This window comes from Lissotriton helveticus, chromosome 7, assembly GCF_964261635.1.
Source record: "Lissotriton helveticus chromosome 7, aLisHel1.1, whole genome shotgun sequence".
NCBI lineage: Eukaryota > Metazoa > Chordata > Amphibia > Caudata > Salamandridae > Lissotriton > Lissotriton helveticus.
The window spans coordinates 62,421,736-62,710,093 of record NC_136068.1 but is presented as its reverse complement, the minus strand read 5'-3'; the positions used below and the strand labels follow the sequence as shown (position 1 = coordinate 62,710,093).

At 44.9% G+C, this 288,358-nt stretch overlaps 2 pseudogenes across 8 annotated transcripts; both read left to right on the top strand.

The window, feature by feature from the left end:
- Positions 1-7,461: 7,461 nt before the first annotated feature.
- LOC144768056 (epidermal differentiation-specific protein pseudogene) lies at positions 7,462-72,730 on the top strand (annotated as a pseudogene). 3 transcript variants are annotated; one of them, XR_013598453.1, is made up of 5 exons: positions 7,480-7,499; positions 29,032-29,132; positions 62,178-62,242; positions 62,443-62,464; positions 69,601-72,730. The product of XR_013598453.1 is annotated as an epidermal differentiation-specific protein pseudogene, transcript variant X2 (transcript). The 3 variants fall into 3 exon arrangements; XR_013598454.1 differs by lacking the exon at positions 62,443-62,464; XR_013598452.1 differs by lacking the exons at positions 62,178-62,242; positions 62,443-62,464 and having other exon boundaries at positions 7,462-7,499.
- A 6,382-nt stretch (positions 72,731-79,112) lies between these two features.
- On the top strand, positions 79,113-230,264 carry LOC144768055 (epidermal differentiation-specific protein pseudogene; annotated as a pseudogene). 5 transcript variants are annotated; one of them, XR_013598448.1, is made up of 4 exons: positions 79,113-79,273; positions 163,385-163,485; positions 179,391-179,491; positions 227,062-230,264. The product of XR_013598448.1 is annotated as an epidermal differentiation-specific protein pseudogene, transcript variant X2 (transcript). The 5 variants fall into 5 exon arrangements; XR_013598447.1 differs by lacking the exon at positions 79,113-79,273 and adding an exon at positions 111,486-111,540; XR_013598451.1 differs by lacking the exon at positions 79,113-79,273 and adding an exon at positions 129,716-129,739.
- Positions 230,265-288,358: the final 58,094 nt, after the last annotated feature.

Below are 288,358 nucleotides of genomic sequence, written 5' to 3'. Positions count from 1 at the left end.
AAAGGCTTAGTCTTGCTGCCCATCCTAAGCCTGGCCTCCTGCTATTAGGGGGCCCATTAGTATGTCAGGTGGATCCCACCGCCCGCATGGAGGTAGCGATCAGCCCAACACTTTCACCTGCATGCATGCCAATTCCCCCCGCCATAGACCGTCTGCCGGTTTCCCGCCGGTCGATGAGTCGACCGGGGGGAAAAGCTTCCAATATGGTGGCGGTGTCTGTTAGACACCGCCATCCATATTAGGATGCATGCGGGCCGCCACGGAAAGGCATGCGGTCTTTTACATTGGGGGCCCGTATTTTTGGGGGTTCACCTGGGGGGTACCACCCCCCTGCATTTGAATGTACAATGTGGCAGGCATTGCGCGGTGCCTGTCACATTGTACATTCAAATGCACAACTTGCATTTGTTGCATTGCGGCGGTGCGGCACCGCCCGCCGCAATGTTAGAAATGAGGGATGCGTCTGCCAGTGTGGCGGACGCATCCTAATGATATGTGTGGGACGGCTGCATGCATCGCGGGTGGTCCCATTTCCTGGGGGTCAGCCTGCCATGCTAATGACCCCCAAAGTGTCATGCTAATGACCACCTAAGTGTGGGGTTATGTTAGCCTGCTCTCCTTTCTCCTGGGCATCTCTGTCTGCCCTGCATTACTGAGAGGAGGGAATGGACTCAAGTGAAGAACATAGTTCAACTATAGCACATTGTGGCATATGCTGAATGGCTTTACTTTTCCAAAGAACTGAAAATTAATACCCCTAACCCTCTCCATTACCACTGTCCACTGCCCCCAGTCTGCCCTGTCCTGTTTAGTTGGGATAAACCCATTGCTTGTTGGGAAATCTCAGACTCACATCACCCTAACATTACTGACTATGCTTCGCCTCTGCATTGCATGTAGGTATTCAAAGTACTGCCCGCGGCCTCTTGCAACCCGTCAGACCTTTCCACGTGACCTCCGTGTGGGAAACAACAGCAGGAACAGTCAGCAGCCATTATTCTGACTTCTGTTCCTTTCTCAGTTTCGCACAAAAAAAAAAAAAAAAGGAGCATGCTCAGGAAATTTTTATCTCTCCAGCTCACCTGCGCCCATCTCTCCTTTCTCGGTCATAGACGTCACTCACTTGCCAGGAGACGGAGGCACCCGGAGGAGCGGTGCTGTATGGTCAGTGCATGTCTTTCGGGCCTCGCCCCCTTCTCCTGTCCTTGTGTATTATTTATTAGGCACATGAAACTATGCGCACTCGCTGCATCGTTCCCCAGAAAAAAGTCACTTCCCAAAGTGAGAATAAAGCATCTCTGGTTGCTAGACGGGTTTGTGTGGCGTCAGCTGCTGTGGAAGAAAGATTATTATCCCCATTCTCCCCAAACATAGGGGCATATTATCAACAACTAGTGATATTTATCGCTAAATAAGCTTAGCGTAATTTTTTTTATCGCCGCGCATCGCCGGATTTTATCGCACAGATAACGTGCTATTAGCAACGTTTATCTCCAAAGCGAAAAAATATCCGGCGATAGCGGCGAAATGCAGGAATATCGCTGGAAATTCAGCGATATTCAGGAATTATCGCTAATAGGGACTTAATCTGAATATCCACCTCCCATAGGATATACAGGCTAAGAAGTGGTCTGAACAGGTGTTAGGATTTGGCGATATTCGCCTTCGTTGATAATAGGTGATAGCGATGTAAGCGACTGCTTTCAGTCGCTAACAGGTTGGGTACGCCCACTTTGCATGTCATTAGCGATAAATATCGCTGACATGCAAAGCGGACCCCAAACCGATCGCTATCACCTAAAAGCTGTCGCTAACTGATGTTAGCGACAGCTTGCTAATAGGGCGATTAAATTATCGCCGAAAAAGCGGTGTTAATTTCATTTCGCCTGCCTTGGTAATATGCCTCATATTTCTCTGTCAAACATTTTCAGGACACTACGTCTGAGGAGTCTTTGTTCTCAGCACTGCTTTCCATTGATGTGCAGTGATGCTACTGTTTGACATAACCCTAGAAAAGGTTGAAAAACTAGAAATTAAACATGAGCTGGGCACATCACACGCAGCATAAGCATTATCTCTGACTGATTTGGGGCAAGATGAAAGGGAAACATATCCCCCCACACCTGCTGTAGTGGTAAGGCAAGGGGGCATTGGCCCCACAGCAAGCAATGAAAAAGAGCCCCTATTCACTGATTAGATAGTATAATAAAGCCATAACTTGGTTGAAGTGGATACCTTGTGCCCCAGGCTTGGTGCACTGCACCTGCTGCACTATTGATAGCCCTGCTCCTAATCATCACCACGTGTTTGTGTCTAATATAGGAATGTGCAATGTTGTTATTGCATAAACAAAGTTGCATGTAGTTCATCGTGGACTAATCGTATATGTAGAGTTTCTGCTTTTACTATGCCTGCCCTGTGACGTTGATTTCCCATGTTGCCACAATTTAATCTCGAACTATGTCTTTTGCTTTTTAAGGGGCAATATTTCCCCCTCAGTGAATTTAACCCGTTGCGTGCTTCTGTCCGTCAACGGCCGTCGCACGCACTACCTCCGTAGTGCTACACACATCGGTTGGCCAATGCGACCCCACCCACTCATCAAAGGTGCCGCACCGCGGCGGAAATTCTGCCACGGTAAAAGGGCTAACAAACATATGTCCCCTAAGGGATCTCCATGTTTTCCAACCGCAGATCACTAGCATCTGACTCCTGTCCCGAACCCATAGAAAGTCTGGCTCCTGCCCCATCACCACCACAGTGACACTGATGCAACTGCAGAGGGCCATTGACCTTTTACTTGTATCTTTGGTAGATTCATAGCCTGCATCTTGCTACAACCATCTCAATGTAAACTCTACTCTATCCCAGTAATTGGAATCTGTCCCATGCCGCCGCATGTCCATTTACTGATTTACACATATTTGATTCATTGTATCATTACTGTGTGTGATGTAAACTGCTTTGACACCCTACACTGGTATGAGAGGTGCTATAAAACAAATGCAAGACGTGAGCGAGGGGCTATGGAGAGTTGAGAGTCACTGATGGAGGGAAATAGTGAGGGAATCATTGAAGAGCCCCATAAAAGATTGTTGAATCCTGGTGCAGTGTAAGATCCTTATTTACTAAGCTTTAAAACAAATACAATTGAATGTATAATGACACTTGTTGTAGAATGCACCAATTTTCTCAACTTTTCCCAGGGGAGACCGTCCCAAAACACCTTGTTTATGGCCAGGTTCACTCGCTGCGTTCGCTATGCACCATTCGGAGGCTGGTTTGACAAAATTTACCAGGATTGCTTTGGAACCCCAGCCCGGGCCTGCATACTTACAGCACGAACTGCTTTAATTTTCTGTGTGGAATGTGCAATCCACACCAAATGTAGTTAAAGATGGAGGTTCCTTTTCATGTTGCCTTGTGGGCATGATATTCTCTCCGCTACCTTTTAGCTAGGTTTGTACTATAGAAGTACCACATACATACATACATTCCCCAAATAGGGCCCCTTGCGAAATCCAGTAGCTCACATGGAAGGGCTGTGAGAATCCAATATCACTCTCACCAGGTTAATAATGGAAAAATAAGAAAAGGCCAAGACCAGTTTGACTGCTTTTGACATCTCTCCTCCAAATTCACATCCTATGGCCATCCATGGCCTTTCTCTTTTGACATGGATTGTGAGTTGTCTGTAATCACAGACATCACTCGCGAAATGCATAGAGGTCACCATTGGAATATACATTCATGTGCCTGGTAGTTACTTCTCTGTGGAATAACTTATGAAATAAATATTAATATGTCCTAACAGCAAAAATCCCAAATTGTCATTTTTACTTCAAAAATATGCTACTTGCTTGCAAAAGAAACAAAAATCAATTACAGAGGCAGAGCTAGTTAAGAAATATTTTCTTTCAGCAGCAGACATTTTATTCTCCAACTATTCCAGTAAATCCAAACATCATAAAGTAAATAGGGCCATTACAGATGTCTTATTCCACATGCACATGTAGAATTGGGTCAATGGGTGACAATGTTCTAGAACAGGTCATTAATGCAATCAAAGTTTCGCATTTCTTTAGCATTGCTGTTCTGTTGCTGAGTCAAGAGATGTATGTGATGTGACTCAATTAATGGTTTGGGTGAGGTTTCTGGAACAAGCAATAATTCCGAACGCAGATCTTCTCCGCCTTTTGCCATTGCATGGTCATATATGAGGAGAGGATGTATTGAACAGCATGTGTGATTTCTTTGAATGCCATCACCTGGTAGTTAGCAATCTTGTAAGTATCACTACAAATTGGGTACCTGCCTTGATTGGACATGAGAGGGGCTTTGTATCTCTGTTAAGAAAAAAACATACATCACCTACCTTTATTGATTATCAGTTCATAATCCATCAGGAAGCATTGTGCACAAAAATAAAACAAGGACAACTAAATGACGTCATGAAGCAAGTAGTAGAAATTGTCAATTTTATTCGAGCAAAAGCAATCAACCACAAACCTTTCAAATTATTGCTGCAAGATGTAGAAATTGAGTATGTGGACCTGCTGTTGCATACCAAAGAGAGGTAGCCTAGCGGCTGTGGAGTTCTAGAAAGGTTTATTACTTTGCTTCCAGAAATTGAGCAGTTTCTAATCAGTTGAGGATAGTTCTTCACAGAATTGTATCAGCTTGAATGGCTCGCCAGGCTCCATTTTCTGTGTGACATTTTCTCACATTTCACCACCCTCAATCTGGCACTTCAAGGTAGGGAGAATCTTGAATCCTCAATGATGAGTGCAATATATTCTTTCGAAATGAAACTTGACCTGTTTAGAGAGCAGCTGGAACATGGTGATCTCACACACTTTCCGAAGGTACAGGCTGTAACCTAGATGGCAGAAAAAGCTCAAGAAAAATTATTGAGTCTCAATCTGTGTGCTTATCTGAAGGACATTTCTGGGGACACTATGGAGCGATTTTCTCAGTTTAGAGTTCTCACCCCACTTTTCAGGCTTCTAGAAAATCTGTGGATGACTAGTGCAAGGAATCTTAAAATGTTGAACTTCTTGGTTTTATGAATGGCACAAGCTGAGATGGAACTAGTTGACATACAATACAGCTTTGTGCTTGAGTCCTCTTTCTTGGGGAAGGAGTCAGAAGATTTTGGGCAAAGTGTCCCCTCTGAAAAATTCCCTCTTCTTTTTACCTTGGCACAGAAAATACTATGTATGTTTGGCTCTATGTATGTATTCGGGTGTTTTTTTTCCACAATGGGTTTTCTAAAAATTAAACTAAGAAATAGGGGTGGGTGGAAGTCGCGGAAGGGACTATCGCGGAGAGGCATGGAGATTGAACAAATCTCCGTGCCTCTCTACGATATTTCCATTTCGTGAGCCCGCCCGCCTCCCGCCCGCTTCCTGCCCGCCTTATTAATTATATTTACAGGCTACAAATAAAGTTAAATAAAACTTACCTTATTGAGCTGCAAAGAAGAAGCCGCGATGGGGAAGTTTGCAGGTCAATAAGGTAAGTTTTATTTAACTTTATTTGTAGCCTGTAAATCTAATTTAATAAGGCGGGCGGGAGCCTGGAGGCGGGCGGGCAGCCAACTTCGGTTCCGCCCGAGAATGTGCAGAAATTTGTCCTGTTTTTTCCGCCTTCTTTGCGGAAGGTGCAAACTATCGCACATTCCGTGGGCGGAACGGGAATGTCCGCCCACCCTTACTAAGAAACAAACTGAGATTTGTGCTTTCTGAAAAATTGCGGACATGAACTTTAAATTTAGCTCATAAACTCTGTGCTTGGAAAATACTTTTTCTGCATCCTGTGTGCCTTTGTACTTAACGTTCTACATTCATTAAGTAACCTTCAAATCAGTAACACTACTTGTGCCACATCAACCCTGGGAGACTTACATTGCCCCTCTTGCACACTGGAGAAGACACCGCATGTCTTCTATGCTGCATCTATTCATGTGTGATATGAAAGAACCAGTTGTACCTCAGCTACTTTCTATTTTTGTCTTTGAAAATTATTTTAATTGATGCTTTTCCAACATTGCAAGTGATACATAATGATCAGAATGCATTAACTACCTCATCTGAATGCTACTCTTTCATCGGAATAAAAAACATTAAAAAAAGTGTTTGGTTGAACGTACTTTCAATTGCAGGAGTTTATCAATCTTACATTAATGTTTGTGATTTACACATCAAGGTGCACATTTTTTATGAATTAGTTGAACATCATTTGGAATGGGTACATTTCAAACCTATCCACGTTTTTTTCAAAATTCGTCATTCCCTCAACTATTTGATCAGTTTATTTAAAGAAGTGCTTTGTGAGTGCGATGCATGGTTTTGATCCACATGGTAAAAATGTGTCCACCAACCTCCCCACCATGCCATGTCCCACCCAACTTAGCCCTGCCCCAAATCCTGTTGCCCCCCCACACTCCCACAGTCAACTGTGCAGCCCGCAGTGATACCCCAGACTGTGCATTTCTTCCCCTCAGGAAATGTTTATAAGCACCCCTGGTATAGGACATCCGGCTAAAACCAGTTCATGTCTCAGCCTCTCTATTTAGATTGTTTACTTCTCTACCTATTCTAAACAGTGTGGCACACAAATCCTCTGCATTTTAGCCAGTGTCCCACATCTGCCAAATTCTAAGGGGCCGATTCACAGAACTAACTTAAGACAAAATCCAAAATGTACTACTTTTGATATTCACAGAAGTTAGGATTTTGTCTTAAGTTTGCCTTAAGACAAACTTAAGACAAACTTAAGACAAAATCGTAACTTAAGTCTGTCTTAAGTTTGTCTTAAGACAAACTTGAGACAAAATCCTAACTTCTGTGAATACCAAAAGTAGTGAGTTTAGGCTTGTGTCTTAAGTTTGTTCTGTGAATCGGGCCCATAATTCACATCTATGTGTCTTCCAAACTTAAAAGTTCCAACTATTTCGGTGCTCAGTTGCTAGCCAGTTAGGTTCCTGCTTTAGAAATACTAAAACACACATGCATACATACATGCATACATACATACATACAAGTATTAGCCTAATATAAGGGCATATTAGTGTTCACTGGGCAAAAGGGTATTGCACCACCACCTGAGTAGTGGTGAGCAGATCAGTCAATTCGCATATTAATTGCCACAACTTGCAAGAGTGGTCAGCATTAGAGACTGTGCAGTTCTGGGTGAAAGGATTGTTGCCCAACCAGTTCCTGCTGAGCTGGATCTAACTAAACCGAGCAGCCTTTAATCACCTGCATTTGACAGAAGTAGGAGGTATGCAACTGTTCCCTGAGGGTTTAAGTGTCATTCTGTCTTTACCAAAGAAATAAAAAGAACATTCAAGTGTTTCTAGGTAATCACTCAACAGGTGGGATGGTTGCAGAGGGAGTCTATTACCCAGGGGGCCTGGGAGGTGCTTGAGCCAGGCTTATATAAATCAGGTGCCTAGTAGGTAAATGTGAGGGGTGCAAGACGGGAACCATCTCCTGGTGAGTACCCTACATGTTTGATAGCAGTTTGATTTACTAACTATGATATTCTTAAAGGGAGATATTACACTGGGGAAGTTGGAGTTTCGTAGGCTTTGTGCATGCATCGGCCCTCTTACGCAAACACACCTTGCACATAACACATCCATACACCTATACTTTAGACAGATATACGCACAAACATGCTCACACCTTACAAAAAGATGCACACTCTTGCAAAACCATACACAGATCTATAAAGACACATATATTTTTCAAAAACACTCATATCACAATGCTATATATGAAAACAGAAACAAACACACACATATTCCCACACACCTCACCCCTGCAACCAGAACCAATTGGAATAGTTTAATATATGGAGTCAGGGCACAAGTCAATTGGAGCATGGGGAAAAACAATATGAGGCAGGAGTACAACAAGTGTAAAGAACAGGATGCAGGCTATGAATATACTCAAGCTACACCAACTAGCACAGTATTCTCCAGTGAAATCCCTCTTACAGAACATCGACTGGATCCATAGGTAGAGGTGTCCCATTCCATCTTTAACTTGATGACTTTTGTGAGACAGCAAGACATATTAATGAACACAACAAATGTGGATGACATGGGTGACTGATACACATAACGTGCAGTAACACACATATGTATTTCCAGCACTTGTATACAATGAGCCACTGCTCATCAGGAAGATAAAGGTGTGAGGCATCCGGAATGGAATAATCGCAACTCTAAAAGTGTATCCCTAGCCATTCAGTGAAAAAATAGACCTTCCACAGGCAGTCTGTAGGAAAGTGCTCCTTTTTGACATGGCTTCCCCAACTTTTGTCTGGTACATGATGTGATTTTTACTGAAAGTGCACTGGGTCCCTGCTAACCGGGTCCTCATTGCTAGAGCTCTTTCCCAAAACTGGGCAGTTGTTCCCCCAATTGGGAAAGCTTTTAGCACCATCTGTACGTCCCTAGTAGATAATGCCCTGGTACCCAGGATTTACAGTAGTAAAGATTGTCCCTAGGGGCTGCAGCACAAGGTTTGCCGCCATAAGGGACCCCTTACCAAGCACAGTCAACTGCCATTGCAGGTTGCATGTATTGATGCAGACAAAAGTGAAACCACAAAATGTCACACATCCCTGTGTGCCATTTCGCCTACCACTGCATATGATATTTCCGAGTCACCCCTCCAGCAGGCCTGACATCCCTAAGGTATGGTGCTTATATGTTATATGTGAGGGCACACCTGCATGAGCAGATAGGCCCCTTTGCTGGTCAGTCCTAGTAATACCATTACAAGTGATCAGAGAAGCCATTTTAAACATGTTCTGGACACTGGTGAAAACAAGTTCCCCAGGTTAAAGATGGCTTCACTGAAAATAGGAATGTTTGGTATCAAACAGCTCGTATTTTTGAACCCAAACTGATGCCAGTGTTTATTTTACCAATACATCCACCCAAAGGGCACCTTAGAGGTGCCCCCTGAAAACCTACCTGCCTCAAGTGTGCTTGCTGACTGAATACTTCCAGCCTGCCACCCAAAACACTCTTCTGACCTCCTAGGATGAGGACCTTTACTCTCAGTATACCCAGAACAAAGGCCTATCTGGGAGGAGGTTGTAACACCTCTTCCCACAGGATGACCTGCTGATTAGCCTCCTTGAGCTGGCAATCTACGGAGAAGCGGCTGCCTTTGCAATTCTATTCTGGCTCCTCTCACAAGAGAGGATTCCACCCCCCTGTCCAAAGCCTCCTTGGCACCAGGACAGGATTGGAAAATTAGCTAGTCAGGTTGGCGTGCCACCTCTAGGCTAGTACTAGGTGGGCTAGTGCGAGGTGAACATGAACATTCAGAGGTATCCATATTTGTGATGCCAAACCTAGGAGTTCTGGGACAGGGTTATGCCCACTTCCAACAGGAAGTGGTCATATAGGGGGCATAATGACACCAAGGGTCAGTAGCTCATTGGCTACTACCCTACAGTCCCCTACCACCCTTACATTCTGCATTTAGAGGAATCCCTGGCACCAGAGAAGCAGATTCTGATGACCTACAAAGAAGAAGGAGACAAAGACTTGCAAAACCAGAAGACTGAGGAAAGCAAATGACTTGGCCCCCAGCACAGCAGCCATGTCATCCTTTCTCCACCTGCTCTGCCCTAAAGATGACTTGTCTTGCAGCTGTGTGCCTTTAATCCCTAAGAAGGCGGCTTGCCTTCAGGAAAAACTCAAAACCTCCCCTGAACATTGGACCTGTTCAGAAAAAACACCAAAGACAGGACTCTAAGGCCTCCGGAGCAGCCAAAACCCAACACCTGAAGCAACCACTGCACCCATCACCTCTGGCCCGAGCTGAAGTTAGCCAATGGTGCCAACAAGGTTCACCAGCCCTCCAGACCCCTTGTCCATCATGGTTTCACCCCTCGTGGACTCCCCAGCGATGTCCTTAGTCTCTGCACACAGGCCCCCTGGACCCCAACTGCTCCAGTGCGAAAAACCGAACTTCTAAGGTCACTTATGCACCCAGTGCCCCTCAACCATGGAGAAAAGGACCAAAGGTGTCCCCCCATACCGGAGACCTCTTTCTGGTTGAGCCTCACTGGCGTCCTAGCCAGAGCCTGCAGTCGGTGTTTGCAGTAACCGATCTCCATTAAAACCTATTGGGCACCTGATGCTGTTTTGCACCAGACTGCCACTTGTGGTGTACTGCTGGTGCTGCCTTGGACCTTTCCCACCACTCAACTTAATTCCTGGAGATTGGTTTTGTAAGTCGAAGTACTGTACCTGTTTGCAGAACTTGTTCTTTCTGCCAGACGATAACATTGCAGAATTTATTTTTGAAAATGTACTTACCTGAATGATTTTACTCTGATGCCTAAAATATATATAAAGATACTTGCTATTTGTATTAATTGGTGTGGATCTCCTTGAGTTGTGAAGTCATTTATTAATCATATATGTGTATATTTTGCAATGTTTTGCACTCCTTTCTGTTAAGCCTAATGTTGTTTGACAACACTACCCTCTGACAGAGCACTTTGGGATTGCATAGCAAACCCCTGTCCATGAGTAAGGGAACTCCTGGACTCTTTACACGGTACATCAGATTATTGATATATTACGTAAAGAGCCAGCTTCCAACATAGCCCCACACATTGGCTCTCTAAGTGCTGTTGCCTCAGAGACCCTTCATCAGCACCAACATTCTTACAATTCTGGTAGTAGCTCAAAAAGACCACTTCAAGGAACACAACCTTAGATGGGCTGACCTCTCATCCCTTCACTAGCTCCACCTTCTCCCTCTTTATCGTTCCACTCATTGTATCCTCACTGGGGTTTCCACTTGAACAGGGTTCTCTTCCTATCCTGTTAGGTTCACACTTCAGCGATGCCAAATATACACACATACATCAATGTCTTTGGTCTGGGGTGTGCTGTATGAACTAAATGTACAAGTGCCTGGCAATATTGCAACTGATGACACAGGTTTTTGATCAAATGTCTTGCATTGTCCCATCCTTGCTTTTAAAGCAATTAAATCAAGCCTTTGGCAGATCAAGTGCCTGCCCAGTGGGGTTTTGAGAACAGGTGTGGGCATTCCAAGTCACTGGCAGCAGGATCATATAAACAGTCCAAGACAACTTTACCTGCTTTTCCAGCATTCACTTATATCAGTCAATGTATGTTTTTGGAATGCTAATTTCATCTGGTTATATTGTGTGTTTGTCTGTATTTATGTGCAGGTGCCTTAATCACCATGTTGCGACCCAGCTGTTTTCAACTTTTCTTTAGCCTGCAGCAGTTTATTGAGATGTTATATGGCTGGTGGTATATCACCTGCTGGTGTTTAGTTGCTTTGGATAAATATTTTTCGGGGTTCAATCCAAACCTGCAGTTTTTGAGAGTACATGTCAAGCATACCGTCAACCATACCGCCACATGCTGGGTGGACTCAGTGCCTATTGATCTGTCGAATAGTGCTATTTAAGGTGATCATGCAGACATGGGTGTATGAGGGCAGCATTGAGAGCTATGGTTAAATGACAAACTAGCGGAAAGTGCAGCCTGAACCTGGATGGAATGTGCAAAATATGTGTGCAGAAGAGCACACCAATGACAATTTGGTGTATGAGTTAGTGTTATGGTATTAAGTTGGTAACAGAGTGAAGCCAGCAGAATATCCCAGAGAGCTGAAGACTTGCTGCTAATATCATGTAGTCAACTCACGCTTTTCACCTTTCTGTAGGTCAATAAATGGAGTATTGTAAACTTGATATATGTATATATATATATATATATATATATATATATATATTTTGCAAAACAAAAGAGTCGGCACAGCCAGGGTACTTTGCAGCCTTATTTTAATACTGCTTCACCCCACCAACTCGTTTCAGCCACAACTGGCCTTGCTCACGGACCGTGAGCAAGGCCAGTTGTGGCTGAAACGCGTTGGTGGGGTGAAGCAGGATTAAAATAAGGCTGAAAAGTACCCTGGCTGTGCCGCCTCTTTTGTATTGCAAAATTCGTTCTGGGTCAAGATCCGACCCCTGGGCAGAGCACACGCTGTGGAGCGCTCTCACACGGCTGAGGATCACTTTGTGATATATATATATATATACTATATATATACTACTATTATAAAGGAAGAACTTTGAGGCTTTGAGACGGGTAAACTCGGGAACCACAGCGCCAATCCACACACCCGATACATCTTTGTAATCCTCAGGGTGTGCAGATGGACATAGGCTATATAAAGTAAAAAAATACGTAATATTTAAAAATAATTACATTAAATAAAAATAGTCCCTGAGAAGTAGCACCGGCCGCGACCTGTGTGCTCACGTCAGGACATGGCGCGGGGGAGGAGCGGTGATGAGCGGCCGGTGAGGAGCAGCGGACCGGGCGGACATGGTTATTGATTAGGGCTTCATGGCGTATAGGCCGATTTCCACTAAGTTCATCTTGGGTTACAAGTTATGTGGTTTCTTTTCTGCGAATTAGTGGGTTTAAAACTGGAAATGTCCAAAGTCTTTTTGGTCACGGACTGTTGGCAGGTTTGCGGCTCCGTACCCGGTCCCAGGCAAGCCAAGCACTTCACGGCCTGCTGTTCGCCCGAGTTTGGTTTCGTCTCTGCTTTCCAGGGCGGGCGGAGGGGAGAGAGCGGGCGCTGGACGGGTGAATCGGGCTTTCAGCAGCAGAAGAGGGAGTGAAAAAATCTGCTGCTAAATGAACCCAGTTTGTTCGTAATCCATCATCAGAAAGAGACATTTCAATGCACTGAATCTACCTGCAAAATAAACTCATTGTGTGTGATGCATGTGCCAATGTTCCAGTCCAGGCCAAGCAAAACAAAGCAAACAATGCTCATCTGAGCCCCGTCTCCCTTCTGTTCTTGCGTCTGCCCTTGCATTCTCGGAGTCTGGGCGCCGCAGAGTGCAGGCCAGTGGTCGTAAGGGGCATGATGCCAACTGAATTCCAGGAACATGAGAGGTCGGGGCTGCTGGGGGGTGCCGTTGTGTAGTGCCCCTGCACACACACAACCCCTCACAGCAGACAGCGCCTCCCGGACTCATCTTGAGCGAGTTTGGGGTGCTGCTGCTCCCCGGGCGCCCAGTCTCTCAAGGAGTGGCCCTGCCTTCGGACAGTGCTTTAAAATACCAGAGGTAGAAGAACAAGAAATAATGCTTTAGCACACTGGTGACTGAGGAATGCAGAGGAATGTTTTAATCCATGGTGTAGACGTACAGGACGGCACAGCACTTTATACTCCCATACAAGAGGGTGAAGTGAAGTGCTTTGTAACACAGGAACAGCAAGGAGACAAACCTGGAAGACAACCACATTGAAAGGTGTCTACAGGACTCGTGCGCCCTCTCGTGGTAAAAAGATGTAATGCGCGGCGTGTGCACATAAGGAGGTAGTTACAGGGAGGATAAAACCAGCCAGACTTTGTGTGGATGCAGTGTGCAGCCTGACAACTTTACCCTCTGGATCCTGGCCCACCATCACATAGCACAGAACCTGACCGTCTACCACACCCGGCCTCAACACAGCACAGGAGGTGTTGAATGAATACGTCTTTATTGTATAACATCTATATCTATATCCATACTACTATTATAAAGTAAGAACTTTGCACCTTTGAGGCGGGTAAACTCGGGAACCACAGTGCCAATCCACACACCCGATACATCATTGTAATTGTCAGGGTGTGCAGATGGACATAGGCTATATAAAGTATAAAAATATGCGCTATTTAAAAAATTTACATTAAAAAAGTAGTCCCTTCGAAGTAGCGCCGGCCGCGACCTGCGTGCTAACGTCAGGAGCGCGGGGAGGAGCGGCGTCCAAGAATGCAAGGAGGAGCGGCAGACATGGCACGGGGGAGGAACGTTGACGAACGGCGGAATGGTGGTGAGGACCGGCGGACAGGCGGGAGGAGCGGTAAGCGGCGAGGAGCGGCGGAGCGGTGAAATGAGGAGCGCGGGGGAGGAGCGGCGGCTGAGGTAAGGCTCCGGGCAGGCGGGGGTCGGGGCAGTTGGGGGTCGGGGCAGGCGGGGGGCGGGCGGGGGACGGGACGGGGCGGGCGGGGGCCCAGGCTGCTTGACAATGTCGGGGCGGGCGGGGGGCCGGGCTGCTGCTGCACAATGTTGGGGCGGGCGGGGGTCTGGGAAGCCTGATTGCTCCCGGACAAGGTCGGGACGGGCTGCTAGTATATATATATGACATTTTGGTAGTCAAGTGTAAGCACAACTTTTCTTTAAAACTAACTATGAGACATAGCTCTTGTTTTGATGTTGGCTTGCTGACTTAAATATGAAAAGGCCATGATGTTATCAATTGTTGAACAGCCTTTGCGGAAACCTGTTTGATAAGGGGGAAGGGTTTTATTTTCTTCAACCCATCTGTTTAGTTCTGTCAACAGGGTGTTTGCATAGGTTTTCCCTTCGATGTCCAGAAGTGCGATTAATCTGTAGTTTTCTGGATCTGTGTTCACGCCCTTTTTGTATATGGGTTGTAAGATTGACCCACGCCACAAGGCTGGCACCTTGGCCAGTAGTCGACATTCGGTGAATAGGTTGGATAGGACGCTTCCCCAATATGTTGGGTCTTCCCTAAACATCGCGCCAGGTAGGCCATTAGGTCCTGGTGCCCAGTCTTTCCTTATCTTTTTAACTACTTTTTCAACAGCTGTTACGTCTTGATCTTTGCTCACGACTACATTAGTAGGTTCCACTCCGTTGTTTGTGCTCTCTATGTGGCCATCCATGGTCCTTCCGAATTCAGTGCAACCTTCCTTTCCCACATAAATTGCTGCCACGTGTCTCAACCATGCGGCGGCGTGTACCGAATTACGCTGATCTAATTTATCAATATACAACTGGGCTATATATTGCAAGAGTTGTCGATATTTCTAAGGTTTTGCTAGCTCGTGAATCTTGATCCATTCTTCATCAAGCTTGTTTTGCTTGAGAGTCCATAACATTTGTTTCCGCTCTTTCCGCAGTTTGTTGCGCTTGTCCAGTGTTCTTTTCGAGGCTTCAATCTTATGTGCTCTTATGTGCTATTTTAGCATTGTTTAGGTTACAAGTAATGGCCCTCAGTTTTGTGTTGTTATGCAAAGTTTCTATGGTAGGTTTCTCTTTTGGATTAGTCCCAGCTTTCTTCAAAGTTGTTTTCAGGGCGGTGGTCTGACCAATTTCCCATGTTGGACTCAACACCTGAGTGATTGCCTGTGCGTTCTTGTTCTTCTTTCCAGTCCGTGAATGCCTGTCGCCTGATGCTTGTTCCATTTTATTCTTCTCACCAGGGCATATTCCTCAATGCCTGTCGATTTGGCTACAAGATGATTCTTTTCCGTTTTTTGATAGTGATGTTCAATTCAACCTGGAGTAATGTGTGATTGCTAGTGTCATCTGAACGGATTTCAAAGTTTTCGATTTTGCTGGAAAGTTGGTTACATAAAAAATATAGTCAATTGTGGAGCAATTGTTAAATGTAGTTTTCCTTTGGTTGTTTGGTTGTTTGAGTCTGAGTTTTTTAGTAGATTCTCGACTGAATTGAAGTCGTAATTTAATAGAATATTATTAAAAGTTCTTTCCGCACTAGTTAGGTGCTGCCTTTCGCACTGCTTTGTTCCCAAGCAGTGCAGATTGACGTCCCCCACAAGCATTTTCACTGATGACCATTGTTGTGATCATATGTTTTGTGGACTCTAGTTTCGATTAACCAAATGCGATTAAGTATACGTTTATCAAAAGCAGTGAGAGGCTGTCTTTCTTGTCACTTTTTCCTTCAATTGAGAGTGCCTGCAGCATATTTGAGTCAGTGTTTATAGTCCTTACTGTTAGTTGTTTTGCATTTTTAACATACGTCGAGATCCCACCTGATGGTCTTCCCTAGCGGTTGTGTTTGATGGCTAATTTGTAGAAACCAGCATATCCTTCTGATGTACTGGTTCTGTGGCCCAGGTTTCTTGTAGGCATATGATGTCACTCTCTAGCAGTTTATTTATTGTTGTGTCTTGCTTAAAAGCTTTTTGTGAACCTGCCACGTTCCAAGTGACAAGTTTGAGCCTGTGTGGTGTCTTTTGAAATAGCCCTGATATCCCGGTATTTACCACTGTTTCCAATTTTATCTCGGGCTGCGCACAAGGGTCCCTTTAAGAGTCCGCAATGTGCTCTTTTACGTCAGATATAATTAGTGCTGCTTTGTGTGTCACTGTTGTTCCCCTGGTAATTCTCCCTTCATCGAGTTTTCTGGGGTGCATCTTCTTTTATTATTTTGTTTGTGGTTGTTTCGTCCTGTGTTCTAACTGATATACTTAAGTTTTTATAATTCCGATATAGTTGTACATTTGAATTTGCTATGGGGGTGTTCCTTTACTTTCTTTGTGTGGTAGGCAGTATTTGATGGTTCAAGTAAGATTAGCAGATATTTTTCTTGCTCAGGTAACATGATTGTTATCCCCCAATTTTTGAAGACTTCTTTTTCCAAGAACACAGCTTCTGAAATGTGATGGTTTAACCAGGTCACTACTGTGTTTTCCTGGGTGGGGTCTTCGTCCCTTGGTTAGAAGTGAGCACTCACCATGTCTACACTTGTTATATTGGACAGAGATGGTATGTGTTGAAGAAGCCTTAGTAAATTGCCCCTATTTAAGATGTCGTGCCTGCCCTTTGATTTGATTGCATGCTTTTTCCACTGGCTGAAAGTAGGAGTCAAAGAACTCAGAGCAGGGGAAAGGAAGATGGATCAGCGAGATGGCTCTCAGCAGTAGTTCAGGTTTCTCACCAATGAGGAGAAGACAGTTTTTCTGCATCCAGTGATGAAGCACATGTAAGCAGTGAAATACTTTCAATGGGTTGCAAGAGTTGTTGTCAAGTTTATATACCTGCTTATCATCAGCACACATGCATAGTCTACCTTTTAGGAGTTAGTGACCTGAATGAGAGGGATCATGCAAATGTGGAATCGGATCGGTTATATCGTCTTTGGTGTCCCCACGGCTCATCCCTCTGACCCACACTCTGCAGCGCATATATGACACCACTGGCCAACATCGTCAGATCTCAGGGCCTCAACATAGTAACCTACGCAGATTACATCCCACTCAACCTCTCCCTCAATAATGACCCCACCAGAAACAGAATCAATTTCCACAGATGCATGACAAGTGTTACTGACTTCATGAAGAACATCAGGCTTAAGCTGAACACAGACAAGACAGAAATACTGACTTTCAGCAACAACAGCAACCCAATGGAGCAACTCCTGGTGACCCTAAGACCTGGGACCCGCTCCTATACCCACCAACCATACAAGAAATTTAAGGATCATCTAAGATAACAAGCTCACCATGAAATCACAGATCAACGCCATCTCCCCCACCTGCTTTCTCACTGTGCATGCTACATAAGATCTGGACTATGGCAACACTCTCTACATTGGAATCACCACACACATCCTACAGAGACTTCAAACCATACAGTGCCACAACCATATTCGTCCTTGAACTCTGCAGACAAAACCACAACAACCCACCTTAGGCAACTCCCCTGACTTCCCTTACAGAATAGATACCAATTCAAGCTGCTTACTCATGCACATAATGCCCTACGCAACTAAGGACCAGCCTACATTAACCACTGACTCAATTGCCACCAACCATCGGGAAGATTTCGCTCTTCCTCCCTATCACTTGCCTAAACTCCTCGCATCTACCTAAGCAGAAGTGGAGGATGCTCCTTCTTCCATATCGCAGGGAAGACATGGAATAGAATCCCCACGCAGCTCCGAGCCATCATCTCACTTTAAGAGTCCCAATTGGCTTTTAAACCCGGCTGTTCAAATGGACCTCCTAGAACTTGCAAGAGCCTAGATGCCCGATCAGGTGATTATCAGTGCAATATAAATCTTTGTTGATGAATTTATTGAGTCATCCCACTGCATAAATTGGAGATGACTGACTCAGTCAGCTTCTGACTCTGAATTGGCACTTGAGTACAGCTTTACAAGCACATATGGTCAGTTACACTGGCCTTAATGCAATATATATTTACTGACCACTCATAAATATTCCACAGCTAGTAGCTGAACCTGGTGCCTGCCAGCAAGAGACTGTTGGTTTTGCCTAATCCACTTTCAATAAACTACATTAAAATCTTATGTTGACTATTGTTGGGTACCCTTCATGATGTAGATTGGAACTTCCATGTGGAAGTTCTGGAAGTGGTGGAGAGGACATTTGAGAGTTGCAGAGAGAGGTGGTAACGAAGTACCTCTCCGTTGACTGCGGTAACTTCTTTTCACTGGCGATGAGGTGCCAACAGGACAGCCACGCCTGTAGTTTCCTGTCTTTTGTCCGCAAAGCAGCGTCGTAATTTAAAGCTGTGCCTGGCCCGGAGACTTCAAGTTCCACATCCACGATGGAATCGTCAAGATTTAATGACTACCTGGTAAATCAAAAGGATTGGCAACTCATTTTACAAGGTACGTGCTTTTTTTTATGCTGTGGAGCGCTCGTGATCTCATTTTATGCGCTCTGCTCGAGACCCATTGCCTGACTCTGCCCGAGACTCTTTAGGCACTGCGTCATCACGTAAATCTAGTGCGTGCCTTCATTTTATATCTGGAAGTAACCAGGCATTGCTGTACTTTTGCCCAGCAACAAGCGTTTCAAGGCAACCACCAAAGTAAATAGCGCACGTATTTTAACAGTGATGCGTACGCTGCTTTGTCTGTCAAAGCAACCACCAAGTTAAATACTGCATGTGTTTAAACAGAGATGTGAACACTACATTGTCTTTATGAGCCCATTTAAGTGTGAAAGGAACCATACTTCAAGGAACCACCAAATTAAACAGCGCACGCATTTTCACAGCGATGCGCACGCTCTATTGTTATTGAGAATGTATCCAAGCGTGACAGGAAGCAAGTATTCATAATTAAGTTTCTTCTCATGCAATCAACCATCTGCTTAAAATAAACATGATATCGAGCATCGTGTAATTCTTATGGACACAAACTTTCTACTGCCAAGGAATTTTAAGCGTGTGTAAATAAGAACATCGCTTCCAGTTTCCCAGTGTTTACTTTCTATTAACCAACTCGGTTCTCTTCCTGCTCGACTACACCAGCTGAACCAAGTGCATGACTGCTGCAGAGTGAATGTCAAACATTAATGCCAGTTAAAATGTCTATCTTAAATGAATCATTTGATTCCCTTCACGCTCGAGTGCACAAGTTCAATAGAACAGACACGCTGCCGTTTGCACTCCACTGTGTAAAGAATTCAATTCAATTAAAAAAAGTCAGTGTGACCATAAAAGTACAACTCCTAAAATCATATGTTAAAATACACAAGGGCATTAAGCATGGGCGTAAAATCCGTTCCGTTCGCGGAATTTGAGGATTTTCTGCAATTTCGCTGTCCTCGAATCTCGCGAAATTGCAGAAAAATCCGCGAAATCGCGTTCAGGGCGGATTTTCAAAAACTGAAGTACATGAAGCACTTACAGGGTTACAGCAGGTGCCCAAGTTGAAGCTAATTTCTTTGCAACCATTTACAAAATGGTTACAAAGAAATTAACTTCAACTTGGGCACCTGCTGTAACCCTGTACGTGCTTCCTGAGCGGCGCCTCCAGAGTTGTTGCCTATTTGCAACTATTCTCTGACCCGGCTCTGACCCTCGAAGCAGGGTCAGAGAATAGTTACAAGTATGGCACAATGCTTCAGGCTGTCACAAAAATTAAACCACAACAGGAAGCACTTACAGATAAGGAAGCAGGTGCCGGACTTGAAGCTCAAATTCAGTAACACATTAACCAGCCCCCGGTTGAGGCTGGGCAGGTGTGCTTTCTCCCCATAATATACAGTGGTGAACCAGTGGGTGCTGTGATGAACCAGAGAGTGACAGTGATGAACCAGAGGGTGGCAGTGGTGATCCAGAGGGTGGCAGTAATGAACCAGAGGGTGGCAGTGATGAACCAGAGAGTGGCAGTGGTGAACCAGAGGGTGCTGTGATGAACCAGAGGGTGGCAGTGATGAACCAGAGGGTGACAGTGATGAACCAGAGGGTGGCAGTGGTGAACCAGAGGGTGGCAGTGATGAACCGGAGGGTGACAGTGATGAACCAGAGGGTGGCAGTGGTGAACCAGAGGGTGGCAGTGATGAACCAGAGGGTGGCAGTGATGAATCAGAGGGTGGCAGTGGTGAACCAGAGGGTGGCAGTGATGAACCAGAGGGTGGCAGTGATGAACCAGAGAGTGACAGTGATGAACCAGAGGGTGGCAGTGGTGATCCAGAGGGTGGCAGTAATGAACCAGAGGGTGGCAGTGATGAACCAGAGAGTGGCAGTGGTGAACCAGAGGGTGCTGTGATGAACCTGAGGGTGGCAGTGATGAACCAGAGGGTGACAGTGATGAACCAGAGGGTGGCAGTGGTGAACCAGAGGGTGGCAGTGATGAACCGGAGGGTGACAGTGATGAACCAGAGGGTGGCAGTAGTGACCCAGAGGGTGGCAGTGATGAACCAGAGGGTGGCAGTGATGAATCAGAGGGTGGCAGTGGTGAACCAGAGGGTGGCAGTGATGAACCAGAGGGTGGCAGTGGTGAACCAGAGGGTGCTGTGATGAACCAGAGGGTGGCGCTGCTAAACTGCTAAACTGCCCGGGAGCCCTGTGGGTGTGAGCCCCTGCGCTGCTGAGCTGCCCAGGGGTTGTGAGACCACGCGCTACTGAACTGCCCCAGTGCCCAGTGGGTGTGAGCCCCCGTGCTGCTGAACTGCCCCGGAGCCCTCTCAGTGTGAAAATCATTTGTGCTCAATTGCCTAGGACCCTCTGGGTGTGAGCACACATTGTGCTAAGTGTCCCCCTGCCCCCAGTACATATATACCCGTACCGCACAGCACCATTATGCTCTTGCACCATGAAGTCTGGTGCCTGGATGCTCCTGATCCGTGTAGGTGGCACCGTCTGTTGCAGTCAAATGTAAAGTCATAACTTGCTACACAGCACCAATAAACACCAATAAACATGTGTCCCCCCTGGCACCGGTATGCGTATGTACCAGGCGTGGAGCACCCGCATGCCACTGCACCCTACTGTCCAGCGCCAGCATATGCCTGTACGGGGCAGTTTAGTATGAGATGGGACATTGTCCGGCAGCAGCAGCTGCATGCGCCTGAACCCACTGAGCAGGATCAGAATGGCTTTGTACCAACACGCGCAGCAGAGCTATCTTGGACGGGAAACCACCTTTACAACGCAACTTTTACAACGAACTACCATTACAACGAAAGTTTTACAACGCAAAAACTTTTACAACGCATACCATTACAACGCAGGATTTTACAACGCAAGTACCTTTACAACGCATACCATTACAACGTAAGTATTGGTAAGTATATAAATATTTTTAAAATATTATATGTTTGGGTGTTTTGGAAAAGGGGTATTTTTAGGGTTCAGGGTCAGTTTTCAGTTTTTGGGTAAAGGGGTATTTTTAGGGTTCAGGGTCAGTTTTTAGTTTTTGAGTAAAGGGGTATTTTTAGGGTTCAGGGTCAGTTTTCAGTTTTTGGGTAAAGGGGTATTTTTAGGGTTCAGGGTCAGTTTTCAGTTTTTGAGTAAAGGGGTATTTTTAGGGTTCAGGGTCAGTTTTCAGTTTTTGGGTAAAGGGGTATTTTTAGGGTTCAGGGTCAGTTTTCAGTTTTTGGGTAAAGGGGTATTTTTAGGGTTCAGGGTCAGTTTTCAGTTTTTGGGTAAAGGGGTATTTTTAGGGTTCAGGGTCAGTTTTGGGTTTTTGGGCAAAGGGGTATTTTTAGGGTTCAGGGACAGTTTGGGGTTTTTGGGGTACAGGGTTAATTTGTAAAAATAAAATAAAATTATATTTAAATTAAATTAATTAAATGTAATTAAATAAAAATTAATTATATTTTAATAATTTAAATTAATTTAAATTAAAAAAAATATTTTTAGGGTTCAGGGTCAGTTTTGGGTTTTTGGGGTACAGGGTTAATTTGTAAAAATAAATTAAAATTATATTTAAATTAAATTAATTAAATAAAATTAAATAAAATTTAATTATATTTTAATAATTTAAAATAATTTATATTAAAAAAATATTATATACTTACCAATATTTACGTTGTAATGGTATGCGTTGTAAAGGTACTTGCGTTTTAAAATCCTGCGTTGTAATGGTATGCGTTGTAAAAGTTTTTGCGTTGTAAAAAATTAGTTGTAATGGTAGTCGTTGTAAAAGTATGCGTTGTAACGTCATACATCCATCTTGGACATCTGAAGGATTCTGGGGTGCTGTGCCAAACGTATTTTTGCATCTATGAGTTTCCCGAGCGCCATCCCCGTGTAGCTCCTGTGACCAGGAGGCTGCTTTCTCCTCATCTGATGCTCTGCTCGGTCTCTGACCCTTTATAAACAAGATGCATGTGAACTCGCATTGAAGGCCCCGCCCGTTTGGCCCCATCCACCACACACTAGCGGTATGAAACGTCTTCCTGCCCGTCCCCACTATAATGGCCAGCTCACTCAGGGGGCCTCGGTGCCTTTTGGCGCGCTGGCAAAGTTACAGGCACATGTGGTCACATATTTGTGCAACTGGCACAAAAACCCACAAGTTCGCGGGGAAATTTGCGAACTCGCGGACTTTGTTTGCAATTTTCGCACGAATTCACGGACCGCGAATTCGCATATTTCGCCCATACTTAAAGGGCATACAGATATCAATTTGGAACGCTATAAAAAAAACAATACACCTATATATATAAATTGACTGCCTTCATACATTGGGGTTGATTCTGATTCAGGAAAAAACGCTCTGAATAGCCGTTCGGAGTGTTTTTCCCATACGAATCGTACCCTGCAACGTCGTGCGTACGTATGTCGAAGTACGATTCGTACCAGGAGCCGGACTCCGTACGAATCGTACAGAGACTGTACGACTTGAATCCCCGTACAAGTCTCCATCTGAACCCGCTGTACGCGACATCTGTACGGCTCGCGGCTGGTTTATACGAACCAGCAAGTACGATACGTGTCGGGTACGCACCGTACGACCCTTTTTTTTACGGGAGCTGAAAACAGCCGTAAAAGCAGAGTTCGTGCCGAAACAGGTACGGAATGGCCCCCCTGGTACGGTGCGTACCCCCCATGATCGCAGGGGTACGCCCCGTATACCCAGCGTACATGGGGTACGGTGCGTACCCCCATGATCACAGGGGTATGCACCATACCCCATGTACGCTGGGTGTACCTGGCGTACCCCTGCGATCATGGGGGTACGCACTGTACCCCATGTACGCTGGGTATACGGGGCGTACCCCTGCGATCATGGGGATACGCACCGTACGGTGTGTATGTGATTGTGCGCTTTTCCATACGTGGACCGTACGGATCGTGTCCTGATGCCCCGGTCCGGATCGTACTCGTCGGGTTGTACGGCGTGTGTACGAGTCGTACGGAGAGGGCTCCGGATACGATTCGTATGGATGTTTTTTTACCGGATCGGAATCGACCCCTATGTGTAAAGAGAATTAGTCTCCAAAAGCTCTGAATTCAGTAAATAAATAGTGGCTTTTCTCAAGGAATAAATAAATAATTACTGCTGTAATTCTTCACATCCTTTCCTCATCTTATATAAAAGAACTGCTGTACAACTAGCACTTCTGTATTGTCTGCACATTTATTGCCCGATGTAGTTATTCCCAGATTACCGATTCTTAAATACCGAATCATACCGATTCGGTATTTAAGAACAGGCAAATTGGATGTAGGTAATTTTACTGAAAAAATTACCGAATCGGTAAGTTTTGGTAATTACCGAAATGGTAAATACCGATTCGGTAATTGCCATTCATTCCTATGGGCCTGGAGGCCCATAGGAATGAATGCCAATTACCGAATCGGTATTTACCGATTCGGTAAAAGGGGGAAACATTGAAGGGTGGCAGGTGTCACTTTGACACCCTGTTGCACCTCTCAATTGTGTATGGGTGCACATGTTGCAGACATACATGCCCTAAGGGCATGTATGTCTGCAACATGGCACTGTTGGAAAAGCAAAAAAATGCTTTTTCCAAGGTTGTCATTATTTATCACCAACTTGTAGTTGGTGGTAAATAACGAATCCTAAAAGGAGAAAAGCACTCATTTGAGTGCTCCCTACATTGCAGAATCGGTAATTTACCAATTCAGTATTTTAAGGAATCGGTAATTTACCGATTCCTTAAAATACAGAAAAATGCCAACCTACATCTCATTTTCCAAATACCGGTCGGTAACGGCCGAAATTACCGAATTTCGTCCGTTACCGACCGGTATTTGCCTACCTACATCTGGCCCTAAGTGTTTTATTATTTCACCCAGTACAGTACATTCCTTGTTGATAATTTTATTTTGTAATAAGCATAGTAATCTTCATTTGAATAGTTGCTATGGCCAACATGCAACAGTCATTATCAGCTCCTCCTGCATTTTCCCCAAATCCTTCTTCTCCTGAGTTGGACTGGGAAAAGTGGAAAGAAAGTTTTGAAGTATATCTAGAAGCTCTAGATGGTGATTCTTTCACACACAAAAAGAAATTTGCAATGTTGAGACACTGTCTTGGATCTGAAGGTTGCACCATTCTTAAACACACTACAAAAGTAATTGTACTATTACCTGGAGGTGAAGGTGATGGCGAAGGTGAAGATGAGTATGCCACAGCAATTAAAACTCTTGACAACAGATTCAAAGCCTGTAAAAACATTACTTTAGAGAGCACAACTTTCTGGTGAGTCTGCCACCACTTATTTGGGTGCTTTACGTATTTTAGCAGAATCCTGTGATTACAAAACGTTTGAGGAAGAAATGATAAGAGACCAGTTAGTGGAAAAAACTAATAGCAAAAAAGTCCAGGAAGCTCTTTTGAACAAGCCAAACCTGTCACTACAAAAAGCCTTGGAAATAGCAGTGAGAATTGAAAATACTTCATCTTATTTGGAGCAAAAGTCTATTTCCAGTCCTGATACTCAAGCACCAATGGTTTGTGCCATTAAAAGCAAATCCAAACTCTCGTTAAAAAATAAACATAAAGGAAAAAGAAAAGGATTCGACTTTAATTCTAAACCAGGTAAACGTTGGGAATGCTATCGTTTTGGAAGTCGTTCACACCTTGGAAAGGCTAAGTTTTGTCCAGCTCTCAATAAAACGTGTACTAAATGCCAAAGGAAAGGTCATTTTGTGAGTGCCTGCAAATCTATTATTAAATCGTCATCACTCAACAAGAGAGGAAAATTATGAACATTGAGCAAGCTTTGGATGTTTCATCATCAAGTGAGGAAGATCAAATCTGTGTATTGTCGGATTCTCATAATCCTGATGTCATCGTCATAATTGGATCTGGAACTAAACGACCACTGTGTATATTAACAATTAATGGAGTTGACATCAAAGTTTTAGCTGATTCAGGATCTCCATTCACTCTCATATTGGATAAAATATGGGATGATTTGTTTAAATCACAAGGTCATGTTTTAAGACACTCTATTGTTAAACCTATTGCGTATGGAGGGAAAAACATAAATGTCATAGGTGAATTTGATGAAAATGTATGTTTCAAAGGTAACCATACTGAAGGTATTGTGTATGTTGCTAAAGATGACTCATTTCTTTTGGGTTGGAAAGACCAAGGTAATTTGGGAATTATTCTGGATCCCAATGACCCCGAACAGGTCATACTAAAGAAGGATTTGATTTTAGTACATGCACTTAAAGATGAATCATGGGTAACTGTTCATCCAGAAATTTTTAATGACAAGCTAGGCTTAATTAAAGGGTTTAAGCACAGAATTAAATTGATTGATGGGAGTCAACCAGTTGTACATAAGGTTCACAGGGTACCATTGGCATTGCGCGAAGGACTCAAAAATGAACTAGCTAAACTTTGTGCGTCTGGTGTCATAGAACCCATAGAATCCTCCGATTGGGTTTCCCCTATAGTTATAGCGCGCAAGGCCAATGTTCCCTTCGCATGTGTGTTGACCTTCGCGAGTTGAATCGCAACATCTTGATAGCTCAATATCCATTACCAAATATAACTGAGATGACTAGTACCTTACTTGACATGACTTCAGCCTATCATCATGTTGCCCTTCATCCAGATTCGCGACATTATACTGCCTTCATCACCCCAGAAGAAGTGTTTCAATTCAAATGAATGCCATTTGTTTCGCATCTGCTTCGGCAGTTTTCCAGAGAATTGTTGAAGGTATGTTTAAAAACATCCCTGGGGTGATGGCCTTTCAGGATGAAGTTTTAGTTTACGGTTCGAATCAATGTGAGCATGATGAAGTTTTAACTAAAGTCTTCATTATCTTGAAGGAAAAAGTTGTTACACTAAGTGTAGAAAAATGCAAAATGAATGTAGACTCTGTGGATTATTTGGGGTATAAATTATCTGAAAAAGGGGTTGAGCCAAAAGCTAGTTTAATTAAAGCTATTGAAGATTGTTGTGTTCCAGTTGATAAAGACCAACTAAGATCTTTCATGGGACTAATTGAATTCTATGTAAGGTTTGTTCCCAATTGTTCTTCGAAAACTTTTCATATGAGGAAACTCCTAAAGAAAAATGTCATTTTCAAATGGTGTGATGAGTGTGACAAAGAATTAAAGAAAATTAAGTATGATATTGCACACGCCAATCCCCTTAAACCTTTTATTATCAATGACACTACCATAATTATGACAGACGTGAGCCAAAAAGGTCTTGGTGCAGTTCTAATGCATTGCAGAAATGGAAGAGATGAGGTGGTAGCCTTTGCTGCAAGAGGCCTAAAAGGTGCTGAAGCTACATATTCTGTAATAGAGCACAATAGAGCGTGAAGCTTTAGCTTGTTGGGGGGCATTGTCCATTTTAAACACTATTTGTGGGGCTCAAAATTCACAGTAAGAGTTGATCACAAGCCTTTGGTGCAACTTTTCACAACAAAAGGTGGAGAAAAGGCAACACCCCGCATTGCAAAATGGCAATATAGATTATTGGAACATAATTTTGAAGTAGAATATGTTCTAGGGAAAAAACATTGTCTAGGTTACCAAGTATCAATTACACAGATGACATTGAGGAGGTTGATGATGGAGATGTATTTTGTTTCGCCATTTTGGAGTCATGTAGTGGCATTTTAGAGAATGAGTGGAGAGATGCATATTTATGTGATGAAGACTTCATAAAAAGTGATGGACATGATGGAGCTCCCAGTCTTCCATTGAAGATTCCATTGATAAATTCAAACATGTTTTTGATGAGTTGTCAATAATTGATGGCTTGTTATTCTGTTCAACTTCTCTGGTAGTTCCTACTAGTATTATTATTATTAATATTATTTGGAATCTTATATAGCGCGTGGTTACCCTCGGGCATTCCAGCGCTCGTTCATGACTCAGAGGCGAGGGGCTGAGAAGACAACATTAGACAGGGAATAGGTGGGTCTTAAGCAGCTTTCGGAACCGAATAATACCGGTCTCTGTCCGTAAATTCATGGGCAACGCATTCCATGTAGTATGAGGACTAAGATACATACCCTACCTCATGAGGGGCATATAGGCATATGTGCCATGAAGAGGAGGATCAGGGAACAGTTCTGGTGGCATGGCCTTGATAAACAAGTCGAACATTTTGTCAGAGATTGTTTACAATGTGCCATCAGCGAAAAGACTCAGGTGACTGTTCCCAGGCCTGATCAAGCTGTGAAAGTTCCTCCTAAATCATGGTCTAAATTGGCCCCTTCAAGTTAACAGATCATGGTATTCTAGAATATGGTATTGCTGTCATGGATTATTACAGCCATTGGGCAGAATTAAAATTTGTTAAGGTTCCGACAACTTCTGGCATCATAGAATTTCTGGAATTTCTTTTTGCTAGTGTCGGGATTCCTGATGAAATTATATCCGACAATGGTTGACAATTTACGTCCTCAGAATTTAAAGAATTTTTAAAATTCTTAGATATAAAACATGCGAAGACATCACTCTATCACCCTAGGAGTAATGGCCTTGTGGAGAGGTTTAATAGAGTAATTAAGGAGAACATACAACTCTCCAAGGCCTGCAATCTAAATTGTAAAAAAGAACTTAAAAATCTGTTATGGGCAGTGCGCACTACACCCAATTCAGACACAGGTGTTTCTCCTTTTGTATTAATTAGAGGTCGAGTTCCTTCTTCAAAAATGTTAAGGGGATGGATGGGTGTGTTCAGTGTACCAATAACCAAGTTACAAGAGGTTACCAAGAAGAGAGCCGAAGCTCAAAAGAAATACATTCAACCTTGCACAAGAGAACTCAAAGTAAAAGTGGGGGATTTTGTGCGGGTTTAATGTTTCTAGAATCTTGCCTAAGGGTTCCTCAAAGTTTTCTCAGCCTTAGCTTGTTGTAAGAACTAATAAGAGTGCTGTGCAATTACAAGATGGAAGGTGGTGGAACAAAAGTAAAACTTCTGTTTCCAGGTACAATTCATTTGGTACCAATCAAACCATCACTTGTGCTGATCTACCTTCGACATCTTCCAGATCTCATGTTTGTGAACACTCTACTAGATCAACAAAGTTATCTAATAAATTTCATGACTATGTAATCTATAAGTAGGTGTGCTAATATGTCAGAACTTAATTCGTTTTCTTGTTTCATGAAATGTTGTTTTTATATGATTTTAATTTGTACTATAATATATCCAAACTTTATCCTTTTCCTTGTTTCATGAAATGTTGTTCATATTTTATTATCTTGTATTTGTTTCAAGTTTTCTGTTCTGTATAGGGGAAAGATGTGTTGGGTTCCATTCATGATGTAGATTGGAACTTCCATGTGGAAGTTCTGGAAGGGTGGAGAGGACAGTTGAGAATTGCAGAGAGAGGTGGTAACGAAGTACCTCTCCGTCCTGTTGGCAATAAAAAAAGAAGTTAAATTCCTACCTGACTGTGGTACCTTCTTTTCAACTATCATTAATGCAGGTGTGACTTGTTATTCTTCTCCTTGTAGATCCAGTAACAATTATTAATTGCCCGCTGCAAGAGTTGTTTTGAGCCAGAAGAAGTACTTAAGAAACCACCTAAGTTGTTGGGAAACCACTTTGTTGAGAGGTAAGTGTGAAAGATTTCCAATAAAGGTTTCTTTTTCGGAACCACAAATAAGGATGGGGATAAAAGGGCCCGGCTTCCATGCCGACTGTCTCATTCTTCCAAGAGGATCAGCTTTTCGATGACCTGAGAGAAAGTGTTGTGGGATCTGCTAGACAGTAAATAAGAGGATGTCAATCTATTGCAGCAATTTCCATTGATGCATTGCTTTTAAGTAGTTTGTCATAGCATGGCTTTAGGAAGGTGGAGTATTATGTGGTGATGCTTGCTAGGCCTCACTGTGTACTACTATCACGGTCCCCAAATGATGGTCCTTGAATTGACAATAATAAATCTTTAGCTCAATGTTGATAGTGTTGCAAACAGCAGTCAGGCTTTACTAGAGGAACAAGTGTTAAGCATTTCATAGCATCAACATGAAATATATGTTATTGACACATCTTTAAAGAAGTCTGACATCAATTTATAAAAATAAAGCAGAGTTTTATATAATGTTAGACACCAAAATGAGCATAACTAAAGAGGTATAACCGAAGTTATGAATATTGGAAGGAAAGAAATCAGTGCATTTCAATACAGTCAAATGTTACCATTGCGGTTCATGAGAAATGACACTATTGACACTTGCAGGTCGAGTAAAATGAAGCCACTGAGGGATAAGGTGCTGCGGGTTTCAGGACCAAGCCACAGCATTCTGTTCAATTTTACCTGGCCTGAGAGACCCAGGTGTACAGTTGTACTAATTGGCCTTGGTGCTGAAACGGGAGCTACAGGGGAGCTAGATTTACTGCTGGGGGAAAAATGGATGCAAAAGGTCAACAAGATAGCCGCTGTTGATGTTTACTGTGGAGTTTTGTATTGATGTACTGTCGAGCAATGGCAGTGGTAGCTTTGCTAGACAGTAACAAGCCGTAAGGGCAGCAGAAAGGTTTTTTGACACCAGGAGATCCGGTCAGGACTATGTTTCCCACAATGCAGTGGACTATGTACTTTTGGGCGTTCCCACGTTGGGCCCGATAGCCAGAGATTCTTTGGTTCTGGTACATAGCTTTTACCTTCGGTTGCAGGGGACTAGTGCCACTAATCCAGGGGAGTCTGAGGTTGCTTCTGGCTCTCACAGGGGTCCCTCTGTCTGGAGGAATCAAGCTTTGGGCTAGGATGAGTGCGGGAAAGTTGCTGCAGGGAAAAAGTGTCCCACTTTTGGTTTGGTTAAGTTATGTTGTCGCACACTCAGGGCTCTATTCTGTGCCCCTTTTGATGCCTTTAGGTCAGAACTGAGGTTCTGGTGTCAGGGATGTCCCTTTAAATCCTAGATTTAGGGGAGTTAGCAATGTGGGAGCAAGTAGCAAATAGGCTGCTAGTCCCTACAGTTAGTCCACCCTTTTGGTGACCACATCCAGGTGTGTGGATTACCTTTGCTACCCAGAACCCTCTATTCTGTCACTCCAAAACATGGCAGAAACCTTCTCTTGCAGTATGGACCGGCCATCCCACCCTAGAGGTGTGGCTATCCTTCTGAGGGTGGGCACCTCCTGACTATCTAATTTTTACACCTGCCCAGGTGTAAGTGAGCGTAGGGCAGTGGGTGGGGTGTTTCCTCCTCTGCAAGGCAGCCTGCTTGCATATCAGAGGCAGTGCATGCTTTGAAGCTGACAGCCTTGATGTGCCACCTCACTAGCCAGCCAGTTCGGGGGAGGTGCTACCTCCTTCCCATACAGGTCATAGTTTGTGACTCCTTGGAATGTCCACACCTCCGGCCAGGGATCAGATTCATGTCTGGGCGGTAGCAAGCACTGACTGCCAGCCAGAGCACTGGAAAGACCAGGGCAACCAGGTGGGCAATCTCTAAGGTAGCCACCTGGGTGCATACCAAAACTTACTTGGCACCAGAATTGCATAAGGGGTGAAGAGGCACATTGTTGACACCAAACATGACATATTTTGGTGATACCATAACGATGCTGCCAACCTCGGGAATGCCTGGGTGACAGCCCGTTTTAACTTATGGACCGCTGAACACATAATGTAGCTTCCAATGGGGAAAATCACTATAGGGACACATAAGCTTACACTTATATATCCTTACCTTTAATATAATGCACAGTGCCTCTGGGGTTCAGCAAGCCTTTCTTAGGGGCAACTGGCATATATTAAAAATAGTATATTGACACTGCCACACATTCTGAGGGCAAAGACTAGTTTGAGCAGTTTGCAGTTCTCTTGCAGTATGGAATAGAGGCCTGCTGTCAACTATGTACTAGGGTCACTCAGGGTGGCACAAAAAGTCCTTCAAGCCCTGATGACCTCTTTCAAAAATCTGCCCTGGGTACCCTTGGTAACGCTTCACTAGGAAGTTATAAGGTGGTTACAGTCCATGCCATTTGGGAGTGTCAATTTGCTACATCATGTTTTAGGGAGAGAGTCCTGGCACTATGGTCTGGGCAGAAGACCTAAGTGCACTTTTAGAGTCATAACCATCAGCATCTGGTGCAATACATGGAGGAAGGGGGTGATCATACAGAAAAGGCACTTTCTCACAATGGAAATTTTTGTGTGTGCCAGTGGAATGGTTTTCTGCTTGGGGTTGCATGTGTGAGTGGCCTGCATAGCTTTGTTTCATATTGTTCTATGGACTAACTGTCACTAAGTCATCCTGTGCCTTGGGCACCCCCATTTTATTGCAGACTGTTACTTGTGGTAACTGATTCTGCCTGTCCCTGAGCTCTGCCTCACCAGGGCCAGTGTTATGCTGAAAACACACTGAGACTACAGTGAAAACACCTACATATTCTAAGGTACACTATGGGTTATTTTACCCCTATGATTGCCATGACCTCCCGTATAATGCCGTATTACATATTAGGGCATGGGGCATGGGTATTGAAATTACTTGTATTTAATAGGGCATGGCAGTTTAGAGGCCACCAGCCTTTCTGCACTTGCATATGAACACTGGGAGCCTGAGGTCAGTTTAACCCCTTCACTGCCAGGCCTTCCCCCCACCCCCCGTCGTAAGCCTTTTTTTGCTATTTGGGGAAGTTCATGCTAAGGCCCCTGTAACTATTTGACCACATAAAGTGTTACAGGGATTCTGCGCAAACACAGAACTGTGCACAGAGACTTAGGACCTCAGTGAATTAGGGTGTGCCAAAACTCACCTTAGTACCCGAAATCCCCTACCAGACTAGCAATCAGTGTCACATTAGCTCCTATGGTAAAAAAAAACAATGATTAGACAATCTAGAACATGCGACCTAGAACCATCTCAGGAATAGTGAGAAATGAGAACACTCTTTTGTCATACGCTCATACCAGTCCACAACAGGAGTAAAATGGAGACACGGTAAGGTTAAAATGTTTATTTTAACGACGTGATCTCAAGCACAGTATTTGAATCAATGCATTTGGATAATAATAATACGGACAACATGGTTACAATTCCATAAAATACAAAAGGAGGAATGATGTTATAATGATAGTGCAAACAGGTGATAAAAGCGTCTATTTAGAACACCCTCCCTGTCTAGGAACTATGTATTATAAAACTATAAAAGGTCTCTGGAGTAATCTTAGGGGGACACCATTTACCTGTCCGCTAAGTAAGTGTAAATTACATCAGGATCAGTTAGTCTCTCTGCATGCCTCGAATCTTCCAAGTGTGTGCAATTCTGGCAAGTGTGCTATGATAAAGGCGCCAGAATCCTACTCGGCTTGCAGCTGCCGAATTGTTGTGTCTATAATGTGTTACACGGACAAGCCAATAAACAGGCCCACGTTATTATAACCTTGGCGGCTTAGCACTCACTGTACAGACTGGGGATACGATGTATGTCTAGAGATGTTGGAAAACAACCCGTTTCCCATGTATAGACCTTCATCCAAGCAAAGTCAGCAAAAACAGCAAAGCAGTGTCGTGTGCAAAAGCAGCAAAGGGGAAAAAATGGTGTTTAAACTCGAAGAAGCCATGCTAACTTAACATACATGCAAAAGAGGCCCACAAGCCATACAACAACCCCCATGTTCGGGGAACACACATCACTCAGGGCAAACAGGCCAGAACGCAGAGTTCAAGTTCGAAGAGGACAGAACCAAGTTCAAAAAGCCTGTCGTGTTTGAATTTTAAGAGTGAAAATCCAAAATATTTTCAAACCAGTGGGAATACAACTCAGCCTTGCAAGGGAAAAGCCACCCCCCCCAAAAAAAAAAATATTCACGAGTCCAGCACGTGTCTATGAAGCAGAAAAGCAATACTTCAGTCCAACAACGTGTAAGCACCAAATGTTGCAACTGCTTCCAACAAGAAGTCGTTGTTCGCATCCATGAACATTTCAGCCATCCAATCAAGCAAGGGGAAAGAACATACATGTTCCTCGATCGCTGGAGCCTCTAGCATCATCAGAGGACAACTCGGGCTTATTTCAAGAAAACTGCGATCCAGAAAGTCATTGGCCGCAGACTAAATGTTCCAATTGCCTAGAACCTCATGTGCCGCTGCGCAGACTATAATCCCGGTACCAGAACAGTCTATTTCATGAGCAACTAAGGGACTTATTAGTAGAACAAAATCCAGATCAGGAGACACCGTTCTGCAGAGACAGAAATCCAGGGCCCATTGGAATTCGCAATCCAGGCAATGAAAAACAGGCTGCAGGCAAGGGAAGAAAGAGAACCTGTAGGATAAACCATATGCTACACTCAAAGTCGCCAAAGGCAGCGCTTCATAGTATTTTAGCATCCGGTCACGCAGGAGGAGCAGCCGGGACTGAACGTCTAGAGGCACATACAGCGCATCCATTTTGTAATAAACAAAACAATAGCAGAATGCCTGCACCCAAAGCCAGGAGCAAGGGGAAACCTCCAAAGATGCTCGAAAAAATCTAATGAAAAAGTGCAGGGATCACACCGAATATAGTCTGAAACGAGGTAAAAAGGCCAGAGCATACTACTTTAAAAAAATTAGCCAAGCCCGTAGTTGACGAGGCATTCAGGATTGTGTGGATCAAAGCACCGAAGTGCAAGGGCAGGTCCATATTTAATAAAGCATTCACTTCTGTACGAGTATTTGCAACGTGAAGGACGAATGTCTCACGCACAGATGTAAGGGAATTTATTCTGCTCATCTTGTTGAACTCTAATTTCAAGGTTGGAATTGAAGGCCAGATGGAAGCATCAAGCCTACCATGTGGAGGAGGGAAAAGCACATGCTTGCAACAAGTAACACGCAGGAAAACGGTAACAATGTAAGCAATACCGGCGGCTAACCCTCAACACTACTCATTATTCAGTAACAAATAACTACCATTAGCAAGCAGCGTGAATGTTGGTGTAATGGCAGGGACTGGGGTGCCTTTCAAAACACGCGCCAAATTTGGTGCAAGTACATTACAAGAGCCGTGCAATTGAAGATTTCTGCGTGTTAATGAATGATCGGGTATAGAGACACAATCTTCACCATTTAAAACACCTCCTTACCCTCCCTTAAACATCTATAAGTAAACGGGAGGTTCCAAACCTCATGAAGGAATGCTCCACCCAGGGGCTCAAATCTGCCTGTAGCATAGTGTTTCATGCAATTCTCGAATTTAAAAAGAGAGAACGGCAAGATTATTAACCCGTAAATAAGCCAAACAGCCGAAAAAGGCAATGGTTCTAATGTTTCAATATGCAACAGGGAAAACGTGACATCTTTCATTGACATAAATTGCTGTTTCAAAGTCAAATTAAAAGGTAGAAATAACAAGCTTGTATTCATGTAATCCCTTGGTACACGGCCATTTTTAAGTGTTTGTAAAGTCCAGGCAAACTGCATGACAGAACGCAATTGATTTTGCCTATGATACAACACTGCACATCTTCTTGTACATTATCAACTACAGAAGACAAAATATTATCTAAAGTGTAAATTCAGGAAGAAAGGGTGTTGATTCTATTGTCTACCACAGCTAGCGCTTTCTCTAAATTTGCTTGATCTATAGCTCTAAGCCTAGAAGCAGCTTCGATCTGAGACAGTTTCCAAACTTCATTGTAAGCAGCATATATCCATCTTTTTGATCTGCCACCCGCAGGGCCCTTAACAAAATCATTCAAATCTACAGATTCAGTGAGTTTGGACAAATGCGATTTCACAGATGCTAAGGATGAATGTCTGAGTCAACTCTGGCACAATTGCCAACAGAATAGGTGGTAACTGAATGGTGAGTTGGGAAACAGGGATCAACTCTAACTGCCGTAGAGCCAGGGGTCAGACCCAGAAAGTGGTGCTGGCAGGAATCCGCACTTTTTGCCATAGCAACCAGCCTTCAGGATTAATGCTGGAAACATTCAAAGAGGAATTACTGAGCAGTGCCTGTATTTCACTTAAGGGTGTACTGGTAAAATTATTCCAATTGAGGTATGCACCCAAATCAGGAAAGGAAGGAGTATTTAATTTTTTAGAAGTAGCCAATCCAAAGCATGTCGTTTGTAAAATAGTGTTATTCAGGAACAACATATGGTTCGGGATGAGACAAGCACGATGCAAAGCCTCAGTGCCTTGCACTTGCTAACTTTTAGAACCCCAAACAGATCTAAAATCAATAGTATCTCTCCACATTTCATAGCCCCCAACAGCCAACTGGTCTATAAAGGACTTTGAATAAAGTAACCTTGTAAAATGACTCTCCCGACAATCTAAAATAAAATGCATTAGGGTTGGATTGATCAAAATCAGTAAAATAGGAAAACTTTTTCAAAAACGTTTTGGAGCTGCCTTCCACTGATGCAGGACAATGTTCCCACTGTGTGAAATTAACCATCCTCCTGAAGGAGCCAGTCTTATGCAGAAAGTGATTTTCAAAATGTTGGTAGCAGTACAAATCACCATAGTTTGCAGATTCTAAATATAAATCTTCAGCATCGAAGGCAGTATAATATTTCAAGTCAGTAAATAAAGCTTCAACCGCTTTAACATCCCAATCATCAGAGCGATTATCCTGTTTAACCACATCCCCCATAGAAACACGGAGTACATTGGGAACATTAATAACCTCTATGGGACCATGAATTTGGAACTTCACAGCATCCCATACAATCCCATCTAAAACGGGCCAAGCAGTTATCTATACTAATATAATAAAGAGAAAGCCCACACCTTTGAGGCGGGTAATCTCAGGAACCCAAGCACAAATCACAACACCCTATACAGCGTTGGAAAGGGCAGTTGCAGCAGAAGGACATAGGCTATGCAGACGCCCACCATATACATTTAAAAGGTAAAAGAACCGTGCCAGCAAAGTAGTCCCTTGTGGGAGTGTATGCGTTGCGCTGTGGGCGTGTGCTGGGGGCGTGACAAACGCTGGGGGCGTGTGGTACGTTCCGTCCTTCATGCCATGTCTTATATCGTGTGCTGTGGGCGTGGGCGTGTGCGGGGCACTGGATTACGGAAAAAGCGAGCATTGTGTCCAATATTTCATTGTTTTTTCTTCCCAGGTTCTGTACATTCCAGCTCCGGGTGTCCACCCTGCTCCCTTTAAATACCCCTGCACCCCATAATCATAACCCACCCTTACTCCTTAAAATACCCCAACACCCTTTAACACTAACCCATCTTAACCCTATAAATATACCCTGTACCCCAAAACCCAAACCTATCCCTAAACCCTAAAAATACCCCTGTACCCCAAAACCCAAATCTAGCCCTGAACCCTATAAATACCCCTGTACCTCAAAATCCAAACCTACCCCTGAACCCTAAAATACCCCTGCACCCAAAACCCAAACCTAGCCCTGAACCCTTAAAATATCCCTGTACCCCAAAACCCAAACCTACCCCTGAACCCTAAAAATACCCCTGTACCCCAAAACCCAAACCTAACCATGAACCATAAAAATAACCTTGTACCCCAAAACCCAAACCTACCCCTGAACCCTAAAATACCCCTGTACCCCAAAACCCAAACCTAGCCTTAAACCCTAAAAATACCCCTGTACCCCAACACCCAAACCTAGCCCTGAACCCTTTAAATACCCCTGTACCCCAAAACCCAAACCTAGCCCTGAACCCTAAAAATACCCCTATACCCCAAACCCAAACCTAGCCCTGAACCCTAAAAATACCCCTGTACCCCAAAACCCATACCTATCCCTAAACCCTAAAACTAACCCTGTACCCCATAACCCAAAACTATAGCTGAACCCTTAAAATACCCAAACACCCCCAAAACATATACCAGAACCCCAAAACATATACCCCTATACCCATACTTACCTTATCCAAACATTAAAAAAACGTGCTTTTACCATTCATGTATTTACAACGAATTTCGTTGTAAATGTATGCGTGGTAAAAGCATATAAAATGTAATGCCATGCGTTATAATGGCATTGCGGAGTCATGGTACTTTCGTAATGAAAGTATGCGGAGTGATGGTATGTGGAAAGAAAGTTGCGGAATAATGGGTGTTTACCCTCCCCGGTAAGTACATTGGTGGCACGGCGGCCCACATCTCCAGCAACATACTCATATTTTTTCACCACCGATTTGAAAAATGCACAGGTCTCTCTCATTGATGGCCAGCACCGACATACACTTTTAGACACACCTCTCGCCACAAGTTCTAGAATTGCGAACTTTAGAGCTGGGGAGCTACGTTCAAATCTCGGCATCAGCTCAACATCCTGTGATTCCAGGCAAATCGCTTTGTCTCCCCGTGCCTACCACAAATGAATGTGTTTTTCTGTAATGTAAATTGTGCTCATGCCATGTTGTCGAGTTCGTGCTATATAATATTGCAAGGAAAAATAAAGTAGGGAAACTCGAGTTCACACACTACTGAACGCGCACTCTTAAGTGCATCAGCAGTGCACTGTGAATCGGAAAGTTTCACAGGCCTGTCACGGATAAGAAATGCTATCAAAACGAAATCCTACAAAACAATATACTACTGGCCGGCAGCAATTCATACCCGGACAACGTCGGGACGGGCTGCTAGTATTAACATAAGTCTGGTCCCTCTTCATAATGTGCGAAGAGGAGTGGGGAGCCAAAGTTCCATCAATCACTCGAATTGACGTTCTTTCTTCAATATAATGTCCATTGATAAAACGAAAAAAATACACCACAAATCCAATGGACATGAACCAAAAAGATTGCAATCAGCAGCAGCCAAATGTAAATCCAAGCTGGGATCAAAAAATGTTTTTTAAACCAGGTAACAAAAAGTGAGACTTTCGAAGGGGTCTTTGATGTGGATGAGCCTGTGTCAAATGAAAAACAGGTTCGATTAGCCACACGGGTTTCCAATTCAGGCATAGACAAGTCAGTTGGATAAGTATATTGAGTGTCATCAAGGGGATCACCAGAAGGTAGATTCACAATAGGATTCGTAAGTGGACTCATTTCAATGGCAACATCAGGTCCAATGGCTGGATCTGGGGCCAAAACAGAGTGTCACACCATTGCTGGACACGAAAGCGCAGGCATCATAAAATACAGTATCGGCCACCCTGTGTGGTTTGACATGGTGAATTGAAATGTACCTGTTCCCCTTTCGCCCAGGAAGACGAGGTAAAATGACGGTTCTCGTACCCTGCACACCAAGCACGGTAACTGGTGCTCAATAGGAAGGACCAAATTCTTTCTTGTTGTCATCTTCTCTCGGACCAGTTCTCCAACCTGGGGTAGCCAGATGACTACCAGAATCTGCAACGCAGCTTTAGACGTGGAGGGCAAGTGTTCCTTTGCTAGAGTGTCTCAGGTCTTTTGTAGATTCTGTAAAACATTAGAATGTTCATCTACGTCAAAGGATGCGGCTCCCACCGCCATGTCTAGACCGTCAAGGTCCGTAACAAACATTTTGATGCCAAAGAGAACCTATCATCATGGTTGGTTTTGAATTTTGAAACCAACCATGAATATAGGTTGACACCTAATGGATTGATAAAATAAAGATATCTGGAGAACAGAATATGATATTGTTTTCCTCTTGAAAATTTGCAACCCAATCAAGGGATCACGCTTTGACTAGGGGACGTCACCCAATCTAGGGGCACGCTATTGGTTTGAAAGTTCTGGCAGCCAGCACGATTTGAAGAAAATAGGTTATATCAAAGCATAGAGCGGCTTGATACGCTGGGCATATTCCGGAATGTATGTACGACCGAAATTCAAAAAGCCCAGTAAGGATTGTAGTTTTTTCAGCGTTGTAGGAGAGCGCAAAAGAGCGCATTTCTCCAAGAAGTGAGAAGCCAAGCCTCTACCTTTGTTGTTGAGCTCGTAGCCCAGGAACAACACTGTGTATTACGCAATCTGCGATTTTGCAAAAGTGAATTTGTAGCCAAAGTCCGCAAAACGGCAAATGATGCGGTCAACACGGCACAGATGCGGCCATAATTCGTCGTCCGTGAGATAAATGTCATCCAGATTAGAACATGCTTCTGCGTCAAGCCTCTCAAGCAGAGAGACAACACGGGCAGCAAAAACACACAGCTACACGACTGTGAGCTGGGATATCAACCGCAGCCATATCAAAACAACAATAGAGATCACTAGACAATACTAGTACGCACAACTGGGTTGTAATTCAAAAAGAAACCTTTGATAACGAACAAGCTTGTAACAACCTATGTAAATATAGGTAGGTTTTTTATCCGCCACTACCGTCAACCGGAAACGACAGTGAGGGTGTCATAGACTGATATAAGCACTACTCAAGTGTCTCACAATAAGACCGCACTCGTTGGCGGCGCCATGTTACAGGGATTCTGCGCAAACACAGAACTGTGCACAGCATCTTAGGACCTCAGTGAATTAGGGTGTGCGAAAACTCACCTTAGTACCCAAAATCCCCTACCAGACTAGCAATCAGTGTCACATTAGCCCCTTTAGTAAAGAAACCAATGATTAGCCAACCTAGAACATGCGACCTAGAACCATCTCAGGATTAGTGGGAAATGAGAACACTCTCATGTCATACGCTCATACCAGTCCACAACAGGAGTAAAATAGAGACACGGTAAGGTTAAAATGTTTATTTTAACAGCGTGATCTCAAGCGCAGTATTTTAATCAACATCAGAATGCATATGGATAATAATATTAGGGACAGCATGGTTACAATTCCATAAAATACAAAAGGAGGAATCATGTTATAATGATAGTGCAAACAGGTGATAAACGCGCCTATTTAGAACACCCTCCCTGTCTAGGAACTATGTATTATAAAACTATGGAAGGTCTCTGGAGTAATCTTAGGGGGACCCCATTTACCTGTTCGCTCAGTAAGTGTAAATTACATCAGGATCGGTTAGTCTCTCTGCATACCTGGAATCTTCCAAGGGTGTGCAATTCTGGCAAGTGTGCTATGATAAAGGTGACAGTTTTTATATATATATATATATATATATATATATTACCTACTGGCGGTCGCCAGTAGGTATATATAGTTAGGATTTTTTCTCTATGGGTTTTTTGAAAATTCTATGTCTAATAACTTTGGCGTTTGTGGACGGAATTGGCTGAAATTTTCAGGAAAATGGCACATTTTGTTTCTGAGCATCCCTTGAAAATTTGGGGGGGGTTCGTCAAGGGGGGGCCGAGAAAAAAGGGGGGTCCCAAAACGTGTTTTTAACATTGAGTTTTCCATAGGGCGGTTGGCCTCACTTTTAGCCCGAACGGCTGAATGGATTTGCACGAAACTTGGCAAAATTGTAGGGACTGGTAGCCCGATGTGCCTTTTGTAGGTCTCAATATATGTGCTCCAGTGGATTTTGAGAAATTAACGTTTAAAAAAAGATATATATCTGTAACAGCGGACTGGGCAGCGGCCCAGGACGCGTACTTGTCGCGCAACGGAGCTTTGTGAAGCGAAGCTGATTGGTTCTCCGGCGTCTGTCAACATTCCAAACAGTCCGTAGCGGCCGCCATCTTGTCTCTCGGTAGGATCGAGAGACAAGAGGAGGTCAAAACAAAGGGGGAAATAACTATAAGGGGGCATAGTAGATCCTCGCTGACCCCCTAGGTTTGATGTGGAGGTTTTAAAAGGGCCCCGCGGGGCAAAAAAAAAAAATAATAATAATAATCGAACGGCTGAATGGATTTGCACGAAACTTGGCAAAATATTAGGGACTGGTAGCCCGATGTGCCTTTGCTAGGTCTCAATATATGTGCTCCAGTGGATTTTGAGAAATTAACGTTCAAAAAAAGATATATATCTGTAACAGCGCTCCGCTTCGCGTAACGGAGGTTTGCGAAGCTGATTGGTCATTCTGTCACTGGGCTATAGTTGGGCTACATCTGGCTGATATTTGGGCTACATTTGTTTTTTTGTGTGTCTGGCGGCCATCTTTGGGCTACATTGGGCTACATTGGGCTTCATTGGGCTACATTCGGCTAATTAGCAAATAGCTCATCACAAACTAGGAATGGTAAAGAATCGCTATTTATTCCTTAAAGTTCGCTATTTAGGAAATGCAAAAAACTTTGATGATACATATGGCGGTTCATCTCTAACAAGATAAGAAGCATAGGGATACATTTATGATGACTGGCGCATCACCAGGGATGTGTTAGTCATTCTGTGCCGCTGTTCCGTCACCTATGGTGTGCTGCATTTACAATGCGGCGCATCATGGGGCAAAAACAGCACAGATGCGTGATGTATCTGTGCCGTAAAGGTGGCGCATTGCTGGAGTTGTATCGCAAGTGTGATGAAGCTCCAGCAAGGGTCGGGGGTGCCCCTGTCGCAGGGTTTCTGTTCTCACACAGAACTGTGGGCAGAGGATTGGAACCTCGGCGAATGCATTGCTGGAGTTGTATCGCAAGTGTGATGAAGCTCCAGCAAGGGTCGGGGGTGCCCCTGTCGCAGGGTTTCTGTTCTCACACAGAACTGTGGACAGAGGATTGGAACCTCGGCGAATTAGGGTGTCCCAAAACTCACGTTAGTAATCAAAAACTCCTTAGCAAGCTAGGTACAGTGTCACATTGGATATAACAAACTCTCAATGTTTAGACAATCCAGAATATGAACTTATAGTACCTCAGGATACGTGGAACTCATGAACAGTCGGTCGTTATAGATTTCTTAGAAACCAGAACATGGAGTTAAGAAGAACAGATGTGTATTTGAAATGTTTATTTACTAATGCCGTCTTCTCAGGCGTAGTACCTTAGATAATAAAAGTACACATATTATCAGTAGCAAAATTACCAGCATAGTTACTAGTACATAAAAAGTGAATGGTGATAGTATGTTAACATGCTGTAAATGAATAAGAGTTAGCAACACTTATAAGCAGCCGCGGGCCGTGGAGGGAGTTACGGTGAGGCAGGGAGGCGGGGAGGGGGAGAAGCAGGGTGGAGAATACAAGTACACATATTATCAGTAGCAAAATTACCAGCATAGTTACTAGTACATAAAAAGCGAATGGTGACAGTATGTTAACATGCTGTAAATGAATAAGAGTTAGCAACACTTATAAGCAGCCGCGGGCCGTGGAGGGAGTTACGGTGGGGCAGGGAGGCGGGGAGGGGGAGGGGCAAGGTAGAGAGGGCTCCACCCTGCTTCTCCCCCTCCCCGCCTCCCTGCCCCATCGTAACTCCCTCCACGGCCCGCGGCTGCTTATATCTCACCCTCCCTAATACACATATTATATTATTTGCTAAGAAGGTCTCTTTGTGTTGGTTTAGGGCGTGCCCATACTTTAGTGTCTTAGATTTGAAGGAATCACATCAGCATACACCAGCTCTCTCTTCATGTGAACCGCATCAACTATTGTGTATGTGTGTTCGGCAAAGCAATATAAAACCCGCCTCATGCCCAGAATTGGCAGAAGTTGCACTTATGTTATGAGTATGAAGTCGTGGAGATCAGACCTCATAACAATTCTGTATCGTGTTGTTCTTGAAACTTTAGCACTCGCTGTACAGATATAGTTTAACAAGTAAAGCAGATAGTAGACCAATAACATATTATTCTCATGTAAACCACGATGAACTACTAGGTGGAAAGCTAAAGCAACAACTAAGGGCCAGATGTAGGTAGGCTTTTACCGGTCGGTAACGGCCGAATTCGGCCGTTACCGACCGGTAAAAGGCATTTGAGATGTAGGGGGCAGAATCGGTAAATTTACCGTTCTGTAAATTTACCGATAGGTAATTTTACAGAATCTGTAAATATACCGGTCGGTAAATTTACTGACCGGTATATTTACAGAATCTGTAAAATCGATATGTAGGTGGGACTCTTATGAGTCCCACAAGGCCTTAGAAATCGGTATTTTACCATCAAATTCAATTTGATGGTGAAATACCGATTCAGGTGTGCATGCAAATGTGCGCATGCACACCTGTGCCATATGACAGGCAGACCTGCCCTTAGGGCAGGTATGCCTGCCATATGGCCCCCGAACCTTTTTTGGGGGTGCTAGAGGGTGTCAAAGTGACACCCCCTGCACCCTTGCCAAAAATCTGTATTTACCGATCGGTAAATACCGACCTGTAATGCCCCATTCATTCCTATGGGCTTCAAAGCCCATAGGAATGAATGGAGCATTACAGGTCGGTATTTACCGATTCGGTAAATACCGACTTTTACCGATTCGGTAAATAAACATCTGGATTTCCCTACATCTCCCCCCTTCATATTTACCGACTTTTAAATACCGAATCGGTAAAATTCGGTATTTAAGGGTCGGTAAATATGCTTTACCTACATCTAGCCCTAAGTGTCTTGTGCAGAAGTTGCAAAAAAGGAAAAATGGCGTTTAAACCGGTAATGAGCCCATGCTAACTTAACACGGTGTAAAGATATCCAGGACCTAGATGACACCTCCCCATGATCCGGAAACGAACTGAATAAGATAATAGAAGTGCCATCTCATGAGAGCAGATTGCAAGTTTATATGTGGACGGTCCGCAAGGTAAAGCATTAAAAACTAGGAAAATTTAATGCTAAAGAAAAATAAAACAGCCAAGTACTTTATCGAGTCTTAAGCCAATAGGCAAGGTAAATAATAAAAACTTGACAAATAAGTCAATGAATTGTCAATGAAATGCTAGTACTCAGCATATCAAACATGAAAAAGGTCTATGACATAACTGTGTATGCAAAATAAGCTGCAACAGCCTCCAATAGGAAGTCACCGTCTTCATCCGAAAACAGTTCAGCCATCCAATTTAAAAGCGGAAAAGAACATACGTGCTCTCCCAGCACCGGATCCTCTATCACCATCAGAGGACAGCTCGGTGGGTTTTCAAGAAAGCTCTGTTCCAAGAAAGACTGTGCTGCCGCCAGTAAATTCCAGGGACCAAGTAGTCCATGCATCAATGCCACAGCCATAATCCTTTCGCCAGGACAAACCAACTCGTGAGTAATGATAGGAGTCATCAGCTGATTAAAGTCGACGTCAGGAGAAACCGGTCCGCAGAGACACAAATCAATGGCCCAATCGAAATCACAGGTCAGGCAGTGAAATACAGGCTGGACACAGGTGAAGTAGGAGAATCGAAAAGATAATCCATATGCCGTGCTTAATATCGCCAACGGCATTGTGCCATAATATTCTAGCATGCGATTGCGGAACAGTGTCAGCAGCTGCAGGGTGTGAGGTTGCATAGGAGGGACATCCATATTTAAAAATGTAAAAAAGCACAAGAGCGTCCGCTGGTAATGCAAGTAAAAATGGGAATCCACGAAGCACAGTGGAAAAAAATAGAATGAAAGAAAGCAGGGATGACTCCAAAGATTTTCTCAAATGAAGTCACGAGACCACTGGTAACAACTTTAAAAAAGTGCGCCAGGGACTTTGTGGAGGATGCGTTAAAGATAGTCGGAAACATGTTGCTGAAATTGAAAGGCAAATCTTAATTTAAAAGGGTGTGCACCTCTGTACGGGTGTTCGCTATGTGAAGTACGAAAGTTTCACGGGCCGAACTCAAGGCCACCTCTCTCTGAGACAAAAGAGCTCTTATTCTTGCCATGCCGTTGAAACGTGTCCCAAGGTTGGTATTTGTGGCCAGATTGAAAACTCCCTATGTTCATGTGTGGGAGGAAATAGAACATTTCTGCAGCAAATAACCCGTTCACTTACTGTTACGATAAAAGGAATACTTTTAATTAACTCAGAACAATCTTCATTATTGAGCATCAAATAACTACCATTTTCCAACAACTTGAACGTGGGGATGATAGCAGGAACTGGCGTGCCTTGCAACACGCAAGCCATATTTGGTCGGTGTTTGTTGCATGAACCGTGTAACTGTATGTGCCTACACATTAGTGAATGATCTGGCATCTCAGTGCATTCCTCTCCATTCAGATAAACTTCTTGATCATCTTTGAAACATCTGTATGTGTATGGAAGCGACCAGACCTCATGAAGAAAAGCACTACCTAAAGAATACATTTTACAGCTACAGATATTAGCTGTTAAAAAACCAATGAAATTCACAGAAAAAACCATAGGTTATAGACCATATATAGTTAGGAATTAGCATTTACAAAACCTTGAAAATTCACTGAAAAAACCATAGGTTATAGACCATATATAGTTAGGAATTAGCATTTAGAAAACCTTATTTTACTCACACAAAACCATTGAAATTCCATATATAGTTAGTTGCACTAACTATATATCGCGCACCCGCAATCCACTGCTGATGATGTCACATATTACATCATTCATGACATGGTCAGTGACATCACTGATGACATCACTGATGACATCTCAAATGACATCACTGATGACATCATCTAGTGTCTGTGTGTTTTTGTAAAGTTTAAATACGTTTTACATATTGAAGAATGAGTGGATGTATGGAAGACTGAGTGTGTGTGTGGCTGGCTGGGAGGTGTGTGACTCTGTGCATATCAATGTGTACTTGTATCAGTGATTGTATAAGAGAGTAAGTATGTGTTAGTATATGTGTGAAAAGTATGGTGTTCTGTGTTTAACTATAGATGAGGAAATCGAAGTGTGATTGATTCTTCACAGGACTGACTAGGTGTATGAGTGCATATGATAGTGTTCTAATAATAACTGACTGTATGTATGAGTAATTGTATGGGTGAATGAGTGAATGTGTGTGTAGACGTACGAATCAGTGAGTGCGTATGTAGTAACTGGTATTGGTGTGTCATGATGTCATCAGTGATGTCATTTGAGATGTCATCAGTGATGTCATTTGAGATGTCATCAGTGATGTCATCAGTGATGTCACTGAAGTATGGTGTTCTGTGTTTAACTGTATAGATGAAGAAATGGAAGTGTGATTGATTCTTTACAGGACTGACTTGGTGTGTGAGTAACTCCATGGATGAGTGGCAGTGTGTGACTGTCTGCATAGGTGTATGATTGCATATGATAGTGTTGTAATAATGAGTGACTGTATGAATGAGTGATTGTATGGGTGAATGAGTGAATGTGTGTGTAGACGTAGGAATCAGTGAGTGCGTATGTAGTAACTGGTATTGGTGTGTCATGATGTCATCAGTGATGTCATTTGAGATGTCATCAGTGATGTCATTTGAGATGTCATCAGTGATGTCATCAGTGATGTCACTGACCATGTCATGAATGATGTAATATGTGACATCATCAGCAGTGGATTGCGGGTGCGCGATATATAGTTAGTGCAACTAACTATATATGGAATTTCAATGGTTTTGTGTGAGTAAAATAAGGTTTTCTAAATGCTAATTCCTAACTATATATGGTCTATAACCTATGGTTTTTTCAGTGAATTTTCAAGGTTTTGTAAATGCTAATTCCTAACTATATATGGTCTATAACCTATGGTTTTTTCTGTGAATATATATATATATATATATATATATATATATATATATATATATATATATATATATATATATATACAAATCCAACTTCTTTACGTCTTGAAAAAGAAAACGCAGGACACCCCAGGATGCTTAATTCTTCCTTATTGCAAAATTGAAAGCTTCCTACCGACGCGTTTCGCCAGTTATGTTTTGGTCACGGTAAAGCAAGTATTGTTTAATTTCCGATTCCATACTGTCTGCAATTAACATAGAAAGTGGACCATGTTGCTTAACGATTTCACGTTGATCAGAACTATCCTGTAATGTAGAACTACATTTACGGATATTTTATAAAATACAAATACTACGTGAGACATTTCAAGTGATCAGAATACCCAATAAATACATGGATACCACAAAGGAGCACACGTTAAAATCAACTAAAGTGCATAGTGCATAATGTTATGATACTAACAAAACACTGTTCTTATGGCAAATTGCTCTTTTGTGCTCGAGCACTCTCTTTCTTGCTTTGTGTATGGTACTGCCTATATATAGTTTTTTACATGTACATATCAGGCAGTATACACAATCAAAGGTCCCTCTCATTACAAAATCTCTGTTGCTGTTGGGTACTCATATTTTTTTCTTACAATTGCTGCTGCCTATACAGGCTTTATAGTGCATACAGCATGCAAATCCACTCATACTCTGACATGGGTTTTTAAATACTTTTGATGTTACAACATTGCGACTCAATTCATCTTTCAATGATTTCCCTTTCCTGAAGGTTATCTGTGAAATCTTATTCAGACAGCTATTTATTACGGCATCAGTTTTCAAAATGTGTCAATTTTGGTTCAATATCTTGCTCACTTGATATGCCGTATTGGAGTAAGTAGTTATAAATCTTATTGAATTTACTCCCCATTGATCTTCTTTGGGTTTAGGAATAAGTAATGCTGATCTGGCAAGTTTCTCCACTTTTTCACAAGCTTGTGAAATTACTTTTTGAGTATATACACGAGCAGCAAATCTTTCACACATTAATGATCTCTCCTTACTGTACTCATGATCAGTACTACTGTTCCTTTTAGCTCATATAAGCTCATCATACGGTACACTGTGTATTAAGCTGTATGGGTGTGCACTTGAGGCAAATAAAAGACTGTTCCCAGTCGTATCCTTTCTATGAAGTTTCGTCACCAGCTGTTTATCCTGTACCATTACCTCCTCATCAAGAAAAACAATACTTTTGCTACTTATACTTGCTTTACCGTGACCAAGCCGTAACTGCGAAACGTGTCGGTAGGAAGCTTACAATTCTGTAATAAAGAAGAATTAAGCATCCTGGGGTGTCCTGCGTTTTCTTTTTCAAGACGGAAAGAAGTTGGATTTGTATATCGAGGGTTTCGGGTACCCACGTAGGACCGCCGCTATTTCGAAGCCCCGCACTGCCAGACACTTTTGTTTTCGTGATATATAAACATATATATATATGAGGTATTTCGGCGACGATATTATCGGCACCGAAACACGTCGTTATATGCACAATAAACTCCTTGTGCTGTCCTTGTGGTGTGCCGCTTGATTTATTCTGGATTTTCTGGATATCTCTTTGTGTGGATAATATTAGCGGGTGTGTTTACCGCTGCAGGCACCGATGTCGAAAGGAGGAGGATCGGTGTTAGTGACAAGCTGTCAAACATATATATATATATATATATATATATATATATATATATATATATATATATATATATATATATATATATATATATATTTTTTTTTTACGAAATGAAAACCAGCACTCCTGCACTTTGGAATTAAGGTTTTATTTAGACACTGTGCAAGCCTACGCGTTTCGAACCAGATGGTTCCTTTTCACGGCAGTGTTAGCAGTTGTCCTACTTCACTTACAATTATATAGCTTATAATGCTCATCCTGGTGCATTGTGGGACATGCAGTTTGGCATTCATTATGCATTGTTATTTACATGTTTTACATTTTTTACATTTTTTTTACATTTTTTGCGTTTTTATGCGTTTTAATTGTGGGCTAAGTGCCCTACATTCAACTTTTTAGCACGAGGACAGAGTGTCTTGGCAGTGTGGTGGACTGCACATATGATTGTATTGTCCTTCTTGTTGAAGCCATGAAAAAAAAAATATATATATATATATATATATATATATATATATATATATATATATATATATATATATATATATATATATATATATATATATATATATATATATATATATATATATATATATGAATCCACCCTCCAACGACGTGAAAGGAAGCAGCCACAGACAGGGAAATTTCAGGTGAGGCTTTTAATTGGAACTGAACAGCGTAGGTATAATGCATTTCGGTTTTTACTCCTTCCTCAGACACCTCTTGCTGCCGCGTCTCATGTCTGTGTAGCCCAGCTCAATGTCCGTTATTTAAATCCTACACGCCCCCAACCATGTGAACATCCGCCTTGTTGCAGCCATTGCAAAACTACAACTCCCAGAAAGCTATACTCCGGATTGGCGTGATGTGGGGAACCAAAGTTTTATCTTTTCGTTCTGGGCGTTTGTAGGACTGGGCACACTTGGTGAGATCGCATTATGATGTCCTGGCCCCTCGGGTCCCTGCGCAACGTCCCAACCCGCAGCGCGTCTTCCAGCTGGGATATAGATCGGCGAGATTGCACCAACTCTCCCATGAAGTCACGGTCTGCCTTTCAGCGGTGTCCTTCGCATTCCGGCGCTCTGTTGGTGGACTGCCTGAAAGCCCATACCTGAGCATATTCCATCCGCTTTCGCAGGCACCAGTGCAACAGGCAGCCACTTGACAGGACGGGGCTCCTTTGTGTGTCCTCTGGCTGACAGGAAGTATATGAATCCACCCTCCAACGACGTGAAAGGAAGCAGCCACAGACAGGGAAATTTCAGGTGAGGCTTTTAATTGGAACTGGACAGCGTAGGTATAATGCATTTCGGTTTTTACTCCTTCCTCAGACACCTCTTGCTGCCGCGTCTCATGTCTGTGTAGCCCAGCTCAATGTCCGTTATTTAAATCCTACACGCCCCCAACCATGTGAACATCCGCCTTGTTGCAGCCATTGCAAAACTACAACTCCCAGAAAGCTATACTCCGGATTGGCGTGATGTGGGGAACCAAAGTTTTATCTTTTCGTTCTGGGCGTTTGTAGGACTGGGCACACTTGGTGAGATCCCATTATGATGTCCTGGCCCCTCGGGTCCCTGCGCAACGTCCCAACCCGCAGCGCATCTTCCAGCTGGGATATAGATCGGCGAGATTGCACCGACTCTCCCGTGAAGTCACGGTCTGCCTTTCAGCAGTGTCCTTCGCATTCCGGCGCTCTGTTGGTGGACTGCCTGAAAGCCCATACCTGAGCATATTCCATCCGCTTTCGCAGGCACCAGTGCAACAGGCAGCCACTTGACAGGACGGGGCTCCATTGTGTGTCCTCTGGCTGACACGAAGTATATGAATTCACCCTCCAACGACGTGAAAGGAAGCAGCCACAGACAGGGAACTTTCAGGTGAGGCTTTTAATTGGAACTGGACAGCGTAGGTATAATGCATTTCGGTTTTTACTCCTTCCTCAGACACCTCTTGCTGCCGCGTCTCATGTCTGTGTAACCCAGCTCAATGTCCGTTATTTAAATCCTACACGCCCCCAACCATGTGAACATCCGCCTTGTTGCAGCCATTGCAAAACTACAACTCCCAGAAAGCTATACTCCGGATTGGCGTGATGTGGGGAACCAAAGTTTTATCTTTTCGTTCTGGGCGTTTGTAGGACTGGGCACACTTGGTGAGATCTCATTATGATGTCCTGGCCCCTCGGGTCCCTGCGCAACGTCCCAACCCGCAGCGCGTCTTCCAGCTGGGATATAGATCGGAGAGATTGCACCGACTCTCCCGTGAAGTCACGGTCTGCCTTTCAGCAGTGTCCTTCACATTCCGGCGCTCTGTTGGTGGACTGCCTGAAAGCCCATACCTGAGCATATTCCATCCGCTTTCGCAGGCACCAGTGCAACAGGCAGCCACTTGACAGGACGGGGCTCCTTTGTGTGTCCTCTGGCTGACACGAAGTATATGAATCCACCCTCCAATGACGTGTATATATATATACACATATATATACACCTTGGGTTTGGACGTTACAGGCTTGAGCTGATTTCAGCTCTTCGTCGTACCAGAGTAATTTGGATGGTCCTTCACCCGCCTCTGAGCTCAGGAAGAAAACCGGCAGTGGCGAGGTTAACCCAACCTCATTGTGGGCTGCAGGCACTGTCCTCGTCGCCCCTGCTCAATGGACAACTGCAATCGGAGGCTGAGGCGTTATAGGGGAGCAGAGGAGGCTCTATTGTGGACAAGCAAGCTGCTAAACAGAGCATCACATTTTGTTCTGTTTATACGGATTCACTCTGCTCTATTCCCGCACTCACGCACAAGGTTATTTACGTTTTTCCATCCCCCCAGCACCAACTTCCTAGGTCCACTCACAAGGGACTCTGGGACCTGTAGTTTTTCCTACCACGCGGGATGCTACACAGGTGTGCTGCCACTAACGTAACTGGGGGAGGTGCGGACTCGATACATCGGGTCTTAAAGAGAGGCGGAACTTGCAGCTCAGTGACATTTTCTTGTGGAGGCTTCGGGCACTGAAGAAGGCACAACACCAGCCAGAAATCCATCCGCCATTATCCGCAATAAAAGCCTCCGAAAGTTTCCCCTGGGTAGCTTTTCTCTCTTTTCTTGGAAGGAGTCTATGCCGCACATATCTACGCGTCAGCCTGAGACGCCATCACAGAGTACCCTGCCTCACCTTGGGTTTGGACGTTACAGGCTTGAGCTGATTTCAGCTCTTCGTCGTACCAGAGTAATTTGGATGGTCCTTCACCCGCCTCTGAGCGCAGGAAGAAACCCGGCAGTGGCGAGGTTAACCCAACCTCGTTGTGGGCTGCAGGCACTGTCCTCGTCGCCCCTGCTCAATGGACAACTGCAATCGGAGGCTGAGGCATTATAGGGGAGCAGAGGAGGCTCTATTGTGGACAAGCAAGCTGCTAAACAGAGCATCACATTTTGTTTTGTTTATACGGATTCACTCTGCTCTATTCCCGCACTCACACACAAGGTTATTTACGTTTTTCCATCCCCCAGCACCAACTTCCTAGGTCCACTCACAAGGGACTCTGGGACCTGTAGTTCTTCCTACCACGCAGGATGCTACACAGGTGTGCTGCCACTAACGTAACTGGGGGAGGTGCGGACTCGATACATCGGGTCTTAAAGAGAGGCGGAACTTGCAGCTCAGTGACATTTTCCTCTGGAGGCTTCGGGCACTGAAGAAGGCACAACACCAGCCAGAAATGCATCCGCCATTATCCGCAATAAAAGCTTCCGAAAGTTTCCCCTGGGAATCTGTTCTCTCTTTTCTTGGAAGGAGTCTATGCCCCACATATCTACGCGTCAGCCTGAGACGCCATCACAGAGTACCCCGCCTCACCTTGGGTTTGGACGTTACAGGCTTCAGCTGATTTCAGCTCTTCGTCGTACCAGAGTAATTTGGATGGTCCTTCACCCGCCTCTGAGCGCAGGAAGAAAACCGGCAGTGGCGAGGTTAACCCAACCTCGTTGTGGGCTGCAGGCACTGTCCTCGTCGCCCCTGCTCAATGGACAACTGCAATCGGAGGCTGAGGCGTTATAGGGGAGCAGAGGAGGCTCTATTGTGGACAAGCAAGCTGCTAAACAGAGCATCACATTTTGTTTTGTTTATACGGATTCACTCTGCTCTATTCCCGCACTCACGCACAAGGTTATTTACGTTTTTCCATCCCCCCAGCACCAACTTCCTAGGTCCACTCACAAGGGACTCTGAGACCTGTAGTTTTTCCTACCACGCGGGATGCTACACAGGTGTGCTGCCACTAACGTAACTGGGGGAGGTGCGGACTCGATACATCGGGTCTTAAAGAGAGGCGGAACTTGCAGCTCAGTGACATTTTCCTGTGGAGGCTTCGGGCGTGAAGAAGGCACAACACCTGCCAGAAATGCATCCGCCATTATCCGCAATAAAAGCCTCCAAAAGTTTCCCCTGGGTATCTGTTCTCTCTTTTCTTGGAAGGAGTCTATGCCGCATATATATATATATACATATATATATATATATATATATATATATACTAAGTTATATAACATAAATACAATCAAACAATATATAAATAAATAAAGCATAAACATTGTTCACATAAAAAAAATATTTAGCATCTACAACCAAATGACTGATGCACCTTAATAATATTTTAAAAAGCCCTTAAAAAGGTGGAAAATTCTATGACAAAATATTTCATAAGGAGGATCATAACGAGATTGTAATACTGCTGAGGCAGAGAGGCTAGATAGCTGTAAACATATTGGGCAAGGTCATTTCCGTCGGCAAAATAACAAAGCCAAACAAATAAATAATACATGATTACCATCTTGAGGATCATTGCTACACAGGTTACAGAGAGATCGGTGATGAACCGTACCATTCAGCCAGAAGGGAATTTAAAGGGAGCCTGCCCGCCTCAACAGTAACCAAAAATGGCACTCTCCATGTGGTAGATTCCATGAGTCAACAGTCGGATGGTTATCCTTATTTAAAGTACAAGCTTCCCTATCCCCACGGAAACATGAGGACCAAGTGGCCTGTTTCAAAATAGCTTTTAATTGGTGAACCGTCAAAGTAAAAATCAAAGTTTGGTCTAATTGCAACAAATCTTTTGAAATCATAAAATGTCTATATCAGTGGTTTCCAAACTTTTTCATCCTAAGGCTCCCTTGACCACTTGGCCGTTGCCCGCTGTTCCCCATTATGTAACTGTTTTTGAGCGGGTGGGGGTAATGCAAGCCCGGCCTCTGGAGCACTTCCATTTTATTACCTGAAGATAATTGGCATGAAGCTGACAAAGGTATTATACTCATAGATGTAGCAAAATAAAAGTATAACAGTTGTTGAATAAAAAAAACTGGAATTGGTTAAATCAGAAAGAATACTGTTCACCACTCTGTTTTGCATATGGAATATGTTTGAAACTAATATTCTTTTTCAAAAATTTGCCACTAGTATTGGGTGCTCTCCTACAGATAATTTTAGCTGTTAAGGAGCCACTTTTGATATATGAGGATGCTGCTCCACTAATCTTATTAGCCATTTGTCAACATTTGTAGGGGCAGATTTACAAGCCCCTTGTGCCACTTTACCAATGTCTTGTCACTCTGCTATAATTCGTGAAAATTAATAAAACAAAAAACCATACTTAATTTCTATGTATGGGTGTCTTCAAGACCAGCTTCAGTATGGTCTATTATCATTTGCAGATTGGCTATCTGCCTCTACCTTCAACAGGTCCTCTATCTATTACTGGGAATCAGATGTCCCGAGTGTAATTTCAAAAGATGAGAGGCCTGAGGTCCTGAAGAATGCCACAAATTTACATCATCTGGCAGAAACATGTTGACCTAGTCAGATAGGGAACATCCGTATCCCTATTGTTACACTGTTTTTTAACTCCATCCATTGGGGATACTCAATAAAGTTATTTTCCCCTTATTAGGTGGTTTAACATACACTTCTTTGATATTATTTAGCACTCTGCCCCTCACTCACGTATCACATTGGAGTAAAAATCACCTCACGCTCCTCCCCTTAGGGAGAGTAGTAGCCCACACAGTACACCTTGTGGGCACTGTGTACAAGAGGGAACCCAATGGTCAGCCGCGGCCGGTAGTGGGAGTACCGGCCGGGCGGTGACGTGGGGAGGGGGAAGGGCAGGGTGGGGGTAGTAATGTATGGATTATGGACCTTAGCAGGTAAGTAAACATATAAATAAATAAAACGAATTTCATTGCGTGCACTGCATCGCATTTGGTGATGCAGTGCGCGCAACAAAATTAGCAAGAAGAGGTGATATTTATCGCTAACCCACGTTTGCGGCATTTTTTTTATCGCCGTCTATCGCTGGATTTAATCGCTGAGATAACGCAGTATTAGCAACGCTTATCCCGAAGGTGATAAAAAATCCAGTGATAGTGGCAAAAACCAGAAATAGCGTGATAATACCAGTGCTAAATTAACTGCGCTAATGAAAAGCTTGCTAATAGGCAAGTGTGTACTTAACCTAACAATCCACCCCCCATTGACAAGATGGCTAAGTCAAGTATTTATCAGGCGTTAAAATCAAGCGATAATCTCGGTTAGCGAGACTTTTTTTATCACTTCGCGGGCATTGATAATAGGGGGAAGTTGTGTTGTGACTGCTTCCCTTTACTTTTAGTGAGGAACGCCTACTTTGCATGTCATTAGCGATAAATATCGCTGACATGCAAAGCGGCAAAAAGAAGGGGCTCCATTGCCAGTAAACAACAAGCGACAGCTTGCTAATAGGGCGATAAAAATATCGCCGCTTTAGCGGCAAAAAGTGCAGCTAAAGCGGCGATACAGCCCTTGCTAATATGCCCCATGGTTCGTAGACATGCCCCGGTGGAGGAGATGGGTGGACTAGAGAAGGATCTTCATTTTTTGCGTTGTGGTTTACTAGGTGGTGCATGGATCAGGCGAGAGAGAGAGGCAGGAATGACCTGCAGATATATGAAGGCAGGGATGATGAGATATAGGAGTGGTGTGCACGCAGAGTAGTTGCTTTAGTCGATTAGACCAAAGAGAACTAATGCCTCATTTATGGGGTTTTGATGTATAGCACCACAGCAAGTTATCTTGCTGCGCTGCCCTAGTCAAATTGAAAGGACAGAAATACACTATACTTCACTAATACGGTGTACTCCCTTCCTTTCTTCAGCGCTGCTGCCGTTTCGGCATCCTAGTGCCAATGCAGGCACTCTTGCACCATGGTTCAGGGGTGCCTGCGTTGTTGTTAAGATTTTTTTTGTGACGGAAGGGGCAGCTTCCTGCACAAAAATAATCCTGAGAGGTGTTTTCCTCTTTCCATGTATGCTGCACAATGCAGCACACATGGAAAGAGGAAAGAAGCGAGTGAAATAAAATTATTTCTCTTCGTTATGGCTCACCTTAGGAGGCATAAGGTTGTGGCACTTTCCCAGCCGGGAAAGGGTCAAAATCCATGGGTGTGCGTTGGAACACCCACCACAATTCCCATCAAAAGCCTCTTTTGTGCAGAGTAAGGCGACACAGTGATTTGAGCTGCCTTGCCTTACTCCATATCTATGCAGCTATTCAAAGACACACAAAGTGACTTTGCGTGACCGCGTAGATACGATTTCAGGGTTTGCGCCACTGGAGAATCATAAAAAGGGATGCTACAGCAGCACAAGGGGTTCATAAATATGCCCCCTAGTGTGTGAGAGTGGGGATCCCGGGCTGGTGCAGGGCACATAGGCAATGGAGAGATGAGACTAGGGGACAGGATGAAAGGAGGGAAGAGAACCAGGGCGATAGAAGGAGGAGGATTTCTAGTTCGGTAAGGAGGATTGGCGAGAAGGAGTGTTTGGCTTTGGGAGAGAGGAAATGGAAATCATGACAGCAGAAGATGAAAAGTGAAAAAATGAGAGAGGAATAAGTTGGAGGAAGAAGTAACATTGGTGGGGGAATAAATATACACTAAGTGAGATTGACTGTGGGGAAACTGGATAAATAGGGTCTTGCCTGCATGCTGAGTGACTTTGTGGATCTGGAACACAGGGGCGAGTAAGGTGAAGGGAGACAATGCAACTTTCAGGAAGGTGCAGCTCCCAAAGTCATCAGTTAGTAAGAGATGATGAGGCCAAAATGAAGTGTCAGAGATGGAACTCTTGGAGGGACAGCATCCAAAACCTACTGGACCCACCCAGGAGTGTCTAAGCTGCAAGAAACTGAAAGGCACAGCTTCCTGAGACCTCCAATTAATGAGTGCTGATGGGGCCTGTTGAGGAGCAGCATATGAATAAGAAACAGAAAGAAGTGTCAAACCACACAAGGTTATCATTTTTGTGGGATTCTATGAGGTCTAATCAGGACAAAGTAAAGTAGAACCCAATGAGAGCCACAGGTCTCCAGACCCACCAGTTAATAAGAGTGTAACAGGTCCACCCAGAAGCAGAATAACCTGCTGACGGCTGGTATGGTATGGTTCCATAATAATATTAAACTTAAACATAATTCGCCAAGCAGGCCAGCTAGTGCAATAAGAAAATTGCAATAACAAAGTAGGAAAATCTGGGCTGTGGCTTCCGGGTTGTGCTCCCATGGGTCAAGGCCAGGTGATGCACCCTGGTTGACTGCCATGGAGATTCACACAAAAAGTGGCCAATCTTCACTGGGGATATGCCAGTGTCCTTTCCCCAGTGGAATTTGGTGAGTGTGCGAAGTGTGAGCTTGGCTGGGTGTGGTGGGGGGCATTGAAGGACTGCGTGGTCACTATACCTTGAAGCAGCCTTACGCTTAAACCCTGAAACTAAGGGCTTGTCTTGAGCAGAGAACCTGCAAAACAAAATTGCACATAGATAGGGACAATGTCATGTAGTTCTCAATAACAACGTAAAGATGTTCAAATTATGAAGCAAATGGCATACAAATAATTTGGGCCTAGGAACCTCTTCGGAAAAAAGAAATACTCGGGGGCCTATTATAAGTGGGAGTTTTTGGCCTGAAATTCCTCTCCGCCTCAACCATTCCAGAGCAACCAATACTGTGGAGGTGCATTGCTGATTACTCAATAATGGGGCAATAAATGCAGGACTCTGTGCTTCTGCACCAATTCCTGCACATTTCTACATTTTCACGCAATTTTTCACCTTGAATGTTGCACTAGCTTTCAGTAGGCAAAGTCAAAGCATTTGATTTACCAGCAAGGCAAGCACACCTCTCCCCCGCAAGGGTAACTGGGAAACAAAGCACAACCCCACCCACTGCAACGAGCCTCCAAAAACCGCAGCTGTGTTGTGGTCAGGCACAGAAGACGGTTATCTCTCTTGACAAAATGATATCCACTTTGAGAGAACCTCCCTTTCCAGTAGAGTCAAGACCCTGCTGACAAGCACTCTACTCAAATCATTCACAAATAATGAATTAACAATGAATAAGGAGTTGAAAAAACCTGATGAAATCAGGAGCAGGTTGGCACAATGGTACAGGTCTAGCGACTTTGGCATTACACATTCTGCGACAGGTTTCTGGCCCAAATAGCTCTGGCCATCCCCTCAGTTTACAAAACATAATTATAGTTAAAAATGAATGCTAGATAGCGTTACATTAAGATATTTGAATCAAGTTATGTCCATGCTCTTGATTATGTTCTACGCGACAAATGCCATTGATCTGCTGACAGTCTTCTTGCTATTTCTTTCCCTTCTTGCTTTGCTGTACCTTTAAATTTCACATGTGTTATATTTCTATTTCAGGCTGTTGTTTTTTTTTAGTAATGTGTAGTTGACTTAGATGGTGCTCTAAACTCAGTTTGAATGTAGTGTGGTGTGAGAAAGTGCCCTCTTTCTGCGTGGTTGCCCCCACTTTTTGCTGCACTGCTGATGTGCTTTGACTGAGTGTGCCCTGGGCTCCTGCCAAACAGGTACCTAGGGCCTATGTTCTTTCCCTAAACCTGCAATGAAAACAAAACTCAATTGGCCTCTCCGGCCACAGGTCAGCCCCTGATAGATGGTACCACAGGTACCAAGGACACTGTGACCAGAGAAGACCTCTAAGGGCTGCAGCACTTATTGTGCCACCCTTAGAGGCACTGTACCACTACACTCACACACTGCCTTTGCACGCTGCGTGCTTTGGTGCAGAGCAAAGTGAAGAGTCGACATGGCACACATCCTGTGTCCTAATGCAAGTCTTCTTGACCTGACCACTGTGCACTTTGACCTAATGCGACTGCACTGTCACACTCTAAATAATGAACATTCCATTAACTAATTACTTTGAAACATTTTTATGAAGCATTTTTCACAATTTACATTAACACATAAAACAACAAATCTCTGAAGCAGCTCACAATAAATTTAATAATGAGCATTCATATGTAATATTTACAAAAGCAAAAAAATATTCTTCAATAATTTCCATTAAGAATGTAATGCCCAATGCATTTCAGGCCGAGGGCCCTTCTTCAGGGATTTCAATTACGATAACTTTTATCAATATGCGCTTTTTTTACCTAGAATTCTTCTGGCCATGGCCTCCAATCCCTTTATTGATGTTAATGAAGCAAGCTTACACTGCTCTATGTCAAAATCAAACCTGTGCTGAAAGAATTCCACACGAACCAAACACTGCCCTGGGATAGATCAGTCACTTCTCTAGCTGGGTGCACTATACCAGTGGTGAGGGTACAGGTGCATGAGCCCTGTTCCCCATTCTTAAACACTGTAAGTGCAGTGCTGCCGTTCAGAGTATATGGTGCTGGGAGTCTGTCATTACAAACTCCACAACACCATGATGGCTACACTGAAAACTGAGAAGTTTGGTATCAAACATTTCAGCACATTAAACCCACACTGATGCCAGTGTGGCATTTAATGAAAAAATGCACCCAAAGGGCATCTTAGAGATGCCCCCTGAAAAACGACCTACCACTAGTGTCCAGGCTGAGTGGCTGCTTTCAGCTGCCACCACCAGACATGTTTCTGGACCCCTGGGTCGTGAGCCTGCTGCTCTCGGGGGCTTGAAACAATGCCCACATCCTGTGATTAGGTGCCAAGCTCCCCCCCCAGGATGGGCAGAGTCCACAAAGGGGAAGCTTCAAAGGCTTGTTGCCCCTTTGTGAGCTTCCCCAGGCCACTTTCTGCTTTCAGCAACTGGCCCCCACTGGTTCTGACCCCACTTTGGGTGGGAGAACTGCCCGGAAAAAACAAGTGAGGAAGAGAGGTGTGCCCACCTCTGCCAACTCCATCCCTCAGGTGGGGGAGGCGAGGTAAATAACAACTCTCAGTCTCCGCCATCTTGCAGATGGGGGACCCAGCCAACCAGGGAAAGGCTTATGCTTCCCCACTGGAGGGTGGCATAAAAGGGTGAGTACCCACCCCAGGGAAGGGCCCAACTGGTCACACCGAAAGTGCAGAACCAACGGATGACCTGTGTCAACACCTTCAGTACGAGATCCAATGCGATACAGCGAATTATCAGGAAACATTGGAAGATCCTGAACACTGGAACTGACTCTCTTGAACAGCCCCTCTTTGCATTCAAACGTGGTACTAGTCTCAAAGATCAATTGATACACACTAGACCACTGACAAGAGAGATACACCAAGTAGGCACACTATGGGATATGCCACCAGTGACGGGACACCACCCCTGTGGGAACTGCGCAGCCTGTCCACAAACGAAGCGCTCCACAAGTATTGATATAGGGAGCGGTCGCCCATGGGAACAAAGGCGATTTACAAATTGCAATAGCAGTAATTTAATTTATCTTATCACCTGCCCCTGCCTTCTTAGGTATGTCGGGATGACAACTCGAAAAATCAGAACTAGAATTTCTGAACATAAAAGCACGATAAGGTGCAAAAAACAGGCAACCCGACTAACAAACCATTTCTTGCAAGTAGGGCACAAACCCACAGATTTTGAATGGAACGTACTGGAACAACCAACCATTCCAGCACATATAACCGACCTGTCCAAACATCTGTTCAAAATAGAACAAAAGTGGGTATACAAATTGAACTGTGATAAGGCTGGCCTCAATGAGGATATTCCATGGATGTCACTTTAAATAGTGTCGACAATCCTTTTCATTTATGCCAACTTCAGTACAGTGAATCAGGATCTGTGGATACTATTAAGTGCACTACATGAGATTTAATTTGGAGTGGTTATACTGCTAATTGTGTACAACACGTTAAGAGTCTCAGTATCTTTTGTGGTCTTTCGGGGTTATGTAGTGGTAGACTCCCTCTATGCTCGTAACACTTCAACTAAATGGGCGCAGTACTATCTGCCACTAAAGACTCATTAAAAATGATGACAGTTCTAAAATATGTTGCTGGTTTGAGTGGGTCAGAGTAAGCGGCCCCATAACACTACAATGCCAATGAACAGAATATTAAATATTATACTACACTTTCCCACATGATTGGAGTAAGTAGAAAGCAGACTACAATATCTGATAACTCCGGGCTAACAGATACACACGAAACGTCACGTGTTTTATTTAGAGACTACATTTCCCATGATTCCGTATAGTGGGGTAATACCGTCATGCTTATTCAATGAATTGACGGCATGAGAAAACAAAGGTGACCCCAAAATTTGTCTCGATATCATATCAATGTACAGAATAGTGATCAACAATATTACAGTCTCCTATATCATTGTGCAATGTAGGAAGTCGAAATAGACTATAACATCTGACATTCCATAACTACCAGATTCACATGAAACGCCACGGGTTTGATCCAGAGACTACATTTCCCATGACTCCTTGTCGTGGAGTAATGACGTCATCCTTATCCAATCACATGACGACAGGAGTAAACAAAGATGGTTCCAGACTCTGTTCGATACCTCCCCATACAGCCCAGTTGGCTGCCAGGAGTACTGACGGACAGGTCAGTACAGTACAGGGAATAGAGTCCTCTCGCAGGCCACATAGCTCTTTTTTAACATCGCGGTAGATTGCACGCGACGTAGAGCGGCTTTCTTCTGCTTCGTTCAACTATTTGAAGCGCACTTGAGCCCAGTAGAATACTTGGATTTCTGAGAGACTTCTTAGACGAGGGTAGGATAACCACTGCCCGCGAGAGTCTATCATTCCAACCCAATGACGCCCTTAATTGATGCAGCGGTAAAGCACTTTAGGCGTCAAGCGACCTCTAAAAACGGTCCTGCTCCGAGAGAACGACATTTACAGATATGGTGCGCTTGTTTCTTACAATACTGAGGCAAGCGGTAGTTTTGTCGTCTAAGCAGAGAAGAGTTCATCTTTATCGCGCATTATAACAGTGCTGTCTGGCGCTTAGAATATGATCACTATAAAATTCCATGCTAAGCACGTTCTAGATGTAAAGTTGAGTCAAGAGCAGTTGTGCATCAAGAGAACGACATTAATGAGAGGGTACGCTTGTCTTTGCCACACTTAGTAGAGTTGTTGGTTCTATTGTCAAAGTAGCGAAGACATCATCTGCACACATGGTTTTGTGTACAGAGAGCCTAATGGAAGAGATGGGTACACTGTCCATTCTTTTAATCTAACTTACTGATAGAGTCTCTATCTGTTCAGTGGTCGCAAAGACAATCATGACTAAATATTTGTCTATACTACAGAGCGGTGCCCCATTATCCTGAGCTGCATGCCAGGTGAGGAGAAGCACGTTCCTCTCGCATCTGAGGTGAGCCTGAGGCCAAACTTTCTTTATAATCGGGTTTAGTTGATCCCATATATAATAGGAGAAATCACTTTACACAATGCTGTAGCTTGTGATAACTTATACTAATGTTGGTTTTGTCATCCTGCCTTGTCTTGTCCTTTTGTCTATGTTTTGTTTGTGTCTTGGTGACTTCAACATCTGGATATCTTCTATCTAACCAGGAGGATTACCAGGAGTGAACAGGTGATACTATTATCATTTTCTGTGTTCACTGTATTTTTATTCTTTTGAGCAGTAGCAAATACTTAATGGGTCCTGAAGATGCAGTTGATACTTTCTTGGATCTTTAATTTCCGCAGAAACATGTCGACCAGAAGATCTAGTCAGTAGTCATTTGTTTATTCTACTGACCTATTTGCACTCATTTGTTTTATTTCCTTGGAAGTGGACGGCTCCAGAATAAAGTGACTACTGCGTTCACTCTCCAATTTTAACAAGAGCACTTTTCTTTATCTTTCTATGCACTGCTTTCAGTTACATATACACACCAGCCACTGATCACCTGGGTCCTAATATCATTGTAGTTAACCATTTCACTATAATATCTTTTGAGGTGGTTACAACATGGACTCCCCACTCTGTGAAGTGGTCCAGATGATGAAAGGGCGGTACAGGAAAAGTAACTGATGGATATTATTTCACACTGTGTAAATATCCGGTTGTATGCCTCACATTTAAGGCACACATAGAGTCATCAAGACACACATAGACATTTTTCTCTTCTAGACCCACAGTTACTTTTTTTGTTGTAATACATATCTTGATAAGGGGGCTGTAACTGTGTTGAGGTCGTTAAATATTCCCTTGGACCCTCAACCCATCCGTTTGTTTTTGATGAAACCAACTGGTCACAACCTCATACCTCTTGGCCCTAAATCTAATATTTAATGGGCACCCCTGAACCTTGCTTCCTCGGACAAGAAACCGGAAGAAGAAAAGAAGAAGGACCGAACAGCTGTGCCAAAGCTAACAAGAGGAGGACGCCCACTAACTTGGCCCCAGCCCTACCGGCCTGTCCCCACCTTGAACCTGCTCCAGCACAAAATCCCAATGTGTCCTGCAGCCAGCAACCTCGAGAAACCCACAAGACCTGCCTGACTTCCATCCCAAAGACTGTCTCCCGTGAACACCGGATTTGTTCAAACAACAGTCTCCTGCCCCGCAAGGATCCGTTGGTCTGCATCACTCTGCACACGGCGCCCACGGCCCGAGTTTGAGTGGCTCAACACCAAGAGGAGGTCTACCCAGCGATCCTGACCTGAGATCCGGTAACCCCTGACCTGCCTCAATCCTCCAGCTGATGCCTGCAGCCCCAACCGCGACCAGGAGCTGGTAAGAAGATACGACCCTAAAAGGCACTCCGGCACCCGATGCCACACAGCCTTGGATGGCCCAAACAACGGTGCCTAACCAACCCCCAGCATCCCAACTCACCTCTCCAAGTGGTGGTCGCACCCAGAAAACCTTCGTCCCTGAGCCTGCAGTGTGCTTGCAAACTGGAGACTCACCAATGAAAGCTACAGGGCTTCCGAAGCCAAAACAGCATTCAGCACCCGGCTGCTCCAGTGCCACTGAGGGTACACCTTTTGTGCTGGCTTCAACCCCCATTTGCCCTGAGCTTAAGTCCAGGAGCTTTGCTCCCACAACCTAGTGGCCTGTTCGTCAACAGCCACCAACCGGGGCCTCCTATCTCTTATTGGATAACATTGGGCATCAGCACTCTGCACCCTGCCATCCTAGTGCCACTGAAGGTGTAACAAGAGTGCAACCTTGACCCTGGGGGACCCTCGAGTCTAATCCCAGAATACGACTCTCACAACAAAGTACTTACCTGCTAATCGTTAACACTATTTTCCTATGAAAAGTTTCAAAGGGCCAGATGCATCAAGGCAAAAACCAGTCGCAAATGAGCAGATTCGCAGAATCTGCCCCTTGGCAACTGGTATTTTTGCAACTGGGATGCATCATCCCAAATGCAAAAATCGCAATTTAAGTAATCGAAAAATTTGCGATTACTTAAATTGCGATTGCATGCAAGGAATCGCAAATTGTGATTCCTTAAATGCAATGCATGATGCAAATTGAAATAGCAATTTCGCTATTAGGGGTCGCAAATTACTGTCAAATGAAACTGGATGGTAATTTGCAAAAAATGTGGAAAATGCACTAAAGTGGATTTTTCAAAGTTACATGTTACACACACATATGCCCTTGGGGCATATGTGTGTGCAACATGTGGTCACATTGCAATTTCAGGGGTGCAACAGGGCGTCCTTTGGCACCCTTGAAATTGCATATGCAATTTACGAGTACCTATTTGGCACTCGCAAATTGCGCATGCAATTTCCATGGATTCCTAGGGGCCTCTAGGCCCATAGGAATGAATGGGTAGCAATTCCTTAATTGCGAGTCGCAATTTGTGAGTCCCAATTATGGAATGTTTAGGAATCGCAAAATATTTTGCGATTCCTGCATGGTTAGAGAATTGCGATTCTTTAATTGCGATTCTTTAAAAATCGCAGTTAAAGAATCGCAATTGCCTATTTTGATGTATGTGCACCTAAGTGTGGAGTTGGAAAACCTAAGAAATCCTTTTAAAAATGTACTGAATAACAAAAACGTTTTTACTCATCTGTGACGATGTCGGCTACTTTCCCCCTCTGTGGCAACCAAAACCCAGGGTTCCAGAACAGATAACCAGAGGTAAGCAAAGTCTTTGCTGTCCCTGCGACTTCGTGAACAGGAGCCAAGCTCTGTATCAAGCCCTTGAAGATACTCAGCAACAAGTAAAAAAAGCTTGATCCAGTCCTTTCACTGCCCTAGGCAGTAGCAGCAACGGCAGGCCAACCCAGCAAACCAACAATGCAGCAAAGTGGCAGTACTCCTCCTGGCAGTTCTTTCAGCTCTTCTCCTTGGCAGGTTCCTTGGTACAAGTGAGTTCTTAAGTTCTGCGGTTTGGGCCTTAATATTTATACTCAGTTTTTTCTTTGTTCTCTTATGCAGAGAGTGTCTATGCTCAGTCCAAACCAGTTTGGTCCTCTCTGGCCAAGCTTCCCGGCAGGAGGTAGAGACTGCATTGTCCAAGGCAGACCAGAACCCATTCAGGTGCAAGGAAATGTCCTCTCACTACTTTAAATGCAGCCTGGGGCTATTCAACCCAGCCCTGAATCATCCAGGGAAGGCAGGACATGTCTCAATCCCCCCGTGGCTGTCTGAAGAGGATGCACATCCAAAGGCCCTGTCACTCCAAAGCCAGGCAATCAATTTGCAACTCAGCAGAGGTACACAGGATGGCTATGCGACAAAAATACCTACATTCTAAAAGTGGTATTTTCAAACACAGAACAATAAAATCAACTTCACTAAAATATGCATTTTTATATTCCGACTTCAGTCATACTAAACTCCATCTTTCCACCTTGTCCCAATGGGAAGTTATACTTATAAGATGTTATAAATAAACTCCAATTCTATCCCATGGGACAGATATCCTTTTGTTATATTCTAGGTATGCTGTATTTTGTTATGTTGAATGCTCTATGTATGTTAAGCTATGCTATTGGAGATTTCATGTAGTGCTGATGTTAATGGGTTTGTGATGTCACTGCATCTGGAATGTTATGATTTCAATGCTGGGTAGTTAACTGGGAGAGAGAAGACTGCTGGCACATGATAAGCTGTGTAGATCTATTCTTCTACAATAAACTCAATTGAAACTCTTCCAGCATCCAGACTTTATTGGTTTGTCATTGTTTTGATAGAATATGCTTCCAAGTGGCCTGAGGTCAAAGTTGTTAGAGAGGCAGGTTCTACTAGTGTTATAAAATTTCTGAAGGAGGTGTTTTTGAGGGAAGGTGTTCCCCAATTTCTTGTTTTTGACAATGGAAGTCAGTTTGTGAGCCATGAATTCCAAACTTTTCTTACATCTAGTGGTATTAAACACCTCAGGAGTTCTCTATATTATCCACAGGCAAATGGCCTGGTGGAAAGAATGAACAGAGTTGTGGGTGAGTGTATTAAATGGGCTGTAAAGGGAAGGCATGATGTGTTGTCTTCGCTAGAAAGTATGTTGTGGTTTTACAGAACCAATCCCCATTCTACCACTAAGTTTTGTCCTTTTGAGGTTTTGAGAGGGAGGAACGCCAATACTAGTTTTTGTCCTAGGTGGATGAACAAATGGTTTGACTCCTTGGTTGATGTTGAAGCTATGATGGACAGTGTCAAATCTAATGTGCATCACATGCAAGAAAAAGAAAAAGAGTGGTTTGATAGGAAGAAGAATGTCAAGGTTGTACCATTGTGTGTTGGTGACTTTTTAAGGATCAAAAAACCTGTGTATAACAAGAAAGGAAGAGGTAGGTTTAGTGATCCTGTCAAGGTGGTCAAAATTGGTAACAATTCTGTTCAAGTAGTAGGTGGTAATTGGTGGAACGTGTCAAAGGTTGCTAAAGCTAAATCTAGTTCTGGGGATTGTTCCATTAACAATGATTCTAAGAGAATTGATGGTTGTGTTTCTGAGTCTGGGGGTTGTTCCATTAGTAATGATTCTAAGAGAATTGACGGTAGTGTTTCTGACCAATCAACCTGTCTTATACAGAATAGGAGAAGCATTGCTGTTCCACGTAGGTTTTGTGATTAATTTATCACACCTTTTTTCTTTTTATCTGTTGTATATTTATTCATGTCTTTTTGTTGTTCCTTTTTCTTTTGTTTTATGGTTTAAGAAAATGAGGTATGTTTTATTCTAGTGATGCTGTATTTTGTTATGTTGAATGCTCTATGTATGTTAAGCTATGCTACTGGAGATTTTATGTAGTGCTGATGTTAATTCTGAAGCTTATAAAGCGCATGGTTACACTTACCAGTGTGTCCCCGCGCTGAATAAACCGCTGAGGAACCCGTCCTGGCCTGTTCCTGTGAGGCGCCCAACACCTGGGCACCCCCCTGGTGAAGCCAGGCATCCTTAGCGATTAGGGCTGGTGTGGAGACTAAGCAAGCTATCGCCCAGAGTTGCAGCGTGGGACCCCATGATTAGAGTAGGCACCGTGCCGAGAATTATCGGGTCCACGGACATTGGAGCTCAAGATCCTGCCGCGATGGGAATTGAACCCTTGTCCCGGGCCAGACCTCTGCATCAGGGTCTGCCGCTCTAATCAGTGAGCCACACTCCTCCATGTGGGTTTGTGATGTCACTGCATCTGGAATGTTATGATTTCAATGCTGGGTAGTTAACTGGGAGAGAGAAGACTGCTGGCAGATGATAAGCTGTGTAGATCTATTCTTCTACAATAAACTCAATTGAAACTCTTCAAGCATCCAGTATTTATTGAGTTTACAACACCTTTCAATAGTGAAAAACGAATTGCACTGTAGTTCACTAGCAGGACTTGTCACACACACCAGTATATGGCCTAACTTTCATATACACTGCACCCTGTCCATTAGGGTACCATACGCCTACAGGTAAGGAAATGGAAGGTTAGGGCCTGTCTAGTGGGTACACTTGCCAAGTCGACATGGCAGTAAAAACTACATGCAGACACTGCACTGGCAGGTCGGAGAACGCTTTGAAAGGCTGCTCATGCGGGTAGCAGAATCAGTGCTGCAGGCCCAATAGCAGCATTTGATTTACAGGCCCTGGCACTTTACCAAGGACTTACCAGTAAATCGAATATGTCAATCATGGAAACACCAATCCATAATATTAGGTACAATAGGAGAACTTGCATTTTAACACTGAATAGCAGTGAGAAAGTGTGCACAGACACTAAACCCGCAAAAACAGAGCCAAACCCAGGAGGTAAGAAAGCAAAAAGACAGAGGAAACATGCCAATAGATGCCATGCTTAGCAATACTTGTATGTTCTTCCAAGTACTCTGGCCAGTCCTGTGACATCCTTATAGTAAACCTTACAGGCTCCATGCAACCAACACTTTGCTAAATCCTGAGCCAACTGGTTCACCTGCAGGAGACAAGAGCTTTATGTAATAGGGATCATATTATTCGGAGACTGAAATTCTAGGGCCTAATTTACAAAGAATTGGGGTTGGGCAACGTCACTAGTTATTTTGCAGCGCTGTCCTATGCCAATTTGAAAGGTCATGAATTCACCATATTGACACGATAGGGGGTATTCCGCTCCTTTCAGCCAGTGCACAATTTGCAGATTAGCGCCAACAAAGGTACCCTTGAACCATGAAGCAAAGGTGTCTGCATTTTTAGTATGATTGTTTTTGTGCATGAAGGTGTTCCTTCCTGCCGACAAATAATCCGTGGAGGCTTTTACCTGATTTTATGTGTGCTGCAGAATGCAGCACACATGGAATGAGGAAAAACGAGGGGAGGCACATGGTTTTGGTGCAGTCCCAGGTTTACCTGACTTTGTCAATCTAGGGCAGCGTCAAAATCCATGAATGTTGCTTGGGAATTAACACCCACTGCAATGCCTCCATGATGCAGTGTAAGGCAATGCAGTGAATTGCACTGCATTGCCTTGCACCATATCTACGACTGGTATTTTTGCAACTGGGATGCATCATCCCAAATGCAAAAATCGCAATTTAAGTAATCGAAAAATGTGCGATTACTTAAATTGCGATTGCATGCAAGGAATCGCAAATTGCGATTCCTTAAATGCAATGCATGATGCAAATTGAAATAGCAATTTCACTATTAGGGGTCACAAATTACCGTCAAATGAAACTGGATGGTAATTTGCAAAAAATTTGGAAAATGCACTAAAGTGGATTTTTCGAAGTTACATGTTACACACACACATGCCCTTGGGGCATGTTTGTGTGCAACATGTGGTCACATTGCAATTTCAGGGGGGCAACAGGGCGTCCTTTGGCACCCTTGAAATTGCATAAGCAATTTGCGAGTACCTATTTGGCACTCGCAAATCGCGCATGCAATTTCCATGGATTGGAATGAATGGGTAGCAATTCCTTAATTGCGAGTCGCAATTTGTGAGTCCCAATTATGGAGTGTTTAGGAATCGCAAAATATTTTGCGATTCCTGCATGCATAGAGAATTGCGATTCTTTAATAGTGATTCTTTCTTGAAAAGCCACACAAAGTTAATTTGCATGATCTTATACATATGGGTTTGCACACTGTCTTCTGAGCATCACAAAAGTGACTCTCTGGTGGTGCAAACATATACAACAAGGGGCTTGTAAATGAGCCCCTTATATTTAAAACGATGGCATGGAAATGTATCCTTCTTTTCTATTAAAAGAGAGGAACCAGTTATGTTAGTTTTCACACAACCCTGCATGATATTCTTCCTCTGACTGCCTGTTGTTTTGAATTACAGGTGCAATTACAGGAAACAGATTGGAAACACCAGAGCTGACAACCATGAACACAATCACTATCTATGAACATCCCAACTTCCAGGGACTGCACAAGACATTTACTGCTGATGTGGCAAATCTGGGAGACGAGAACTTCCAAGACTGCATCTCGTCCGCGAAGGTGGTGGGGCAGCCATGGCTAATGTACGAGCATCCCAACTATCAGGGTTGGTGCACTCCCCTAGAGGAGGGAGAATATCCACAGACTCAAATGAATGACATGGGTTCTTCTCTTATACTGATAACCGAAGATCTGAGCAATCCAAAGATCACAGTGTATGAACATCCAGATTACTGTGGTCAAGCGATGGTTCTGACTCAAGAGGCTAATCTAACCTGTGGAAGCATGAATGATAGGATATCCTCCCACAAGGTCGAGAGTGGAGCATGGCTTCTGTACGAGCATCCAAATAAAGGTGGATGGTCCATTCGAGCCAGGGCTGGTGAATGTTTGCCAAACTACTGGAGTAATGGTTTCAATGATAAAATCTCCCATGTGTATCCTCTGCGCCCTGGGAAAGCCTCAGTGACAGCCAAGATTCTGTGGGAGAAGAAAACAGTTGAAAGTGAAAGAAACATTCAGATAGATCAGTATTTTTACACCAACAACACTGACATTGCGCAGGCGTTCACCGCTACTAATACAAAAGAGTTTGAGAAATTTGTCTCCCATAGCTTTGAATTTAGCAATGAGACATCAGTCAAGGTTGGTGCCTCCTTTACTTTGAAAGGAGTGGTCGATATTTCGACAGAGGTGTCCAACACCTTCACTGTAAAGAAAGGGGAGACTGAGTCATTCACCACGAGGAAAAAGACAGAGTTGAGCATGCCAGTGCAGGCCCCTCCACGCACAAAAGTGACTGTGAATTTCATGTGCAAAGAGGTCACAATCTCAGTACCAGTAGAGATGAAGATTGCCCAGGGCAATAAGATTGTGACCGAATATGGAACATACCGCTGTGAGTCTGGTACAGATACCTACATCGATGTGCAGTCCCAGGCCATTTGAATGACTCTTTCTACTTCTTAGGGGCCAGGTCTCAACATTGATTTTCTGTTCTTTAGGTGATTGTGCTTTCCCTCAAACTGAGAAATATGAGAAGGATTATTTTATGGCTTCTATTTTCCCACCTCATAGCACAAAAAACATCTGTATCTAGAAAGTAGTCCTCCTGTGACTCAATGACTATTCCAAGCCATAAATGTGGGTTTCCAGCAGGGTAGCCATGAACTAGGGATCCTGACCAGAATTCCGTCCAATGCCACATTTGGCCTGGGACACTGGGTGTCATTGCTACATAGCAGTAAACCTGGCTTCTCGGTCCAGTGAGCCAAGGCAATGTTCTCCCCACTTCATGGATGTCACTGAGGCACCAATGTATGACTGAGTGCTCTATGACCGGCGCTCGTGCCGTGCTATGATTGACCAGAGTGGATCTATACTGCACCTTCAGCTGACTTCAGATGCTGAGCAGCAATGATCCACTGGCATCTGCATGTGATAGTGCTTCAGCCATTGCTGTGCCCTACCTTAATGTTGAGGTGTATTGAGGCATCAAATTATGTCTGCTCCAAGCATACATGCTACAAATACCATTCCCTGGCCACTTGTGACACTGCAGCAACAATATCTGTTTTGCACAGAACATACAATAATATTCCTGAAGCAACTCTGCTGAAAGGAGCTCTGTCTGAAATTATGTGTAAAACTATCTAATTCGCTGGTCGCAGTTCCACATTGGTCGTTCTGCTGTCCACAGGACATGAGTCAAACATACTCTGAATGGGCATTACTGCTACTCTGAAATCAAACTCCTCGCCCAAGGGCCTTAACGGACCTCCCAATGTGACAGGTCACTAGATGCCTCGCTACAGATTTTATTTTCAGCCACATATTTCAGCCAAGCGTTTGAGTCTGTGAGTGAGTCTGACCGTCCCATTGGTTCACACTAACAAGAGGGTTCATGTTATACATTTTCAAATTTTTATCTTGTAGACTTTTGACCCAATTCACCCAAAAAGTTGTAAAGCTGCGTTTGCAAATTTGCACCCGCATGCAAGTGAAGATTTCAACCTTCTGGAATTCCCAGACATTTCAAGGAATATGCATTGAGTATGGAAACTGCTCAAGTTGCAGGTTTTCATGTGTATTCTTTAAAGGGTCATGTGCTATTCCAAGAAAGATCCCTTTCCTGCTCTGCAGAGTTCTTCATAGCAGAGAACTAAACACAGGGGCAATAGAAGCTCATGTGAACATGCATATATAGTTTTGTTCCCTTACAGCCCCATTTAATTTCCAGGTGATCCATTCCCCTTCTCACATGGCTGTAAAAATTCTCCTCTGTACAGACTAGAAAGGAAGTGAAGGGTATTTACAGGTTCCACATTTTCGAAGGCTCTACACCCCGCCCCCTGGAGTGGAATTCACAGCTGCAGAGTTATCTGTCACCTAAACAGGGTTGTGCCTGACAGAAACCATTTTGTGAATTTCTGGCATCTGTAATAGAATTAAATTTGGTGTTAAGTTATATGTATGGCTGAATTCACCTTTGTGACTAGGGCTCATGTAAGGAATGATAATTATGGCAAACATTCATCCCTTCAATGATTCAGTGGCATAGCAAGGGCGCCTCAAGGCCCTAATGCAAGCATCAACAAAGGCCCATCTTTACCTTTTTGGGAAATAACGTGCCGGTGCAAAGAGCCCCTCATGGCCCGAGCCCCTGGTGTCACTGCACTTGCTGCTCCATTGATGGTTTCACCTCTGAATGGAGCTACATTATGTGCAGCTCTACTGCCTGTGCTGAACTTTAGATTCCTTTTGATTATTTTCTCATTATATTGCATGTAAGCTGGTTTAAGTAGGCTATCTGTGTGCTTCTTTCAGATATAAACATATAACCCTAATCACTGATTTCAAATCCACCTACCCAGGAGATAAAGTTAACAAAGTAAATGTTTGTCTGTTTATGAATTAAAGATTACATTTGGCTCTGTGCTTTTCTCCAGTAAAGCAAAAAAGTAAATGATCAGTTTTTGCATTTTATCTGTGATTTTGTTTGTGTCTGGTCAATAACAATAACATTCCAATTTCTTAGCACTTGTGTCATTATTTCATTTGCATTGGAAGATTTCTTTGTCAGTAACATATCACTGATCTAATGTGACAGGGGAAGGAGATGTGACAGCAGATACTTTGGCCTACCCCATCATAACGTCACAGGTGATGACCCCTCGTGGCCTTTGACACTGAGGCTTCAAATAAAGTTGCACAATTTCAGCCTTGAGCCTGATGTTTTTACAGGGAGTGACATCACTCAACTTTAAACACACCTGCAATAAAAACAAGTACAGCAAAGTGACAACAATGAGTCCAAAGCAGATAAACCTCTCATTAAGATACCACACATATATTTCCTAGGGTCCTGCCATGGTAAGTCAGAGGTGGAAAGATGATAGACCAAAATAAGGGCATCCTTGGTTAGTAAAAGAGATGTCCTCTCCTCAAGTACATTGGGGCATATGTAGGAAGGCGTTTGCGATTCGCAAACGCCGGAATTCACAGAATTCCGGCATTTGCGAATTGCAAACGGCGTTTTGGTATGTAGGTGCCACATAGCAAAATAAGGAATCGCAAAAATTGTTATTCCTTATTTTGCTCAAGCATTTAAGGAATCGCAATTTTGCGATTCCTTCAATGCTATGTAGGGGTGCCTTTTAAATTGCGATTTTGGCTTGAGGAATCAAAAAATACCACCTCCTCCAAGTAGATGGCATTTTGCGATTTCCTGTCAAAATGCATTTTTTTTAAAAATTCAAAGTGCCATGTGCCGCACAGACATGCTCTTAGGGCATGCATGTGCACCACATGTACTTACAATTGTACAATTTAATCTGAAGTTTCACTCCAAAAGGAGATGTCTTCGTAGTGCCAATAGACAACAAAATAACAATGCAAACAGGAGGAAAGAACAACATGGGAAAGCTTGGATATTTTTGAAAATCTCAGTCTTATTTAGACATTGAATATCTGAAGTGGGGTACAGAATAAAAGTAGATATTTACAGCAACATATGTATGCAAAGAAGCCAAAATCACATTGTGCTAACAATACATAAAAAAGAATAACTATTCCAAATGTGATGATAGAAGTCACAAATCAAACAATGAAAATATGTAACTTTCAGAAATATTAGTTTCCACTTGGAAATAGATGTTGAGGTCGACGTTTCGGTCTGTTCCGCTTTCGTCTTTCAGACCATTTTCAGGACAGTATATTTTGATGCTGTCTGGTAAACCATTCAGATAACAGTGAATCACTGCCTGAGTCGATTCTTGTATTTTAAAAAAATATTGTCTGCAGCAACAGCTGTCTAGATGCCACTTCGGATGTTGCAGTCATATACCGCTTTAAAATTACTTTCTCGATTCTTCGAAGGTAGGTCACTGTTCTCTGAAAAGTACGGCTGGCGTCTCACGTGGAAATCACCGGGAGGTCTCAGAATTAAGAAAGTAATTTTAAAGCGATGTGTGAGTGGGTGATTCACTGGGTGTATGGATTCAAGAGTATGTCTGTGAGGAGCTGTATTGGTGGGTGAATGTGTGTATGGGTGTGTTGGCGAGTGAATGGATGTATCTGTGGTACATGTGTGAATAACTACATATGCGAAAGGCAGTATATGTGAGTGTTGGAGTATATAAATGACTATATGTGAGAGTGAGTGATTGTGAGAGTGGCTGTATGGATGAGGGTGTGCTTGTATCAGTGATTGTAAAGAGAGTAAGTATGTGTTAGTATATGTATGAATAAGTGAGGTTGTGTGTGTATAACTGTATAGGTGAGTAAATGGGAGTGTGAAAGATTCTTTGCATGATTGACTAGGTGTGTGAGTAACTCTATGAATGAATGAATGTGTAGGTGTATGAGTACAAATGATAGTGCTGTATTGATAAGTGACTGCATGTATGAATGACTGTATGGGTGAATGAGTGGACGTGTGGGCATACCTAGGATTCTGACCAATATTCCGGATCGTGTTAAAATAGGGCTGGCGGGATTCCATTGGGCCCTGGTGCTCCGTCTTTCCTCCCTTTGGAAATTAGTTCCCTGATCATAACAGCATTGATTTCAGTTGCCGCGTCTTCATGTGGTTTTACTATTTGCAGCGGATAGGCGACCTGGATGTCCTGAAGCGTGTTTGTTCCGGCAACCTGTTGGTTGAAGTGAGTATCTAGAAAGGATTTCCAGGAATTATCTGTTACGTGTGATGTTAGTCCACCATGTTTAGGGTTTAAAAATGTGTTCAGTATGGACCAGAATCGGGCAATGTTATTTCCTTTGGTGTCGTGATGAAGTTTAGCTCAAAAGTCATCTTCGTTGGATCTTTTGATCTCCCACTTAAGTCTTTTAAGATCGGCCTTGTGCTTAAGGAGCTGTTGTAGGGGGCCATTTCTCCCTTGGGCATGTCGAAGAGAGTGGTGGAGTTGGGGTTGTCGCTGTTGCTGAGGTGGAAGTGCAGGTCCCCGAGTAGGCTGTAGTCCATGGAGGTGATGGCGTGGGGTGCAGCGAGCTCGGCAATGGTAGTTATGGACTGGGTGCAAGGTCTGGGGCTCTATAGATGAGCATGACACGTAGCGTGGTCCTGGGGCTTGTCTGGATCTGAAAGTGGAGGTGTTCTGTGTTTGAGTGGGGGTCACTCATGCTGGATGTGGAGAGTCGGAGGGGGTCTAGTGTTTGATGGCAAGGCCTCCTCCTGGGTGGCAGTGGCGTTCCTTTCTCTGTATCTTGTAGACGTCGGGGATTGCAATGACGATGTCGGGCCGGAGGTGGCATTTGTCCAAGTTTCCGTGAAGAAGGCCACGTCAGACGAGAGGGTGTCGATCAAGTCCAAGATCTCTAGGACGTGTTGGTGCAGGGAGCGCACATTGAGGAGAATGCAAGTTAGGGTTTCGGTGGTGTGTGCATCAGGCAGGCCTTTGGCGGTTAAGGTGGTTTTGTCGGCGGTGAAGGATCTGCGGCAGAATCTACATGAGAACTGTCCATGGGTAGTGATGGGCCAGGATCTTATGCAGTCGGTGTGTCTTCAGGGGTTGAGTGCGTGGAGTGCGGCGGAGATTTATCGTCGGGGTCGCGATGGATCCAGGGTTCCTGGTGCTGGCCAGGGTCGGGTCGTGGACTGGCGCAGACGGGTTTGCCTTATGTAGGGGAGAGGGGAGGGATGTGCAACTGGGAGGGAGCAGCCGGGCGGTCAGGGGGAGGGGTCACGGGTCAATGTGGCAGCAGGGAACAGAGGGGAAAAAATGTAGGGAAAGCACTACAACAATAAGGGACAATAGGGAAAGCAGACACACAAACAGTAAGTCAGAATACAATCAAATTAAAGAGCCAAAAGGAAAAACCAGACCAGGTTAGTCTCTAACCCTGCAACAGTGGGGCTGCCAGAGGCGACGCAGAGCACAGCGGAGCGGCAAGGGAAAGTGCAATACTAGGACCGAAGTCGGAAGTCTCACTCGCGCTCCCCCGCAGCAGACGCCTTTATGTAGGGGAGGGGAGAGGGATGTGCAACTGGGAAGCGGGAGCGGGGTGGTCAGTGGGAGGGGTCACGGGTCAATGCGCTGGCAGGAAACGGAGGGGAAAAATTGTAGGGAAAGCACTACAACAATAAGGGACAATAGGGAAAGCCAACACACAAACAGTAAGGCAGAATACATTTAAATTAAAGAGCCACAAAGAAAAACCAGATCAGGGTAGTCTCGAACCCTGCAACGGAGGGGCTGCCAGAGGCGACGCAGAGCACAGCGGAGCTGCAGAGGAGAGTGCGATCATACCCAGGGCCGGCCCTAGGCATGTGCAAAGTGTGCACCTGCACAGGGCCGCCAAACCTCAGGGGCCGCCACAACGAGGATCGGAAGGATTTGGCGGCCTCCGGCTCTGACCCCGGTCCGCAATCTGCACCGTCACACACACTAATAAATCAGCCAGGTTGAATTCCCGTAGCCGGCGGCGGTTATACCACCAAGCAATGGCACTGCAGCGTTGTTGTTTTAATTAGTTACTTTCACTCTTGCCCAGCCAGCCAGCAGTTAGGTCTCGCATTTACGCAAGATTGAGCTCTTGGCATTGAAAATGACAATGCCTACTATTTATGTTTTAAATAACAAAACGTAAATAAAACGAGTGCTGTTAACAAGGATCTCTTTATCCTATACCCAGCTCTCTCAGTATTCAAGAATGGACGCTTGGCACCATGCTTATCTGGCGGTGGGGAGCACGTGAGAGTGACTATCTCTTTCAGTTTATTACAAGCGAGCAGTTTCCTCATCCTGTTGCACACCTCCTGTCTGCACCTGCCTTATCTGCGCTTCTTCAGGCATTCCAGGACAAGTCACAGTTTGAGGTCAAAGGCCACGCATATCTGTCAAGAATCATTACAACACTTGTCTCTCAACGATTATCCGGAGAGGAATATTCCACTAATGGTGTGCAACAGTGTTTTACACATTTCTCTTGCATAAAGTGTATCTATAAAACAAATACTGTATATTTTTTTCCTCCAGAAAGATAATTTGTGATTCATTTGGCACCTGCTGGTCTATTGAGAGATGAACATTCTATCCGCACCTATATATTGTTAAAAAAAATTAGATGTACCAGTGTCTCTGGAAACCCTCTAATTCTTGGGAAAGTATCAAAACTATGCATTTCTGCGCATCATAGATGTACGCCTACACTTTGATCTAATTTACACTTTTCATGGGACTCTCAAAAATCCGCAGGAGTACACACACAAAAACGTACTTAAGTCCAACTCATTTACTATGCGGACGGTCTTAAGCGCAAACAATCTGCATGATTGTGTGGTGGAAATGGATATATGCACATTGTACACCTATTTTTTTCTCTTTTGGAAACTACAGGCCTAATTTAGAGTTTCTGGGAACAGATTTGTCCTGGCCACCCTATTTTACAGATGCACTCTAAATTTCACACATAGGACGCCCCCGCTATTTGGCAGATGTCCCACATTCGCCCAAATCTAAATCAGGCCCTATGCCTCCATGTAGAGAATTACTTCTTGCATGCCAAAGGAAAACATGTGGATTTTCTGATGATGTTTCACACTCAAGCATTTTATTCCATATAACACAAGCGTGCACATTGGGCGTGAAACGACATTGCGAATGACAGTGAATACCTACAAACCTATCACTGGGCATGTGCAGCAGGCTTGGGGGAATTCCAAAGGTTTCACAGAGCTCTAGGGTAGCCTACACCTCAAGGGTACATTCGATTCCTAAAGATTATTATCTTGGTGAGCACCACAAGCTTAAAGCGGATACACATCTTGAGTTGGTGACAAACCGCTAAAATCAGACTTGTAAAATGCGAACTAAGCGGTTTAACAGAAGCAAAAGATTAAAGCGTTTTACTGTCATGCACCCAAGAAGAAAGCAAAAAGACTAATAGTGAAACTCAGCTACGCGATGAGGGAATTGACGTGTGCACAGTGAGATATTTTTAACACATTATTTATATTTCCAACACAATTTCTTGCTAGTTTCTTAACACTACTACCTGGAGTGGCCCACCGCAAAAACCACTAAAAAGATACATACACAATTTGACCCAAGGAGTGTCCAAATTAACGTTTTAAATATTTTAAAGCATGAATTTCTGCTATGTATTAGAAGAAAAAAGCTCCAAGCAGGCTTGCTTCGTCACTTCATCAAAAAGTCTTTTTATTTTCATTGCTTCCTCATATCCACTTGTGTCAACGAACAAATTCTCATTAATTCAATTGACTTTTCAAATGATACAACTTTCCAACACCTACAGCTACACTTTTGATGAAGTGACGAAGCAAGCCTGCTTGGAGCTTTTTTCTTCTAATACATAGCAGAAATGCATGCTTTAAATTTCTTAAACAAAAAAAAATAATATTTAAAACGTTAATTTGGACACTCCTTGGGTCAAATTGTGTAAAAAGACTAATAGGTTCATTTTGAGTGTCAGCATGTGCTCGCAGCAGGGCCGGCCCTCAGGGCCGGCCCTAGGCATGTGCAAAGTGTGCACCTGCACAGGGCCGCCAAAACCCCAGGGGCCGCCACGACGAGGATCGGATCGGAAGGATCACTGGCACTGGCGGCCCCCTGGCAGGATTTGGCGGCCTCCGGCTCTGACCCCGGTCCGCAATCTGCACCGTCACACACACTAATAAATCAGCCAGGTTGAATTCCCGAAGCCTGCGGCCCGACCCAGTTATACCACCAAGCAATGGCACTGCAGCGTTGTTGTTTTAATTAGTTACTTTCACTCTTGCCCAGCCAGCCAGCAGTTTGGGTCCCAGGGCCGTCAATCTTAGCCCTACTACCAATGACGTGACGGCCCTGGGGCAGTCAGCCCCCGCGCGCTGTGCGCAGTGTGCATCTCTGACGCGTCACGGTGGTCACGCTCCCACCAGGGAGAGTGCGTGAGTGAGCGGTGGTGCCACTGTGACTGTGCGTCGTCAGAGAACAATTAATTATACCAACGCCACCGGGACCGACGGATGGGACGATCATCGGAGAACACCACACCTGTCCGACTCCGGCACTATCTCGACTCTTCCCGGGAGTCCACTAGGACAACTGCAAGTGAGTGAAATAAACACAAGACTTTATAAGGTTTGCTGATTATCACACACGCTTCAAGGCTCTACCACTGTGGGGGCAGGTGGCTTGGAGAAAGTATTCGTCCAATAAGGGGCTGCTGGATTCCTGTGCCAGGGACCAGTGTTACAACCTCAACACAAAAAACGTCGCAATAGATATGACACTCTAATTGAGGTTACAGCAACCAACCACAGGGCTATACTATTAGTTAACATGCAAAACCCCCACGAAGGTAGGAACCAAGGGGTTGGTTTTAGTGGCGCATGGACAGGGGATCGGCAAGTATGTGGGACAGAAACCGCCTTGAGGAAAACCCCGCAATTTTCTTACGGCAACATGTATAGCTCCGCATTCCCGGCTGGAATCATTCGCTACACTAGTGGTGTAAACAACATTTTCCAGGGCTGCTTTTGACTCCAAGTCCCACACTGGCCGACCTTCATACAAACACACACACTGAACAATATCTGAGACAACTACACCAGAGTCGGGGGGGGGGGGCTCCAAGTGAAGCGCTCAATCATCATTATGCATGTGTTATTCCACAAAGGCCGCAACTTCCTGCCTTCATGACAGGCATGCGATTCACTCTGAAGCCTCAAGATCCCATCAGCAAGGTGTGAACAGAACTACCTATGAGCACAAGCCGCTCTCGGTTAGGGTTTAACAGCAGTCAGCCCTGACTGCCGGAAGTTCTAGGTGGGAGTTGGCTGAATTTTATATTCCATCAGGAATGAGGCTTATGATTGTAAAGAGGGAGAAAACCTATAACCAGGGTCACTGGAAATATGCAATTGTGCAGCCGCGGCAATTTTAGCATTATAATAGATTTGCCACATTTGCCAAATAATTCATCACCTGTCGCATGATCCGCATATTTTAACAAAAATGTTGTTTGTAGCTCAAGCAGTTCAACATTTACAAAAAGTTCAGCAACATGTGTTGCCGTGCAGTGAAAGGTCGTTTGAAAAGGTTGACTGGTCACCTTTGTTGCTTATTGCTATTTTTGGGTGTTAAATTGATACGAATGAGGTGCAACCAATTTTCCAGACACTATTACCAAGTATAGCAATAACGAAATAATGAAGTACTATTATGCCGCATTATTTTCCTTTTCCTGCAGCATAATTCCAGTGGCCCTGCCTATAACTGGAATACTTAGTACTGAATACAAAGGTAACATCTAGGGCGATGCTAATGTGAAAGATGTTTGTATGTGAGACAGATGTTTAAATTAGAAGTAGCCAAAGGATATAAAAGGCAAAGTGTGACAGTTCTGTTTGTGTGACTTGGTACATGTTCCCCGGGCCCGACCCTTCAATTTGGAACGTATTATTAAAACACCTTCCTGAGCTCCTCCCCGTCCGGACCCCCTCTTCCGGGGCCCCCACCTACGCTCCCTGCACAGGGCCACCATGAGCCTAGAACACCGGCCCTGATACAACCGAAGTCGGAGGTCTCACTCCCACTCCCCCTCAGCGGCCGCCATCATGTAGGGAGGGACGTGCAGCTGGGAGGCGGGAGCGAGCGGTCGGGGGGAGGGGTCACGGGTCAATCCGGTGGTGGGAAACAGAGGGGAAAAAAGGTACGGAAAGCACTACTACAATATGGGACAAAGGGGAAAGACAACACACAAACAGTAATGCAGAATATAATAAAATAAAAGAGCCAAAATGAAAAACCAGATCAGGGTAGTCTCAAACCGTAAAACGGTAGGGCTGCCTGAGGCGACACAGAGCACAGCAGAGCTGCAGGGGAGACTGCGATCCTCGGCCCAAAGTCAGAGGTCTCACTCTTGCATGCTTCAGCATACATTATCTGCATTAGTATACAGTATCTGCATTAGCATACATTATAATGAATCTTGTGAGAATATGCACAGTGTCACAGGAGGGCCAGTACAATTGTGATGCCTCACTTATCCTGAACTTTGTTATTGGCAAAATGTTACTGCATGTGGTGTGGGCAGTGTCTGTTGTTTTTTTTATTTTTTATACAAACCAAGTATATTTTATTCAGGTACACTCGAACCGAGTCCAGTCTGACCAGCCTACTGAGATTGCTGCAGAGGGACTGACTTCAGCAAACATAGAGATACATTATGTACGTTTTCTGAACCAAGAATGTCCCGCCCCTAATGGAAATCTACTAGCAGGTGCAGCTAAAACACAGAAGTACAGTAAAACGGGTCTGGACTCTGAGACCGGGCAGACATTATCTCTGGAGCAAGGTCATGTTGTTAGTGTCTGCTACTGGACTAGTGTGAGAAAGCCTCTATATATAGTAAAATAATGCAATAGTAAGAATAGTGTATTCATTAACAGAGCAAGGCATAACCTTGGAGAAAGGAACATTTCCACAGCCTGCTTCTCGAGTCAGGGAATACATAGCTGACAACATGATTCAAAATGGTGGCTAAATCTAAAATGGTGCTGCAAATGCTAACTTAACACGGGAGCAAAGCACGAACAAAATAGCAAAACATTTTCATTTCATGACCAGCTCCAGCTCAATAATAGCTAACACATCCAGGTTCCTTCTGTATCCCCCTCATTTCTTGCCCTGTGAAGACAGATGATGGGTGGAAAGCCACCAATAAGTCAGTGAAAAGGGAGGTCTAAAATGGTGGTGTTGGTATCTGATTGCCCGAAGAGTGGCTTGATGAATAGGTGCATGGAACCCAAAGTGCTCCTTATGGGAGGAAGGCAAGAGCATGTGAGTAATAGTGGTGGTGGGAAGTGGTCAAATCCAGGATGATTCACTGGTGCTGGTTCTTTTTTTTTTGATTTCTGTATTTCTTTATTGTATATAAAAAATATATATTTATATGGAGCAAGGAATATACATGAGTGGAGGAAGAAAGTAGACGGAAGAAAAAAGGAAAGGGGAGGAAAAAGGGAAAAAGAAGGGGGGGTGCTGGGGGGGGGGGGGCGGTAGTCCGTATTCTTGAGGTAGTTCGATAGATCGATATTTGAAAAGTTCGGATTCCATAGTTCAGGTTCCCAAGTCCTGCTTGACGTTGTATCATGCCGTTCCCCTATCCATGTTAGGCCGTATCTTACCCCTCGCCCCGGACCTTAAAGGGACAGGAAAGGATAGAAGTAGGAGATGAGAGATGTGACAGGCCTTTTGTTAGCGCATAGATTTGCAGAGTGTGCCCTCGGTTATGTCTTTGTTCTGCGTCTACGGGGGTTTATGTGACGATAGGTAGAGGTCTAAGGGCCCCCACATGTTTGACTGCCTGTGCGTTTTCGGTGAGTGTTTCGCTGTGATGTTATCTGCCCCCCTTAGGAACGTGACCCAGTTGAGCCATGCCTGGGCGCAGCTTTCGATGTGTCCTTCCAATTACTTAGGACTATTTTGACTGCGGCCGTCAGCAAAAGGTCAATGAGGTGACGATCCTCTGTCGTTGTGATGGCCTGAGATGTAAAGCCCAGGGCTAGACTTGCGAAGTCTATTTGTATGTCTATACCTGTGATCTCATAGATGAGTATTCTAATTCTTCCCCAGAAATCCTTGATTTTGGGGCACTTGAGCAGGAGGTGTTCTAAGTCTCCCCTCTCCTTGTTACAGTTCCAGCATACATCGCTGTCTCGTATTCCCAGGGTGGCCAGGCGGGCCGGTGTCCAGTATGCCTTGTGCACTAGCCAAAATTTGGTCTGGTTTAGCGTTGCCGTTATCTTTTTCCTAGTTGTGGATCTCCATAGCTCTGCTCTCTCGTCCTCACTTAGTTCCTTCCCTGCTGCCCCCCCCCAGAAGTTTGTGACCTTATCATTGAGTTCGGTGTTTTTGGGGCGGAGGGCCTTGTATAAGTGTGCTACCTGGTGACCTAGTGTGTTAAGACTAGCAGCGAGTTGTATTAGCGATGGTGTCCGGCTGTTGAGGTTTGCCTTCCTTATTGCAACTTTTATTTTCAGGAAGTTGTAGAGTTCTATGCTGTGTAGGTTGTGTTTCCCCTTTAGGGTGTCAAACGTTATGTCCGCGCCCTCTTTCTGGAGGTCTTTGGCGATGGAGATGCCGTGGTTGTACCATTCGTGCATGTCTAGAACCTTATCCCTGTATCTTAGGGTGGGGTTGTGCCAGATGGATTCAAATAGACTTCCCCTGATGCTTGTTGTCAGTAGTTTGTCTACCTTCAGGAGAGCTGTTTTTGTGTTCCTCAGGACGGGGTTGTCCTTGATTGCTGGGTGTCGGGTGGCGGTGAGGAGGGTGATGGGGTTCATGCCTTTTAGTAGCCCTCGTTCGAGTGTTAGCCACGCTGGGGTGTATTCCTGTCTTGGGTCCAGCCAGTGCAACCCCTGTCTAGCTATACACGCCTCGTGGAATCGTTTGAAATTTGTAATGTTTAGACCGCCCTGATCTTTTGAGAGTCTGAGCTTGTGTAGGCTTATTCTGGGCTTCTTCACTCTCCACAAGAAGTTGTTCAGTATCTTGTCTACTCTTTTGTGGAAGTCTTCTGTGTTGGTCAATGGCAGCATGGTTAGCATATAGTTGATCATTGGTGTGAGCATCATCTTTATGTCTTCTACCCTCCCCCACCATGTTGTGAATTTGGGGGACCATCCATCTACTTTGTCCTTAATCTTCTGGATTGTTGCTTGCTCATTGTGTTCTAGTGTGGTTCTTAGGTCTCTCTCAAAAAGGATGCCTAGATACTTAATGAGTTTCTGCTGCCACGCTAGGCCTGACGTTCCTAGTACCGTGCTTGTTGTGTGAATGTTTAAGGGTTTGCACTCTGATTTATCTTTGTTGAGTTTGTACCCCGAGACTTGGGCATATTTGTCGATGGTGTCTGTCAGTGCCTTAATGGATCTTTCTGGGTCTTCTGTGATTATTAATACATCGTCTGCATATGCTGCTAGCTTGAAGTTTTCCCCCCCTATCGGTATCCCCGCTATGCCTTCGTTCGTTCTGATCATTGCCAGGAGCGGTTCTATGGCCAATAAGAAAAGGCCAGGTGACAGTGGGCAGCCTTGTCTTGTACCCCTGCCCAGGTTCAGTATGTTTGAAGTGCCGCCGTTTACTACCACCCGCGCTTTGGGGCTATTGTATAGAGCCATCACCATCCTCCTGTTGTTAGGTCCTAGCCCGAACTTCCCCATGCAGTGATCTAAAAAGGGCCATGCGACTCTGTCAAACGCCTTCTCGGCGTCCAAGGCTATCATGACAGCAGCATTGCTGCTTCGGGCTGAGTGGTTGATTATATGGCATAGTAGTCTAGTGTTATCGTGAGACATGCGATTTTTGAGGTAGCCTACCTGGGAGTTGTGTATGAGCTTGGGTAGGTATGCATTGAGTCTATTGGCCAGTATTTTCGCGTATATCTTGCAGTCTACATTAATGAGGGAGATCGGCCTAAAGTTCTTCGCCTCGGTTGTGTCCTTCCCTTCCTTTGGTATGACGATTATGTTTGCCTCAGCCATTGAGGGTGTCATGCGTCCCTTATGGACACATTCCTCGAATACCTGTTTCATTGTGGGTTTGAGAGTGTGAAGGTATTGCTTGTAAAAGCCCGCTGTGAATCCGTCTGGCCCCGGTGCTTTGTTGTCCTTGAGACTGGCCGTAGCTTTCCCTATCTCATCTTCCGTTAAGGTTAACTCTAGGATGTCTCGTTCTCGATCTGTTAGTGTGGGTGTGGTGATGCTTCTTAGCAGCTCCTCGCCCCCGTCTCCCTTGAGCGCATAGTCTCTTGTGTACAGGCCCTCATAGAAGTCTCTGAAGACCTCCAAGATGTCCTTGTTGGCAGTCTGGGACTTGCTGTGTTTGTCTTTGATTGCCCCTATCTTGTGTTGTTTTTGTTTCCCCCTTAGATAGGTTGCTAGGTTTTTCCCCGCTTTGTTTGCAGTGCATAGGTTAACCGATTTGTATTTATTAATCCAGGTCCCTGCTCTCTCACTCAGTATTCTGTTAAGCTCATACTTCCGTTTGGTCAAATTTGTGAGTGTGTTGTTATCTTCCATTCTGGCTATGTGGCTGTTCTCTAGTGTTTTAATCTCTTTCTCAAGGTCAACTATTCTCTTGTTCCTCTCCTTGTTCATCCTGCCCTTGACTGTCATGACTGTACCCCGGATAGTGGCCTTTAGGGCGTCCCATAGTACTTCCCTGGTTGTCTCCGGTGTGTCGTTTATTAGCAGGTATTCTTTAATCGCCTTCTCTATCTCTGTTTTCGCCGATGTGTGTTGAAGTAGGCCGTCATCGAATCGCCACCTGCGGGTTGGCTTTTCGTTGTGTTTGCCTGACAGGGTTAGGCTTATGTGTGCGTGATCTGATATTGATCTGGGTCCTATTTCCGTGTGGTCTATGAGGTGGGTATGTGTTCCTGACATTAGTATATAGTCTATTCGGCTATATGAGTTGTGCGGGTTGGAGTAGAATGTGTATTCCCTGGCATCTGGGTTGCTTAGGCACCATGGGTCTCTCAGTCTCAGTTTGGAGCATAGATTCTTCAGGACGTTGGGGCTGGTTGTTGACAGGCGTCTACTAGGGTGCTTGTCAATCGCTGGGTCGAGAACTTGGTTCATGTCCCCCGCGACGATCAGCAGGTCGTCCAGCGGCAGGGTGTGTAGTTGAGCTCCTACCCCCTCCCAGAATTGTTTGTCCTCGCTATTGGGGCCGTATATGTTTGCCACGTGATAGGTCTCTCCTGCTCTCCTAAGACTGGTCACCAGTGTCCTACCTTGGGTGTCTGCTTGATAGCTTACCACTGCTAGGTTGGAGCTTTTGCTAATTATTGTTACTACCCCATTCTTCTTGTTCTGGGCTGGAGATCCCACCACCTCACCTATCCAGTTGGCCCTCAGACGTGTAATGTCTGCTTCTTCTAGTCTCGTTTCTTGGAGCACATATATGTCGCTTTTAAGTTTCTTAAGGTGCTCCAGCACCTTCCGCCTTTTCACCGGGCTGTTGAGACCCTTGACGTTTAGGGACACTATCTTGATGTCAGACGCTATACTGCTCTGGCTGCTGTGTGTCATTTATGCTGCTTTGCCTTTCGCTGTGCAAGTGGCCCTTCTCTATGTGCTTTTGTTCTCAGGGTTGTGTGTGGATCCATGTCTCTATGCCTGCGTTTGCTCCTACTAGATGTGAGTGTAAAGAAAAAGAAGTGGTAGCGGAAGAGAAGAAGAAGATAGTAAGTAAGCCCATGTATAAACCCCCCGCCCCCCCCTTTTCCCCCCTGCCCCGCTCCCTCCCTCCCCCCTTCCCACCCCCTCCCTCCCTTACTTGCTGAGTGGGTGTGCGATGACAAAGTTCCTCTGCCCGCATCATCCCTGAGGTAGAGTTTGTTTCCTTCCTTTGGCTGTTGGTACGCCTCTGTGCATGGGTCTGCTGCTCGGCTGCTTTGTCTGTCTCTTGCACGGGCCCCCTTTTATCTTGGTGTTGTGTAGAGAGGTAGATATGATGTTCTGTGTTTCCTTGCTTGAGTTCGTTGTACGTCCTTTACTCCGATTGTTCGCTCACGTCTGGTGAGGCGCTTCTTTTCGCTGCTCCTGGGCTTTTGTTTTCTTCCATCTCTTCCACTGGCGACCCTTGCAGGTAGCGCCTTAGATCACCTGGGCATTCAAAGAACATTGTTTTCCATTTGTCTGTCACCTTGAACCTGGTGGGGCTCACGAAACTGAAAGTGGCGCCTCTTTTACGCAGGGTTTCTCTGAGGGCCAGGAATCCCTTTCTTAACTCTACCGTTGGCTTCGAGTAGTCCTGGGTCAGCACTATCTTGTTGCCTGCCCACGCCAGATTCTGGTTTTTCCTGGCAAAAGCGAAAATAGCTTCTGTTTGGCTTAGTCTTAGTGGGTGGCATATTATTGCTCTTGGACCCCTGCCAGTGGTTGGTTTGCCTGATGGTACTCTGTAGGCCTTTTGATCAGTGAGATTGGGGATCATCTCCTCAAGCATGGCAGCGCACGAGCCTGCCTTGTCCTCTGCTCCTTCTGGTACGCCCAGGATCCTAACGTTGCCTCTTCTTGCCCTGTCATCTTTTTCTGCTAACTGTTTTTGTATGGCTCTTGTGGCTGTTTGCAGTTCTGTTATGGCCTTGGTGTTCTTACTTGTTCCGTCTTCTGCCGAGCTTATTCTGCTTTCTGCAGCTTCCATTCTCGTGTTTGTTTTGTGGAGGTCCGCTCCTATGGCCGCCATCTCCAGTTGCATGTTCTCCACCTTGAGTTTCGTCTCTCTTCCAACTTCATTGCCTTCGTTTATTCTTTTTAAGATGGTCTTCAGAGTGACTGTTTCGCCTCGCGTCTTTGATGGGGAGCCTTGGTTGTCCATTTTAGGCTTTTTTTGCTCTCCCAACATCTTTCCCTCGTTGCCTGGCATTGTGCCGATGCCTCTTCTTGATAGGATGTTGACCAACCGGCCCCCTGCTTGGACCACCTTTGGTAAGTTTGTTGCCTTTGGCGCAGGTGAGTGGGTAACTTGCAGTCTGTATCTGCTTGGCTCTCTGATGTGTCTTGTTCTCGTCTTAGCTTTAGGCCCTGCCAGCGTGTGCTTTTTCTGGCCGCTGCTTCTTACTTCCATCGTCTTCCGCGTCTTGCGTGTGAATTTAGGTGCTGTTCCGATGGGTCTTGGCACCAGCCCCCTTTCTTGCGTGGTCGCACCTTGTGTTCCTTGTGCCGCTCACCCTGCCCCCCTACGGTCTTGCAGTTTGCTATCTTTCTTTGCGTAGCGTTCTATGAACTGCGTGCCGCTTGTAGTGGTGCTTGTTGCTTCGGGTGCGGGTTTCGGGTGCAGTTTTGTGTCACCGGACCGGCGTGCTTGCCCTCTCCGAACCGCCTGGATTGCCTAAGGTGTGTCTCGGGCTTAGTTGCTTGCTCCTCTCACTCTCTCGCGGTTCTGTCCCTTTCTGACCCGCTGGGCACCTCTTGCCCCCTGCCGTTGCGTTGCGCTCTCTCTCCCACGCTCTGCGCCGCAGGGTACCACTCGTGCAGAGGGCTGTTCACTGACTGGGCGGAGGGTGGTGTGTTCCCTTTGCCCCCCCCCTGTATGCACTTAGCGCCGATTACCAGTGCTCGTGCCTGTATGCTGGTCTCTTGGCTCTTGGCCCCTCCTCTTCCGGGTTCTCAGCTTCACCGCCGGACCTGCGTGTCTTATGCCTACGGTCTAGTCTCTTGTTCTCGCCTCGGACCGTTTGGCTCTGCTGCTCCGTGGTCACGCTTCTTGCCTATTGCGCCCGCCTCGGAGGGTCCTATGAAACTTGCCTCGGCACTGATGCGCGTCGTCTTCTCACTCGAGTAGCCTCTTCCGGTGATGGCCGCACTTCCGCTTTGGGGCGTTCCCGGTCTGCAGCTTCCGCTTAAGGTCGGTGAAGACTTCCGGTGAATGGCGCTCACCTCCTTGGCTTCTTCCGGTCCGAGACTCTGCCCTCACGGTAGGTGTCCCCTCCATTTAGGCAGGGTCGCTGGATCTTCCAAGCTGTCTCCGGTGTCTGCGGTGGTCCTCGCTGCACCCGCTGCCTGGTCTCGATCGCCCGCGCCGCTCCACTCCCTGGGTATCAGAATGGAGTGAGTTACCCCTCGCTGTTGTGTGTCTTCACACCTCTCTTGCCGGGGGCAGCGCAGTTCGGGGTGTTCAGGCTGTCCTTCCGGTCGCTCCTCGTTGCTTCCCCTCTCGGTGGCTATCGCTGGCTACAACCGACCTCCGGGCGCCATCTTGCACTCTCTTCTGTTGTTGTCCGAGGCGGGTGCAGGGGCTGAATTCTCGCTGTCGTTGCTGTTCTTCCTTCTTCTTTCCGACTGTTTCCTGCTGTCTGATGCCTCCCCTGCCGGTTTTTGTGCTTTTGGTCAGGATCTGGCTAGTTTGGCTTGTTGGTTTTCCCTCAGGGAAGCGGAGCCGACGGACTCAGACGACCGTCCACATTGCCGTCCAAGCCACGCCCCCGTCTGTTGGTTTTAATGATGCAAGTGTTCACCACCTGCTTTTTGGTCGTGCTTTTTAAGTGGTACTTTAGTCAGTTTTAGGGTTAGTTGCACAACTTTATACTTGGCGAACACACACATGGGCTGTTACTGCACATGGTTTAGAAGTGATAGAATTGTTGCATACGCTATGCGATAATTTCTGGTGGTAACTCACGAATCGTGACTTACCATCGTACTGTAAACAAGACAAGCATTTCTGTCGCTGATTTGCTCACTTTTGGAGCTTTGCACACTTCCCATACAACGACCCAGAGAGCCAACTGGCCTTTGGATAGGATTTCAAATGTAATCCATATAAATATAAGGAAAAGTATGCTCTGGCTGCGAATACTAAGGGACAACACCTACCAAGGTCTGAACCCGCCGCAAAGCGAAGCTACCTAACGAACATGCAACTGCACATTCAAGTGTAATATCAACCAGCACACACAAGACTAACAAAAGAAAAGACAGACTGAGTGAGAGGCTCTTCGAGGATTGGGTGAAATAGTAGCGCCCATCATAGACTATGTGGAATTAATTTCAATGCAGGCAATTCAGTAACGTAAATCAGATTTCATGGGCAAAAACAAAGGAGTTTCAGGCTTTACTGAAAGACCATAATTTAAATGTTTTGTATGAGGGGACCAGAAAAAGAATTACGAGCATGCAAGAAAACAACGCATTTATTGCATGCCCAAAATTGAAGCCAGTAAGTCAGCAACCAAAACTAGAATAGGTGCCGACCATAAGTGTTAAGAAGGAACTAAAGCAACTCATTGCCTAACTTTAACTTGTCCACCATTGTGCTACTGACCTATGTGCGTATACTTCGTAATAGACAGCCTGTCCTAGGGGGTAAAACCAGCAAGCACAGTGAGAGCCTAGGGTGGCACTTTGTGAGGCTGCAACATGCAGAACTGACATCCTACATAGTTAAGCCAAGACACACAAACAGACCTCAAAGAGGTAGGCAAAATAGAATATGTGTCCTTGTGTACCGCAACTGGTTCTCATGTAGAGCGCTCTGATACCCGATACCTTCGGGTGAAGTTTGTGCTATTAACAATAAATATATACTGAAACCAGCCCACTGTTCCTCTAGGAATTACATTTTTCGTGTTTGTAGACTGACCTCAGTCACAATACCTTTTAGCAGGGCTGGGGGTAGCTGAACTGAAGTTCGGGCCAAAGCGCTGGAGGAGGAGATAGTCCCACCACTGAGAACAGGCGGTCAGGGCATGAAGCCAGTCAGGGGCAGACAGGAAGGAGAAGACGTGCACAATCAGCTTCCTGAGCAGCGACGTAGTGCCCACCTCCATTCACAGTGGGCCATGGCCACCCCATGACTGCCACACACCACCAGCCCTGCTAACATGGGCTTGTGACTGAGGTCTGTCTACTCAGCAAACACAAAATATTTTTTTACAAGCGACCAACAAGGGGTGGGCCACCATTCATCTCTGCCCTGTCAGCGCAACCAATCTGAGCCGAGGCAGGCAACAAGCAGGAGATGGCGGTGGTGGAAGGGGGGGAGAGTACAACATGCGAGATGCAGCGTGAAGCTGCAAGTAACACAAGAATGTTATTGTAAAAACACAAAACCGGGTGCCATGGTAGGCGCTGTGGTGGCACAGTTAAAAGTAGTCCCTAAAGAGTACAAATGACTACTTCCAGCATAGCAAAACTATAGTTGGTTGGCGCTCCGTACGATACAATGGAAGTGATGTATCGGAAGCACCAACCAATCAGGAGCATGCAAAGAAGACTGATGCAGGAGTCAGCCTATTCTAAGCAGCAGGCGGGATAACATGTGGGATACGGAGTACAAGAGGTCTTGCAGACAGTGCATGCACGCTGATGCTCAACCTAAAAAGGACCACACAGTAATCTCCCACCAGCATTTGGAGCCTCGCAAAACCGGGCAAGCCCCACTTTACAAACACATTACACCTTAACCTGATATGAACAACCACAGGCAAATAAAGAAATACATAACAAAACAAAAACCAATACCACAACAGTTTCCCCCCCCAACGACTAAGACATACTACCGTCCTGTCCAAACAACACTACACAAGTAAGGACCAGAGGAACCAACTAAAGGACAAAAGTCAAACTAGATCAAAAACAGATGATAGGGGATGGAACCACCAGTGAGAGGTGGAAAACCAACACTCAGGAGAAACAACAGTGCAATAGAACGCTTCACGCAAACCTCCCCACCCAGACCCCCCAAACGCCACAGGTAGGAGTAAAGAAAGCAAACATAAATGAACAGCCAGTAAATCAACCCACCTCACAAACATTGTATATATGAACACAGCAAAATACTCATGATACACCCAGTGAAGCACGTCAAAAAAATTCGTCTATGGACCATTGTACCAGGGTTAACCCAGGTACAATGCCGACAAGACCAGAAGTTGTGGAGTCCTCACATTCTGAAGTAGAAGAACGGCACTCTGGAGCTGTGGGTAACAAGCAGTCCCAACCATATCCCATAGTGGCAGCAATTTTGATCACCCTCGACTCTTTCAGTGCTACCTGTGTCTTGGAAGGACGGGTCGTGCCTCCTGCCAAAAACGTTTGCCCTTGGGGCATGAATAGTGAGTAGACCCAGACATGTCAGGTTTCACTGTGCCCTTGTCGTAGAGTTTAAACCAGTCACACGCCGCAGACAGTTCGGTGAAGAAATGTACTTTATCTTCAGACTGGACACACAGGCGAGCAGGGAAGCGAAAGGAATATAGCAGGCCCGAATTATGCAGCTTTTTCCTTTACTGTCATGAAGGATGTCCTCTGAGTTTGAACCTGGAGAGTAAAGTCAGGGTACAGAGACACCTTGGCATTTTCTACTACAAATGGGCAGTGTGTACGGGCCTGCTGTAGGAGATGATCCGGGTCCCTGAAATGCAAGAGGTGGGCCACAGGACTTGGTGTGGCCCTAAGGTGAGGCTCCAAGGCCAGCACCATGTGTGCGCATTCCAAGGCATAGAAGTTAGAGTGGCCACAACCTCCTGGAGCCAGGTCTCAAGGAAAGCCAACAGTGATTCCTCCTCAGCATGCTCAGGTAGTCACACAATGTGGATGTTATTACGCCTAGCCTGTCCCTCCTGGTCATCCAGGTGGGTTGCCAAATGGCGAGTCTTCTGAAGAGCTGATATGCGAGGATCTCCCAACTGAACCAAAGGCATCAGGGTCTCTACTACAGTCTTCAGGGCAGTGACCTTCTCCAAGATCTTCTGTGATAACAACTATCTACTAGAGACCACCTTTTCCCAGAACACATGGCTCTCTCCTTTACCAGCCAAAGGTCCGAAAGCTGCTTGGTAGAGTCAAAGTTGGAATACCCCAGAAATAGGCTGTACAGACAAAAGAGAGTTCTTCCATTAAATTAACTACTACATTTATGGTAAATGTAAACATTAATACAGTGCAGACATTTTTCCACCTCACAAAATGTGTGTAAAGAAAAGAGTTCAGTTTCTGTATGAGCTTTATCCTGAACCTATTGACTGGATGAAGATAGATATTTAGCAATAGAAGCTGATAAATTGAGTTTCTGCTTCAGTTATATTTCCTGTGAATTGTCATACTTTGCATTTATATAATCGAATCTGCAATTAAGGGTATTTAAAGCAAATGTGAATAGTCCACCTTTTACTATGTGCAGCCATTCTATTTGACGGCAATGAAAATTGTTCCCTCCAGGACACCCAAAAATATGTCTTACTCGGGCACCCAAAGACCTTACGATGATGCAAGATGCTTCTAGAGTTCTTAGCAGTTATGTACAACAAGTCCTACCATCATGGATTACTTTTAAAAATCTGGGTTATTTTACTCCAAGGTTACTTTAACACCTACTAACAACAACAGATTTCTTTAAAGAAGGAAGTAAAGCTATGGTCTTTCTTAACACTTGATGTAGGAGGTAGCAGCTAGAAACCAGATAATTGGTATGTTTGTTAAAACTCAGATGACACCAATAGTCACTCCTAGATTGCAGGCATTGGGAGTGACATTGGAGGAGGGCTTAGGTTAGAAGGTCATCAGGCATTGGACCAGGCTGATTTGATATTTCAAAAATGCAGGAATCCCCATTGTGCTGGATTTAAGATGGACTGCATGAGCATCCACCCCAGCAGCAATGGAACTAAGAGAGTCCTTAAAGCACCACACTGCCCTTCTACATCCTCAGTTAATCTTGCAATTGAAGTCACATAAGTATTATACAGCTCATGATTGAATGCTGACCCCTACCATTAAAGTAGTTAGGCAAGGAACAAACATAAAAGCATGTGTGAGGCTATTGCTTCAATGCTCACTACGGGTCCACCTAAATGACAGACATGGACTCGGCTTAGAGGCGCTCGTATAGTGGAGCCTCTGTTATTGTTGCCGATGGTTGCGCGGGAGGGAGTCGCCGCGCTAGACGGGCCTTTGTTTAGATGGAGTGGGCTATTAACTGCTACTCTGCAGTGTCCTCTTGGCACTGGGCCAAGCTAGGCACAGTCGTGTTTTGTTTGGCAGCTTCCACCTTGCCGTTTTCCATCAATATCCAGAATGGACATGCAGGGGCTCGAAGAAGGGGTGAAAACACAACAACGCCTCGTTAGACTGTACATGGTCTTTTAACCCCTTCGCTGCTGCGGCAATTCCGCTGCAGCGCTAAGCAGGTGGGGGGGCCGCACGGCGCTCACGTACTCGTGACGGAACTGCTTCGTCACGAGACGCGGTTGCTCATGAGGGAGCGGTTCCGTCACGGCCCCGCCCGCTCAATGAAACGCTCAGTGCAGGCGCGGAATCACTGCTGCGCAGGTGCTCCGAGCGGGCCGTGACGGAACCGGTCCGTCATCAGCACAGCGCGGCCGTGTCTGATGACTGAGCGGTTCCGTCACCAACAGGGGAGGGGTTAAAGACATGTGAAGTACTCGGGTGCGGCGGTGTGGGGGCCCGGTAATCCGTTTTAGCAGGGCTGATGCACATGACTGGGCCGAGGGCACATTGAAAGGTGAAAATGGCAATTGCTACCACAAAAGGCCTGGTAAGGATCAATACCCTCAGAGGAGAGCAATGTTCGATTTCGGTCCTGGCATTGGTGATTCAAGCTGCATAGCTAATTCAATACAATCCACGAGTGTGCAGGTAGTTCCGTTAGACATAGAGAGTATGGGCCCGATTCACAGAACTAACTTAAGACAAAATCCTAAACTTACTACTTTTGGTATTCACAGAAGTTAGGATTTTGTCTGAAGTTTGTCTTAAGACAAACTTAAAACAGACTTAAGACAGACTTAAGTTAGGATTTTGTCTTAAGTATGTCTTAAGTATGTCTTAAATTTGTCTTAAAACAAACTTAAGATAAAATCCTAACTTCTGTGAATGCCAAAAGTAGTAAATTTAGGGTTTTGTCTTAAGTCAGTTCTGTGAATTGGGCCCATCAAGAGCAGTGCTAAAGTGGGCTACCTCAGTAAAGGTTTCAACCACCACACTGGCAGCTGGTACACAATCACATGTTTATGTGACGTCTGCAAATTCGAATACAGATACATGCTTTCACAATTTAGCTGTGGTGTTTGTGTCATAGGACCTTGCCAGCAAAATATGCAAGTTAGGTGTGCACGGAAGTCCATAAAATATAAACAAAATCACGTTAATCTGCTCATTCATGCCGGATCTACAGCAAAGAGCTCCTGGTTTACAGTGTAAAAAGGAGAGTGGAGTGGTATTTTCGCTTTTGGAAAGCAAAGCTTTTACTGGTGCTACTTTTAAAATTATTCTGTCATGGGTTTTCTAGGTGCCACCTGTGGGAAAAGAGTTACAGGTTGCCTGTTTGTTGCAGTCGATATGATGGCAGACCATTTCTGAAGAGTCTGAAAAAATGAGTCACTGTGGTTTCGTGGCTATAATCTTACTCTTACTCCAAAGGTGATGTTCAAATCATGCCGTTTTCAGGTAACATTTCAATATTAGTTCAGGAGGGGTTATTTGGTTGCAGTTATATGAACAACAATCCTGAAAGAATTGTGTAGCAATTTATGGTTTTGGGGATGCATAGATATGCACACATCTGCAGGTTCAGAGGTGCAATAAGTGTAAGTGGCTACAGATTGCAGGCTTAATTATATTATAATTACAGTCACCTAGGGTGGGGAGGTAGCCAACGGTTGGTGGTACAGGGACATTCCCGTTTTGGTGTGCGTCATTAAGGAAGCTAGTCAATGACTAGATCAACTCCTCAGGGTACACTGCCAAATGCCTATGCATTTCATTGTCCCGTGAAGGTAGGAAGGAGGTTACAACTTCAGGTTAAAAGCTCATCCCAACAACGTGCAGAAATATATTGGGTCATAATCCCTTAATTTGCGACATAATCTGTGGCGCATCTAGCTGGCGACAGAGGGGACTGACCTGCTGGTGGTCCCAGACGTCACAGTCTGGCCACTGAGGGTTCGGGCCTGCTGGTGGTTCTGGACTTCCTGGACATACCAAAGGGGCTCGGGAGAGGATATTTTGGGTTGCGCTAAGGGTTTTCAGGCACCCTGTTGGCCAAAATACCTATTGGAGATCCAGGCCGGCGACTGAGGGGTCAGGCCTGCTCCTGGTTCCGGACTTCCTGGACATACCAAAGCGGGATATAGTGTAATGGGGCCTTCCCAACTCGGTGGACGTGAGAGAGGCTTTTGGACAATGTGCCAATTCCTGAGGATAGTTGCCAAGATGTATTTATATTAAACATTCTTGGGCCTGGAAAATTATCACAAGGCGGTAAGAGGGTTCGTTATTACTCCGCTACTCAATGACCAATGGTCTGAAGGGAAGTTTCATATGCGGTCGGTGGTGATAACGCAGACAGTATAAGTTAAGGGGGTCCCGGTTAAGGCCGTGGACAAGTTGGTGGGAAAAGTGATACAGGCGATCGGTAAGGGAAAGGCAGAGGGACCAACACTTCCTCCTCTGCCCCGGTAGTCCAGGGGAGACCAATTGGGTTGCGCTAGCATCCAGGCACCCTTACGGGCGGAAAGTTCATTGAGGGCCTGGGGTAGTAATTCCCTTTGGGATACAGTTGATGGAAATGCTGCTGGTCACGGGTTCCTGGCAGGGGGACATGGATTCCTTCATGGAATACAGGAGATAGTATGAACTAGGGCCCTCTCAACTGGATGGCCACTGAGAGTGGGCAGGTAATTTATCACAGGACTGCTCAGATATGAAAAGGGAGTGGTGGCATCAGGATGGAGGGCTTAGGTGGTAGAAGAACAGTAGCTCATTGCACAGACAATACTAGGGGCCATTAGGGAGCACACTTTAGAGCGGGGGGAGGGTGAGTGCGCCAGGGAACTTCTCACCCTGTGGCGTTTCAGCGACTGGATGGCCTCAGGAGGGGGTAGGATCCACTTGTGCAGAGGGTAGGCGGAAGGGGGGACTGACCTGCTGGTGGTCCTGGACTCTCCTGCCCTAACCCACAAAGTTTGGACTGAGTTGAACCGTGGGAAGGCTGCCTGAGTGCAGGACCCCGGTGGGCGAGCCAGTGTGCCATGCGGGCCCTGGTTTTCAAGTAGTGCAACTGTTCGCTGTAGAGCGTTGGTGCCTGCTGGCACAATGTACGCAGCTGAGTGGGGGCTTGGTGGGTCAGGATGGCCAAGTTCAAGTGTATGGCCAAGTTCAAGAGTAATGTGGCGCATACTTTCTTTACTATCTTAGACAGGTCAAGGCCACGAAAGTGTACGGCCAAGTTCAAGTGTAATGTCGTGCCAAAGTACCTTGCATCCTTCGTCATGTTGATGCCGCAAAAAATTATGCTGTAATAATTTTATACAAAAACACAATTTTACAAAAGAGGGTCTAGGGGACAATTTTTACCGACCATATAACCTCCACAACCCCAGTTTAATAAATGAATGCCTAAGAAGACAACAACATTACACACCCACGATTTGAGTAGCACCTGGCTCGGAAACAAATCCCATCAGCCCACCACCCTGGCGGAGCATCTTCATCTGGGAGATGATGGTAGAGAATCTGTGAAGCCAAACCGAGGTTGGATAACAATGCATCACTAGATTTCTAGCCAGTAGTTGGCCCAGCCAAAAGTGCTCTCAAAAAAGTGGTGCTGATAATGTGCAGTGCAGAGTGAATGTGGACCTAAAAGAGTGGGACGCTACTGCAATGGTTTACACAATGTATAACAATTCAAGAACATTACTTAGAAAATGTATGCACCAGTGGTTATGAACCACCCTACCAGAACCTGATGTGGACCGAAGTTACAGGTTGGATTGCATGCAATCTTCTTTCCTGTAGTGATACAATTAATACGTGTTGCTGATTGGTGAACATAAATCTTCTGAGCAAATGTACAGCTTACTAGTTGTCTTGGACTTAGACAAAGAAATGCCCAAATAAGTGGCAAAGCATAAAATATGCTGAATAACCTGATTAATTCAATGAAGTTGTACTCACCCAGCTTTATGTAGGAGTATGCCTCACCTCACCCGGCAACTGCTCGGTGAATGAGGCCCCGCTCTATTTGTGGGTAAAATAAGGAACACAAATGAAAACAAGAACTTTCAAACCTTAATTGTTCAAACGATTCTGAAAATAGACTAGAGAGCTTAAAAATGCATGACCAGCAATGAAATTGCATGATATATTCATAAAATTCATGTGAAGTTCAAATGAAACCCAAGTCCAAAAGTCAACATGGACTGATATAGAAACCATGTGTAACCAACTGGGCTCTCACTGTTTTGCAAAACATATTGGGACAAAATAAAGCCTCTCCAAATACTGAATATGTAACCCAAGTTGAAATGTCAGTCCCTTGTGTAAAAAAACTGGAAAATCAGGAGAAATAGCAATAGCAATAACAAGGCTAGCAAGCTACCCACCTGTCCGTCGATACCTCCAGCTGTAGACCAAGCCGAAGGGGAGGTATTGAACGGCAGGGCCTCTCGCTTTATATAGTGCTTCTAATTGGTGAATAGTGATGTGTTAATTCGATGCTGATTGGCACGTGGAGCGTGCGCAGGCGCAAAAAAGCGTGGTGAAACCACTAATATAAATGTTAGCACTAATTACCGCTTACTGTGCGCATGCTCATCAACAAAAACGCTTTACTAATCAGCGCGCATGTGCGCGACTCACAACGCTTTAACCGGTTGCTGGAGTATCTTAAATGTGGCCCCAGAGAACATTCCTCTACCATTGTTCTCCTTCAGAAAGGACCCTAGTCTACGAGACAGTTTGATGCACACGAGGCCCAAGATACAGTCCCATGACAACATCAACACATTATGGAATCTCCCTCCGGTCCGTGGTCACCATCCCTGCGGATCGTGTAGTGTGTGCCCACAAACACGCAAGACAGAGTCTGTAGACATTGGCTCAGGGAAGCCTTGGATTCTGAATACTCACACCAACTGTAACTCGGATAGAGTTATTTACATGAGTATGTGCCCATGCTCGCTGAGGTACATTGGCTATACCACACGGAAAATCAAATTAAGAATCAGCGAACATAAAAGCACAATTTGCTGCAACAAACAATCCACGTGTCTCACCAATCATTTCCTTGCTCTAAAACACAAGGCAGACGACATGCGGTGGCCTGTGCTAGAACGTCCATTTATTCCACCACACATAAGTGACATTTCGAGATTCCTTTTTATTAAAGAACAAAAGTGGATTTTTAAATTGAAATGTGATAGCAACGGTCTTAATGACGAGATCCCGTGGGTTTCACTATAAGCAGGCGACGACCTCTGTTATTTACATGGAGCATATCTGTCGGTTTAGAGCAGCCCAATGTCTAATTCAGGACTCACCCATCAGAAGTACAACTATATATGGAGTAGGCATACCCATCGATACACAGATAAGGTGAGTCAAGGTGATGAGTAGTCATGGCTTACACTTCTACCTGATTGACATCATTATCTTTGCAGGGGTCTCCCTCCCCTCTCACGTTTTCGTACTAGCCTTATGACGGCGATGAGTGCCTTTTTGGGAGGGTGAGTATCCCCTTGAAACTCCTTTACATTTCTACCTTGTGGCCAACAATAACATACTTTCTGTGTAATGAAGCCGGTAGTATCACCTTTGTGAGGAATTCACTTACGTGACTTCGAGATGCTTTCACAATAGGTTGTGTGTACATACTGATTCGTTAGGCCTACACACAGTACGTTATTATTATAACTATCAGCATTCACTTTATTTTGTGCTAATATCCTCCTACTGAGTCTTCCAGTATAAGTGTTTCGCAGCACATACTTTAGTTCCATTTTGACCCGAGTTAAACGCAGGGCCGCAAACACAAAGATTGTAAGACAAAGTTTTTAAGGTAGATTATGACTGTCTTTACACGGAAGACCATTGCATGGGCTGTCATGATTACATTGACTACAGGATCGTGGGTCCATTCATCTTGATCACCATGACCCGTTTTCCTTGGTTGCAATTGAGCACTGGTAAATGCCAAACACGCTTGCGCCTTCAGGAGTGCTAGTGTCTTAAGGTTTGAGCATGCGCCAGCAACTGGTTAAAGCGACGTGAGTCGCGCACATGCGCTGTGATTAGTAAAGCGTTTTCGTTGATGAGCATGCGCATAGTAAGCGGTAATGAGTGCTAACATTTATATTAGTGGCTTCACCACGCTTTTTTGCGCCTGCGCACGCTCCACGTGCCAATCAGCATCGAATTAACACATTACTATTCACCAATTAGAAGCACTATATAAAGCGAGTGGCCCTGCCGTTCGATACCTCACCTTTGGCTTGGTCTACAGCTGGAGGTACCGACGGACAGGTGGGTAGCTTGCTAGCCGTGTTATTGCTATTGCTGTTTCTCCTGATTTTTCCAGGTTTTTTACACAAGGGACTTAGATTTCAACTTGGGTTACTTATTCAGTATTTGGAGAGGCTTTATTTTGTCCCAATATGTTTTGCAACACCTTGAGAGCTCAGTTGGTTACACATGGTTTCTATATCAGTCCATGTTGACTTTTGGACTTGGGTTTCATTTGAAATTCACATGAATTTTATGAATATATCATGCAATTTCATTGCTGGTCATGCATTTTTAAGCCCTCTAGTCTATAGTCAGAATCGTTTGAACAATTAAGGTTTGAAATTTGCAGTATCATGAGGGACACTTTGGGAGTTCTTGTTTTCATTTGTGTTCCTTTATTTACCCACAAATAGAGCAGGCCTCATTCACCGAGCAGTTGCCGGGTAAGGTGAGGCATACTCCCACATAAAGCTGGGTGAGTATAACTTCATTGAATGAATCAGGTTATTCAGCATATTTTATGCTTTACCACTTATTGGGCATTTCTTTGGCTAAATCCAAGACAACTAGTAAGCTGTACAGTTGCTCAGAACATTTATGTTCACCAATCAGCAACACATATTAATTGTATCACTACAAGAAAGAAGATTGCATGCAATCCAACCTGTAACTTCTGTCCACACCAGGTTATGGTAGGGTGGTTCATAACCACTGGTGCATACATTTTCTAAGTAATGTTCTTGAATTGTTATACATACATTGTGAAAACCATTGCAGTAGCGTATCACTCTTTTAGGTCCTGACGAAAGCCGGTCATTGTTACCTTTACGGCTGAAACATGTTGACCTTCCACCTATTGCCAGAAGATAGTCATATTTTCACACTATCAGGCTGTTTTTAATCTTGACATTAGGACAATCTAAATTAAACATATTTTTTGTCCTTCTAGTTATTTTTATTGTCACATTCACTCAGCACTGCACATTATCACCACTACTTTTTTTAGAGCACTTTTGGCTGGGCCAAATACTGGCTAGAAATCTATTGCTGCATAGTTATCCAAGCTTGGTTTGTATTGTATTGTAAGGGGCATTTATAAAGCGCGCTGACACCATGGGTTTCCTGGCGCTGGCAGACTACTGGGGGACTGGGAGGGTTTAGGCAGATTGAGGGAAGAGCCAAGTTTTTAGGGATTTACGGAAAAGAGTAAGGGAATTGGAAGTTTTGAGAGAGATGGGGAAGGAATTCCAAAGTTTGGGGGCCAGAAATGCGAATCTCCGGCCTCTGGATCTGCAGAGTTTGACAGGGGGAGTGAGTAAGAGGTGCAGGTGAGAGGATCTCAGGTTCCGAGAGGGGCTGTAAGTCCTGATGAGAGATTTCAAAAAGGCAGGACAGGAACCAGATAAGGATTTAAAGGTAAGGCAGCCGATCTTAAAGGCTGCCCTCGAGGCGACGGGGAGCCAGTGCAGTTTTAGAAGGAGGGGTTTGGCGGATTGCCATTTCGGACTCCCAAAGGCCAATCTCGCCGCTTGATTCTGAACGAATTGTAGTCTGCAGAGAGATGTTTTGGGCAGACCATGATAGATAGCATTCGAGAAATCTAAGCGGGAGAGGACGAGGGCCATGATTACTTGCAGGAGAGCTTCAGGAGTGAGGAGATAAGCCACCTTCCTGATCCTGCGCAGCTGGAACATGCAGGAGGAGACAACTGTCCCCACCTGAGGCCCGAGGGAGAGACCGGAGTCAATAGTAATCCCTAGACTTTTTACCGAGGCCACAGGGGTGGGGGGAAGGCCAAGTTCTGCCGGCCAAAAATGCGGACCCCAGTGGGTAGAGATCTTACCAGGGAGGAGGAGCTCCGTCTTTCCGGGATTCAGTTTAAGCTGATTTTGACTCATCCACAATAGGATGTGGGACATGACAGCCTGAAAGTTGGGGATAGCAGAAGGGGAATCAAGAGGGAAGATGAGTTGTAGGTCGTCCGCCTAATTGAAGACGGTGACGTCCCACTGCCTCAAGGAAAAAAGAAGGGGTCGAAGATAAAGATTGAAAAGAAGGGGGGACAGAGAGGAGCCCTGAGGGACCCCACAGGGCAGGTGCTCCCGAGGAGCTCTAAAAGTGCCCAGGCTAAGGGTCTGAGACCTCCCGGTCAGGAAGGATTTGACCCATGCCAACGCCAGGCCCTGGATGCCAGCTTGCTCGACACGGTGGAGAAGGATGTTGTGGTCCACCGTGTCGAAGGCAGCCGACAGATCTAATAAAACCAGGGCCTGGGAGGTACCCTTGTCAGCACCGTCTCTCAGGGCATCCAGCACGGCCAAGATGACAGTCTCCATAGAGTGGCCGGGTCTGAAGCCGGCCTGGTTAGTCTCAAGAAAGGTGGAGTTCTCAATAAACTGTGAGAGGCAGGTGGTGACATGGGCTTCCAGAATTTTGGAGAAAAAAGGCAAGAGAGAGATGGGGCGGTAATTCGCCGGGACGGCGGGATCAGCCCCAGGCTTCTTCAGTAGAGGCACCAACACGGCCTCCTTGAAGGAGCGGGGTACCGTACCGGACGACAAAGAAGAATTCAGCAGGGGAAGGATACAATCAGGTAAAGAGTGGCAGATATTTCGTAATATGGTGGGGGGACAGCAGTCGTCTGGGGATCCAGATTTAACGCGGGTGGCCAGTGTGGCCAAAGCGGTAGGGTCTAAGAGCGGGAAAAGTGTGAGAGAAAAAGCATTATGGGGGGGAGAAGCAGAGCCAGCGCCAGGGGGGATAGTCGGAATGGTATCTTTGATCGAGGCAATTTTTTGGACAAAGAAAGTGCTCAGCGCGTTACATGATTCTTGTGTGGGGGCCTGAGTCGGAAGTGTCCTAGGATCAGAGGTAAATTCATTGAGGATTTTAAAAATCTCCTTAGACTTGCAGGGGGCAGATAAAATTTTGTCTGAGGCATAAGCTTTTTTGGCGGCGGAAATAGCAGTTTTGTACTCGTTCCGCGCAGCCACATATGCACTTCTGCTAGATAAGCAGTAGTCTCTCCTCCACCTGCGCTCGAGTCGGCGGAGTTCTAACTGCAAAGTCTTAAGGTGAGGGGTAAACCATTTATGGGAATGATAGTGTCGGGATCGGGGAAACTTGGTTAAAGGTGCGAAAGTATCACTGGCTATAGTGAGCCAGTCAGAAACTTGTCCCTGAAGCTCGTCAGTACTTGAGTCAGTGGGGAACAGAGGACGGGTAAGAGAGAGATGAGATAAGAGTTTGGAGGAGTCGGCGACTCTCCACTTGCGTGCGGTGCCGCCCTCCTGCAGTGGGGTCCTGATTTGGCCGACGGCCGAAAAGGTGATGTCAATTAGGAAATGATCGGACCACACACAAGGTGTTATGAGTGGGCAGGAGGACTTGACCCCGTGAACCCAAATGTGGTCAAGGATATGGCCACCGCTATGAGTGGCAGACCTGACTAGTTGTGTAAAATCCAAGCTCGAAAGAGCCTCGAACAGTTCGGTGGCGTGGGGGCCGGCATCCTCATTCTGGAACCAGTAATTAAAATCCCCGATGATGATAGTACGGGGGGAAGAGGTGGCAAGGTTGGTTAACTGTTCAATAAAGGAGGAAGGGAAGGAAGGCATGGGGTAAGGGGGACGGTAAAGTACCATAAGGGTAACTGCGCCTACCTCGGTCCCAAGACGGAGGACCAGGTTATCCACATCGGGGAGGGTCATATTGGCAGAGGCAATGATCTTGAGATTCTTCCGTATTACCGCTGCCACCCCTCCACCGGAGCGGCCTCCAGGGCGGTTGGTATTCAGCAGAAAGTAGTCAGGAGGTAGTGCGGCAAGGATGTCGGGGAGGGAGTCGTCAGTGAGCCAGGTCTCAGATAGTAAAAGGACATCTGGCTTCTCTCTCATAAGAAGGTGGAAAATATCGGCTTGATGCCTGACCATGGAGCGAGTGTTGAGGTATAATACCCGGAGCTGCGACTCGGCAGGGACCGGAAGGGTGGGAAATGACGACGGCCCCAGCGAAGGGGAAAAGTGACCTGGAATCCCCAGTGAGGAGATCCTGGTCCAGGTCTCGGGAGGTAGAGGGCAGGCAAAGGTTTGTAGACTCATTAGAGTGGAGCGGGAATAAGAGATGGCAGGGGCAGCGTCCCTGGCCCCTGGGCCCGTCCGGCCGCGGACGGGCGCAGACGGGCTTAACTCTGGCGCAACTCCGGCGCGTCTACGGCGCGCCCGCTGCGCTCGTCCGCTGCGCTGACGCATGAGGGACGTTTAAATAGGCTGGTGACGAGGGAGGTGGGAGGAGTCAGCAGGGTGGGATGGGAGGGGTTAAAAATTGAGTCAATGGCGTCCAGCGCTAGTAGTCAGCTCTGACAAGGAAGCTGCTCTCAATCAGCAGAGAAGAAGGTATTAAAAACGAGGTCACAGCGCCCAGCGCGCGCAAGCCCTCTGCCACAGGGCTGCTCGACTGCACAGGAGTGAAAAGGGGCGGAGCCTAAATAGGCTGGTGACGAGGGAGGTGGGAGGAGTCAGCAGGGTGGGATGGGAGGGGTTAAAAATTGAGTCAATGGCATCCAGCGCTAGTAGTCAGCTGGAACAGGGAAGCTGCTCTCAATCAGCAGAGAAGAAGGTATTAAAAACGAGGTCACAGCGCGCGCAAGCCCTCTGCCACAGGGCTGCTCGACTTCACAGGAGTGAAAAGGGGCGGAGCCTAAATAGGCTGGTGACGAGGGAGGTGGGAGGAGTCGGTGGGATGGGAGGGGTTAAAAATTGAGTCAATGGCGTCCAGCGCTAGTAGTCAGCTGGGACAAGGAAGCTGCTCTCAATCAGCAGAGAAGAAGGTATTAAAAACGAGGTCACAGCGCCCAGCGCGCGCAAGCCCTCTGCCACAGGGCTGCTCGACTGCACAGGAGTGAAAAGGGGCGGAGCCTAAATAGGCTGGTGACGAGGGAGGTGGGAGGAGTCAGCAGGGTGGGATGGGAGGGGTTAAAAATTGAGTCAATGGCGTCCAGCGCTAGTAGTCAGCTGCACAGCTATGTTTGGCTGCACAGATTCTCTACCTTCATCTCCCAGATGATGATGCTCCACCAGGGTGATGGGCTGATGGGATTTGTTTCCGAGCCAGGTGCTACTCAAATCGTGACTGTGTAATGTTGTTGTCTTCTTAGGCATTTGTACAGCTTATGTTGAGTTGACTTGTAGTCTCCTGGTAATAATTTTATATCCAAAAAGGACATGTTACTATCGTGTTGGTCACTGGCGAATTACCTGGTTTGTGAATAAAAGGCTACGCCATGAATAAGACACTCTGATTCTGAGAGTTCTTGGGCCATTGGGAGGAGTGAATGTCACGTTGTGCGTGTACTATTCTTAACCAGATTATGCATGGGTCAAACAGAATTGTTTTTTTTAACTCGGATTACTGTTGACAGGGAAGCAGTTGAATTACAGAAATCTGCTGTTCATTCCCAGTGTCTGACCAAAACTGTTCCCTTAATTGAGCCATATTGGACATGGTTAAATAATGTGTATCACCACCAGCTTTTAATCGGGTTCAGAATGAATCTTTTCTTGCCATTAATCAGTTTTCCTAAGGACTGGGCTGCTCAAGGTAGCCTTGGTTCATGTGAGTGTGACAATATCTCGGCACAGACCAATGTACCTTCAGTTTTGTTCTGCTGTTTTTATGCTTTTCCTAAGAGAAAATGTTTAATTCTGCTCCTAAAGTCTCTCAAATGTAATCAAGTAAGGTCTGCCATGTGGTTTCTTTTTATGCTTAGGAATATTCGAACTTGGGCGAATGTATGGTTCTTTTAAAGCAGCATTGTTAAATTATGAGTGCCTCTGTTTGGGTGGAATATCTGATTTTTTTGATTGTTGTTGAAATTTGTTTGATTTTTGATTGAAAAGATCCATCTCTTGCCCAGGTAAATTGGCAGTGTGCTAATGTTTATTACATTGTGGTTATGCACTTTGTACCTTTTTTCTGCTTTGTCAAGGTAATTTTATGCTGTTATGAACTGTAACTTAGATTGGAGAGATAGATATGTTTCTCAGGAAGAATGGGTGTTTGCCAATGTTTATTGTACTATGGAAGTGTACTTTGTCTTTTTTCTCCTATTGTCGCTGAATTGTTTTATAATACTGTATTGATTGTTTGGTTTTATTTTATTTTATGGGCACTTGTATAGCGCATGGCTACCTGGAAGCATTCCCAGTGCTGCAGTCGTTACTTGGAGGTATGATCTCTTTATGGAAAAAGCCAGGTCTTTAATTGTTTTCGGAACTTCAGATGGTTTGTCTCGGTCCGTAGGTGTAGTGGGAGGGCATTCCAGAGTTTGGAGGCATTGAGTGAAAATAGCCTTCCGCCAGTTCTGGCCTTCTTGATCCTAGGGACCACAGCAAGATGGAGTTCATTTGATCGGAGTTTCCTGTCAGCCCTGTAAGGGCGAATCATAGCATTTGTAATTAAGGGTCCACTTCCATTCAGCGCTTTGTGGGCTATGCAGAGAGCCTTACAGTGTATTCTCTCCTGTACTGGAAGCCAGTGAAGAGAGCGTAGTGCAGGTCTTGCTGAGCAGCGGTTGGGGGTGACAATGAGCAGCCTCGCAGCACAATTCTGTATGACCTGCAATTTTGAAATCACCTCCTTTGCGGCACCTAAATAAAGAACATTTCCATAATCCAATCTGGACAGAATTAGGGCTTGGGTTACTAGTCTTTTTGCTGTGGGCTAGGATGGCTCAGAGATACAACCAACTGTGTATCGTCGGCGTATGTCACCATGTGGATCCCAAAGAAGGACACTACTTCTGCCAACGGAGCGAAATAGGTATTAAAAAGGGTGGGACTCAGTGAGGAGCCCTGTGGGACTCCACACTTTAAGGGCATGGGCCATGAGTTGCCCCCAAAGAATGGAAGGATCTCCCCTCTAGGAAGGACTGCAGCCATAATAGGACTGTTCCCGTCACTCCTACACTCCTGAGGTGGTGAATGAAGACACAGTGGTTAACCGCGTCAAAAGCCGCACTTAGGTCAAGGAGGATTATTGCTGCTGCTCCTCCTGCATCCAGTATTTTACTTGTTTTTTCCACCACTGATAGAATAGCAGTTTCCATCCCTTGACCAGGGTGGGAGCCCATTTGGGAGGGGTGGAGAACACCGTTGGTTTCAAGATATCAGCTAGAGTGCGATTCGCATGTTCCTCCACTATCTTGCTGATTCCAGGCAGGAGCGAGATGGGGCGGTAGTTACCTAGACCAGTTGGATCCAGGTTAGACTTTTTAACAGTGCATGCACCATTGCCCTTTTCCACTCAGGGGGCACCACGCCCATATCAAATGAAGCATTAATCAGACAGATGGCCGTAGGGGCAATGGTTGATCCGACCAGAGACACGATGTTGGGAGGTGCAGGGTCTAATGGCGATCCACTTTTTACTGATGACAATATGGCTAGGGAAAGTTCCTGATTTAGCAAGAGGAAGGTCACTGGTTCGTGTTTTTCTGATTGCCCATCATCATTCCTGTGCATGATTGGAATGTTCCTGTCTTCTTGGGGGAGGTGCTTAAGAATGCTCTGGACTTTAGTCGAGAAAAATTTGGCCAATTTCGTGCAACGAAGACTTGAGGTATCTGGCCGGGCCGGGGGCTTTCATTAGCTTTGTAGCAATGTGGAAGATTTCTCTGGGGAAGTTGCCAGCCGATACGATCTTTCCCTCATAATAAGAGGCTTGAACAGTTTTTATTTTGGCTTTGTATCGGCGTATGGCTGTCCTATATTCCGTTTTTTTCTGAGGGAGAAGTCTTTCCTCCACATTCTTTCTGCTTTTTTGCACTGTTATTGTAAAGTGCATAATTTGGGGGTGTATCACTGGGCCTTGTTGGGGCCAGTTTTCTTCTGGGTTGAAACTTTCGTGAGCACCAGATCAAGTGACCCCTTAATCCAGTTACAATTTTTTTTCTTAGCTATTGTGGGGTCAGTGACGGGACTTGATAGGGCCGTTTTCCGTTTTGATGTCCACCTCTCTAGAGGGAGTTTGGACCACGGTCGGATTTGGGAACGTAAACGTGTGGCACATGGCGTCGTGTTAGGTTGTGCCCAAAGAAAGGGGATCCAAAAGTGTTCTGACCATGGGAGGGGGATGGGTTTTTTCCCTTCCAAATTTGAAAAGATGGGGTCAAGAAGATGTCCTTTTTCGTGGGTTGCTAGCAAGACCTTCTGAGTCAGTTGGTAGGTCAGTAGGTCTTGAGCCAGTTCTGTTGCTAGTGGATCTGAGGGGTCATTAAAATTCAGATTAAAATCCCCAAGGAGGGTGAAGTTTGCAGCGAGACTAGCAAGATCGCCTGCTGTTTCTGACAAAGTTTTTACCAAATTGGCCTATCGCCCCAGGTGGGCGATAGATGAGGATGCCAGAGAACGTAAGGGTAGGTGCGAATTCAATCACAAAATGGGACTTCTCACAGTCTGTCAACGGACTGCCTATCAAGCGGCAGGTCAGGAGATCCTTATAAATGATGGCAATCCCACCACCCTTACCTATCCCTCTGTCCATCCTCTGAATCGAGTAACCTGGGGGAGAGCTTGGACAATATCCGTCTCTGAGCTAGTATTGAGCCAAGTTTCCGTGAGGAATAAGACTTCAGGGGCTTTGTCGTTTAAAAATATAGAATTTTCACTTGTGTGCTTGGGCAGGGAACTGCAATTAAGTAAGAATAATTGATATACTTTCCCAAGGAGTGTGGGGGGTATAGATATGGAAGGTTTGCACTGGCACTGGGGGCACTTATCTTGGGATGCCTGAATTGAGACAGAATGTACACATTTTGGCCCAAGGATACAATTCAGTAATTTAAGCTGCGCACTAGTATAATGATACTGACCTAGGGGAGAAGTAACAGGGCTACTGGCCCCTGGACCCGGACGGGTGTGGACGGGCGCAGACGTGCTTGCCTCTGGCGCGCAAGTGGTTTGGCCGCTGCTCGTGTCTGCTGCGCTAGTTTATCAAAACAAGGGAAACCCAAAAGGATTAAGACTAGGGTCCTTGGGCAATAATCTATTGTACAGAACAGGGGACCCTAGTAATAAAGGATCACATAGATAATAGACATATACTGAATAGTATATATGACCTTTGTCCAGCCGGACAGGTTTTTTATTTTTCAATTTTAAGTAATGAGTTTGAATATATAACACACATTAATACAAAAGTGGGCACAACCTGTGACCCACAAGGGACAAGACAGAACAAGTGACACAACAATTATGTAGAAAACGCACAAAAGCGGTCTGTACTTATTATTTAGTTTTACAGACTAGAATTCAATCATCGCAACCCATTGTTGTTCACAATTCAAGAGATCAAACCAACATATGGTGCAATTAAGTCGACGACGTTTCGATGCAGTTCAAAGATACATGCATCATCATCAGGACAGAAAGTAGTATGTCATGTTTGTCTAGAGAGTCTATTTTAGTTAAAATGCCTCTATTGCGATTTACATAATGTTACATGCACGTTTAAAAGAGAAAAAGAATGGGAGAAAAAAACATGGACAAAAGATTATTCAATAGAGAAGACTAGGCATGAGTGCATTTTGTATTTTCAACTTACATCATTCATCAGCAGGCTTGTAATTGCTGTATCAGAATTTCAAGTGACATAGTGAAAAATAACGACTGTCTGGGAGTTCGATTTAGTGCATTTGGGCACATGCTAGTGACCATAAAACCGGGAGAAGGTGTCGGTTATATGGTTTACTTAAAAAAACGACGCAGTGAAAGGAGTAAGTGCTTCCAGCCTTATACGATAGTTTGGGGATAGGCTTTGAGGAAACAAGCACATGCTTGTGGTTTTAATGAAGCAAGAATGGCAATGTGCATTTGAATTTTTGAAAAAACTGACGCAGTGAGGAGAGAATGTGATATTAACGGCGCAGTGTGTGGAGCAAGTGAGGGTCCAGGCAGGTACAAATAAATAGTGCGTGAAGTGTAGGGATTAAAAGAAAACGCATTACTCATGGCAGTTAACTCATACGAACTAAGTTGAGACCCTTTGGCATATTTAGAAATTCAACTTAAATCATTCATCAGCAGGCTTATAAATGCTGTATCAGAATTTAAAGTGACATAGTGAAAAATAACGACTGTCTGGAAGTTCGAATTGGTGCATTTGAGCACATGCTAGTGACCATAAAACCGGGAGAAGGTGTCGGTTATATGGTTTACTTAAAAAAAAACGACGCAGTGAAAGGAGTGAATGCTTCTAGCCTTATACGATAGTTTGGAGATAGGCTTTGTGGAAACAAGCCCATGGCAGTTACCTCGTAGGAACTCGGTTGAGACCCTTTGGCATATTTAGAAGTTCAACGCGGACAAGTATCTATTGAGAACCGAAATACAGCCATTAGATTATATATCGTATTTAACGGTGCAGACAGTGCTCATAAGGGCAGAAATATGTACTCACGATAACTTCGTTGTCGAGTAGAATAATACGGGGAAACTGAGAAAAGATATAATAATCAGCCTGACGCTTACACTGGAAAGTAAAAATGCCGTGTAACATCACAGAACTTACTTAGTTTGGTAGCTCGAGACGTATGCTTGTGGCGGTCCGATTATCCATATTGGATTTCTAGAAGGAAATTGGGCATACATGAGCTGGGCATAATAAGCTATATTTAATCTAGGATAGGCAGTGGTCAGGAGCAGTACTTACATGTTAGTACAGCATGATAGCAGGACGGTGGGGTTCTGGCGGTGATCGCTGCTTGGCGGAGGGAGGAGTCTGATAATTATAGTCGAGGGAGGACTGCGTGCAGGGATCAGTGACTAAGGCGGCCATCTTGTAGTGGTGACTGTGATTCAAGCCCCAGTGAAGTGAAAAGTGCTCAGTGAACATTTAGTGACATATCAAAAAATGCATTTCAGCTAAAGACTACATTTGTACCATACACCAAAAACTGTGTAATTTTTTCATAACAAGGAGGTCCAATCTTCAACTCTGTTGAGCCCCTTTCATATACTGTCCGTTTTCAGGATCCAATGAAGCTCGACCTTATTTAGAATTTGCGAAATGTCTGCTCCTCTTGGGGGTGCTTTGACTTGTGTAATCACAGTACATTTGAAGTCATTCTCTGAGTGCCCTTTTTCGATAAAATGTTCTACCAAGGGTGCATTAGCAGTTTGACAGCGGATTCGGCTTCTATGTTGTCCCATCCGCAGCTTGAGCTGAAATGCATTTTTTGATATAGCTTGAAACAACCTGCAACAGTGGTCATCATTAGAGCCTGTGTAGTTACAGGTAAAAGGGTTATTACCCAAACAGCTCCTGCTGAGCCAGGTCTGTCTAGAACCAGCAACCTTTAACCCCCTACATTCGACCAATAAATATTTTCCAAGGAATTAAAATGTTGTATTGATTAACTAGAGAACTGTGAGTCACTCAACAGGTGGTATGATTGAAGAGGGGGTGTATTGCCAAGGAGCCTGGGAGGGGCTTGAGACAGTCTTATATAAATTGGGTGCCTGGCAGGGAAATGTGAGAGGCGCAAGACACAGTCATCACCTGGTGAGTACCCTGCATGTTTGATTGTAGTTTGGTTCACTATGATATTCTCAGAGGGAGATCTTTTACAGGAGAAGTAGGTGTGCAAATAGATTCCAATTGTTCTATCTAAGGCTCTGTGCATGCATCCTACTGACATACACACGCACACATTACACACATCACATCCATACACATCATACATATAGACAGATGTACACACAAACATACTCACAAATTACACAAAGATTCAAACATATGCAAAAACATACACAGAACCATAGGGGCAGATATATTATTCAGACTGAAAAACAAAACAATCTATATCTATATCAGTGGTCGAAGTGGGGGGAAAAAAGTAGGGGAACTGTGGGTGGAGCATCAGGAGGCAGGAATAACCAGAGGATTGCATCAGTGGGAGGAGTCAGAAGTGAGGCTAAAAAGAGCAAAACATACCGATTTTTAGTATGTTTGGCATCCACAACCAATGGATACACGTTTATTTAAGGTTTAATATATTAGTTAATTACATTAAAGTACATTTACAATGTGGGATACATTTTCAATCACAGAATGGCCCAATTACGCTTATAAGAGGAACCAGGTGTCGTTTGTCTCTGAGCCATGCCGGTTCTTTCATCAGCACTTCTCTTGCCTTTTCCTAACCATTTGTGAACATAAAATTTGGGAGTAAATTCTATGACAGGAGGGCCTACATGTTGGGGAGCACTGTTGAGTACATCATTCAGTACCCCTCGGTCAATGCAAAATTGTAGTCCTACATTTTTTATGTGCTTCACGCAACATGTAATGAAGCCAGCATTAGATGCCTTCTGGTTTCCTGTTATTGTATCTAGAAATAGCACTCAAAATGAATATACACACCTAAAACAACCCAGACCTGTTGGTTTTGCAGATGCTTTTAGCATTATCAGATGAATGAGATACAATTAATATATTAGTAGTTTGTATAATTACTACTCAAGTTAGTTAGCATGAGAATTGCAAATGCATCAATTCTGAAATTATGAGACTCAAACAGTGGTAGTCAGAAATAGGTAGTGTTCCTCGGATTATCTCAATCAGTTATTTTCTCCCCTTGAGACTACTATCCTCTGCAATCACTATTAGACACCTTCATCCTTTGTCTCTCCAAAAGCACTGTAGGTGTCTAGAAATACCACCCAACAGAGACAGCATGAGGAAGGTCAAACATGAATGGCAAAATATCCTAATTTGCAAATCTTTTCCACATAATTATGGCTCTGCCATATTTTCCACATAATACATCATCAGCCGCATAATCTGATGGTTTTAACAAAAAAATTGTATGTAGCTCAAATGGATCAAAACACGTGACTTGTGTTGCTGTGAAGTAGAAAACCCTTTACAAAGGTTGACTGGTCACTGTTGTCAGGGGCGTAACAAACGCCCCCGCAGCCCCCGCAGTGCGGGGGGCCTCACTCTCTACAGTTACTGAAGGGGGCCCCAGGGGGCCCCGGTCCCTTCAGCTCTTCTGGGAGCTGTGAGAGAGGCTTGCACTGAAGCAAGCCTCTCTCCCTCTGAGTCTGAAGCAGGTGCAGGCTGAGCCCCTCGCCCCCTCCCTCTGACTGACTGACAAGAGAAACAAAGTATCAATATACATTGTTTCTCTTAAGTCAGAGCCAGAGGCAGGCCCGGAAAGAGGAGGGGGTGGGGGCCCAGAGACAGCAGTCTCCACGGCTCCTGTGAGGCAGCACAGAGCCCGACCCCCACTCTCTCCTCTCATAAGCAAAGCAAGCCCACCCACAAGAGAAGAGACAGGGCCAAGGATGGGGTGGGGGCCCCACCCCACAGGAGAAGAGGAGGGACAGGGCCAAGGATGGGGTGGGGGCCCCACCCCACAGGAGAAGAGGAGGGACAGGGCCAAGGATGGGGTGGGGGCCCCACCCCACAGGAGAAGAGGAGGGACAGGGCCAAGGATGGGGTGGGGGCCCCACCCCACAGGAGAAGAGGAGGGACAGGGCCAAGGATGGGGTGGGGGCCCCACCCCACAGGAGAAGAGGAGGGACAGGGACAAGGTTGGGGTGGGGGCCGCACCCCGTAAGAGAAGAGAAGAGACAGGGACAAGGTTGGGGCCGCACCCCGTAAGAGAAGAGAAGAGACAGGGACAAGGTTGGGGCCGCACCCCACAGGAGAAGAGAAGAGACAGGGACAAGGTTGGGGCCGCACCCCACAGGAGAAGAGAAGAGACAGGGACAAGGTTGGGGTGGGGCCCCAGAGAGCAGAAGGCAGCACATAGCAGTGCTCGGGACCGGACAAGGGTGGGAATGGGGGCCCCCAGAGAGAGCATTCTCCAGAGCAAAGCTCACATGAGAAGGGACGAGGCAGCAAAATGGTGCCCTCAGGTAAGCACTCTTGTTTGAAGCACCATGTGGGCGTCTGCAGGGAGAGGGGAAGGGGGGCCGAGGAGGGTGCAAGGCAGGGGGGAGAAGGGTGCAAGGCAGAGGGGAAAAGGGTGCAAGGCGGAGGGGAGAAGGGTGCAAGGCGGAGGGGAGAAGGGTGCAAGGCGGAGGGAAGAAGGGTGCAAGGCGGAGGGAAGAGGGGTGGAAGGCAGAGGGGGAGAAGGGTGCAAGGCAGAGGGGAGAAGGGTGCAAGGCAGAGGGGGAGAAGGGTGCAAGGCAGAGGGGGAGAAGGATGTAAGGCAGAGGGGGAGAAGGGTGCAAGGCAGATGGGGAGAAGGGTGCAAGGCAGAGGGGGAGAAGGGTGCAAGGCAGAGGGGAGAAGGGTGCAAGGCAGAGGGGGAGAAGGATGTAAGGCAGAGGGGAGAAGGGTGCAAGGCAGAGGGGAAAAGGGTGCAAGGCGGAGGGGAGAAGGGTGCAAGGCGGAGGGAAGAAGGGTGCAAGGCGGAGGGAAGAAGGGTGCAAGGCGGAGGGAAGAGGGGTGGAAGGCAGAGGGGGAGAAGGGTGCAAGGCAGAGGGGGAGAAGGGTGCAAGGCAGAGGGGGAGAAGGATGTAAGGCAGAGGGGGAGAAGGGTGCAAGGCAGATGGGGAGAAGGGTGCAAGGCAGAGGGGGAGAAGGGTGCAAGGCAGAGGGGAGAAGGGTGCAAGGCAGAGGGGAGAAGGGTGCAAGGCAGAGGGGGAGAAGGGTGCAAGGCAGAGGGGGAGAAGGATGTAAGGCAGAGGGGGAGAAGGGTGCAAGGCAGATGGGGAGAAGGGTGCAAGGCAGAGGGGGAGAAGGGTACAAGGCAGAGGGGAGAAGGGTGCAAGGCAGAGGGGGAGAAGGATGTAAGGCAGAGGGGGAGAAGGGTGCAAGGCAGATGGGGAGAAGGGTGCAAGGCAGAGGGGGGAGAAGGGTGCAAGGTGGAGGGGAGAAGGGTGCAAGGCAGAGGGGAGAAGGGTGCAAGGTAGAGAGGAGATGGGTGCAAGGCAGAGGGGGAGAAGGGTGCAAGGCAGAGGGGGAGAAGGGTGCAAGGCGGAGGGAGAAGGGTGCAAGGCGGAGGGGAGAAGGGTGCAAGGCAGAGGGGGAGAAGGGTGCAAGGCAGAGGGGAAGAAGGGTGCAAGGCAGAGGGGAGAAGGGTGCAAGGTAGAGGTGAGAAGTGTGCAAGGCAGAGGGGGAGAAGGATGCAAGGCGGAGGGGAGAAGGGTGCAAGGTGGTGGGGAGAAGGGTGCAAGGTGGAGGGGAGAAGGGTGCAAGGCAGAGGGGAGAAGGGTGCATGGTCGAGAGGAGAAGGGTGCATGGTCGAGAGGAGAAGGGTACAAGGCAGAGGGGAGAAGGGTGCCAGGCAGAGGGGAGAAGGGTGCAAGGCAGAGAGTAGAAGGGTGCAAGGAAGAGAGGAGAAGGGTGCAAGGCGGAGGGGAGATGGGTGCAAGGCGGAGGGGAGAAGGGTGCAAGGTGGAGGGGAGAAGGGTGCAAGGCAGAGGGGAGAAGGGTGCAAGGCAGAGGGGAGAATGGTGCAAGATAGAAAAGGGTGCAAGGCGGAGGTGGAGAAAGGTGCAAGAGGGAGGGCAAGAAGGGTGCAAGGCAGAGGGGAGAAGGGTGCAAGGGGGATGGGGATGAAGTTAAAAATGTGCTCCCCCTGGAAACATTTCTGCGGATGCCCATGTGAGGGAGAGTGGGAGAGAGTGGAGAGAGAGAGAGAGTAGAGAGAGAGAGTGGAGAGAGAGAGTGGAGAGAAACAGTGGAGAGAAACAGTGGAGAGAAAGGGAGTGGAGAGAGGCAGTGGAGAGAGAGAAGACAGTGGAGAGAAGGTGGAGATAGACAGTGGAGAGAGACAGTGGAGAGAGAGTGGAGAGAGCATGGCGAGACACTGGAGAGAGAGTGTGGAGAGAGAGACAGTGGAGAGAGAGAGAGCGGAGAGAGAGACCGTTGAGAGAGCGTGGAGAGAGAGAGTGGCGAGAGAGAGAGAATAGAGAGAGGGTGGAGGGAGACAGTTTAGAGAGAGTGGAGAGAGAGAGTAGAGAGGGAGTGGAGAGAGAGAAGGGAGAGAGAGAGAGAAAGAGAGAGAGAGTGGAGAGAGAGACAGAGGAGAGACAGTAGAGATAGAGGGGACAGAGTTGAGAGAGTGAATGGAGAGAGTGTAGAGAGAGTAGAGACTGACTGACTGAGTCAGAGACTAAATACTGACTGACCGAGAGACTGACGGACTGAGAAACTGACTAAGAGAGAGAGAGACTGGCTGACTGAGAGAGTGACTGACTGACTGACAGAGAGAGAGACTGATTGAGAGTGAGACTGACTGACAGAGAGAGAGAGACTGACTGACTGAGACTGACTGAGGTAGAGAGAAACTGACTGAGAGAGAGACTGAGAGAGAGACTGACTGACCAAGAGATAGACTTATTGACTGTGAGAGAGACTGACTGAGAGAGACTGACTGAAAGAGAGACTGGCTGAAAGAAAGACTGACGGAGAGAGAGAGAGACTGACTGACAGAGACTGACTGACAGAGAGAGAGAGACTGACTGACTGAGGTAGAGAGAGAATGACTGACTGAGAGAGACTGACTGACTGACTGGGAGAGAGAGAGAATGACTGGGAGAGAGAGAGTCTGACTGACAGAGAGAGAGACTGACTGAGAGAGAGACTGACTGACAGAGAGAGAGACTGGCTGCCAGAGACTGAGAGAGAGAAAGAGACTGACAGAGAAAGAGAGACTGACCAACAGAGAGAGAGAGAGAGAGAGAGACTGACTGACAGAGAGAGACTCACAGAGAGAGACTGACAGAGAGAGAGACTGACTGACAGAGAGGGTCACTGACTGACAGAGAGAAGAGAGGCTGACTGAGAGAGAATGACTGACTGAGAGAGACTGACAGAGGGAGAGAAAGACTGTCTGGAAGACTGACTGACAGAGAGAGAGACTGAGAGAGAGAGACTGAGAGAGAGAGCCTGACAGAGAGACTGACAGTGAGAGGGACTGACAGGGAGAGGGACTGACTGACTAAGAGAGAGACTAACTGACTAAGAGAGAGACTGACTGACTGACAGACTGAGAGAGAGAGAGACTGACTGACTGACTGACTGACTAAGAGAGACTGAATGACCGAGAGAGATAGACTGACTGACTGAAAGAGAGATACTGACTGACAGAGAGAGAGAGAGACTGTGATGGAATTGGGGTCAAAGTATGAAGCTATGCAATGCCTCTTGCTATTGTCTAATAAAAATGTATTATCAAAATGTGCTCTTTGTAGTTACATCTGCTTTTGAAATACTGCATTGAAGCATTGTCCAATGTTTTAAAATGGAAATGAGAAGGAGCAGTGGATGCACTTTTGTCAAAACTGAACCATGAGTGGGCCCGATGTTGTATATTATGACAGGAGTCTGCATCAGGAAACCCACCTAAAATTGGACAAACTTCCCCGGCCTACTGATGGCAGGGACCCTGTAATGAATGAACCACCACCTATGATAGCCTGCGGGCAGACTAAGCCCAACCTTTGACTTCACCATCCAGTGTTACTTATAACGGCTGGATTGGTACCAGTGGCGTAACAATCGCCCGCATCCCCTGCAGTACGGCGGGTCGCAGGCCTGAGAGCTCTAGACTGGCACGGAGAATGGGAGGGGGGCCCCCTCCATGTAGTTTGCAGGGGGGCCCCCTCATGTTTCGTTACGCCACTGACTGTTGTCACTGCTGCACTTGTATGTTAAACTGGTATTATTGAGGCAAAAGCTTTGCAGAGACTGTAGGATGTGTAAAAAAGTCAAAATAATAAAGTATCAGAAAATGTACCTCACATTAGGCTGCAGCCTTTCTTTGCTGCATAATTTAGCCAACACTTCAGCATCATTTTGTCCTCCATTGCTGCATAATTGCAGTGGCCCCAAAGCCGGCAGCACATGTTAAACGTACTTGTGCATATAGCAGAGATGCCTGCACGTTCCTGAGACCCGCAATCCTAAAAGAATAACAATAAACTAAAAAAAAACTGTAGCCCACTTTTCACGAAGTGCAAATTACACAGACCTTTTGCAGGCAACTCCCATAAAGTAAGGAACACCCCTCTCTTGTGTGCATCAAATATATTCTAAAACACACTGGTTCAGGGACCCCTTTCTGTAGCTGCATAACATCCTTTCTGTCTGACAGCAAAGGAGCCTCTGATAATTAGATCTATGAAGCTGGTTTTACAGGAGCTCACGATTTGCAGGTGACTCTCAGTTTGTGATATAATAGTTTAATTCTGCTTTAGTCAGTTACTCCTATAATCAGGGGCCCATCTGGTTTTACCACGTGTGCACTTGCTTAACGTCTCGCTGACATCTGCATGTACTGCAGTGTTCACTTAACTATTTCCAGTCAGTGCTTTGTGTACTTTTCTAGGCACACATTTTGTGCAGCAATTCAGGATTAATCTTAATGTCCTATCCAGTCATTTAAACCCTGCACCCAGCAACAAGGCCTAAAAGACACTGGAGCTGAGGTGGCATCACCTGGCCTCTTGGGAGGTGCTTCTCTTACCCCCTGCCAGCCCACCATAGACTGGAGTGAGAATTCACAATGGCCATAAAATCACCTCTCCTTTCAGCCTCCCCATGTAGGCCCATGCCTATTCACACCCTCCCCACTGCCCCCATAACCTGAAGGTGATGACCCGGCAGGGGCTAACACTGCTTCTGGCCAGGCAGGCCCCACGAGGCAGGGTCCCCAGACCAGAATGCTCGAAAGGCCAGAGCAACATCGAGCTCCCAGCCTCAAAATACAGAGGGTCAGGAGAGAGCCCAGGATGCTGGCGCCTCATTACACTGGCCTGGTGAAGACAGTTGACAGAGGCTCAAAAAAACGTCCCATAGGTGCCCCTGAAGCACCGGCCCGTCGCCCCATGCCCGACTGATCGCCTTTCCAATCTGACGCTGTCACTAAATGAGGTGTAAATCACACCTCACACTCTAGCAGCAGGGCCACTAATTGATTGCTCCCACAGTGTTGCTGTGCAGGCCAATGCCCCAAGACACGGAGGGGAAGGGGGAGGAGGTCGTGTCAACTGCAGACGCTTTCCTTAATGTGCCTCACACAGGGCTGGACGATCACGCGATAATTTTTTAATTCGCACCAATCCTGACGTCCTGGGAAGCATTTGTTAAAATACAGAAGTAGGGGAACGGACTGTGTTAATTTTAAAAGGTAGGGGCACGCCGTGCCCTTCCGTCCCCGCCCACTTCTACCACTGATCTATATCTATATCTATACTACTATATTAAAGGAGAAACTTGCAGGCTTTGAGGCAAGTAGACGCGGGAACCACTGCGCCAATATACACACCCGATACACCGTAGAAATCGGCAGGGTGTGTAGATGGTTATAGGCTATATAAACTTAAAAAAAACCCATTATTTAAAAAAATTAATAAAAAAAAATAGTCCCCCCAAAGTAGCGCCGGCCGCAACGGCGTCAGAGGACCGACGGACATGGCGCGGGGGAGGAGCGGTCACGTGAGCAGCAGCGGACAGGCCAGCGGCGGTGAGAGACCTGCACCCACAAAGTGACAGAGGCGGTGCTTTCATTATGCCTCCCTTCGCTCTATCCTTTTTCTCCTTTTCTGTATCTACCTCTCCTCGGCTCTTCTCTCCCCCCTCCCTCTTTGCCTCCCCATATCCCTCTTTCCTCGCCTTGTCTATTTCCCCCATCTCCTCTCCCTACCCCCAGCCTGCTAACAGCACTTTATAGCTGTCATCAATTAGTGCGGCAAGTGCTGAATTCAATTCAATTCAGAAAGCTTTTATTCGATTTGTACATACAAATCATACAAGCATAGTAAAATACACAGTTAAAACTTTAAAAATCACCATATGAACATATGTAGGAAAGGAGGTGGGAAGCTGTGCAAAGGCTAGTGGGCAACAATTAAAAAAGTGATCTTGCATATTTAAATCAACATACTGTTACAAAATACAAGACACTCATAAATGGACAGACAGGAAATCGGTAGGGTTTACTTGGTAGACATTTCCTGGCAGCTGTACATATCGTTTAAATAATCATAACACACTGTGGACATCAACAAATAAGAATAACCTTGGTTAAAAAAAATTGTTATAAAATTTGGAAACTCGTATATACAGACAGGAATATATATATAAAAAAGAAAAATAATAGCAGCATAATACAATTCCTGGCAGCTGTATAACATAACATAGGTACAGACAGGTAAGGATAAGAAATGTTATAGTACAATACTTTTCCTGGCAGCTGTACACTTCAAAATAAAAGTGGCCAAAAAAAAGCAAATCTCCTCATTCTCTAATGAGGATAGAAGTATCAGTGCAGTTTCTGTAGTACGAATATTATATTTTTTGAAGATCGGTTTGAGGTATTTTAACCTAAAAGAATGGAAAAATTTACAAAAAAGTAAAAAGTGGCAACTACTTTGGCGAGAAGTACTGTCACACGGGCAGGGTGTCTCTGATCTGGCTCTTGTGTTTGGAAATGCAACCAAATGGTGGACAATACCCAGTCTGACGCGTGTCAAAACATACTGATGAGTGGGACGAGTCACAAACACTAGGTAGGGTTGGAGCCCTGGAATTAGATTCAGGTTTTTATAAAATTTCACAGTAGTAAGATCATCAGAAATTTTATTTCGTTCTGCCTTTTGAAAATTTAGAAACGTTGTCTTAATTTCTTTTTTTGAAATAGAAACAACCTCTTCTGGCTCAAGATACACATCAATATTAAAAAGAAGGAGATACCAATGATGGATGTATCTCAACCACTGTATACGTGAAGAATGGTGCAAACCTATACAGTCAAGAATAATATCTTGAGTGAATCGAGTCTCTGGCTTAGCCCAAATAGAGCGCCACAATAAAAGTGGCCGGACTGCTGCTAAGTCAGAAATGAACTCGACCCCGACCTCTTCATGAATCAATTGAACAGAGGCAGAAGGGGGAACGCATAACAACCTCCTTAGAAACTTGTTTTCCTCCTTCTGCAGGGATATACCCTCGCTGTGGCCCCATACACCTGCCCCGTACAGTGCTGAGGAGACACAACAAACGTTATATATGTTCATCATGTCTAAAATGCTTCGTGAGCCAAGTTTAGAGGCAAATCGAAAAATACTGCTGGTAGACCGCAGCATTTTTAGCCTAACTGAATCAAATTCCGAGGTCCAAGTCCCACTATTATTATATGTAATTCCTAAATAACAGAAGGACTTAACATGGGTCAATTTTTCCTTATCCAGGAAAAAGGAATGCTTAGACTGCTTTACTGCCTGACCACATGACATAACATATGTCTTAGTTTTGTTCACTCGAAGCCTCCTACCTTGGATAAACTGCATAAAATTATCAATTAAGCGCTGGAGGCCAATCTGTGTTCGAGATAAGAGTACCGCGTCATCCGCATAAAGTAACAGCGGGACGGGTTTACCACTGATCAGGGGGGCATCTGCTGGGATGTCCACCAAGCAACGGTCGACATCATTGATAAAAAGGGAGAATAAAAGCGGGGCCAAAACGCATCCCTGGCGTATGCCCCGAGACACTTTGAAAAACGGGGTACATTCGCCTAGGGTACCATAGCGGACTTTACAGGAGAGTTTTTCATAAAGTCTAGCTAAGAAGTGAACAATTTCCCTCGGTGCCCCGGCATCAAGCAAAACCTCCCAAAGAATAGCGTGGTTAACCAAATCAAAAGCACTACTCAAATCAGCAAAACATAAAAAGAGGTTGCCATTTTTAGCCACAGTATATTTATTAATTAAAAGGTCCAAATTTACACATTGATCCAATGTGCCCAAACCTTTCCGGAAGCCATATTGGACTCTAGTTAAAATATTAGAATCAGTTGCCCAATCTTCTAGCCTTTTGAGCAAAATCCTACTCATTACCTTTACAGAGGCGTCCAATAATGAAATTGGCCGATAATTGGAGGCCTCTGATTTATTACCTTTCTTATGTAAAGGGACGATAACCGATTGACCCCAAGTAGAAGGAAAATTAGTTTCTGCCGCACAATTAAATATCCTCGCCAGGATGGGAGCCCACAGCACTGGTTCATCTTTGTATAAATCAAGCGGGACCCCATCAGGGCCAGGAGCCTTGCCTCCCTTACTAATGGAAATTCCCTCATGGCTTTCTTCTAATGTTATTCCCAACGGGAGGGGTAGCCAAGGGGTAGACTCAGGTGACGATGGCACAAGGGATAACCCTTCTGGATTAAAGATATTTGAGAAGTGGCTAACCCAATCGCTGCACGCCACATAAGATGTTAGTTCTGGGACATCTTCTTTATTGAGAAAAGGGCTGTTAATTGTATCCCAATAAAGTTTGCAGTTTTTGGTCTCGGCTGCTTCCTTCAGCTTTTCCCACGCTTCAGACTGCAGTACCCTTTTCCTATTGACAATTGCTATTTTATATCTGGCCCTAAGATATTGAATGTCCTCTTTAACACGTGGTTTGGTACCTAAAGCTTTCTTTAATTCTCTAAGGGCGACTATACAGGTCTTATCAAACCACCCCTGCTTTAGACCACTATTGGATGACGGGGCCTTAGTAAAAATGCCATCAATAATACTGTTCATAGAGACAAAATGGACTAGTAAGCAACCTGGGTCACAGTCATTGTCTAGACAAGAACTGATTTGGTTCTTACAGCTAGTAAGGACCTCCTTCTGCTTAGCCTTAGAATTAGATCCAGTCCATTTAATCCTTAGACCCTTCGGTCTTATAGGTACTAAGTTAGTAGAGCATTTTTCACCTGAATCTGTCGTGGTACCATGCCCTAGGAGGGTTACACGAATGCTGTTATGGTCACTGAGACTTTCTTCTTGTACATACAAATTGGTAAAGTCTCCACTACTAGACAAAAGAATATGATCTATAAATGATCCTGCATCTCTTCCTGTAAATGTAGGACATGTTATTGCCTGATTATTTATGTTACAGTTTAACAGGGTCATGTCTAGAGTGATTAGCATGTTATTTAGTGTAGTACCATAACTACAATGTTGGAAGTGAGGAGAATCCACCCTCACTCCCAGACCCCCCCATTGACTACTCATAGCTGCTCCAAAGCCACACATATTCCCATTAGACAGATGGCAGGGCTGCAAATTAAAATCCCCTGCCCAAACAACCTCAGCCTTTCTATTCGAAATACCCAAGGCCTTAACAATTTCCTTTTCTAGAGGCGGTAGGATATCTCCTCTGGTGGCATCAAAAATGTTGTTGTAAAAATTTACTACAACTAAATCAATGCTCTTCCTACACTCCACCCTTATAACTTGACTGTGGGTCCCAACTGTCGTGCTACTTTTAACCGTACAATCACGCAGCTTAGTGGACAAAAGCATCAAAAGACCCCCCTTAGCCCTGCCCGAGCTAGATTTGGTGGCTTTAAGGCAGTGGGATGCGTACCCTTCAATATTAATGAGGTCCAGGCACCACGTTTCCTGCAACAAAATTAGGTCCAAACCCTCCCCAATGAATCTGGTCCAGAAGGGCGTACCTATTTTACTGGCGAGGCCAGCAATGTTCCAGGAAATAAGTGAAAGTCCTGCTGGTTTGCCAGGATCACCAACAATGCTCAACTCTGGCTCGATTAGATGTGGTAGAATTGGACCATCTTCCCCGAGATTGGTATCTAAGCCCAATCTGGGGGTAACAGTAGGTGAACATCCACCAGGGCTGTCCCTATTTTCTATATACGAAAGGGATGTTGGTAATGACACTGTTGGGAATTCAGGTGGTGTGGGGGAAGATATGACTGAAGGGACACATTCCATATCTAAATTAAACGTAGGGATGTTTGAATCTAAATCTTTAGTAGAGCTAAGTCAATCTACCTCGTCTAACACAGCATATCTGTTAGGATGGGCAAATTGTGAGTACGAGGGATCTTGGGAAAGGGGCAAGTCCTGCCATGATTGTTGCCATTGGGGTTTGACTGGTTGTAGGGGCTGACAAGGTTGTTGCCACTGATGGGCAGACTGATATAAAGGTGGTGGAAAATGGGGGGGTAGTTGCCATTGGGGATTAACCTGGTGTGGGGGAAAAGATGAAACATGTGATGGCTGCTGCTGAAAACTGGCATAATGTGGAAAGAAAGAAGAAAGGTGTGGTGGTTGCTGCCAAGGTTTAGTGGTATGTTGCGGAGGATACACAGATCCTCTATTACTTGAACTAGTAAAACTAAGTGGATTTGGTCTTGAGGGCACCGGTAGAAAATAAGACAAAGGGAGTGGGTTGATTTGTGTAGCAGGACCACTGTTAGGAGCATTACATATGTAACTGGCTGCCCCTATATCCCTAAAATTAACTGTAATTACATCCCCAACTATTGTTTTCTTGCTTCTGCCCACCCAGTCCCCTCTACGCACGGTAAGAATTTCACCGTTCATATTATTGGGTAGAGGTTTATGTAAGTGGAGCCACTGAGCGCATTTATTTCTTAGCTCAGCAAAGGTTTCTTTTGCTCCCTCCTTCAGTGGGGGAACAGCTGTCAGCACGACCACAAAAGGGGAGACTTCTGGTGGCAGATTAATTGACTTAAAACGTGCCTGCTTTGGTTTAAAACCATTGGTCTTATTTATAGGGGGAGGTACTAAAGGGGTATTAGATTTACCTACAACATCTTTTACTTGAGGAGTGATGGTTTTGTTGGCAGCGGCAGAGTGTTGGTGAATCGGAATAGAACCCACGGCCTTCGGAATGGATGAAGCTGTGGGTTGAACATGATTATTCCCTGTTTGCGACAAATGAGTTAAAGCTGGATTCCCGGGAACAGTAATTACCTGTGCATTATTTAATACATCATTAGAAAGCTGGACGCAAGATAAACATTTAGGGGCTGCTTCTGTGGACCCTTGTGGCTGAACAGGCCCTGGCCCGTTCGTCTTATTTGGCCACTTCGAGTGCATTAAAGACGTGAGCCTATCGAGTTTTGAGATTAAGGGCTTGATTTGTGCTGCTATTGTGGCTTCAAGATCCAATTTTAGATCTGTTACCATATTTTGCACCCAACAGGGTATACCTGGCGCCAGTTGCGGGGTAGGTGATATCAAATTATGGTTCCTAACTGCAACTTTTACTTTGTTTTTACTCTTAGTTGGAACTTTTGGGGGATTGATAACCCTCCCCCCAGAATCTATAAGTATAGGTGCCGTTTCCATATCAGCTAACCCACCCAAACTCGGATCCGCTTTACTAGGTGATTGACAAGCTTCTAGATCTGGAGTAGCCTCCAGATCAACGAAAGACGGATCTGAGTCTGATAGTGCGACTGATAAATCAACAGCATTCGGTACAGTCGGAGCACTAGTAGAAGGTAAGGTTAAGGGTAAAGAACAATTGTTCAGTAACTGCTGGGCGGGTGATTTGGCATTTGCAAGAGAACCCAAGGACGAGCGCTTTGCGTTCGCAAGATCCATGGAAACTCTTTTTTCCAATAAAACAATGCTTTTATCAATAGTCTCATTCACCCGTGAAATAAAAAGGTCTATGGGTCCAGTCACCTGTGCTACTGCCGTAGCTTTTTTTGTACAACTTCTAGTTCTGTTGCGCATAGCCGACATCTGTGGCGCAAGGACAGTAGAAGATGGTGATGTAGCTGGAAGGCGGCCACTGATGATACGATACACAAATAGAAAACACGATTCCGCCTACCTTAGCAATTAGTTGGTTAGGGGCAATAAGGCAGGGGTTCAGGGCCAGGGCCGTCCTCTGCCGTCCTTGAACGGCCTTAAACGGCCCGCTCTTTGCCCGGTCTTCGCCCCGGCCGTTGCCCCGCGCGCGTCCCGCGTGCGCGTTGCTGTAGCTACTTATCAAGGAGTGAGGGAGGAGAAGGGGGCGGGAAGAGGACCAGCTGCGGCCGATCAGCGCCGCTGAGCACGCTGGTCCTCGCAGTCCCGCCTCTGTTCCTGGGGTCGGCAGCAGAGTCCCTCGATGCGCGTTGGTGCCCAGGTGCACAAGTAGAAGCCCAGGAGTTGGCTCTTTAACAAGGTCGCAAGCCTACGAGCGGCACCCGCGAAGCGGGGGCCGCGAGGCGTGGCAAAGTGGCCGGACAGGCACAGGAAGCAGACAAGGAAGCTGGCAATACACCTTCGGCAGGGTCAGTGGTGAGTCCCAGGAAAGACTCTCTCCGCGCTGATTTTAACTGCAGGAGGAGGGGGCGGGAAGAGGACCAGCTGCGGCCGATCAGCGCCGCTGAGCACGCTGGTCCTCGCAGTCCCGCCTCTGTTCCTGGGGTCGGCAGCAGAGTCCCTCGATGCGCGTTGGTGCCCAGGTGCACAAGTAGAAGCCCAGGAGTTGGCTCTTTAACAAGGTCGCAAGCCTACGAGCGGCTCCCGCGAAGCGGGGGCCGCGAGGCGTGGCAAAGTGGCCGGACAGGCACAGGAAGCAGACAAGGAAGCTGGCAATACACCTTCGGCAGGGTCAGTGGTGAGTCCCAGGAAAGACTCTCTCCGCGCTGATTTTAACTGCAGGAGGAGGGGGCGGGAAGAGGACCAGCTGCGGCCGATCAGCGCCGCTGAGCACGCTGGTCCTCGCAGTCCCGCCTCTGTTCCTGGGGTCGGCAGCAGAGTCCCTCGATGCGCGTTGGTGCCCAGGTGCACAAGCAGAAGCCCAGGAGTTGGCTCTTTAACAAGGTCGCAAGCCTACGAGCGGCACCCGCGAAGCGGGGGCCGCGAGGCGTGGCAAAGTGGCCGGACAGGCACAGGAAGCAGACAAGGAACCTGGCAATACACCTTCGGCAGGGTCAGTGGTGAGTCCCAGGAAAGACTCTCTCCGCGCTGATTTTAACTGCAGGAGGAGGGGGCGGGAAGAGGACCAGCTGCGGCCGATCAGCGCCGCTAAGCACGCTGGTCCTCGCAGTCCCACCTCTGTTCCTGGGGTCGGCAGCAGAGTCCCTCGATGCGCGTTGGTGCCCAGGTGCACAAGTAGAAGCCCAGGAGTTGGCTCTTTAACAAGGTCGCAAGCCTACGAGCGGCTCCCGCGAAGCGGGGGCCGCGAGGCGTGGCAAAGTGGCCGGACAGGCGCATTAAGCAGACAAGGAAGCTGGCAATACACCTTCGGCAGGGTCAGTGGTGAGTCCTGAATAAGTGCTGAATTATATCTCACTAATTAAACCACCTGTTGCCGCGCTCAGCGGCTGCAATTACACCCGAGGAAATAAGCCCGTGCAGAGAACATCAAAGTCTCTCCTTCCCAGTCTGAGCAACACAGCTGCTCAAGGAGGGGGCTTCGGGGGGACTGCACAGCGCTTAGAAGCAACAGGAGGACTGTGCGCAGCCACAGCTACCAGAAGACTCTGTGTCAGAACAGTGTCCGTCCTGTTCTGTCCCTGAACAAAAGAAGTCATTCTGGGAATTGTAGTTGTGTGTAAGGTCATCTGCACACTGTGGGCTTAAGTTTGAAACTACAATATGTTGCTGTGGTGAAGCATTGCCTGCAGTCTACAGTCTACAGACGACCTATAGCCTATAGACTATAGACTATAACTATAACTCAAAGACTCTGAAAGTCTCAGCTGAAAACTTGATCTGTCGTCCATCGATCTGCGACCTGCTGCTTGCCTACTACTACACGCAACCTGCGCCTGTAACCTGCGCCTGTAACCTGCGCCTGTAACCTGCGCCTGTAACCTGCGCCTGTAACCTGCGCCTGTAACCTGTGCCTGTAACCTGCGCCTGTAACCTGCGCCTGTAACCTGCACCTGTAACCTGCACCTGTAACCTGCGTCTGTAACCTGCGCCTGTAACCTGCACCTGTAACCTGTGCCTGTAACCTGCACCTGTAACCTGTGCCTGTAACCTGCACCTGTAACCTGCGCCTGTAACCTGCGCCTGTAACCTGCACCTGTAACCTGTGCCTGTAACCTGCACCTGTAACCTGTGCCTGTAACCTGCACCTGTAACCTGCGCCTGTAACCTGCACCTGTAACCTGTGCCTGTAACCTGCGCCTGTAACCTGCACCTGCAACTGTAACCTGCGCCTGTAACCTGCACCTGCAACTGTAACCTGCGCCTGCAACCTGCACCTGTAACCTGCGTCTGTAACCTGCGCCTGTAACCTGTGCCTGTAACCTGCGCCTGTAACCTGCACCTGCAACTGTAACCTGCGCCTGCAACCTGCACCTGTAACCTGCGCCTGTAACCTGCACCTGTAACCTGCACCTGTAACCTGCGCCTGTAACCTGCACCTGTAACCTGCACCTGTAACCTGCACCTGTAACCTGCGTCTGTAACCTGCGCCTGTAACCTGCGTCTGTAACCTGCGCCTGTAACCTGCGCCTGCAACCTGCGCCTGTAACCTGCGCCTGTAACCTGCACCTGTAACCTGCACCTGTAACCTGCGCCTGTAACCTGCACCTGTAACCTGCACCTGTAACCTGCACCTGTAACCTGCGCCTGTAACCTGCACCTGTAACCTGCACCTGTAACCTGCACCTGTAACCTGCACCTGTAACCTGCGCCTGTAACCTGCACCTGTAACCTGCGTCTGTAACCTGCGCCTGTAACCTGCACCTGTAACCTGCGTCTGTAACCTGCGCCTGTAACCTGCGCCTGCAACCTGCACCTGTAACCTGCGCCTGTAACCTGCACCTGTAACCTGCACCTGTAACCTGCGCCTGTAACCTGCGTCTGTAACCTGCGCCTGTAACCTGCACCTGTAACCTGCACCTGTAACCTGCGCCTGTAACCTGCACCTGTAACCTGCACCTGTAACCTGCGCCTGCAACCTGCACCTGTAACCTGCGCCTGTAACCTGCACCTGTAACCTGCGTCTGTAACCTGCACCTGTAACCTGCGCCTGTAACCTGCGCCTGTAACCTGCGCCTGTAACCTGCGCCTGTAACCTGCACCTGTAACCTGCACCTGTAACCTGCGCCTGTAACCTGCACCTGTAACCTGCACCTGTAACCTGCACCTGTAACCTGCACCTGTAACCTGCGCCTGCAACCTGCACCTGTAACCTGCGCCTGTAACCTGCACCTGTAACCTGCACCTGTAACCTGCACCTGTAACCTGCACCTGTAACCTGCGCCTGTAACCTGCGCCTGTAACCTGCACCTGTAACCTGCGCCTGTAACCTGCGCCTATAACCTGCGCCTGTAACCTGCACCTGTAACCTGCGCCTGTAACCTGCGTCTGTAACCTGCGCCTGTAACCTGCGCCTGTAACCTGCGTCTGTAACCTGCGCCTGTAACCTGCACCTGTAACCTGCGCCTGTAACCTGCGTCTGTAACCTGCGCCTGTAACCTGCGCCTGTAACCTGCACCTGTAACCTGCGCCTGTAACCTGCGCCTGTAACCTGCGATCTGTGATCAACTAGGAGGAGAGGTGAGGCGTGGTGGGTGCGAGGTGCCCAGCGAGCACGGAGGGGCTTCAGTCTTATCTCTTTTCTTTTCTCCGCTTATTGCTGCTGTTTGTAATACCACGAAAAACTACCACCCGCCACCCGCCACTCTCCTCCTCCCTCCGCCACCCGCCACCCGCCACTCTCCTCTACCCTCCTCCGTCCTTCGTCACTGCCACATCACTGTCACAGCCGTCGCCGCGGTAACTGCTAATCCTGCGGCGAGATTCACACTGACTCTTGTGTCTCCGGCGTGTCATCGCTGTGACAGTGGAGCTACAATAGTGGAGCTGCGCAATGGTGTGATGGAATGAAGCTGACGCCTGTCGACCGACGCTAGCTCGTGGAGTGCGGGTGAGGCAAAAGAACTCTAAGATCTGTAGAAAGCAATTAAGGAGAGCCGAGAGGATCGGCCACCCGATGCGACTGGCTTCAGGTTCGAACTATCCCTCATGGATGGGTGGATGCATGAATGAATGATGTACGGATGCAGGGTGGGTGGATGCATGAATGAATGATGTATGGATGGATGCATGGATGCATGCATGATGGGTGGATGCATGATGGATGGATGGGTGGATGCATGGATGCATGCATGATGGGTGGATGCATGATGGATGGGTGGATGCATGAATGAATGATGTATGGATGCAGGATGGGTGGGTGGATGGATGGGTAGATGCATGAATGAATGATGTATGGGTGCAGGATGGGTGGGTGGATGGATGGGTGGATGCATGAATGACTTATGGATGGATGCATGGATGCATGCATGATGGGTGGATGCATGATGGATGGATGGGTGGATGCATGAATGAATGATGCATGGATGCAGGATGGGTGGGTGGATGGATGGGTGGATGCATGAATGAATGATGTATGGATGCAGGATGGGTGGGTGGATGGATGGATGGGTGGATGCATGAATGAATGATGTATGGATGCAGGATGGGTGGGTGGATGGATGCATGAATGAATAATGTATGGATGCAGGATGGGTGGGTGGATGGATGGATGGGTGGATGCATGAATGAATGATGTATGGATGCAGGATGGGTGGATGCATGAATGATGTATGGATGGATGCATGGATGCATGATGGATGGGTGGATGCATGATGGATGGGTGGATGCATGATGGATGGGTGGATGCATGAATGAATGATGTATGGATGCAGGGTGGATGGATGGGTGGATGCATGAATGACTTATGGATGGATGCATGGATGCATGCATGATGGGAGGATGCATGATGGATGGATGGGTGGATGCATGAATGAATGATGTATGGATGCAGGATGGGTGGGTGGATGGGTGGGTGGATGCATGAATGATGTATGGGTGGATGCATGCATGACTTATGGATGGATGCATGCATGATGGGTTGATGCATGATGGATGGATGGATGGGTGGATGCATGAATGAATGATGTATGGATGCAGGATGGGTGGGTGGATGGATGGGTGGATGCATGAATGAATGATGTATGGATGCAGGATGGGTGGATGCATGAATAATGTATGGATGGATGCATGGATGCATGCATGATGGGTGGATGCATGATGGATGGATGGGTGGATGCATGAATGAATGATGTATGGATGGAGGATGGGTGGATGGATGGATGGATGGGTGGATGCATGAATGAATGATGTATGGATGCAGGATGGGTGGGTGGATGGGTGAATGCATGAATGAATGATGTATGGATGCAGGATGGGTGAGTGGGTGGATGGGTGGATGCATGCATGATGCATGGATGCATGATGGATGGATGGGTGGATGCATGAATGAATGATGTATGGATGCAGGATGGGTGGGTGGATGGATGGATGGATGGGTGGATGCATAAATGAATGATGTAGGGATGCAGGATGGGTGGGTGGATGGATGGGTGGATGCATGAATGATGTATGGATGGATGCATGGATGCATGCATGATGGGTGGATGCATGATGGATGGATGGGTGAATGCATGAATGAATGATGTATGGATGCAGGATGGGTGGGTGGATGGATGGGTGGATGCATGAATGATGTATGGATGGATGCATGGATGCATGCATGATGGGTGGATGCATGATGGATGGGTGGATGCATGAATGAATGATGTATGGATGCTGGGTGGGTGGGTGGATGGATGGGTGGATGCATGAATGAATGATGTATGGATGCAGGATGGGTGTATGGGTGGATGCATGAATGATGTATGGATGGATGCATGGATGCATGCATGATGGGTGGATGCATGATGGATGGGTGGATGCATGAATGAATGATGTATGGATGCAGCATGGGTGGGTGGATGGATGGGTGGAGGCATGAATGATGTATGGATGGATGCAAGGTGGTTCGGGCTCGCTCGCTGCGGTGCAATATGCAAATTAGTTTACGCCTCACCACTTTCAAATGTAATAAGGCAGAGTGCTGAACATGTAGGGGTAAAAAACATAAGACAGCTACCTCTACGTGGAGTGCATAACACCCAGATGCCCGAGGTGTAATTGTAATTGCATTTATAAAGTGCTTGCTACCCCAGACGAGGCGTTGAGGTTAGTGGTGGCTGATACAGGGCAGTGGTGGTATTTGTGTGTGTGTGGCAGGGAAGTGTTAGAAACAAGCATTTGCAATGCAATAGGTCTCGCATTAGGAAAGTTTGGGCTATTGGTATTGTAAATTACAAATTTTGTATTTATGTTTTGTATTTGAAAATAGCTAAATTAATAGCTTTGTCATTTACAATGCCAATAGTTATACCTTTCGCAAATGTGACACCTATAGCATTTGTAATGCAATATGTGTTGTATTTACGTGACTTACATGTATTGATATTACAAATAACAATGGCTTTTAATTTCTTTTCAATAATTAATACTTAAATAAAAGTTATTGTAATTTATAATGGCAATAGCTTAAAGTTTTGTAAATAACGTTTGTGAAGATTATGTTCAGTGTATTTTATTGTGACGAAAATCCAAGAACAGAAGTGACATATTAACATTTTTTTGTTACATCTATGCTACTATAATAATGGAGAAACTTGCAGGCTTTGAGGCAAGTAAACGCAGGAACCACTGCGCCAATCTACACACCCGATACACCGTAGAAATCGGCAGGGTGTGTAGATGGTTATAGGCTATATAAACCTTAAAAAAAAAACTTATTTAAAAAAATTATAAAAAAAAAAAATAGTCCCCCCAAAGTAGCGCCGGCCGCGACGTGCGTGCTCACGTCGAGGAGCGGCGTCAGAGCGGCGTCAGAGGACCGGCGGACATGGCGCGGGGGAGGAGTGGTCACGTGAGCAGCAGCGGACAGGCCAGCGGCGGTGAGAGACCAGCGGAGAGGCGGACATGGCGCGGGGGAGGAGCGGCGGCGGAGAGGCGGTGAGGAGCAGAGCGGCGAGGACCTGTCAACTCAGGAGCGGAGAATGAGGTAAGCAGGCGGGTGTCGGGCCAGGCGGGGGAAGGTGATTTACTAAAGGCAATGTCGGGGCAGGCAGGGGTTGGGGAAGAAGGGGGACGGGGACTAACACCTCCAGGCGAGGGTCGGGCCAGGCAGCAGCCGGGGGACAGGGCGGGCGGGGGCACGGGCTGCTGGCCAATGTCTGGGCAGGCGGGGGTAGGGGGAAGCCTGAAAGCACCCGGACAAGGTCGGGACGGGCTGCTAGTTCTATATATAAACAGAAACAAACACACCCATTTGCCCAGAAATCTCACCCCTGAAAGTAGAACCACTTGGAATATTTTAAGCTATATAGGCAGGGAGTAAGTCAATCGGAACTTGGGGAAAATCAGTGTGACGCAGGACTACACCAAGTATAAAGGACATAAAATACCTGTATCTAGGAAGGCTTTGAAGTATGACATTTTTAAAGGATCTCTAGTTGCAGTACACCTCCAAAGCAGACACAAGAACAGGGGTGTAGCAGCAATCCATTAGCAATGTAAGCCTCATGGAGAGAAGCACCAAAGACTGACATAAATGTGAAATAACTTTAAGATGCAGGATATGAATCTAATCAAGGTACATCAGCTACCACAGTCTTGATAAAAGTAGCCCAGTCCCTCTTTAACATGTTGACTTCTGTGAAACAGAAACACATATTAATGGACACACCAAATGTGGACAACATAGGTGACTGATGCACAGCACTCCTGCATACAGTGCAGTGACACACATTTGCATTTCCAAGCACCTATATGCAATGTGTCACTGCTCACCAGGAAATTATAGGCGTGAGGAGTCCCCAAATTACAATCACAGCCTTAAATGAGGATCCTTAGCCATTCATCACCTTCAAAAGACAGATGTTGCACAGGTGTAGAAAAGTTGGTTTCTGTTTGTGGTAACTTTTCCACATTGTTCCAGATTTCTGATGCACTTCTTTGACGTGATGTGCCCTAGGTCTCAGCCAATCAGGTTCCCAGGCCTGTGTTCTTTCCCAAAACTGTACACCCCATTTGGCACCTCTCTGGCCACATGTAAGTCCCTTGTTTGTAAAAGGTACCAATGGCACTGTGACCAGGAAAGGCCTCTAAGGGTTGCAGCACATTTTATGCCACCCTTAGAGGTCCTGTACCTTTACACACACTCACTGCCATTGCAGGCTGCATGCTTTGGTGCAGAGAAAAGTGAAGAGTTGACATGGCACACATACCTGTGTGCCATGCCTACAATACACTCCATATGGTATACGTAAGACACCCCTCTACCTGGGTGCACTATACCACTGTTGAGGGAAGTTGCTTGAGCACTATGCCTCTACAGTGTCTACGTCCATTCTTAGACATTGTAAGTGCAGTAAAGCAGTGAAGAGTATATGGTCTGGGAGTTTGTCATTACGACCTCCACAGCAGCATATTGGCTTTACTGAATTCTGGGATGTTTGGTGGCGAATCTCTCAGCATAATAAACCCACACTGATGCCAGTGTGGGATGTATTATACAATGCACTCAGACGGCAGCTTAGAGATGCCACCTGAAAAACAACCAGCTTCTGGTGGGTTCCTTGACTGGTAAACACCAGCCTGCCACCAGGAGACAAGATTCTGGACCCCTGGGGTGGGAGCCTTAGCTCACTGAGCCCAGAAACAAATCCGTTCCTGGGCAGAGGTGTCCACAACTCCCCCAGGTCCGGGCGAGCCATCTGTGGCTAGGGAGCTTCAAAGGCATTGCTGCCTTTGTAATGCCACCCCCAGCCTCTCCTGCTATCAGGAGCAGGCCCCCTTCCTTTCTAACCCCCTTTTCAGTGGGAAGAGAGGAGGGAAAAATTAGACATTATAGAAGGTGTGCCCACCTCTGCCAACCTCACCCCTCAGCTGGGGGAGGTGAAGTGAAGCCCAATCTTCAGTGCCCACCATCTTGCAGATGGCAAGTACTCTCCAATCAGGGTTAGGAATTTTGCCCACTCCCTCACGTGGGGTGAGCACGCCAAAGGTGTAGTCATCCTAAGGTCCTTTGCGCATTGGCCACTGTCCTCAAGACCCCTAAACTGTCCCCTAAATACAGTATTTAGGTGGCAGTCCTTAACCCAGAAGTCAGATTCCCGCATCCTACGAAAAAGAAGGACGAACGAAGATGCACAGCAGAGGAGACTGTAGAGAAGAACTGACTTGGCCCCCGCCCTACTGGCCTGCCTTCAGATCCTGTGCCAAAAGTTGCCTTGTGCTTCAGGCAGCTACCTTCAGAACCCCTGGCAGGACTGACTGTCTTTAACAAAGACTGGATCTCCTGTGAAAGACAGCTTTGTCCAAAAGAATCTACAAACAAAAACTCCGAGCCTGCTAAAGACAAAGAACCCCGACACCTGGAACCACCACTGCACCATCGACTACAGCCCGCGTCTGAGTGGCCCACTGGTCCCAGCAAGGTCCCCAAGCACTCCAGAGTCTGTGTCCACAATGGGTTGAGTGCTCCAGGACTCCCTGACGTCGCCTGCAGCCTCTGCACGGCGACCCCCCCAACCACTAGTGGCCTGATAAGGTGAAATCTGACCTCAATAGGCACCCCTGCATCCAGCTGTCCTGCACCCTGGAGAAGAGGACCTGAAGTGCACCTACGTCCCCACCCCCTCTTACTTACCTGTCCAGGTGTTGGTTCCTCCCGGAAGTCTTCCTGGACTGAGCCTGCAGCCAAAATCCAAAACCGGCAACTCCCTTTGAAAACAACATAGCACCCAATGACAAATCAGTACTCTGCACCTGGCCACCCCTGTGCCGCTGTGGGTGCACCTCATGTGCTAACTCAGATCCCCTTTGCCGTGAGCTTAACCCTAGGAGCTTTGCTCCCTCAGCCATGTGGCCTGCCCGAGAGCGGCCCCCAACCGATGGCCCCCTAACCCCATAGGCTAACATTGGGACTCAGCACTCTGAACCAGGCCGCCCTAGTACCGCTGAGGGTGTTTTTTTGCATGCATCCTTGACCCTGGGGGAACCCTTATTCTAACCTGAAAAACGAACCCCTCAAGACCGTATACTTATCTACAAACCGATAACCTCATTTTTCTCCATAGGTTTAAGGTTTAAGGTTTATTTTATTGTACAGTTAATAAAAACTCACAATTTTAAAACGTACAAATTTTAAAAAGTCAGTATCTTCTTTACAACAAGCAAAGTGCAATAACTCAAGTGTTTAAGAGTATAAAAGTCTCAGCTTAGGTTGCATAGGAATCAATGGGGTTTTCGTGGCCTTGATGCTTCCAAATTCGAAAACCATGATAGCCAGGGGTGTTTGCTTTGTTATTGTTTGTCTTTTGCTTGAGAAAGCCCTCTGAATTTTTCGTTTAGTCTTGTGGCCACTATATCAAAGTATTTTGTTGTTCTGCAGTTTAGCTGAGTTTCATCGGGATTAAAACAGAGCATCACGGCCTGCCTGCAGCTCGTTATGCCCTTCTGGTTCCATAGAGCCCGAAATAAGGAGCGCCTTATGTCCCGGAGATTTGTGCAAATGCAAATAATGTGTATAAGGTACTCTTTCCCAGAAAGACAGAGGCGGCATTGATTTGCGGGATTTTCCCTTATCCATGGTGTCAGGAGCGGAGCTATAGGAATTCTGCCCATGCGGATGTTAAGGAACTTATTTTTTGTCTTCTGTGTGAGGCCCGTCGTTAGGTACTCTTGTGGTTTTAGAGCACTGTAACCATTCAACACGACCCATCCGTGAGCTCTCTTGGCTAAGGTGGCTTTGTCCTCGATTGATGAAACCAACTTGGTGACTTTCGACACCACTTTTTTGAAGGTGCCAGGGTCAGTTGCCGACTCCCATAGGTCTGCAAGTCCTAAGATCTTCAGTGATTCCATTAAGTAGGTCCTTGCAGGTGAGTTGTCTCTGATGGTTAGTTCGGTCCAGAGGTGGGCGTTTAAGGATCCGTGGTCGGCATCTCTGATTTTCCGCCAGCCTTTTAGATATGCGCCTCTTCTCTCCACCGCTTGTTTCTGCAGGCCGAATTCGAGGCGAATTTGTGCGGGTGATGAGTTGGTGGGGAGATGAAATATTGCCCTGTACGCTCGACTGATGGTTTTATCTAGTGTTGTTGCATCTTTACCTTGCATGGACTCGCTACCATAGGTAAGCATGGGCTGTAAGCGAGCTCTTAATACCTGTAGGAGAGGGCCCAGTGACCGGTCAGGGAGTGCTTTCTGCAGAGGCTTTATCGATAGGTAGAATGTCGTGCCCTTTCGACGAATGGCCTCTAGTTGTTGTTTGAAGGAACCATTGCCGTCTATTGTGACGCCTAGGTATTTATAAGAGGCTACATGGTCTAACCTCTGTCCGTCCAGGAACTATGCGGGTTTCCGTTTTTTATGATAGTTTATTGTCATTACTTTTGTTTTGTTTAAGTTGATTGTTAATGAGTTGGTTTTTGAAAATGCATTGGTTTTGTCAAGGAGATGTTGGAGACCGACAGGGGACCGGCTGATGAGGACTAGGTCGTCTGCATAGAGGAGGTTTGAGAGCGTGATGTTACCTAGTCTTGGGGCATGAGATTTAACTGTCTCCAGTTCGCCAGGAAGGTCTGCGAGAAAGAGGTTGAACATCATGGGGGCTAGGACGCAGCCCTGTTTCAGACCTTTACTGGTCTTGATTTGTCTCGAGGCGCGAGCCAGAACCCAGTTTGATCCTGACCCAAGTGTCGGTGTATAGCATTACCAGCTGCTGTAAGAGTGGGCCTGGAATTCCCCATCTTTCCAACTTCCGCCAGAGTTTGTGCCGATCAACATGGTCGAATGCAGCGCTGTAGTCAATGAAGCACGTGAAGAGAGAGCTCTTGGAAGCTTTTGCTGCGTCGGACAAAAGAGTTAGCGCCATGATATTTGTCGAGGTGCCCTGGCCGCTGCGGAATCCGGTTTGGGTTGCTGGGATGATGTTATTTGCTGTGGCCCAAGATGTTAATTCCTCCAAAATGAGGCCTCCGTAGTATTTTGCCTCTGTATCGATTAAGGCTATAAGGCGGTAGCTATTTGGGTCGTTCCTGGCTCCCTTTTTGTAAATCGGGCTTATTATCGAGCCTCTCCAGGATGTTGGTATGTTTGCTGTTTCTCTTATTGCGTGGAATACTGGTGTCAGGATGTTGCACCAGAAGGCAGGGTCTTGTTTATATAGTATCGGCGGTATCCCGTTGGGACCGGGGGCCCCCTCAAGTTTGCCCTTTAGGATTAGTTTTCTTAACCTATCTGGTGTGTCCAGGAATGAATATTCTTCTCGAAATACGGTTGGGTCGAGTGTTGGTAATAGACATTTAGCCTCAGTTGGGGTTTGGTCCTCGGTTGGTTTCCACCTGCGGGCTTGATTCTCTTTGTGGTAAAATGTGCCGAGGTTGTCGGAGCTCTGGCACGCTGCATCTGACCTGTCTCCCCCTGTCAGCTCGACCGTTGCTGGGTCGTCTGTGTTGAAGTGGGCTGATAGATAGATAGCCCAGTCAGATTCCGAGATGTTGGAGTTGATGCCTTTGTGACCTGGTTGTTGGAGGCTATGAATGATCTTCCAGAAGCCGGAACTATTCTTCTGTTTGGAGTTGTGAAGGATTTTTACCCAGAGGTCCTCGTTTAGTTGCCTTTTTCTTTCCCAGGTCTTCTTTTTTAGCAGTGCTTTTAGCTTGCGGAGATTTTTTTGGGTGTCCTCGATGTTAGGGTGTTTTCGGACTTCTTTGAGAGTCTTTTTTATTTCTCGCTTTATGTTTTTTGTCTCTGCAGTTGTTATTTTGCCATGTGTGATCCTGGCGGCGTTGTTGCCTTTTTGAGTTTTTATCTCTGTTGCGTGTTTGGCTCCTAATTCCGTTACGAAGTCTACCCAGGCGTCAAGTGGGTTATTGTTTGAGCTGGATATCTGGTGTATAATTATTTTAGCGCTATTTAGAAGTTTCTCAGGCTCGGTGGGCTTGCATCCTATTCTTCTGTAGTTGATGGTATGTTCTGTGGCGATGTATCTTCTTGCAGCTGCTTCGTTCACACAGGTCAGTCCAAGATTGGTTTCTAGCGGCAGGTGGTCACTTTGGGTGCTTTCTCCTATCTTGAATGAGCTTATTTTCTCGTATAGTGGAAGTGATGCAAGCATGAAGTCAAGGTGTGAAGTAGTGCTTGATGAGAAATATGTTGGTGCTGGAGCGATGTCCTCTATGAGTCGACCGTTGAGCACTCTTAGGTTAAATTGCTCAAGATCTTGTACTAACTGGGTTGAGGTTTTGGTGTATTTGTTTCGAGTGGGGATAGATTGGCTTGGGATTTTCCAGATGGTGTCCATTTCCTATGTCATTTCGTCTATGGTTTTGTCTCCAAAGAGGTTGAGGTTGAAGTCTCCTGCCACTAGTATGTTCTCCATGTCCCCATCGACCATGAGCCTTGTCAGTTTTTTGACAAGTTCCCTTGACCCAGATTTCTTGTGCTTCAGATGAATGTATGTGTTTATGACATGTAGCTGTTGAGTGGCCTGTTCGTTTTTGACTGTGAATGATATGAACTGTATTTCATTTGGCGGGGTGATGTTTACTCTTTTTACTTCCTTGGTGCCAATGGTAGTTATTGAGGTGAGTATTGCAAGTCCCCCTGAGCTTCGGCCATATTGAGAACCTCTGGTTGCCGGATGGGTCAGAGTTGTGTAGCCTTGTAAAGGGATATCGTTTGGTTCCCATGTTTCCTGGAGGAGAATCAGGTCAAAACTATTTAAGTAATTTAATGTGTCTGGGTCCTCCAGTATGTCTGAAAGGCCATTAATGTTCCAACTGCATATTTTGATTTTTGTGAGGGGGGCCGTAGGGTCGGTTGTTAGGAATGACGCTTTTTGTCAGTTGGAATCACCTCCAGGTATAGTGCGTGTAATTATTAGACTACGTGGTGCTGATTGGTGAAAGGTGGGGTTGTGAAAAGACGATGAGTATTTATCCGACCCTGGGGAGTAGCTAAGTGCTCCTTTCAGTATTGATTTAGCCAGTTGGGTGCGTTCTTGTTTCCTTTCTTCGAGGAGCAGAGTAGGGTAGGCTGGCTTTTTTCCTGCTTCGAGCTTGATTCCCCACTGTGAGAATCTAGGAGATTCGTTCATAATTAAGTTTGCTGCCTCCCTTGATGACCATGTGGTCTTTGTTGTTTCGTTTCCTTGTGGGTGGGGGGCTGGTTGGAATTCAAGTGTTAGCAGATCCGTGGTTTTTATATTTTTTAATTTCTCTATTGAATTGGTTAGTTTTAAAATGTTGCCCCTGTTTAAAGTGTCCACTCTTCCTCTGGAGATGAATCGGGAATGAATAGGATTATGTCCGAGTCCTTTTCTCCGAGGGGAGGTGTTTGCTGGTGCGTTTGTTGCTTGGTTTGGATATTCCCATGTGGCTTGTGGATGTGTGAAGTTGTTGTTCCGCAATTGGATGTCACCTCCTCCGATTTCTCCTTCGTCTGGCTGCTTTCTGAGTTGGCGTCACTTGTTGATCGGCGGTTCTTTGTTGTTTCACTGGTACTGGTCGCATGTTTATTGCAGATGCATTTTTCTGAGAGATTTTTTGATATAACTTCAGTTTGAATTGGTTTGGGATCCTCTCGGGACTGTCTGCTTGCTTCCGAGGTTAGTTGTATTGTTGCTGCTTGACAGGCCCGTTGCCCTATTTGTTCCTGTTCTGGTGGATTTCTAGTTGCCGGATTGAGTGTTTGGCCGACAGGGTTCTGCTCTAAGTAGAGGCTGGGGGCCTTTTTTAAGAGTGTAAAGGATCCTGTTCCTACTACTGTTGGCATCTTTGTTTGCGATGGGTTTATAGGTGATAGTGGGAGATTTATAAGTTCCCTTTGATGCATACTATCACCTGGCAGCTCCTTATCCCTCGGTGTGATAAGATGACTGTACTCTTCTCTACTATCCGGTTTTGCTGTTTTCTGCCCTTTCTTTTTTGCTTTCGTCGGGCCCGGGCGTTAGGTGGGCTCTCCAGTAGCTCGGTTTGTCCTCTTTTGGGGATGTTCCGAGGGGGTTCTTCAGGTAAGCTTGTGATGGGTGGGGGCTGGCTCCACTGCATGCTTGTTTTTGTTTTGTGTGTGTCTTTGCTGTTTCCTGGTGCCCCTTTGATGTGGGGGGTGTCGGGCCTTCCCTCTGTTGATAGAAGTTTTGTTGTGGTTGGTTCTGTTTCGGTCTTATCGTGCCTTTCGATTGTTGGGGGAGGCTTTGTGATGTTTGTTTTTATGTCCTCCAAAAGGTTTTCCAACATTATGGGTATAGATGATAGTTTACCAATGATTGGCGAGCAGATGCAGTTGGTTCTTTCAATTTGATTTAGTTTAGCTGACTCCTGTCCTCTTTTTATGAGGCCGTTAAGGTCAGCTAGTTTTCTGTCGATCCCCATGGTGGCCTCTGCTAGGCTTTGTAAGACTGTCAGTTGTAGGTCAAGCTCATCTGATTGATACTGAAGTGCCGTTGATGATAGCTGTATTGAGTTGAGTAGGGTTACCCAGAAGGAGTTAAGGGGATCTCCGGTCCCCTCTGTGGGCAGATGGGAGCTTTCTTCGCTGTTGCCGTTGGTAGGTCCTGTAACGTTATATGTTGCCACTAGCTCACTCCATTCTTGGGATACCAGGAAGGTCATGTCCCTATCTGGGGAGCTTTGGTCCCCTCTTGCAATATTTGGTGACGAATTTGCATGGTCAGGTTTTGATCCCGGTGTGTCAGGAGCCACAGTGTGGCCTTGAGTTTTTTGTTCTAATTTTGGGTGGGCATAGGGTGCTTGGGGGGATGCTGGTTCTTGATTTGTTGTTGATTCTGCCACCCCTTGCTGTATGTGTAAGGCGGGGTTGATTGGAGATGGATGTTTTTTGATGCTATGAGGCCCCGGGGGCCCTTCCAGTTCTGGGGAGTGTTTCCTTGGTGTGTCCTCCTTTGGTGAGGGACTTATTTGGTTTGTTTCCTCATTTCGTCCGTCAATGCTTCCCTCGATTGGTTCCTCTGGTAAGGGGGCTTGGCTCGATGTGCCCTCTAGTTGCTCCTGCCTTCTGGTTTCTTTTGCCCCGTTGTCCCCTACGTCTGCTTCGCCTCCGTCATCCGTTCTTTCCCTTGGGGTCGGTGCCTTGTGTATTTCTGCTACTATGTAGCTTTTGGTTTGTGGCAAAGCGTTGTTTGCGTTAGTGGGTTGTAGTGGAGATTGGAGGCCTGTGATGGAAACATTTGAGGAGAAGATGACATTTCCTGGGTTTTTTAGAAAGGCAAATTTTGTGTACATTTTCGGCTGAAAGTTGTATTTTGTTTCCGTTTGCTGTCCCACTACGTTGATTAATTGGTGAGTGTTTTTCCTTTTGTTGCTTCTGGATTGTTCTGGAAGTAGGGTTAGGCTGTGATTGATGTCCTTATCGGATTGCAGACCACCGATTTGTGAACCGTCGGTAGTGCTGGTGTTGATTGCATTGGGGCTACTTTCCGGCTGGGTGATATCGCTAATTATTTTGTCTTTTTCTTTGATGTTATTTGGAGCTCGCTTGTTCTTTTCCGTTGACGCTGATCTTGTGGTTGTGTTGTTTCTTTTTCGTTTGGCTGGTTGTTTTGTTGGAGGTCTTCGTTCTCTTCCCGATCTCATAGTGATCCGATGAGTCCCTTCCAGGGGCACTTGAAATCTCACAGTTTCACTGTGTCTCCGTACCTCCGTGTCTATGTCACCGAGACTGTGCTGCTGCTGCTGCTGCTGTGGACCGCTGTTTTAGGTGCTTGTTGGCACTGCGGTGATTTGCGGTGGTTTGTAGTGACTAGTGCGCTTCCTGCTTGCCACTCCGCAACCGCTTCCGGGCAGTGACTCACTTGCTGTAGGTGGGCTGTGAGTGTAATGTGATGTGATCAGTAGGCTGTGGTCTTTCACCCTCTCCTGCAGCCACCGCTCTGCTACGTTTGCTCAGCCTTGGGGAGGTGGTGGAGGGGAGGGGAGGGGGGCTACTACCGGGAGCCTGCCTCCGGGAGCCTCAGCCTCCTACCTGTCGTCACCTCGCCCACTCTCCACACTTCTCTCGCTGACTGGTGGGTGTCTATGCTGGCAGTGGTCTAGTCTCTTCAATAATTCACCCGCCAGCCGTCAGAACACCAGTAGGGATCAGTTGGGGATCAGTTAATCATTTAATTGTTTTCGGATTTTATGGGGTGAGTATGGATGAAGAGTAAGGGTAGAGGTTGTCACGTACTCACTCTCGCCGCCGTAGTCACTCTCACCACCGCCAGTAGTCGTCAGGGTCGGAACCCGGTTGTTGCCAGCAATTCCATAGAACGGCAAGATGTTCTCTCAGCTGCCCGCCTTCACTCGCGGGCAGGTGGGTTGTGTCCCGTGTCCCGTATGCTGGGACCGGGACCGGGGCCGAGGGGCTGACTGGAGCAATCTGGAACAAAAAGGCGGTAGTGTCCCGGCGTGTTGGAGCAAAGCGCCGTAGCCCCGCGTTTGTCCTCTGTCCTCTGTTAGCCCCGCTGTTGCTCCGCGAAACCCCTTTGCCCCCCTTTTCCGGTGTATTCGGTGTACTCGGCACTCAGTAGTCGGCTTGTCGCTTAGCGCTTGGTGCTTGGCAGCTTGAAAGACCTCCGCACTCGATACTGGCTGCTTGATGGGTGGCGGCGGCGGCGTCCTGCTCGTCCTGCTCGCTGCAGCTTCTGACTGCTCAGACCGCTCCTCTCCTCTCCTCTCCTCTGGCTCTCTGCTGCTCTCTACAGGCTTGGGGATTGCATTGACTATTTCCCTCTGAAAAACGTATGTGTTGAGGATGTTTGTATATAATCATAAGAAACTTTGTTTTGATAAAAACTGTTTTACCTACCTTTTATCTAGGAAATGTCCCAGTGTGATATCCAGGCATATCACACTGAGTAGAAAAAGTAATCTAAAAAGTAGTATGAAAAGTGATCCAAAAGAAATTACAACTGTATTTGCATATTTTACAAACTGTAACAAAAGTCATTATTCATCCAGCTTGCTTGTTTATCAATCTGTCTTGAAAAGTAAAATTGTTCTTACCTGTACCAAGTCCTGCTTTGTTCTAAAAATACAATACAGCAAAGAAATATTTTTGTTACATACCATTGGTCTGAGTTCATTTTTTGAGTGTGTGACATAATTTCTTGCCTGAGTGTGTACGGTAAATGCTTAACACTACCCTCTGATAAAGTCTTACTGCTCACCAACACTACCACAAATAGAGAGTAAGGTATTATCTACTTTTACCTCTGCCTACCTTTGAGGATCCACTGGGCTCTGCACACTATACCTCACTATTGTATAGCATACACAGAGCCAGCTTCCTACAACAGCCAGCTTCACAACATTGGCTCTCTAAATACTGTTGCCTCAAAGATCATTCATCAGCACCAACACTCCCACAATCCTGGAAGAAGCTGAAAATGAACCCTCCAGGGAACACTACCTCTGATAGGCTGACCTCTCACCGCTTCACTAGCTCCACCTCCTCCTTCTCTATCCTTCCACCCATTGGATCCTCTCTGGGGCTTCCCCTTGAACAGTCTGCTTGGTTCACACTTCAGAAATATTAAACATACACACATACATCAATGTCTTAGGTCTGGGTTGTGCTGGATGAACTAAATGTACAACAAGTGTCTGGCAATAATGCAACTGGTGATACAGGTGTTTTAGCAAATGGTTTGCATCGTCCCATCACCGCCTTCAAAACTATGAAATAAAGCCTTCGGCAGACCAAGCGCCTGCTTGGTGGGGTACCCAGTGCAGGACCTAATAAAGGTCAAGGACGACTTTACCAGCTACACTCCAGCATTCGCTCATAACTATCAATATAAGTTATTAAAATGCTCATTTTATCTGTTGACATCGACTGTGGTCAGGTGTCTTGCGGAGTCAGTGTGTGCTCTCTGTTTTTATGAACAGGTGTCTTACTCTACATGTTGCCACCCAGCTGTTTTCAACTTATATTTAGCCTGCAGCTGTTTATTGAGATGTTATCCAGCTGGTGGGATATCACCTATCTGGTGTTTAGTTACTTCTGTTAAATACATTTTGGGGTTCAGTCCAAACCTGCAGTTTTGAGAGTACATCTGTGATAACTCTCAACCATACCATCACATGCTGGGTGGACACAGTGCCTGATGATGTGCGGAACAGAGCTATTTCAGATGAGCATGCAGTCATGGGTGGATATAGGAAAGCATCTAGAGTCATGCTTACAAGGCAAACTAGCATCACAGGTCCCCTGCACATTTAAGAGTGCATCTTACTCCTCTTGTAGAAAGAGCATCTGAACCTGGGTGGAATGTGCAGAATATGTGCGCAAAACAGCACGCCAATCGGAATACAGACGATTGGGTTTGCGTACTAAAACCCCTTTATGACAGTAACAAACATAATGTGACCAGCATGTATCAACATCACATTCATCACCACAAAGCAGCGCAGGACGGGAAGCACTCTCAGGACTAGTTGCATTGCTGCTGTCTTGCAACTGTTCTAAGGCTGTTGCCATTCTCTATGAATAGCAAAAAGTTTCAATGGTAAAAGCACATTTCCATGAATATCAGTGATTGTCCTTATGTTCAGTGGATTCTCTTTTGTATAGTGTGACCTTCTAGGTCTTGCAGGGTGTAGAGGTCCTTCCTCTATGTCTTATTGTTTGGCATGGGGAAGAATAGAGAATAACTTTGAGCCCCATCAGAATATATATGCTGTTGGTGGATCCATGGTGTTTTGTTTCCACACACCACATCACACAGCAACAGACAAGGGTCCATTCCCTGACACTATTGCTGTCTTGCACTGTGAGTGACAGCATTTACCTGATCATATGTGCACAGCTGTCTGAAAAGGAATGCACCACAGTGCCAGGACTGGTGTGCGTTGACCACTATTTTATTTTCTACTTTTTAAGTTGGTCAAGATAGTTTGTATTTTGCAAATAATATTTAAACCTGCAGACCTAGTCTTAATGCCAATGGTTGTTGATTTGGAGAGTGCTTTGGGTTACATTAATAAGTACTGAAAATAGTATTTTGCACTCTTGGTGAATATTCCAAATATATCTTCATAGAGGTATATATCTTTAGTATGCCATTCTATCTGCAGTATTGTAAAATGCCTTAGGTGGGATATTTCTGTCTTAAATACCATTCTGTGTTATTGGGCACTTACTGCTTGCATCTAAATGAAGGTAACAGTGTAGGACCAATCTTATGACCATTAAGGGGAAGTGTTAATAGCTTAATGTTTAGGGTCTGACTTGACAGTACATCCCTCGCCAGGTATACTGTGAGAACCATGATGAGAGGGGCTTTGGCTGCATCCACATGTTGGGAGCTAGGAGTACATGCTTTGCTTGGGAGAGAAGTTGTGTGCTGCCACAAAAAAAAGTGAATGCACTCCACCAGTGGCGGCTAGTGACAGTTGAAAATGGTTGGGCGTAAACGTAGGGTATAAGTGTTATGTCACAAGTGTCACAATTGCACAATCCAGCCAACAGAACGGGTGCTGGGGGGTGGGGGGGTTCTTACCCAGAGAAATGTTTTAGGAAAATAGTGGCAAATTGTAAATTTCAAAGCAAATTTGACAAAGGAAGAAAGCTTATAAAGCAATTGTGATTGTATAGTGTTGAAATATTTAAACACATCATAAACTGTCCCATATCCTACTGCATTAAATGCTTTCAACAGCTACTGTAGTTAGCCATTTGTACAATTGGACATAAATACACTGAAGCTCTGGAAAGGTCACTCCTAAGCAATCTTAAGACTTGACAGCAACAAATAAACACTTTGACTGTCAGATCACCATAGTGACAAACCTGCCAGTGAGAGCAGGTGGGCCCTGTAAAGAACGACTAGCACTTAGCTATGACCAGCGTCTAGGAATTGAGTATTGTTGCTGAGTCATAAATATGGACCTGGAATGTAGTCCTGCTGGAGTGTGTAAAGTGAAAGTGAACATGCACAATGCTACACAGCCCTGAAAAAGGAAAATCTGGTCTTGAGTAGAATTTGCCTTCTGTATGCTTTTAATTGTCAATTAACAATTAAAACCTCACTTAAAAGAAAATTCAATTGCTTGAAATGTGAATGTCACCATAAAAATGTAAAATTCAGACCAGCTTTCCCTTCTTCTTTATTTTTGCTCTACACACTCCAGCAGGCAGCAGTCACCTGGGAGGAACACATTCCAGCTCACAATTTATGACTTCCCAGCTATAAAACCAGTAGTTTACAGAGCTTTAGGTTGTAACAATAAAGGGTTCCCTGGTTTGGCCAAATGCCAGGCACCTTTCCAAGCAATGAAATCTCTTAGCTTTCCAAGTCTCTCCAGTCTGCAATAAAAGGACACATCACTCTCCCTGTACTGACCACATGCACCTCTCTGTTGGTCAAATTCTGTACACACCAGAACTCAGCAGTCACCTAAGAAATGCCCCAAACTCAAGCATCTCTTAAAATCTGCACTCAAACCGAGTCCACCACATGCTGTACCAATAATGATGAGAAACAGGGACCGAAGGGGCGCAGCCGCCACCTTAAAATCAGTGGCGGCCAGCAATGATCGGAGGTAGGGGGGCAGGGGGTCTTAAAAAATAAAATAATAAATGTACATTCTCGCCACTTCCCCGCCGCGTCCCTCCTCAGTAGTCTTCTCTCACTGGCTTGCACAGGAAGCACACCCAGGCTCCCAGTCAGCCAATCACAACACTGCCTTGGCCGTGTTTCGGTGCTCAGCTGCTGGCTGTGAGCCTGGGCATTTTCTCAACGCAGGCTGTAATGCAGGCTGCATGGAGAACATGCAAAGAGCGCAGGACTGGCCAAGCAGTCATTGCACACATAGGAGGGTGCTACCTCTCGAGCAAAGCCGCAGAAGTAGGAGAAAATAAAATGATAATAACACAAGTTATAATAATTTGATTTTCCCTCTATTTCACTGCTAAAAAGCAGTGGGGCAATGCTTCTCCGCCTTAGCGGAGCAGCCACCACAGCGGAGCAGCCACCACAGCTCAAACCAACTGTAGACATTGCTTTCTGTGATTAGAGCCCTGATGTATGCAGTGCACCCGCTCAGAATCCCGCATCATGCTTTCTCTTGGAATTTTTAGAGTTGGTGGAGACAACGTATTTGAGAGGTCTTTTTGTGACCAGCAACTCCTGAAAAATTCAAGTGACATTTTCCTGCACTTTCACCACAAAGTAGTTCTGGCTCAGAGACTGCCATCCTCTCCGATAGTAACAACACTCCCTGCTAACCTGCGATACAACTTCAAGTCTCTGTCAGTTTCACTTTCATTTCACTTGCACTAAGGTGATAGCATCACAATTGCCTTATGACAGGATCAGAAACAATAATAATAGAAGGATAAGAGGAAGATAAAAGGGGAGCTAAGAGATGTTGTGTATGTGCAATAATAGGAGAGTGAAGGAAAGAAGTATTAGCAGTAAACGTAAGAGTTTCAAGCAAGTCAAACGTTGATGTAAGGTATTTTTCAATAGATAACCAAACAGGAGGGTGAGTGGGGAATTCAGTGGATAACCATCAAGAGGCTTGTTTAAAAGAGAATGCATAATGATAAGATTTAAAGTCGGGGAATTTAAGACCTCCATTAGACTTGTTTCTTTTAAGATATGAGAAGGCGATCCTTGGAGGTTTGTTTTTCCAGAGAAATTTCAATGAGATTGAGTCTAACCTCTTAAAATAGTAATTCGGTATGCGGACAGGTATCATGGAAAGGGAGTATAAAATTATAGGGGCTAACATAATTTTTATGGAATCCAGTCTACCCCACCACGAAAGAAAGAGAGGGTGCCATCTGGTAATTGAATCAGTTAATTTTTTGGTAATATAATCGAAATTGAATTTCAAAGTATCAGAAATAGAAGAGGAGAACCATAATCCTAAGTATTTCACTTTAGTCGGTTGCCAAGAAAAACCTGTGTGATCAAAGTAATGGCGAAGACATAAGACATTAAGAGGGAGGACTTCACATTTATCTCGATTAAGGCGATAACCTGAGACCTTTGAAAAGCTGTCAACTTGACAGAGGAAAGAGGGAAGAGATGTCTCAGGATTAGAGCAATATAGGAGGATATCAACGGCATAAACAGATAATTTAACTTGGTTGGGTCCAGGATTATAACCGGTAATTAGAGCTTCTTGTCTTACTTTTGTTAAAAAGGGTTCCAGCGCCACTATAAACAACAAAGGGGACAGAGGGCAACCTTGACGAACGCCTATGGAAAGGTAAAAATAATTAGAAATGTTTCCGTTAGCAAAGATAGAAGCTCTAGGACCAGAATACAATAAGGAAATAAGGGAAATCAGTTTAGGAGGAAAGCCAATCCATTTGAGAGCATGAAACATAAAATCCCAACTAATCCTATCGAATGCCTTTTCTGCACCCAGAGTTATAGCAGCACGCGGATAGTGTGTAGAAGAGGCTTTGCTAAGTACATTAAAGAAAACTCTGGAATTATCTAAGGATAAACGTCCCTTGACGAAACCGGACTGTTCTGGTCCAATGAGTTCAGGTAAGATGGGATCGATACGCAATGCTAATAATTTTGCAAAAATAGGGATCTTTATTTTCCTTGGGGATTAGACAAATCATAGCTTCTTGAAAAATTCCTTGGGAAGAGCCGTTTTTGATAAAAGAATTAAATAGGAGAAGAAGGTGAGGAAGAAGAAGTTTCAAGAAATGATCATAAAATTTAATGGTAAAACCATCGGGCCTGGAGCCTTACCTCGTCGTAAAACCGAAACTGCATGAGAAATTTCCTGCAAAGTTATGTCCGTTTCGAGTGCGTCAAAATCAACATGGGGAGAGGAGGGAGAAGTAAGCAACTGAAAGTAATCGGATAAATCAGATGGCAGGGGTTGGGGTTCTGGAGTATAAAGTTGTTTGTAGAATGAGACAAATTCCTGTAGAATATCATCATCTTTAAAAAGAGATTTACCCATAGAATCTGTAATGGAGGCAATCCGGGTTCTGTCACGGCGTGTTTTCAAATAGTTCGCTAAAAGCTTCCCCATTTTGTTTTGACCTCCATAATAACGTGTGTTACATTTCAAAAGATAAGAGGCAGCGGCATCAGTAGACAATTTATTGAAAGAGACTTTGGCAGAAATTAAATCCTTTAGCGAGGAGTCGGTGAATGATTGGTAATAGGTATACTCCAGTTGTTTGATTTTAGCAAGGAGTTGGGCAGATTGTTTCTCAAAAGTCTTTTTTTTCTGAGAGACATAATTAATTATAAAACCTCAAGCAGACTCCTTAAAATAATCCCAAATCATAGCAGGAGAAGAATCAGAGAGGTTATTAGTAATAAAAAAGTCATTAGCAAAGGAACTGAATTGGCCAGAGAATTTAGGATCTGCAAGAAGGGAATTATTAAAACGCCATCTGCCAGAGGGAGGGGGGGGGGGGGGTTTGGGGAAGGAATTAAGTCAAAATCAGCAAAAACCGGGACTTGATCTGAAATTAAAATGGAGCCTATCTCTGAATTAAGAGCACATTGAGCCAGAGATTTACTAAAAAAGAGATAATCAATGCGAGATTGAGTATTATGGGGGGGGGGGGGAATAGCTGTATTCTCGGAGATCTGGATGACAAAGTCTCCAGATATCAATTAAGGATTTACGCCGGATGGCAGAAGTAAATTGGGAATGCATTTTGGAATTAACAAATTTAACTTGGGAGTGTCTATCTAAAATGGGATCATGAATTTGGTTACAATCACCACCAAAAATAATGTATTCATCATCGTAAGAAAGCAATTTGTCAGAAATATGTACCTAAAATTTGTTATCGACAGAAACAGGAGCATATACATTAAAAATAACTAATGGTATATTATCAATTAACAGTTTGATCACCCAGCGACCGTCAGAATCAATTTCCTGATGAACAATAGAGACATTAAACTTTTTATGAACTAAGATCACAACACCATTCTTTTTCCCTAAAGCTGGGGAGGAGATAACGTTACCAACCCATAATCGCTTTAATTTAGTGGCTTCAGCATCTGACAAGTGAGTTTCTTGAAACATGGCTATGTCAGAGTGTAATCTAGCCAGGTGAGATAAAACTCGTTGTCTTTTAATGGGAGTATTTAAACCTTTAACATTCCATGTAGTGACCCTGAATGTAGCTGAGTAAGAGGAACATCATTGAAGAAAGAGCATACAATGCAATAAACAATCTTAAAAACATGGGGCCAGATGTAGGTAAATATATTTTACAGACTCATAAATACCGAATTTTACCGATTCGGTATTTATGAATCGGTAAAATATAAGGAGGGAGATGTAGGTAAATCCAGATGTGGATTTACCGAATCTGTAAAAGTCGGTATTTACCGATTCGGTAAATACCGACCGGTAATGCCCATTCATTCCTATGGGCTTTGAAGCCCATAGGAATGAATGGGCATTACCGATTCGGTATTTACCGAATCGGTAAATACCGAATTTCACAAGGGTGCAGGGGTGTCACTTTGACACCCTCTAGCACCCCCAAAACAGGTTCGGGTGCCATGTGGCAGGCATACCTGCCCTAAGGGCAGGTCTGCCTGTCATATGGCACAGGTGTGCATGCACACATGTGCATGCACACCGGAATCGGTATTTTACCATCAAATTGAATTTGATGGTAAAATACCGATTCTGTAAGGCTTGTGGGACTCAGAAGAGTCCCACCTACATCTCAAAATTACCGAATCGGTAAAAATACCGATTCGGTAATTTACAGAATCGGTAAATTTACCGATCGGTAAATTTACCGATTCTGCCCCCTACATCTCAAAATCCAATTACCGGTTGGTAACGGCCGAATTCGGCCGTTACCGACCGGTAATTGGCCACCTACATCTGGCTTTAAATCAGGTAATAGATAAGAAAGGTAAGAAGTGGAAATAGAAAAACAATGGAGACGGTGTTTAAGAAAATGAAGGGTGAGTAATGAGAAAAAAGAGAGAAAAAAGGAAGAGAGAAGAAAACATCGTGGAAAAAAGGAGAATGAGGAGATAAGAGAAAAATCTGTAGAAGAGTGAAAAAGGGAAAAGGAAAGGGCGAAAGAAGAATCTGTAGAGATAAATGTTGGAAGAAGGTTACAAAAGAAACAACTAAGGAATACACAAAACGAAAACATACCTACAGAAGGAGGATTAAAAAAAGACAAGGGAGGGGAAGGACCATACAGGACGGACGGTACAACCGGGGTCAAGCAGACGGAGGACCAGGAGGCATCGTTGCAGGAAGAAGAAAGAACTGTGGAAATAAAAACTGTAACAATAAAAACATTAATGAGTGTGTGAGAGAAGGAAGTACAAAACAGAACTCATTTAATAAAACATTGAAAAATGAGAGACAACATTAAAGCAGGAAAAAATTGCATAATAGTCCAGCATTAGAAGAGGAAGAGTCCATGGTGTCTGTGGAATGAGAGTTTATGAAATTTTGAAGACGCAACGGATCTTCGTAGGTTGTTGTTCTGTTGTTATATGTGACCTTAAAAAGACAAGGGTGAAAGAGACCGTATTGAGCACCCATTGCGCGAAGAGCAGGTCTCATGTTGAGGAAATCCTTCCTTCTAGCAGCGGTAGCCTTGGCGTAATCCTGCGCAAAACATAGAGTAGAACCGGACCAGATGATACGTTGGGATGATTTGGCTGCAGATAAAACTTGTAATTAGTCTGGTTATTCCAAGAAATAAAGGATCACACCTCTAGGCTTCTGTGAGGGAGAAGTAGGTGAAGAAGGATGACCCAATCTATGCGCTCTCTGAATATTAAGCATGGTACCTTCTGGCATGTGGAGGACTTTGGGGATAAAGGATTTGAAGAAAGTAAGGGGGGTCAGGCCACTCCAGTCCCTCCGCCAGGCCATAAATACGGAGATTGTTGCACCTAATACGATTTTCAAGCTCCTCGACTTGGCGTTGGAGAGCAGAGACTTGAGATTGGAGAGGAGAAAATTTTGCGCAAGAAGCTGTGAGGGAAGACATAGAGTGTTCCACAGCAGTGACTATAGAGTAGTGAACAGTTGTCAGTAAGGACCTGTAGCTTAGCATTTGTTTCTTCCATGAAAGGGCGTAGAGCCCTAATCTCCTCCAACAATAATTCCATTGAGACAGATGAGGCCGCTTTAGGCGGAGATGGAGGATTTTGCTTAAGACGCTTGGAAAGAGATTTTCTTGATGACGACGCAGCAGGATCCATATTTGCCATGTTGTCTGTTGAAGAAGGCATTAAAGAGTCTTGAAGTTTGGAAAATTCTGTAAAAAGTTTTGAGTTCTTGAGAAAAGTGGGTCGTGCTGGCGTCCTGGTAAGATGAAGGCCTTTAATTCTGCCCATAAAATAGCAAGAAAAGAAAAATAGCGATAATAGCTGAGCGGGGCAAAGTCAAAAATCACTGGAAATGAGGAGGAGGGAAAGTTTGTTATTGTCAAAGTTGAAAATTCCTAGCAAAAAAACCCTCTGAAGCAATTATCGCAACAAGAAAGACAGCGCTCTCATTTTATGAAAAATTCTGAGCGCAATAAAACTGATGCGTAGAGGCATTTTAAGTTGAGGGCAATGTACGCAATGAAAAGAATGAGTGAGGAGAAACAGACCCTAAAATGGCCGCCTCTGCTATTCCAGTCATACAAGGTACAGCCCTAGTCCTGAAGACCTGCAAGGCTCAAGTAGCATGTTCCAGAAGAAGAAAGCATCCAAAAAGCATGCCCCTAATCACTTCTAGCAAAGTGGCAAAAGCAGAAAAAGCCACAGTCTTTCAGTTTAATATCGCGTTATAGCGAGTCAGTCTGAGGGAGGAAAAACAAAATGGTGGTCGCGACTCGGCGACATCACAAAGAAACTCACGGCAGCTGAGAAAATGTGTTTCCGCCGTCAGAGAGGGCTGCAAAGGAGCTGGGGGGAGAAGGAAGTGTTCCGATGTCCCTACATCCCGAAACCAGCGTCAGAGGAACGCGGGATGCTCGCTGCTGCCTGGAGTCTCCGTGGAGCTTTACCCGGACGCCGCCATTCCTGCCGGGCGCCAAGCCACGCCCCGGATATTCAGTTATATTACTGAAACAAGCAGTTTTAGATAAACTGGGCAGAAAGGAAAAAAAAATCTGCAAAAGGAGCTTTGTTGAAAAAGATTGCTTCATTCTAAAGTGAGAAGCTGTGGGGCACATCAATAAAGCGGTGCATGTTTAGAAATTCAGCCGTGAAAAATAAGCAGTTTCACAGAATGCTTTGGAGGCTCTAAAATGACAGCTGTTATTATACCTGTGAAAGCGTAATGAGAGACCAAGAGCCTGAAAGGGGGCACTGTGTGTTAGAGCAAGGCTGAAAATCACTTCATTCCTTAGCCGTTATCTCAATCTTTCTTAGTTTAGTGCTCTGCCTGCAATAAATCAACACAAGCTTTGAAATAATATAGCACACCATTATGGCTGTCAATAATTCGATGAATTACATAGGAGGGTTATAAAGCATAGTGAAATAAAATCAAAAGGTGCCTCTTTGTTCAGACTTCGATCGGAACTTCTTGGCTCCAGTAGCACAGTGCATGGCTTGAAGCGCGAAGTGCGTGATACAAGCTTTTCCTCTCAGTGCGCCAGCAGAGTTGAAATAGCGTGTTCCATTAGTACAATGACACGAAGGAGTGAGGAGGAGTAATGCAGTGTGAGAGCAGATGGTAAAGTCACTTGCCTTTTAACCCACGCAGTTTGAACTTGAGTTGGTTTTCTGATATCAGAAAGGCAGTGCCAGCTTTGAAAAACGGAGCGCACAACACTAACGTTTCTCCTCAGCGCTCGGGCAGATTCAAAATGGCGGTTGCTGGTGAATCCCCGGAGAGCGCATTAAAGAATAAAAAGATGCTGTGCGCCAAAGTGCAGTCAAAAAGCAGGTCACCTTGTAATGTCAAAGTTCCGACCCACTTCACTTCATTTTGTTGTAGTTTTCGCCACAGCTAGCAGGAGAAAATCCCGTGAACTGCCCCTACACCTCAGGCGAGTTACGAGAGAGACGCCATCCTCCTCGGGCGCTAGCCACGCCCCCAGTATTTCTGATGTATCTTTAAGCGCAAAAGTGACGCATTGCTGGAGTGTGTCACAAAAGTGACGCAACTCCAGCAATGCGTCCTTTCACATGGGGCAAACCCCATGTGAAAGGGCCTGCGTCAGTCTTACGCCTGTTGTGAGGCAGGCGTAAGATTTTGACGCAACGGCGTCCTATAAGTGACACAGTGAAATCTCATAGAAAAGCAACTAGGAAATGGATTGTTTTTACTCTTAATCTTAGGTCAAATCTATGTTCTGGATTTGCTATCCATTTTAAATAGGACCCAATTCCAGAAGTGCTAGAGATTGGTTCACTACTGAAGCCATGTCTGAAGCTCTCACCATTCGGTCTTAAAATGTGATTGGTGGCCTAGGTAGACATCTTTTCTATGTAGTTTTTATGTTGCTATTTGGAAATCCTGTATTGTTTTTTAACCCCTTCCATGCTCATGTTGAGCTGAGCTCGTCATGAACAATGGGAAACAAGGATCTGCAGCACAGCAGGATAATCTCCTTAGCAGCGATGCGGTTAAGTAGTTCAGGGGAGCAGTGGCAATGTCTCTGAAAGAATGCACATACAAGGATGACACTTGTTTCCGTCTGAAAGGTGGGGGTTGTTTGTATGTGTGCATGTTTTTCTCCCCAGCATTACAGTGTCAGTTTAACACCATGTTTGTCAATAGCAAGCTAGTCACCATTTACATGTATTTTCAATGCATTTGTGAAAACGACAGGGGGACAAGTTAGGCATTATGTGCGTCTGTCAAGTGACTTGTTCGTGTATCACAATCGGTGAGAATGTGCCCACTGTCTACTGTTGGACAGGCAGCAGCTGTATATTTTCTTTGCTGGGCAAAGTTTGCATATTGTGATCCATTGTGAAACCTGCACAGCGTAGTTTACATACTATACATTATTTCATATCAGCAGGCAGGCTCTCCCTCGCTATTTTGGTGTATGCGTTAATGCTATGGTTTTAGGAAGCTGGTAGAAGAATGAAGGAAGCAGAATGTCTCAGAGAGCTGAAGGCTTGCTCCTAATGTAAAGCAGTCAACTCATGCCTTTCTGTAGGTCAGTAAATGGAGTATCATATACTGCGTATCAGGGCATAAGTCCTAAAAAAAGAAGTGGAGGGACTCTCTAATTTAGGTGGTGTCACAGGAAGTGACGTCTCGTCAGGAAGTGCCATCACAGCAGGAAGTGCCATCACAACAGATAGGGACATCAGGGCTGGAAGTGACATCACGGCAGGAAGTGACATCACAGCAGGAAGTGATATCACATGTGCAGCAGATCTATCATTTGCACATATTGCAAGATTTAAGAATTGAAGCTGCTCAGTACTTAAGCTTGTTACTTAAAGTCCCTGTATGGGGGAATTAACAGCCCAAATTTGGATGAAGTTTGGTGTAAAACTACATTAGTCAAGCCATTAAGTGCTGTAAGTGAGGCATACTAAAACATGGCATCATGAACAAAAGCAGAGTTTGTGGGTCAGAAGCATCACTTAACAGGGCAATATCAGGCAGTCAAACATGATAGCAATCACTAGACAATGTGTCCATGAACGATGCAAAATGAGCTAAGATGCAACAAAGCAATGTTCAAGAACAGGGATGATTTAGACTCATGTACATCTGGGAGAAGGTGGACCCAAGGGCCGGGGTGAACGTTAGTCTATTCTCTAGATGGTTGAAGATGTGCCATAGTATAGGTATAAAGAATGAGAAGTCTTGTTCCTGAGCGGTTTCATTTTTGTGTCGCTTGATTTCCACTCTGGAGAGTGTACAGCTTCTTTGTTGATGATGGTGATTCAGAGGTTTGGATCTTAGCCAGGTACTGAGGTGTGTGGCTCGTTATGGGGTAGAAGCTCGTGTGGCAAGTTTTGAGGAGGACTCTATGTTGGCTTTAGTAACGTGATAATGTAGAATCAAATACTTCAAGAAATCTGCACACATCCTCAAAAGTCCTTACAACAATTTCTTAGGGAACTGTGATGTTAAAGTGATGAAACGAAGATCCTTAATCTTCAAATGAGAATTATTAGTTCCTTTAAAAGTTTGTTTTGCTAAGGGTTGCCACATTCTGACTTGTTTATACTTTATTTCGCTCAAACTTCAATAATAAAACCCTGGCTTTTCACAGGCCATTGTCTACAGCATCTCCTCCCACCTCTGACAGGACTCAGTCCTATCTTATCATCCTATCTCCCCCTGGTCCACTGAAAAGTTATGAGTCTCCAGTTGAGGGTGGCACTTAGATTTTGTTGATCTAAATTCTTGCTGGTCCAGAGACTACACATCCTCATGGCACTACATCCTAAATCCGTCAAGAATAGAGACCGCTCATGTTGACATACCTCGATGGAGCCAAGACGTCTTCCTGATCAGGTCTGGAGTCAGAATTTGGTATGCCAACTTTCCATGCAAAGCGACACCCTATTAAATTCATTGAAATTTCTAGAAAAGCCAAGTAAAACAAGAAAATCTCTACGGTAATGGCGCTGGCAAGAGTCGCTCGATCAGGGTTCAAACGGGTACTTCTAGATTGAACAGCAGATACATCCGCACACCGGCATGCTCCTATGTACTGCCTAATTCATGATGCACTTAATGATATGCATTAGTGGCACTTGTAAAGAAAAGGTTACTAGTTAGCAAGCGTCATTACAACCAATAAGGTTTGAACAGAAATTTAATGGATTTGAGCAATTTTATTTTATTTTAGATTACAAATACACCACCGATATTCCCTGTTGCACTATTTAAAGCTTGCCCCAGTAAGGCAATGTTCCACATGCTGGAACTACAGCAGCCTCCTCTCCCCTAGTTAGCTGTACATTCTTTCTTTTTTCAAAGGAGGGTGCATTAAGACGTTCAGGGGAGACACCTGTTTGCAGTGTACATCACTGCAAAATATGCTTGTAACTAAAAAGACAGGTCTGGGGGCTCGCTTATGCTAGGAGACTTGATCTAAGGGTTCGCAAATGTAGAACGAGAAAATGGATTCTATCACCCGTTTTGCTACTTAAGTGTGTGCTCCTGGGGAAATGTCATTACTACTAGCACATCAAATCTACTTAATGTGGTACAATTAGACATTTAGTCTGCCCAAACAATGAGCGTGGTATCAAAAATACAATTTATACTTAATATTAATTGTATTTTCGGTGTCTAAATCCATAACGGGTGTCAAATTCGTATATATTCATACTTCTCGACGCCTTTTTTTTAAATCAGATAACAGCCAATCTCGGCTACCTAAAAAAAATATCAGAGAAAGGGCATAGCACAATAAGTAACATTGAATTAGAAAGTGAAATTACTTAATAAAAAAAGGTCAGCGAAGCATGCAAGCAAATAGTGTGGATGATATCCGACTACCCGCCAAGGTTAAGAAGGGGTGGAGGCAGGTTCAAAGAGCAAGAGCTGCGATAGGCCGTATCGTACAGTTAGGCGGGCAAGTTAACCTAACAGCTAGGTGCAGGGGCATGGTGATCGGCAGTCCGAGGCAATCACCCGGAAATGCGTGCTTTGGTTGGTACATGCTGTGCGCACTTTATCATGTTTTGGATGAGCAGCGCAGGGTGGACGGCGTTTTGATAAGCAGGGGGGATGGCGTCCACCCTGGAAAATAAGTGGGGGGACGCCGTCCACCCACGTGGTACCCCGACTCGTGCCCTGCTGGCTATGGACAACTTGTTATTTACAGTATTTAGACATGTCGAAGTGCAATTAAAAGTATTTTATACAACAAAAGCTATTATTCGTTCTGATCGTTTATTCTCACTGATCACCATACTAGTGAGTAGGATGCTGGTGACTAGCGCGTTACTTTACTGGCACTTCTCTACTGCCGTGGAGAGTACCGATACTCATGAAAAGGTCGGCTCATTGGCTGAGAGTGCTAATAATGAGCAGGAGTAGAATGTGTCTGGCAGCCATGGCGCCGCTTTTGTAGCCTTGATCTGAGCCCCAGCTGAGCTATTCAGCAGGGCTCATTTGAATAATGTCCGGTGCTCCCCATCACGCTGTGCTTAACAGAGCAGGGTCCATTCAGGCCCTCTGCTGTCAATCACATTCATACTATCCTGTGCATTTGCGCAAACACAGGAATCATGGCAGTCCTCTGGCAGTGGCAATTAAAGAAAGCCATGGTAGGTTAAGAGTATAACATGGGTTTTAACATACCCAAGTCTTTTGTGTGTCTGCTTATGTTTGTGTGTTTGCCTGCATTTGTATGCCTGTTTTTTGTACGAAAAAAATCAGAAAGAAAATCAAGACACGCTCAGGAGGTATTTTAAAGAAAATGGTATGCACTTTGTGTGTACATGTCTGCTCAGTGACAAAGGTTCATAAATAATGTAGTAGGGAGGGTTGGTGGGTGAGTGAGTGGATGGATGAGTGAGCAAGGATGGAAGTATGGAGGAGTTAATGGACGGATGGGTGGATGAAGGTGGATGATTGGATAAAAGGGTGGATGATTGGTGGATAAGTGAAAGATTGGACGGATGAATGAAAGGGAGAGAGGATGGATGCAAAGGTGGATGATGGATGAGTGAAAGGAGGGATTGACTGAAAGGGTGGATGGAATGAAAGGGTGGATGGATAGATGAGCGAAAGGATTTATGGTGGATAACGAGATGGATGAGTGAAAGGATGAATGGATAGGTTTGGAGTTGGAAGGATAGGTTTGGATATGAAGGGTGGACAAACAGAATGGTGAAAAACTGGACGGTGGATTAAAGACTGAATAGACAACAGAATGTAAAGGTTAAATGGTGGACATCAGCAGGTAAATGGTAGGATGAAAGGATGAATAGATAGATTGATGGAAGATACACGCGATATCTCCTAGGGAGGGTCATGATGCTTTGCTTCATTTGCTTCGTACCATAAGAGCTTTGGTTTGAAGTGGGGGTATTTTCAGTTTCTTCCTACTCACGTGCTCAAAAACATATAGTATTTTCCTGTGCCACAGCAATTAACAGTACGGCAATGAGAAGGTGCAACTATTGCAAAAATGGAAATGTTAACATATTATCACATTTCTCTCTCATTTTGTGTACTATGTTAACCTGCTTTGTTTATATTAACACATTTATCATGTGCTTTGGTGTGTGCTGCAATTATTATAGAAGTCGTTAAGTATCATCATGTCTTGCCCTTAGCTCCACCCCTAGCCCTGCCAACTCACTACACCTCTAGCTCATTTGATTGAGTACCTGCACTTATTTTTTTTCATTGCAGGCACTGATTATTAGGAAGCAGGTGGTCACAATTCCAGTGTTCATGGATACGTCATGTCTGTTAGGGGCACGCAGGTGATAAGTTTGTGTGTGTAAATTACTGTATTCAATCCATTTTCTCCTTCACCTATGTTCTTGAAGTCAGTTGTTGTAACCAATAAGATAAGAAATGTTTACAGTCAAGTATAAGCAACACTTGTTGCTGCCATGCTTGTGAGTGGCATGCTTGTAAGTATTTCCTAAAGCGCTGCAAGCCACCAAAGTGAGCTTCAAAGCACTTTGGGTTAGGTTCAAGGTTAGAAATGGTCTATATGAGCAGGGTAACATTACCCCTGAATCACAGTATCCCACCATGGTGATCAAACACCAAAGCCTTAGAGGATGACCCTGTTCTGAGGGAGGCTGGATTTAGGCGTCTAACCAGTCTGGGTCAGGTGCAAGTGAGGTCAGCAGAAGGGTCAGGTCTTTGCATAATGTAGGAAGCAGGTTTTTTGAATCTGCTGAAGATGGGTTCAAGATTTAGGTGCTTTGGGAGGGAGTTTCATGGTGATGTCCGTGTGTGTGAAGAGTCTTGACTCCAAATGTCTTGCATCGATACAAATTGTTGTCCACATATTATGGGCTTCTGATGGGTGATAGAAGACGTACCTCTTAGACCTCTATCCTGGTGAATGGCCATGCAACGCTTTGAAGCAAACGTATTTGAATTAGCTTCTTTAGTGTAGGTGAGATGTGGTCATAGCAATTTAAGCCAAAGAGGAGACGTGCATCGTGATTCTGGACCCGCTGGAGCTTAGATATAGATTTAAAATAGAGGCCTATGTGTAGTGCAAAAGTGTCATAGAATCTCTAACTCATTATAGTTAGTTTATTCCTTGTATCACCCCCTTTCTAGACATACCAACCTAGGAGCAACAATAACGTTTTTTTGCACACTAGCAAGGTATGTTTAACCCACTTTAGCCCACTCCACGACACTTTTGCACTACACATAGACGTCCACTTAAGTGCTCCTACGTAATTCTCGCAAGTCGCAGCATGCCCTATGATGAAGCATGTCACCGTTGGCAAACCCTGGTGAGTGAGGGGACTAAAGAAAGAAATTGTTCTTTCCTGGAGGCATTTCGGATCGCACTGATTGGATACCCTATCCCTACGATGCAGGAAATCACCACTTCGAGCATGGTAGCGATTTTCTGGGTTTGGAGATGGAGAAGAAGGACAGCTTGAAGTAGACGCAAATTTTGGAATGTAGCTTTAGTCACAGAGATTATACGAGGTTTGAAAGCAAGACTGCTGCCAGGCAGCCCACTTAGATTGCATGCTTTTTCCACTGGCTGGAAGTAGGTGTCAAATGACTCAGGATAGGGGAACCGAAGTTGGATCAGGGAGTTGAGATTCATCCAATGATGAAGCACACAAACAATGAGAGACTTTTAATAAGTTCCAAGAGTTGTTGTCAAGTTTCTATAACTGCACATCCTCAGCAAACATACAATAGTCTACAGTTTAGGAGTCAAGGATCCTGATGAGAGGGTTCATGCAAATGTGTAACATGATCGGTGATAGAAGTGAGCCTGGCTGGACTCCGCAGGTGAATACAGCAGATCTGGAGGAGAACAGGTTCACTCTGACCTGAGTGTGGCTTAGGGGGAAGGAGGAATACTATGATATTGCAGTTCCATTGCTGCTAGCTGAGAGATTGAAGCCATGCAGTACATGAAGATCAGTGGTACTGAATGCCACTCAGAGGCCCAGAAGGAGTAAGGTAAAGGGCAAAGGGCATGACTTGACATAGAGAGCTCAGAAGCACTTCCCAAATGTTTAAAAACCTGGATTCTGTGGCCCTCCGTGATTTAAAGCTTGATTTAAAGTCGATGAAGAGGCCATAAACTGGAAGCAGGCCTCTTTCTCACTCGTACCAACACAATGTACATTTAAAGATGCCTAATGAAAGGATGCTCGATTTATTTACCATGAGTATTGTAAAGCATCACTTTGCAGCATGTTAAGAAACTTTAATTATTTAGATTTGCAATATAATGCTTTACAATGACCAGTATTATAGCAACTGGGCAGTCCACATTTGACAAAAAACAGGAACAAACAAAGTTTTCAAAATCTCTGGGACGCCGGCATTGATAAATAATGCATTTACATTAGTATGACCTGTCACAATTTCTATGCTCTGAGTATCATGCCAAAGTCAATAGGCCTGGCTTTTAACCTGCTAAGGTAAGCACACACAGTCATGGACAAATGCAGATGTATTGCAGTAGCACATTACAGTCAGACCCATTGTCTTTGCCTATGCTTGTCATATTTATCTCTTTAAAACGTGTTATTTCCATTAGAACTTCAGACATTTGTCGTCATTGTGAGTGAGGTCGCTTTGCTTACTTATTGCCTGCCTTGCATCAGGAAGTGACAATCGGTGACAAGCAATGGTGTTTGCAACAGTCATACACCTCTGCTTGTGATGCACCCTTGCAGTCATCCATTCACTGCAACTGACACCTGGAAGGACCAGCAGAACACAGCTCCTTTCAAAGTATGAGGCTAGTTCACTGAATGCTGGGTGAGTCTCACCATCTTTGTGTCAATCATGACCTCAACACTCCTTATCTGTAGCTCAAGATGAGCCTCTTGATTACTTGTTTCTCTCTTTTTTTTTTTGTCCTCATACATGGCATTCGACAGAGGCTGAGACTGGGTGCGTACTAACTGGGATGACCGGCTCTTCACCACTGCCCAGATAGCCAAGGCCGTATTAAACTATATATCTGCAAATATATGCGAACTGCCCAAACTCCAGCAAAGTTTAATATGCCTTAATCATTGGACTTTACTATGCCACTTTGATTGCTTGTTTCTCTTGTGGGATTCATTAGTTTCACTTTTTTTTTTGAGTGACTTCACCCAGGGACTGAGCACACTCGGCTATGTTGCTAGTCGTCATACTGCACAAATTAGAGATGAGAGAAGTCGGCTTCTGGCTCTTGAGTACACCTTACCCATTGATCTGCCTACGCCTCAGTGCTCGGACATAGGGGCGTGTACACTACGCAATGGTGGGCACTAGGCCTTGTTGTTAGACAGAAGCTTTTGCAGGACACAACAAAGTTACAATATCTAATTTTTGCAAATGTTCCCCAAAGTTCATTCTTTTTCTCAAGCACCTTTGGTCAGTTACACTGGCCTAAATGCAATACATATTTGACTCCACTAATAAATCTCCACAACTGGCAGCAGGTCCTGGTGGCTGCCAGCGAGAGACTTGGTTTTGCATAATTCTCTTCAATACGCTACATTAAACTCTTCTGGTAACTATTACTACAGGCGTGCTTTGTTTCTCTTCTCCTTGTAGATCCACTGAGAATTGTTAGCAGTGTGCTGAGAGAGTTGCTAGGAGCCAGGAGGAGTTCTTTGGAAGCCACCTTAGATATTGGGAAACCACTTTGTGGAAAGGTAAGTGGGAACGTTTTTCTACAAAGGTTTCTTATTAGAAAGGACATGCTCATAGAAGGATGGGGATTACAGGGCCCTGGTTTCCATGTTGACTGCCTAATTCTTACTAGAGGACCAACTCTGGGATGACTTGAGAGAAAGTGCCCTGGGATCTGCCAGACCTTAAGTGAGGGGACATGGATGTATTGGGGCAATTTCCATTGCTACATTGATTTTAAGTACTTTGTCACAGCTTGACTAATTTGTGTGTACCAGTGGCATGGTTTTCATCTTAGTGATCAATGTGTAGGCAGTCTACCAGTTACTTTATTGCTTTCCCCAACTATACATGCTGAATGCCTTGTGCTACTGTACCCAGATGGCACTGGATAAGGGGGTTCCTGACTTTACTGCATGTTCTAGGCTCCACCTCATGTTCTAGGCTCTGTCCACCACCTGGACCTTTGAGATGCTGCTGATGGAAGTGCTGTGTAAGTTGAAGGCTATGAATCTGCGCTTCAGGTTCCCAGGTCTCTCCATTGCCACCATGTCCATACCAGGTCAACTAAGCATCACATCTTGCCCACTTATGTCTTTTAGTGACTGTTTTCTGCTGCCAGGCCTACTTTGTACACGCAGCTATTCTTCCATTTAACCCCTTGCATGCGGGGGTACTTCCCCCCCGCTGTGCTGGGGGGCGGAGGGGGCGGGCACAGCGCCCCCAAGCTCATGACGAGCTCAGCCCGTCATGAGGCACAGTGCTCAGGTGCTCATGAGCTGAGCTCGTCACAGCCACACCCGTTCCCATGGAACGCTCATCACAGCAGGGGAATTATCCCCGCATGTGAGCGTTCCACGGGCCATGACGAGCTCAGCTCCTCATGAGCACTTGAGCACTTGAGCACTGTGCCTCATGATGAGCTGAGCTCGTCATGAGCACCAAATGGGTTAAAGTTTCCAACTCTGTGACTACTACACAATCAGTCCAATCATAAATGCAAGTACTTCAAGCCCCCCTCAAGTGAGCCCTGGAACTCTGCGTGGTCTCCAGGCCTGACCCTGGTCTAAACCTGATTAGAAGTAAGCACTGCACTGCAGCATGTGTTTTAGAGAGTCCCACCCACTCACCCTCTCTCTATGAGCAGGGGTCGATGAAGAGGAGGAGGTGCAGGGAAACTCCTTTCAATTGACCCAAGCACACCTGATTATCATCACTAGTTGGTACGATCCTTTCTCATTTAGAATGTCTCTTGTTGTGCGTTAATGACTTGAAGGGACTGTTGGAGAGAGGAGGCAGCGGTGTCTGAGGGGACATTAAACAGAACCTTCCCTAATTACTTTATTCACTTTATTTCGGCTAATAGAACCATAAAAGTACATTAAAAACATCCAAACAATTTTTAAAACATGAATTCTTTTTAGAGACATGTTTCATTTTAGTGTGTTAGTTAAAATATTAAAACAAACTGACATCTAACATAGTTTAAAAATTATGCTATTCAGTCAGTAGAAGAGATACAATGAAACAGTCAATCAATCAATCAATCAGGGATTTGTAAGCACGCTACTCAACCGTGGGGGTCTCAAGGCACTGGCGGGGGGAGGGGTTGCACCACTCCGTTCAGCCCAAGAGCCAGGTCTGGAGGGTCTTCCTGAGGTGTTCAGGCAGGCGGCGCGTCTGCCTGTAACTCGTTCCAGGTCTTGTCTGCGATGTGGGAGAACGATCTTGTGCCTGATCTGGCTCTGTGAATGCGCGGGGTTTCAGCCAGTGCAAGGTTGGCTAATCGCAAGTTTCTTTTGGGCACGTGGACGTTTATTCTGTTGTTGAGGTATTTGGGTCCTTTGTTGTGTAGGCACATGTAGGCATGAGTGAGGATTTTGAAGGTCATCTCTTCTCCACTGGGAGCCAGAGGAGTCACCGCAGGTGTTGGCTGTTGTGTTCGTGGCGGGTGGTTCCAAGGACGGGTCTGGCCGCGGTGTTCTGTATTGTTTGCAGTTTGCGGAGTAGGGACTTGTTGATGCCGGTGTAGAGTGTGTTGCTGTGGTCGAGTTTGCTAGTGATTAGTACATGGCTTACTGTTTTTCTTGAATCGGGTGGGGGGGATCCATTTGAAGGGCTTTTGGAGGATGCAGAGGGTGTTGAAACAGCTGGAGGTGACGACGTTGACCTGTCGGTTCATGGTGAGTGATGCGTTGAGTACAATGCAGAGGTTCTTGGCATGGTCTGAGGGGGTAGGTGGGCTTACGAGGGCGGTGGGCCACCAGGTGTTGTCCCATGCTGAAGGGGTGGTGCAGAGGACGAAGACTTCTGTGTTCTCCGCATTGAGTTTCAGGCAGCTGTTGGTCGTCCAGACTGTTACTTCTTGCATCCCTCTCTGTAAGTTGAGCTTTGCGTTGGTGGGGTCTTTGGTGAGGGAGAGGATGAGCTGGGTGTCGTTGATGTAGGCTACAATGTTGAAGCCAAGTTTTTGGATGATGTCTGCGAGGGGGGCCATGTAGATGTTGAAGAGGGTCAGGCTCAGAGATGTCCCCTGTGGTCCTCTGCAGGTGATGTCGGTGGGGGTGGAGAGGAAGGGCAGTAGTCTGATCCTTTGGCTTCTTCCGGTGAGGAACGAGCGGATCCAGTCCAGGGCAGTTCCTTGTATACCGGCATTGCGTAGTCTGGCGATTAGTGTGAGATGGGAGACGGTGTCGAAGGCTGCAGACAGGTCGAGGAGGATGAGGGCCGCAAAGTAGCCCTGGTCCAGGAGGGTGCGGATGTCGTATGTGGCAGCAAGTAGGGTGGTCTCGGTGCTGTGGTTGGCTCGGAATCTGGAATGGGACGGGTCTAGGATGATGTGTTCTTCTATGAATTGTGTCAGTTCCCTGTTGACTGCTTTTTCTGCCACTTTGGCTGCAAAGGGGAGAAACTTGATTGGCCGGTAGGTTTTGAGGTCGGTGGGGCCTGCTGTGGGTTTCTTGAGGAGGGGCCTGACTTCGGCGCGCTTACAGTTATTTGGGAAGGTGCCTGTTATGAAGGTGGTGTTGATGGTGTGTTGTAGTTGGGGTGCGATGGTGTCCGTGGCTCTGTGGTAGATGTGTGGGGGGCATGGGCCGTAGGGGGCCCCTGAGTGGATGCCTTTCATGTCGTGGCGGTGTCCATGGTCATGATTGGTGTCTAGTTGGAGATGGTGGGCTGGCTGGTGTCTTGGGGAGGCGGCGGGCTGGCTGAGGTGTCTTGTGGGTGGTCGGTGAAATTGTTGTAGAGTGTTCTGATCTTGAGGTGGAAGAAGGTTCCGAGCTTGTTGCTGAGGTCCTGGGATGGGGTGATGTCTGTGGCTTTGCTGCGTGGGTTGGTGAATTCCTGGATGATGTTGAAGAGTTCCTTGGAGTTGATGAGGATTTTAATGTGGATGAAGTTGCTTTTGGTTGTTCTGATTTGGCTGTGGTAGTCCGTCATGGCGTTCTTGTAGGTTGAGTAGCTGTCAGTTGTCTTAGTGTTCCTCCAGTTCTTTTCCAGGTGTCTGCAGGTGCATCTGGCTCCTTGGAGGTTGGTGGTGAACCAGGTGGCTTTCCTGGTGCGTAGCGGGGTGAGCTCGTCTGCGCAGTTGGAGATCCACGTGTGGAGTTCTCTGGCTGCGGTGTTTGCTTCGGATGCCCAGGTGTGGTTTTCTCAGGAGAAGGTGGAGTTCAGTGGCTCGTCGGTGGCCTTGCTCCAATTCCTTCGTTGCGGGCGCAGGCCTGGTTTAGGTGCTTTGGGTTTCTCAATGGTGAAGTGGACGCAGTGGTGGTCAGTCCAGGGTGGTTGCATTGTGTTGCTGAATTGGACGCTGTTTCCTGCAGCGAAGATGGGGTTGAGGGTGTGCCCTGCCCGGTGTGTCAGTCTGTTGACGAGTTGGTTGATTCCGATATGGCGAGGTTGTCGCCGAGCATGGTGGAGGTCGGGTTGCTGGGGTTGTCGAGGTGGAAGTTTAGGTCTCCGAAGAGTATGTAGTTTGTTGATGCAATGTCGTGGGGTGCGATGAAGTCGGTGATGGTGCTGGAGAAGGGTGTCCGGGGGGTCTGCAGATGAGTGTCCCACGGAGTGTGGTCTTGGGGCTGGTCTTGATTTGGAAATGCAGGTGTTCGGCAGAGGGGAGGGTCTCGCTGGAGGTGGTAAGGCGGAGGTTGTTTTTGTGGACTATGGCGAGCCTTTCTCCTGGGTGGTTCGGCAGTCCTTCCTCTTGATCTTGTAGCTGTCCGGGATGGCGGTGTTGATGTCAGGGGTGGAGGCAGTGTTGGTCCAGGTCTCCGTGAAGAAGGCAACGTCAAGTGAAAGAGAGTCAAGCAGGTTCCAGATTTCTATGGCGTGCTTGTGTACGAAGCGCACATTGAAGAGGATGCAGCTGAGGGTGTTGTCGGTGTTGTTGTAATTGGTGTTGGGGGTCGAAGTAATGGTGAAAGTCCAGTGGCAGCGGAGGCAGGGGAACTGGCCATGGGTTGTGTTCAGCGAGGCCAGTTTGCAGTCTGTGTCCCTTCCGAGGTTGAGTGCGAGGAGGGTGTTGGTGTCGTAGTGATGAATGGTTGAGGATCCAGGGTTCCTGGCGCTGGTCGCGGCCGGGTCGGGCGCAGACAGGCTTCCCTTAGACATGCCAGCGGCGCGTCTTCGCAGCTACCACCATTAAATAGGGGACCGGGGAGGGACGATGAGCTGGGAGGCGTGAGAGAGAGCGAGCAGGGGGGAGTAAAAGCATTGGAACAAGAATACAATCTGAAAAACAACATTTCACACAACATAGGTCAAAAACAATACAAAACACCGAGTTAGAAACGATTGAGCAGTGAAAACATTGGCCCAAAAGCACAGACTAGTAATTTTCGAGCACACTCAGCAGTACTTTTAGTTAAACTAATTACACAGGGTGAATAAAATCACAAATACATTTTATAGTACACCTGAACAAAACTAAACACTGCACTGCACCATGTGTTTTAGAGTGTCCCACCTACTCAACCTCTCTCTATCTGAACCATGTTCAGGTGTGAATGAAGAGGAGGAGGGTATCGTGGTACAGTGAAACTCCTTTCAATTGACCCAAGTACACCTGATTATCATCACTAGTTGGTATCTCATTTAGAATGTTTTTTGTAGTGATTTAGTGGGTTCAAAGTGACCGTTGGAGAGAGGCTGCAGTGGTATCTGAGGTGACATTAAACAGACCCTTCCTTAAGTACTGCTGTGACTGCAGCTGGTGAAAATTGAGTGGGTAAAGTATCACCTAAGCACGTCTGGAATAAAAGACCTGCAGATCTTGGCCTAGTGCACAGAGTGTGCCTATCTCGCGCTTCTGGTGCTCACTCGCAGTGTATAACCAGCTTTACTCTAACAATGCCGTCATATTTGCAAAAACCTGATTAATAACTATGTGTCTTATATGGCCTCCTTGCATCTGAAGGTGAATGAGTCGAAATCGTGGGAAAGCAACCTAAAAATAACCCCCTCATTTTATATTGTGGGACGCAAAGTTGAGATTACAAAGTCCTTTTTATACCAGGGTGTACTTTTTTAACAGTAGGGGATCATAGGCAAGTATGATTTTGAACAGATGCAATGCCCTAGACAAGTGCACTGTGTCTATGTTGTCCTTTATTATAAAAAACTGAGCAGTAAGCCATTAGAGCCAATCAAAAAGATTTATTCAGCAAAGGCCATTTCTTCCGCAACATATGGAGCTGGAGTTTGGGGAACATCGAAGGCTGATCACCTACAAGTAGAAGATGGTTTCTTTAAAAAAACTACTATCTCTACCTAATAGATGCTCAAGCTACACAATGCATCACAAATTGAATTTACCATATATAACAGACGTTATATCTCTTGCGCCAGTCTTACTATGGCTATCAATCTGGCAAAAGGATACGGTGGGCATAACCCAAAACATTATTATGGATTGTCTTGATTTTGAACATGCCCAAAAGGCCCCTTGGCTCAATTATGTAAGAGAAATATTAGTTAGTCTGGGCCTAGAACCATAGACAATGATCCTCATATTTGCCAGAAAGTTCCCAAAGCTGAAATTAAATCTTGCTTCCAAACGCTCAGGTAAAAAAGAGATACACATCAAACTGTAACAACACCATGGCAGTATTATACCTAGGGATGCCGTCTGCTTCTGTGGGCCCAAATTCATACTTGGTTGCTGTGACCAACATGCGCCACCAATATGTAGTAATACGTTTTAGATTAAATCTCATCCCTTGTATGTTGGGCTTCTCCTCGGGAGGGTATACAATTAGTGAACTGCCATGTCCATGTGATGGTATTTCTCCTCAGTCCAATCTTTATTTGAAATTGTTTTGTAAATTTTATATCACTGAGCGTAAAAAGTGTATTCACCCAATATTCCAGAAATATAAATTTGACCAATGTCATCCAGCACTATTTTTCCTCCAAATGCTCCCTGATGCTTATGTATGTTTCTCCCTTTCATCCTATCTATGTTTGGCTTTAGTAAATCGGTGATCAATTAGCCCATAGTTTGCACCTTAACTGATAATGGTACTGTCTTGTATGTATCCTTTATATTTCAAATTAATTTACCTGTTATAATACTGTATTTTTAAACTCAACATTTTTTACCTTGTTTTTATCTGTAATTACTGATTATTATGCTATGAAAATTGAACATATTAATCGATTACTTGTATGACATTGTTTGGGTGCGAAGGGGCAGGAGATGGTGTAGCATTTACCTGACCGAACACAGTAAGAAGAAAATGATTTATTAAACTTGAGATATATGTATAAAACAACTTGATTTACACTATATACCATTAAGTACCATTTTAGAAAGATATTATTTTAGAAAAAGAAAACAAGAGTAGTCCGAGTATGTTGGAGATTATGTAACAGCTCTAAGGAAACTGGCAAGCAGTTGTGTGCCAAACCCATTAGAGATCAATTTGTTTTGTGATGAAATAGTGAGAGAAAATGAGAAGAGTTGTGGCAAAAGGATGAACCCCTTTGTGTGAAGAGATTTTGATTGCAAAAATAGTAGAACACATGAGCAAACTTGTGGAACTTTTAAGAAAGATGTAGCTAAAGTTTCTAGTGTTTACTTTGTAGTGTTTACTCTAAACAAGTGATAATATGATAGATAAAGAAAAAAAATCAAAGTAGAGTTTTGTCACGAAAAAGGACAACAAGTTGGTTTGTAAATGCTTCAGGTGTGGTAAAACTGGGCGTCTGGCTAGAAACAAGTCAGTCCAGTACTTGAAGTATTATACAACCCATGTGGAAGACAATGTCACTTTGCTCTGATTTGCAGGCGCAGAAGTAAATGTGAGACAATGAACAACAAAGATGGCAAAGAAATATGTGAAGATGTTGTTTTGCAACAAGTGTGCAAAGTTGATGATCATTCTTTTGATTGTGTGTGTGTGGAAAATATAAAATTGAGGATCATGTTTGATTCATGTTCTAGAATCACAAATATTTGTGATCATTTCACCAACACTGTGATATTGAAGAAAGTGTACATTCATCCTGGTGGTTATGGTGGTCAGTCAATAAAAATGGTGGGTTAATGTGAGACTGTGAGGGAATTTAAAAGAAAAATGACAGTAAGAAAATGTCTGTGTCACCTAAAGGTAATAGCATTATTAGATTGCCACATCAGAAGGATTTGGGTGTTGTATTGGACCCAAATGTCCATCAACAACATCAAGTCAAACAATTTTCTCTAGTGTGTTTTGAAATTCACAGTGATGTACCTCATTTTGAAAAAATATTTCCTGAAGTTTTCAGTAAGTGTTTAATATGTTTAAAGAACATGGTGTGTTTCCCCTGAGTTTTGGTTTCTGACCTCCCGGTTTTGACTCGGTAATGATTCTGCGCACTATCCTCACTGCTGTCCAGTGGTAAAGTGCAAGTGCTCCTGTATAAAATGTGTTATGGATTGGTGTTTCCATGATTTGCCTATTTGATTTATGTGTCAGTCCCTAGTAAAGTGCACTGCAAGTGCCAGGGCCTATAAATCAAATGCTGTTAGTGGGCTGCAGCACTGGCTTGTGCCACCCACGCAAACAGACTGTAAAGTGTAACTCTGGCCGGCCATTGCAGAGCCTGTGTGCAGCCTGGGGCTGCCATGTCGACCTGGCAAGTGCACTGTTAGAAAGGCGAACCCGGGGGAGGCAGAAGGTGTCTGACTGACCACCCCTAGGTCTACCCCTCCTTCAGAGAAGGGACCGAGCGATGTCGAGAGGGCTCCGACGGGAGGGCCCTCTCCTAGAATCGTACAGCAGAGTAACCCCACCACTACAAATATACACCACACGTAGATAGAGTTGTCAATCTTTATCGGGCAATTAGTATCGTTTCAATATATACAGCAGATCCCGAGATCTGGAAAGTCTCGTGGCAAAGGGCAAGGTAGCGGGACAGTCTTATAGATGGTTGGTTGCAAGGAGACCCTACGCACAGCTCTCAATCCTCGAGCTGGGGGGTTCCGGAAGGTTGGGCCGCAGCAGCGCCAGCAGGCTCCAAGATGGTTCAGCGCGTGTGGACCGCGGCAGCGCCAGCAGGTTCCAAGATGGTCCAGCGAGTGTGGACCGCGGCAGCGCCAGCAGGCTCCAAGATGGTTAGAGCAAAGATGGACCGCGGCAGCGCCAGCAGGCTCCAATATGATTCAGCGAGTGTGGACCGCGGCAGCGCCAGCAGGCTCCAAGATGGTTACAGCAAAGATGGACCGCGGCAGCGCCAGCAGGCTCCAAGGTGGTTACAGCGAAGATGGACCGCGGCAGCGCCAGCAGGCTCCAAGGTGGTTACAGCGAAGATGGACCGCGGCAGCGCCAGCAGGCTCCAAGGTGGTTACAGCGAAGATGGACCGCGGCAGCGCCAGTAGGTTCCAGGTAGAGCAGCAAAAGGAGTTCGTCTCAGGGTCAGCCGCGACAGCGTCAGCAGGGCTTCTCGACTCCTGGATACAACTGCCGTCCTACTCCGGGGCTGGCCCAGATATAGGTCTGGAGTCCTTTGATGTCCAGACCCTCTCGCCTGGGGGTCAGAGGGGCCGGGATGATGGTGTCCAGACACCCAGCAGGGGTTGGGGCCAGCGCTCAGGGAGGCCGGAGGTCGATCGAAACCAGGCATCCAGGGACGGTTGGAGAGCCATCGAAACTCCCCTCTCCTTGTCTCTGGTTGAGTGGCCACTCTACCACCCGGAGGGTTCTTGGTGCCTCGATGGCGGGCTCGCTGGGGCCGTGGCCGTGGCTGGTCCGGGACCACGTGTCTGTGACGTGATGGGCCCAAGATGGCGTCGGGCCTGGAATGTGGGTCCGGGGTGGGCACCGGACCGGTAATGCTGGGGCGGCCCGAGTGTGCCGTGTCAGTGGTTGTGGGCCGCCGGGTGGCGGATCTGGTGGGTTGGAGGGCATGCAGAGGTGTGCCCGAGACCGATCCGGGCTGGATGGAGGGGCGATGTCGTCCGGGGCCCGCCATGCGGGAGGGGTAGGACCACGCCACGAGGCCGGGTCCAACATGCACACACTTGCAAGTCCCTAAACCTTCCCTTTTCTACATGTGAGTCGCCCCTAAGGTAGGCCCAAGGTACCACCATGGGCAGGGTGCATTGTATCTGAAAGGTAGGACATGCCCTGGTGTGTGCGTTATGTCCTGGTAGTGAATTACAGCCTACTTTGTTTTTCACTACTGCAATGCTACCTGTTCCCCATAGGCCAGAGTGGGCAGTTTGATTATAACATCCTATAATCCTAACTGACTCAGGGAACATGGTAGAAATTCAAGTTTAGTATGCCGGAACTCAGAATGATAAAATGCATCTTTTAGTGAAGTTGGTTTAACATTCTGTGTTTGAAAATAACACTTTTCGAAAATAGGGATTTTCTGACCTTACCACCCAGCCTGCCTCTGCTAGCTTGTGTATTTGCTGTCTAGTTTGTGAGTGACAGGGGCTGGGGGAGACTCCAGGAGACAGGGTGAGTCAGCACAGGGCTGAATAGGCACATCTACACATAGATGGGGGGGAGCAGTCGCCCCAGGGTCTGAATAGGGCTGTGCCTGCCTTCCACAATGCTGGCTCCACCTCTGATGACCCTGGCCTACACTGACAAAGGAAGAAAGTGCACACTGGCAGAATGCACCCAGAACTGGTTTGAACTAGGTACAGGCCCCTCAGCCTTCAGAGGACAAAGGATTTAGTGGTATAAATATTGGGGCCCAGACCCCAGAGATTTAGATTACTTCTTAACTAAGGAACCGGCAGGAAGAAGTACCGGGAAAGCTGGAGTAGGAGTACTGCCCCTATGCCTGCAGTGGTTGCTTCTTGCTGTTAGAATTATCTCCAAGGGCTTGAAGTAGAGCTTGCCTCCTATTAGAAGTCTCAGGGATAGAAAAGACTTCAGAGAACTCACTGGGATCAAGGAACCTGCCGCAAAGAAGAGCCGGAAGAGCTGCCAGGAGGAGTACTGCCCCTTTGCTGTGTTGTTGCTTTGTTGCGTTGGCCTGCAGCTGCTGCTTCTGCCTTGGGCAGCAAAAGGACTGGACTGATATTTCTTTACTTGTCCTGAGTATCTCCAAGGGCTTGAGGTAGAGGTTGCCCCCTGTTCAAGAAGTCTCAGGAACAGCAAAGTCTTCAAGCCCGACGCTGTCTACGACGCCGCTGCTGACTCTGTGTCCTGAAGGCACCGCAGAGGGCACTGCCGAACCGCGAACCTGGTCTCACCGACGTCACCTGCTGACGCCGCCACCACCGAGCCACTGCTCGCACCCCGACCTGTGGGCACCGCACTCCGCACCACCTCGCTTCATGACACGCCTTGGTATCCCCGACGACGTCACTCCACCCCAGACCCGACGCCACTGCTTGCACCGTGGTTCGACGGCACCGCTCCTAAAGTTACACGATGCACCACCCACATCCCGCACCGCAGCCTTGGCCTACCGATGCCGGTCCCATCGACTCCAGTTGTCAGCCGACTACAGCGCTCCAGCATCAGCGATGCTGAAGCTGCTGCCCGTGACCTATCAGCACCGCGGCGAGCACCGCCTTCATCTCACACCACGACCCTGGTCTCATGGACGACGCCATCTGAAGCCGGCAAAGAGCCGCTACTCGCATCGCAACCTTAGAGCAACGCATACCGCACCGCTGCACTTTGCACAGCAGCATCGAACGCCTGCCGACGCCAGCGCTCCTGATTCCATCAGAGAGGAGATCGACCTGCAGCGGGTGTGACAACGAGAGATCATCAACGACCTGCATCTCTGAAAGGTACTGTTCGCAGGTCTTTCCAACACCGTAGCTGACCCGCGACACCGCGGTCAGCCAGAACTGTTTGGATTTGTTTGTTCACGACGCCGTGATAGTCCCGGACGGAGCTATCGACATTAAGGAACTGTGTTTTCAACGTATCTTTGCAATTTAAAGACATCTTGCAACGCATCTATTTTTAAAGTATTGTACTGTGGATTTTGATTGTATCTGGTCTTGTTTTAAGTATATAAAAAATATTAGCTATTTTTCTAAACTGGTGTGGTGTCCTTTTGTAGTGCTTATACTGTATTACTGTTGGTTATGTGCAAATGTTTTACACACTGCCTCTGAGATAAGCCTGACTTCTAGTGCCAAGCTACCAAGGGGGAGAGCAGGGGTTATTTTAGGAGTGTAACTCCCTTATCCTGACTAGAGTGGTGGTTTCTGCCTGGCTTTGGTGCAAACCTTAGCCAACCAGGAATCCCATTTCTAACAATTAGGATGATATGCTTATTTTTGGAAAAAACTTGGCTTGGACACAATAAAACACTGTTTGAAGTTTTGAAAGATTTGCTGAGCATGGTTTAACTCTGGGTGATAATAAGTGTTTGTCTTGCAATGGAAGAAGTTTACTATATTTGACATACAGTTAATTGAATAGGCATCATACCAAACAAAGATTTGGTTATTTCTATTGAGGAAAATTAAAACTCTAAAATATATGGAAGAGTTGCTTTCATTTCTGGGCATGGTGGAAGTCTATGGAAAACCTGTGAGGTGTCTTACTGATAAAACATATGTAATGCATGCCTTGCTTTATAATGAAATTGAATTTTAATGGGACAAATAAATACAACAAGGCTTTAGAACAGATCAAAAAGGATCTGAAACTGGCCCTATGTTTGAAAGCTTATGTGCCAGGAAAATCTTGCATTGCGAAATTGCGACTACTGATGCAAATGGCAAATGCTGAGCCGCAGTTCTTACACTAGTCAATAATGCAGTATAGGAAACAATTTTTTTTGCCTCTAGTACTCTCAAAGGAAGAGGCATTAGGAGTTAATTAGGTGATCAACAAGTTTAGGAATGTTTTGGTGGGCAGTGTTATTTTGGTGCACAAGGGTCACAAAACGTTCCTAGAAATATTTGGTAAGAAACTGATAGATGAAATATCCCCAAGAATAAAAAACTGGGTTATTGGTTTCCATGAATACATTTTTGAGATTCACTATCTAAGAGGTGTGCAACATTTTGTGGCAGATTTTTTTGTCACAACTGATTAGTTTAGACAACTTTGATAAATCTAGTGTTGATGAGTCGTGGGAAGATGAGAAAATGTATACTATCATAAACGGAGCTATCACAAAAGAAACTCAGAGACTTGAACTAGATGAAGATGTGGACAAAGAAGCGTTAAACAAATATACTAAGTCAGGATGGCCAATCAAAACTAAATATATAGACTCACTTAAATCATTCTGGATGGTTAGAGACAATCCTTCAGTAAAAGAGGGTTTACTATTTAGAGGATCTAAATGTATCCCTTTTAAAATGTTGAGAAAGAAGTGTTTAGTTTAGCACATGAGGGACATCTTGGCATGGTGAAAACCAAAGAGAGATTTAAATCAGACTTCTGGTGGTATGAGATTGGTCTTGATGTTGAAAGAAGGGTGATAATTTGTTGTGAGTGTGCCAAGAGTGATAAGCTCTTAAAAACGTTCACCCCACCATTGTGTTGTAGAGAGCTTCCCGAGTTTCCATGGCAAGAGGTTTCTTTGGATTTGATTGGACCTTTGCAAGGTGAATTTACTTTTCTGTATGTTTTATTCTTGGTTGATTTATTTTCTTGGAGGTCAGAAAATAGAAGTGTGTGTGACATTACTTCAAATAGTGTGAAGAACTTTTTACAAGGCAATTTTCGTAGAAAAGTTTTGCCCCAAAGAAATAGAGGATTTTTTTATACATATGGTATTAAGCATGTGAAAGTTGCTATGTACCATCCTCAATGTAATGGTATGGTTTAAAGATTTAATTTCAATTACATTCAGCTGTCTAAATCAGCTGGTCTTGTTTGGAAAATTTAAATCCACGAAAATAATCGAAACATATAGATGAGCTCTCCATCCAACTTTTTGAGTTGTTTAGAGGCAGAAATTCCAACTCCAAACTAGTTCCAGGATGGATGGACTGGAGAAACGGTTATGTGAATGTTTGTACTGAAGATGAATGGCGATTGTGTGAGAAACAATTACAAGCAAAGCTGAAGTAAGATTTTGACTGTAGAACAACATAAAAAAATACTTATAAAGAAAGGAGACTGGGTCTCTATTAAAACACGAGTAACATCTGAAAAATTCTTCAGATTCACCGAGCTACTTAGAGTTCTAAAACGGTAAACAACTTTTACAACAAAACTTTTACAACGCACTACCATTACAACGCGGTCATTACAATGCAAACTATTACAACGCATTGCGCTGGGGGCGCTCTAGGATAGGGAATAGGTTAATTTACCATCCAATAACCTTCCCTAGTGTCCACGGGGACTGGAGTTGGAATAGTAAATTAAACTATTCACTATCCAACACCCAAAAGCACTATGCGTTGTAATGGATTGCGATGTAAAAACCGCGTTGTAAAGGCAGGCATTGTAATAGCCTGTGTTGTAACGTCATACATCCTTCTAAAACTTTTCAAAAATGCAGGTGAAATCACTGAAGGGTGTATTGGAAGCTAAGGACCTGATTACGACTTTGGCGATGCAGCGCCAGGTCTGCCCCACCAACGCACCGCCAAAGTCATGGTCGGACTGCTCACCAGATTAGAAGTTTCCTTCTGTCCGGTGGGCTTTTTTTTGCATTCTCATGGTGGTGCCTCTAAAAACGGGCTCCGCAATGGGAATGCCAAAAAACAGTCCCTGCACGGCATGGACTGAAAAGTTCATGCCGTGCAGTAACTGATGTGCATGCACACAGAGGGGCATATGTTGTGCCCCCCTGTGTGCATCCACAGGGCACAGAGGCACTATGGTGGCCTGTACGGCCCCCTTTGTTTCCTCTCCACCAGGGATTTCATGGAGGAGGACCCACCATGAAAACCCTGGCAGAGAGGAAACTCCTAATATGCTTGGTGGGACTGCAGCGGTCCCGGCAAGCATGTGGATGCCTCCACACTGCTGCAACACCACCATAGAATGGCAGTTCCCTGGCAGCTGCATTGGGGCTGTGGCAGTCCCACCGCTAATCTCGTAATAGGGTGATGGGGAGACCGCCACGCCGCACGTCTGTGGACCGTCAGACTTGTAATCGGGGCATAAGTTGTGTTGCCAAATGTGCTCAAAATGTTGATGATTGTGTTACACCTATTTGTTTGAAAGGGAAGGTGATGGGAATGTTTGAGACAAAGTGACAGTTGTTTAAGAAGGTAAATGCATGATCATAGTTTGTTGAGGAAACCTTATTACCTTAAAGATTTGCATACAACAGTGTGTAATTTTTGTACTTCAAGCAACTTGTTCTTTAAGTTTATTTCTTACCGTCTTTCACTGCTTTTTATTTTCTTCCTATATGTTTTGCTTACATGGATACATCTGTTGTTTTGTTAAAGGAAGATGTGTGTTATATTGAAACTCCATTCAATTGACCCAAGCATACCTGATTGTCATCACTAGTTGGTACGATCCATTCTCAATTAGAATGTTTATTGTAGTGCTTTAGTGGGCTTGAAGTGTCCCTTAGAGTGGAAGGCAGCTGTGGGTGAGGAGACATTAAACCAAACCTTCTTTAACCCTTTCGCTGCGGCGGCAATTCTGCCGCAGCGCTAAGGGGCGGGGGCCGCGCGGCGCCCTGATGTTGGTGACGGAACCGCTCCGTCATGCCCCTCGGGTGGGCTGTGCTTGTGACGGAGCGGTTCCGTCATGCCCCGCCCGCTCAATAGAACGCGCCGCACAGCTGGGAGGGGTTAATTACTACTTAGACTGTAACTTTGATTATTACAGGTATCTTATGTGGCTTTTACTGATTGAGGAAAGTTTTGAATGAGCTTGTGCATTTCTTCCCTGGTATAATGCAGCAGTATCACTTTACAGCTCCATCTGTTTCATAGTCTTTGATAGACTATTCACACCTTCCTGCAGAAGGAATCACTGGTGGGTGAAGTGAGGTCAGTCAATGCTGCCAGAAGGCATGAGGTGAAGTGCACTGTGATTCTCGCCATCTTTAGGTCAATCATGTCTTTATCATTCCCATCTGCAGCTCTTTATGAGGTTCTCGCTTGTTTGCTTCTCTAGTAGGATCTCATCTCTCACCATCTGGCTTTTTTGTGTGACTGGTTTTTGCTGCTTGATGCCTTGCGCCAATTAGGCACTGCGTTCTGCCTTTGTCCAGAAACCGGAGGTATGAATATTGCACCAATATGAGTTCTGATCTTGACGAACGACATGAGCACCAATTGTAGAATATAAAATATTGAAATGTCTAATTTTTGGGCACTTTTGCAGCACATTTATGCAACATAGTTTGTTCTGAAGAAATTATGGACAGTTACACTGGCCTCAATTCAGAAAATATTTTACTGACTCCCTCATGAACACTCCACAACTGGCAAATGGTCATTGAGGCTTCTTCTGGGCGCTATTGATTAAGTTATTTGGCTATTTGAAATTTTAAATTGTCTACATTGTTTGTCTTCTCTTTGTAGATCCAACCATAATTGCTAGCTGCCTGCTGTTAAAGTTGTTAAGAGCCTGTAGGAGTCCTCCCAAAGTCACCAAATTTATTGGGAAAGCAATTTGTGGAGAGGTAAGTGTGATAGCTTTATGTTCTTGTGTAATAGGTTCATACATTCAGAAACACATGCTCAGGGGGGAGAAGGGGTAACAGGGCCCTGCCTTCCATGTTGAGCGCCTACGTCTACCATGAGGAGCGACTCTTGTGAATTGTAAATTTATTGTTTATTGTTTTTAGTTAATAAAAACCATCACAATACAAAATACAGTTAAAATACATTTTTTTAAAAGGATGTTGCTCCATCTCATTAAAACGGTATATATATTAACGACTATTGTTTGAAAGTGCAGTGCCAGACCACAAAAGATAAGATGGGGATGTACTGCAGCGACTCAACTCTTTTTTAGTGGTTTGTCATTGGATGGCTCTGGATGAGGAAGTTCCTGACTTACCTTATTTTCTAGGCTCTGTCTCAGCTTTATATAGGTTACTGAGATGAAACTGGTGAAGGTGTTGCATAAGTTGAACACTATGGGCCCGATTCACAACGGTGAAATGAGTTGAAAGTCTAACTTTACGACTTTCGGTATTCACAAAGGTCATTTACGACTCATGAATGCCCTTTGTGAATACCGAAAGTCATAACGTTCAACTTTTGGTATTCACAAAGGGCATTTGTGAATAGTAAATGCCCTTTGTGAATACCAAATGTTGCAAAGTTAGACTTTCGTCTCAGTTCCCAGGATCTTTCAAGTCAATTATATGTTTTCCAGTTTATGAAATAATTCCCTCCCTTCAGGGCATCCCTAGAATTTACATGGATTGCAATTCATGCTGCAAGTCAGACACCATAGGTCAGATGCCATACCAACAGGCTTGCACGGGAATGCTAACTGTGGCCAGGTTCCAAAGGTTATATCAAAGAAGTATGGAAAACCAGATGGACGTGACGCATGGTGGTAAGGAAATGGAAACAGGCTTAAGGAACAGGGCTAAACATTTCTTTTTGCATCTGGCTGTGGTTATTTGTTCATAGCCAGACCGACTCTGATGAACATCACTTCTTGCTCGCTTTTGTTTTCTACTGGCTTTTTACTGCTGTCAGACTTACTTTAACATTTTTGTATTAGCAAAAAACAAAGAAACAGGCAGGATGAATGCTAGTAGCAAAATGCAATATCTATAGATAAGACACAAAAGCATATCCATACAGTCCTTGAGAAAGAAACAAAGGGGCTTATTTTGAGCCTTTTGCGATGCTGTTGCGTCACTCTTTGTGACACTGTTGTGACGTAAAAAATGGAACACGTTGTGCCAGGATTACAAAGCGATGCATCTAAGCAGATGCATCACTTTGTAAAGCCCTGTACTACATTATACCTGCATCATATATAATGTATGCAGGGTGGGCATTCCCCTGCTGAAAAGGTTCATAGAAGTGTCGCAGGGAAATCTATGAGATTTCACTGTGACACTTCTAGTACGCCACTGCGTCAAAATATTACGCCTGCCTCACAGCAGGCATAAGATTGATGCAGGCCCTTTCACATGGGGCTTGCTCTATGTGAAAGGACACACTGTTGGAGTTGCATCTGTTTTCAGATACACCCCAGCAATGCGCAACTTCTGCACCTACAGATACAAAAGGAATACTGACGTATCTGTAAATCCTTGCAACATGGAGCGATGTACAGTAAATAAAGCTCATCCATGGAATCGCAAGGAGGGCGCACTGAAAAGTGTTGCATTGCTTTTTTCACGCAGCGATGCAACAATTTTCATGAATGAGGCCCAAAGATCTTAGTCCGGATAAATGGGCAAAATATAGTACATGCAAAAATATCTTAAAGTCTGCAGTTTAATTTGGGTTCTGCACTATGTAAATTGTATGTTTAAGCTTCTACGTTATTCTGCTGTCAGTCTATCTATTCTTGTCAGAAATAAATATACAAATTAGAGGTAATATATCACAATGATTTGCAAAAACTTAGGCGACATGGCATACATGGTAGGCTCCACCCGGCCCCGTTGCTTCCACCACGCAGATCAACTTTTAATAGCCAGGCGAAGGCGGCAGAGCCTATCAAAATCCCTCTTCCTCAACACTGCATTAACAGATTCACTCACAGCTTTACAGCCTGGGGGTTGTGTATGAGAATAAATCCAAATTATGCCTGCAAATGACTGGTGATAGTAGGTTTGTACGGGGAGTAACATGAAATTCATGGCGGATTGAAAAAAAAGATTTTTGCCCCAGTTAAACAACCATTCATGTAGCTGGATGACTGAGCTTTTACTGCAGATCACTGTATGTATATATATATATATATATTTATATATATATATATATATATATTTATATATATATATATATATATTACCTACCGGCGGTCGCCAGTAGGTATATATAGGTAGGATTTTTTCTCTATGGGATTTTTGAAAATTCTATGTCTAATAACTTTGGCGTTTGTGGACGGAATTGGCTGAAATTTTCAGGAAAATGGAACAATTTGTGTCTGAGCAGCCCCTGAAAATTTGGGGGGGTTTCGTCAAGGGGGGGCCGAGAAAAAAGGGGGGTCCCAAAACATGTTTTTAACATTGAGTTTCCCATAGGGCGGTTGGCCTCACTTTTAGCTCGAACGGCTGAATGGATTTGCACGAAACTTGGCAAAATTGTAGGGACTGGTAGCCCGATGTGCCTTTTGTAGGTCTCAATATATGTGCTTCAGTGGATTTTGAGAAATTAACGTTCAAAAAAAGATATATATCTGTAACAGCGGACCGGGCAGCTCTCCGCTACGCGTACTTTTCGCGCAACGGAGCTTTGTGAAGCGAAGCTGATTGGTTCTCCGGCGTCTGTCAACATTCCAAACAGTCCGTAGCGGCCGCCATCTTGTCTCTCGGTAGGATCGAGAGACAAGAGGAGGCCAAAGCGAAGGGGCAAATGACCATAAGGGGGCATAGTAGATCCTCGCTGACCCTCTAGGTTTGATGTGGAGGTTTTAAAAGGGTCCCGCGGGGCAAAAAAAAATAATAATAATAATAATCGAACGGCTGAATGGATTTGCACGAAACTTGGTAAAATATTAGGGACTGGTAGCCCGATGTGCCTTTCTTAGGTCTCAATATATGTGCTCCAGTGGATTTTGAGAAATTAACGTTCAAAAAAAGATATATATCTGTAACAGCGCTCTGCTTCGCGTAACGGAGGTTTGCGAAGCTGATTGGTTCTCCGGCGTCTGTAAACATTGCAAACAGTCCGTAGCGGCCGCCATCTTGTCTCTCGGTAGGATCGAGAGACAAGAGGAGGCCAAAGCGAAGGGGCAAATGACCATAAGGGGGCATAGTAGATCCTCCTTGACCTCTTAGGTTTGATGTGGAGGTTTTAAAAGGGCCCCGCGGGGCAAAAAAAAAATAATAATAATAATCGAACGGCTGAATGGATTTGCACGAAACTTGGCAAAATTGTAGGGACTGGTAGCTCGATGTGCCTTTGCTAGGTCTCAATATATGTGCTTCAGTGGATTTTGAGAAATTAACGTTCAAAAACAAGATATATATCTGTAACAGCGCTCCGCTTCGCGGAGATAAAATTATATCTGTATTACCTAGCTGTTGCTAACACCAGTTAGCGACGGCTAGTAGGAGATAGCGACCATCTTGGGCCCCACTTTGCATGTGAGTGATATTTATCACTAATGACATGCAAAGTGGGCGTGCCAAGATGTTAGCGACTGGAAACAGTCGCTAACATCGCTATCTCCTATTATCAACTTTTGGAAATATTCGAGATAAGCGCGAATATCTCCAAAAAGTAGCACCTGCCCTGAGCAGTTCTTAGCCATGTTATCCAATGGGAGGTGGATAACATGGCTAAGAGCATTAGCTCGGTAATGCATGAATATCGCTGAGTTTTCAGCGATATTAATGCATTGCGGTCGTTTATTATCGTATTTGCGATAAACCTTGATAATAGCAAGGTTTATCTGCGCTAATTTCTGACGATGCTTAGCGGTAAAAAAATCGTTGCTAAGCATCGTTAGGGATAAATATCGCTTAACTTTGGTAATATGCCCCAACGTCTGTTAACGTTCGATTCGAAGGAAATCAGGAAGTGTTGAAAAACATTGTCTGCGCCATCTTGTCTTTTTTCAAATGCCACACTTTTGTCGTGCACGGCAGCCATTTTAGATGCCTTGACCAGACCCACTCTCTGCACGCTGTCGATCCTAAGCATGGCTCCTCACCCTCGCAAGCATCTCCCCCAGGCAGTGGTCACCCCCGCTTTCTGTCTTATGCATGGGTAATAAACCTCCCCCCATCTGCGCTGCTCTTCCCTGAGAATCACACCCTGTGCCCGCCCGACACCTCCCTTTCGCCCTATTCACTACCGCACCCTCTGACACTCCTCTTCCTCTGTGTCCGATTGTCCAGGCCGGTCCTAGGCTATCAGCTAGCCCTGCAGATGTAGTTTATGGCCCCAGCTGTAAAGAATCACCCCTCTTCAAAGGAGTTATAGTAGATCAAGGCCCACACTCGATGAGATTCGTCACAGCAGAAGCGTTCCTATTATCTGAAAACCATCCTGTATTGTGATTGGGGAGGGGACCGAGCCTGAAGCGGAAGATTCCAGGGATGACTCTTTGTACATCAAAGTTTTTACAATTATGTGTCACATTAAAAATATATAGCACTCCGACAAAGTAGTAAGATTATAAAACTTTAATAATTTATAAATATATACAAGAAAACAAAAATAGTAATAACATATAAACATTTTTAGGGAAAAACAACGAAGTAGCGGTCGGCTGTGCGAATAGTCCCAACGCAGCACAACGTCCAGATTTCCGGCGTGGGGCGTCGCGGGGGGTGGGTCATCAGTAGCAAACTGTTGTGCGAATAGTTCCAAGGCAGCAGAACGCGCTGAAATCTAGATGACACGAAAGTGATGTCTAGTAAGTTGCCACCCAGCAAATAACGGCGTGGGGCGTCGCGGGGGGTGGGTCATCAGTAGCAAACTGTTGTGCGAATAGTTCCAAGGCAGCAGAACGATGGCACCAAGGTGATGTCCAGTAAGTTGCCGCACTGGTTTTGGTATCCTACAATGCTGCTCCGAATAACGGCGTGGGGCGCCCCGGGGGAGGCGGCGTGAACGGGCCTCTCCAGGTGGAGTGTCATCTGTTGTAGTGGGGCGCCCCTTTACCGTTTCAGTTGCCATTCCGTCCGTTTTTGGTCGACTGTGTCAAAAGCCGCAATTCAGCTGAGTTGCGCCCACTCTTGCGGTGCAGCGATAGGCGGCTGTCACAGGACTCTCAAAATGGCGGCAGGCTCTTTCCTTTTTGGGCCTGGTCCACTGAAATGGCCCTGGGACACCTTGGAAATCGGACGCTTGTCTGCTAGGTCTTGGACCCCATTCTCGAAAGCGTCCCCTCCGCCTTGAGGATTTATCAAAAGTTTTGGGGGCCCCCGACTCCTGTAGGCTTCTGGTGGGGAGCGGTTGCCATGATTGCTCGCGGAATGACCACGACAGAGCTACAAGATGGTGGTGCTCTCATGCTGACGCCAGCTTCAGTCTGAAACATCCAGAAACAAGGTGGGGCTTTCATCGTTTGGGAAAAAAAAAAGTTTTCATCCAATGAAAAGTGTTGTTTTTAGGTCATATGATCAAGCCTTCCATCATTAGGAAACCAAAAGTAAAATGAACCAATGAAAAGTTTTATAAACAAGTCACATGACCTGTTATGCGGCATAGGGTATAAAATGCGGAGAAAATACGTTGGCACGTGAGGCGGCGTCAGTAGCGGACCGATGTGCGAATAGGCCGAAGGCAACACAACGCGCCAAGATCCGGATGGCACCGAGGTGGTGTCCAGCAAGTTGCAGCACTGGTGTGGCCATCCTATAATGCTGAAAGTCGGCGTGGGGCGCCCCGTTGGCCTGTGAGTTTGCGTCAGTAGCGGACCGATGTGCGAATAGGCCGAAGGCAGCACAACGCGCCAAGATCCGGATGGCACCGAGGTTGTGTCTAGTAAGTTGCCTCACTGGTGTGGCCATCCTACAATGTTGAAAGTCGGCGTGGGGCGCCCTGTTGGCCTGTGAGATGGTGTCAGTAGCGGACTGATGTGCGAATGGGGCCAAAGGCAGCGCAACAATATTTTCTGAAGAGAATACACCACAAGGCGCTGAGATGCCAAGATCCGGATGGCACCGAGGTGATGTCTAAGTTGCGGACCGATGTGCGAATGGGGTCAAAGGCAGCGCAACAATATTTTCTGTATGGAAGATACCACTAGGCGTTGAGATGCCAAGATCCGGATGGTACCGAGGTGATGTCTAGCAAGTTGCTGTACTGGTGTGGTCATCCTACAATGCTGAAACTCGGCGTGGGGCGCCCTATTAGCCTGTGAGATGGCGTCAGTAGCGGACCGATGTGTGAATGGGGCAAAGGTAGCGCAAGAATATTTTCTGAATAGAAGACACCACAAGGCGCTGAGATGCCAAGATCCGGATGGCACCGAGGTGGTGTCTAGTAAGGTGCACTGGTGTGGTCATCCTACAATGCTGAAACTCGGCGTGGGGCGCCCGATTAGTCTGTGAGATGGCGTCAGTAGCGGACCGATGTGCGAATAGGCCGAAGGCAGCACAACGCGCCAAGATCCGGATGTCACCGTGGTGGTTTCATAGTTGAGAGGCACTTCATCTGCAGTGGGGCGCCAAGATCCGGATGGCACCGAGGTGATGTCTAGCAAGTTGCTGTACTGGTGTGGCCATCCTACAATGCTGATAGTCGGCGTGGGGCGCCCCGTTGGCCTGTGAGATGGCGTCAGTAGCGGACCGATGTGCGAATGGGGCCAAAGGCAGCGCAACAATATATTCTGAATTGAAGACACCACAAGGCGCTGAGATGCCAAGTTCCAGATGGCACCGAGGTGGTGTCTAGCAAGTTGTGGCACTGGTGTGGCCATCCTACAATGGTAAAAGTCGGCGTGGGGCGCCCTGTTGGCCTGTGAGATGGTGTCAGTAGTGGACCGATGTGCGAATGGGGACAAAGGCAGCGCAACAATATTTTCTGACTGACACCACAAGGCGCTGAGATGCCAAGAACCGGATGGCACCGAGGTGATGTCTAGCAAGTTGCTGTACTGGTGTGGCCATCCTACAATGGTAAAAGTCGGCGTGGGGCGCCCTGTTGGCCTGTGAGATGGTGTCAGTTGCAGACCGATGTGCGAATGGGGCCAAAGGCAGCGCAACAATATTTTCTACAATATTTTCGGAATAGAAGACACCACAAGGCGCTGAGATGCCAAGATCCGGATGGCACCGAGGTGATGTCTAGCAAGTTGCTGTACTGGTGTGGCCATCCTACAATGGTAAAAGTCGGCGTGGGGCGCCCTGTTGGCCTGTGAGATGGTGTCAGTTGCGGACCGATGTGCGAATGGGGCCAAAGGCAGCGCAACAATATTTTCTGTATGGAAGATACCACTAGGCGTTGAGATGCCAAGATCCGGATGGCACCGAGGTGATGTCTAGCAAGTTGCTGTACTGGTGTGGTCATCCTACAATGCTGAAACTCGGCGTGGGGCGCCCCATTAGCCTGTGAGATGGCGTCAGTAGCGGACCGATGTGTGAATGGGGCAAAGGTAGCGCAAGAATATTTTCTGAAGAGGAGACACTACAAGGGGCTGAGATTCGGTTACCACCGAGGTGATGTCTAGCAAGTTGCCGCACTGGTGTGGCCATCCTACAATACTGCTCCGAATAACGGCGTGGGGTGCCCGAAGGGGGGAGGGGGGGAGGCGGCGTGAACGGGCCTTCCCAGGTGGAGGCTCGTCTGCTGTAGTGGGGCGCCCCTTTACCGTTTCAGTTGCCATTCAGCTGAGTTTCGGCTGCTCTTGATGCTACAGCGACAGGCGGCTGCAACAGGACTCTCAAAATGGCGGCCTGTTCTTTGGATTTGGGCCTGGTCCACTAAAATGGCCCTGGGACACCTTAGAACTCGGACGCTCGATTTTTTTTTCCTTTCCTGTACATGCAAAAAAAGGTAAATGTCCGGTACGTTACACGCTTCATCTGCCACGATGAACTCTCCAGAGGAACCGAAAAAAAATATAGTTATGGTAACTATACCATGCATCGTCATATGGAGAGGTGGCACCAATTAATTATAGTGCTGCATAAAAGAGAGATTTGGAGGAGAACCCCTGACCTGCTAGTACATTCATCAAAGAAGTGGCACTGACAGCATCAGAGGCAAGGGAAACGGTCCCAAATATTTAGAAGAACTTTGGAAAGATTAAAATGACATGTTTAGATTGTGGTAAATTAATTTCATGTGGACAGATGAGTGTTACTCTAATAAATACAGCATATGAACATCATCATAGTCGAGGGTTGGTAGAGACATTTTGACTATATCCTGGACCTGCCCGTCCTCGCCCAAAATGGCACCGGAATAAATGGGACTCGTAACTCCTTGTTGTGTACTGGTTGCAGAACCTTGAAATCACGAGATACGTATGCAGTTTTGAAGCACATGGCGGGCGGGGACGAGAATTGATTGAATATTTCGACATCCCTATTGATATTAAGTTCTGATGTGTTATTGATTACTGTACTATTGAAAGTTCGAATTAACGTCACCCATGGTACTTGCCCGCAAATGTATATGTAGATAATTTTATTGTAACTGGCCCTGTCGTATTTTAATTATAAAATGTACGTCCACCGATTCCGTAACTGTTAGACACCTTAGTTCTTGCAACCTAATGGCCCGCCCGTTACGTTCCTCTACAGTGTAAATGTCTACTCATCATATACGATTACAGCTTGCTCCGTGGCCGGCCCACGTGGTTATAGGCTCGTATTTGTATAATGAAATTTTCACAATAAAGGTTTTTAAAAGAAAACATGGTAGTAGTATATACATTGGTAAAGTTTTTGCTCGATTCCTTTTCTTTTTTTTTTACACGATTTTTCGTTATCTGCAAAGACTAAACAGAGTATTGCGACTCTGTGTTTGTTTGTAAATAGAGAATGAACCAAAGAGAACCAATTCTAAAACAGTAAATACTTGGATAACAATCAATCAAATGGAGAGAGAAGCAGGCACGACGTATTACAACGGGGGCAAAGGCCTGCGTTAACTACTCTTCACTATGTGCAAAGAGAGAGTACTCCTAATAGAAATGAGGGGGGGGGGCACCATTCAAAGCAGATCAGTGTGCATAAACACGAAAATGTTTTCACTTACCACGTACTTGACATTCAACAGCTTATGATATTTGCTATTAAAAAACCATTGAAATTCACTGAAAAAACCATAGGTTATAGACCATATATAGTTAGGAATTAGCATTTAAAAAACCTTATTTTACTCACACAAAACCATTGAAATTCCATATATAGTTAGTTGCACTAACTATATATCGCGCACCCGCAATCCACTGCTGATCATGTCACATATTACATCATTCATGACATGGTCAGTGACATCACTGATGACATCACTGATGACATCTCAAATGACATCACTGATGACATCACTGATGACATCTCAAATGACATCACTGATGACATCACTGATGACATCTCAAATGACATCACTGATGACATCACGGATGACATCTCATTTGACATTACTGATCACATCACTGATGACATCATTCATGTGATAATACGATGAACCTCTTCAGACTCTAATATAACCTTAGATACACTCAGTGTAAACAGACACTCATAGACTGTCACTCATCCATGGAGTTACTCAGACACTTAGTCAGTCATGCAAAGAATCAATCACACCTCCATTTCCTCAACTATACAGTTATACACACCTTACTTATTCAAACATATACTAAAACATATTTACTCACTTATACAATCCTGGATACAAGTTCACAATGATCCATACAGCCACTCACACATTCACTGGCTCTTATGCACAGTTATTTATATATGTCAACTCTCACATGTACTGTGTTTTACATATGTACTTACTTTGACATGTAGCACTGAGATATCCATTCACTCACCAATACACTCATGCACACAGTCAACCGCCCATACAGCTGTTTCCACATGCACTTTTGAACCCATACATCTAGTCAATCAACTGCCCACACATCTATGCAGAGAGTCATACACCTCCCAGCCACCCACACACACACTCAGTCTCCCATACAAATGCTTGGGCAACCAATCAATAACCCATACAGTTAATCATATAGCTAATGATCAACACATGCAGCAGTTTACAGAACAACAGACATAATGATGCACAAATTAAGACAGTTTAGTCACTAACCCATGCACTCAGTGAGACACATTTAATCAGTCACTCATACAGTCAGCCATGCCCCTACTAAATCCTTCATCAAGACCCTTATACATCCACTCATTCTTCAATATGTAAGACATATTTTAACTTTACAGAATTATACAGTCACTGGATGTAGTCATCAGTGATGTCATTTGAGATGTCATCAGTGATGTCATCAGTGATGTCATTTGAGATGTCATCAGTGATGTCATCAGTGATGTCACTGACCATGTCATGAATGATGTAATATGTGACATGATCAGCAGTGGATTGCGGGTGCGCGATATATAGTTAGTGCAACTAACTATATATGGAATTTCAATGGTTTTGTGTGAGTAAAATAAGGTTTTTTAAATGCTAATTCCTAACTATATATGGTCTATAACCTATGGTTTTTTCAGTGAATTTTCAAGGTTTTGTAAATGCTAATTCCTAACTATATATGGTCTATAACCTATGGTTTTTTCAGTGAATATATATATATATATATATATCCTTCACCTCCTTCAAAGAACGAGCAGTGACCCCAAGGTAAGAATAGAAGAAGCACTTTATTGTTGAAATGTCCATGGCGAATGCATTTCGGCGTTTCCGCCTTCCTCAGCGCCCCTCCTCAAAATGCTTCTCAGCTGCAACGTAGATGATCCTGCCTTAAGGCCGTTGAGCTCACCATGCTCCGCCCCCAGTTGTTTGCCGGCCCTCCTATGTAGTCCAGAATTCAAGGACTGCATATCCCACAATGCCTCAGTGTTGTCCATTGTGTGATTGGAGGTGCTCCACGGGGTAACATTGCCAGAGTAGGTGTAGAAGACAGGCGCAGATGTAGAAGCACCCTGGGAGGTAAGGCACGTCAACAGTCCAGTGCCCCCTCAGATCCACCTTTTTACCGCCGCAACCTTTCAGCCAGGATTATTTCACGGGGGCCAGCACAGGAGTCCTGGTTGCCCAAATAGGAGGTAGAGTCACCTCCTTACCGCAGTCTGCTCCTAGCGTCGGGGTGGGTTACAAACATGATTGCCAACGCAATCAGACAAAGAAAAGCTCCACAGAACCAACCAGCATGTTCATACCACTTGCACGGCGGGGGTACGCTGAAATGCGCACTGGCATAGCGCATTGAATTATGACCTTCACCTCCTTCAAAGAACGAGCAGTGACCCCAAGGTAAGAATAGAAGAAGCACTTTATTGTTGAAATGTCCATGGCGAATGCATTTCGGCGTTTCCGCCTTCCTCAGCGCCCCTCCTCAAAATGCTTCTCAGCTGCAACGTAGATGATCCTGCCTTAAGGCCGTTGAGCTCACCATGCTCCGTCCCCAGTTGTTTGCCGGCCCTCCTATGTAGTCCAGAATATAAGGACTGCATATCCCACAATGCCTCAGTGTTGTCCATTGTGTGATTGGAGGTATATATACTAGCAGCCCGTCCCGACGTTGTCCGGGTATGAATTGCTGCCGGCCAGTAGTATATTGTTTAGTAGGATTTCGTTTTGATAGCATTTCTTATCTGTGACAGGCCTGTGAAATGCTCGGATTTACAGTGCACTGCTGATGCACTTAAGAGTACGCGTTCAGTAGTGTGTGAACTCGACTTTCCCTACTTTATTTTTCCCTGCAATATTATATAGCGCGAACTCGACAACATGGCATGAGCACAATTTACATTACATAAGAACACATTCATTTGTGGTAGGCATGGGGAGACAAAGCGATTTGCCTGGAATCACAGGATGTTGAGCTGATGCCGAGATTCGAACGTAGCTCCCCAGCTCTAAAGTTCGCAATTCTAGAACTTGTGGCGGGAGGCGTGTCTAAAAGTGTATGTCGGTGCTGGCCATCAATGAGAGAGACCTGTGCATTTCTCAAATCGGTGGTGAAAAAATATGAGTATGTTGCTGGAGATGTGGGCCGCCGTGCCACCAATGTACTTACCGGGGGAGGGTAAACACCCATTATTCCGCAACTTTCTTTCCGCATACCAATACTCTGCATACTTTCATTACGAAAGTACCATGACTCCGCAATGCCATTATAACGCATGGCATTACATTTTATATGCTTTACCACGCATACATTTACAACAAAATTCGTTGTAAATGCATGAATGGTAAAAGCATGGGTTTTTTGTAATGTTTGGATAAGGTAAGTATGGGTATAGGGGTATATGTTTTGGGGTGATTGGGTGTTTTAAGGGTACAGATATAGTTTTGGGTTATGGGGTACAGGGGTCGTTTTAGGGCTTAGGGATAGGTATGGGTTTTGGGGTACAAGGGTATTTTTTAGGGTTCAGGGCTAGGTTTGGGTTTTGGGGTATAGGGGTATTTTTAGGGTTCAGGGGTAGGTTTGGGTTTTAGGGTACAGGGGTATTTTAAGGGTTCGGGGCTAGGTTTGGGTTTTGGGGTATAGGGGTATTTTTAGGGTTCTGGGCTAGGTTTGGGTGTTGGGGTACAGGGGTATTTTAGGGTTCAGGAGTAGGTTTGGGGTACAGGGTTATTTTTATGATTCAGGGCTAGGTTTGGGTTTTGGGGTACAGGGGTATTTTTAGGGTTCAGGGGTAGGTTTGGGTTTTGGGGTACAGGGGCATGTTAAGGGTTCAGGGCTAGGTTTGGGTTTTGGGGTACAGGGGTATTTTAGGGTTCAGGGGTAGGTTTGGGCTTTGGGGTACAGGGGTATTTTTAGGGTTCAGGGCTAGGTTTGGGTTGTGGGATACAGGGGTATTTTTAGGGTTCAGGGGTAGGTTTGGGTTTTGAGGTACAGGGTATATTTATAGGGTTAAGATGGGTTAGTGTTTAAGGGTGTTGGGGTATTTTAAGGAGTGAGGGTGGGTTGTGATTATGGGGTGCAGGGGTATTTAGAGGGAGCAGGGTGGACACCCGGAGCTGGAATGTACAGAACCTGGGAAGAAAAAACAATGAAATATTGGGCACAACGCTTGCTTTTTTTCGTGATCCCGCGCCCTGCACACGCCCCCAGCACACGCCCACAGCACACGATATGAGACATGGCAAGAAGGGTGGAACGTACCATACGCCCCCAGCGTTTGTCACGCCCCCAGCACAATGCAGACACGCCCACAAGGGACTACTTTACTGGCATGGTTCTTTTACCTTTTAAATGTATATGGTGGGCTTCTGCATAGCCTATGTCCTTCTGCTGCAACTGCCCTTTACAATGCTGTATTGGGTGTTGTGATTGGTGCTGTGGTTCCTGAGATTACCCGCCTCAAAGGTTTGGGCTCTCTCTTTATTATATTAGTATAGCAGCCCGTCCCGTCCTTGTCCGGGAGCAATCAGGCTTCCCCGACCCCCGCCCGCCCCGACATTGTGCAGCAGCCCGGCCCCCCGCCCGCCCCAACATTGTCAAGCAGGTTGGGCCCCCACCCGCCCAATCCCCCGCCTGCCCCGACCCCCGCCTGCCCCGAGCCTTACCTAAGCCGCCGCTCCTCCCACGCGCTCCTCATTTCACCGCTCCTCGCCGCTTACTGCTCATCCCGCCTGTCCGCCGGTCCTCACCGCCATTCCGCCGTTCGTCACCGCTCCTCCCCCGCGCCATGTTCCCCGCTCCTCCCCGCGCTCCTGACGTCAGCATGCAGGTCGCGGCCGGCGCTACTTCGAAGGGACTACTTTTTTTTTATGTTAATTTTTTAAACAACGCATATTTTTATACTTTATATAGCCTATGTCCATCTGCACACCCTGACGATTACAATGATGTATCAGGTGTGTGGATTGGCGCCGAGTTTACCCGCCTCAAAGGTGCAAAGTTCTTCCTTTATAATAGTAGTATAGATATAACCCTACTGGCGGTCGCCAGTACGTAGTTATAGTTAGGACCTAGTTTTCATAGGAATCTTCGCAAAAGTTTTTAAAAAAGTGGCCTGCTCCGGTCAGCTTCTGTCTTGAAAGTTTCGGTTTGATACGTCAAGTGGGGGCTGAGAAAAAAGGGGGCGTCCCAAAACGCGTTTTCCCTATGGTAATTTCATTAGGAAACTTTAGACAAAGCTACAGCCCAAACTGCTGAATGGAATTACAGCAAATTTGGCACAAATGTAGCCTTTAGTTCAGAAAGAGCCCCTTTATTTAAATGATTATTTAAATGGTTTGAATATGTTCAGTAGTTCCTGAGAAATAAGAAAAAGAAGTTTTCGATATCTGAGCAACGAGGAGGGTTCGTGCACCCTCCCGGGCACAAGTGACACTCTGATTGGCTGCCAATACTCCAAACCAGGAAATGTTGGCAGCCATTTTGTGACTCGGTCACTAGTCAGAAAATAACTGTGGAAAAAAGGAAGAAAAACAAGAATAGGGAGCAGGACAGGAATACCCTGACCCCCTAGTCCTGCTCCGGGGGTCCCAAAAGAACCCCCAGGGCCCCCCAAATGTATTTATTTCTTATAAAAAAAATTTGAAGTCACGCTGGGTGCGCGACTCCTGCCTTGAAAATATAAAAATCAATTTCTTTGTTTTTCAAAGCCCCCGGGTGGGCCAGGTCCCAGGGGCACTCAGAAATATTTTGTGGGGGCCCTTGGGGGCTGTCCGAAGACCCAGGGACTGCCACCTCCCGGGGCTGAAACAAAAAAAGGCGTGTGGGACCCACATTCTACAAGCTGACCCAGGGACCACCCTCTTCCCGGGGCTTTGATAATAATCTGTGGCGTGCATGCGGTACCCCCGCAGCCCCGGAGACCACCATCTCCCAGGGGTTCTGTTTTAAAATAAAAATGTGTGTGGGGGAAGAGCCCCCCACATGCCCCGAGGACCACCACCTCCCTGAGGCACTTAACATTTTAATTTCGGGGGCCTTTACGGACCTCTACCTCCCCAGGGATTTAGAAATGTTGAAAGGGGTGCTCTGCATCCCCCCTCCTGGAGCCCACATTGGCCCTGGGGACTGCCATCCACCCGGGCCGTCTCCTGCAATGTCCAGGGTTGCTCACCCCCAGGACACTGCTGTTTGCTATGGCAGGGCAGGAGCCGTGGTTCACGCCCTGACATAGCATACTCTGCTTTGCTTCATTGAAGCGAGAGCAGGGAATCCTGCTCTCGTTTCAATGAAGCATATCAGAATTGCTTTTGGGCAAGGGGAGCTGCATGTGAGCAGCTCCACTTGCTCAAAAGTAATGCCGGCTCCCGCAGGAGGCGGGGAGTCGGCGGGACTGTGAGCGCATTGGGGCTCCCCCATGGTCTCCAACGAGTGGCCATGCCCCAGGAGATGGGGTCCCCAGGGCCAAAAATGGCTGCAGGAGTGGGGCCACTCGACCCCTCTCCTTTAAAAAAAACCATTTGGGCATGCACCGGGGGATGGGGATCCCAGGGCATATATAAATGAATGGAAGTAGACACATTTTTTTTCACCAAAGTTTGGAGTGGCGACCCGAGCGCGGCCCCCTAGTGTGAACACCATGGGTGCGCGTCTCAAAGCAAAAATAATTAAGATTTTTTTTAAAAAAAGCTTGCTTATATGTTGGGTTATTGGGGCTCTAAAAAGAATCCTTGTTTTCATTGGGAGATTGTTGTAGCTGCATGTAAGTTCAGGTGCAGAGCTTCAGGTTGTTGAGAAACACTTGATCAGTGAAGTCTACTCCATCACTTCTGTAGATGCAATCTAAATGGAAATGTAGATTGTTGTTATATATGGAGCCCATCCTATGGTCTCTGATGTAAGCAGACACAGTGTTATTGACATTTTTTCTAGCTTTCTCAATCTGAGGACAAAATTGATTGGACCAATTCAATTTCTGTCTTTGGTATATGTTAGAGTATACAAAGACAGTTTGGGGGAAAAGCAACATCAATTCTGCAAAGGTGTCCTTCATTAGCATTTCCAGACCTACCCCAGTCAATGTGCCTAGGTCATTGCCACCACAGTGCACAATCATGAGGTCAGGGGTTGGAGATTTGGCAAAAAGATTTTAACCAAAGGCGTCAATTGATGCCACTTTAATCCTATCTGTCCAATCCATTTAATGTCTACATTTTGCAAAGCTAGGTCTTTGTCAATACCTCAGCCTACAGAATACATAACTGTGACCAACAATCCACACTGAAAGCATCTCAAAGGATGACTGTAGGTAATGAAAAGATTTCTATAGCTGAGGTAGTCAGTTGGTAGAATGAGAGGTATTTAAAATGGTGGACAAGATGCTGTTTTTAAGAAAGTAGAGAAATTATTGGCTGTTAAGAAGTTTGTACATTCAAAAATAGGGTGCATTTTACTTTCTTTAAAAACCATGTTTCTTATTGGTTAGTAAAACATGTTTAAAAGGTACAATAGAAAGGATAAGGTCATGTTTTGCAAAGCCTACTACTCCTGCTGTTTGCATTTGCAACATTGTGTGGTGAACTTTAAAATATGGTGAACTTTCGACCTGTCAGTTAAGTTGAATATTCCATGACCTGTTACTATGGAAACTGGCATTAAGCAGAATGGGGGAAGAAGTCAGTTGCTAAGGGTTATTATGTGGAACCAATAGAAATGTGTTTTACAATTTGAAAATCTCTGGGAAGCGATGTTATTTGTTGCTATTGTGGATTTGTATGGAGAAAGAGAGGGAAACCTTGCCATTACTGGTTTTACCTTGCTGAATCTTGTACATTCTATTGATTGTGTGTAAAAGAAAATCCTGTCAGAGTTTGTGAGATTTTTCATTCAACACGTTTATTTGCAAGGTGAGTTATAAAGTTGTGAGGTTTATTTAAAAAATATGTAACATTATTCTAAAATTGTGTTGTGTAAGATATAATATTAAATGTAGAGATGTATATTGGAGTTTGTTTCATTGTACTTAAATGTTGTTTAAAAAAGAGTCTGTACAGTAATATGTGTATTAATTAAGATGATTATTGATGTTATTAATTAGGCTTTTTTAAGTCTATACAAAGGTATAGTTGAATGATGCCGCACATTTTTAGATAGTTGGTTGAAGATACAGCACAAATGTGTTGTTTGAAAGATGTTCATTTAAGGTGTAGTTTATTACGCTTCATTTTTTGTTGTCTCTACAAAGGTATAGTTGAATGATAATTCATAATTATAGATAGTTTCGTAAAGATGCAGCACAACGGTGCTGTTTCAAAGATGATCCTATAAGGTGTTAATAATTTGTTTTCTTTTATTAGTTTGTACAAAGGTAAAGTTAAATGATGCCACATATTTTAAGATTGAATGGTGAAATAAGATGCTGTTAATTAGGCTTCTTGTTGTAGTCCGAACAAAGGTATAGTTGAATGATGCCATATAATTTTAGATAGAAAGGTGAAGATGTAGAATAAAAGTGTGGTTTTAAAATTGCTCATAAAAGGTGTTGTTAATTAGCCTTCTTTCTTAAGTCTGTTGAAAGGTATAGTTTAATGTTGTTGCATATTTGTAGATAGAATGGCAAGATGTGGCTCAAAAGTAAATCACCACATATTACCCTTGCAGGCATGTTGTACTTATCTACTTAACTAGATAATATGTAATGACTCATCTATGTGTTCTGATTGTATTTATACAGTTATATGTATGCTTAGTGAACTATTGAGAGGTGCCTGACCGATTAGAGGAGTGCAAAGGTAGTGAGTAGGTGATTTTTTAAAACTGCATGAGTAACGATTGACTGAATCCATATTCTGCAATCACCCAGTTAGTATCCAAGCACTCTATGAAATCACTCCGCCACTACCCAAATACTTATGAAATCACCCAAGCACTACAATTTTAAGAAAAAGGTGACCCCTACTGGAAACAATGGATCTTGGTAGCAGTAGGGAAAAATATAATTTGGAGTAAGACAAAAAGCTATCCACAAGATATATAATAACTAGTTAATACAGAACATCAGGCCTAGATCTGTGTGAAAACAATACACATTAAATTGCCATATATATAAGACTGGAAACAATTCATTTTTTAATACAAGATTGTATTTCTTTGTTTTCATAAATCAATTTTTTCAATTTGTTTTTTTTAAAAATATTAAATATATATATCTTTTTTGATCTTTTGATAATTATTCTTGTACACAAATAATAAAGTGACACAAATTGTTTTTCACAGACAAAACATTACAGTGCTATACAAAAAAAGTTTTTTTCATTTTAAAACCAAGAGAAGGAGGTGTTAAGTTGTCAAACAATTCAAAGGCTGGCGGTCGATGGAAAGACACGACGCTCGTTTCGGCGCTTAAGCCTTTGTCAGGTAGAACCGTCTCAACTTTCTCTATAATAAAGTGCAGAATAAACACAATTAGAATCTTAAAAAGCACTAGAGGCCTAATCATTCGATACTGATATACAAATGAGCATTAAATGCTTCTATTCCTTTAATATCTATACCTATATTTACAAAGACACATGTATTGTTTTTGGTAGATTCCTAATACAGTTACATATTACAGCACAAGTTGTTTATATTGTGAAGCTAGCACCATAAAAATATTTCTAGGTAGAAAAGAAGAAAAGAAGGAACACAGGCGTGAATATATCTTTAATGACTCCTTGAGAGAAAAGGTAAGATTTGTTTTAGATAAATCACCCATGCACTAGAAATAGTGCAAAAAGAGTAGAGCTTACTTTATAGTGTTAGTATATTTAGAAAATCGATAGGAGTCAGATCTATTAAGTAGTGAGTATGTGACAATTCTGGATAGCCATTAGTTAGTCATGGACTCAACAATAATATTTACATGCCATGTACCTATAATCTTTGAGCATGACCATAGTTAATGCTTAGGATCAGAGGTGGTTAATATTTCTTTGTAACAGGAGGCATCACACAGGTTCTGTAATATCTGTAATGACATATGACAAGAGAATGCAAAGATGGAGAATAATAATTATATCTATCCCTACTTAACTTGCAAAAATCGGAAAGTACTGAAATTAAATGTCAATGGTTTCCTGCTAGATACGTGACTCAAGAGGACTTTGGGGTGACGCACAGATGATTTGGGTATGGTTAGTGCTTCCCGAAGACTACTCAGTCCATGAAGGTAATAAAAGTTAAGATATAACTAAGTACCTATTAGTTATTCCTATTGCTGCATAATATTTACTTGAGCCAAAGAATTCTGCCATGGATAACCATGCAGAACTCACCAGATTAAGGCACTTACAGTATATCTAAGTACTAGTAGTCGATCTGTTTTGTTAACAAAACAGATTGAATAAAGTTTTGTTTACCAATTATCCTCATAGAAAAGGGCATCCGAGTTGTGATGTTCTGAAAGAAATAATTATATTGTTTAAAAAGATATATATATATGCCCGTTCTTATTGAGATGCCACAAAATGATGTTCCTCACTCTTGAGTATCTATAGTCCATGGTCTCCCCCGCTCTCATCATTCTACCCCCTTACTGAAGGCATTGCACTGGTTACCTGTCAGGGAGCGATCCCTTTTCAAAACAGGTGGTATGGTCTTTCAGGCGCGCCAGGGCACAGCCCCTGCCTTCATTTCCTCCTTATTAAAAGAGTAAACCCCTGCCCGTGAGCTTCGCTCGTCTACTCAATCGCTTCTTCAGGTACCCCGTTACAGACGTAAGAAATGGGGTGGAGCCAATTTTTCATTCTTGGCACCATCCTTCTGGAACTCCCTTCCCGATCATTTACGTCTGGCCAGACATTACTCCCTTTTCCGTAAAGATCTTAAGACTTTTTTGTTTACCCAAGCCTTTTCCAATATAAACTAATCTCATTTCCTGTTTCTTTACCAGTATTTGCGTTCCTACTGCTAATTTAGTCTCCACAGCGCCAAGAAACAGCATGGTGTATGTAGCGCTATATAAATATTTTAAATTCAAAATTCAATTATAGCAGATCACTCTTTACTTACTTGATAATTATTAAGTGTGCATATGTCCTCAATATGGGATAAGGAGAGAAGCCAACACTCGTTTTGTTTCCTTTTTATCTCTTTTTCTCAGATCATATCTGGGGATGTAAACATATACAGATGTGTTTTAATTTATACCCTAAACAGTAATACCGCATATATTTAATTTTAACGCTGTAAATCCTTTTATCTATTTATCAGAGATGGTTCACTAAGAATGTTCATGTTTCTTTGAATTAAAAAAATCCCTTTTGGCATCTCTATCCTAATGTGCTTATCTTTATAAATGAAAATGGCTTAAGTGCTTATGGCTCGTAATACTGACAGCTGTACCCAAACTCATTTCATGAAGGCAGGAGATCTTATCTGCCACTAACTTAGTAATTAAACCCCTTTTGTCATCTCAATCCCAATTTATAGAGTGTCCCTGTAACCAAACTCATTTCTTGAAGGCAAGAGATATTCTCTGCCATTAACTTAGTAATTAATCCCCTTTTGTCTTCTCAAGCCCAATTTATAGAGTGTCCCTGTGAGAACCAGGACATGTTACCCGCCACTAACTTCAGTTATATTATCGTCACCATCGCTTGCGTGATTGAAGACAGACCATCGGTAAAATAGCTCGCCCTCTCTGTCAAACGGAGAGCAATGTTTGCCATGCAGCCTATTTTTGTGTGCAGCCAGTTTCCGTGTATAGTTGGCATCTGACGTTATCCAAGCTGCGCCGGTCATGCCCCTAAATTCCCCTATTTACATGAAGATAGAAAAGGGACTATTAGGCCACTAGAATAACGGCATCCATTACATAGTAGGTGGCTGGTATTTCTATTGTTTCTGCCTATTTATTATCTAAAGCTATTTTTATTTTAGAACCAACCACTGTGCATTGCAACCTCCCTCATTTACATACAGAATAATATAATTTTATATACACCATGCTTGCTATTTTGAAACTCAATCACTAACCAATACGTTGTAAAATTTTAACAAGGATATAGATGGACATGATTCATGTATAAATCCATATTAACAATTGGTGCTGCAAAGTGAATATTATATAGCGAGAATAATATGAGTACAGGATGTACAGGGCTGATTGTGATTTATATGTGCACAGGTCTAAATACGAAACTATCACTTTGATACAGATGCCCTTATTCTATGATATATTACTATCAAAGATTTGGGCCCAAGGTATATCCTGGTTCAATCCTTTTTTTAAAGTTTCCATGGTAAATATCCAATATAACTCATGTTTTTTCCATATTGGTTTACTGCTTTGGTTATTAATGGGTAAAATTGTTTCAAGGATGAACCATTTAATGTCATCCTCAGTGTGATTCAATGTAACACAATGTTCCACTATGGGCCTGACATCTTTTTAGTTCTGATCAGTGAGCGATGCTCTGTAAGTCGTGCATTGAAACCTTGGGATGTTTCACCAATGTACCCTAGTCAGCATGGACAGAGTAAAAGGTAGATACCATTATTGGTTTTACAGTTGGTCATATCTTTCACTTTAACAGTTTGACCATTAAGTTGTATTCTGTCATTTTCTAATGCCAGAGGGCACATTTTACAAGTTCCACATCTGAAATTACCTACTACCGGTGACATCCCCACAATATTTCTCTGTACTGGTTGTTTAACAGGGGGCAACTGTGATCTAACCATTAGATCTTTTAAGATTTTTGTTCTTGCGATAAGCAAATAAAGGCTTTGCATTTTTCTCTTCGGATTCTTTGTCACCATTTTGTAGTATCCTGGCTTCCATGCCACCTTATGTTCTGCCAGTGGAATGTTCCATGGATGATGAGTTAAAGAATGTTGGGAGTCACAGATGTCAGTTGAGAAGGGCTGAGTCGCATGATGTCTGCTCCTAGTGGGGTCTTGTATTGGACTTAACTGAATGATCTATAACTTACTAGGTTACTACATTTTATTGGCGACGATCTGGAAACCTACCCACGTGCTATATCATCTACAAAGAAGATAATCTCACAGAGGTCACAGATGATTGAAAAGAAAAAAGAAACTGAAACTCTAAAGAAGATTAACTCCAATAGCATGGCTCTTATCATCACCAGTTGTCCATACATTGGACAGGCCTCATTCAAACGTGCTGTTCTCCAGTGCTGCGCCTTCAGTGAGGGTAAGCCTGATTTTGTGTTCAACTGCCCTGGCACAAATTTACAATTATTATTATTATTAGATCGGTTTTGTACAGCGCACGGTTACCCTGGAGCATCCCAGCGCTTTGCCAGACAGAATCTAAGAACGAGCAGAGGGGAGAAGGAGATTTAACAGAAAAGAAGGGTTTTCAACTGTTTTCGGAACAAGAACTACACATCTACACTAAGCGAGTGAACACAATGCTGTCCTCTTTCTTTGTGACCACATCTACTGGATTTATTTCCCCAACTTAAGAAAGAAACAACAACGATGGGAAACATGGCGGCGGCCGGCTGAGCCGCGGCAGTACTCCGGCCACGGACCCCTGCAGTTTCTCGGATCGGAGGGCAGAATCTTTTGCAGGCTTGATCTTTTATGTCGTTTTGTTAAGCCGCAGAGAGCCGCATTTCAATTTGGATTTGCAAAAGTAATTTGTCAAGCATTTCCCTCGGTATCGGTATCGGCGTCTCTCCGCCATACCGCCACACCTCCGCCTCTCATGTGTTTGGGGGAGGAGGTGAACTCGGAGCCCGCAGCAGCAGTGTGCGCGTCCTCTACGGAGGCAGCAGCTTTTCAAGCTACGATCTCATCCGGCAAGCGAGAGCGAGAGCTGGAATCACAGAGTTCCATCACAGTAAGTCCGCCAGCATTCGAGCCCTCCCTAGCGAGTGGCTGGATTTGGTCGCTGGCCGCCCTGGAGCTCCACAGAGGACGCCGCACACGAGGTATTTTACTGGGGCAGCATGGTGTGGCGGTAGCTTCTAAGGCACAGATAAAAGCACAGCTAGAGCTGCGCGAGGAGGGAGAGATTTTGGAGAAACGGCCCCTAGCTCAGCAGCGATGTCAGCGCAGACATCAGAGCAAGAAGCAAGCCGGTGATAACAGCAGTGATAGCACTGAAGGGGGTAGTGGGGAAGACTTTGACACTTTGAATCCTGTGGGCATATCAGTGTGCACCGAGGAGGTTTTCCAGGAGGGCAGTGGGAAAGGGAAAGTGAGAGGGCGGGTGAGAAGGAAACGCACAGTTGACAGCAAGAAAGAAACTAACAAGACGTTCTTCCACAAAGCTGAACTTAAAAATATAAATACATTTCCATCTTCTGGTGTGGATACATCGATATAGCATAACGTTCTGAGTGGAGTAGCGTCTGTTGGTGTTCGGAAAGAGGGCTTGATTACAGAAGGCATAGTCACCCACTCCACTTCTGAGACTAATATCACTGCTGCTGTTATTGCTGAGGGTACGGGGAAAATAAAGCTGTCGACTTATCTAACTGGTCAGGTAAAGGCAAAACGCTCCTATACTCCTAAGTCCACAAAAAATAAATCAAAGTATTCCGCTACCACTTCAAAAAAAATAACCCCCTCATTGCGCTCTTACTTTAAAGTAGTTCCTCAAGTGGTGCTCTTGGCAAGTAATTCTTGCTCTCCTTTTTTGAGCCAGGAGGTTGGGGATACTTCACCGGAGCTACAGATGGCTTCTAAACACGTGGAGGAGCATACTATAAGGGAAATGGCAGGAACGAATGTCCCTATTTCTGAGCATACTATTAGGGAAATGGCAGGAACGAATGTCCCTACTCAAGATCCCTTTCTGAAAGCCGATGTGGGCTTGAATGAAATTAGTACTTCTGCCAATGCCACTACCACTGCCAAATCCATAGATGATGATATTACCATCGTGAACAATGGCAATATTGATACACACAAGAAAGATATGGATTGCCATTTGGATCAATCACTCTCCTCTAAGTCAGGAGGATCAGGTCAATTGAATCCTGCAGATCACCAAACGGTTATCAATTTAGAGCAATCAGCGCCCTCGTTGGTACTGCTCGCACCGCCGGCACCCCCATTCCCTCTAGAGCCACCGAGTGTAGCATCCGGCCTTAGCCTACAGTCAGTTTCCAGGAAACAGGCACAATATCTTCTATTGATAGCAGGGGAGATCCCAGTTTGCCCGATGATACCACTCGGGCCCTGAATTCAGAGTTGGTCTCCACACTACAGGCCTCTTTCCAGGCAATGTTTGCGACTCTGGCCACAGATATTAAAAAAGGGTTTGAGACTTCTGCATCAAATCAAGCCGATATTCGATGCTATTGTCAGTCATTGGACAGCAAACTTGGTGCTCTCACGACTAGGACAGAGACTCTTGAAGATTCCGTCACAGAAGTTAATATTAACTTAAGTGCCACAAAAGCAGAACTAAGGAACCTTAGACAGGAGAATCAGAGCTTGTCCGAAAGGCTGGAGACGTTGGAAAATCATGCCCGCAGGAACAATCTTCGAGTTTTGAATATACCGGAGGAGAAAGAGGGTTCGGACATCAAGCAATTTATTGTTTCTCTCTTGAAAGAGGCCCTACGGCTCGATATGTCAGAACAAGAAATAGCTACGGATATTCAGCGCATTCACAGAGAGCCATTTCGGAGAAACTCTCAGAGAACAAAGCCTAGGAAAATCCTGGTTAATTTTCTCACATACTCCCTTAAAGAAACTATTCTGAATATCGCATTGAAACAGAAAGTGGTAAACGCCAAGGGGTTCAATTTTCAGATCAGATCTGACCTCTCGAGAGTCACGCTTGATAGACAATGGGAGCTTGGAAAAAGGTTGGAAGCTTTCAGGAGTCAAGGGGCCGTCGCTCTGTTAGTCTTTCCTGCGGCATTAAGAGTTATGTACAAGAACACTATGCATAACATAAGATCAGTACATGCTGCAGATGATTTTTTGCTGAGTATGGGCAGGGGGTCAGAGTCAGCTAAGTAGTATTGTCCCTTTCCCTCTATCTGTCTTTTCTTTAGGTTGCCTCACTGCATTCTAGTTTCTTGACAAATTCACAAATTTACAACTAGCTCTAATAATTTTTATTTTTTATTTTTTTTGGGCCTCGGTTCTTTAGCCTAGGTTAAAAACTTGCTAGAAGGCTGATATTCTGCAGCTAGGCATATAGAAGAAATATGAGTTTTTTTTAGTATTGAATAATAGGTGGCGGGCAGGTGTTTAAATAAATAACAAAGGGGAGATGAAAAAAAAAATGTATATATAAAAAAAGGGTGGAAAAAAAATAAATAATAATAAAGGACTAAAAGGAAAAAGAGGAAAAAGAGGAAAGAGAAAGGGAAGGGAAAAAGGGAAAAAAAAGGTATACATATATAAAATAACAAAGAATAGATATATATTCTTCCTATTTAATCTTGTTAAACTAGGCGATATATACTCACTTGTGGGCTTCAGTTTAGGAAATCCTAGTACCTTTTTAATCTCATTTAGGTCTTTCTTCTTTCCTGCCCTTGTTTTTTTTTTCCTCTTGTCTATTTCCTCCTATAATTGACAGTTGGTTGATATTCACAGGGGTCCACAGCGGAGTGCTATCTTTCTGGGATTCCAGATAGATTGTGTGGGGGTTTCCCGTGGGTGGGGGGCATGGGGTGGGTGGGGGGTTAGGGGGGGGGGAAAGCAAAAAAAGTCCTCTTAAACGTCCTTTACAGCACTCTCTAAAAAAAATGAAAGGAGTCGATCAATTTATAGTTTTCTCTTTGGAGTTTGGCAGTATTGGTCTTAGAGTTATATGATATTTTTTCTCTTGCTGTAATGCATAATCTACGTATTTTGTCCTGGAACACTAACAGTCTTCGCACTTCACCGAGAAGAAATAATATTATGCAATATCTACGTGATTCGGCTGCACAGGTATTAGTGCTCCAGGAGACACATCTTGCAGAAACAGAAATGCAAAACCTCTTGAGTAAGAATAGATGGATAGATTTTGGAGTTATAACATCTCAAACCTCACACATTAGGGGGGTGGCCATTTAAAAAAAAAAATCTATCAAGGCTAGGCTAGTCGCTAAACAGGTAGACCCGTATGGTCGATGGGCAATAGCTTCTGTTATTATTTCGGGTTCACCATTCACCATAGTAGGTTACTATGGTCCAAACCAAGACGATCCATCAGTATTGGTATCTCTCTTCGCAGAACTATATGCATTTTCAGAGCCGGTTATCCTAGCAGGCGACTTTAATATAGTTCTAGATCCATTATTAGATAAGTCATCCACTAACAGGGCTATAACGTTATCCAAGACTAGGACGTTTTTATTAAATAATATGAAAACATTGAACTATAGCGATATATGGAGGACTCTACATGGGTCTCAAAAGGGGGTGACTTTTAAAAATTATAAATTTCATCACCAGTCTCGGATAGACTTCATTCTGATTAATCAATCTTTAGTTAAATACGTAAAATCAGTTGATCATTTACCTTACCATCTCTCAGACCATACTGCCATCTCACTTGAGCTTGAGGTTCCATCCAGGCCCGCGTTAAAATACTGGTCGTTCGATAGATCAATACTTTTCACTTCGGACATCTCAGAGGCATTAAATCAGGAAGTTAAATTCTTTTGGGAGTTTAACCAGGGGTCTGCGCCACCTGGAATAACATGGGAGGCATTTAAAGCAACTCTAAGGGGCTATCTAACCAATATATCAGCATATAAAAATAAGACCTATAGGGAAGCAGTTGTCTCTCTTGAATTGGAGATAGCAAACCTTCAAGAAGAGATTATCACGAATTCAGCATCAATTGGGTCCACACCTGTTGGGATGCAAGAGAAATTAACAGTCCTAAAGGGAGATCTTTCCTCAGTCTTGAGTGCACGGGTCTTAGAGAGATGGGAGGCTAGTAGACTGGACCACTTCGAATATGGGGAAGGTGCCGGTAAGCTCCTTGCCTGGAAGTCGAAGACTGATAGGGTCCAAAATAATATCAGTGCCATTAGTAAAGATGGTGTATTACATTCTACAGATGAGGGAATTAGTGGTGCTTTTAGAAGTTTCTTCAGTGAGATTTATCAAGAGGATACTGATGTACAACCCACTCAAGCAAGGGACTGGTTATCCAGGATCGCTTTACCGGTTCTGGACCCTGAACAAATGGGAATTTCAGATGGCCCTGTTACATCGGAGGAAGTTAGCTTTGCCATCTCGAAAAGTAAAAAAGGCAAAGCAGCAGGACCAGATGGGTTACCCTCGGAAATATACAAAGTAATATGTCCAACTATTCTTCCCTACTTAACACATCTGTTTAATAACATCTTATTAGAAGGTGCCCTACCTCCTGCGTCTTGGGACAGGGCCTCCATAACCCTGATTTTAAAACCTGGCAAACCCGCATCCAATTGTGGGTCATATAGACCAATTTCAATTCTTAGCACGGATTATAAAATCTTTGCAGCCGTACTTGCGAATAGATTGGGTGATGTAGCAAATAACATCTTGCATATGGATCAGAAAGGTTTTGTGAAAGAGAGGCAACTGCACGAACTGACGTATGACCTCATTGGTGCAATAGATATGGCCACTTCAGCATCACTTCCTTTAGCAGTTTTCACTCTTGATGCCACCAAAGCCTTTGACAGGGTAAACTGGGTGTATTTAGAAGAAGTGTTAAAAAAGTTCAATCTGGGAGACAATTTTAGACGAGCAGTAAAACTACTATATAAAAATCCTTCTGCTTCATTACTGGTTAACGGGGAGCTTACGGAGCCATTCGATATCACACGAGGAACCCGTCAATGGTGTCCCCTCTCACCACTTTTATTTGATTTATATATCGAGCCTTTTGCTCAACTAATTCGGGACAATATTAATATAAAACCTTTTATTTTTGAAGGTTGGGAGCGGAAAGTCGCACTATACGCGGACGATGTCCTTATCTTTTCATCTGAGTTAAGTTCAGCCTTCCCTACGGTCATATCTATTGCAGAAGAGTTTGGGGCAATATCTGGTTATGAAGTGAATGCATCCAAAACCGACATTATGGTTTGGAATCAACCTGCTCCGGTTGCAGGAGTACAGCCAAGTGCCACCCTTAGGTATCTCGGGTTAAATATCTATACGGATATTAATAAGATCGCCCCGTTAAATTTTGCCCGTGTGGCTAAGGAAGCTCGAAGATTGCTGAGATCATGGTCAGCTCTTCCTATTTCCCTGATAGGTAGATCTAATTTGGTCAAAATGACCATTTTACCCAAGATTATGTTTTTGTTTAACACTACCCCTCTTTTCTTTGATCCATCCTCGACTGCCAAACTTCAAACGGAATTAAATAGATTCATTTGGAATAGCCGTACGCCCAGGTTATCCTGGAAGAAGATTAGACGGCGTCGAGAAAAAGGAGGCCTCGCAGCACCAGACCTCCAGATATACGGCTGGGCTTTCCAATTTTCCCATATTAGGATGCTTTTAAAGACCCCTAATAATGTAGGGAGCGGAAAATTATTCGTAGCACTTCTCAAAGGGGAAAAAATTGGGCCAACAAACTTTCTGTTAAAATTTGGGGACCCAAAATACTTTAAGAAGGTCAAGTTAAAGGTGCTGAGGGACTTAGCTAGAACATGGACAAATCTAAGACGCACACTTAATTTGGATTATTATCAGAGTCGGGCCCCGTTATGGGACTTGCCAGGTGCTCCATCTTGGCTTTTGGACAGTTTAGCCCTCCCAGTTAGAGAGGCTGGGTTCTCAGCTTGGGGGGACCTGTTTGTTGATGGAGTATTACTTCCATGGGAGACCTTGAGCTCAATAATAGGAACTCGCTTTTCACGCTTTAAATATCTTCAAATCCAGAGTTGGTCCCAAGCTTACAGCCTAGGAAAGGGTAGGCATAAATTAGGTGCTGATCACAATCTAGTATCCTATCTTATGGACAAACCTCCATTTAAAAAAGAGATAAAATTTTGGTATAACCTTATACTAGATGAGATTGATGGCGAATTCTTGCTACCCCGCTCCCTTTGGGAAACATATATACCTAATACTGATGTAGAGGGCTTGTGGCTCAAATCATTTAAGATTCTAGGGGAGACTGTAAAACCTTCTTGGCTTCGTCGGAACCACTTGTTGACACTGCATAGAGCGTATTACTCTCCACTACGTTTATCAAAGTTCACCAATAATGCTCAGGTCGCATGCCCTAGATGTGGTTTAGTAGCAGCATCAGATACACACATGTTCTTTGAGTGTCCCTATATAACATCTTTTTGGAATGAAATCTGTGCTTCCCTTTCACTAGCAATTGATCTACAAGTCAGTCCCTGCCCCACGTTAGTTTTCTTTGGTATTATACCCGGGATTGAAAGTATGAGCAAAAAACTGGTCTTTTATAGTTGTTTATTAGCTAGAAGAGAAATTTGTAAACGCTGGAAAGACAAGACTCCTCCTCTCTCTACAGATTGGCGAGCAGCGATGTTACAGATGTCCAAACTAGATCTGGCTAGAGTAGGCAACCAACACAAAAGGAGATTTTGGCTACTTTTGAACTGGTAACTATAGGCCAGAACATTGTGTTTTTTTTTTTTTTCCCATGTCCTATGATTGTGCTGCTTGGATGGATCATTTGTTCTTTTGATCCCTTTTTGCTTTACATACCCTATATATGCGACTCTGGCTATAAAATGGGTTGTACATAGCAGTTCACCAACCCTGTCGGTACCATTAGATGAGGACAAAGTTGGGAGGCGTGGCATTGTGGGATACGCTCTCAGGTACCATTTAAATCCCCCCCAGTTTACCTGGGCCAGTGCCTCAGTCATCTTCTATACTTCTTCGTCATTACATGGTTACCAAGGGCGATTATGAGGCCCCCAAAAAAAAAAAAAAAAAAAAATAAGAAAGAAACAACAACTGTTTCCTGTTCATGTTACTCCTTGGACCATGTAGGAAAAACTATTGTGTGCTACATCTAGCTTGAGAATATGTTTGTGGCACTACGTTCACAGCTCAGTATGCCATCTACACCATGCATGCTGAGCCATCAACTAAGCTCTACACTTTAAAATGGGTGACCTGCCTATTTACATCAGCGGTTTCGTGAGCTTTTTTGTGAGTATTCATAGTGGTTCAAATTCTTTTTAAGGATTTTGGTCTTTTGACAGCTCAACCTTCAGTTTGCAGTTCACACAGAGGCGCAGGGGTTTATCTATGCACGTGCCCTCACCTTCAACTACCCTAGAGATCTTCATGCCTAACGGGCCTCCCATTGTTGTGCCTGTGATGAGCAGGTGTCACTGTGGTGGGTCGTTGGGCGCAACTACATGCAGGGAGCAACCCGGCGTAGCGTGGTCCAGCGCACTACCATCTTTCGGTTGCTGCATGATTGCCTTAATTTCTGCCAACCAGATACTCCTGAAATGGGGAGAACACAATTGAAAGGCTGACTGAAGCAGCGGTGACTTTATCACACGGAGAATTACTTATTTTTTTAATTATTTGCTCAAGTGCAGCTTCAAAATAAAACTGTGGGGTGAGATTTTGTTTTTGAGCAACTATGATTCTTCAGCTAGTGACCAAGTCGGTATTTGACTGGTTCCTGGTTTCAAGTATTCTGTCTCACACTTTTTCTCCGTGTGAAGTTTACTTTTCGGTTTCTGTATATGGGGTTAGCAAGTCTGAGTTTAGAAGTTCCATTTTCAATGCACTGTGTCTGGAGTTGCAGTGGCTGTGCCGCTTGATAAGTCCATATTTTTGTGGCAGTTGGTTTAGCATGTTTGATGCTCATTATGTCACTTTCTCACTGTCATCCTGGCTATTTACATTATTTTATCATTTCATCGCTACTTAATACCTGAATCCTACCAGGGTTGTGCAATTATGTTACAATTTTTATGGTTCTACAAGTGAAACCATTTTCGTTGAGACAGTATTTTGGTGAGACTTTTCATTTGATTTACAGGATGACTTTGACCACCCATGGCATCAGTTATATTACGTGTTTTGGTGAGACTCTGCATTTTGTTTTCACAATGGCTTTGACCACGTTTGTCGTGAGTAAGGCATGTTTTGCAACAGTGACATTGGTCCTCGAGATTCAAGTATTACCACTATGGCTTCTTGATCCAAGTCTTTATACTACAGCTTCTACTTCTAGTCAACTGAGCACTCTGTGCATGCCAGCTGAGATTTATTGTATATTTTAGGTTTACAGCTTAACTTTTATTTTCTTTACAGGTTACCATAAGGTGCACAAGTCTAACTTGCAAATGGTTTCACATGTATGCAGAGTGTAGTTTTCTTGAATCGTTACCTAAGGGAATGTATATGCAATATTGTTTACTTTAAATCATCTCCCGTCTACCGAACCAGTTGCTTATGGTATTTTAGTCATTCTGAGTTTGTTTCACATAATTTACAATTTTGAGGATGGGTTTTAGTCCCATTTTTCACTGAGTGCATCTCTAAATTATTTATAGAGCTAAGCTAACACACATAGGATGTACAGTTTGTGTTTCTGTCTTGTCTCTACGCTGTACTGTTTGGGTTTCAGTCCCACCTCTATGGTGCACAACATTTTTGCCTCCACACAAGGTGTCCTATGGGTTACAGTCTCATCTATTCAGTGCACAACAATTGACCTCCACTTGAGGTGTGTAGTATGGGTTACAGTCCCATCACTACAGTGCACAAAAAATGACCTCTACTCGAGACCTATGATCTACAAGTCTAAAGGACTTCTGCCGAAATACAGGCTCTTTTGAATACAAACTGCCCTATACATTTCTCAGAAATGTTAAGTCGTATCTTAAACATGTCTGATACAAGCGGTATTGTAAATGTATTTAAGATCGCATTTTCCGGACTGTTAGCACCTTTTCAAACAGTCCTAGGAATCCTTCCAAGTTTTGTGCACACTGTGTTTGGTGGATTGCCCCTCCTTTTGGGGCTCGTTGCAGGGATACTATTTTTGCTCCTACTGCTACGATATGGAAAGCCAATTCACCAACGACACCCAGTTCTCCATGGAGACAACTCTACTGGCGATGAAGTGTTGTGAGCGCATCGTCCAAATTTTGGGACTACCTCATCTACGAGAATTAAATACAACATGGTTTCTGTCATTCAGACCAATTTGGCAAGATTGCATCTTACCTGTTCTACACTGCCTGCTATGCGGAGCATAATGCGTACTAGACACCTGTCTGACACTCCCATCAGTCATGCCAACAGGTGTTGATACTTTACTGGACCCGGTAACGGCCCATGCTCTCTGTTGTCTCCAGCGACTACCAATTCTGATGACGGCATTCATTGAGATCTCGCAAATTGTAACTGCTGAGGTACAAGAGGAAACAACAGGCACGCAGGTACCATCCAATATGAACATTGCTAATGCGACCAATGCTGACGGCAATGCTTCACATGTATGTGCGTTTAATCTTCTAAACAAGGTAATCCAACTTTCACCTACAATGGTAGACGAGTTTTTGTCAACAGACATAGAAGATTTCATGTTTTCTCCAGGCCCTAACCCTGCATTTTGAATTTAGCACACAGTGTTCAGAGAATTTGAATTTGACCTTCATTTTTCAAAACAAGGTACTAACTTTGGAACTTTTTCCTTTGATTACTTTTTTTTTCCAAATTTGTATTTTTCATTTTTTGGCACAAGTAATCTGCTTTAAGTAGAATTATTCATAGAGAACAAGAATTCTTTGAATACTTCCAGGGACAATATTTGACCTTGTCCACATACACAACAGTTTTATGTAATCTGACATGAAATAGTTTTGGCACCTTTTTCTTCTGTATTTACGAGCCATTTCATAAATGTATAATTTCATGGTTCATTCATTTAGCATTCAAATGTCAATAAATGCTTAGAATGAATGCATTGCTCTAATGTGTACAGCACTAATGCAATAGTTTAGATACAATATTTACAATGTGTTTTGAATCATGATTTTAGCACTTCATGGATAGATGTATTTTGGATATGTTAACATGTTTAGAATTTAGTAATGTCGTACATAAGAAAGTGGAGTGGGTGTTGTGTGTCGATTTAGATTCAGTATACATTTCCCGATTCATTCCCTTATATAGGTATAATTCACATCGCCCTTATATAGGAATAGAAATCCAGTCCTTATTTAGTCCATGCTACCCAAATACAGGCATGGCTACATCCATCCATTCATCTACGTCACAACGAGTTCTTGGAAAACCAGACTCTTAAGCCGTTAGAGACTTCCCCTTGCTTGGATATTGATTTCACCAGGAACTCATTTATTATGAATGAACATCTATGCCTTAGGGGTTCGTTCATGACATTCATATGCCCGACGTCAATACTGGCATTCCTAAACACCTTCAAGGTATAAATATACCTTCACTTGCTATGGCAAAACACGGTGTGGTTTGGTGCAGTTTGACTACCTACTTGTCACCACAGCAAGTACCGAAGGAAGCCACCTCCCCAGCTGACGCACTGACAAGACGCTGTCATACTCCTGCTAAGAACCCAGCCAGTTTCATGTATTTATCCAATCACTCTGCCAATACCCAAGCACTTATAAATTCACCATACACTCTCCTTGCAGTACTCTTATAATCTAGTCAATACTCATGTACTCATGCAATGACCCAGGCACTAACACATGCACTGCTACAATCCCCTGTGCACTACCCATGCAGTCCTCTAACCACGTACACAGTACTCATTCACTTCCTCAATTCCCCAGGAAATACCCATGCAGTCCAGCAATCATTCTGTCACTCCTCATGTACTCCTCAAAGTATGCAGGCATTATCCATGTACTCATACAATCACCTATGTAGTCCTATAGTATATAGGGTATAGTTAAATAGTATTGAATTTAATTCTCATATTCTTTTTTTCAGATATTCTTCAGTATTAATAAGAAAGACTTACCATGACAAAAAAAACGGAAACGAGAAAACAAGAAAAGAAACAATACTATATAAAGAAAAGTCAACAGCATGAATTAGATAAAGTAAACCATGTGGGCAAAAAGTAAAAGTCTTGTGGTATGAGAACGAAAGAATTCATTAAAAGACTTTCAAGGACTAGAAAAAGTTTTGACAATGTAGAAAATAGAAAGAATACCTCTAGAACAAAGAAGAATGAAATGAAAAAAGGACAAATTAATGGCAAATTACGTTCTGATAAACGATTCTATGCTTAAAGAAGAAAGAATCAATTTGATGAAATAAGGAAATGTATGTTTAAAAGTAGAGTACATTAATTATCAAAAAGGGGGTGGATCACTTGTCCTGCTGAACCCGGATTATTCGGTATTCGTTGCGTCCCTTGGTAAAAGAACCCTCATGCACTCGAGTTGTTCAACGTGAGGTAGCGGTATATCTTGTTTCTCCGCTAGAGCACTCACGTATCTGCATAATCATAGGGTTTTTTTATATGCAGCCTCCACCAGGAGGTTTTAGTCCAAGGTTGTGCAGTAGTGTCCAGTGATAAGTGGAAGTGGTGATTATTAAAATTAACTCGAATACCAGGGGATGTTTTTATTAGTCTGGATTCGGGTTAAAAGTGTTGAAAAACTTCCCGGTATGCGCATGAGAATATTAGGATTCTCTACGCTACCTGTCTTCGTGTTTTTAAAAAGGTCGACATGTTTCAGCCCTTTCGTCAATTAATCAATGGGCTTTCTTCAGGACCAGGGTGTGCGTGTAGGAAGAAGATAACTTTATCCCTTCTCATTCGGAGTCAATCTTTTAAAGCCTATAAAAAACAAATGTGTTACCTTGGAGAAAGGTCAAAGGGACGTCTTATTCTTGTGTGAATACATTGCATATGTGAGTAGAGTACTGCACAATTTATTGAACGATGGCAAGAAATATAAAAAAATCAGCTTTTTATAAAAACAAAAAACAGATTGAAACTGTAGTTGAAAAGGCTTTTGAAATAAATAGATAATCGTTCATTTTAGTTTTAAAGAGAATGCAAAAATCAGATAAACCAATGCATTCTAAGAAGGACAACAGTAAAAAGAAGAGAGTAATTAACGGAACTAACTTTGTGATTTTTTTGGGGTGAATGGAAGCACACTTCAGAGCCTTTATTTTTTTTATGTAGAGAGCTACTTTCAAAGCAATACATAAGTTCACGCAGTTGATACCAATGGTTGTGCTTATGAAGTGAAGAAAGGTTGTGCAATTGAAAAAGAAAAGATGGTTCCTAGAAATGTAGAAGAAGTGATAGCTGATGAAGTTCTATGGAGACGTACTAAAGCCCCTGTGTATACTTGGGATTGTAGTAGTATACGAAGTCTATTGATATTTTACTAAATTTCTTATTAGGGTATAGTAAAACAGTGTTAAACAAAAGACTGAGATGCTGCAAGGATTAGATCCTTGAAAAGTAAGAAAACATACTGGTTTGCAGGGCCATTCTCTGGTTTGTCTTTCTAGAAAAGTGTGTAAAAGTGTTTTTCAAAATTTGAGAATGTTAACAGTACATCACTCTCAAATGCGGAAGTTAGTAAGACGATTGTACTATGTAAAAAGTCCTGCAATAATTTTAGGTAACTTAAACAGTGCTCTTTTGCATGGGTCAGTATCAAATGTAAAAAACGATTGTGATGAAATAGAGTTTAATTACCTTGGTCCTGAACAAGAGTGTAGAGAAAGTATGTTTTTTATAGGTGTAAGTGCTGCAGAAGATGTGGAAGATATTAGTACTGAGAAGTTTGAAGAAGAAATTATGAGGTTTAAGGTAATTTGTTGTGAAAGACCAAACTGTCTATATTTGTTGTTGACAAGCTCACAATAAAATTTAAACTAGGAATGTTGATCTGTATTTAAAAAGTGAAAAAGATAAGTGGAAGGAATTTGGAGCTTATTTGTTTGTGGAAGATTGCTTTGAGTTGGGTAGTGAGCAACGTATTTGTAAATATTGTTATACCAAATTAGACGAGAACAAAATGCCTGCTAGAGCTGTACATAATATCCTCGAGTTGGTCACTATTCCCCCAGAACTGATAGATTTAAACACGTATGAGTCCATTCTGATTCAATCTGTGCACCTGTTTCAAGCTATTGTTCTTATGGAGCCTAAACAGGTAAGGTGCCTCCATCAGATTTACAAAGAGGCTTAAAAGGAAGAGTTGTGTATTTACCTTTAGATTTAAATAAAATCTTCTAACTATTGGTGTAGAGAAAGAAGAAAATAAACCTGTAGGTATTCTAGTTGATGGTGTTCCTACGAAGAGTCAGAAAATATGGCAAGAATTAGTAGAAGATCAGCAAAGTGCAAAAGGCTAAGTTATAACTCACAAAAAACAATGTTTACTACAAAAATGTGTATGTGGAAGAAGAAGAAATTGATTTAGTTGATGATAGCAAAATTTCAAGTGGCCAAATTGAAAAGTGGATATCTCCAAAAGTGAAGAAATGTATTAACATTATAGTGTACATCCTTTACATTCAAAGGAAGTGATTGGAAATACTATTGAATTATTCCAAATGAAGAAAGCAAAGGGAACTTCCATGAGTGTTTGTGAAAGAAGTTTGGAAGCTCGTTGTTTTCCACAGCTCTTCCCCACTGGAAAAGGTGGAAGATATGATAAACGACCAGTACAGATTCCATCATCGGAATATCATACAAAAAGAGTGTACTCAGAAGATCCAAGATTTCGACAATGTAGTCCATACATATTTCATCTTTTGTTTGACAGTGACTTGTCTGGACTTTCATATGAAGTGAACCACATATTAATAACAGGAGTTCATCTTCAACATGTTTCTGCAAAGGAGTTCATGGACAAAGTAGAACAGAGAGACGATCATTTAGAATCTCAATTGATCAATTTAATGTGTGTCAATGTGGTACTAATGAGTATTGGTATCATCGTCATGGAACCATGAACTTAAATGTATGTTAATGAACTTAGGAACCCCTACATGGTTTGTCACGCTAAGCTGTGCTGAATATGCATGGGTCGATTTACTTGAATTTCTTCGAGAAGCAAATTCAAATGTTAAAAAAAAATTGAATTCAAAACAGCTGGAGAGCTGTGTTCCTTCGCCCCAGTAAATGTTTGCAGATATTTTAATCATAGTTTTCAAGCTATGCTGTCTTTTATCTGCAATAAAAACAACCTACCTCTTGAAGAAGTTATTGATTTCTTTTGGAGAAAGGAGTACCAAGCTAGAGGTGCTCCTCATATACATATGCTTTTATGTATCAAAGATGCATCGAACTGATTTGGATGTGACAGTTTTATCTTTTATTGAAGACAATGTTACATGTGCTATACCAAAAACAAGAGAAGAAAATACCTTAAGACAGCAAGTTTTACGGTTTCAAACTCATCGATGAGGCAGATACTGTCGATGGAAATACAACTCAAAGGAAAAGGTTCATACCAAATGTCATTTTGTATTTCCACGTCCAGTAATATCCAAAGGAACAGTTTCATGTCAGCAGTGAGGCATACTAACACTAGAAAATCTCCCAAAAATACTTACAATTTAAAAAGAAGTAAACGATCAAAGAATATTAATGATTATAATCCAGGGATTTTGTCAATGTGAAATGCAAATATGGATATCCAGTATATTGTGGATAATTCCATTGCTGTTGCTCGGTATGTTATGTCATACATAATAAAATCTGAAAAGATGGAGTTGAAAGAAATGTGGGAAGAAATTTCCCAAGAGAAGACTCTTAGTAAGAAATTGTACAGCTTTAGTTTGAAGATGCTGTCCCATCGAGAGATTGGATCCTACAGATGTTCGGATCAGTTGACCTCTGCAAGTTTATATTCAAAGTCAAGAGGAATCATTTGAGTTATTCTAGGTCTTGCTGCAACACGAAATCGAGTACTTAAATCTATAGAAGAAATTGAATTTTTAGCATTAAATGAACCGGTAAGCACAGATATAGTTAAAACAAACATGTTGGATACATACTATCCTAAAAGACGTCCCTATCTTGAAAACATATGTCTCCATGAAGTCCTGCAATACTACAGCTTTAAAATAAATATTACAGAGAACATAAATGATGGGATATACACAGTGATTGGTTCTAATGGATGTTTGGTGAGACATAGTATAGGAAATTTCATTAATCACAGGAAACTGAGTTGCGATACTCTAGATAAAAGGGAATTTTACTATTTAGCACTTTTGCAACTATTCAAGCCTTGGCATACTGAAATGTAATTGCTTGGAGATTTTCATATGAAGATTATTTTAATGCATGTAAAGATAGCATTGAATGCACAGTTTTTCAAAATTATCTACAAATGTTGAATGAAGAGATTCAACAAGAGCTACTATTGCAGCTGAGATTGCTAAAGACATTTCTCAAGACAATCACAGTTCTGTTCCAATGAGTCAAGATCCACAGGGAGGACCAATTCTTGAAAATGAAGCAGCAATTGCTATGAGTGAAGTAGGCACCGCAATGCATCAAGCTCAACAGGATATTATGGAGTTGGGAAACTTGGAAGAACAACTAAATATTAAACAGAAAGAAATATATCAGCAACTTACAGAGTAGATCAACCATGGTTTACTTCATGAAAATAAAGAATGCAACTGCACATCATGTAAACCTAACCCTATGTGTATCAGTGATCAAGCTGGTTCAGGAAAAAATTTCTTAATAAAAATTTTGACAAGTTATTTACAGAAAACCACTGAATCACATGTATCTTGTGTTGTACCGCTCCAATTGGGTTAGCAGCACACAAAATTAAAAGGATTATCTTACATAATTTACTAATGCTACCTGTTGAACATGAAAGCAAGTTGGAATATCACAAACATTCTGGAGAAGCTTGTTTTGAAGTTTCAAGAGTACTAAAGAAAATGAAACTTCTGATAATTGATGAGGTGAGCATGGTCTCAAACCTAATGCTTGCCTTTGTACATTTACGAATGCAGCAAATTTAAAAAACCGATTATGATGTGTTATTTGGAGGAAAACGTGATTTTTTTTGGCGATCTACTGCAACTTACCCCTGTAAAAGGGATACCAGTTTTTAAAACACTTCTGCATGAAGACTCCGGGAAATCTTTGGTAAGTATTGATAATGTCAACATTTGGTCATATTTGCAAGTGATGAAGATTATGGAAGCATCCTTCAACATGCAAGAAATGGTGTTTTGACAGAACACGGAAAAGAAGCTTTGCAAAGTCGGCTACTTACAAACTTGTTTCCAAATGAAAATGTTGCTCCGTAAATAATATACAAAAGAATTGGAGAAAATAAATCTATAATCTGCCTAATGCCAACAATGCGAGAGTGTTCTACATTCAATGAAGAACTTTTAAAGCTGGAAAAGCAACATATAATAAAAACGGAAGCTATTGATAAAATAGAACACAAAGGAATTAGTATTACTTTCACAGAAAAATTTAAACCAAAATTGGATTCTTGGAAAAATCTATATCTAAAACTGCTGGTTTAGAAAAGAATTTATGTTTATGTGAAAACTGTTGGGTAATTTTACGGCATAATTTGGATGTGGAAAAAGGTTAGGTAAATGGAGCAATGGGAACAGTTGTTGATTTTGTTAATTATCAAAATAGAGATGGAATTGAATTTTTGAAGATTAAATTTGATCAGATTGAAGAAGTAAAACAAATTGGGCGTTGTGCTGTTCGGAGAAATGAGAAAAAAGATTTTGTTCTTTATTACATTCTATTTATGAAAACTTGACAACTGATAAAACTAAAATCCAAAGTGCTTCTGGCATTCGGCATCTTCTAGATATATGTTTTGGTTGTTCACAATTTACACTGAATGTACAGCAAGATGCTCAGGAATTTCTAATGTTTATGCTTGCAGTATTAGAAGATGAATGAGTACAAATTAAAAATCCATTTGCACTACGTCACAGATGGGACCATAAATGTGATAGCTGTTCATTTTCTTCTACCACTGAAATTGACGCTGAAAGATTCATATATTTCACAATACCAGATTGCAAAACAGTGTCTTTTAACAAATTAGTAAAATCAGCTAATCAAAACATGGAATGTAGTCACTAGAAATCTGAAATGTTTTCAACATTATTTATAGAAAGATTTGGACAATATATCATTTTAATGATACAACGTTGTAGAGCAGATGGAAGAAAATAGGGAACTAAAATTAAAAATGTTGCGGCAAGTTAACTGTCAATATCGAGAAATACTTTCAAAGTCGTGGCAATTATTTTCCACAATGGACCTTCTACAACATCTGGACACCACACTGTGTATTTAAAGTGCAATAAAGGATGGACACATTGTAATGATGCCCATTTGGAATTCAAATGCCGGTTGCCTAATGAATTGCCAAATTCATATCTAATATTTTTGATGCCAAAGTTCTGAAAACATCATTCGGGCTTGGGAAGGTGTCAACATGAATTAATGAGTTTATTTTGGTCATTTTCAATACAAACGATTTCAGAAATATCATTCGGCATTGTGGGAAGAAATCGATATGAATTAAAAAGTTTATTTTGGATATTCTCAATGCAAATGATTTTGCCAACATCATTCGGCCTATAGGGAACATGTGAAGATTTACTGTTTTAATTATCAATTTTATTCTTTGATATTGTATTTAGAAAATTGTTTTTGAAAGAAGCAGTTCATATATTTAATCTTTGTAGTATATGCAATGTAAATGAGTGTTTATTTTAGAAAATGTAAACAGACAGTTGAATTTGTTGTAAATATTTTTAAGAATGATTTGTTTTTTTTTTAACAATGTTACTGATTGTATTTTTTGCCAGCTCTACATGATGGTCAACATTGAAATCACTGTGTATGGTGAAATTAAATAGAATCTGAAAACAGCAAAAAAGGCAAACTGAATATGTTATGTAATTGTCAAATTATATTGTGTTCCTAAAACTATAATATTATCTGTAATAACAATATTTTTCATTTCTTTACAGAAACTAATTCTAAAGTTTGAAAATATTTTAAATTTAAATTATAATAAAACGACTTAAAAAATGTTTCAATCAGTTTCATAGGGATGTATGACGTTACAACGCAGGCTATTACAACGCCTGCCTTTACAACGCGGTTTTTACATCGCATACCATTACAACGCATAGCGCTTTTGGGTGCTGGATAGTGAATAGTTTAATTTACTATTCCAAATCCAGTCCCCGTGGACACTAGGGAAGGTTATTGACTAGTAAATTAACCTATTCCCTATCCTAGAGCGCCCCCCCAGCGCAATGCGTTGTAATGGTTTGCGTTGTAATGACCGCGTTGTAATGGTAGTGCATTGTAAAAGTTTCGTTGTAAGTGATGTTTACCGTTTCATAGCTACATCTAAAAAGGTAAGATTAAGTCACCCAAGCACTATCCATCCACTGCTACAATCACCTGTCCACTACCCATACAATCCTCCAACCGCCTAGACACTGCTCATTCACACCTTCAATTACCCAGGTAGTACCCATGTAGTCCAGCAATCACCCTGTCACTCCCCATGCAATCCTCCAATCAGCTGCCATTACTAGGTATTTTTCCAATCACTCCACCAATACCCAAGGACTTATAAATGCAGTCTCTTTGCAGTACTCAAATCATCCAGTCAGTACCCATGTACTCATGCAATGACCCAGGGACTAACACATGCACTACTGCAATCCCCTGTGCACTACTGATGCAGTTTTCTAACCATCTACACACTACTCATTCTCTCCTTCAATTTCCCAGGTATTACCCATGCAGTCCAGGAATCACCCTGTCACTCCCCATGCACTCCTCCGATCACTCAGCCAGTACCATGTACTTATCCAATCACTCCGCCAATATCCAAGCACTTGCAAATTCACCATGCATTCTGCTTGCAGTACTCTAGTCATTCTGTCAGTACCCATGTACTCATATAATGACCCACGCACTAACACATGCACTGCTACAATACCCTGTGCACTATTCATGCAGTTTTCTAACCACCTACACACTACTTATCCTCTCCTTCAATTCCCCAGGTATTACCCCTGCAGTCCAGCAATCACCCTGTCACTCCCCATGCACTCCTCCAATCAGTACCCATGTACTCATGCAATGACCCAGGCAGTAACCATGCACTGCTACAACCACCTATACACTACCCATACAATCCTCTGAATGCCTAGACACTGCTCATTCACACCTTCAATTACCCATCTAGTATCCATGTAGTCCAGCAATCAACCTGTCACTCCCCATGCACTCCTCCAATCACCCAGCCAGTATAATGCAGTAATTCGATTACTCCACCAATATACAAGCACTTGTAAATTCACCATGCTCTCTCCTTGCAGTTCTTTCATCTTCCAGCCAGTACCAATGTACAAAGGCAATGACCCAGACAGTAACTATGCACTGCTACAATCACCTGTGCATTACCCATACAATCCTCTAAACGCCTAGACACTACTCATTCACACTTTCAATTACCCAGGTAGTACCCATGCAGTCCAGCAATCACCCTGTCACTCCCCATGCCCTCCTCATATTACTCAGCCAGTACCATGTGCTTATCCAATCACTCCACCAATATCCAAGCAGTTGCAAATTCACCATGCACTGCGTTGTCAGTAGTCTAATTATCCAGTCAGTACCCATGTATTAATACAAGGACCCAGACACTAACATATGCACTGCTACAATCCCCTGTGCACTATCCATACAGTCTTTTTTTCCACCTACACACTACTCATTCTCTCCTTCAATTCCCCAGGTAGTACCCATGCAATCCAGCAATCACTCCCATTGCACTCCTCCAATCACCCAGCCAGTACTATGTACTTATCCAATCACCCAAGCACGTATAAATTCACCATGCACTCTTCTTGAAGTACTCTAATCATTCAGTACCCATGTACACATGCAATGACCCTGGCACTAACACATGCACTGCTACATTCCCCGATGCACTACCCCTGCAGTCCTCTAACCACCTAAACACTACTCATTTGCTCCTTCAATTACCCAGGTAGTACCCATGCAGTCCAGCAATCACCCTCTCACTCCCCAAGCACTCCTCCAATCACCCAGTCAGTTCGATGTACTTATCCAATTACTCTGCCAATACCCAAGCACGTATAAATTCACCATGCACTCTCATTGTAGTACTCTAATCAGCCAGTCATTACTTATGTACTCATGCAATGACCCTGGCACTAACTCATACTCATGCTCTGCACTAGCTCATGCCCTGTCTACTACCCATGCAGTCCTCTAACCACCTAGGCACTATTCATTCACTACTTTTAATTTCATGCAATCTCTCAGGTCATTCTTCTTGTGTTTAACAAGTGATGTCATCAGTGGTGTCACAGATCATATGATGAATCATGTAATATGTGAGGTCATCAGAAGTGCATTGCGGGGGCGCGAGTTATAGTTAGCTGAACTTTCTATAACAGCCAAATTTCTCTGATTTTGTACAAGTGAAATGTCCAACTAACTAGAAGGTAACTGAAACCAGTGTTTTTTTCTGTGAATTTCTAAGGTTTTTATAAATGCTAATTTCTAACTATAACATCCATGAAACCTATGTTTTTTCCATGAATATATATATCAAAATATTTCCCCTCGCTCTCTCTCCGCCTGTGTTTGTGGTGTTTATGCTGGTAGGAAGTGGTAAGGAGCTGCATGATCGTATGCTTCTACCTTTCATCCTTCAAACGCTGATCAAAAGGTTAATGCACATACGAGAGAGATAAGTATGCACTTTCACGCTCATAGGCAGGGATACTCTATGGTCCAGCCGAACCTGAATTTCTTCTGAAGGTGGTAACGTATATCAGGGGGTTAATGTGCATATTGCAGAGCCCAGCTTGCAACCTTAAAAGAAGGGACCGATTGAGTCTAATTATCATCAAGGCTAATTTTATGCACCCACTGTTGAACTGTCTGGGCACACAGCTGAAGCAGTGGTGTTTCCGATCTTTCAGTATAACACAGATGTTTAGTTGTGCTTCAAAAGGTGTCACATGCACTGCAACTACTAGTTCGTAACCATGCACACTTCAATAGCCACATAATAAAACACAGAAGTTGGTCTACAGTTTTTAGCACTCTGTTATCTCTTTCCCTTCTATCTTCCCTTCACTGTCTCCCCAACCTCCCCGTCACTCATCCTCTCTTTACCTTCTACTCTTTCCTCCCCTCCCCCTTCCCTCATAACCACATCGCTGTGGCGGCTATTCCGCCATAGCGCTAAGGGGGCGGGGGGCCGCGCGGCGGGCCCATGCTGGTGACGGAACCGCTCCGTCACCAGCCGCGGTTGAGCTGTGCTCATGACGGAGCGGTTCCGTCATGGCCCCACCTGCTTAATAGAACGCACCGCACAGGCGCGAAATCAGTGCCGCGCAGGTGAGTCGGGCGGGCCATGACGGAACCGTTCCGTCATCAGCACAGCACCACCGCGGCTGATGACGAGGGGGGAAGCAACACTGGGGAGGTCAGTACAACATGGAGGAAGGAAAGGGGAATGACAAAGAAACATGGTGAGGATGAAAGGGTTGTCAAAGCAACACAGGGGAGGGTGGGAAGGTTGGTAAAGCAACACGGGGAGGGTGGGAAGGTTGGTAAAGCAACACAGGGGAGGATGAAAGGGTTGTCAAAGAAACACAGGGGAGGGTGGGAAGGTTGGTAAAGCAACACAGGGGAGGGAGGGAGGGAAGGTTGGTAAAGCAACACAGGGGAGGATGAAAGGGTTGTCAAAGCAACACAGGGGAGGGTGGGAAGGTTGTTAAAGCAACACAGGTTGTGGGAAAGTAACACTTCAGATGATGCTGTAAAGAAGGAACAACTTGAGTGGGGCACAGGGAGACAATAGGGAGAACCACGTGGGCGAGCCAAAAAGGAAAGGTTGCAGGGAGATTCCTCTGGGTGACAGAGAGCAGCATGGAGTACAAGAGGAGAGAAGCACACAAAAGATAGAGCTTGAAAACACATGCACTATCATGGAGTTCTTCATGCAAACAAGCATTTGCAATGCAATTGGTCTCGCATGTACAAGAGTTTGAGCTATTTGCATTGTAAATGCCACCAGCTTAAACTCTCGCAAATGCGAGACCTTTGGCATTGCAAATATTTCTTTTGTTGTCAAAGTTGCCATGTCGCATTTACACGTGTGTGAAGGCCATGCCCCTTCCTTTAAAAAAGCTGTGTCTCACTTTAATAGCGGTCGCACACCTTTCCTTAGACACAGCTCTTCATAAGAAAGGGGCACAGCCGTCACGCACATGAAAGTACGGCATGGGGGTTTTGGCAACAAAAGGAATATTTGTAATGCCATAGGCCTCGCATTTGCGAGAGTTTAAGCTATTGGCATTTACAATGCAAATAGCTCAAACTCTTATAAATGCAAGACCTTTGGCATTGCAAAGAAGTGGACGCTGTTGTCCCAGCTGCTTGGAAAGTGAAAGCACTCATGGCGAGCTGAATGTAAGGAAAGCACGTTGTGACTGCAGTAGGGCAAAACCCATTAAAGAAAGTAGTACTTACAGATGAAATAAAACATACCGTGTCGCAACAGAAGAAAAAGGGCCAATCGCCGTGGGAGGTATCAAATGGAGACAAGGCGGTACTATGGAGGGACTAACAAGGCGATTAAGGAATAAGAATCCAGCATTTACAAAGGACAACGACACAAGCCAATAAAATATATGGGCAGAGAGTGGACGAAGCTTCAACTCCCTAACTCAATAAATCATGCCTCGCAGAGCAGTGCATGCCCTGCCCAGGCTCGACCTAAAGAAAAAGTAGCGCATTAAGTGCAAGTAGTGGTAACAGAGATACCAGCCAAGAAAAGAAATGGTAAAAAGGCAATGCTCCATGGTAGAGACAAACACTAGATTGATAATATGGAAATCCAATAAGAAGCAGGCCAATGATAGAGCTCCTATATGTTCTTGGTAAGCCACAAAATGATTTGCGTGGTGCAAGTGCTGTCTAGTAGGCTCAACCTTAAAATTATGCAGCCTCAATAGAGGGTATCTTTGAAAAGTAATACAACAATAGTCCTTTCTAAAGCCTAGGAACCGCTTTACTTTGTGGACTGGGCATAAAATAATCTACCCCTGGCTACCACTGTCCATAAATTAAACTGGGAAATAACATGGTTTGGCATTTTACAGCAAGATATAAAGCTTATATTCACATAATGTTTTCTATAATGCCAAGTGGACGTGTTGGACATGCTCTGGCATAGTACCTGGAAAAATCAAGTAGGGCATGTACGATTGGTTTGCGACCAGAATACAGTCGCAAACCAATTGCAGCTTGCCGGCTACTTCAAGTAGGTGGTAAGCCAGTTGTAATTAGGAAGGTGTACCGAGTGGAACCCTTCCCCATTGTGTTTGGCAGAGAAAATATCCATTGGACCACTGCCTTATCTTTAAAAATGAAACTGAAACGCTTTGTTTTTCTTTTTGAAATGCATCCCGTTTTCCTTTTGAAAACAGGAATCATTAAAAAAAAAAAGTTGCATTTTTGAAAAAGCAAACACAGACATGGGGGTCTGCTGTCCCTAGCAGGACCCCATTCCCGTGTTATTGTCCCAAATTGCGACCGGACTCATGAATATTGATGAGGTAGGTCATTTTCAACCCCATTGGGAATCACTAATGTGTCTGGAACACATTAGTGCGTTTCATTTTGCTACTCGTAATTCGCAAAATGAAATGGCCTTACATGTGCCCCTTAAAGTTTCTCGAGCAGTAAAATATAAAGAGCTGGAAAAACCTGATAAGAGCAGGTTTGCACAATGACACTGGCCTAATGGCTTAGGCCTTACACCTTCTAAGACAGATTTGTGGGCCAATGAGTTTTGTCCATCTCCTCAGTTTTTGAAACATAATTTTATTCAAACCTGAATTCTAGACACCATTCCATTAACACATTTGAATCAAGTGAGGTCCTTGCTCTTGACTTTGACAATGTTCTGCTCCACAGGAGCCATTGATCTGCTGACAGTCTTCCTGCCATTTCTTTTCTGATATACCTCTTGGTCTTAGTCATCCTGAAACAGCTTTGCTGTACCGTCAACATGTCACACATGTTTCTTTCCATTGCAGGCAGTTTTTTTAGTAAAATGCAGTTCAGTTTGAAGGTGCTCTAAACACAGGTTGTATGTAGTTGTTTGCCATGTTGGTAACTAGAAAACTTTACATTATGTTTTTTTAAAAATAGTTGCATTTTTTTTTGCTGTTGGCAAAACTACAGTTACTATCTGGGAATTCACCACTGATACAAGGATTCTTTTATTAGTATGTGGCTATTTTTATGTTGATTGTTCAGGCCAATCCTGTGACTTCCCTATACTAAACCTCATAGGTTCCTTGCAACGTACACTTATACTAAACCATGAGCCATCTGGTTCGCCTGAGCTATATGTGACTGGGCTTCATATTAATGGGAGATTGAAATCATAGTTTGGGAAACCATTTTCTAAACGATGGCAGCAAAATGTATCCTTCTTTCCTTTCCCTGCTATGTTTCACTCAACTATGCAAGATGTTCCACCTCTGAGTGGCTGTTGTTTTGTATTACAGGGTCAAAGACTGGAAACTCATTGGAAACACCAATCATGAGCACAATCACTGTCTACGAACACCCCGACTTCAAGGGACTCCATAGGACCTTTACTAATGATGTTCCACGTCTGGCAGAGCACAGCTTTGAAGACTGCATCACATCCGCGAAGGTGGTGGGGCAGCCCTGGATAATGTACGAGCATCCCAACTATCAAGGATGGTTCATTTTCCTAGAGGAGGGAGAACATTCATGGTCTAGTATGAATGACAGGGGTTCATCTCTCAGGCTGATCACCGAAGACCTGAGCGATCCAAGGATCACAGTCTATGAGCATGAATATTACTCTGGTAAAGCCATGGTTCTGACTCAAGAGACCAATCTAACATTTGGAAGCATGGGTGATAGGATATCCTCCCACAAGGTCCAGAGTGGAGCATGGCTTCTATACGAGCATCCAAATAGAGGTGGATGGTCCCTTCTAGCCAGGGCTGGTGAACATTTGGATACTTACAAGCCTTCAGGTTTTAATGATAAAATCTCCCATGTGTATCCTCTGCGCCCTGGGAAAGCCTCTGTGACAGCCAAGATTCTGTGGGACAAGAAGAAGATTGAAAATGAAAGGAATATTCAGATAGATCAATATTTTTACACCAACAGTACATCTGTTGAGCAGCAGTTCATCGCTACTTCTACCAAAGAGTTTGAGAAATATGTCTCCCATAGCTTTGAATTTAGCAATGAGACATCAGTCAAGGCTGGTGTCTCCTTTACTTTGCTAGGAGTGGTCAATATTTCGACAGAGGTGTCCAACACCTTCACAGTGACGAAAGGTGAGACTGAGTCATTCACCACGAGGAAAAAGACAGAGTTGAGTATGCCAGTGAGAGCTCCACCACACACAAAAGTGACTGTGAATTTCATGTGCAAAGAGGTCACAATCTCAGTACCAGTAGAGCTGAAAATTGATCAGGGCAATAAGATTGTGACGGAATATGGAACATACCGTTGTGAGTCTAGCACAGATACCTACATCGATGTGCAGTCCCAAGCCATTGGCTAGCTTTAACCACTCTTTCTTCTTTTTAGGGGCCATGCCTCAACATCGATTTGCTATTCTTTAGGTGATTGTGCTTTCCCTAAAACTTAGAAATATGAGAAGAATCATTTGATGGTTTCCATTTTCCCAAATCATAACTCAAAAAAACCTCCTTATCTAGAAGGTAGTCCTCCTATGACTCAATGAATATTCCATCCATAAAATTAGATTTTCTGTAGGGTAGTGAATAAACTATGACTCCTTACCAGAATCTCATCCAATGCCATTATTGGACTGGACCACTGACTGACATTGATACATAGTAGTAATCTGTTACCTTGAGTCATCAAGACAAATCAATTCTCTGGCTGCTCAATGGATGTCACAGAGGCACCAATGAGTGCCTTATATCCTGCGCTTGTGCTGTACTGTGGTTGGTCAGAGTGCATCTATACTGCACATCCAGCTGACTTCAGATGCTGAGCTGCAATGATCCACTGGCATCTGCGTGTGCCAATGCTTTAGCCATTACTGTGCCCTCCCTTGCTATTGAGGTTTACTGCGGCATCAGTGTATGTCTGCTCCAGCAGAAATGCTGCCAGGACCTTACCCTGGGAATTTTGTGGCACTACAGCAACAATATCTGTTTTTTTACAGAACATAAGATAATATCCCTAAAGTACCTCTGCTGGAAGGAGTTCTGTCGTAAAATGTGTGTACATCAAACTATCTAATGCATTGGTCACATTTGAACATATGTGGTTCTGCTGTCCACAGGACATGAGTCGGTGTTACTGCTACTCTGAAATATAACTTCTCTCCCAAGGTCCTTTCCGGATCTTAAAATGAGATAGGTCACTAGGTGCCTCTCGAAATATTTCAATTTCAGCCACATATTGTAACCAAGCGGGATCACTGACAGAATATCGGAAACTGAAGTATTGTGTGGACATAATATCGAGTAAGAAAAAGCAAGACTAGATTTACTGGGGCAGATTTACGAGTTCTGGTGCATCTCTACAAATCAGCAGGGATGCGCCAGAAAAGATGCGACACGCAATTCCCTCTCTGTGCCACCACAGATGCAGAGGTTTCCGACTCTTCTAACTTTTTATGCCTGCCAGGTATCACTTTGAGAATTCCTGCCATTTACAACAGAATTAAATGTGGGTACAAACCTACATTTATGGCCGAACTCACGTTTGTAAAAATGGCCCAATAAGTAGAAATAATTGTTGCAGAACTGTGAACCAAAGCAGTTCAGACTGAAGAAGGCCAGGCATGTTTTAGTGATGTAAGTGAGACGCCTGAAGGGCATAAACCAATGTATGGCAGGTTAATACACACTGCATTGCTGCCGTTTTCCTTTATCACAGACTGAACAATTCATATGTGACAAAAATGATTATTAACCCCCTCACCCCCCTTGCCCCCCCAAAAAAAAGGCGTGGGCAAGACTCCATAATTTTCTGTATTTCCTGATGGAACAAGGCTCATCCTGACATTTAAAACTGAATAATCAAGACAGATTTACTCTTTGCACATGTTTCTTGCACTACTGGAAAACACATGAACTAAACTGTGCTGATTTTGTTTTCCTGATCTCTTACTTGGGCCCAATCAGTAAACTACTTGCACATGTGTCCTTTACTCCATTGACATGTTGTAGTATTCATCCATTCAATGATTCAGTGGCATAGCAATGGTGCCTCAGGGCCCTAATGTTAGCATTGAATATGGGCCACCTTTACCCCATTTGTGGGATACAAAGCACTCAAAATTGTGGTGCTGAGAGCCCCTCATGACCCGAGCCTCAGGTGCCACTGCACTTGCTGCACCATTGATGGCTTCACCTCTAAATGGAGAAACGTTATGTGCAGCTCTACTGCCTGTGCTGAACTTTAGATTCATTTTAATTTTTTCTCATTATATTGCATCTTATCTGGTTTAAGTAGAATATCTGTGTGTGTCTTTCAAATATAAACAAATAACCCCAACCACTGATTTCAAGTTCACCTTCCCAGGAGTAAAAATTAAGAAAGTTAGTTTGTGTGTCTGTTTATGAATTAAAGATTACTTTTGGCTGCGTGCATTTTCTAGTAAAGGAAAAATTATCAGTTCTTGAATTTCATCTATGATTATGTTTGTGTCTGGTCAATGACAAATAAATTCAATTTCTCAGCAGTTCAAGCCTGAACTTGAGTCATTATTTATTTACACTAGAAGATTTCATTGTCAGCATCAAAGCACTGATCCAATGTGGGAGAGGAAGCAAAAAGGCCATCAGATACTTTGAGCTATCCCGTCTTGACATCACAGATTATGACCTCACATGATGTCCTGGGGCTTCAAAGGAAGTCACACAATTTAAGTCTTCAGCCTGATGTTAGTGACGTGACACCACTCAACATTAAACACAAGGCAAGTATACAAAAGTAAAAGTAAAAAACGAAAGCAGTTAACACTCTTTTTAAGCTAATGCCCATCTAGAGTGGGGGTCTACCATGGAAGGCTAGTGGTGCAAAGAGGATCAGCCAAGGAAAATGATAGCAGTAAAGTCATCCTAGGTAGGGTCATCGTATTCCCAAGTACAGCCTCAAATGCTCCATCTCACCCATCATTTCCTCAGACAATCCTCATATTCCCAGACATTGCCTCACCTGCCCAGTCAAAGCCCTATAAGGTTACGTGTGAAGGGTCATCCCTGTCTCTGAACCAGTCACTATAAACACGAACCAAAAGAGCAAATAGCGTCTGTGGTTGTTGACAGTTTTAGGCAGTTTATTTCTTTCAAACTGCTTAGAAATTAAGTTGACCCAAGTCTGATGCTGTGCTGCTTTTCTGGTGCAAATTATTCGCAGACCGACATTGCCAGGTTTACCATGTCTGCATTCTTGACTTCTAATGGTGGTTTAATGGGGCCGGGTAAAGCCACGTAATCTTTATGGCAATTGCCAAGGGAAATCTAGATACTATTGGTATGTGTTTGCTCCATGTGTGCCTCCCCATTGTTGCATTAAGGAGTTTTGGTATGCGAGAGAGATTATTCTTGTTTTAAATAGGTTTTGCTTAAACTTTGCATTCCAGGATAAAATTACACTTCATGAATTAAACAGAAGAGCTAGTTTGATTTATTTTTTACTCCACTCGCCTGTGTACCATATGGCATACCTGAATGTTTAGTTTAACACAAAATACCACACAACACAATACCACACAATTTACCAACACACAAATCAACACCGCCCATCATAATTACACTCCACATAATACCTCTCAGCACTACATAATTCAACTCTCAAGCTTGCCACCCGAATGCACCACCAACTCATCCGCGCCACTAAGAAAACTGCATTCAAGGATCGACTGGACAACAACGCACACAACAGCAAGGAACTCTTCAACATCGTGAAAGAGCTCTCCAACCCCAACGCCGGAAACAACGACATCACCCCATCGCAAGATCTCTGCAACTCCCTCGCCTCCTACTTCCACAACAAGATCGCGGACATACACAACAGCTTCAGCACTCAACCGACGCACGCCACGACCGAACCTCCGCCCCCCACCACCACCCTCCGCACCTGGACTCCGATCAGCACCGAAGACACCATCCAAATGATGAACTCCATCCACTCCGGATCTCCGACCGACCCCTGCCCTCACCACATCTTCAACAAGGCCGACGCAGTCATCGCACCCCACCTGCGGGAAATCATCAACACCTCCTTCGACACCTCCACCTTCCCGGAGAGCTGGAAGCACGCCGAACTCAGCGCTCTACTAAAGAAACCTACGGCGGACCCCACCGAACTCAAGAATTACCGCCCCATCTCGCTCCTCCCGTTCCCAGCCAAAGTCATCGAGAAGACCGTCAACAAGCAGCTGGCCACCTTCCTCGAGACGAATGGATCCCTGGACCCTTCACAGTCGGGCTTTCGAGCCAACCACAGCACCGAGACCGCCCTCATCGCTGCCACCGATGACATCTGAACCCTGATGGACAACGGAGAAACAGCGTCCCTCATCCTCCTAGACCTCTCCGCGGCTTTCGACACTGTCTGCCACCGCACCCTAGTGCAGCGCCTCAGCAACGTCGGAATCCAGGAGAGAGCACTGGAATGGCTCATCTCCTTCCTCGACGGAAGAACACAGAGAGTCCGCCTACCACCGTACAAGTCAGAGGCCACCGAAGTCATCTGCGGCGTCCCTCAAGGATCATCGCTGAGCCCCACCCTCTTCAACGTCTACATGAGCCCCCTCGCAGCCATCGCACGCCAACACAACCTCAACATCATCTCCTACGCCGACGACACCCAGCTGATCCTCTCCCTGACCAACGACCCCGCCGCCGCCAGAGCCAACTTTCACGAAGGGATGAAAGACGTAGCCGAGTGGATGTCGACCAGCCGCCTGAAACTGAACTCAGACAAGACGGAAGTCCTCATCCTGGGCTCCTCGCCCTCCGCCTGGGACGACTCCTGGTGGCCCCCAGCCCTGGGCAGCGCACCCAAACCGACAGACCATGTACGCAACCTGGGATTCATCCTGGACTCCTCCCTCACCATGACCAGACAAGTCAACGCCGTCTTCTCGTCGTGCTTCAACATCCTGCGCATGCTACGGAAGATCTTCCGGTGGATCCTAACCGAGACAAGGAAGACGGTCACCCAGGCACTCGTCACCAGCCAACTGGACTACGGCAACGCCCTCTACGCCGGAACCACCGCCAAGCTCCAGAAGAGACTCCAGCGGATCCAGAACGCCTCAGCCAGATTCATCCTCGACATCCCACGACACAGCCACATCTCCGGACATCTGAGAGACCTGCACTGGCTCCCCGTCAACAAAAGAATCACCTTCCGCCTCCTCACCCACGCACACAAAGCTCTACACGATCAAGGCCCCAGCTACCTCAACAACCGCATCAACTTCCACGTTCCCAAACGACATCTCCGATCAGCCAGCCACGCCCTCGCCGCCGTCCCCCGCATCCGGAGAACGACAGCGGGAGGAAGGTCCTTCTCCCACCTGGCCGCCAAGACCTGGAACTCCCTTCCGACCGACCTGCGCCTGACCCAAGACCACCTCTCCTTCAGGAAGAAGCTCAAGACCTGGCTGTTCGAGCAGTAGCAGCTCTCCCCCCCCCCCTAGCGCCTTGAGACCCTCCGGGTGAGTAGTGCGCTATATAAATGTCTGTGATTGATTGATTGATTGATTGATTGATTGATTGAACTCCACATAATAACACTCAACCCAATACCACATAATTACACACCACATTCAAGCAAACTATACCACATAGCAGCAACCCACATAAAAACACTTGGCACATTGTCACATAATTTCATCAACATATGTTCTCTCCACCTCACTCAGTTCTACTCCACACAATTCAACTCAACACATTTCCATTCCACACCACATATTCAACAACAAACTGCATAATTCTAATCAACAACACAATTACAAACCACACATACATCCAAAACACACCACATAATCACACATCATTCTACAAAATTCTACGGAAAACCATATTGTAAAACTCAACAACACAAAATAACATTCCACATAATTACACCCCATAGCACACAATCCCACTAAGCATACTTCCAATATACTTGAATACACAATAATTACTATCCACATAATTCAACTGCACACTGCCACATAGTACCACTACACAAATGCACACCATACCACAAAATTCCACAACTAACAATTCCAAAATAAAAAAACATGATTCCACAACACACCACATACATCCACTACTCTCCATAACACATAGGTGAAACAATTTTGCATTTACAATGCCAATAGCTCTAACTCTAGTTTCTCGCATTGTCCTTACTTTAAAAACTACCCACACACCTCACACCATAATATCATTCCTGGCAGCAGCTGTTGCCATGTAAGCGATATTGTAACATTAATTTAAAAAGCTTTGTTCTCACTTTGATGTCTATAACATATGCTGTGTTAGAAATATATGTGTGCCAACTACATGTATGGAATAGTTCCATGACTTTTGCATAAACTGCTGTAGAATTTCACTCAGCACTTTACTATTCAACTCCACACAAATCCATTCCACGCCACATAATTCAACAACAAACCTCATTATTCCACTCCACAACATCAATCAAAAGTCTTTATTTCAATGATGAATCATAAAAGACAACATTAATAAAACAACATTTTCAGCAAGATTAAAAAAGAAACCAATAATCAGGCTTATATTGTAGTTAATTACATAATCCAATTTAGGAAAAACATCCCAGGGCTTTGTAGCAAAACAACTATCCATCCCACAATGTTAAAAATATAATTTAAGTTCAGTTAGGTATAGTGTATTGTGCATTCAAGCTTTCATTATACACATTAGAATAAAGTTAAAATAAGTTTTTTTTAAAGTACTACAGATAGAATATGTATACAGTAGTAGGCTAAAATAATCAACTCTGACATGTTTTACTTATACGGATTCTCCATGTCCAATGTAAAAACTTAGCTACTGCGATAACCACAGACTGGGTAGTATCAGTTTTGAGAATCCTTTATGCCTCACAGCCTGTTTGGAGACTCAGCTGTAAACAAATAGGTTTCAAACAGATCAGTCTAGGAACTTTATACTCAGGGCAAATAAATAAAATGTGCCCAATGCTCTCCTTTTGAGTGGGGCATAAGGGCAAATGGGAGCAAGTCCTTCTCTCCATTTAGAAGCAAAGGAATGAGTTGGTAGGGTACCCACCCTGAATCGATGGTATCTCTTTCTGGCCTCCGGGACAGTAATATAATCCCAATATCCCTCATGGGCAGGTGAGTGTTTAAGTTCCAAGAAATCCGCGGTCAATGACGGCCCAATGGTAGAACCAAATCTCTTCATTATAACCAGGCTCCAGTAAAGCTCTCTTAAGGTTTTTCTGGGGGAAGATATTAGCTGTAGGATCCTCCCATAAGCTAACCAAGCTCATGGCAAAATAAATAGACTTTACCTCCCACAGCCAGGGGATTTTATGAGCCTTATCAGCATTTCTAACATCTAGAAAGGCCTGCGCATACTGAGTGAGTTCTGGGGTAACCCACAATCTCCTCCAGTATGCCACCGGTCTATAGCGGGCCTTATCCTCCAGGCGCTGGGAGCCTAAATCATAGAAGAGGGGAATCAGTGGGGTCGATGCTGGAAGGCCCGTTACCCCTCGTAAAAACTTGTTTTGGGCCCTAGTCAAGTAAGCAAGATTGCTGAAACCCCACAATTCAGCCCCATATAGGACCGCTGTGGCTATTTTAGCGTCATAAATTTTCAATACAGGCGATATTGGCCTTGTGTGGGAAAGGAATGGTTCCTTGGTTAGAGCTCCTGTTAGCTGGGCGTGCTTTCTAACCAACTGCGTGATGTGTGATTTCCAGTCTAATTTGGATGCGAGGGTAATGCCCAGGTACAAAAAAACCTGAGTCTGTTCTAATCTGACCCCGTTCATTGCCACATTTCCTCTAATATATTTGGACTTGTGAAGGACCATAAACTTGGTCTTGCTAACATTTACTACAAGTCCGTGGTCCTTGCAGAAGACCTCAAACACATCAATGGCTTGTTGAAGGACCTGCTGCGTTTTGGAAATCAAAAGAGTGTCATCTGCAAACATCAACAGGGGGATCAGCTTACCATCCAACTTTGGGGCATCTGTCGGTTGGTGCATGAAATAGCTGATCACCCTGTTGATGTATAATGAGAAAAGGGTCAGGGCTAATACGCACCCTTGGCATACTCCCCTCCCTATAGGGAATTTATCTGTAACATTACCCTGTTGATTCCATCTGATTTGGGCAAAATTGTCCTCATGTAATTTCTTAACGAAGGACAAGATACTAGGTGGCATGCCCTGCTCTGCAAAAACTGCCAACATTTTTGCTCGAGGCACCAAATCAAACGCCGATTTAAGGTCGACGAACGCAGCAAAGAGCATACCACCCCCAAGGACTACCACCCGCCAATAAATTAAAAGAAGTCTAAAAACTTGGTCTATAGTACTTGTGTGGCGGCGGAATCCTGCCTGGAGAGGTGACAGTACTTCTTCCTCCTCAATTCAGCCTGGATTCTCTGCAGAACAAGCCTTGAAACCACCTTCTGGATACAATTTATCAAACTGATAGGCCTGTAATTTCCTGGATCAGCGCGCTCCCCCTTTTTGTAGATCGGTATTATCTCAGCACCCTTACAGGTATTTGGTATAGGCGAGCCATTGGCGATACCATTTCAAAGGAATTGGATATATGGTTCCCAAAGTTCTTTGTCGTGCATAAAAAGGTCTGCTGGAATAGAATCTGTAGGAAGGTGGATATCTGACTATGGTTACCCCCAAACTTTTTGCCTGGTGTTTAGCTGGTTTTTGACATAGCTGGCCTGGGATCCTGCTATTCAGGGCCCCAGGCTAATTGCTCTCTCCTTAAAATGGACTCCATGTACCTTAGGTACATACACAATTGGAATTGGCTCACCTTATTGGCCCCTGTAACAGTGTACCCAGGTACCCAGGGCATAGGTGCTTCCAAGGCCTACCAGGGGCTGCAGCATGTATTATGCCACCCCTGGCCTGGCCTCCATATTTGACACAACTGGCTGATCACTCAGCTGGGGTAAGTCGGTGTAACCACCCCTTACTTAGGTGTACTATGCCTATACCTAACCTAAAATGGACACATATGTTCCTATCAGCCACTCCTATGGAAGGCCTCATCAATCCTGGAGGCAGAGTGCTTGGAAATATGTGAGATGGTGCTCTGGCATGAGCTGAGCCTGTCTGCAGCTTTCGGAACCATGTCCTTTAGCTGTTTCATGATACTGCCATACCATATACTCTTAAGTGCATTATAATCCTCGCGGTTAAATGCTATCTTAGGTTTGGCTTTATCAAAACATGTCGAGTAAGGTGTCATACGAATTGGAATACTACCCCCTCGCCAGTTCTGGCGACGGGGGTAGCATTCCACCCTTCTAGAGGGACACGACATGTACCTAGCCTGAACCCCGGTTAAAGTTAAACAGAGCCTCAGCATCACAAGATGGATGCTGCCACCGCAGACACAAGTCTGACCTCCTGCTGCTGGGAGTCCTTCCAGCGAGGGCAGCTTGGACAAAGGGTTTCCTGCCTTGGGAGGTGCTAGCACCACCCCAGACAGGATTTTGTGTATTGGGTAGGACAGGGCTGAATAGAATCAGACATGCCTGGGGCACACAAGGTGTCCCTGTGCATAGGCCAGTTCAAACCGGTGCTGGGGCCTTCCTGCCCCAGTCCTGGCGCGAAACTGGACAAAGGAAAGGGGGTGTAACCACTCCCCTTCCTGGTTCCACCCAGAGGAGGGACCTAGTAGGTGATCCGGCCCCCCAGATTCGAATAAGAGTGGGAGCTGTGTCCTGGGACTTCAGATCATCCTGAATCAACTTGAAATACAGAAGAAGACTGGACTTCGACATTCTGCTGCTCAGAAGACGGAAGAGAATCTCCCTTGTGGCCAAGGAGTTACCACTCTGTGAACACAGGCACCAACCAGCGATTCGACATCTGCTTTGCCGCCGCCTCCCGCCGGAGCCCGAGCCCAGAGCCTGACAAGACCCAGACTCCCAGACTTCTCACCGCCCGATCCACAGTCCCTGAAAAGAAGGGACCCGTGGAGGCACCGAGAGACGTGGGACCGGACATCTTGGAAGACCACCGTAAAGCTGACTGCGCAGCACCAGAGGCACCCTCGATGCTGTGCTTTGCGTTTGAGAAGCCCCAACCTCGAGCAGCCTTTGCACCAAAGATCAGCCCCCTAGCATCTCCACGATCTGCGTGGGGCCCTTTTGCACCGTGCTACTCGACGCGCCATCCCGGCCACTTGCCACGTGGCTAGCGGCCATCTTGGCGACGAAACCCACAACTTTCACTGCAGGTCTGGTTGCTCCAGACTTGCTCTTGCTCCTGTGAAAAGGAGCACCCGCTCTGACCTTGCTGGTCCGAGTGACAAGCCTTTCTTGATTCCTGCATGGCTTGCATTAGCCAAGGTCTGTTTGCTTCCATCCGGTTGCCGACACCGCCAACAGCGAGAAGCCTGCGTGGGACAGCTCATGACCGACTCCTGGACGTCTTCGACCCCTCGTGTCCACGTGGCTGCAGAGAGAAGCTACACCTCGACGCCTGTTTGCACCCGACATCGCCTGGTTCCAATCTGGTTCCACGGTAGTCACTGGCTATCAATCAATCAATCAATCATGGACATTTATATAGCGCACTACTCACCCGCAGGGTCTCAAGGCCTCTGGGGGGGGAGGGGTGCTGCTACTGCTCGAACAGCCAGGTCTTGAGCTTCTTCCTGAAGGAAAGGTGGTCTTGGGTCAGGCGTAGGTCGGTCGGGAGGGAGTTCCAGGTCTTGGCGGCCAGGTGGGAGAAGGACCTTCCTCCTGTTGTCGATCTTCGGATGCGGGGGACGGCGGCGAGGGCGTGACTGGCTGATCGGAGGTGGCGTTTGGGAGCGTAGAAGTTGATGCGGTTGTTGAGGTAGCTCGGGCCTTGGTCGTGTAGGGCTTTGTGTGCGTGGGTGAGGAGACGGAAGGTGATTCTCTTGTTGACGGGGAGCCAGTGCAGGTCTCTCAGATGTCCGGAGATGTGGCTGCGTCGGGGGATGTCGAGGATGAGTCTGGCTGAGGCGTTCTGGATCCGCTGGAGTCTCTTCTGGAGCTTGGCGGTGGTTCCGGCGTAGAGGGCGTTGCGTAGTCCAGTCGGCTGGTGACGAGGGCCTGGGTGACCGTCTTCCTGGTCTCGGTGGGGATCCACCGGAAGATTTTTCGTAGCATGCGCAGGATGTTGAAGCATGACGAGGAGACGGCGTTGACTTGCCTGGTCATGGAGAGGGAGGAGTCCAGGATGAAGCCCAGGTTGCGTGCGTGGTCTGTCGGTGTGGGTGCGGAGCCCAGGGCGGGGGGCCACCAGGAGTCGTCCCAGGCGGAGGGCGAGGAGCCCAGGACGAGGACTTCCGTCTTGTCTGAGTTCAGTTTCAAGCGGCTGGTCGTCATCCATTCGGCTACAGCTTTCATCCCTTCGTGAAGGTTGGCTCTGGAAGCGGCGGGTCGTTGGTCAGTGAGAGGATCAGCTGGGTGTCATCGGCGTAGGAGATGATGTTCAGGTTGTGTTGGCGTGCGATGGGCGCGAGGGGGCTCATGTAGACGTTGAAGAGGGTGGGGCTCAGCGAGGATCCTTGAGGGACGCTGCAGATGACTCCGGTGGCCTCTGACTTGTACGGTGGTAGACGGACTCTCTGTGTTCTTCCGTCGAGGAAGGAGACGATCCATTCCAGTGCCTTCTCTTGAATTCCGACGTTGCTGAGGCGTTGCACTAGGGTGCGGTGGCAGACCGTGTCAAATGCGGCAGAGAGGTCTAGGAGGATGAGGGCCGCTGTTTCTCCGTTGTCCATCAGGGCTCGGATGTCATCGGTGGCAGCGATGAGGGCGGTCTCGGTGCTGTGGTTGGCTCGGAAGCCAGACTGTGAAGGGTCGAGGGATCCATTCGTCTCGAGGAAGGCGGCCAGCTGTTTGTTGACGGTCTTCTCGATGACTTTGGCTGGAAACGGGAGGAGCGAGATGGGGCGGTAGTTCTTGAGTTCGGTGGGGTCCGCTGTTGGTTTCTTTAGTAGAGCGCTGAGTTCGGCGTGCTTCCAGCTCTCCGGGAAGGTGGCGGTGTCGAAGGAGGTGTTGATGATGTCCCGCAGGTGGGGTGCGATGACAGTGTCGGCCTTGTTGAAGACGTGGTGAGGGCAGGGGTCGGTCGGAGATCCGGAGTGGATGGAGTTCATCATGCGGACGGTGTCATCGGTGCTGATCGGAGTCCAGGCGCGGAGGGTGGTGGTGGGTGGCGTTGCTGCGGTCGTTGTGTGCAATGGTTGACTGCTGAAGCTGTTGTGTATGTCCGCGATCTTGTTGTGGAAGTAGGAGGCGAGGGAGTTGCAGAGGTCTTGCGATGGGGAGATGTCGTTGTTTCCTGCGTTGGGGTTGGAGAGCTCTTTCACGATGTTGAAGAGTTCCTTGCAGTTGTGTGCGTTGTTGTCCAGTCGGTCCTTGAATGCAGTTTTCTTGGTGGCGCGGATCAGTTGGTGGTGCTTCCGGGTGGCAAGCTTGAGGGTGGTCATGTTGTCCGGTGTTGGTTCCCTTCTCCAGGCCTTCTCGAGGGCTCGGCAGTTCTTCTTGGAGCTCTTGAGTTCGTCGGTGAACCATGGGGCTTTCTTGCTGCCGGGTCTGCTGGGCGGGGTCCTCAGAGGGGCGAGTTCGTCCGCGCAGTTGCTGATCCACTTCGTGAGGTTGTTGGCGGCCTGGCTGGGGTTCGCTGAGCTGGCAGGAGGGTGCTGACTCAGGGAAGCGGCGAGCTGGTCGGCTGTGATCTTGTTCCAGCTTCTTCGGGCAACCTGTTGCTGGTGGTGGTGGGTCGTCGTTCTTCTGAAGGTGAAGTGGACGCAGCTGTGGTCCGTCCAGTGGAGTCCGGTGGCGTGGCTGAAGGCGATGTCTTTACTTGATGAGAAGACGGCGTCGAGTGTGTGTCCGGCGAGGTGGGTGGGGGTGGTCACCAGTTGCTTGAGTCCCAGGTTTGCGAGGTTTTCCAGCACGGTGGTGGTGTTGCGGTCGTCGTTGTTCTCCAGGTGGAAGTTGAGGTCCCCGAGGAGGATGTAGTCAGCGGAGGGGAGGGCGAGCGGGCTGATGAAGTCGGCGATTTCCTCGCTGAATTGTGTGCGTGGTCCCGGGGGTCTGTAGATGAGGGTGCCTCTGAGGGTGGTCTTGGGGTTGACGTGGATCTGGAAGTGCAGGTGTTCGGCGGGTGCGATGGTGTCGTCGGTGTTGGTCGTGATGCGGATGGTGTTCCTGTGAATGATGGCGATGCCGCCACCTGTCTGGTTGACGCGGTCTCTCCGGATGATCTTGTAGCCGTCCGGGATGGCGATGGCGATGTCGGGTGCTGAGGAGGCGTTCATCCAGGTTTCCGTGAGGAAGGCGACGTCTGGGTCTGTGGTGTCGAGCAGGTTCCAGAGCTCGACGGCGTGTCTGTGGACGGAGCGGGTGTTGAGCAGGATGCACTTCAGGTGGCTGCTGCTGGAGTTCGGCTTGGTGGGTGCTGGTGCAGTGCAGGTCCGGGTGCAGGAGAACTTGCAGGCCTGGCAGATGAAGGGTCCGTGGGTGCGTCTCGGGGTGGCTCGGTAGCATCCAGGGGTTCGGCCGGCGTTGAGTGCATTGAGGGTGGCGGCGTCGTACGTCCGGCGGGTGGGCTGGCGTCTGCGGGGGCCAGGGGTCCTGGCACTGGGCGCGGTCCAGGCGCGGACAGGCGCAGACGGGCTTACCTTTGGCGCACCTTCGGCGCTCATTCGGTGCTCCCGCTGCGCGCGTCCGCTGCGCGGTCGCTGAGGGGGCGTCATAAGAGGAGAGCAGGGAGGGCGGGTCCGCTGGGAGGCGGGAAGGGGTTAACCAATCGTGTGGCGGGGGGGCGGGGCCGCAGGCAGGAGGCGCGGGAACGGGACCGGCAGAGCGGGCGGCCCAGCGGCGGCTGGGGCGCTGCTGGCGGCGTCGTCGAAGAAGTCTCAGCAGGTAAGCAGGGCTGCAGTGGCAGGCGTAGAGGAGCAGGGGGGCGACCAGGCCAGAGGCGCAGTGGTTGCTCTCTAGAGGCAGGCGAGGTCCCCTTAAGAGGGGAGCAGGGAGGGCGGGTCCGCTGGGAGGCGGGAAGGGGTTAACCAATCGTGTGGCGGGGGGGCGGGGCCGCAGGCAAGAGGCGCGGGAACGGGACCGGCAGAGCGGGCGGCCCAGCTGCGGCTGGGACGCTGCTGGCGGCGTCGGCGAAGAAGTCTCAGCAGGTAAGCAGGGCTGCAGTGGCAGGCGTAGAGGAGCAGGGGGGCGACCAGGCCAGAGACGCAGTGGTCGCTCCCTAGAGGCAGGCGAGGTCCCCTTAAGAGGGGAGCAGGGAGGGCGGGTCCGCTGGGAGGCGGGAAGGGGTTAACCAATCGTGTGGCGGGGGGCGGGGCCGCAGGCAGGAGGCGCGGGAACGGGACCGGCAGAGCGGGCGGCCCAGCGGCGGCTGGGGCGCTGCTGGCGGCGTCGGCGAAGAAGTCTCAGCAGGTAAGCAGGGCTGCAGTGGCAGGCGTAGAGGAGCAGGGGGGCGACCAGGCCAGAGGCGCAGTGGCTAGTGACTTTGAACATTGTCCCCTCTGCTTTCAGGTCTTCACGACTTCAGATCCACCCTTGGATCCACCGGAACTCTTCACCTCGAGCCGCCTGCAGCATCTTCAGCTCCAAGCACCATCGACCAGCGTGACGAAACCCGACACTACTTCGACCCTATGCACCCGCTTCCTGTGGGTGAGGTAACTCAGCTCCGCCGGTGTTCCCACACTGGTACACACCTCTAGGGTCTGTGTCTAAAGTTTCACTCCTCTAGGTCACTCGGAAGGTTCCTTTTTAACTAACTTTGTAACTTTTACGCACCATTGACATTGCATTGGTATTACGTGCACTTTCCGCACTGCACCCGAGTCCCGCGGGCCTTTCCCGACTTCATCACTGTTAGTCCCGAACAGCTCCAGCGATTCCCCAGGCCCTAGGCCTCTTCACTTTCCCCATAGTGGTCCTTATACCACTATTTTAGTATATGGTTTAGGTGGCCCCTAGGGCTCATCCATATTCGTGCAACTTTTGTGTATTTTAACTGTGTTTTGTTTTAACGCTTGTGCTTCTGTGCTCATAAAGAGTATAGGGTATCTTTTGAGAAATAAATCTATATATATTTTCAATATATATCTGTGTGGTGTCCTTTCATTTGGTATTCAAGGGATTGTGTATGGTAAAACAGCTTGCTTCACATGCCTTTACAGAGTTTAGCCTAAGACTGCTTAGTCCATGCTACCCCTAGGATAGCTTGTCTATAAGGTTGACTTTACAACCTGCACCATAAGGGTTGCTTGGCATGGTACAAGGTGATCACTAGAACTAGTGAGCATCATATACCAGGCCAACTTCTCACATTGGTGAGCAGCGGATTGGGATTTGAGCTTGCTGTTGTTTTACCATTACAATCTTTGAAAATATCATTTGAAAGATCATACAGGTACCTGATAGGTACACTAAAACAAGACTAGATATACTTAAGTTCTACTGAACTTAGTTGTTGTAGAGGATAGGGAGTAGCACACCCTGACTACAACTGCTAGATAGGTTTTGTAGGAAAACACAAATGTAGGTAGATTGCAACACATCCACCACACTAGAGCAATGTCTGGAGCAGAGGTATCCACTGGACCCAACTCTGTTGAGAGTGACCCTCCAAGGGCACCATCCAAATTTGCTATCTTTCCATTTAAGGAACTGAGGCAACTGTGTTCCATGAGAGGAATCAAAACAGGTCCTACTCCTACAGCAGGACACCTCAGAGAGCTGTTAGACAAGTCTGAAGCTCTAAAGAACCCCAAACCAGGCCCCTCAGGGACTGGCGAGGAAGTTTCTCCCTCTGAAGATGATAACCCTGATGCCCCTGCCCCTGTCATCCAGATAGATGAGGAAGACCAGACCCCTGGGAATACTCAGCCTGAGGAAGAAGAAGAGGAGGAGGAGGAGGAAGAAAGTGATTCTGATGATGGTAGAAATAGCCAGGTGTTAGTCAGCAGGCTTAACCAGGCTAACATAAGCTTATTTGGGACTGAAGGTGGGTCCAACCCATTCAGACCCCCAAATGGACTTAACCAGGAGCATAGGAGGAGGAGGAATCACTCAGGTGAATCCAATACTTCCCATGTTTCTAGAGGTTCTCATGGCAACTCCAGAAGGGAGTTGACTAGCCCTCAGAGAAGGGAACATGAGGCCAAAATGAGAGAGGCTGAACTTAGGATCCAGAGACAAGAATTAGAAGTTGCCCTGGCCAAAGAGAAACTTGCTAGAGCAAGGCAGCCTAGAGAGAGTGGGTTAGAACCCACTGGTGGCAGCACTATCCCTAAGGATAAAGACAGGTCCTATGACAATAGAAACCTGAGTAAGATTGTGCCCCCCTACAAAGTTGGGGATGATATCCACAAGTGGATGACTGAACTTGAGAGAGCTTGCAAAGTACAGCAGGTCCCTCAGGAGCAGTGGGCAGCAATCTTGTGGCTCTCCTTTGAAGGTAGAGGCCGAGACAGACTCCTCACAGTTAGTGATGGGGATTCTAGAAACTACCTGGTCCTGAAGAGTGCTCTGATTGATGGGTTAGGCTTAACCACTGAACAGTACAGGTTAATGTTCAGAGATACCCAGAAGACACAGACTCAGGACTGGTCTGAATTTGTTGAATGTGCCACTAAGGCTCTGGAGGGCTGGTTGCTGGGAAGTAAGGTTACAGACTATACAGGATTGTATAATTTAATTATGAGAGAGCAAATCTTAAGTAATTGTCAAAATCAGCTTCTACATCAGCACCTGGTTGACTCTGATCTGACCTCCCCACAAGAATTGGGTAGGAGGGCAGACAAATGGGTCAGAACCAGGATCAGGCCTAAGAACCAGGGTGGTTACCAAAAGAAAGAGACTACCAAGCCTCAAGAGAAGGGTGGGGATAAAAGTAAGGAAAAAACTTCCCCAGGGCCCCAAAACTCCAAGGATGGGGGTGGGTCCCAAGACACTTCTTCAACCCAGAAAAAGCCTTATTGTCATGCCTGTAAACAGGTTGGGCATTACAAAACAGACAGCTGTTGTCCCAAGAATGGCAATAAAGAGAATATACCTCCAAAGCCAGCTCCAACACCTCCTGTTACTGTCAGCAGTAATCCCCCAGGAAGTGGGAGCACACCCAGGAATCTGGGTGGGTTTACTTTTGGAGGACAGGTGGATTCTGGCCTAACCAGGTCCCCTACCTCAGATACTCTTGTCTATGAGACTGGCATGGGGTTTGCCAATTTCACTGCTTGCCCAAACACTTTGAGCAAGTATAGACAGGAGCCCCTCATCAATGGCTTGAAAGTTGAGGCCTTTAGAGACACAGGGGCTAGCATCACCATGTTGGCTGAATGTCTAGTCCCCTCAAGGCAACTTTTACCTGATGCCACATATCAGGTGACAAACATTGATGGAATAGAAACCAATCACCCCATGGCAGTAGTAAATCTTAGCTGGGGAGGTGTCACTGGCCCAAAGAGAGTGGCAGTGTCATCAAACTTGCCTGTAGATTGTCTACTGGGGAATGATTTAGAAATCTCAGCCTGGGCTGAGGTGGAACAAGAAACCCATTCTAAAATGGTAAATCTCCATGGAAAGGTTAATGGGGCCGTGATGGCTACAGCCCCAATACAAGATGTCCTTCCTGAAAAGGTTGGTAGGGCTGAGCAAACCTCAGCCCCATCTTTAGCTAACTTCCCTCCTGAAAAGATTAGCAGGGCTGTGATGGTAACAGCCCATACCCAAACTGAGTCTCCTCCTGAAAAGGTTGGTGGGGCTGTGATGGCCACAGCCCAAACTCAAACTGATACATGTGTTGTGAAGCCTGAAAAGATGGATCACTCCACACAAACAGAGAGCATTGAGGAGGAAGAGAAATCTCCCTCCCACCAGACTTTAGGAAAGGATCAGCCTCCTCAGGGAACTGATCTTACCCCTGATGAAGGTACTGTCCCAGAGGTTGTTAGGCCTGGCCTGACAGAGCCTCTGATGACAGTGGACCCTTCTCAGGTGGGACCCAGTCTGGAGCAGGTAACCTTATCTCGTTTCGTTTGGGGGGGGTTATGTAGGAAGGTGGATATCTGACTATGGTTACCCCCAAACCTTTTGCCTGGTGTTCAGCTGGTTGTTTACATAGCTGGCCTGGGATCCTGCTATTCAGGGCCCCAGGCTAATTGCTCTCTCCTTAAAATGGACTCCATGTACCTTAGGTACATACACAATTGGAATTGGCTCACCTTATTGGCCCCTGTAACAGTGTACCCAGGTACCCAGGGCATAGGTGCTTCCAAGGCCTACCAGGGGCTGCAGCATGTATTATGCCACCCCTGGCCTGGCCTCCATATTTGACACAACTGGCTGATCACTCAGCTGGGGTAAGTCGGTGTAACCACCCCTTACTTAGGTGTAGTATGCCTATACCTAACCTAAAATGGACACATATGTTCCTATCAGCCACTCCTATGGAAGGCCTCATCAATCCTGGAGGCAGAGTGCTTGGAAATATGTGAGATGGTGCTCTGGCATGAGCTGAGCCTGTCTGCAGCTTTCGGAACCATGTCCTTTAGCTGTTTCATGATACTGCCATACCATATACTCTTAAGTGCATTATAATCCTCGCGGTTAAATGCTATCTTAGGTTTGGCTTTATCAAAACATGTCGAGTAAGGTGTCATACGAATTGGAATACTACCCCCTCGCCAGTTCTGGCGACGGGGGTAGCATTCCACCCTTCTAGAGGGACACGACATGTACCTAGCCTGAACCCCGGTTAAAGTTAAACAGAGCCTCAGCATCACAAGATGGATGCTGCCACCGCAGACACAAGTCTGACCTCCTGCTGCTGGGAGTCCTTCCAGCGAGGGCAGCTTGGACAAAGGGTTTCCTTCCTTGGGAGGTGCTAGCACCACCCCAGACAGGATTTTGTGTATTGGGTAGGACAGGGCTGAATAGAATCAGACATGCCTGGGGCACACAAGGTGTCCCTGTGCATAGGCCAGTTCAAACCGGTGCTGGGGCCTTCCTGCCCCAGTCCTGGCGCGAAACTGGACAAAGGAAAGGGGGTGTAACCACTCCCCTTCCTGGTTCCACCCAGAGGAGGGACCTAGTAGGTGATCCGGCCCCCCAGATTCGAATAAGAGTGGGAGCTGTGTCCTGAGACTTCAGATCATCCTGAATCAACTTGAAATACAGAAGAAGACTGGACTTCGACATTCTGCTGCTCAGAAGACGGAAGAGAATCTCCCTTGTGGCCAAGGAGTGACCACCCTGTGAACACAGGCACCAACCAGCGATTCGACGTCTGCTTTGCCGCCGCCTGCCGCCGGAGCCCGAGCCCAGAGCCTGACAAGACTCAGACTCCCAGACTTCTCACCGCCCGATCCACAGTCCCTGAAAAGAAGGGACCCGTGGAGGCACCGAGAGACGTGGGACCGGACATCTTGGAAGACCCCCGAAAAGCTGACTGCGCAGCACCAGAGGCACCCTCGACGCTGTGCTTTGGGGTTTGAGAAGCCCCAACCTCGAGCAGCCTTTGCACCAAAGATCAGCCACCCAGCATCTCCACGATCTGCGTGGGGCCCTTTTGCACCGTGCTACTTGACGCGCCATCCCGGCCACTTGTCACGTGGCTAGCGGCCATCTTGGCGACCAAACCTACAACTTTCACTGCAGATCTGGTTGCTCCAGACTTGCCCTTGCTCCTGTGAAAAGGAGCACCCGCTCTGACCTTGCTGGTCCGAGTGACAAGCCTTTCTTGATTCCTGCGTGGCTTGCATTAGCCAAGGTCTGTTTGCTTCCATCCGGTTGCCGACACCGCCAACAGTGAGAAGCCTGCGTGGGACAGCTCGTGACCGACTCCTGGACGTCTTCGACCCCTCGTGTCCACGTGGCTGCAGAGAGAAGCTACACCTCGACGCCTGTTTGCACCCGACATCGCCTGGTTCCAATCTGGTTCCACGGTAGTCACTGGCTAGTGACTTTGAACATTGTCCCCTCTGCTTTCAGGTCTTCACGACTTCAGATCCACCCTTGGATCCACCGGAACTCTTCACCTCGAGCCGCCTGCAGCATCTTCAGCTCCAAGCACCATCGACCAGCGTGACGAAACCCGACACTACTTCGACCCTATGCACCCGCTTCCTGTGGGTGAGGTAACTCAGCTCCGCCGGTGTTCCCACACTGGTACACACCTCTAGGGTCTGTGTCTAAAGTTTCACTCCTCTAGGTCACTCGGAAGGTTCCTTTTTAACTAACTTTGTAACTTTTACGCACCATTGACATTGCATTGGTATTACGTGCACTTTCCGCACTGCACCCGAGTCCCGCGGGCCTTTCCCGACTTCATCACTGTTAGTCCCGAACAGCTCCAGCGATTCCCCAGGCCCTAGGCCTCTTCACTTTCCCCATAGTGGTCCTTATACCACTATTTTAGTATATGGTTTAGGTGGCCCCTAGGGCTCATCCATATTCGTGCAACTTTTGTGTATTTTAACTGTGTTTTGTTTTAACGCTTGTGCTTCTGTGCTCATAAAGAGTATAGGGTATCTTTTGAGAAATAAATCTATATATATTTTCAATATATATCTGTGTGGTGTCCTTTCATTTGGTATTCAAGGGATTGTGTATGGTAAAACAGCTTGCTTCACATGCCTTTACAGAGTTTAGCCTAAGACTGCTTAGTCCATGCTACCCCTAGGATAGCTTGTCTATAAGGTTGACTTTACAACCTGCACCATAAGGGTTGCTTGGCATGGTACAAGGTGATCACTAGAACTAGTGAGCATCATATACCAGGCCAACTTCTCACAGAATCCAGTCCAGGTGCTCTGCCCTTGGGAATGGAATTCAATACCTTTCTCACCTCGATTCTCTCGAAGTGTAGGGGAACTATACCGATGTTAGAAAGCACGGGACCATCAATTACTTCCATGGTCATTTCTTGGGATGCAAACTGAGTGGCATAATGGGAGACCCAGAGGTCAGGTGAAACATGATTGATTGGTTCCCCACTTTGGATCCCCCTGCCCCACTTGACTATATCCCAGAAGGTGCACATTGAACGTTCTCTACTTGCGCAATACAGCTCCCTCCAATACTCCTCATCCCAAGCACATTTAGCATCATATTGTGCTTTTTTATAAAGTGCACACGCACTTTTAACTCTAGCTCTATCTTTAGTTTTTATTACCACAGCCAAGGCTTTATACGCGGCTTGCACAACTTCCCATACCACTGATCTTCCTTCTTAACGGGCCTATTTGACTTACGAGGGCCCTTTTTTATTAAAAAAGCCCCACGTTTATTAAAAAAATGTATGTGGATCGGATTTAAATCTGCCGTGGCCCCCTCCTGAGTTATACATCTTTGGAGATCATTTGTCGCTTGGATAGTCAGTTCCCTCATTGCTGCTAACTTAACCTCACTCGCTGAGCAATTTACCCATCTAATGCGCCTGGCATAATTTGTTAAATCTATGTCAACCCTGTTAGGAAGAATTTCTTCTCTGGAGGGTTTCCATAAAATGAAAGTAAGGGAGAGAGGATCATGATCACTTTCTACCCTTTCTATAACCACCATGTCCTTTAAATTGGACCAATTCTCTTTATTGGTGAATATATAATCAATACGGCTCTTACGTAAGCCATTATTAAAAGTAAAAGCCCCATGTTTGTCAGAGGCTGATCTACCATTAATTGCTCGCAGCCCTTGTCCAACACACAGGACCTTAAGCTGTAAAACAGCCTCTGTCCATTTTTTGATTGGCGAAAGTGTCAGCTGAGGGATGTTCCATATACTGTCCTCTTCCAGGTTAAGGTCCACGTCATTTTTATCCAGTGATTCAAAACAACAATTGAAATCTCCCGCTACTATAGTATTACCTCTATTGGAATAAAACTCAAGGAGTGTTTCTAATTCTTCAACAGTTTTGGACGGTTTCCCCCCCTGCATGCCCCTCGAGTAAACATTAAAAACAAAAAGATCACTGCGATCGGGGCAATGGATTTGGATTAACAATATATCACTACTTTTGGAATCCAATTGGGTCACCTAGGGCCCGATTGACAGAATGAACTTAAGACTAAATCCTAAACTTACTACTATTTGGTATTCACAGAATGCACTTACTAATTTCGGGATTCACAAAGTGAACTTACTACTTTCGGGATTCACAGAATGAACTTACTACTTTCGGTATTCACAGAGTAGATTTAAGACTACTAACTTTACGTCCGCACTCGGGCTGGAAATTCTGGCCTGGAGGCGGAACTTGCGGCTTGGGGGGAGCTTACGGCCCGGAGGCGGAGCTTCCGGGCCGGAGGCGGAGCTTCCGGCTTGGAGGCGGAGCTTCCGGCTCGGAGGTGGGTATTTAGCCATGGCTGAAATCTCCACTTCTGGCCCGGAAGCTCCGCCTCCAAGCCGCAAGCTCCGGCTCTGGCCTGGAAGCTCCGCCTCTGGGCCGTAAGCTCCACCCCCAAAGCCAGAAGCTCCGCCTCCGGGCCGGAATTTCCGGCCCGAGTGCGGACGTAAAGTTAGTAGTCTTAAATCTATTCTGTGAATACCGAAAGTAGTAAATTCATTCTGTGAATCCCAAAAGTAGTAAGTTCACTCTGTGAATCCCGAAAGTAGTAAGTGCATTCTGTGAATACCAAATAGTAGTAAGTTTAGGATTTAGTCTTAAGTTCATTCTGTGAATCGGGCCCAATGTATCTACTGTCTTGTCTGACCCACGTTAAGAGTCCCCCTTTTGCTCTTCCACGAAGGCTTGGAATAGCAAGAACACTAAAACTAAGAAATCCAGGTCTATACTCTGGAGCTTGCAATCAGGTTTCATGGAGGAGCACTAAATCCCTCCCATCGAGAAATGTCAACCAATCTGTAGATGTCGCCTTACTCTTAAAGCCTGCCACATTCCATGAGACCAATGATGTTAGAGTATGGTCATCGGCTCTCTTTGGAAGGTCTGGGGATCCCCCAGCCACCGGGCCCCTGTCTTCTCTAGCTCCCAATTGGCCTGCTTCTCTGGGGGAAATATTAGTATCTCTTGAACCAGTAGATGTGGCGCTGTCTATCACTGCGGAAAGAATGGAACCCTGTGACCCAGGTTCAGTTGGCGAGCACGCTCTTTGATCGTCAACTGAACAGGGTATTCCCTGATCCGGGGCTTTTCCGCCACAAAGTCAGTCGTTAGTATTCAGTGAACTTAGAGCCTCATATCTATTGCTCAGTGCAACAGAACTAGTGGGAGGAACTGTCTTGATCCTGTGCTCTCTCTTACTGTTAGCTCCAGTGTTGAGAGGTGAGTAAAAAAAAAAAACAGTGGGAGTACATTAACATAGTCATGGTGAATCCTAGCTGATCCAGCCTGCCTTAGGATATGGTCAACCAATTCGGGGCAGCCAAAGCTCACAACAACACAATCACCCTTCATGATCTACTTAGTCTTGCCCACCCATGGTACCCTTCTCACCGTTTTAAAATTATTAAACAAGTGTTCACCTAACACTGTTTTATTACTTAAGAAATGGAGGGCTTTATTTTTGAGTGTGGTCCAGTGTTCCTCTCTACCATCTTGAGTTTTCGGGACATTTGCCAAGATTATAGAATACGGGCGTGCCTCCGAATGGAGATGCAATGATGACTCCCTTGTAAAGGCCTGTGCTAGCGGATTTAAACTCCCCACTGGGACCCTAGGACCAAACTTTACTCCTTGGTTAGCTCCTGTGGCTATAGATGGAATATTAGGTGCTACAACTTGGGGTGCTGAAGTCAACATAGAATCCACCAAATCAGTGACTGTAGTTTGAAGTGCACTCAAAGAATGCACTTCGGGTAAATTAGTACCAAGCGTTGGAACTTTCTGTTGTGAGATGTGTTTTTCAATAACATTAAGTCTACAGTCTATTTGCTCAAGTTGATCCATTACTGGAGAGATAAATGCCCTCAGCCGTTCGTCCATAAGCCTCATGAACTCAGACATCTTGCCCACCATAGTGTCTGCTACATCTTGCACGCTATGCTCATTTCCTCCTTTTGACCTATCCTCAGTGACCTGGTTTTTAACATTTTCTTCCTGTCTACCCAACCCAGATGCAGAATTTTTGTTCCTAGGCTGTTTTGCTTGTTGACGGCTTCCTTTGGGGCGTTGCTAGCCTTTCTTTTCCCCAATAAAGTTTTGCTACTGGTGGCCGACATAGCCCGTAGCTGCCTAGTACGTGTAGCAGGGGGTGAGGGAGGTAGGCTAGGTGGAGAAGATGGGCCAGAGGAGATTGATAAACTAACATCTAAGACGGACCCCTGGTCAGGATGAAGAGGGGCGTTTGGAGCCTGAGAGGGATCCATAGGGTCAGGGGGAACGGCAGTGCATACAGTCGGCTCTGTGGTTGGTGTAGGGAGAAGGGTTTGGCAAGATGGATCCAAAGATAACCTCCTTTCTACAAGTTCGATTTCCTTAGCCACAACAGATTCTGCCCATTTCAAAAGGCATCCAGAGTCCCCACCCCCCCAGCCCCAGGGCACACTTTAAGGTTAGTTTTAGCCATATCAGTATGGTAGGCCTTAAAAAAGTTAGAAAGGTCCCGGACAGAAATAAAGCCAGCAATTAAAATAAATATCCAGATCAAAGAATGTCTCGCACCTCACTTGTGGATGCCTCTGGTAATTTTCAACCGTAGATGTAAGAGAGGGGGCCCAGCCCAGCCTCCTTTGGCCCCTGACGGCCACAGACGGCCCGCCCTTTGCCCGGGCTTAGCCCGGCGCGACCCGCGCGCGATCCCGCGACGCGGGGGCTGGGCTTGATGAAATACGTCTCCAGACGCGAAGATGCCGGTGTTGGCTTCCGCCGCTGGGGAAGCTGGGACCTGTGGTCCCCCTCCACATTGCGGCCGTGGTGTAATGGAGGCTGCGGCAGCGGGAGGGAGACGGGCGGTAGCTTTGGCAATAGGCAGAGGGCAAGGAGCAAGATCCAACGGTGAGTCCCCAAGAAATAAGAAGTCCCACTCCACAACATATTTCCTCTACACACCACATATATTCAATTACCAACACATAATTAAACATCAAATCACAAATTTCAACAGCACACCACATAAACTCCACTAGATAACAATCCACAACACAAAATTCCATTCTACACAATTGCACTCCATTACACACAGTCCCACTCCACATAATTCCAAAACGCTCGAAAACACATAATTACTATCCACATTATACAATTGCACCCCATACCACATAATTCCACTACTCAAATTAAAACTCCACACCACACCGTTTCACACCACACACTGCCAAAATTAACATAACAATTCCAATCCAACTCAAATAATTCCACTACAAGCCACATGCATCCACTCCAATCCATCACACATAGGTAAGAGGCATTTACATTTACAATGCTCATGGCTCTAACTCTTTCACTTTTTTTAACACCCAAACACAATGATCTGGAGCTTAGCTCCTATCTATTCATTCGTTTTCATCACAAAAAACGCAAAGCTATCCACACAGTTCCACGCCACTCAATCAACTCAACACATCTCCAGTCCATACCACATAATTTAACATCAAACCACATAATACAACTCAACAACACAATTACACAACACAAGACATGCCTTCAATCCACTCCACACAATTCCATATTGTGCCACAATGTTCAACAGCACAACATATCCAGTACATACAACCTCACAATACATAATACCATTCCACATAATTAGACTATATAACGCACAACCCCAGTCAACATAATTCTTTTACACTGAATAACACATTATTACAAGCCATATATTCCCGGAGCACACCATGCCACATACTTCCACGACAAAAATCCACTCAAAACAACACACAATTCTGCACCACACAATTGCACAACTAACTAATACAATCCAACTCACATAATCCCACTACACATCGCATACATACATTCCAGAACAGGTAGGTAAAGGTTATTGCCATTTACATTGCCAATAGCTCTAGCTCAAATAAATGTGAGCCCGATTGCATTCCCAATGCTTGATTCACTTTGTTGCCCCACTGTGGGATCACTGGAACACTGAGCACTTTTATATTATTATTATAATACCATATCACACATTATTGCATTTGGTAATGTTATGAATCCAATGGTATCTGTATAAAGAATTATATTATTTTGATCTGTAATATTTGTGTCAGAGTTATCTTTTTTTCTTATGTTTCATTTTCCTGTATGATGGCAATGTTGTCATTTAATTCAGTGTGTGTCTTCTTCCACATTACACAATGTATATCTTTGATATGCATTGTCAGGATATTTTGGTAGCTCAATGTTTCTGTATTCAATCGTTCCACATGCAACCATAGAATGCATTCATTAATGGAAGCAGTTTCTTGAGGCAAGACTCAGCATTTAAATCATCAAGCACCACTTTTATTGCAAAATGCAGCTGAGGCAACTCACTTTTGTAGAGTGTACTTTATAATTTCCAAACATATGTATTCTATGTAATACTATATCTTTATAAAGAACTAGATCATTTAGTTATGGCTCTATTCTAAACTATTCAGTCATTAAACTGAGGCTGATATCTCTAGAGTAGACACTGGTTTCCTGCCCCACACACACATATGTTACACGTAGATGTAGAGGATGGTGAACAACCTTTACAACGAAACTATTACAACGCACTACCATTACAACACGGTCATTACAACGCAAACCATTACAACGCATTGCGCTGGGGGGCGCTCTAGGATAGGGAATACGTTTAATGTACTATCCAACACCTTCCCTAGTGTCCACGGGGACTGGAGTTGGAATAGTAAATTAAACTATTCACTATCCAGCACCCCAAAGCGCTATGCATTGTAATGGATTGCGATGTAAAAACCGCGTTGTAAAGGCAGGCGTTGTAATAGCCTGCGTTGTAACGTCATACATCCGTAGAGGATCTGGCTCCTGGTGTGAGCTGGACAGCTTCACCTCTTGGCAGACAAGGCTTTACCCAGGGGCTTCACCCATGCAGTCTGTGTGCAGACTACCAAGCAGTGGTGGTGCTTCATTAAACAATTTTGTGGGCAACTGCTTTATGGCACCACCACAATAGGGCACAAGGTGCCAGATAACAATGTATGGTCTAAAAATGTCTTTGTTGATATAGGAAATTGAGCACCCAAACTGCAAAATTCACTTTTCCCTGTGATATTCTTGCTCCAGGGCTAGGGCCGAGATACCATTCAGTTTGGAGGATAAGCGATGAATTTAGTATAACCCGAGTATAGGCAGAATCTATAGAAATTAATAGAAACATATCGTTTTCACCCTGTATAGTAGTTAAACAAATTACCTTAATGAACAGTGTTTAAAATAAAATACAAATAACCCTCATATTCTTACTCCTTAGAGGAAATCCCATTTGTGAAGGGTTCACATGCGTGAAGATTTGTTACTGGCTCGGTGTGAAGTTCCCGGTCACCCCCTCAAGTGGGACTGTGGGTCTAGCTTCAAAGCGCATGAGGCCAGATTTCACACGAAATCAGGCTGCGTGAGAATTGCCCTGTATAGCTGCAGGCTGACGAAATATTTCCGATATGAAGGAGATTGCAACGCAGGCAGGGCCGGACTAGGAACAGAAACCAGCCCTGGCAAAGTTCTCGGCCGGCCCCCACATCCCCCTGAGGGAGGTTGGGGGTGCGACCGCGCTCTTTGCCAGGGCCGGTTTTCGGGCGATTTTGTTACAGGGCCGTTTTTGCAGCTATGCTGCAAAAAACGGCCCTGTAACAAAAACGGCCCCCTGGGGCCCAAAACCGGCCCCCACCCATGCGGCCGACCGGGGGATTGCCCGGTGCCCAACGGCCAGTCCGGGCCTGAACGCAGGCACAATTAAATTAGTAATACTTATGCTGTGAGCCAAAGTAAGGGAACAACAGAGAACTGCAGATTATATGAACATTGTATAGGAAGCGAAAAACTTAATTAAGCTGAAATTAACAAACAAAACAAAAATTCCAATAGCACCATAGCTCAGTAATCCCCCTGAATAACCCTTTCATAGAAAGCATCCAGGTGATGCAGAAATAATTAGAAAGCAGTGCACGTCATAAAAGCCATCACTGGGCAGAGGACAAAATATGACAATTTAGGAGCGGAGGACCGTGCGCAACCTTGATGTTGGGGCGAACAAGACACTGCCTGGGGCGAAGCAATAGAGCGTGGACATGGGAAGGATTTTATTTTTCCGTTCCCCTGCGTGGGTGATAATAAGCTTTGGGGACCAGGGGGGAAACATCCTTTACATAGCGGTGATTACACCGCGATTTATTTAGAACGCCGCCATTACAACGCAAGCGTTACATCGACTTGCACTGGAGGGCGCTTTAACCTAAGGAATAGTAATATTTACTATTCCAACACCTTCCCTACTGTACGTAGACTGGTGGTGGAATAGTAAATCTTACTACTCTTAAGTCCAGCGCCCTCCAGGGAAAGTTGTTGTAACGACTTGCGTTCTTAAAACTGCGATGGTACATACCGTGATCAAAATGATCGTGTTGTAACATCACATATTCGACCAGGGAGTCTCGGGGTAATTCTCACTTCTCACTTGCCACTTAGTGTAGGGATAGGTGCAGTGTATTTATTTGTATTGCGACGTGGGCTGCAGCCCGCACCACATGCCACAATGCAAAAGATACAGATTGTGACCGCTGTGGAGGCTGTTGCATCGTATTCCCGAGGGCGAGACACTGACTGTTATTTGGGCGGTCCCGTCCCCAACAGGATGGTACCGCCTGACATCAACTGCACACCACGCAACGTATTACCACTATATTAAGAGGGAGAGGATGTGGTGCAGTGGTCAGAGCTGCAGACTTGGGAGTTGGGGAGCCGTGTTCGAGTCTCGGCACAGGCTCAACATCCTGTGATTCTAGTTTAATTAAATTTACATTATACAAAAGAAGAAGCGAATTACGTGATGGCACCACAAATAAACTGCACAATCCTTCATCAAAACTAACCGGGTTCAAGTCTCTGCACGATGCTCAACAAAATGCCACTAAGAGTTTCAATCAATCAGTGCATTTGTAAAGCGCGCTACTTACCCGTGAGGGTCAGATATGGGAGGGGCAAGCAGGATGAGGGCATTTTGTGCACGAACAGGTGCCTTCTGGAATTTGATCTCGGTCTTTGCATGCTTATCAAATGTGACAGAGATAACAGCATGATTTAAGGCCCTGTTTATAGAAACAGTGTTGGATCAAAGCTAAGCTTAGAACAAGAATGCTCTGCAAACAAAAAGAGAAGCTTCGCCAAACAGGAGTAGAAAAAGAAGAAAAAATGTTTCCCCCATAGCAGATAAACATGACAAAGCGCAATGATACTGTAGTTAGTCCCTGCTCTGTATGAAGGAATGAAAGAGGAAAGGAGGGACGAAGAGGCTGGACTGACCACTTGCAAGCAAGGATTTCTAAAGGACACTCAAACAAGCAAATGAGAAGCAGAGGAAAGGTCCACATAGATGTATACAAAAGTATACATGAGGCCGCCTGCTTGCGCGCCAACCTAAAAATCATCCATATATGAAGCAGGGAAGGATGGCACACACAAAGAGCATTTCTGTTCCATATTGATCAAATAGAATGAGCATTTGTTAATTTATTTTACCATTTGCCACAATCTAACAATGCTTCAATCCCACAAAGAATAGGGGATTGTCATCAAGACAAAATTATAGATAGAGTCAAGGGGCTGTCAAAGCAATCCACGTCGTCCCTTACCTTGTCTTGGCTGAAGCCCTCTTGGATGACGTGGATGATTTCGCAGAGACGCAAGGGACCAACTTCCCTAATCTCTAATCAAAACTTACTGATTCAGAAGTATACAGCAAGGTTTAAACTAGGTACTAGGGAGGAGGGCCGGTACTGGACGTAGAAGAGAAGACTTTGGTTCTTGCTGTCGACCTGCGAAGCAACAAGCACCCAAGACTTTAGTATTTAGGTCAGAAAGTGTTCACTCCTAACTATTCTAAGGCCTTTTGCTAAAACTCTGTCTGTCTAGTGAGAATACCTAAATCAGTGTGGCAAGCTTTTGAGGTTCCCCTACCTGCGATCAGTAAGTTGTTGGCCTTCGTCCAGTATGTCTTTGATTGATTGAGATGATGAAGTCGTCAGACGTCCTCTAGGATTAGTGGTCAGCTGGTGAGATGTCGGCTGGTTTGTCTAGGAATTGACGCAAAAGAAAGGAAGGATTACTTTACATTCTTTAAAGACCCTTTGCAAATCTTCCTATCTACTCCTATAACTTACTTGATATTAACTTCTTGCTTCTTGGTCTGGGGGTTCGTGTCTTTTCCACTAGTACTATTAAAGATAAACATATACCAAGAGAACACCAAATCCTATATGTCTTTCTTCTATCACCTTGTTTAAGCAGAAATCTAAAACCACAATTGTTAAATCTATTCACATTTTAACACACATATAAATGAAAAGACAAATGTTCTTCCAAAAACTATTATGCATATAAATGTCCCAAGTCTCTTTCTTTGCATGTACTTCTGCAAATAAAAGTTCCAAAAATTCTGTTGACCTTTCTTGCGAAGGGCGCCTTAAATCAAGTAAAGTACTTAGCTTTCAAACTAGACTTCCAGATGCTTGCTCCGGGAAATGAGAAAAGCCGCCGTGAAGACCTGCCAGGATCGAATGCTCCTTCCGGTGAGTCCCTCCAGCAGACGCGACCTTCTCCAAAGAAATCTGAAGGCAAAGCGCCTTCCAGAAGGCTGGGTGCGGTTTAAATACAGGACCGCACCCAGCCGCTCCCAGTTACGCACTCAGAACGTGCGCGAAGACGTTGCCTGCAATCCCCCTTGGACGCGCACCAAAAAGGAGCGTGCAGGGATGCGGGGAAAGGAAGCATGAGACCTTCACTGGGGCACTGTCTTACCGAGCCATACGCGAAGGTCAAATCTCAGATATACTGAGCTCACAAGCCCTAAAACCTACGCAAGGCAATACAAAAGTGAAAAGGTACAAGTCAAAGCAAGTTGAATACAATATAAACCTATGTGGTGAGAGGCATGTATTACAAAGGTATTAACACACCCAATCACACTGACTTTGATGCGTGCGGGGAGCACGGGACAGGGGTGGGTTTTAATAAGGGAAAACTCTGCACATGTCTTCGGGATATGTGTATTACGTTATGGGTATGCAGAACCATGACAGTACTCCCTCCTCAAGATCCCCCCAAGAACAGTGGAAATGGGCCTAGGTTTCTCAGGGTGCCTTAAATGGAAGGATCGGACCAATCTAGGAGAGTTTTTTAGATGTTCTAAAGGTTCCCATGATCTTTCCTCTGGGCCATAACCTTTCCAATCGATGAGGTAAAAAAGTTTTCCTCTAACCCTTTTGGAATCTAAGATTGTCTTAACCTCAAATTCAGGGTGATCTTCTATCATGATGGAAGGCGGAGATTTAGAAATACGAGTCTGGGGATGGAACGGTTTAACCAGAGAGACATGAAAAACCGGGTGCATCAAGTATTTGTGAGGAAGAGTCAGTTTCACACAAACTGGGTTTATGACCTTCTCAATAGGAAAGGGGCCAATAAACTTTGGGTTGAATTTCCTGTTTCCCTTTAGTTTCACATTTTTAGTACTCAACCACACTTTATCACCAACAGTATACTGAGGTTGTTCAGATCGATGTTTATCCTTGGCTTCCTTTTGAGATTCCTTTGCTTTAGCCAAGTTGAATTTAGCGTCTTCCTGGATGGTGAATACCTTGGATACATAGTCAGAAATTGCAGGTACAGAATCATAGTTATTAGAACTTTCGGGAATACTTTTTGGATGAAATCCAAAATTACAAAAGAACGGAGACATTTTGATAGATGAATGTTCAGAATTATTATAGGCGAACTCTAAGGGGCTTAAAAGATCTGACCATTCTTCAGGAACATTAGGCAACATACAACGGAGATATTGTTCAATAGTTTGATTAGTTCGTTCGGTTAAACCATCAGTTTGGGGATGATAACTAGAAGATAAACGAACATCCATATGTAACAATGAACCCAGCTTTTGCCAAACCTTTGAAATAAATTGGGAACCCCTGTCTGAAATAACCACTGAAGGAATTCCGTGTAATCTTATCACATGTGTCATGATTACGTGAGCAAGTTCCAAGGCAGTGGGAAGCTTTTTTAAAGGAATAAAATGGGCCATTCGCGTGAACTGATCTACAACTGTTAGAATTGTATTAAATCCCTTCTTGGTTTCAGGTAGTTCGACTATAAAATCTAACGAAATTGTATGCCAGGGTTGAGGTGGAATTGGCAGAGGCATTAACAACCCACTAGGAGGTTGATGAGAAGTCTTGTGTTGAATGCAAATACTGCAAGTTTCTACAAATTGCTGAACGTCTTTGACCATAAAAGGCCACCAAAAGGTTCGTTTAATAAGTTCCATAGTTTTCAAAATGCTGGGGTGAGCGGATAACATAGTGTCGTGGTGAAGATGGATTATGGATTTTTGAATCTTTTCAGTAGGAACGAAAATCATATCATGTACCATCATCAAATTATCTTTCTCATATAGATAAGGATGATATTTTTTCCACATCTCAACATCCTTTTCCTTCAAAGCCTCTTTGATGTTATTGACAATATCACTCATGGATATACTTCCCTGAAAACAAGAAGTTGGGATTACAGGATGGACAATTTCAGGTAGTTCTGGGCCCTTGTCTCCAATTCTAGACAAAGCATCCGCTTTCAAGTTCTCTTTCCCTGGACGATAAGTTATTACAAAATTGTAGTCATTGAAGAACATAGACCAACGTAACTGTCTAGCAGTCAGAGCCTTTACAGATCTTAGAGCTTGAAGGTTTCTGTGGTCCGTATAGATGGTTACAGGATGAAGAGCCCCTAACAGGTAGTGGCGCCATTCTTCAAACACGGCTTTTATTGCCAATAACTCCTTATCGGCGATTGCATAATTCTGTTCAGCTTCTGATAATTTTCTAGAAAAGTAAGCTATCGGGTGCATTTGGCCGGTATCAGAATTTCGTTGTGAAAGAATTCCTCCCAACGCATATTGAGATGCGTCTGCTTCTACGATAAACGGTTGGTTGGGGTCTGGATGACATAAGATTGGGGCCATGGTAAACCTCTTCTTTAGGATTTGAAAGGCTTCATCAGCATCTGAGGTCCATAAAAATTTTACTCCTTTTCTCAACAACTTGGTTATGGGTGTAATAATTTGAGAAAAGTTCTGAATAAATCTGCGGTAAAAGTTTGCAAAGCCTAGGAAACTTTGAATCTGTTTCACAGTGGTGGGGCTTGGCCAAGTTGTTACTGCTTCTACCTTTTTTGGGTCCATTTCTATTCCTTCGGGACTAATATTGTAACCCAGGAAGTCAACCTTGGAAACATGAAATAGACTTTTTTCCAATTTCACATAAAGTGAGTTCGAGAGCAGTTTTTGAAGAATGGCGCGGACCTGTTGTACATGTTCTTTCTCTGAATCTGAATAGATGAGAATATCATCTATGTAGACTACGCAACAGATGTCAATAAATTCATGTAAAACTTCGTTTATAAAAAACTGGAAGGCGGCAGGAGCGTTACATAGACCAAAAGGCATAACTTGGTATTCAAAGAGACCGAACTTAGTGCGGAAGGCCATCTTCCATTCGTCTCCTTTTCTTACTCTAACTAAATGGTAAGCTCCTCGCAGGTCCAGTTTAGTATAAATCTTAGCCTTCTTAATTTGGTCCAAAAGTGTAGGAATCAAAGGTAAGGGGTACCTATTCTTAATTGTGACATTGTTTATTGCCCTATAATCAATGCACATGCGCAATTCCCCTCCTTTTTTGGGAATAAAAAAAAGAGCTGAAGAAACTGGAGATTTAGAGTGTCTAATGAAGCCGTTTGCAAGGTACTCATCAAGGTATTCTCTCAGATGAGTGTTTTCAGCTTCGGTAAGAGCGTAAATGCGACTGCAGGGCAAGGTTGCTCCAGGCATTAGATCAATTCTACAGTCGAAATCTCTATGTGGGGGAAGAGTATTGGCTCTTTTCTTGTCAAACACATCAGATAAGTTGTTATATTCTGACGGAATCCCATCCAAAAGCAGTACATTGGGTGATTCTATTCCAAAATCAAAACCTTGAACCACATCCTTAGATCTATCTATGAGGAAGCATTGTTCAGTACAAGTGGATGACTTAAAGGTAATTAACTTGGTTACCCAATCTATGCTTGGGTTATGTTTTATTAACCAAGGTATGCCCAGAATCATCTTAAATTGGGGAGCATCAATTATGTCAAATTGTATCCTTTCTCGATGTATCGGAGAACAATCCATTTCTAAAGGTTCGGTCTGTCTATTTACAAGCCCTGAAGTCAACTCTTTACCATCAACTGCTCTGACAGTTTCTGGGTGATCCTTAAACACAGATGTAAATCCTAACTGTAGAAAGAATTGGGAATCTATAAAATTTCCTGTAGCCCCGGAATCTATAATGGCTTCAACTTTTCTTGTGTGAGATTCAGGAAGCAGACCTCGGAGTTCAACTAAGATAGAAAAGTGTCTAAAACCAATGGGAGGAAGAGTTGAGGCCAAACTAGAAAAACTACCCGATAAACTGACCTCTCCTTTTACCGAGTTTTCTAGTTTTCCGACTTTTCCTGTGTGATGGCTAAATCAGAGGATTTGGTCTTAAACTTATTTGGTCGTGTGGGGCATTCCTTTACAAAGTGTCCTGTCTTCCCACAATATAGGCACTGATTTAATCGTCGCCTCTTTTCTTTCTCCTCCTTTGATAAAGGACCACGGATTGAACCTATTTGCATGGGTTCAACCGAATCAGGTTTTGCACCGGTTTCTCGATTTGAAGCATACCTTTCCTTAAAGAAAACTACCTTATGCTCTGACTTCCCTCTTTCTCCCTTTCTCTCTGAAATGCGATGATTAAGCTTAACCACTAAGTCAATGAAAGCACTTATGTCCTCTGGGGGCTCTAGAATTTGAGTAATCATGTCCTTTAATTCCTCCCTTAAACCTCTGTAAAACCTTGTCATACGGCCAATCAGCCTCTAAAACCAATCGGTTGAAGGTAGATATATAATGTAACAGATCAGAAGATCCTTGCTTTAAACCTAAAAGCTCATTGTCTGCCGACTGAACAAAAAGATGTTTTGCAAACATCTTCTTCAAAGCCCTCTCGAAATCCTTAATGTTATACAAAATTCGATCATCATTCTCAACTAAAGGAACTGACCAAAGCGCTGCATCTCCACCCATATAGGATAACATAAAAGCTACTCTGGAGGAATCATCTGGAAAAGCTGTAGTCTTAGCTATAAAATGTAAATGGCACTGTTGTAAAAACACAGAGAATTTGTTACAATCCCCATAAAACCTCTCAGGAGGGGCTAAGGGGGTGGGGAACGGAGTTACCACTTGGATTTGTGTCGTGGAATCTGAACTAGAAGATGAACTCTGAAAGGTGGTCGGTTTCAAGACTGACTTCTGCTGAATCGAGTCTTGGAGAGAGGACAAATCCCTACGTAAAGCTGCGTTGTCCTGTCTAATTGCTTCTAAAACTGCGGCCAAATCCTGCATATTTACTTGGTCCATTGCGTCCGGGCGAAATTATCTACGTGGGCTTTGCCTTCTGTCAAAGCAATCCACGTCGTCCCTTACCTTGTCTTGGCTGAAGCCCTCTTGGATGACGTGGATGATTTCGCAGAGACGCAAGGGACCAACTTCCCTAATCTCTAATCAAAACTTACTGATTCAGAAGTATACAGCAAGGTTTAAACTAGGTACTAGGGAGGAGGGCCGGTACTGGACGTAGAAGAGAAGACTTTGGTTCTTGCTGTCGACCTGCGAAGCAACAAGCACCCAAGACTTTAGTATTTAGGTCAGAAAGTGTTCACTCCTAACTATTCTAAGGCCTTTTGCTAAAACTCTGTCTGTCTAGTGAGAATACCTAAATCAGTGTGGCGAGCTTTTGAGGTTCCCCTACCTGCGATCAGTAAGTTGTTGGCCTTCGTCCAGTATGTCTTTGATTGATTGAGATGATGAAGTCGTCAGACGTCCTCTAGGATTAGTGGTCAGCTGGTGAGATGTCGGCTGGTTTGTCTAGGAATTGACGCAAAAGAAAGGAAGGATTACTTTACATTCTTTAAAGACCCTTTGCAAATCTTCCTATCTACTCCTATAACTTACTTGATATTAACTTCTTGCTTCTTGGTCTGGGGGTTCGTGTCTTTTCCACTAGTACTATTAAAGATAAACATATACCAAGAGAACACCAAATCCTATATGTCTTTCTTCTATCACCTTGTTTAAGCAGAAATCTAAAACCACAATTGTTAAATCTATTCACATTTTAACACACATATAAATGAAAAGACAAATGTTCTTCCAAAAACTATTATGCATATAAATGTCCCAAGTCTCTTTCTTTGCATGTACTTCTGCAAATAAAAGTTCAAAAAATTCTGTTGACCTTTCTTGCGAAGGGCGCCTTAAATCAAGTAAAGTACTTAGCTTTCAAACTAGACTTCCAGATGCTTGCTCCGGGAAATGAGAAAAGCCGCCGTGAAGACCTGCCAGGATCGAATGCTCCTTCCGGTGAGTCCCTCCAGCAGACGCGACCTTCTCCAAAGAAATCTGAAGGCAAAGCGCCTTCCAGAAGGCTGGGTGCGGTTTAAATACAGGACCGCACCCAGCCGCTCCCAGTTACGCACTCAGAACGTGCGCGAAGACGTTGCCTGCAATCCCCCTTGGACGCGCACCAAAAAGGAGCGTGCAGGGATGCGGGGAAAGAAAGCATGAGACCTTCACTGGGGCACTGTCTTACCGAGCCATACGCGAAGGTCAAATCTCAGATATACTGAGCTCACAAGCCCTAAAACCTACGCAAGGCAATACAAAAGTGAAAAGGTACAAGTCAAAGCAAGTTGAATACAATATAAACCTATGTGGTGAGAGGCATGTATTACAAAGGTATTAACACACCCAATCACACTGACTTTGATGCGTGCGGGGAGCACGGGACAGGGGTGGGTTTTAATAAGGGAAAACTCTGCACATGTCTTTGGGATATGTGTATTACGTTATGGGTATGCAGAACCATGACAGTACTCCCTCCTCAAGATCCCCCCAAGAACAGTGGAAATGGGCCTAGGTTTCTCAGGGTGCCTTAAATGGAAGGATCGGACCAATCTAAGAGAGTTTTTTAGATGTTCTAAAGGTTCCCATGATCTTTCCTCTGGGCCATAACCTTTCCAATCGATGAGGTAAAAAAGTTTTCCTCTAACCCTTTTGGAATCTAAGATTGTCTTAACCTCAAATTCAGGGTGATCTTCTATCATGATGGAAGGCGGAGATTTAGAAATACGAGTCTGGGGATGGAACGGTTTAACCAGAGAGACATGAAAAACCGGGTGCATCAAGTATTTGTGAGGAAGAGTCAGTTTCACACAAACTGGGTTTATGACCTTCTCAATAGGAAAGGGGCCAATAAACTTTGGGTTGAATTTCCTGTTTCCCTTTAGTTTCAAATTCTTAGTACTCAACCACACTTTATCACCAACAGTATACTGAGGTTGTTCAGATCGATGTTTATCCTTGGCTTCCTTTTGAGATTCCTTTGCTTTAGCCAAGTTGAATTTAGCGTCTTCCTGGATGGTGAATACCTTGGATACATAGTCAGAAATTGCAGGTACAGAATCATAGTTATTATAACTGTCGGGAATACTTTTTGGATGAAATCCAAAATTACAAAAGAACGGAGACATTTTGATAGATGAATGTTCAGAATTATTATAGGCGAACTCTAAGGGGCTTAAAAGATCTGACCATTCTTCAGGAACATTAGGCAACATACAACGGAGATATTGTTCAATAGTTTGATTAGTTCGTTCGGTTAAACCATCAGTTTGGGGATGATAACTAGAAGATAAACGAACATCCATATGTAACAATGAACCCAGCTTTTGCCAAACCTTTGAAATAAATTGGGAACCCCTGTCTGAAATAACCACTGAAGGAATTCCGTGTAATCTTATCACATGTGTCATGATTACGTGAGCAAGTTCCAAGGCAGTGGGAAGCTTTTTTAAAGGAATAAAATGGGCCATTCGCGTGAACTGATCTACAACTGTTAGAATTGTATTAAATCCCTTCTTGGTTTCAGGTAGTTCGACTATAAAATCTAACGAAATTGTATGCCAGGGTTGAGGTGGAATTGGCAGAGGCATTAACAACCCACTAGGAGGTTGATGAGAAGTCTTGTGTTGAATGCAAATACTGCAAGTTTCTACAAATTGCTGAACGTCTTTGACCATAAAAGGCCACCAAAAGGTTCGTTTAATAAGTTCCATAGTTTTCAAAATGCTGGGGTGAGCGGATAACATAGTGTCGTGGTGAAGATGGATTATGGATTTTTGAATCTTTTCAGTAGGAACGAAAATCATATCATGTACCATCATCAAATTATCTTTCTCATATAGATAAGGATGATATTTTTTCCACATCTCAACATCCTTTTCCTTCAAAGCCTCTTTGATGTTATTGACAATATCACTCATGGATATACTTCCCTGAAAACAAGAAGTTGGGATTACAGGATGGACAATTTCAGGTAGTTCTGGGCCCTTGTCTCCAATTCTAGACAAAGCATCCGCTTTCAAGTTCTCTTTCCCTGGACGATAAGTTATTACAAAATTGTAGTCATTGAAGAACATAGACCAACGTAACTGTCTAGCAGTCAGAGCCTTTACAGATCTTAGAGCTTGAAGGTTTCTGTGGTCCGTATAGATGGTTACAGGATGAAGAGCCCCTAACAGGTAGTGGCGCCATTCTTCAAACACGGCTTTTATTGCCAATAACTCCTTATCGGCGATTGCATAATTCTGTTCAGCTTCTGATAATTTTCTAGAAAAGTAAGCTATCGGGTGCATTTGGCCGGTATCAGAATTTCGTTGTGAAAGAATTCCTCCCAACGCATATTGAGATGCGTCTGCTTCTACGATAAACGGTTGGTTGGGGTCTGGATGACATAAGATTGGGGCCATGGTAAACCTCTTCTTTAGGATTTGAAAGGCTTCATCAGCATCTGAGGTCCATAAAAATTTTACTCCTTTTCTCAACAACTTGGTTATGGGTGTAATAATTTGAGAAAAGTTCTGAATAAATCTGCGGTAAAAGTTTGCAAAGCCTAGGAAACTTTGAATCTGTTTCACAGTGGTGGGGCTTGGCCAAGTTGTTACTGCTTCTACCTTTTTTGGGTCCATTTCTATTCCTTCGGGACTAATATTGTAACCCAGGAAGTCAACCTTGGAAACATGAAATAGACTTTTTTCCAATTTCACATAAAGTGAGTTCGAGAGCAGTTTTTGAAGAATGGCGCGGACCTGTTGTACATGTTCTTTCTCTGAATCTGAATAGATGAGAATATCATCTATGTAGACTACGCAACAGATGTCAATAAATTCATGTAAAACTTCGTTTATAAAAAACTGGAAGGCGGCAGGAGCGTTACATAGACCAAAAGGCATAACTTGGTATTCAAAGAGACCGAACTTAGTGCGGAAGGCCATCTTCCATTCGTCTCCTTTTCTTACTCTAACTAAATGGTAAGCTCCTCGCAGGTCCAGTTTAGTATAAATCTTAGCCTTCTTAATTTGGTCCAAAAGTGTAGGAATCAAAGGTAAGGGGTACCTATTCTTAATTGTGACATTGTTTATTGCCCTATAATCAATGCACATGCGCAATTCCCCTCCTTTTTTGGGAATAAAAAAAAGAGCTGAAGAAACTGGAGATTTAGAGTGTCTAATGAAGCCGTTTGCAAGGTACTCATCAAGGTATTCTCTCAGATGAGTGTTTTCAGCTTCGGTAAGAGCGTAAATGCGACTGCAGGGCAAGGTTGCTCCAGGCATTAGATCAATTCTACAGTCGAAATCTCTATGTGGGGGAAAAGTATTGGCTCTTTTCTTGTCAAACACATCAGATAAGTTGTTATATTCTGACGGAATCCCATCCAAAAGCAGTACATTGGGTGATTCTATTCCAAAATCAAAACCTTGAACCACATCCTTAGATCTATCTATGAGGAAGCATTGTTCAGTACAAGTGGATGACTTAAAGGTAATTAACTTGGTTACCCAATCTATGCTTGGGTTATGTTTTATTAACCAAGGTATGCCCAGAATCATCTTAAATTGGGGAGCATCAATTATGTCAAATTGTATCCTTTCTCGATGTATCGGAGAACAATCCATTTCTAAAGGTTTGGTCTGTCTATTTACAAGCCCTGAAGTCAACTCTTTACCATCAACTGCTCTGACAGTTTCTGGGTGATCCTTAAACACAGATGTAAATCCTAACTGTAGAAAGAATTGGGAATCTATAAAATTTCCTGTAGCCCCGGAATCTATAATGGCTTCAACTTTTCTTGTGTGAGATTCAGGAAGCAGACCTCGGAGTTCAACTAAGATAGAAAAGTGTCTAAAACCAATGGGAGGAAGAGTTGAGGCCAAACTAGAAAAACTACCCGATAAACTGACCTCTCCTTTTACCGAGTTTTCTAGTTTTCCGACTTTTCCTGTGTGATGGCTAAATCAGAGGATTTGGTCTTAAACTTATTTGGTCGTGTGGGGCATTCCTTTACAAAGTGTCCTGTCTTCCCACAATATAGGCACTGATTTAATCGTCGCCTCTTTTCTTTCTCCTCCTTTGATAAAGGACCACGGATTGAACCTATTTGCATGGGTTCAACCGAATCAGGTTTTGCACCGGTTTCTCGATTTGAAGCATACCTTTCCTTAAAGAAAACTACCTTATGCTCTGACTTCCCTCTTTCTCCCTTTCTCTCTGAAATGCGATGATTAAGCTTAACCACTAAGTCAATGAAAGCACTTATGTCCTCTGGGGGCTCTAGAATTTGAGTAATCATGTCCTTTAATTCCTCCCTTAAACCTCTGTAAAAGATAGAGACTCTCTTGTCATACGGCCAATCAGCCTCTAAAACCAATCGGTTGAAGGTAGATATATAATGTAACAGATCAGAAGATCCTTGCTTTAAACTTAAAAGCTCATTGTCTGCCGACTGAACAAAAAGATGTTTTGCAAACATCTTCTTCAAAGCCCTCTCGAAATCCTTAATGTTATACAAAATTCGATCATCATTCTCAACTAAAGGAACTGACCAAAGCGCTGCATCTCCACCCATATAGGATAACATAAAAGCTACTCTGGAGGAATCATCTGGAAAAGCTGTAGTCTTAGCTATAAAATGTAAATGGCACTGTTGTAAAAACACAGAGAATTTGTTACAATCCCCATAAAACCTCTCAGGAGGGGCTAAGGGGGTGGGGAACGGAGTTACCACTTGGATTTGTGTCGTGGAATCTGAACTAGAAGATGAACTCTGAAAGGTGGTCGGTTTCAAGACTGACTTCTGCTGAATCGAGTCTTGGAGAGAGGACAAATCCCTACGTAAAGCTGCGTTGTCCTGTCTAATTGCTTCTAAAACTGCGGCCAAATCCTGCATATTTACTTGGTCCATTGCGTCCGGGCGAAATTATCTACGTGGGCTTTGCCTTCTGTCAAAGCAATCCACGTCGTCCCTTACCTTGTCTTGGCTGAAGCCCTCTTGGATGACGTGGATGATTTCGCAGAGACGCAAGGGACCAACTTCCCTAATCTCTAATCAAAACTTACTGATTCAGAAGTATACAGCAAGGTTTAAACTAGGTACTAGGGAGGAGGGCCGGTACTGGACGTAGAAGAGAAGACTTTGGTTCTTGCTGTCGACCTGCGAAGCAACAAGCACCCAAGACTTTAGTATTTAGGTCAGAAAGTGTTCACTCCTAACTATTCTAAGGCCTTTTGCTAAAACTCTGTCTGTCTAGTGAGAATACCTAAATAAGTGTGGCGAGCTTTTGAGGTTCCCCTACCTGCGATCAGTAAGTTGTTGGCCTTCGTCCAGTATGTCTTTGATTGATTGAGATGATGAAGTCGTCAGACGTCCTCTAGGATTAGTGGTCAGCTGGTGAGATGTCGGCTGGTTTGTCTAGGAATTGACGCAAAAGAAAGGAAGGATTACTTTACATTCTTTAAAGACCCTTTGCAAATCTTCCTATCTACTCCTATAACTTACTTGATATTAACTTCTTGCTTCTTGGTCTGGGGGTTCGTGTCTTTTCCACTAGTACTATTAAAGATAAACATATACCAAGAGAACACCAAATCCTATATGTCTTTCTTCTATCACCTTGTTTAAGCAGAAATCTAAAACCACAATTGTTAAATCTATTCACATTTTAACACACATATAAATGAAAAGACAAATGTTCTTCCAAAAACTATTATGCATATAAATGTCCCAAGTCTCTTTCTTTGCATGTACTTCTGCAAATAAAAGTTCCAAAAATTCTGTTGACCTTTCTTGCGAAGGGCGCCTTAAATCAAGTAAAGTACTTAGCTTTCAAACTAGACTTCCAGATGCTTGCTCCGGGAAATGAGAAAAGCCGCCGTGAAGACCTGCCAGGATCGAATGCTCCTTCCGGTGAGTCCCTCCAGCAGACGCGACCTTCTCCAAAGAAATCTGAAGGCAAAGCGCCTTCCAGAAGGCTGGGTGCGGTTTAAATACAGGACCGCACCCAGCCGCTCCCAGTTACGCACTCAGAACGTGCGCGAAGACGTTGCCTGCAATCCCCCTTGGACGCGCACCAAAAAGGAGCGTGCAGGGATGCGGGGAAAGGAAGCATGAGACCTTCACTGGGGCACTGTCTTACCGAGCCATACGCGAAGGTCAAATCCCTGAGCTCACAAGCCCTAAAACCTACGCAAGGCAATACAAAAGTGAAAAGGTACAAGTCAAAGCAAGTTGAATACAATATAAACCTATGTGGTGAGAGGCATGTATTACAAAGGTATTAACACACCCAATCACACTGACTTTGATGCGTGCGGGGAGCACGGGACAGGGGTGGGTTTTAATAAGGGAAAACTCTGCACATGTCTTCGGGATATGTGTATTACGTTATGGGTATGCAGAACCATGACAGGGGCCCAAATAGCTAAAGAAATCAAAATAGAGAAAAGAGGGCTAGTGTTGAGAGAAGAAACGTGGAAATCAGGGCAGAGGAAAACTTACATAGAGTGTAGCTTTGCAGTCAAACTCAAGAAGTGGGAATCAACCTAAAACAAGGACAAGTGTTTCAAATCTCATTAACCACTTCCGTGCGTTGGACGCCCCCTGCCGTCCGACGTCATGGTGGGCGTGTGCGGATGACGGGCAGGGACCGTCCGTTCCACGCACGCGTGGAGTTCTGCTGCACCGCGGGGGAATTCCAGCTGTGTCAAAGTGGTTAAACATTGCCTGCATAAATCTATCAACTATCCCAGCCAAAGCCATCTAAAAGACCTACAACAGACAACTCTCAGACTGCCTAAAATACTACAACCTCATGGACAACTCGCAATGATCATTCTGAAACACCCACAGAACCGAAACAGCCCTCATTGCTGCTAAAGATGACATACCCACCATCCTCGACTGACCTCCACCACCATCCTCCTCGACCTCTCCAACACTCTCAACACCGTCTCCCACAACACACTTATCACCAGGCTGCACACAATGGAAATACAAGGACCATAACTCAAAAGGATAGCTTCCATCCTCTCTAGAAGAACACGATGAGTCAGGTTCTTGCCATTCACATCAGAGCCCAATCACCTTTTCTATGGAGACCAACAGGGACATTCACTCAGCCCCACACTTTTCAACATGTAAGTGACTCAGATCCCACAGAATCAACATCATCTCCTCCGCTGAAGATATCAAGCTCATTTTTTCTCTCTCAGACAACACTTAAGGCAAACTTCAAACAATGCATGACCTTCAGGGCCAATTGGATGTAAAGAAAACTGTCTCAAGCTCACCACTGACAAAACTGAAGTGCTAATATGCAGGAGTTAGAGCTCACATTGGGACTCCACCTATTAGCCTGCTGATCTTGGACCCACAACTACTCCCTCTGACCACACTAGGAACCTAGGACTCATCCTGGACACCAACCTCACCATAAGATCCCAGGTCAATGCTTTCACCTCATCATGTTTCCACATCATTTGCACTTCATGTAAAAATTTCAAGTGGCTCTCACTGAACTCCAGATGTACCATCACACAGGCCCTGATCACAATCAGATTGGACTACGGCACAACATACTACACCGGCATCCCAACCCATATCATTCACAGACCTCCAACCATCCAAAAAGCCACCCCAGACTCATCCTGGACCTCCCTGGCTGAACCCACCACTCCCCGGAGAGCTGTACTTCCAGTTCAACACATGCATTCAAGTCACTGCAAAACATGTAAGCCACTTTTGTAAACAACAATAGGGCTCACGCAGAATTTCCATTTTAGATCACACATTTAAATTTTTGGGATGGTGAATTTTTACATAGATTTACACTTGTGATAGTATACTGAAAAGACACTGTACAAGCAGCCTTTGGCTTGTAAGCATTGCTGCCATGCAGTCTGTACACTCTGCCTAAGGCTAAGCCCTCAGAACACAATGCCCTTGTATCATAACTGTCCGTTGGAGACAGCTCTGAAACACAGACATATTGCATTAGCTCTGCACCCCTGACACAGTGCGATATGAGCAGTGCTTTCATTATTAAAATTGCATTTGAATTATATTCGTGAGAAGATCTTTTCTGTTGGGATTATCCTAGAATGAGGTGCACTGAGACCAAGATGCAACGCTACTGACTCTGACCACCATAATGCAATGGATGAAACTCTGCAATACACCAGGCAGACTCTCCCGAAACATTTAACCCACGTATAGGGAGGTTAGGCTTTTCCAATGGATCTGGCAGAGGGAACTCCCACTATTCTTTTGATTGTGTAGGTAGTAACAGATAAAAGTGTGCCAATACAGTAACATCATGGTCAAATTGTTTTTCTTTTTTGCCATTCTTATAATGCTGTTTACCAAGTTTTTTTCATCTGGCTAATAATCGCAGCTCATGCTTTCCATCTGGCTAATGCTTGCCACACAAGAATATGATTGTTTCAATTAATGTTTGAAAATAAATGTTAATATCTTACCTTGAGCATGCAAAGTAATACAAAAGGTTAGATCTGTTTCCATTATTTCCTTGGGAATCTGAGTAGTCATATTCCAGGTTACCTTTATCATTTGGTACCCTGATAAGTTTATGGAGTGTGAGCTAGTTAGGAACTGTGTCAACATTTCCTAATTGTAAAGATACACCAACTTCCTATATTCTGACGTTTATGTTGGCTCGATAAACAGCACTACTTAATTCGTAAGAACCCTTTAACACCCCAATCCTCAATCAGTGGCTTCACTTCCACCAAGCCATCAGAGTATTGCACTCAGCAGAACGGGAGGTCGATCATTCTCCTACCAAGCCACTAAATCCTGAAATGACCCCCCTCCAAACATCAGAGCCTCCTCCTCACTTATTGAGTTCTGCAAGATGCTAAAGACCTGACTATTCAATTAGTCATCTTGTGGGACATCAGGCCTGCTTGTGTTCAGACCCAGCCTCACAATGCGACTACACTCGCCTACTCAGTGTCTGGATTCCCTAACTGGTGAGTGACAAGCAGAGCTCTACAAATCCACCTTGCATTACATTATAATACATTAACCAAAAGAGTCTGATAGATGAGCCTTGATTATCATAACAAGTGCCAACAGAATACCTGAGAACCATGGCACACAGGGGGAGAAGTGGTACACATCAGAAGGTGTTACTACTGACAAGGCCCATTACAGGGAAAGTCTTAAAATAAGGGGCCATAGTAAATATAGTATATAGCAAATATAACAAGGAACAAATGTAAAGATACTAAGGAAAAGAGACTTAACCAAACAACTGATGTAGCAGTTGCTTCAGTGGCTGGACCCCAACGGTTATACTTTTCAACCATGACAAAAGGTCCTACCAATGAAACACACCATCAGTTGAATGCAAGTCTTTAACCCCTTCCTGTATAGTTTCAGTCTATGTGTGGTTCCTTACAGAAATATCAGAGATATAAGTATAGTGCTCTTCCCTAATTATAGCACAAACGGTGCCCGCAGCAGCTAAAACAAAAGACAGAGCTGGTCTGTAAGGTAACAGATTATACATTGACTATTTATTAGTTCTTAACTCACTTGTTTCAGCAGTCAAAATAGCCACCTACTCCAGCAATTTAGCAGCTCAACAAATATTGTGGATGGATAAGCTTTTTCTGAAAATTCACATCAGTATAGTAACCAAATTGTGCAGTTTATGGTTGTAGTGCGATCAGAGATACTCCTAAGGGTAAGCAACATACAAAACAGAATAATTGTTTGTGGGATCTTGTTGTGGCTGAATTCTGGAAAAGCTAAGGCAGTTCACGTAGGAATGGTCTCATTGCACTCACTGTCTCCAATGAAGATGTTGCAATTGCTTCTTCTTGAAACTAATCCATTTCAACTAAGGCTGGATTGCAGGGGGCAGGAGTTCTTGGTTGGCAAGGGCATAGTCATCAAGAGTGATACGGGTGGTATGGTTATCATGTTCAGGCATAATGTGCCAATGCAGGGGTAAAATGGCACAGTGTTCCTTCAATTCAAATGATATTGGAATAACAGGCACATCCCTTATTTCAATCAGTAGTTTGTGGCAGCCTAAACAGAGACTCAGCTCCTGCATGTATTGATCAGAGAAGATCTGCAGAAAACAATGTTGTTTGTATTTAGAATTCTTTTCTGGAAATGGCCAGTGGACTCCATGCAGATAATATTTTCAAGCTGATTGCCTGTACTCACTATATACAGCAACACAATCGGCCAAGTAAGGAATATAGTTTCAGGTGTACCACTGTTTTTTCACAAATACAGAAGGTTAGCATGCTAGTTATTTATTAAAACACTGTGGGCGGATGCAGTAGGGCACTGGTGAATTAATTAAAAGACTGGCACATCCCCTATTTCAATCAGTGGTTTGTGCCAGCATAAACAGAGATTCAGCTCCTGCATGTACTGATCAGAGAGTATCTGCAGAAAACAATATTGTTTGTATTTAGAATTCTTTTCTGGAAATGGGCAGTGGACTCCATGCAGGTACTATTTTCAAGCTTCAATACAATAAAGACCTGGCTATGGCAGAGTTTCTTTAATATCACCTCCAGGCACTGCTTCCAACATGGGTCTGACTTGTTCTTCCCACTGTTTGGCGCCCAGTCCAATTTCCTGCACTCCCAAACTCTCAACTTAATACTTTTTTTCAAGAAAAAGGGGGAAGAGAAGAATCACTGTCGATCGTGACACCCAACCATGCATCCCCTCCCTCACAACATGTGAGTGAAGAACACTTACTGAAAAATAAGTGAAAAGAGTGAGAGGGCACCTCACGTATGCAACACCAGGGAGGCTACCAGCAGGTTCTCGCCAGTATGCCCACGTATACCATCATCGGTTGCCCACTCACTGAAACAAAGAAAATAGTGTCCTTGAAACATACAAAAAATGATTTCAAATGGACTGTTCTATGTGTTATAAAAACCAACTTGAGAAGCGGAGACCCAGAGGCTCTTTTATCCCAAAAAGAACCATTCTTGATCTTGAAATTTGATACAGCCCTTCGTGAATTGAATGAGATGTCTGAAGTTGCCAAATTGTAGAGTCCGGAAGACTATGCTCAAGTCACACTTCAGTATTTTACCACCTTTACCACATGTCCCATAATGCACTCTGTAGGAGAGTAGGATCTGCTTCCTTTGGTTACCCCCACTTTTTGCTGTGTTTCACTGGTTTATCGACTTTAGTCTGGCGGTGGCCCTGCTAATCAGGACCCCTAGCTGTTCTCTCTCTAAATTGATTGCATGTACATTAGGTACACACCAGATTGGTTACTGGGTTACCCTTGTGAGTCTCCAGTATATGGTACCTTAGGTACCAAGGGCATAGGTACCCCAGAGGCCTACCAGGGGCTGAAGCATGTATTATGCCACCCCTGGGATGCCTTCCAAAATGGCACCACAGGGCTGCACTTGCAGCCTGGGTAAGGTGGTGTAAGCAGCCCTTACTGGGGTATAGTATACCTATATCCACCAATTAAAACAGACACATATTAACCTATAAGTCACTCCTATGGCAGGCCTTAACAATCCTGAAGGCAGAGTGCTTGGTTTTGTGTGAGAGGGTGCCCTAGCATGAGCTAAGCCCCTCTGCAGCTTTCGGAATCCCTTCCTTATAGCTGTTATGTGATATGGCCATACCATATACTCTTAAGTGCGTTATAATCCTCGCGGTTAATGCTAAGTTTGGTTTGGCTTTATCAAAACATGTCGTGTTTGGTGTCAAACACTTTGGAATACTACCCTCCCGCCAGTTCTGGTGGCTGGGGTAGCATTCCACCCTACAAGAGGGAGAAGACATATACACACTTACTTTCCCGGTAATAGTTTGAAAGAGCCTCAGCATCACAAAATGGATGCTGCTGCCACGGACACGAGTCTGACCTCCTGCTGCAGGATGAAACTCCGACAGGGGATGCCTGGACAATAGGTTTCCTGTCCAGGGAGATGCTACCACCTCCCCAGACAGGCTTTAGTGTATTGGGGCAGGGTAGGTTGCAATCAGTGAATGCTTTTCAGACAGTGCCTGGGGCACACAAGGTGTCCCTGTGCATTTCCCAGTTCAAACCGGTTGCTGGGGCACTCAGCCCCAGCTCTGGCGTGAAACTGGACAAAGGGGAAGGGGTGTAACCACCCCCTCCCCAGGTCCTCCCATAGGTGGGACCCTAGAGTTAGTCCAACCCCTAAACTTAGTATAAATATAGAACCCCAGTCCCTTGGACTTTAGATTACCCTGGACGAAAATCTGAAGAAGAATTCTTGGACCTTCGACATTCCATATCGACTGGAAGACGGTAGAAATCTTCCTTCAAACAGGCACCAAAGAAGCATCTTGCCAGTCTGCTTTTTCGAGGCTCCTTCCGGATCCGAAGAATCTGCAACACATGACATGGACTTCCAGACATCTCCGAGGCTGACACGAGTCCCCAGCGAAGCTGAGACCTGTAGCTATCACGAGAGATATGGGACCGTAACTCCTGGACATCCTGCAGTTGATGCTAGTGCATCAACTTCCCGAGCTTTCCCTAAGTGGTGCTTTGGGCTACTTGTAGTCCAAGCCCTGAGAACCTTTTGCATCCAAGATTGTGGGCCTACACTCCATGAGTGTTCCGTGGGCCCGCTTTTGGCATTTCTGCTTGAGGTTCCTTTGCGATCTCTAGTCCATTGGCTAGTGGGTCCCCACGAAGGTAAATTCTTTGTTTTTGGGCTTTCCTGGTTGCTCCAGACGTGCCCTGACTCCCCTAGAAAGGGGGAGTCCCTCAGACCTTGCTGGTTTGCCCCAAAGCCAATCTTGTCATCTTGTGTGGGTTGCTGTTGCCAAGGGTTGTTGGGTCCAATCCGGATACCAATACTGCAGCACTCGACATCCAATGTGGGACAGCTCGAATCCAGCTCCTGGTTGTCGTTGACACCTCCTGGTCCTAGTGGCTGAAGAGTCAAGCTTCACATACATCACCTTAAAGAACCCAACATCGGCTGACATCTTCTTGACGCCTTCCTGGTCACTGGCTAGTGGTCCAGACACTGTCCCCTCTGCTTTCAGGTTCTTCAGATCTCTGATCCACCCTTGTATCCACCCAGACACTTTTCCTCTGGTCGCCTGCAGCACTTCTTTGCAGCTCTCTATAGAAAACAACGATGAAACCCGACACGAAAAGACACCTATGCACCCGGCTTCCCTGGGTGAGGTAACATGAGTACTTCGGTGCTCCCGTGGGTCTTGACTGTCGAAGTGTCCAGTACTGAAGGGGTTCCACCGTAGTCCACTCCTAAGTGTCCCTAATCTTTAACTTTGTAACTTTAACTTTCGCTATAGAAGTCAATGGTGATTAGCGGCTGTGTTTAGACACTGCACGCGTCCCCCGTGGGTCTCCTGCGTCCCTACCTTGGGTGGTTCCTGGTTGCCCCAGCGGTTCTACAGGCCCTAGGCCTAGCTTCTATCCCTCACAGGGTTTTTATACCACTTTCTTAGTATATTGTTTGTGAGGCCCTTAGGGCAAAACGTACACTGTGCTAATTTACTGTGTGCTATTTAAGTTCTTGTATTGTACTTTTGCCTCTAGCCACATAAAGCGACTAGAGGCGTGTGTTTTAGAATAAATACATATATTTTATATATATACCTGGTGTGGTGCTCTTTCATTTGATCATTCAAGAGATTATAGACTGGTAAAACATGCTGCTTTACATTCCTCCAAGACTTAGCCTGAAGGCTGCTCTACACAGCCACCACTAGGATAGCTTTCTCTAAAGGTTGTCTTCAACCTACCATCAATAAGGGTCGTTTGGACTGGTGTAAGGTGCCCACTAGAATAGTGGACAGGATATGTCAGGCCAACTACTCACACACTCTGCATCACTAAGCAAGGGATTCCAGTCCGGGTCGTGCCAAATTAATCGCGTTCGGTCTGCTCTGTCACTTCATGCCACAGGTGAATCGGTGTGGTGTCTCGAACCGGAGCACTCGAACTATTTTCAAACAGTAGGCGAGTGATACGCGAGGCTTTTGGTCTGTTCAATAAACTAACAGAAGGGACTTAAACCTGGAGGTATTAAAAACACGACCCCTCCTAGGAGAAGTCAGTGAATCTGTGCATTTATTGTACACAGAATACAAGGTTGGTGCCAAAGTTCTAGGGGCAGATTTACAATAACTGGTGCATCCTTGCATATCAGCAGGGATGCGCCAGTTATTGTGCATCACGGCTCCGCCACCATGGGTGCGCCGCATTACAATGCGGCGCACCATGGAGCAAAAACGGACAGATGCGTGACGCATCTGTGCCGTAAAACCGGTGCATTACTGAAGTTGCTCCAGCAAGGCTCTGGGGTGCCCTATCTTTACAATGCTGCGTCAATCCTTACGCCTGCTTCAAGCAGGCGCAGGGTTTTGACGCAGCATGGGCACAAAAGTGACTGAGTGAAATCTTGTAGATTTCACTCAGCCACTTTTAGGAGGCGTTCCTGCGCCGGAACACCCACCCGGGGCAGGAACGCCTACTTCTGGCGCAGGGCTTTACAACGTGACGCATCTCTTAGACGTAAAAGAGGCGCAAGGGGCTTGTAAATCTGCCCCCTGCTTGTAAATCTGCCCCCTAGTTTCTTGGGAACGGTACATTGAGGACGCTACCCTTGCAATTCAATGCATTAATGTATTTGCAAACATAGTGGACAGCGTCATGATGCATGACACTTGGTCTGTTCCCATACAGGTTTGATTGAATATGACTCATACCAGCTTTTATGAAACAACAGGTGCAGCGAATTGAATCCTAGCACATGTTTCGTGCAGTGAAGGTAGGTAGTAGCCACCTTACTTTTACGGTTTCTAGTAGTTACCTGTGTTCCACATCTGACGAATTCAATTTGGAATTTCTGTAGTTGCTGCAACGTATTTCGAGGAATATTCTCCATTTGACTGCAATATTCCAGATTAATTCGGCGCCAAGAGCAGGTACCGATTTTAATAAGTGGTTTCGAACTGCAATGTGTAGCTCATAAACAGGATAGTTCTATTTACAGTTTATCTGTGTTATCGTTTTTTTAGATTCCAAGACCAAGTCCTAGTCCTGAGGAGAGCTCCCCCAGCAAGTTGGGGTTCGAAACGCGTTGGCTCCAGGGAATGGGTTAACTACTACAGGGCGTGTCTTGAGGGCATTAATTTAAATAGATGTTCCCCGCTTAGACAACATCCACTGACATTGTGTAACCCTATTTCTCATGTCGCAGGCAGGACAAGAGGCAGAGGCCTTGCTGTAGAAACATGATAGTGTCCGCCTAGCGCTTTTTTTGAAACAAGGACTGGTCATTTGCACGTGTTATTAATTCTTATGCATGTTTATTTCATGTTTCAATTTGTTGTATTATGTTCTTTCACAAATGTGCTGCTTTGAAATGTGTTTAAGTTTGTTTTTGAGGATTATGATTTGACAATGTGCACTTTAATGAAGTGTTGCCCATTTCATGACATGACTAAATAGCATAATCTTGGGCTTGTAGGTAAATAGGTTTTACCGATTCTAAAATACCGAATTTTACCGATTCTGTATTTTAGAATCGGTAAATCCGATTACCGATTCGGTAATTGCCATTCAGTCCTATGGGCCCTTGGAGGCCCATAGGAATGAATGTCAATTACTGAATCGGTAAATACCGATTCAGTAAAATAGGGAAATAGTCAAGGGTGGCAGGGTGGCACTTTGACACCCTGTTGCACCCCTGAATAGTGCTGGTGTGCACATGTGGCATACATACATGCCCTAAGGGCATGTATGTCTGTCACATGGCACAGGTGTAAATGCACACATTTGCATTTACACAGGAATACCTTATTTACCACCAACCAATAGTTGGGGGTAAATAACGAATCCTTAAAGCACAAAAGCACTCTTTAAAGTGCTTCCTACATCTCATTTACCGATTCGGTAAATACCGATTTGGTAAATGATGATTCAATAAATACCGAATTGGTAAATACCGATTCGTTATTTACCAAATCGGTAAATATACCACCTACATAGGAAAAGGCTATTACCCGTCGGTAACGGCCGATTTCGGCCGTTACCGACCGGTAAAAGCCTACATACATCTGGCCCATCGTCTTTAAAAAAAGTTATGTCAAGTGAAATAAATCACATAGACTTTAGAATGTTTGGCCTAGGGTCTTATGCACGTATTTATTTGGTATTAATAGTCTGTCTGGACACTCTGTTTGTTTTCTACTATTGCAGAGGTCCTGTCCAGACAGTGAGGGACCCAAGCCTTGCTTGTTAAAAAAGTTCTTAGTACACAAGCACCAAGAGGATGTATTGCAACGCATGCTTTTACCACGCATGCCTTTACAACGCGTTTTTTACAACGCAAAACTTTACAACGCATAGCGCTTTGGGGTGCTGGATAGTGAATAGTTTAATTTACTATTCCAACTCCAGTCCCTGTGGACACTAGGGAAGGTGTTGGATAGTAAATTCAACTTATTCCCTATCCTAGAGCGCCCCCCAGCGCAATGCAGTGTAATGGTTTGCGTTGTAAAAGTTGCGCCGTAAAGGCACTGGGTGGTAAAAGTTGCGTTGTAAAGGATGTTTCCTGCACCAAGATGGCCATTAAGCTGGCATGTTCTTCTTGTGTTTAATTATGTTCATCAACAGTGTTTAATTTGTAAAAAGCATAAGTGCTGGGGCCCTTGTCAGGAGGAGACTGGAGGTTGCACACCTTTTTTTTTTTTTTTTTAAGTTTGAAGTTTATTAAGGCATAAAGAAGAAAAGACAGTACATGAAGAAACAATCATAAGTTATAAAAACAAGAAATCTCTCTTACAACAGAATGGAATTGATCATAGAAATAGCGTGAAACAAAAACAATATTCATTAAAATTCAGGAATTTTGAGGGTAAGGGGAATACATCAGAATCATATATCGTAGAAGTGTCAAAAAATAAAACATAGGATGCATCAATAAATTGACATATACCAAGGTAAAACATTCACGGTGGTTTTTGAACTTCAACATTACATAGTGGAGAAGTAGGAGATGGTCTGGTAACTCTGGATAAATATTCGGTAAGGGGAAGCCATAGAAGGTCACGTTTAATTGCTAGGGAAATAGGGGAGACAAAATTGGTATCCAGACGATGATTAAAACAAACTGCATTCCACCACGCAGAGAAGGAAACATCCTTAGCTTGTTTCCAATGCGATGTAATATGATGAAAAGCAATGGCTATCAGGAGATCGAGAAGTTTGTGGTTATGGCGGGGTCCAGAGAGATCAGGGGAAAGGGAACCTAGAAAAATGTGAAGGATTGAAAAGGGGAGAGTGAGTTGGAAAATTTTATGAAGTTGGGACCAAACTAATTGCCAGAAATGGAGAATGGGAGGGCATTCAAAGAGCATGTGTTTCAAATCAGCCAAAGGACAGGGACAGGACCAACAAGTGGAAGAGGTGTCTGAGGAAAAAGAAGATAAACTTACGGGAGTATATAATGTACGATTATAGACAAAAAATAAGGTTTGGGTAGTATTGGCAGCTCTAGATGTACTATGAATTTTAGACCAAATTTTATCCCACAGATTAGGGGGCCAGTTTTGAGACAAATCTTTCTCCCAAGCCAACTCAATCTTAGATTTAGTGCGGTCAGCAGACAATTGTAGAGATTTATAGAGAAAAGAAGCAGATGGGGATTGGTCGAGAGCAGTAGAGATGGAATGGTAAGGTAGAGGAATAGAGTTGGTAGTAGGGAGGGAGGAAAGATATTGAAGAAGGGAGGGGATCAGTGATAAATATTGTTTACGAGAAGAGGGAGGTAACGAAAAGTGTGTTTGGAGGGAGTGAAAAGGAAGAGGGCGAGTATCAGAAATAAGTTGAGAAACCCATTTTAAACCACGTGAATGCCAGGATTTCCAATAGATTGAGCGATTCCGGATTTTAAGGTGTTTATTATGCCAAATAGGTTGGGTGTGAGTAGACGAAGCAGAAGGGTAGGAGGATAACAAGTATGGATGAAGAAGAGAACGTGTGTGAGAGATGATGGGAGATCGGAGAGAGGTGACGTTAGAGGAGAAGGAAAGAACTTCTTTGAAATCATAAGGATGAAGGAAAGATGATTCTAGCGTCAGCCAAAGGGGAGGATAGTACGGAAGATCTGAAGAGAGCCAACGTAAGGCTTGTTTTAAGGAAAAGGCAGTGTGATAGGATTTAAAATTGGGAAATTTGACTCCGCCCAAAGATTTATCTTTCTTTAAAATAGAGAGAGCTATGCGGGATTTTTTGTCTTTCCATAAAAACTTCAACAGAATAGAATCAATCGACTTGAAGAGGTGATTAGGGATGCGAATGGGAATCATAGAAATAGTGTAGAGGACCAAAGGAGCTAGCATCATTTTTATGGAATCCAGGCGACCCCACCAAGAAAGAAAGAGAGGGTTCCAACGATTGATAGAAGAAGTGAGCTTAGTAGAGAGGGATTCGAAATTAAATTTGAGGGTATCAGAGAGACGAGGGGCGAACCAAACACCTAGGTATTTAATCTTAGAGGGTTGCCAGGAGAAACCAGAGGTATCAAATAGATGTTTTAGACATAAAGGATTCAGGGGGAGGATTTCACATTTGTCCGTATTAAGTCTATATCCAGATACATTAGAAAAAGCGGAAACTTGATTAAGGAAGGAAGGTAAGGTTGTTTGAGGGTCTGAACAATAAAATAAAATATCGTCAGCGTACACCGATAATTTAACTTGTTGTTGGGGACCATATTGAAAACCAGAAATATTCTCATCAAGTCTAATTTTGGTCAAAAAGGGTTCTAAAGCTAGAATGAACAAAAGAGGAGATAGAGGGCATCCTTGTCGAACACCTCTTTGAAGGGGAAAATAAGCAGAAGTGATACCGTTAACAAAGATGGAGGCATGAGGGCTAGAGTAAAGTAAAGAAATAAGAGATATGAAATTAGGTGGGAAACCGAACCAACGAAGAGCTTGAAACATAAAATCCCATCCGATTCTATCAAAGGCCTTCTCAGCATCGAGAGAAATGGCAGCTAGCGGGGAAGGAAGAGAGGCGGCTCTACTCAAAATGTTAAAGAAAACACGAGAATTATCTGATGACAAACGACCTTTAACGAATCCAGATTGCTCTGGACCGATAAGTTCTGGTAACAAAGGATCTAATCTAAGTGCTATAATTTTGGCAAAAATTTTATAATCTGTGTTTACCAGGGAGATTGGGCGATAATTTTTACATAAAGTATGATCCTTATCTGGTTTGGGTAGTAAACAAATTAATGCTTCTTGAAAAGTTCCCTGAGAAGAGCCGGAATCGATAAAGGACTGAAACAATGATAAAAGTTTAGGGAGGAGAAGGGAAGAAAAGTGATTGTAGAACTCAATGGTAAAACCGTCTGGGCCTGGGGCTTTGCCTCTACGGAGGATTGAAGCAGCATGGGAAATCTCAGAGAGGGAAATATCTAAATTTAACGAGTGAAAATCAACATGAGAAGAGTGAGGGGAAGGAATATTTTGAAAATACAAAAGAAGATCATCAGGATTAGGGCTAGACTCAGGAGTATATAAAGTTTGGTAGAAAGAGACAAATTGAGCTAATATGTCTTTGTCTTTGAACAAAGAAACACCAGCTGGACCTTGTAAAGATTCAATCTTTGTTTTCTCTTTGCGTATTTTAAGGTAGTTAGCTAAAAGTTTGCCCATTTTGTTTTGGCCTCCGTAATAGCGGGAGTTACACTTAAGGAGAGAATTTGATGCCGCATTTGTGGTAAATTTATTAAACTCAATTTTAGCAGAAATAAGGTCTCGAAGTGAAGATTCAGAGGTAGAATTATAATAGGTATATTCTAGTTTCTTAATTTTATCCAAAAGTTGAGTTGACTTGGTGATCGATTGTTTTTTCTTTTGAGAGACGAAATTGATGATAAAACCTCTAGCAGCTGCTTTGAAGGCATCCCACACCGTGACAAAGGAAGACTCAGGGAGTTGATTGAGTGTAAAGAATTCAGAGGCAAAAGCTATAAATTGAGTGGAGAATACGGGGTCTAGGAGTAGAGAATTATTAAATCTCCAGCGTCCTGAATGTGGAGAGAAGGGGATAAGATCGATATCGACAAAAACGGGAGCATGATCTGAAATTAATATGGAACCAATATCTGAATGAGTGGCTAGCTGTGCTAGAGGCTTGCTGAGGAAAAGGTAATCAATACGAGATTGAGAGTGGTGGGTGGGGGAATAGAACGTGTACTCTTTAAGGTCGGGATTACATAGTCTCCAGATATCAACTAGAGCATAGTTTCGAACAGAAGTAATAAACTGGGAATGCATCTTAGAAGGAATAAACTTAACCTTGGAATTTCTGTCAAGAAAGGGGTCCATAACTTGATTGCAATCACCACCAAAAATAACATATTGTTCATTAAGTGTAACTAATTTGTCAGAAACAGCAGGCCAAAATAATTTATCTACACCTGTAGGAGCATAAACATTGAAAATAACGATAGGAAGTTTATCAATAAGAAGATTGGTAATAACCCAACGGCCATTATCATCATGTTCATGAGATACAACTGAAACAGTTAACTTTTTATGACATAAAATAACAGTACCATTTTTCTTACCTAAAGCAGGAGAGTGAAAAACATGTCCCACCCAGCAACGTTTAAGTTTGTTAGCCTCCTTGTCCGAAAGATGGGATTCTTGAAGGAGAGCTACGTCAGCTTTAAGCCGTGTCAAGTGAGTCAGGACACGTTGACGTTTAATGGGGTTATTTAACCCCTTAACGTTCCAAGTAATTACTCGGAATTTGTAACTTCAGTAAAATGATATGAAATAAGATACAATAAAAGATGAGTATGGAAAGGAAGAGAATAGTAGCGTGAAAGTAAAAAACAAGAAGTGTAAGAGAAAAAAGGTCAGAAGAGAATAAATAGAATATAGTAAAGAAAGAAAAGAGAAAGAGTTGAAACAAGAGAATAGAAAAAGAGAACAGTAGAAAAAATAGAGCAAAGTATGAAGATAGTAATAACATCTCAACAGATAGAGAACAAGTCATAAAGAACTGAGGGATGACGACGTCAGAAGAGGACAACATCAACAACGGAGACTCACATCGTCGAACACCGGAGGAACCAGCGAAGCAACAAAATGAAGGGAAGTACGAAAACACCGGGATGAAGAAACACGAGGATAGGATCTGTAAGAAGATAAAAAGTAGAAGAAAACATTAGAGACACATATGGTTGATGAAATAAAGAAATAGCACGAGAACATTGCACCAGAGAGGTAAAATATACCAGGATAGAAGGCACTCAATCATATACAGGGGTCAGAAAACAAACATAGATGCATACAAATGAGAAAACATGGTAAAAACAGATAAGACAAAGATGGTTAAACGGATCTCGCAGTGTCCATGTTCTCGGTTTCATGGCGACGAAGGAACTCTTCAAGGACGAGTGGATCTTCAAATGTGGTTGTTCGTTCTTTGTAGGTCACCTTGAAGAGACATGGATGTAGCAGTCCATATCTGGCGCCAAGGGCTCTCAAACGTGGTCTCAAATCAAGGAACTGCTTTCGACGGTCAGCTGTGACTTTAGCAACATCTTGAGAAAGGTATAGCCTGTGACCCTCCCACATAATTTGTTTTTTAGTCTTTGCTGCTGATAGCACTTGAAGGAGGTCAGTATACTTGAGGAATAGCATGATGACTCCGCAGGGTTTAGTGGAAACTTTCGGGCCAAGTCTGTGCGCACGTTGAATATTAAGAGAGGAGGAAGGAGGAAGATCCAAGATTTTTTGTAAAAAGGTTTGAAAGAAAGCTGTTGGATTGGATCCCTCTGTAAGTTCCGGAAGATTATAAAGGCGTAGGTTGTTCCTCCGGTTGCGGTTTTCCAACTCCTCCGACTGTCGCTTCAGGAGAGAGATATCTTTTTCTAAGAGCGAAATTTTTGCGCAGGAGGATTGAAGAGTTTCTGTAGATTGTTCCACCAAAAGAACCCTTGATTCCAAAGTAGACCACTTGTCATGAAGAAATTGTAAGGTTTTAGTGGTTTCAGTCATGAAGGGTTTGAGTGCACGAAGTTCCTCCAAAATAAGATCCATTGACGCAGAGTGTGTTGAAGAGCCTGGAGATGGAGGGTTACTTTTCAAACGTTTCGTCGAACCAGGTTGTAAAAGCTTGCTGGGTGTAGTAGCTTTAGGGATTGCGCCTTGGGCAGCGTTTGTTTTAAGGGGAGTAGGATCATCCATAATATGCGCTGTGGAATCAGAGTCTGAGGAAAGTTGTGGTTTGGCTTTTGAGGCTGTAAGTTTGAGGGTACGGAGCTTCCCCATATATGACAGGGGGAAGGAAGTGTAATGACACCACAAAAGTTAGATGAGAAAAATGTGGTAAATAGGAAACAGGAGGTACGCTTTATGGTGAAAAACTGTAAAAGCGTATAAATGCTGCTGCAACGAGGAATGATGAGAAACAGCCAAATGATAGTCACTGAAACATACAACCTTTCCTCAGATAAAACCAGCAAAATATTGTGAATACAATCTCACCTCATGGCAAAGAATTGCAGATGGAAACGGCTATGTCGACTTGGAAGGTACAATAGACTCTATGCAGATGAGCGTGTCACCAAGGCGTGTAGAGAAAGGCGTCAGACATGAGGAATAGTGCTGAGGTATGCTGAGCGGTATTTCTTCAAAGAAATCAATAATGAAAGTCACAAGTTATGAGGCATGAAGGAGGAGAGGTGCCCGATAAGGCATGAGGCCAGTGCATGAAGGAAGCGCATCACTCACGTGAAGTAGAATAGCGGCGCTCGCTGGTGAGGGGATATCGCGGCTAATTGGAAGAAAATGGCGGCCGCCGGGAGGTGAAGCGCGTCACTGAAGAGAAAAGCGCATAGCGCCGGAGTAGAGGAGAGCAGCTTAGGTCTTCCTGCTCACCTCACGTTCCGGCGCTGAAATATGGCATCAGCGCTCACGGTGGTCCGGTAAGTGCGGAGAAAAACGCCGGCTCCGGTGAACGACTGACGGAGCTCCGGAGTCAAGCCGCCATCTTGTGCGGCGTTCAAGCCACGCCCCCCGGTTGCACACCTTTTGACCCTACCAGCGCTGCCAATGACAGTACCTACTCAACTACTAACCCACATCTTGCTTTCTGGCAGAATGCAGGAGGCAGAGTCCATGATTTCGCAACATGAGGATCAGAGGAACACATTGCAGCAGCAAGCTGACCAAGCTTCTATACGTATTCAAGGCCCAGGGCGCGCAGGCAGCAATTGCACAACAGACTAAACTCAGGGTTTTAGTAAAAAGGAATTTTCACATGTTCACTAATTTGGAGGAAGTTCAAAAACTGTTGAAAATAATTTCTACCTAGATAGGGAAAAGATTGGAGAAATCTAGTATAATGAATATCAGGGGGATGGGCAGTTCACTGGGGGTGCACCAACATGACACCCAGCGAGGGCGTTCACCCAGGTGCCCACCAAGAAAAGTTCAGGAGGGATATTGTGGGCAATTCCCCTTCGCCCTGGGGTAGGAGAGGAGCCATAAACGAGAATTTAATGTTGGGAACTTTTCTGTTTATGAGGCTTCAACTTAAAGCACAGTTTTTGGGGCGATGGATCTTGAAATATGTATAATACTTGTTAATGTTAATAAAGTATTTAATAAGCAAACGTATGGTGGCATAATTGGATGGAAAAACCTATTTTTCACTGTAAATTTAGTTTCTTCTATAACCCCATTTAAAGACAAATACTCCAAAGCTTTTTTATCCCCAAATATTATTTGAAGGCCTTTTTTGCTTCTGCAGGATTGTCTATAAGGGGAAATCTACATTAGGTGAGGGATAGACTGGGAGATCATACAAGTTCAGAGGGATCCCCATGATAGATGGATTTGGATTACAGCAAGGGTA